General features: G+C 40.0%; 1 protein-coding gene and 1 pseudogene across 4 annotated transcripts; one reads left to right on the forward strand and one right to left on the reverse strand.

The window, feature by feature from the left end:
- Window positions 1-77,201: 77,201 nt before the first annotated feature.
- Window positions 77,202-234,249, reverse strand: EPHA4 (EPH receptor A4). Of its 4 annotated transcripts, none has more exons than XM_005574420.4 (19): window positions 233,987-234,249; window positions 232,233-232,356; window positions 228,725-228,792; window positions 223,858-224,521; window positions 159,994-160,149; window positions 141,039-141,377; window positions 116,379-116,503; window positions 115,094-115,253; window positions 114,026-114,137; window positions 104,301-104,359; window positions 101,684-101,797; window positions 101,026-101,211; window positions 95,673-95,734; window positions 95,009-95,218; window positions 92,738-92,887; window positions 89,079-89,272; window positions 85,599-85,754; window positions 84,324-85,264; window positions 77,202-79,712 (listed from the first exon to the last, which is right to left on the reverse strand). In XM_005574420.4, exons 2-18 carry the CDS (start codon window positions 232,321-232,323, stop codon window positions 85,150-85,152), a joined length of 2,961 nt encoding a protein of 986 aa, XP_005574477.1. In that variant the 5' UTR covers window positions 232,324-232,356; window positions 233,987-234,249; the 3' UTR covers window positions 77,202-79,712; window positions 84,324-85,149. The 4 variants fall into 4 exon arrangements, with proteins under 4 accessions (XP_005574477.1, XP_065382231.1, XP_073864724.1 ...); XM_065526159.1 differs by having other exon boundaries at window positions 85,570-85,754; XM_074008623.1 differs by lacking the exon at window positions 233,987-234,249 and having other exon boundaries at window positions 232,233-232,379.
- A 17,885-nt stretch (window positions 234,250-252,134) lies between these two features.
- Window positions 252,135-252,656, forward strand: LOC102131656 (large ribosomal subunit protein uL14-like; annotated as a pseudogene).
- Window positions 252,657-288,358: the final 35,702 nt, after the last annotated feature.

A 288,358-nucleotide genomic window follows, 5' to 3' on the forward strand; every position in this document is an offset into this window, starting at 1 on the left:
GGCAATTGTAAGGATTGAACAGTCATCAGCGCAAAAAAAAAGGTGACTTCAAAGCTTGTACTCTTTGTACAGCACCTCTCTGCCTCTGAATTTTGTGCATCTTGTGTTGACATGCCCCATCCTGGGAAACACCCTACATCTCTAGGCTAAACATTAGCCTAGACATCAAGTATCTCATCCATTTTGACACCGGTCATTAACTCTGAGAACCTAAAGGTATCTGTTTGTGTTGTGAACTGCTGTGTTTTGAAAAACATCCACATGTCCCTGGTAAAAATTAGAGATATAAGGATTAACTTAGTCATTCCCATTAGTAGTATGGCTTGCCTGGTATACTTTTCTCATTGTGCTATCATGTAAGTATGTTTTTGGTTGCAAGCACAACCACCCACTTGAGTTAATTTAAGCTTCGGTGATTCAGATGACTAACTGCTAAACAAGAATGGGGAGGGTAAAAAATCAGGATTGAAAAACAGAAAGCAGGCAAGGAAGGCTAGGGATGAGAATCTGGAAAGAACATCATCACCACTGCCACTGCACAGCTGTGACACCACTGAATGCAAACCCCACAGTGTCACCACTTCTGCTGAGTTGCACCAGCTCAGTGCAAATCATGCACTCGACATTCAGAGTCCTGGGTGAGGGTGTCAGACTGATGGGGCCTAGGTCAATCATCTTTCCTCCCAGCTGGTCTCTGGGGGACAGGGAGAAGTTGAATACATTCTGTAGTAAAGTGGTGACCTTTCCTCCCAATCAAGACTCAGTAAAGTGTCACCAAAGCAGGAAAGTTTTGTTGTTGTTGTTGTAATTCATCATAAAAGCAAAAAGGAAAATGCCCACGACAAGCAGCTTTGAAAGACTCTTCCAAATGCTTCTATTTAGCATAAATAAGATTCATAGAGGCCAGGCACGGTGGCTCATGCTTGTAATCCCAGCACTTTGGGAGGCCAAGGTGGGTGGACCACGAGGTCAAGAGATTGAGACCATCCTGGCCAACATGGTGAAACCCCGTCTCTACTAAAAATACAAAAATTAGCCAGGTGTGATGGTGTGTGCCTGTAATCCCAGCTACTCAAGAAGCTGAGGCAGGAGAATCGCTTGAACCTGGGAGGTGGAGGTTGCAGTGAACTGAGATCGCGCCACTGCACTCCAGCCTGGTGACAGAGGGAGACTCCATCTCAAAAATAATAATAATAATAAAAAAAGATTCATAGATATTTATTTTATTGAATGAGAACATGGTGAGATGAAGAATGTTTTATTTAATTCCTAAGTCTCTACGTTTGTTTTTGTTTGTTTTAAATATATCAATATTTATTTTCAGGTATTGTTTATTAATCGGTATTACAATTCAGAACCAGTGTGATATAGCAAAGAATCTCAGAATTCAGTGTATACCTCTTTTCATTATTGAAACTTAAAAATATGGGAAAATATTGCTCTTAGAAAAATTAGTGCCCTGGGAACTGTGACCTGGTGGAGATGAAGTCAAGAATCCTGCTATCCAATCATTGTTCCACCACCTACTGTCTCTGAACTCTGTGCTACTGGAATCTCTGCTCCAAGCCCAGGTCCCTCATATGTGATTTGGAGCTAACAGTACCTCGGCAGGATATTACTGAGGGTGAAATGTAGTAGTTCCTGGCACACAGTAAGCACTCAGTAATTATTAAATCTAAATGTTTATCTCTTTACAGGATTGAAGCCAGTGGTTATAAACTATTAATCAGCACAATTTTCTCCCATTACTACTTTGTGCTCATAAGGGCAATTCCATATCCTAAGTACTTTTAAACTGGCAGTTTTAGACAGGGTTGGTTTATTGGGTTCTAAAACTTAAACCACAACTATAAATCACATTCATCTGAAACTCATTCCTCTCCAACCTGTATATGATTGAGATGCTCTCTGAACAAACTCATTTTGCCTGGGAACTTCACCAGCTGATGAGCCATCATGGTCAGGGTGTCTGCTATGTTGGAAGCATTTGAATAAGCTGATGTGGAAGGTGGGCACAGGAAACCATAAAGTGCACTTCTGCCCTCTTGGGAGCTTGCAGTGTAGTTGAGGAGAAAGATACAAAGGCAGACATGTATACAACCTATACCAACAAGAAGTTAGTCCTGCATTTGAGTATACTAACTAACAAGGGTTGTTTGAGCCCAAGGATATTGATCACTGTGGTATAGCCTAAGCAGGATGGAGATGGGTGAGAATTAATGGAAAATGTTTGCTCTTGAGATGGGATTAAATGAAGACTATAACTTAAATAGAAAAGAGAAAGGCCGGGCGTGGTGGCTCACGCCTGTAATCCCAGCACTTTGGGAGGCTGAGGCGGGCAGATCGCAAGGTCGGGAGATGGAGACCATCCTGGCTAACACGGCGAAACCCCGTCTCTACTAAAAATACAAAAAAAAAAAAAAAGTTAGCTGGGCGTAGTGGCGGGCGCCTGTAGTCTCAGCTACTCAGGAGGCTGAGGCAGGAGAATGGTGTGAACCCGGGAGGTGGAGCTTGCAGTGAGTCGAGATAGCGCCACTGCATTCCAGCCTGGGCGACAGAGCGAGACTCCATCTCAAAAAATAAATAAAATAAAATAAAGAAAAGAAAAAGAAGTCTAGCCAAGTAACCTAAAATAAGGCAAAACAGGATAGAATAGGAATGTTTTCGTATGTGCTAGGAAAAAAAAAAGTTTTCATTATCTGGAGCTTTCATTGAACCAGAGAAATCCATGGATTTCCCCGTATCCCACCTCTGTAGTAAATTTCCTATCTTCTTCACTAGACACCTGATAATTAGTATTGATGTGTCACATGGTACCACAAAATTCCTGGTAATCTTTTCTCATCTCAAATTTACATACTGATGATAACCATCAAACTATCTTAACATTATATTACTATACTTTATATAAATTCTCTTCTCTAGTTTCATGAAGATGTGTCTTAAATTGTTCAGTTTAAAAAAATTGTTTCCCTGAAAGTAATTTTAAGGCTCTAGCATCCTTGGAGGCTGTCCCTGCAGAGTTTCCCCAGAAACTCTGAGCCTCCTCATCCATACAGAAGAGAAAAGAGGTATTCCAAAGGGAAACCTAAATTTACAATATGGAAGGTTGCTAAGGGACTTCAAAGTTCTTAACAAAAAAACATTGTGTGAGCCTCTGTTTGAAATGTTATTTTTATGATGCCAACTATGGTAATTGTGCTGTCCCTGAAGTATTAGAGGTAGGTGGCTAATTTTCACAGTGATTCAGGCCATCATTGTTAGACTAGGTGTTTACTGTCCTGGTCTCATTAGATGACTGTTGATTATTTTTCTCAGTGGAATTATAAATGTATTTTTCTTCTCTTGGTGGATTTTATTTTCTACATTCGGAATGTCTACTTATCCTCGGTCTCATGGTACTGAAAGTGTATCTTTATCCTATGTCCTGGTTATTTTTATATTGAATGGGCTTGGGATGTCTGAGTATTAATTCTAAATCTTTCAGTGTTTCAATCTTCAGCTTCTGAATTCATTTTCACACTATTTATAGCTTTCTACCTTTAAAAATTGGTTCTGTGGAATAATTTTGCTAGAACCTCTCCATGAATTAATGAAATGATACAACCTCTATTATAATGGATTTCATCAAGATATTTGGGGCTTTTGCTACATAGCACAGGAGCACTTAAAAGATAGCACAGACTTATGGCCATAGAGCAAATGTATACACTATACTACAGTTGTCAGAGATGTTATTAGAATAGAGCTCTATCAAGGCTTACTGAACTAACACGAGTGATGGAGGAGACTCTGAGGCTCCGACAAGTGACACTGTTCACTAACACTCTCATTTAATGAACTCTAAGGAACCTGGAGTAAAAGTCTATATTCACAATTCTATCTGAGCATGAACTCCAATATACATGGTGCAATGAAGAGTGAAACAAAAGCAAAATAGGTGTTAGAGAGGGAAGTAAAAAAAAACACAAGAAAATGAGTTGCTTTCATTTTAAATACCTTTCCACAGGACTCTCTGGCCTTTTTTTATTTATGCTAAGAGCTAGCCTCTTCCCTAGTCAAAGGGAGGTACTGTTAGCTCCAAATCACATATGAGGGACCTGGGCTTGGAGCAGAGATTCCAGTAGCACAGAGTCCAGAGAGAGTAGGTAGTAGTTTGCTATCAGCAAACTAATACAGGAACAGGAAACCAAATGCCTCGTGTTCTCACTTAGATGTAGGAGCTAGTGATGAGAACACATGGGCACATGGAGGGGGAACACACTGGGCCTCCATGAGGGTGGAGGTAGGACGGAGAGCATCAGGAAAAGTAACTAACAGGTACTAGGCTTAATACCAGGGTGACAAAATAATCTGTACAATGAACCCCTATGACACAAATTTACCTGTATGACAAACCTGCACATGGAGCCCTGAACTTAAAATAAAAATTGAATAAAAAATGAAAAATAGGCCAGGCACAGTGGCTCATACTTGTAATCCCAGCACTTTGGGAGGCCTAGGTGGGCCGATCACTTGAGGTCATGAGTTTGAGACCAACCTGGCCAACATGGCAAAACCTCATCTCTACAAAAATACAAAAAATTAGCCAGGCATGGTGGTACGTGCCTGTGATCCCAGTTACTCTGGAGGCTGACGCAGGAGAATCGCTTGAACCTGGGAGGTGGAGGTTGCAGTCAGCTCAGATTTTGCCACCGCACTCCAGCCTGGGCAACAGAGCAAGATTCTCAAAAAAAAATAGATAAAAAATAAAATAAAATAAATAATACAAAATAAAGATTGGTCGTCTACTGCAGATGGCTAGGAGGAGAAAAAAATTGCCTGCCTTATATTATTTCTTTTTCTTAATCAGAAAACGTAAGTGGAAGGCTTACTGGGGTTCCACGAAGCTACATTCTGGTTTTCCCAAATTGTAGAAGACAAAGACATAAGAAGAGAGAGACTGAGTTTGGGAGAGATGAACAGTGAGGAAAAAGGCTTGTACATAAACACCCTGCTCCTTAAAATTTGAAAAATCATGCCCAAGGTAGCTCGGATGTATTCATTATCTATTGCTATGTAACAAATTATCCCCAAACTTGGTAGTATAAAATAGCAAACATTTCTTATTTCTCATTTCTGTGGGTCAGGAATCTAGATGCCATTTGGCGGGGTGATTTTGACTTAAGATCTTTGTATTAGCCAGGGTTCCCTAGAGGGACAGAACTAGATATATATATATAAATTATTAACTTACATGATCACAGGATCCCACAATAGACTGTCCTCAAGCTTGAGGAGCAAGGAGAGTCAGTCCAACTCTCAAAACTGAAGAACTTGGAGTCTGATGTTGGAGGGCAGGAAGCATCCAGCATGGGAGAAAGATGTAGGCTGGGAGGCTAGGCCAGTCTCTCTTTTTCACATTTTTCTGCCTGCCTTATATTCAGTGACAACTGATTAGATTGTGCCGACCAGATTAAGGGTGGATCTGCCTTTCCCAGCCCACTGACTCAAATGTTCATCTTTTTTGGCAACACCCTCACAGACACACCCAGGATCAATACTTTTTATCCTTCAGGCAATCAGGTTGACAGGATTAACCATCACAGTCTTTCAGGAGGTTGCAGTCAAACCATTGACAAGGGTTTCAGTCTCATCTGAAGTCTCAACTTGGGAAGCATCTGCTACCAAGCTTGCTCACAGGGTTGTTAATAGTCTTCAGTTCCCTGCTAGTCATTGGACTGAAGGACTCAGTTTATTGCTAGCTGTTGGCCAGAGACCTACCTCAGTTCATTGTCATGAGCCACTCCATGGGGCATATAGCACAGCAGCCAGCTTCCCTCAGAGCATGAAAGCAAGAAAGAATGTTTAGGGTAAAAGCTATGGCCTTTCATCTTCAGGAAGGAACATCCCATCACATTTGCTATATTCTATTTATCAGAAGTGAGTAACTAGGTCTAGCCCACACTTAAGAGGTGAAAATTACACAAGGGCGGCCAGGAGTGGTGGTCATGCCTGTAATCCCAGCACTTTGGGAGGCTGAGGTGGGAAGATCACCTGAGGTCAGGAGATCGAGACCAGCCTGGCCAACATGATGAAACCCCGTCTCTATTAAAAACATAAAAATTAGCTGGGTGTAGTGGCACACACCTGTAATCCCAGCTACTTGGGAGGTTGAGGCAGGAGAATTGCTTGAACTGGGAGGCAGAGGTTGCAGTGAGCTAAGATAGCACCATTACACTCTAGCCTGGGTGACAAGAGCAAAACTCAGTCTGAACAAAAAAGGAAAAAAGAAAAAGGGCATAAATACCAAAAGGTGAAGATCACTGAGGACCATCTTACCCACCACACCTACCTATAAGCTTGAAGGTATTGAGACACCATTTGCCTTGTGTGTTCTCAGTTTTTATAATAGTCAATCTAGCAGAGGTGTCTGTATATTCTGTTTTGCCCAGGAAAGTCATGGTCCAAACCTATTTCCCTGGTCTGTTTATGAGAAATGCCCTCATTTCTTTAGGCACTTTCCAAGGTGCCTAAATTTAAATAATACATTCCATTGGAGCTGTTAAATACAACTGTCTGTGTTAAAGGAAATGTCTTACATCTGTGCTGTTCAATGTGGTAGCTAATAGCCAGGTGTAGCTATGGAACACTTGAAATATGACTAGCATAACTGAGCAACTGAATTTTTAAACTTTGTTTCATTTTAATTAATTTAAATTTAAATAGCTACAAGCAGCTAGTGACTGCTGTCTGGGACAGCAAAACATTACAGGGTTGTAATCTAAGGTTAGCCCTCTTCCATGAGCAGGGGAACTTGAGATAGAAGCCTATTTAGTTTGACCCCCTTCTGCTCAATGTGGTGATCTGGAGCACATCATTTTAACTCTCTGGGTATCAAATGAGGAACCCTTATCTATAAAGCGATGTTAAACTGCAGAAGCATTGATTACTCCTCTCATACTCGCTCTCTCTCTTACCATGCATTCTTTCATTACTCAGGCTAGAATGCTATCTTCTGACACTATCTCCCTACAAAACTGCTCTTGCTAAGGTCATGAATAGCTTCTAGTCTGACAAAGCTCATACTTTTTTTTGAGACAGAGTCTTACTCTGGCACCCAGGCTGGAGTGCAATGGCGCTATCTTGGCTCACTGCAACCTCCGCCTCCTGGGTTCAAGCGATTCTCGTGCCTCAGCCACCTGAGTAGCTGGGATTACAGGTATGGGCAACCATACGTGGCTAATTTTTGTATTTTCAGTAGAGACAGGGTTTCACCATGTTGACCTGGCTCGTTTCGAACTCCCAAACTCAGGTGATCCGCTCATCTCAGCCTCCCAAAGTGCTGGGATTCCAGGCATGAACCACCGTGCCTGGCCACAAATCTCATACATTTTTTAAAACCTCATTTTTCTAAATTTCTGATCAACCCTGATTATTGGAACACTTTTCTTGTGTTGTCTGTTGGTTAGACACCAATTTCTAGTAGATTTCCTCCCACTTCTCTGGCTAATGTTCCTCAATCTCCTTTAATAGCCCTTCCTTTTCCACTGGTCCATGAAATGTAACAATCTTGATGCATCATGTCAATTCCAACTCTAAGATGTATCTCAAATCAATTCAATCCTTTCCATCTCTATTTCATTCAATATTGTCCAAGCCACCATTATCTTGTCCATCATAATAGTCTCATAACCGGTCTCACAGCTTCTACACTTGCTTTTCTCCGTGCAGCAGACAGTGGTCTTTTTAAATGCAAATAAAAATCATTTTACCTTTTAAACCCCATCAAAATGGTGTACAAACCCCATCTGATTTGGGTCCAGGTCCTTTAGAGCTTTAACTCATGTTCATGTCATTCTTCCAGACCTCCAGCCAAAGACGACTTCTTTTAGTTCCTCAAATACACTAAAACGCATTCCTATTGGAGTCTTTGCTTGGTCTGTTTTGTCTGCCTGGAATGTTCTTCCTTCAATCAGGTAACTCCTCATCCGCTCTCTCTCTCTCAGGTCTCAAGTCTCAATTTGTTAGATCACCCCCTTATAAGATCTACCTCAATCTAATTTATGTGCCTGTTTTTCTTCCAGAATAACCCAGTCTTTCTTTCGTAACATGTATTATAATTTAACGGGATCATTCATTTAATGTATGAACTTCTCTACTGGAATCTAAGCTCTACTAGTCAAAGATTTTGTCTCTTTTGCACTGCATTGTATAAAATGTCAAGCACAGTGCTTGGAACATACTAAGCATACAACAAATATTTGCCAATTAAATAAGTTTACTTCCATAATGTAGTGTACCATTTGCCATTTGTCTTAGAGCCTATTTGGAATTCCTCTGAGGAGAGTTTAATATTTTGTACGCTTTGATGATTTGTCTGCATTCTAAACAAGCTCTTTCTAACCTATTCTTAATTTCTTGGCACTTCTCATGTTTGAAAAGTTGATGTAGATTCTCTGGCATTTAGGACGATAAAAAGGACAGAGCAAAATAACTCAACCTGGGTCATGGTTGGACTGTGCCCTTGGTTTTGTCCCTTTAAGAGTATGTTTCCAGTTCCAAGAGAATCACCAATCGGCTGACAAGAATAATAGACTGTGTGCCCGTTAAGTTTGTGACATTAGTTCCCCACTCAGCCTTCAAATCCATCTGTCTCTTGTTATATCTCTGGCCATCCTATTCTAGGCTGGACTTCTGTCCTTGCTTTTATTGACTTCCTGAACAGCTTGATTGATTCTCTTGGATATAGACCTTGCTCTTTTATATAGCCAACGTGACTAGTTTGAACCTAATAAAGGACCACAGCCTACTTTGACACAGCCCCAAGGTCTCTCACCCTTCTGCCTCTCTCTCCACCCTTCCCTGACCCTCCTCCCAACACATACCTGGTGTGTTGCCTTTGCAGGCAGTCTTGATTTGATCTGGTCACGACCAAGCCCTGCCTTCTACTGCCCAACCTCGGAAGGTGACTTAAGCAATGCCTGCATAATTCCTCTTCAATTATATAATGCTTTTGGTTTCATTGGTTCACAGGTTTAAAAAAAAAAACAAAACTATAATTCTGTTCTAAAGGCTGAGTAATAAACCATCAGTTAAGGGTATATGAAGAACCTTATTATTTCCAGCAGTTAATGGTACTCTCCAGAGGTGTTTGCTTTTATATTTTTGGCATTCTCTGATCACTTGTAACCATCCACTATAGTTGGTGTCATATAGGCTCAGTGTTCCACTATCCAGAGAGTCTCTGAGTTTCTTCTCCTCTAAATGTTTCTGTTTGCAAAGGCTGAGTCAAAAAACCTCTAGAAAAGTCCACTGCATTATTGTTACGCCTTCTCATTGGTTTTACTATAAGAACAAGATTTTGTTTATGGAATGTTTCTAGAACAAATCGTCATTTCTCTTTTTATATTCTCCTACTGTAAAACCATGTTTCTATAAAAACATATCCAAAGCATATTCATTAAATATTTCATTAATACAAAGGTATTAACCAGCATACATGTTGTATTAGTCAATGTGATTAATAAGCTTTCCAAGTTACTGCACTGCTGAAGCCTCTGACCTTTAGCTAATGCCACTGTGTTGAGATGTTAGACTCACTGAGTCACAAGGTATCACCATGAGACCTTGAACAACTCACTTGAACTTCCTGAATCTCAACTTCCTCATCCATGAGATGGACATAAATAGTACCAGCTGCCTTGGAGGATGTGGGTACCAAGTAAAAGAGACACTGAAAACACATACCAAGCTCTCTTACATCTGGGGATGGAGAACAAATCATGCAAAACAGACCTTCTTTGTTCTAGGTAGTCTCCTGAATGTCTGACTTATATGAATGTACAGTGAATAGATTCTCATTGTCTAGGACAAAAAGTGTAACAAAATTTTGCATGACTAAGTCAAGACTGTCTTTCATTGAGAACTCTGATATGAAAAGCTGGTCAAGGTAGAGGAGCAGATCAATTTGCAAAGGGAATTCAGAGTCATTGGGAGAGGATCGTCCAAGACCCACATTACTACTCACAGTTATATGAAGTCAAAGTGGCTTGTTGGCCTGGAACAAGGTAGCACTCAAGGTTCAGTGCCAGGGAAGGGTAAGGATGTCAGGTTGGTACAGTGGTAGGCTTTAGGGCACAATTGCTAGGCAATGAAGTATGAGCTAAGGAGCAAAAATCAGGGTCACCACTGTGTCCTGAGAAAGGACACAAGAAGCAGGTGTTTCCTGGAAGCAGCAGCCAAGCCTTGTCTTTGAATGTATATGATCAGCCTTCAAAAGAAACACTCTGGGCTCCAAGAGGCAACAATAGTAGTAGAGTGATTAGATTCTCATGCTCTCTGCTTCTCCTCCCATCCTTCCCCCTCTTTCTCTTCCTCTTCCCCCACCTTCTACTACCTTTGGCACTTTAAAAAGTACCAAATATCTTTGGACTAAAGTCCCCAGTGTTCCTGAACTATTTTGTGGTGGTAGACCCCATAAAGTACTGAATTTTATGTGAATACTACAGTAGTACAAATGAGCAAAGAAGCAAATAATTTTAGCCAGGTGCAGTGGCTCACACCTGTAATCTCAGCGCTTTGGGAGGCCAAGGCGGGTGGATCACAAGGTCAAGAGATTGAGACCATGCTGGCCAACATGATGAAACACTATCTCTACTAAAAAAATACAAAAATTAGTTGGGCATGATGGCATGCACCTGTAATTCCAGCTACTTGGGAGGCTGAGGCAGGAGAATCGCTTGAACCCGGGAGGCGGAGGTTGCAGTGAGCCGAGATTGTACCACAGCACTCCAGCTTGGTGACAGAGTGAGACTCCTTCTCAAAATAAATAAATAAATAAATAAATGAAAAGCAAATAATTTTAAAACATACAGAGGTGACTATATTTATACCTTGAGTCAGAAAAGATCACACTATTTATAATAGTGAAAGAGTTGTATACATAGAAGACTTTTGAAAATAGCAACATCCTATATTAAAAAAGAGAAGGTTTTTTTTTTTTTCTTTCAGTTTTTGCCTGTGACATTTACGCAAGACCCAGTATACTCCAAAATTGTCCCAGGTTGTCTGAAGGGCTCCTAGAAATGAACCTAGATCTAGAATAAAAATAAACCTTCTGAGACACACTTAGATTATTTTTTTTTTCAGACAGAGTCTCACTCACTCTGTTGCCCAGGCTGGTGCCCAGTGGCACAATCAAGCCTCACTACAGCCTAGACCTCCTGGGTTCAAGTGATCCTCATACCTCAGCCCCCGGAGTGGCTGAGACTACAGGTGTGCACCACCATGCCCAGCTAGTTACTGTATTTTTAGTAGAGATAGGGTTTTGCCAGGTTGCCCAGACTTGTCTCAAATTCCTGAACTCAAGTGATCTTCCTGCCTCAGCATCCCAAAGTGCTGGGATTACAGGCGTGAGCCATTGCTCCTGGCTGAACTCTTCTTAACTCTGAAATAAAATGTTATGAAGGAATGTTTGAGATAACTTTAGACTAAGTGAGGAATACGATAAGCCAATCAGCTCTGAGTTTACACAAGAAAAGCCATATCAACACCTTTGTAACAATTTCCCAGTTCCTGTGTAAAAAATAGTAAACAACCACTAGACACCACTGGCCCCAGGGTCCTGCACCTCACCTCAGATGTGAAGAGGCTGCAACTTGTATGTGGCCAGGAAAGGGATTACACTTTGGGATCTGGAGATTTCTATTCTTAGCCAAGTTCTTGGTCTTCAACCAGCTCCTCAGCTCCCTCTACCCACTATCCTTAGCCAAGCTTCCCTGGCCACATTACACACACGACCTATTCCTTAGGCATCCATTACCTATCCGGCACAGCACCATTTCTCTTCCATATGACAACATAACTTGAGCCTCATTTTCATTTTGTGCTTTTATTGTTTTCTTTTCCTCACAACACAACATGATAATCCAACAATTCTTCTCTCCCATTTTCCATACCTGTGATCATGAGTCATGCCCGCTTCCAAATTCCAATTTCTAAAACCAATTTTCTTTACCCTGCAAGGTGATTGAAAATTGCTACTCTGGTCTTCTCACTGCAGCCTACAGTAGTGCCTAGCATATATCATGTATTCTATATAGAGTCACTCAGAAGAAACACAATTATTTTGCGTTAACTATTTTTCTTAATGAAACTAGTGTGTATTTATTTTCAGCCACTTAAGAATATTCAGGCTTGTTGTGATACTAGACATCTTCTCCAGAAACATTTACTGCCTTCATTTTCCTCTCTTTTTAGTTGTACCTGATATTTCTATTATTCTCAGTAATAATGAGTGCTGTATATTATTTATTTGTTGATTCAGTTATATGCCATCTGGTTTCTACTTCTACCAAAGAATTTAAGGTGACTTACATGAATACTCAAAATATAGCATTATGAAGCAAATTTAAAATAAGTAGGGAAAAGTTTTATTTTTAAGTACAGATATAAAATAGATTTTTTGAATAAAGATAATATGAAACTTCACACCACAAAAACTCATACAACTGCTCTGGGTGAATCATTAATTTGGCTCTCAAGTTCCTAGCTATCAGCTCCTAAAGAAAAGCCCAATCAGTTTGACAATTTATAATGTTTGTAAGAGAAATACAAAAGAGTCACTCGGAAGAAACACAATTATTTGGGATGTTAAGAATGTCTCCCGGCCAGGCGCGGTGGCTCAAGCCTGTAATCCCAGCACTTTGGGAGACCGAGGCGGGTGGATCACGAGGTCAGGAGATCGAGACTATCCTGGCTAACACGTTGAAACCCCGTCTCTACTAAAAAATACAAAAAAACTAGCCGGGCGAGGTGGCGGGCGCCTGTAGTCCCAGCTACTCAGGAGGCTGAGGCAGGAGAATGGCGTAAACCCGGGAGGCGGAGCTTGCAGTGAGCTGATATCCGGCCACTGCACTCCAGCCTGGGCTACAGAGGGAGACTCCATCTCCAAAAAAAAAAAAAAAAAAAAAAAAGAATGTCTCCCATGGGGGTCACTGAGAAGAGTCCAGTGAACTACATGCCCATAGCAGGCTAACAGGGAGCACACAGAAGTTTTATTGGACATTTGAAGAAGGCTCCCTACTAAAAGCCTGTGGCATCTTTCCCAAGGACAATGGAGTGTAAACATCTTGACATGCCTTTGGTATGAATGATATGGTGCAGAAACACAGATCTCTGGTGACTTGACTTAATCTAGAAGTAAATATAGAGATCTAAAAGAACAGATGCAGTGAATAACTTCCAAGACATTTTCCCCGGAGATGGGTTTTCTCAGCTAAGTTTTGATTTAAAAGTGGGTGCCAATCACTGCCAATGAGAAACCAGCCGTTTGTCAGCCACTATATACATGATCTGCGATACTCATATCAACCCCAAAGGTGGGAATTATTATTCGTATTATGTTGATGAGGGAGCTGGGACTCTGAGAAGTGAAAATAACTGGCCCAAGGCCACTATAGCTAGATAGTAAGGTGACGGGGATTTGAAGCCCATGGCTGGGTTCCAAATTCATCTCATTTTTTTAATTATAAAAATTCTCACACATTCAGAAAGATATAAAGATCAATGTAACAAACAAATGAATAATCACCACCCATGCTAAAAGATGTTAACATTTTCCTCTACTCTAATCGGTATACCAATATAGCAAGTTTCCTCCTCTTGGTGCTTCTTTGGTGTCTAAGAAATGGAAATAGGCTAATAAGGATTGGAAAATTGCTTTTTTTTCCAACCACAGCAGCAGAGAAATTTCCTGGCTGCTGTCTTTTATAAATCTCTAACTGCCTTTGCCCAAAAATGGATTTGGCTACATTGTTTAAAACACATTGTGCTTTTTTTTTTTCTGGGCTTACAGGCAGGCACAACTGGGGACTAAAACCTTAATGCTGCCCTGGAGAAGAAAAGGCTCAGCTGTTGGCTCATCAGCCAACTTCTGACAAGAGTAGGTGCCAGTGTTCCCACCTCTATCTCTAAAGATCCCTTGAAATTCAAAACACAATGTGTGACTGGTTGATATTTTTTTCTTCAACTTGGCTGAACATGAATAAGACACATTGAGAGAATATTTATTTCAAAGATACCACATTTTATGCAAGTAAATCTTTTCATATAAGTTCAACGGGGAAAATTTTTAATTTAAAAAGTTAAAGTGGGTTCAAGATCTCATACTCATGGGTATGTGTTGATTTAAAATAAAATTTTCATCCTCTTCCACATCCATTCACTATAAATTCTGGAAAGTACAAAATGTAAAAGAAGTTTCCTAAACCAAAGATGGCCTAAATTTCAGAATAAGAATTAAAAAATTTACTGTGATGAGGGGCTCATGATCTAGAGAAGAACAATGGCAGACACTGAACAAATAAAAATACTGTATATATATATATATATATATGTATATATAGACACAATATGTATATGTGTAAATATATATATTCATTCTCTTCAAATAATTGGTATAAAACTGGGCAAGGCTGCCTAGTTATTTGTTATTGCATTTAAGTTAAAAAACAGTATATCTTTACTCTTATAACTTTCATTTGGACTATTATGTCTGAATCACCATATTTAAAAATTGTGATGGATACAATGACCATTTGAATTAGCAGTCCCGAGTTCTAAGTTTTACACTATTGATATCCAGACACTAACAAGAAATATCAACAACCCCAAAGAAGTCAATTTACTTGTCAATATTTTATTCATCCATCTAAATAAATATTTGAAGTCCTTTGCTCTCTTTAGCCAAACTTTAAAGATTTGTACCCAGTTCAAATTTTTAAAATACTTTTTAAAGCTCTCCCACATTTTGCTTCTCTGACATTAAATAATTTTTTAGACCCCTTTTTTATTCCTTGGCAGCCAGTAAATGCTTAGACTTTACACGTAAGGAATGATATACAGTGGCAGTCAGACCTAGACTGCCTGAGTTTAGTGAAGCAGAGACATAAAACAAATATATGGATCTTTTGAACCAAAAATCCACATTTTTATGTGATTGTGTGTTTCCTGAAAGTGTCAACTTAGAATTATAAATATTGGTAATTAGATGATCATTAGTGATCTTACTGATCAATTTTCCTTCATTTTTAGAAATTTACACTAAAGCCGGAAAGTTGAAGTGCTTTGTCACAAATCATAAGACATGTCCATGGGGATCAGCACTCAAAACAAATCCCTCTAATCTTCTCATCACTCCACAAAGCCTGTTTTGGGTATCTAAATTTCTCAGGCAATATTTCTTTCGGTCTTTTGTAAAACTTTTCTACATTACCCTGTGTGTGGAGACTAAGCTTTGGCTCTGATTTAATTCAAATTGCAATGATTTTTTGGTAGCCGTTCAAAACAAATAAATATTCTATGTGTTTTACTAGTCAGGTTTATTCTTCTAGTTCTCACAGACTCAGCTATTGCCCTCTTCTCTTTCTTTGACCCAATAAAAAGATTGTCAAACCAGGCTAAATATTTTTAATACCATCCCCCTACAAAATAGTACACACATACACACACACACGTGTGTGTTGTTGGAAATTGTTGGAAAGCCATACAATAAAAAAGACAAAAGGGAGCTTTCTCACAAGCCCAGTAAAAGTCATTTCATCACCAATTTCACACTCCTGAACTCTGGTTGATCTTGGTCTAACATCCTCCTGTTACCATTTCTTGGTGTCCCCGCTCCAACTGGACATTGGATACTGAGCATGAAAATGTCCATTAAGGACACCATGCCTGTAATCAAATACTAAGACAATATTATCTCAGAGTGTACAGAGGGTATCATTTTCTTGCTCTTCTTAAGTATTCATAGCTAAATGATTTATGGGCACACAAATGGATATAATGTCCCATAATATATAACAGGACTAATATTTAATGTGTTTCTTTTTTACTTTGTTTGAATAAAATCCCCCAAAATACTTTTAGCAAATGATCATTAATTATGTGCATTGTCAAATGCTCTTGGGTTCTAATAAGCAGGCCTCAGAATTTACAGTCCCCAGCTTTCTGCTAGTGCCCATAAATTCAAAGCGGGTGACGGCACTCAGGAAAATAGCTCCATCGCCAGAACAGAAGCCTCAGATGGTTCACTTTTGGGCATATCATGAATTTTTTTCCAATGTCTATAACATGAGTTGAAAATATCCCTTTGAATGTTATTCTGAAGAACCTCTCAGATTATCTGAAGCTGTTTTGTTTTTAAATAGGACTCTATGACCCACATGAGTTAAATTTGGCCTTCAGCCTGCGAGTTTTCTCAATTGCTTCTTTTGGATAGATGGACTACCTGGGACAGAGGTAAAAACCACAGTCGCTTCTTGGGGACTATTTGTCACCAAATATATTTTCCAAAAAAAAAAAAAAAAAAAAACATTTAAAGGGAAACTGTTTAAATAGAGTTGTGACTTCGTAGTTAATTTACTTAATCTTCAATGTCTTTGCAAATCCATTATGCACTTGGGATGTCAGAGGGGTCTACAAATTACCAAGTTGTTTGAAGTTTGCTGCTTTCTGAAGTGGCTTTAGTCATTTATTTTCATAGAAATGTTATTTCTTCAACTTACAAGGTATGTAATAGCAAGGTCTTTTGAGACAGCCGTCTGAATAGAAAATGATTATCCATGTTTCTAAAGAAAGGTGACTTGTTTTTTATATGAAGCTCTCTAAAGAGCATTTAGCATTTTAGGAATATAAAAAGACCAAACTTCAATTTTCGAAGTCTGTAGGAAGTGTCTATGTAAAAGAGAGAAACACAGAGAAAATAAAGGAAAGATGTGCCGCTTTGACCTGACGTAAGACAGAAAGAATGTAGTGTAGTCAGTGTTGGATTCTTCTAGTCTGAAACTCTCCAAATACTTTAGATCAAAAAAGAGCAATGTAAGAAGATATTATCACCTTGTTATTTGGATACCAGACTTGAGATTGAAGAAATATTTGGCTCTTCAGATTATGTGAGCAATAATCAAGTATGGCAAACTAGATACTTGGGTAAACAACAAAGTGTGCCAAGATTTCTTTTTTCATTTGAGAAAATCTGTCCTGTAAGGGTTTCAACTATCCAGTTATGAACAGAAACATGTATACACTACCCTACCTTTAATATGTTGGGAACTGCATAACAGAGCATTAGTGAATATTGCCACTAGAGATTTCATCTAAATGATATATTTCTAGTCAAAGTCTCCAACTAAAACTATGTATTGGTCTGTTTTCATGTTGCTGCTGAAGACATACCCAAGACTGGGTAATTTATAAAGAAAAAGAGGTTTAACAGACTCACAGTTCCAAGTGGCTAGGGAGGCCTCACAATCATGGCTGTTAAGTGAAAGGCATGTCTTACATGGCGGCAGACAAGAGAGAATGAGAACCAAGCAAAAGGGGTTTCCCTTTATAAAACCATCAGATCTCGTGAGACTTATTCACTACTATGATAACAGGATGGAAGAAACTGCCCCCATGATTCAATTATCTCCCACCAGGTCCCCCCCAAAACATGTGGAAATTATGGGAGCTACAGTTCCAAATGAGACTTGGGTGGGGACACAGTCAAACCATATCAAACTAATACAAAAAACAACAATACAATAAAAGGGGAAAAACACATGAAATGCAGCAATAAAAAAGGTGGGGAGGAAGGAACACTACCTGCCAAAAAGGTTTGAAGAAAATGAATATGATAAAGAGTAAGAGAAATGAATGTAAGACCCCCAAATCCAAATGCAACAATTTTCAGTTGGAGAAATTACATCCATGGGGTGCAGAACATGAGTTTCTTGATTCCCTGGCCAGTGTTCTCTGCCTTATGCAGGTCTAAGCCTTTGTAGTGCTTCATTGCACTGCAAACCACAAATAATCTTGCCCCTTATGTCAAGCCTGCAAAACTCTGGCTAGGACCCAGCCCTCTAGCTTCTTTCCTGAACAACAGGCCTTTCCTGGTTCTGTCCAGGGATTGTTTTATCATGGGTATCAGCTTCGCCCTAAAAGAAGAGATTCCTATCCCTGAAACAGTGGGAGCTCCTCTAATCCACAAGATACAGTTTACACATATTTTCTTCAAAGACCCTCCCTAATGTGACAAAAGACTGCTCCTCCCATCCCAGGAGAGAAGCCTGCCCTGGTTTCTAGGACAGGCAAACCTGTTTCTTATAACAGGCAGGGCTATATTACCACGGCTTTCCCTCACTCATCTTCAGCTCATCTGTTATCTTCTACTCCCTTTCTTTTTTCTTACTGGGGGACCAAAATAAGGAGTTTCCTAGTTCCTTGAAATCCCATCTATTGTTCAGCCTTCTCTGTACACATTCAGGACAATTCTTGGAACTTTTAGGGAAGCTGCTTTTAGAGTCGTAGGTCAACCTTTGTTGCTGCTAATCTGTCTGCATTATTGTCTTAATATCTCACTTGGTTTTAGAAGGATCCTGCTAAAGTTATTTGGCAGAGTAAGCCTTAAGGCAATGTCACCATTGTTATATTTTTTTATAAAAGCATTTTGTTTCTGATCTCTTTGATGGGAGAAGTTATTTATTTGGGTTTGAGGTTGTGCTTTTGGAATGGGAAGAGGGGTTACAGGGGTCAGGTGTCCCCATTAGGGAAGGAATTGTAACATTAAACAAGAGAACCAGAGCAGGATTTATTATTCTCTGAGTGATTCACCCTTCAGGAAGGAAATATTTGCCTCTCCTGGGCAGAGATTGGTTCATAATGTTCACAAATGAAACTACGGCAGAGGAACAAGATTAAAACTAGGCCTTTCCAAATATAGATATCCAAAATAGTTATTCTTCTATTGATTTGTATGTTAATAATCAAGAGGTGTGTTGAAGAAGAATGGGTTGGGGAGGGCATAAGTAACTTCTGGGCGGTGGGCGGGGGGGAAGAAAACCCTAAAAGTAAGTAATTGTGAAGATAAGAAAGGTGATTTAAAATCAGGGTTTTATGTAACTACCCATGAAGCAGAGAGCCCCTTTTGGTGTAAGTAGTTCAAATAGTGTTATCTGTCTACAAAGCTTGAAAATGTTAATTTGTGTAGAAGGATAAGATCAGATTGGTAATTCAACCCTTATCATGTGTACCCCAAAAGTAGCAACTCACCAACGAAAGCATCCCAATATTTTGGCAAGTAGTCACATCTGGCAATTTCATTAACTCACAAGTTTTTCATCTGGAAATGGATCCAGATGTTTTAGGAAAATTTGTATTGGATCTGAAAGTATCTGGATCTTTTTGGCAAAGAGCTGTTTTTAGACTGATATCAGACCCTTTAGTTCCATCTACATGAAAGGGTCCAGATTTTGTTTCTACGTGATTTAGACCCAAAGGAAAGGCAGAGCGCTTTTGTAATGTGTGTATTCCATTCTGATGGGTCTGGAGACTGTTGCTCTGCTGGCTCCTGCAGACCACCCATAAAAAGAAAAGAAAAATGGCCATCCCTAGACTTTAATGCAGAGCATAAACTTTTACTACTTTATTAGATACTATGTCCTCACAAAAATTGGCTATTTCCATTGAACTAAACTAAAAGAAACTTAGGTGAGTCAGAAAGACCCAACACAGAGATCTATTACACCTCACTTCTCACCTTTAGAACAGATTATATTTACAACAACTCCAACCAATAAAATATACAACACTTTTTTTTTTTTTTTTTTGAGACGGAGTCTTGCTCTGCCGCCCAGGCTGGAGTGCGGTGGCCGGATCTCAGCTCACTGCAAGCTCCGCCTCCCGGGTTTACGCCATTCTCCTGCCTCAGCCTCCCGAGTAGCTGGGACTACAGGCGCCTGCCACCTCGCCCGGCTAAGTTTTTGTATTTTTAGTAGAGACAGGGTTTCACTGTGTTAGCCAGGATGGTCTCGATCTCCTGACCTCGTGATCCGCCCGTCTCGGCCTCCCAAAGTGCTGGGATTACAGGCTTGAGCCACCGCGCCCGGCCAATATACAACACTTTTAAAGTCCCCTGGAGGTGCAGATTCTATCATTATTATTGTCAGTCCAGTCTAGTTCTTACAAACCCTAAATGAAAAGGAAATTGTGTTTATTTGGGGTTATTAGGCATTAACAACCCACCTTCCCCATACTGTGGTCTCTGGGATATCCAGGAAGCAACGGTAGTAGTTAGGTTGCTCACTCTCCCCCTTTCCTGAGTTTCAGGGCTCTCTGTTCCTACGTTTAAGGATACAGGGTGATACCAGTTGCCACTAGCTAAATCTAATTTCATTGCTCAACTATTTCCTCTGCCGCTTTTGGTGGTTAAAGTTTAGCATTCAAATCAAACTCTTGCATTCACAAGCTGTGCAACTTGGGACAAACCATGTAATCATTCAGTTTCTTCATCTGGAAAATGGTGATTATAGTAGTAGATACTCAACAGATTGCTTTAAGATGCAAACAAGATTATTTATGTGAAGTGCTTACCATGGTAAGTACTCAAAAATTGTTAATTATTCCAGTGTGTTGCTTATTTTATTTATTTATTTATTTATTTATTTATTTATTTATTTATTTATTTTGAGACGGAGTCTCGCTCTGTCACCCAGGCTGGAGTGCAGTGGCGTGACCTCGGCTCACTGCAAGCTCCGCCTCCCGGGTTCATGCCACTCTCCTGTCTCAGCCTCCCGTGTAGCTGGGACTATAGGTGCCCGCCACCTCGCCCGGCTAGTTTTGTTGTATTTTTAGTAGAGACAGGGTTTCACCGTGTTCGCCAGGATGGTCTTGGTCTCCTGACCTCGTGATCCGCCCACCTCGGCCTCCCAAAGTGCTGTGATTACAGGAGTGAGTCACTGCGCCTGACCCCTAGTGTGTTGTTTAAAACGACCATCACTAATTCTTTCTTTATTCTTCCCTTTGTCCCATAGTCCTCATACCTCTCACTCAGACCTTTAGATCCTTGGCCGTAAAACAGAGATTTCCCCATAAAATCCATTTCAGAGAAATTATGCTATCTCAGAGATAGGTTATGAGAACCTTGCCATGGCCCTGAACTCAATCATTTAAGGTTAACATTTTTTTTTTCTTTTTTTTTTTTTCAGACAGAGTCTTCCTCATGCCCAGGCTGGAGTGCAATGGCCTCATCTCAGCTCACTGAAACCTCCCCCTCCCAAGTTCAAGCAGTTCTCCTGCCTCAGCCTCCTCAGTAGCTGGGATTACAGGCACATCACCACTCCTGGCTAATTTTTGTATTTTTAGTAGAGATAGGGTTTCACCATGTTGGCCAGACTGGTCTCAAACTCCTGACCTTGTGGTCCACCTGCCTCGGCCTCCCAAAGTGCTGGGATTACAGGTGTGAGCCACTGCATCTGGCCTAGGGTTAGCTTTTTACATTCCATATTCTCTTCTAGTTCTCAGAGCATCTCTATGATATGTAAAGAACCAATGTGATTATTCCCATATTACTAATGAGGCAACTGAGGCTCATAAAAGGTAAATAACTTATCAATAAGACCATACAAAAGATCTGGGGTCTTGCATGCTGATTTGGATTTTATGTCTTTAAGCCTAAAGCTTCCTCCATCGCCTCACACTGGTTTGAAATCATATATGGAAATTCTTGTCCCCACATTAACTTGGAGTTCTGACAAGCATCAGAGAAGGAGGTCACAGAGGGCCAAGAGTATGAGCAAGAGGTGGCTCTCACAGGTTGCAGAGGAACTCTGGTGTCACTCAGTATATGCTCAAAGTTCCCTGTTTCTTGGACTTTCCTCATTTGGGAAATACAGCCCAAGAGCAGTCATTCCCAATTTCAAGTAGGTATAAGAACCACTTCATGAAATTTGCTTCAGTGGGTTAAGAACTGAGGCCCAGAGGTTTGATATTTAATTAACACCCTAGTAGACATTGATGTATGCAGTCCCATTTCCCCACTGGAACAGGGGCTGCTTGAGCCCTAGGACACTGGAATCTCTATGCTTAGTTTCTCTTGGTAGCAACTACACTCTATTTCCCTTCTACCGATTCTGCACCTACTGAAGATATTTTTTCACATTAAATTTGCTGATCATGTAATATGTATAGGCATAAACATCTGTATTATGTAGATCACTTTTCTGCAATATAGAAAGGCCGACAGTGTCATAAAAGAAAATTAGGGCAGTCTGGCAGTTATTTCTTAAGGTGGTTAAACCAGATTCATTATCTGTAGGGAACATTGGATGGGTCCTAAATTATTGCTATTTGTAATGGGGAGATTTAGTTTATTATTTCTTAGATATACGGCTATAATAATATAGTACAGAAGATAGCAACAGACTTTGGTCATTTACAGCATTGTAGAATTAGAGGAAAATTTAATTCATTTCACATTCAAAATCCTCCATGTTTCAAACATGTCTGGTTACAGCCTTATCCATTGTGCCTATCTTTGTAGACACATGATTCTCACAAGCTTCCCTCTCAGTTCTTCAAAGTGAACCATACGCTGGGAAGTCGTCTAAGCAACCTGAAGTCAAATATAAAATACAAGTCCCTGTAAGTCTGTGTGGATACCTATTGTGGATGTTTATATTTGTGTCTCTATGAGTTAATATATTATAAAGCATTAAAATAATATTAAAATGTCATCACAAAAATACCTAGGAAAGTTTTATTTGCTATGTGAAATACAGATCAAATGTCTGTATTTCCTATATGCTATGAGGCTATTTCATATATGAAATACAGATCAAATGTCTACATAATATAGCGCATGACATACATATGTGTGATGTACACATACATATACACATATATGTACAGTGGTATGCAGGTAAATGGTAAACTTGCTCTCTGTGGGGAAAGACGCTAGTTCATAGCATTTGCCAATTTCCATGGTGTAAATACTCCTACCATAGTTAACTTAAAGCTACCAGCATGATGGAATATGCACAATGCTTTCCTGAGCCAGCAGGAGCTGTTTCTATTATACCACTGCTATATACCTTTTCCATTTTCTCTTTGTCAGAAAGGAAGGTTTTTGACATACAGGAGGATTTAACTAGCTGACCTTGAAGATGTTTTAACATTTAACATTGTGCTTTCTCTATTTACATATATACACTATAATTAATTGGTATCGCTTGAGTAGGAAAGTAGGTGGTCCACAGTGCCTTTAATCCTCCTGAAACTACAAAGTTTATCAAAGTGGAGATTTAAAGGCCACTACACGAATCTAGGGTTTTGAAATTCACTGCTTCTCCCAGGGTTTATAATCTCATGGGATTGCAGAAATGGCTTTTCAACTGGCCTATTTATTATTGCAATCACTTCTTCCTCTATGATCTGCATATTTTTATGTGCTTCTTTTCCTTCAAAATGATCTCCTTTGTTTCAGATGTTAGAATCGGAAATTTTATTCCATGCCCTACCAAAATGAAAAGGGGGACAAAAGTTAATTGTATCTGAACTGAAGTGTAACTGTGGCCCTATTAAAGAGGTGTAGTTATGGGCTATTGATCGCAGCGCACAGGAAAAGCTTGTCATGTAAAGTCAAGAGGTTAATGTAATTACAAGAATGGGTAGCAGGATCAGCTGTAGCCCAGAAGTGGCAAATAACTAAAAGCGGCTTTAGAGACACATAATGTTGTCAAAGCATAAATAATTCATCCTAGCATTCGAGAAGAAATTACTCCTCTGTTCCAGCATATTATTCAGCCATTAAAATCTTGCCTTCTAAAGACTTTTGATGTAGTCATATTTTCAGTTCTAAGTCATTCTGAGGCATGCCACCTTCATTAAGCCTTGTATTGTATAGTTTTCAAAGTGTTAGAGAGGATGTGGAATAGATCCGCAATTTGTTTAATAACCACAGTACGGTCCAGATAAGAGGGAAGAAGCTGGGAGGATTTATGCTATTAATACATCCAGCAGCCAAGTAGGAACGAAGATTAAGTAGTGTGGGGTAGAATTCTTTATTCTTGAGCTAGACCAAGTTCTGTTCACTGCAGTTCCTTGCTGGCATCAACTCCTCGCTGACCCCATCCCTGAAACATTTCTCTAGTGTCAAAAAAGCAGAAAAGGCATGAGAAGTACTGACAAGTCTCACTGCCCTTCTTGTAAGTATACGTGAACTGTTCACTAGCTCTGATTTAAAAAAAAAAATACTCTGACAATATGGTTTGGAACTGAATTTGCTTTTCTTTGGTTGACATTGTTTTTTCTTCCACTTGTGCTTTTAGTAACAAAGTTGTGCACATCTATGGCAAATTGATAGCTGCAGGCCCCACAGAATCAATACCCCCCTGCTATCTCTATAGTGGTCAAAACTGTCATTTAGACCATGTTGTGCACAGCATGTAAAAGGCAGTACATAAAACAGCTAATATAAGAATGCACATACACATGAAATCCTATCACCAAGAGCAACTTTAGAGGGACCACCCTTTCTCTGTTCACCTCCAAATTCATTCTCTGTCCTTTTTTATCCTAGCCTCTGCCCCAAAAAGGTGAGTCAGGAACCCTGACCACTGACTTTTTTGGGGGCAGGGGGGGTCAACCAGCTAGAGACACCAGCAGCTCATCTGAGAGCAGGAAGAGCGAGGTGCGGGCATTTCTCCCCTGCTCCCTCTCTACTGAGGTTCAGTTCTGGAGGTAGCTGTGGCATCTAGAGCTTCTTTTAACGGGCCTTCCTTCCATGGCCCCTGGTCTCCAGAGACTTTTTCCATCCCTTGTTCTTATAGACTGGTGAGATCTTAGCACTACCACAAGCCTGTTCGTACTTCTGTAGCTTTGACTGGCTCTTCATCAACAATCCTTTTATTGAAAGTCTCTAAAACTCTCAGTTCAATGTGCCATCCATGGTCTCCAAGAATCCTGACTGATACATACAGCTAGGCAAGGGGCAGGGGTACAAACTCTCCTTACTACATTCTCTAGAACAGATGCCTTGTCATTAGTTTTTAAGTTGCTACAACCATTGATCATGACAGTTGCTAAGACTATAATAAAAAATTTAAAACTTTCAAGAAAGTAAATAACAAAACAAGTAATAACAAAACAAGACTCTGAAACCTCAATTCAACAACCAACACAAGGATGGTGCCCCGTTTTTTTTGAGATGGAGTCTCGCTCTGTTGCCCAGGCTGGGGTGCAGTGGCACAATCTCAGCTCACCGCAACCTCCACCTCCTGGGTTCAAGTGATTCTCATGCCTCAGCCTCCTGAGTAACTGAGACCACAGGCGTGTGCCACCGCGCCAGGCTAATTTTTGTATGTATAATAGAGTCAGGGTTTCTCCTTGTTGGCCAGGCTGGTCTCGAACTCCTGGCCTCAAGTGATCCACCCACCTTGGCCTCCCAAGGGTGGTACCCCTTTCACATACTAGGTCATACCACCAACCAATCAGTTGTCCTCCAGCCATTCCTAAGGGCCCCTGATATCAGAGCAGCATCCACCCTGCCCATGTTAAAACTGGGCTATCCTGTGGCTTAGATACCAAGAAACTCCCTCTCCCCAACAAAGGAAACAACTGCATATTCCACTTCTGGTTGAGCCCCAACCCATTGTATATGTCAACTCATTATATACGACTCATTGTATACATTAAATATTATATATTTCAATCATTAAATTTTTTTTCTGCTTTGGAACTAAAAGCCATGTCCTTCTGGATTGTTCCTGGTTTAGGTGCAATAAAATGATATAAGCTTTGTATTAGGGAAGAAATAGAAAGTATTTATCCAAAATGAGGCGTTTCCCTTAACGGGGCTAATCAGCAGGGATATAACAGGCTGTACTTGGTCTTACATGCTGCCTAGGGACACTGCAGTTCTCTTTAAACTCTGCCTGGCTACTCTCCACAGCACTAGCAACTATTTCCATGTAGTATCAGCACCTAGAAGTCATCCTTGTTTTCCTTCTTTCCTTACCTCCATGCTCAGTCCACTTACGTTTACATCATATTAATGTCAAAAATATATCCCAAATCTCTCATTTATCTCTATCATCATCAATACCTTGTATAATCTACAATGATCACTCACCTGATTAATACTAATGGATAACCTCACTGCTTCCTTTTTACCTCCCTATAATCCCTTTGCAGCTAGGTTGACGTTTCTAAAATGTAGATTAGATGACCTCCCTTCCTCCCTCCTATTAAAGCCTCCAATGGCTCCCTTGATCTGCAAGGGCGCCGAGGTAAACTTGCTGCTTCCCGTTCTTGTCCCTCACCCTCATTATACACTAGCTTCACTGACCTTTCTAAGCCTCAAATACAGCTTCTTCCCACCTCCTGGCTTTCTGGTTCTTGTGCCTGGAACAATCTGCCACCAATCTTTACTTGGCAGCCTCTGTCTCGCCATTCCAGTCTCAACTCAAACAACACCCCCTCCAAGAGGCCTTCCTGACCACACTTTTCAATGGCCCTCCCCTCCAGCTGGGCTCCGTGATGTCTTACTAAGCAGCTTTTTTCTTCTAGTATTTATCACTCTCTGAAATATGCCATTTATTTACTTGTTGGTTTGTTTGCTTCTACCCGTCTTCTTATTTGGAATATGAACTCCATGAGATCAGAAATTCTATCTATACTGTTCACTTTTTCATCTCCATTCATCAGTATGGCACCAGCACACAGCAGGACTTCAGCCAGCCTTTGTTGAATTTAATTCACTAGTCTACTGCAATAGAATAGGGCAAAATGACATGGCCTCATGTTTATCACTTTCCACCAAATACTATCAATTAGCTAGTTACCTTATGCCCAAATTACCGCCTTCTAGTAGACATCAGCTAATCTTTAACCTGCTCTATTCAGTGTTAGAAAATGCTAGAAGACATATGATATGAAATTGCTTTCACTGTCAATGAATCCTTCATAAATGATTTTTAAAACTTTGGGCTGGGCACAGTGGCTCATGCCTGTAATTCCAGCACTTTGGGAGGCCAAGGCAGGCAGATCACTTGAGGTCAGGAGTTCAAGACCAGCCTGGCCAACATGGTGAAACTCTGTCTCTACTAAAAATGCAAAAATTAGCCAGGCATGATGATAGGTGCCTGGAATGCCAGCTACTCAGAGGCTGAGGCAGGAGAAGAGGCAGAGGTTGCAGGGAACCGAGATTGCGCCACCACATTCCAGCCCGGGCAACAGAGCGAGACTCAGTCTCATTATTAAAAAAAAAAAAAAAAAAAAAAAAACGGAAGAAGACCTGAAATCCAAGTCCTTTCCAGGAAAAGCAAATGCTGTTCACACCAGACTCCTGGAGAGGGGCAACACTATTTTTGTCACTGGGGTAGAAAGAGTGTTAACAGTGTTGCCCCTCTCTTTCTGAAAACTTCAAAATCGAAAGGTTGCTGCATACGATTAGAGATTTTCTGATCTTGCTCTCAGTACATAACATACTTTAATATATCAGCCAATGGGGAAAATTCAAAGGATCATGGTCTCTGCACTGGAAATCCCCGTGGCACTGTTCACTAGACCTTGAACAAGTTAGGTAACCTCATAGAGGCTAACTATTCTTATCTGAAGGTAAGGAAGGTACTTATACTTGCCTACCACTGTAAAGGCTGAGGCGAGTCCGATGGATGAGCCACTGCCTGTGTAAGTCCTTTGTGACATGTTAATTGATACACAAATGCTCACTATTGCAATCACTACTGTTGCAAGAGAGCTAGAGAGATGACTCACAGAGATAAGCGGTAGAAATCTACACCAAGCCTCACTGGAGGATACAAAGAATAGTCTCCAAGTGCTGAACATTTAGAGAGAAAATAGGGAAGAAGGCATATACTTGTGGCGGGGTAGGAGCTGGAAGGGCTTGCTCTAGAAAGTTTTCATAGAGAAGATGGGGCTTGAAGAAAGATCTGAAGAAGAGGGGAGTCATTTAATATACAGAAAGAAGGAAGGGTGGTATGGCGAACCACTGCCCAGAGGTCAGAGATACAAGAAATTGAAGCAGGTACAGGAATGCCAGGCCAGTTCATCCAACAGGACAAAAGCTTGCCATGTGACAAGAGATGAAATAAATTAACCAAGAGAAGAACTGAATGGTGGGAGGGCTTAAAACCCCAGGCTAGGAGATTGAGGCCAGCTCTGAAGGCACATAAGGGCATGAACAAAGGAATATCCGGGACCACTGAAAATCCCAACATCATTTTTTCTGCAGCAACAGAAGAGCCGTGCCTGGATTCAGGGGACAAGGGCACCCCCAGTGCCTGGATTCAGGGGACAAGGGGACCCCCAGTGCCTGGATTCAGGGGACAAGGGGACCCCCAGTGCCTGGATTCAGGGGACAAGAAGATCCCCAGTGCACTTTGTCAAGTCAGGCTACCCCTGGAGAGCTGGGTTTGCCTCAAGGGCCACATTTTAGAAAGGACATGGATTTCAGAGCACCCAGGGGAGGGTGACCAGTGTGGAGAGGCAACAGAAAATCATGACGTGCCAGGGAGAATTGAAGGGTCTGGTTATGTGTAACTCCAGAAACATCAAAACACATGATATAGCTTTCTTTTCTGTTTGGGGAGGTCTCAGCTGACTTCAAGAGATTTTTTAAAAGTTAAGACTTGGAGATTCTACATGATTGGGAAGTCTGAGAGGTATATGGAAAACTCACTTACTTACCTGGAAGTCAGCAGGTTTGGATTTAGTTAATTTTGCTCCCTGTCCCCTCTCCTGCTCCAGCCCCCCACTCCAACATTACTTACTTTGTAAGTCCTTAGTTAATTATTGTGTTTAAAAAAAAAAAAAAAGTATGTTTAAAGTAGAAAATCTCTAAAATGTTCACATAACTTGCTAGTAGCAGAGGTACTGGAAATTGTACTAGTTATTTAAGCCTAGTGGTTACTTCAGCAACTAGAAATATAGATTAATTTTCCTCACTCAGACTTACCTAAAAGGATACACAACAGAGTGGTAGAAATAGGAGGACTTTGTTGGTAAAAACTGGGTAAAATAGTGAACACTTTACATTGCACTGGAGTCCAGGTATCCAAGGGATCATACCACAGTCGGAGATTAGAAAAGCTCCTTGAAGATGTGACTTAGAGGGAGGATGGATAGGAAACTAAACAGGCAGATATCTCTCTCAAACTGTGCTCAACACAATCCCACTATTTCCAGATACTCTTCTTTCTCTTCAGAGTATAAATCTTTTGCCTTTTACTATTTCTGGATGCTAAATCTATTATATCACAGAAGGAAAAAGAGAGACTTCTGTGGTAAAATACATTTAGAAAATGGTAGGTTCAACAAAATAATAGAGCTTTCTCTATTGCAGGATTTCTCTGCACCTTTAAAACGTCCAAGGGTTCTCTGACTCAATAAGGACATTGTACAAAGCAGTTTCTTTCTTCCTTTTCTTTTTTTTTAAAACACAGAGGTGACCTTCCTCTTCAAAACATTCCTTACCTCCTCCTGCAAGCATTTTAGAGGGAATAGTGTTTGTCAAGCATTACTTTACAAAAACCCTGTAGAGCTCAGCTCCTGCATTGAGTGGCCCCAGAGGGGATGAGAAGAGCGCTTAATTCACCCCGTGGGGATAGAGTGAGAATCCCTAAATCAATCATCAAACACTAATTAAGCATGTATTATTTGTCAATTGCTGTTGCAGATACAGAGGGTGAAACCTACTATCGCCATTCCCGGAATTTTTCAGGACATTAAAAAAGCATGCCAGGCACAGTGGCAGGCGTCTATAGTCCCAGCAAATTGGGAGGATGAAGTGGGAGGGTCATTTGAGACCAGTCTGGGCAACATGGTGAGACTCAATCAAAAAAATAAAAAAATAAAAAAAAAAAAGGAAAAGAAAGAAAGAAAAAGAAAAGAAAAGATACTAACAAAATAAAACTGTCCACATAAAAAGAAAAATAACTATGAAAGACTCTCTTATTTGCTAAGTGTCCAAAAGAGCTGACTGGTGTGGCTGTGAGTATTTTAGGAGGTGGGAAAGCTTGAATTAACTTTGGCAGGCAGAAGAGGCTTCCCCAGGACAGGAATCTGGTGCTGTTCCTGAAAAGATGGGCAGGACCAGACCTGTTTATAGGAAGAGTCAGGTATTTTATTAATAGTAGAGAGAAGTGTGGCAGGCGCCAAGGGTATTGGGGGACATTGAAAAGATCAGTCTGGACATGTCAGTTCATGAGCAGTGGAGAATAATGCCGGATAAACCACGGAGATAGGTTGATTATAAAGAACCTCGAATACCAGATATAGGACATTCAAGCCCTGCCATGTAGGCAGTGGTAAGCTGCTAAAATTTTAGACCAACTCTGTGATGTGATCCGAAAACTAATGTCATCATCAGATTCACAGAAAAACACGATAAGGTGCCGACTACTCACTGGCTCCCACGTCAAGGCGCATAACTTATTCCTGAGGCAAAGCATTTACTCTGTTCTAGAAGAAATTTAGGGAGGGGAGTGAAAGGAGAGGTTCTGTTTTGTCTCTTTTTCTGGCAAATAAACAACCTTCTGATGGAGGAAGGGACTCAGTGAACTATTTTTAGCCACCTGCCAGTGGACCCCCGTGATAGAAGACACGGACGTGTTCTAATAAAAGATTCAGATATTCTTCTCAGCCAGCTCTGCACGCTGTTTAAGTAAACATTCTAAAAATAATACAATAAACATATACAACCAGGATAGACAAGCTGTGAATTGCAAAGTGATTTAAAGTGCTTTCTGGTTCATTTTGGAGATTTCTTTGAATTTCAGCCAAGAAAAAGTCACCATCGTATGTAAGGGAAAGAGGCTTGAGAGAAGTTTGGAGGGATTTCTTCTTGAGTATATTTATACAAATTGGATTATGACACTCAGAGTCTTCCCTTGCTCATCAGGAGCTGTTCCCTAAGAAAGAACAGAGCAGGGTGGCCAGGAGCAGCATGTCACAGGTCCTCCACATCCACGCCACGCATCCTTACTCCACCTGACCCAGAGAGGCATTTCAGCGCATGACTTTGAAGTTGAGGAATGGAGACGGAAATGGAGCAGGGAAAAAAAGCTGTAGAGTGACCGGTCCTGCCTCATCCACACCCCAGCCTCATCCTTCCTCCTGCTCCATCACCAGTTGGCCCCACCTACCATCTGCTTTCCACCCCCCACCCCCCAGACGGGTCTCACTCTGTCACCCAGGCTAGAGTGAAGTGATGCAACCATGGCACACTGCAGTCTCGACCTCCTGGGCTCAAGTGATCCTCCCACCTCAGCCTCCTGAGTAGCTGGGACTACAGGCACACACCATGACATCCCACATTTTTTTGTTTGTTTGTTTTGTAGATGGAGAGTCTCACTATGTCATCCAGGCTGACCCCAATCTCCTGGGCTCAAGCAATCCTCCCACCTTGGTCTCCCATAATGCTGGGATTACAGGTGTGAGCCACTGTACCCAGCCCCTGCCATCTGTTGATTGATCCTGTAGGACCATGGTCTAAGGAGATCTCTGTGCCACTTTCTTAGGTGAGGGGGTGAGGGAAAGAGGCCAGCTATGGTGCCAATGCCTTACTCTTAGGTCTAAATCTCTGTTACTAGTTCAAGTATATTTGCAAGAGTTACATGAAAAAACAACTTTTTTTCCTATGACTGTCCCAAAGTATTATACCATCATTGCTTCCAGTGAAAATACTATGCATCTATACCGACAATTTTTTTTTTCCTTTTCAAAATATATTCAAATTTGAAGATCTGGACTCCCTTCATGCTTTAGTTAACCTAAGACTGAGGTGATCATTCTACTGACAAGTCTGTTTAGCAATAAAAGAAACAACAAAGAACCGCAATGGCTAGAAAAGTAAAATATCAGACATTCCAAAATTATTTTCCAGGTTCTTCTGCTGACCTCCTGGAAAAACCTCCAGTTTCCTTGGAGTGCTAGTTAAAAACCACTGTTGTGCTGGCCTCCAACTACTCTTTCTTACATATGTAGCCAGCCTCCCACCCACGGAGCCCAGCCATCCCGGCAGGTGCAAGCACTCGGCATTGCAAATGAATGCAATTGGATGGAACGATAAGTAAAAATAAAGTTCATCTAGAACAGACATGAGACAAATCTTCTGGTGTCACATCCCCATTTTTAAATGAAATTGCTTTCCGCTCCCCCTTTTGGAAAGAAAAGTCTGAAAATCAAGCACTTTGCTTTTTTGGGGTTTTGCTTACTCTAAATGATGCAATCAATCCAGCCCTGCCTCAGATGACAGCGTGGAGTGACAATATCCAATCACTGGTCCCGCCAGCTCTATCCCACCAGAAGCCTGACCCTCCCCTGAAAACTCATTTACGGAAAAATACAATCAAGCCGTCTCCAAGGGGCTGCCTCCTAGGGAACTTTTGTGTCATTGCCTTGAGGAGAAAGAACTTCACCTTGAGCTGGAATAAACTGACATTCCCTACATGGTGTCGTGTGCCTGATTGAATGCAGAGAAAAATAAATCCAGGCTGCCCAGCATCTCTCCACTGAAGGTTATGTCGGAGCAAGGAGGCAGGCAGGAAGACGTTGTATAGTTACGGCACATGGCATTCATCTTTCTATGATGATGGATCAAGAGACAAAATATTCACTCTGTTAGAAACAAATCGACAAACCCAGGGTAGAAAGCCAGCAGCTCATTATCATTTCAAAAACTGAGCAGGGGTTTGTGCAGGGAATAGAAGAAGCAGAGATGAGAACGCAAGGACACGTGTTCTCCCTGTAAGGGCTTGACAGAGTGAAATAAATCAGCCCCATTGAAGACACAAAGCAGCCCCCATTGGGCAAGTGAGTAGGGGACTGTAGTTACTCTCCTGAAGTTTCCAATGTGCTTTTGAGGCTAGTCAACTGTGGAAGAACCCAGAGGAAAGACGGTCAGGATTGGAGGGGCTGCTGGGAAACAATGAGCCCCCTCGCCATGAGTGTGCGGGCAGAGTGCCAGCTGCATGTTGAGCAGAGCAGGGCAATGGATCCTGAAACCCCGTCCTGGCACCTCACAGTGGTCTCCAACCATAGCTAGTCCATGAGCTTGCTGCGAGGTGGATTAGCAGGGCAGATGATCCGGAAGCTGGTAAGAGTCAGCTGCCACCTGCAAGAGCCAATGTGTTAGAGCAGAGAGAGCAAGCTGCTGAAGGAGAAGGAGGAAGAAAGCTGTGAGTAAAGCCAGCAAAGCGGCCATCAGCCATACTGCACAGCAATGGACAGGGCAACCACGTGACTTCTTCTCAATCCAGGGATCTTTCTGTTAATAATTAGACTGGGCATGGTGGCTCATGCCTGTAATCCCAGCAATTTGGGAGGCCAAAGTGGGCAGATCACTTGAGGCCAGGAGTTCCAGACCAGCCTGGCCAACATAGCAAAGCCCCATCTGTACTAAAAATGCAAAAAAATTAGTGGGCATGGTGGTGAGCACCTGTAGTCCCAGCTACATGGGAAGTGAAGTATGAAAATCACTTGAACCCAGGAGGTGAAGATTGCAGTGAGCAGAGACCACACCACTGCACTCCAGCCTGGGTTACAGAGCAAGAATCTGTCTAAGTAAATAAATAAGGCTGTATAATTAGAGTAGACTGGGACCGTCCTGGCAAATCAGGACGGAGGCATCACTCTAGTTATGGACAATGTCAGAAGAGAAAATGGGAGTGGCATCATTTTAGCCCTTCTTTCCCTAAAACATATCTATGCTTCTTTTCCCATCCAACCCTGTGGTCTACAAAAGGAACAGAAGATTCTACCCCAACTGGGCAGCATCTGAGATCAAAGTCAGCCCCACAAAGATGGAGGCTCCTCCCCCAAGTGGTGTGACACTGAAGCCACTTCCAAATGGAGACAGAAGGGTAGTTATTGGGTTAGACAGATTTAGGTTTGGGTCCAGACCGTGGCATTTACTTAACCTCTCTGAGCCCCAGTTTTGTCACATGTAAAATGAGAAGTCGAGGTTTGTGTGGGGCAATTGTGAGGATTCAAGACAGAGTGTGTGCTTACAAATACCCGTGTGGCTTGCCCAACATCATGCTCTCTTCCAATCGCAGGTATGCATTTACATGTATCATTTCTGTTGAAGCAGAGTGCCTGGCATCAAGCAAGTTTTCAAAATGTGTCATTAGCCGGTATGATTTTCCCTCTCCAGCTACGTTTTTGGTTCATTATTTGCACTACTATGAGAAACATGGAGGACACAGTCATGAGCCAAATACTGTCACTGTCGCTGTCCTAGAGGTCTTGTGATCAAATTATTTCACAATTAGATACATAGATGCAAATTCTGATACATTATGTGGAGAAAAACAATGTGGGGTAGTGTGAGAGGAAATCCCAGGGTGAGTCTCCTTAGACTAGGCATTTGGAGAAGGCCTCAGAGTAGACAGCACCTAAGCACTGTGTCCCGAACCCCCAGGAGGAGACAGCCCTGGAGAAGTGGGTAAGGACCCTCCAGGATAAGGGGAAGTGCGGGTATAAATATCCTGACCCAGGCAAGGACTGCACACATTGGAGGACCCTGGGGAATGATGAAAGCAGAAGGAGAGAGGAAGAAAGGAAGAGAGAGGGCACAGGATTGCCCCAAAGTGAGTCCCAGCAGTGGGTAGTAGCCACACCATGGAGAGCCTTGATAATTACTGACTCGATGCATATTTGTTGTGTGCCTTCTATATGCTTTATTTTTTCTTTTCTTTTCTTTTTTTTTTTTTTTTTTTTTTTGAGACGGAGTGTGGCTCTTGCCCAGGCTGGAGTGCAGTAGTGCCACCTCAGCTCACTGCAAGCTCCGCCTCCCGGGTTTACGCCATTCTCCTGCCTCAGCCTCCCAAGTAGTTGGGACTACAGGCTCCCACCACCACGCCCGGCTGATGTTTTGTATTTTTATTAGAGACTGGGTTTCACCGTGTTCGCCAGGATGGTCTCAATCTCCTGACCTTGTGGTCCATCCCTCTCGGCCTCCCAAAGTGCTGGGATTACAGGTGTGAGCCATCACGCCGGCTTTTCTAGGCACCAAGTGTTCAAATTTAATAAAGTGGAATGCAAAGCCATTGAAGAGTTTGAAGCTCTGAAGAAACAGGAAGCATGATCTATTTACTTTTTAAAGTGTCCATTCTAGCTGCTGAGCGGCAAATGAGGGAGGTGGGGGAGAAGGAGGTGTAGGAACCGAACAGGAAACTCTAGCTGTAGTTTGGGGAAGAGTATGTAGTGATTCCGACCAGGGTGATCTTGGTGGAGCTAAAGAGAAATGAATGGACTAAGGGTGTATTTGGAGATGATGCCAATGGGTCCTGGTGATGTTGAGTATGAGGAGGAAGAAAGGGAGGCATCAAAAGTAATTCAATACTCTAAGATTTGGACTCCTGAACACATAAAGACTGGGAGAGACTTAGGCTTGAGAAGATTAAAAGTGCTTCCTGGTAGTAAAATTTTAGATATTTGTCAGATAATAAAGTGGCTAACTCAAGTAGGCAGATGTGTATATGGATTGGAGGCCCAAAGGAAAGAGGTGGCCTAAATGTACATCACTGGGAGCAGTGAGAATATACATGTTATTCAAACATGAGGACAGACGCAACCATATGGAAACCCTGTAGAAAGAAAAGAGATCAAAACATGCTACAAATTCTCATTTCTCCATCCCATCACTGACCTCAGAGTTATTACAAAATAATAATATTTGTCACTTATCTTTTAAAATTCTTGTAAGAGTGAGTTTGTATCCTTCCTTCTTTGAGTAGTATGTGTTTTGTTTTGTAAAGAAATTTAGGCTTTTCCTTCATAATTTTGCTTTTGGTATAAAGTTTAGAAAGTCCTTGCCCACTACCAAGGTTTTAGAACAAAATCCTAGCAACCCAGAAGTTTATTACAGCATTATTTATAATAGTAATTTTTATAAAAACTAGAAATAGCCTGGGCATATATCAATAATTGATTTGTTAAATATGTAACTTTACATAATAGAATGCTTTGCAGCCATTAAAAATATGCCTCTATTTACCGACATTGAACCACCTCTATTATACATTTAGTGACAAAATAATATAAAATATAATTATAGAAAAATTTTCTTTCTGGAAAACTGTTTCCATATTAACAACTATATTTTTATCTATTGCTGTTTCTTTCTGTAATAAAAGAGTAAACATTTTATTTATGTGTATCTTATCTCCCAATTAACTCTTAAGCTTTTATATTCTCTTCATATATTACCTATTCAAGAAATTAATTAAATTTTATAAACATTAATAAGTCATCACTTATGATTTTTAAAATGTATACTATAAATAATGATGACTAACATTTGTTTAGTACATACTGTGTGCCAGAATTTGTCACAAGTATACATCAATACAAAAGAGTAGAGAACTGGCAACATGTATTTCAACAGATACATAATAAAGTTATCACTGCCCTTCATCTAATTGGCAAGTCAGAAATTTGGCTGTTGACTGCCTTTTATAAAACTGTTCAGCTCTCTTCCTGGAGGCTATCAGGCTAGGAGCCTTCCTCCCTTTCATGGCCAGGGGCAAACATTTAAACGATTCAGTATTGGCTTTGACAGCCTTCCTCTTGCCTTTTTGCTCCATTCTTCATACTGTAAATATCCAGAAACAGCTAACCTCCCTCAACCTCAGATGCTATTACTCAGTAGACCCCCTTCTCCTCCCCAATCCAGAGTTCTCATCAACAAATCCCCTCTCTACCAGCAGTGAGAAGTCTTATTTCCTTTGTGCAGCTGGTCTAATCTAGAAATTATGGGAAAGGCAATCGGATTCAATTAATTTATTCTAAAGTATTAATAACTGACAGTCCTCTGACCTTCCTAGAGTTACTTGCATTGAAAATAAAATTAAGAGGTAAAGGGTAGAAAACTCCAAAACCCAAATGGCTGTCATTGGTGGAATGTTAACTAGTATGCCAACTGAAGTGAGCCGATCCATGCAGATATCCTTGGATAGTCCTGCTCTGCCTAATTGTCTACCTGGAGGTGGAGGCAGGAAGGTGGGTATCAGGACAAGGAAGGTGAGAGAAGATAAATTCCTTTTGTTTGTGATGCTCTTGATTTTCATAGCTTTATCTTTTTCTAAAACCTCAAAACCCAAAGATCCTCTAAAATCCTTCCATTTTGTCCTGTTTTGTTTCGTTTTGAGACCACTTTCCCATGTTGGCGACAGTGAGGTTCTGTCGGTAGAAGAGCATTAGCAAGAGAATTGAGCTCCTTGTTGCTGAAAGTGCCTGTCCATGCGGAAGGTCAGGATGATGTGGAGCGCAGAGCAACCCCAAACCATTTCACCCATTTCTTCTCTACGTCCAACCTCCCATTTCCTGTCTCCAAAGAGTCTCACCAGATCCTAAGTTGGCCAGGCCTTGAGAAAACTGAGAAACCACACTGTTTTGGTCCAAAAAAACAGACACAGAGAGCTTACATTTTTCTCTTCCATTAACATTCAAGTATTTTAATGAACACCAGATTTTACCATTTGTTCCTAGGGGAGGATATTTGAGTTTTCTGTGGCTTATTTTATTTTTAATATTTAAAAATCTTTTCCCTCGATGAGGTATAACTATAATTGCATTTTGAAAAGTGGGCAGCATTTGGTTACTGGAATTATTTTATGAATATGGTGACAAAAAATTAACTTCATGTGTCTTTTGTAAGGTGCTTTATAATTTTTTTTAATTTATCAAGACCAGGTTTTTAAACCAACCTGGATTCTGTAACGTGTGAATACCAAAGCACAATGACTTATAAGAAGTCATTTAAGCAGATATATATAGAGAGAAACTCATGTGCAATATAAAGGGTATTCAAATTGTTTCATCTAACCACAGAGAAGAACAAATCATCCCCAAAGTATAAAGTGGTTTAAAGACAGAGAATTGAGAACTAAATTTGAAGCTGACATCTTGACAGCCTCATGACCTAGTTTCAGGCACAGAGCTATACACGAGTGACAAACGAGGAAGAAAGAGAGATAGACTTAAGGATCCAGAGTAAAAGAAGAAAAAGAGAAAGAGGGTGATGTGGTGGAATGAAGAGAATAAAAGGCATCAGGAAACAGTTAAGAATAAAATACTATAACAGAATATGGCAGGTAGACTGATAGTCTTCAAGTTGTTCTTTGGTTGGTGGGATCAGTGCATAGAGAATGAATAGTATACGTTTGAATATTATTATATTTGTAAATATAAACGTACATTTTGTAATGCAAGAGTGACTAATGCTCTGTCCACTAAAATGACAAGCTGGTGAAAACTGCAAGAGGGGAGATAAGTTTTGTGTTAATTTTTTCAGTTAAAATAGCTAACACTAGGCACCACCAACATCTGTAGATTTCTTTCATCTTCTGTGTTCCCGTATGGGTAGACATCACATTGGAGAAGATAAATTCCCCAGGACTCCAATCTGGAGTTTGTGGTCAGTGGATCTTCCTTTTTTTTTTTTTGAGACAGAGTCTCGCTGTGTCGCCTAGGCCAGAGTGTAGTGGCGCAATCTCGGCTCCCTGGAACCTCTGCCTCCCGAATTCAAGCGATTCTCCTGCCTCAGCCTCCCGAGTAGCTGGAATTACAGGCACACGCCACCGTGTCTGGCTAATTTTGTATTTTTAGTAGAGACGGGGTTTCACCATGTTGGTCAGGCTGGTCTCGAACTCCTGACCTCAGGTGATCCACCTGCCTCGGCCTCCCAAAGTGTTGGGATTACAGGCGTGAGTCACCGCGCCTGGCCTCAGTGGATCTTCTTAAATCTGTGCCTTTCCTTTTGACATGGAGATGATCTCAAATTTTGCTTTTTCATCTCAGTGTCTTTGGGTTTAAGAGACAACATCAGGGACCCCCAAAAAACTAGAAGAAAGAGAAAGCAGACTGTGGTATTACCTGGGGTTAGTAGCTAGTTTGTATTGCAGCTTTCAGCCGGACCCAGAGTCCCACTAGTTTTAAAAAGTGGTTCAGCAGAAAAGTACTATTTGAAGTTTTGTTTACTATTATAGGCAATCTTTCTGTGTGTGGGTGAGCCTCGTACACAGTGTCTACGTGACATCAACCAGTCAGATAAAATGTGAAGAATGCACTCCCTTAGGTATTTTTAAAGCATTTTGGTATTTTTCGAGATATGTGTGTGTGTGTGTGTGTGTATATATATATATATATATATATATATATGGTTGTGGGCTTCAATTTAAAATACTCCTTTTGATATGAATTTTGCTAAAAGAAATGCTTCCAGAAGGTTAATTAAGGTCAGAAGAGACCCCTTAGGATCATCGTTTCATAGATAACTAAAGGATTGGTTAAAAAGTATCAGGCCGATCCTATAGGATGAACTATGTACAGTTTTCTAGCAAACATGCATATGTATAGAAAATTGTTAATAATACGTAGTCATCCCTCAGTATTCTCAGGGGATTGGTTTCAGGATCCTCTGATATGCCAAGATCCATGAATGATCAAGTCTCTTATATAAAGTGGTGTAGTATTTTCATATGACCTAAGCACATCCTCCTGTGTACTTTACATCATCTCTAGATTAGTTATAATATCTAATACAGTGTAAATGCTATGTCGTTGTTCTACTGGGCTTTTAATTTGCATTATTTATTCTTTTTAATATTTTTGATCTATAATTGAAGTCTACAGATGGAAATACCGACTTTATAGATACATCTTTCTGTTTAGTACCACACTTTCTCATTTCCAGGCCCCACCCTGGGTTGCTGGGGGAAAAGGCAGAGATTAGAATGCCCCGGTGATTTTCCTATAGATAGCCTGAGAGTACATTTTTGAGGTAGCCCTCAGCTTTGATCACTGCAAATTTCAAAAATGAGTAAAGTTTTTCTGCCTCCACTAACTAGAGTTCAACAGCGTAATTTTTACTCCACTCATGCTTAGGTAGAGAGGATCATGGGGCTTAAACATGGTGGTCAAAGGCCCTAATAACAACAGCTCCTCCTCGAAGAATCCACTGGTGTTTAAGGTTTAGATTTTGATGAAAGCAGAATCGGTTCGGTCTTTCCTCTTAAGAATCTAATTGCTTCTAAATTTACCCAGATGTAAAGGAGTCCCGCTTGGGAAAAACAAGACTACATTCTGTTTCTGCTAGAGATTCAAATATGCATTCCTGAGTTTTTAGAAGAACCTGGACGTGGGTAGATTATCAGAAAGACAAGAGTGGCTCTGGGAGTGAGCTCACCACAAGCAGGGAGACTGTACACTAGCCCGATGCAACATCCAGATCTAAGGACCATAGCAAGAGAGAACTGAGATGCTGCTGGTACAGCATGCAGCAGGTCCTGGGATCCAGCCTGGCACAACCAATCAGGCAGCACATGCACCACAGGATGGGAGAGAAAGCAGCAGCAGCCACCCTCCTATAAACCACAGTGGCGGGCCTCCCAAACATTGCCGGGTAACAGCAACAGCAACAAGATGAAAGGAGGTTAAGCCCCGCCGCAATGAGGCAAGTTCATAGCATGAGCCAGGTTTGAGCTCTAAGGAGCCGGCACTGGGTATTGCAGCTTAGTGGCGACTCTATAAACAAACCTAGGAAAACTCCACGATGTTAGGAGAATGGGAGGCTTAAACAGACTGTTCCTCCTGACATCAATCAGGCGAGGTGTTTAAAGCCAAAGAAATTGTACATTAAGGTAAATGTAACCCATTTGTACTCCCAAATAGGGAAGGATAGGTGGACTGGTTCCATTTGCAGGGGTTTTTTTTTTCCTGTTGACTATGACCCAAAGCCACTCAACAAAGGAAAGTCTGAAGACTTAACTCCTCTGAGCGACTACCTTTAAATGCTCAAAATTCCTTTTGTTAATAATCTCCATCTCTGCCTCAGAGATGGAAGGGCTGTTTCTTTTAAAGACATGCTAGGATTGAGGGTGAAAAAAATACAAACATCTTCCAGGTAACGTTTTACCCAGCACACTCTCTCATTACTCAAATGCCCATTCCTGTGGCTGGGCCTTTCCTACCACTTAGCAAGGCTGGCATGTCAGGGAGCTTTGATGTCTAACAGCTTTGTGGATGTTACATGTGTATTTCACTGTGGAGGCCCAGCCCTAGCCTTCCCACATTCAGGTTTTGACAAGCAGAACCTCAATGGATTTTGTCCAGTGCTTTATTTCAAATTCCATTTAATGTCCCTTCAAGGTGGTTTCAGAGTAAATGAATGAACTGAGGTTTTATTTAAATATAACTTGAGTGTTATATTTATTTATTAAATATAACATATATTATATTTATCAATTAAATATAACATATATTATATTTATCATTATATTATATATTTACATATTATATTTACTATTATATTACCTATATTAAATATAACTCGTTATATTTAAATAAATATATTTAAGATAAAATTTGGCATAACACAAATGAAGTATTTGTGAGATAAGTATTCTGGCTAGGGCTTGGCAAACATTCTTTTAACAAGTCAGAGAGTCAATATTTTTGGATTTGTGCGCCATAGAGTCTCTGTCACTAGTAAACTCTGCTACGGAACCATGAAAGCAGTGTAAATAAAATATAAACAACTGGATGTGGCTGTATTTCAATAAAACTTTATTTGCAAAAGCAGGCAGATGGCCCATAGGCTCTGATTTATTTACACCTGTTTCAGGCCCTTACATTCTGACACAGGTGCCTCTGTTTTGTTTTGTTGTGCCTTTAACAAAGGTAGCTGTCTTTGAAATTATAAGTGACCCATGAGTAGTGACAATAGATTTCAGAAGATGAGCGTGCAGTCATTAGAATTGTGGAATTAGCATGAGATTGCTAAACAACAACAGCAAAAAACTAAATTTAGAAAACAAATATTTCCTCATGTCAAAATCACAAAAGTGAAAATATATACTAACGTAAATTCTTGGTATTAGAAATATAAAATAAAGATCTGGTAAATATGTAGCTTAATTATGAAATCACACACAGACACACAGGGAAAAGGGTGATGCTGTACAGAAACAATAAAGAAAGTACATTATGTGAATTGATGAATATTTGAAATGCATAGCTACAATAAAGTCACGTTTCCACATGTAAGCAACAAATCTGTGTCTCTTGATTGCTGATTAAGTCCATACATTTTGAAAATGATAGACATAAACAAGTAAAGCCAAAGAGAGAAAAAAAATAAAACAAAAAGTGGAACTCACCTCATTTTGCCGTGATCTCTGTCTGTGACAACCACCCTCAAAGCCTTACCAGTTGGAGAGAAAAACTTGGCTATTAAAGAAGCCAATGGGCTGGGCGCGGTGGCTCAAACCTGTAATCCCAGCACTTTGGGAGGCCAAGACGGGCGGATCACGAGGTCAGGAGATGGAGACCATCCTGGCTAACACGGTGAAACCCCGTCTTTACTAAAAAAAAAAATACAAAAAATTAGCCGGGCAAGGTGGCGGGCGCCTGTAGTCCCAGCTACTCGGGAGGCTGAGGCAGGAGAATGGCGTAAACCCGGGAGGCGGAGCTTGCAGTGAGCTGAGATCCGGCCACTGCACTCCAGCCTGGGCGACAGAGCGAGACTCCGTCTCAAAAAAAAAAAAAAAACAGCCAATGGTTTTTTCATGAGCAAATGTCAATTTCAAAGATAATATGTTGAATTAAACTTTCCACAGGACATATTTTTTTGTGGGCTCGCATTTCAGTGAAGTGTCTTTTTCAAGCAACAAACATGCAAGGGAAAAAGTGTGGATTTTCCGTAGTTTCTATCATAATAGAAACCGAAATTCCTTATGTAATTCTCCATTTTGCATATCAAAAAACTAGTTTTACTCAAACTTGAAAAATCAAATGATAAATTCCTAGCAGCTTACCTGGTTTTCGCAAATTCCTTGTGTAGTTAGAATTTCCTTCCACACTGTTGGTTTTTTTTTTTTTTTTTTTTAAATGTACTTAAGTTTTAAAGAAAGAATAATTTGTATCAGATACTCTTTTCTGCCCATGCTTCTTACCTCTTTTTTTTAGATTTAATGTTTTGTTTTTCTTTTTGAGATGGAGTCTCACTCTGTCCGCCAGGCTGGAATGCAATAGCACAATCTCGGCTCACTGCAACCTCCGCCTCCCGGGTTCAAGCGATTCTCCTGCCTCAGCCTCCCAAGTAGCTGGGATTACAGGCATGTGCCATGATGCCCAGGAACTTTTTGTATTTTTAGGAGAGACGGGGTTTCGCCATGTTGGCCAGGCTGGTCTCGAACTCCTGACCTCAGTTGATCCACCTGCCTTGGCCTCCCAAAGTGCTGAGATTACAGTTGTGAGCCTAACATTTAAAATTAATATACAATAAAGTTAATTTTATGTACAATTCTATGATTTTAACACATGTATAGATTCCTGTAAATACTATAAGATTCAGGATAGAAAAAGGTTCTCTCCCCCAAATTCTTCCTGTTGCCTCTTTATAGCCCACTTCCTCCAGCTCTAACCCATGGCAACCTCTGATCTGTTCTCTATCACTCTAGTTTTGTCTTTTGAGACTTTCATTTAAACAGAAGCATGCAGTATGCAATATTTTGAAACTGCCTTTTTTCACTCAGAGTAATTGCCTTTGAGATCCAGCCAAGCAATTCCACATATTAATAGTTTATTCCTTTCTATTGGTGAGTAGTTTTCCATTATATTGCTGTAGCATGGTTTGTAATCTAATCACCACTGACATTTGTTTTGCTTGCAGTTTCTGATGATGATAAATAGAACTGCTGTCAACACTCATGCACAGGTTTTTGTGTGAACATAAGTTTTAATTTCACTTGAGTAAATATCTAAAAATGGGATACCTAGTTATATGGCAAGTGTATATTTAGCTTTACAGGAAACTGCAAAAACAGTTTTCTAGAGCGGCCATACCATTTTACACTCCCAGCAGCAATGGACCAGAGTTTCAGTTGCTCCACATTCCACATCTTAACCACCATCTGGTATTGGCAGTATTTTTTTTAAGTCATCCTAGTAAGTGTAGTAGGAATTCATCATCATCTTTAAAAAACAAACATTTATTTTTTATTGTCTTCCTCTGAGAATCTATTTTATAGTTTTCCAGAAATTTCTTCTGACTCCCCACTCTGTTCTAAGTGCTAGAGAATCTATGCCCTACGGAAGGTCAAATTCACTCCTTCAACATGTTTCTTTTCCCCTCATTTTTGGTGATCCCAATCTAATTGTAGACACGAGTTCTCTTTCAGAAGGAGCAAACTCATTAGGGTGGGTAGTGCCGGAGAGGAAGCTGTTAATGGGCAGTGAATCACCCACTTTGAAGCAACACCCCTGTTTGCCAGGGATCAGTCATGTTGATGCAGGTGTGTGTGTGGTGTTTTTGAAGAAGTAGAACTGGATTATCCCAGCATGGTGGTGTACCTACAAATTATAGTACAAACCCAGGCTTGCTGTCTAAAGGAGATTTGTAACAAATACAGTGTATCTCAATATATGTTGACAATCTATACCATAATGGGATTACACAAGTAGCTAAACTTGAAAGTCAAATTGGTATTTGCATACCTAATTCTTGGGCTGAACCGTCTGTGGGCTAATTAACAACGATAATGAAAAGAGGGTATAATTTGGGATTTCAATGCAAGGGATATATTCTGAAAATTGCCAAGGCGGAGAGCGTGGAGCGGAGAAAAGTGCGGAGGGAGATGGTGCTGAGAGACCAGCGAGATATTAAATCTGGCTGCGGATCCAGTACGTTGTTTTCCATTCTCTTAAAGTGAATTTTGCAGTAGCCTAAAAGTAAACATAGGAAAAATGGAGAAGAGGTGAGCTTTGCAGAAGTGTGGAGGTGAAAATGAGGAAACTGCTGTCATGACACTGTGCATGGTGTATTGTACAGAAAGTGTCTACATTTTATTCATTGGAGGCTTTCAAGTTTATAATATACAATTTAAAAATAGTCTTGAAGAAGGACAATTTGACAGCATTGTATAGGATAACTTAAGGGGAACTAGTTGGGAGGCTCTTGAAATAATCTTCAACTAACCTTCATTCAGACTCTACTTTGTCCCTCATATCCAGTCAATCTCAACTTCTTTCTTTCACAGTCACGTCCTTCTTACCTTAACTAATACTTTGGAGCTTCAATCCTGGGTTATTCATCATTCTAAATTTCCTAAATTATTCTCTACTAAAGAATGTTTGAAAAAATTATCTCATGTAGACACCATGCATGCAGACAGTGAAGGGAAGTGCCATAAAATATTTTTCTCAATAATATTTTCAATGTAAACCTTGGTTCCTACACTATTATTTCCCATAAAAACAAGGATTCAAGTTCAGTGTGAATGTGAATCAATGAAGCCACTCAAGCACTGCTCACTGCTAGGGAGGCAAGCCACTGCTTTTCTCAACACAGCCCAGCAGTTGTCCAAAACCCTTTGTACAGACTAAGTACCTTTCTCAGGGCTAGTTTCTCTTGATGGATTTGAAGAGAGGGAGCTACTAGAATCTAGACATTCCCAGGATCAGGACTCTGAGAAATACATAAACAAAGTCTATGAAAATAACTGGACTCAAAATTCCTGAATGTAGCACAGGGCCTGTTCATAGTTACTTAAGGTGTACTTAATAACTTGAATTGGATCTCACCAACTAATTTGAGGTAACAGTTTTTCCTGCTCTATTTTCTTCTTTGTTATCAAAACAAGTAAAAATGAAAAATTACAAGAAAAAAGGTTTTTTGAAAGAGAAAAGCACTAACAAACCAGATGTAGAACTTTGAAATAGCTATAAAATGCTTGGTTCATGCAGACACAGTTGTCACTCACAGAGCCACATGATGATGCCGCACATGGTATGTATATAAATCTCTGTGGGTGGTAAGTTTGTTGATACATAATCAAATCTACCTTTATTTAGAGTTCAGAGGAAAATTTTCCAACAGAAATCTACGGATTGGCCGCCAAGATCAATTTTTCATTCACCCTTATTTTCTACCTTTAAGTAGCTAGAAACAATACAGAAGAGAGAAACATTTGGGAACAAATCTTTGACCCACCTTGTCTTCATCAGGCCCTCTGTAATTACACACACTTGGTCAACAATCTCATAATAACATGAAAAACTCCAAAAGTCAGACACTGTTAATGCCCCTTTTTAGTATTATTTGACGTTACCAACCCTCACCCAGCCAGTGACCCCCATCAATCAATAACTCAATTATTCTACATTTTCTGAATGAATCTACCCATCTGACTGATTAAAAATGAATAAACCAAAATCAATGTATTAGTAACAGATAAAAAGTGCGTTAGCGTGGTCTTTTCAAAATATCCAAATGTAAAACTAACCCCATCATTTTGGAGGTGGAATGACAGGCTCAACTTGAAAAATGAAAAAATAAAACGGGGTAAGATGAGTGAGCGAGATACCACATTAAGGAATACATTCTATGCCTCTACAGTTCATCTCTCTATCTAAAGCGGATATCACATCCAGTGCTGCTACACAAGGTAACCTAACCAGTACCAGGTTGACCTGACCAATCCACATTAGTAATGATATCTTATTTTCCTACTCACTCAAGAGTATGTTTTTAATTGGCTACGTTTTTAAAAGCTTTTACAGAATCAATTCTATCATCTTCAGTGTTTTGGCTACGAGACTGAGGAGGGAAAAACAAAACTCTCCTTTTTGACAAATTGGAGCATTTCTCATTATGTTTCCATTGTCAAAAGCTGAGTTTGAAATTTTAGAAAAGTTGCAAAGAATTCCACCAGTCTCATGCATTTCTTCCTTTTATTTAATCTCATTTGTCTCATATAATCATATATCTGCATATAATTCATCAACAGTGTTATCAAATGGAACCCTGATGATGCCAGGGTAACTATACACTCACAAATATTTCCAGTCTTTGTGTCTGAGGCTACGTGTGTAGACGTTTACCATTTCCATTTGTGCCAAGTCTTAGTGTATCTGGATTATTGGATTCTAAAAGGAAAATTAAAGAGGGATGAGTTCGGAGTCTGCTACTCACTTGATACAAAACCTTAGGCAGGACACATCTTGAATCACAGCTTCTACTTCTATAAATGTTGAGATAAGAGGAAGCTAACTATGCTAGGTAATCTTCAATGCTCCTTCCACCACCAGCAGTCAAGACTCCAAAGATAAGTTTCTTTTCTGTTGTCACCAATCACCTGTAGTTATTTACATGCTTAGCGAAAAAGTCAAAAGACGGTTAGTTTCACGGCCCCATTCTCTTTGTGCTCCAGCTCCTGGTATCTCCGAATGATTTCCATGCATAGTTCATCAAACCTATGATGGTTCCCTAAACAAAATGTCACACTTAGCTCTCTGAGATTGCTGAATTCATCTTTTTTTTTTTTTTAACCACCCCTCTGCTCCCATTTCATAACCTTGAAAATAGCCAGGCAGCCTCCTTGCAATCACTTCAGATTAATTGGCCGCTGTTTATTTGTGAGCGTCAGGCCTCCCTACTACCACCATCTGCTTCTTGTACTCAATGTTTCGCTGTCTATCATTGCTCAGTGTTACCCCTGATGGGGGTGTTTGGTCACCAGGGCAAGGTTTCAGCCAAACTTTAGGTCAGGTTTCTTCATGTTGACGCTCTGAACAAATATTTGTTGAAAAAAAGACTGCATTTTTTGAGAGAGGAATAAAAGTATAGACTCATATAGAGTTTATGGTTTCTATTAAATGTAATAGAAATTAAATTTTACCTGTTTATATTAACTACCATTGCATTGACATAATAAAGATTAATAGAGCATGTATAGTTCTTTTACTATCAGCTGCAATGAATGACTGTTCATAATTGGGCCAAACTTTTACCTTGTTGTCTCCAACTGGCCTTTGTAAATCTGAGAGGAAATTGTGAAATTGACTCTCAAAAGACTTCTTTTACTAGGAGAACACCCCTCGGCCTCTCCAAAGAGTTCCTGAGTGGCCTTTGAGGTGAAAGACCCAGCATAGCGGCTGCACACTGGAGGGGAAGGGTCTGTCCGGTGTTCTCAGAACAGTTTAAAGTATCCTCTAAGAGGTGCATGGAAGGATGAACCTCAGGAAATGTTAGTCCTGCCCATCCTGAACGTGGCTCATGGTGTCAGTCCAAAAGAACTGCCTTTTCTACTCTAAAGAAACATGAAGCTAGAGTCCTCCCTAAGGGAGAAAGAGGGAGAGAGAAGAAATACTACATCTATTTCTAACATTACGTTTTTGAAAATACTTGATGGCTGAATATCTTCTCCCCAGCCACTGACCCCAGATTATAAAACCATTCTGCCCAAAGTGGAAGGACTTAATATTTGCTCCATGTTTTGAGGTATTAGAAAGAAGTTTTCTCTGTAAAGAATCAGGCCTCAACTAGCAGCCAATAGTGATTTTATGCTGCCTTCCAGAGAGCCTCGGCGGCAGCCCAGGAATTCAAACACAAGTGGAAGTGGGAACTCAGCTTGTCTCAATATCAATAAATTGTCCTTATAATAAAAGACAAGACTTGTTTGCCAGACCTATAAGGCAAACATATCTGTTTTGTGTACTAAAGAAAACTGGTCCATGGACAGTGTCACTAAATGAAGGCAGAAGCCTTTCATGCTGGAAAGGCCTAATGAGAACCGAGGGTTGCCTGATTTTACCAAATGCTCTCAGATGCCTGCCTTCAAAAGATTAACTGTTTTGTATCCACCAGCAGATCGCCCCTTTTTAGCTGGTCCTGAAACCTTTTTAAGCTTTGCCAGTCCCCTTGCCGGGGCTTGATACCAAATCAAGACAAGCTGATTGACGCTGATTTGGGGTTTATGCAAACAAAGCAGGAAGAGTGCATTTCCACCTGATTTTTTTTTTTTTAATGGAAAAACATCGGACCCTGGATAAGCTCATTTATAAGTGGAATCTTGAGGTTTATTTATGTTTGTCAGTTCCTTAAAGAGAAAGACAGGGAGAAGTTGATTGGTCTTGCTGCACAGTTTCATAAAACCACTCTGAAATGGAGCAAAATGAGTTGTTTCCAGAACAAAAACAAAAACAAAACAAAAAATGTTTAAGTCTCTATAGGATCTTGGTAAGTTTGGTTGGCTGGCACGAAGAAAATAATTTAATTAGGAAAAGGAACTAGGAAATTGCATTAATTTAGTGACTTAAGTATGAAAATTAAAGAGAAACCTGCACATTCCGCACAGGTATCCCAGAACTTAAAGAATAATACAAAAAATTTTTTAAAAAGAGAAAAAAAATACATCAGCTAGATAAACTTTTTTTATTCATAAAATATACAATTTTCTCATTTTCTCTTTTGAAATCTGGAGAGTTTACAAGGGTTAAGCAGAAAGGGCTGACCTTGTTAAAAGTGAGGGTCTAAGTTCGCTGTGATAGGTTTATTCTCTTTGCCCGCTTGCCTAAGACATTCTCTTTAAAATTCAACTCTTCTGTATTTCTTCTCTTTTATTAGAGGCATAAAAAGCAGACACCAGATCCCTGAAGTTAAGATCATGATCGTTTAGAAGTCCCATCTTGTGAAAGGGCTCCAGTTGGCTAGTGCAGCGGAGTGTCACAGATAGAGCATAGGCTTTGGGAGCAGAAGCCCTAATTTAAATTCAGACTCAGGCATTACTTTCTGGTTGACTGCAGGGAAGTGTGTTCAGCTGCAAAATGGGAATAATCATTCTCATCTCAGAAAGCCATTGGGAAGACTAAATGAGGTTTGATTTCATCATTTGTGAGCTGTTACATGGTGCCTGATACAGGTGCCTCTCTAGGCTCTGAGTTCAGAGACAACAGTGAGGCATGTATTGTTTTCTGTTATTTCACATGGGAGCAAATTAGAGATTCTCCTCTAATCCTCTTTTCCATAAAACTAGTCCATAGATCTTGTGCTCCTCTTGCAGCTATTGTTTAGAAGCAAATAGAGGGGATTTGTCCCCTTAAGTCATAAAAAAAAAAATGTTATTGGAGGTGCCTGAGAGACACAATAAGAATATAGTAAATACAGTATAGTATTAGCTGAAATACAAGACACCAAAACAATAATATTTTCAGTTTTTCCTTTGTCCCACCTTAAAATAAGAAAAACAAAATGCTAGGAGCAAATTTCTCATGAATACAAAGATACTCAAGTTTCTAAACCCTCACTTCCTAGAGTCCTCTAAATCAGTACTTACTTTCAGGCTTAAGCGTATATTATTTTCCCTGAAGGCGGGTCCTCAAAATCATATAAGCTTCAAGTCAACACCAAGATCCACCCTGCAAAAAATTATCTCTAATTAAGTAACCTCGTCTTATTTCTGTTCCCTTCCCATACTGAAGTTTTGGTTCAAACTTTGAATGTGGAATCTGGAATCTGATGTGCAAAGCAAACAAAAGAAATGAGATTGCCTGATGAACTGGCAAACCCTTTGCACTCCAGAAACGTGGTGCACTCAGGGGAATAACGATAGATGACATTTAGGTATTCCTCGCTCAATTATAAAACACTATTTTAAAACATTCTAATTGACAAATACCATATACGCAAAAGAGTACACAAACCATATGTGAATAGCTAAGTGGATTATTACAAATTGAACACATCCTTGTAACTCCCACTCATGTCTAAATCTAGATCATTACCAACTCCCCAGAAAGCCCCGCTGTGCTGTCATTTGTGTATCTTCTCAAATGTTTTATTTGAAAAACGTCAACCCTTCAAAAAAGTTGAAATAGCACAAAACACCTGCATACCTTTTAGTTAGAGTCATCAATTACTAATAGTTGGCCACAGTTGCTAGCTCTTGTGCTCCCCTTTCCTGCTCTCTCCTGTTGAAGTACTTGAAAAGTATCATAATGAGACAGGAGAATAGGGTCTGGAGGCAGAGAACCTAAGGCTGACTGACACTGACTTCCTAGAACTAAGTCAAAAGGAAAACCCCAACTTTCCATGCCTAAGTAACAAAAGGACTGGAGGCTCCTCCCTTTGCAACCCACCCCTTTTGTGCGTGACAGATGAAAAATTGAAAGTACCTCTGATTGGTCTTCTCCCATAACAAATCAGGCTGGTCGTGGGCCAAGTCTTTGTATAGGAGACTATACGTAGGAGTATAACTTTGCATAGGAGTATAACTGCATAGGAGTAATTTCAGCCCCTCATTGGTCACTTTCCACAACCAATCCCATGTTTCCATGGGGTGTGACTTTGTAACTTCACTTCAGCCTCTGATTGGTCACTTTCCACAATCTATCAGACTGATTGTGGGCCACTACTTCATTTACATAGGGTGCGCACCAAGTAACCAATGGGAAACCTCTAGAGGGTCAGGAAATTCTGTAACCAGGCCCTTGAGCCACTTGCTCAGCCCACTGCCACTCTGTAGGGTGTGCTTTTGTTTTCAACAAATCTCTGCTTTTGTTGCTTCATTCTTTCCTTTCTTTGTGCATTTTGTTCAATTCTTTGTTCAAAGAACCAAGAACCTGGACACCTTCCACCAGTAACAATAACCTTACTCCTAACCTCACTCCTAAAAATTACGTATATTTCCAAAAAAGCAGGCCACTCTCCTATATAATCATTATTATGATAAATGTTGATTCAGTGACATTGTCTAATATCAAATCTATATTTACATTTCCCTGATTGTCCCCAAAACTTGCTTTATAGTTTTCTCCCTATCCAGGACCCAATTAGTATTTCTGTATTACTTCTGGTTTTTATGTGTCTTTAGTCTTCTTTATTTCTGAAACAGTCTCGCCACCGTTTTCACCTTCAGGGCAGTGAAAACATAAACGGTCTTCACCGAATGTCCCAGAACTGGGTTTCAAAAGTGGATCTTCTGTTTTTCTTTGTTATTGCTTGTGTTTATTTCTATACCTGAGGATGGCTACTTCAAATGTTACAGGCAAGACAAGCCATATAATTTATGGGAGCTGTGCAAAATGAAAAGACAAGGCCTCTTGCTCAAAAGGCAGGTAGAAATTGTTACTTAGGATCCTAAAATAGGCAGGGCACAATGGCTCACACTTGTAATCCTAGCACTTTGGGAGGCTGAGGTAGAAGAATCATGTGAGCTCAGAAGTTCAAGACAAGCCTGGGCAATATGGCAAGACCCCATATATATACAAAATTTAAAAGAAATTAGCCAAGCATGGTGTCACATGCTTGTGGTCCCAGCAACTTGGGAGACTGAGGCAGGAGAATTGCTTGAGCCCAGGAGGTTGAGGCTACAGTGAGCTATCATTGTGCCACTGCACTCCAGCCTGGGTGATGGGCAAGACCCTGTCTTAAAAGAAAATAGGCCGGGCGCGGTGGCTCAAGCCTGTAATCCCAGCACTTTGGGAGGCCAAGACGGGCAGATCACGAGGTCAGGAGATCGAGACCATCCTGGCTAACCCAGTGAAACCCCGTCTCTACTAAAAAATACAAAAAACTAGCCGGGCGAGGTGGCAGGCGCCTGTAGTTCCAGCTACTCAGGGAGGCTGAGGCAGGAGAAGGGCATAAACCCGGGAGGCGGGGCTTGCAGTGAGCTGAGATCCGGCCACTGCACTCCAGCCTGGGCGACAGAGCGAGACTCTGTCTCAAAAAAAAAAAAAAAAGAAAGAAAGAAAAGAAAATATATTAACATATAAAGCTTCACCTTTAAAAATGTTTTCTTACTATAAAACATAATAGGCTGGTGGTACTATATGAGTACTACTGTAAACTTAAGAAATTGTGGAAAAAAGTCTGCTATTGTAATTTCAGGCAATATAATAAATACTAATAAACTCAGTATTTTATTAATAATAAAGCTAATATGATAACTTGATTGGTCATAAAATTTTTCTGGCTATATTTTCTGCCTATTCCCTTACTAGGCCAATTAAATGTATGCTTTTAGCAACCTCATCTTCAATAAAATTGACAGCAGTCTTTCTTGGCAAATAAAAGATCATAAATTATTTTTGATAATTTTTAATTTTCAGAAGGATATTTCTGAAGCAACTGTTACTACAGTTATTGAGTATTTTATGGACTATGAGAACATTAGGAGAAATCTTTAATAAATTATTTTGAAATACAAATTTTGGTGTATCTATAGCTGATGATTCTTGAGATATAATTTTTCTAAAATGTTTAACTCACAATGTTTTGCACAAAGCAGTTTTGTGTAAATGTGAATTTAATTTTAAGTATACATTTATATAATGGCATTGTAATGTTTCCTCTGACAATTTTTGTAATTCATGGAGGTCATATAAGAAACCAAAAGTAGCTTCATGATTCATGTATAATTCAAACACCTGTTTACAGGTTATATCACTGTAGCTTCAATTACAAGAAAATATTCATCTTAAAATTATTTTCTTGTTAATAGTTGGTTCACCCCAAACTTCATATGAAAATAGGATTATTTTCCATCAAATGTGATGATCTTTAAATTTAATTTCTGTTTGTAAGATTGTGGAGATATGTGGAGATATAAACCCAGTACTATATGTACACACACACACACATACACGTAAAAATTGTGTCAGAGAAACAATTATCTTATTTTATTTTATGTTATGGGATACATATGCAGGATGTGCAGGTTTGTTCCATCGGTAAACGTGTGCCATGGTGGTTTGCACGCATTAGCTCTTTTTCCTGATGCTCTCCTCCCTGACAGGTCCCAGGGTGTGTTGTTCCGCTCCCTGTGTCTGTGTGTGGAGAAAGAATTTTGTAAAAATCCATAGACAGTAGAAGTTGACTGCATTATTTATCCTATTAGATAAAACTGATATCATATTTCCCTGTACTCCATTAAAAAAACAAGAATTATGATGAATATATACATGGATATATTCACACTTACATTATCAAATAAAAAGAAAAACATCTCACAAAATAGGTCAATGAATTTCCCACTGTGGAAAGGAGCTATGAGGCCAAATGCAGATATATTTTCTTAGCCTAATTTTTGTTTGCAATATGAAGTGCTTCTTTCACATTAAGACATCTATCTCCAACACCTTCTTCTTCCTTTCCTTCCAACCCACAAACTTCCATTAGCACAAAAACTGTACAATTGACTGCACAAATTCAATATTCAACAGCTATAATTAGGATCAGGAGAAAGAAATGAAGGCATATTTTTCTTAAAGTAAAAAAACTACAGCTGAATTCATTTTACTTAGCAGCAATTAAAACACATTTGTGAATTTATAAATATTTTGTAGCATGGTTCTACAAGTGTTTCTAATTTGAGCAATGACAGGTGCTTGTTGTTTAAAATAAATAGCAATCCTGGGGTCTTTTACTTAGGATTCAAAAATGTGGAATAACTAAATTGAGTGCCAGCTACATTTAAAAAATAAATTCTGCTATTTCCTGCTCAGTGAACTCTGACATGAATCAGAGTAGCAGGTGAAGAAGTGCCTACTATGTGCCAGGGGCTATGTTATTTAGTTGCATTTCATCATCAGAAAATTTCTGAATCTTAGTTGTTAGTAGCCTCATGTGATAAGAAAGGAAACTGAGCTTAGAACGGATCAATGACTTAGCCAAGATCAGATTGCCAAGAAGTGGTAGAGATGAAGTTTGAGCACAAAGTCAGACCCTTTCCTGCAGCAGTAGTCACTGGTGTTGATCCTTGTCTTTGCCAACCACAGCTCAGCTGAATACCTGCAGGAGCTATCACAGTACAGCAATACCAGTCTTACGTGCAGTTTAGGAAGAGGAAGAATTGTGGGTTTCCAGTAAACAGTGATCCAAATGTCTTTCTGTGTTCATTTTTAGGAAGCAATTGAAAGATTAAATGTTAAGCTCTGAAGTCAGGCTGTTTGCTTTGAATCCCACCTCAGCCACTTCTTAGATTACGAATTTGGGTAGGTTTCTTAGCTACTCAAAGCCTTGGTTTCCCCTTGATAAAATGAGGATGCAATCATCATCTACCCTATAGGACTGCGTTGCAGATAAAATTAGATGATGAGTAGCATTCACTCAGCACACTGCCTGGCACATTATGAAAGCTCAATAAAATTTAGATATTATGATACTGTTCAATTTAAAGGGATCTTTGGAAGCATGCCCTGCTTCCAAATATTATATCTACTCAAGAGCCACACCTGAAGCCACAACAGGACAGATTCAGTCTTAGAAGTCACTAAGTCCTACAGCCTTTTAAAGAATCAGTTCAAGCATCATTTCTCCCGAGAATATTTCCTTGGTATTCCATACATGTTTGTCTAGCATTCTGCTTATCGGAATATACACAATATTTAAATAAACTTCATTCTGTCACAACATATTATGATGTTTACTTATGTGACTTTTGCCTTACCTAGACTGCGTGCTTTCTGAGGGCAGAAATTCTTTCTGTCTTACCCATCTCTGGACATGGTTAAGACTTTTGGCCCTTGCCCTAACTTGCTGGCACAGGGTCTTACCTCTGCAGAGCTGTTCCTCTCCCTGCAAAGAATTTCTGAGAGTCCCCAAAGTACTGTTCTGTCTGCTCGGCACCATGGCCTTGCTAAGGACTGTGGGACATGGCTACCTCTCTTTCTGGATATCATTTCCTTTTTCTATCACTGGGATCTCCTCCCAAGTGCTGCTAGAATAGCTCTTGGCATCCAAATTGCGCAGTATCCTGTGAAAAAGTGTGGAAGAACCTTGTCTGTTTGTGTTATGCTTTGTTCTAGGGTCTCCCAAAGTAGTAGTGGAGTACAAATGGTGGAAAAATGGGAGTGGTCCACCCTAGGTGAAGGTAATAGAGGGTATGTGTCTGCAGAGAATTTGAAAATAATAAAACTAACTTAAAGTCAGTCTGCTTTTTAATACCACTATGTGCCAATCAATCAATCAATCAAACAGTGATGGTAATAAACTACCCCTCCCTGGAAAAAAGAAAACCTTTAGTTGATCTCATTTCTAAACAATTGCCGTAATTATTGAGCTTTTAATAATAACAACAGCAGCAATAATATATGCTTCAAATGATCAAGTTTTGTTACTTATACCTTAATATACATGGCATTCTACATGGAAGTTAACTCAGAGAACTCTCGGTCGTTCAGTCAGTTTCCAGACATACAGGCTCAGCTATATAATTTCCTTTGAAGAGAAAGGAATGGTTTGGAATCGGTCCAACTCATCTTGGGTGGAGTTTATGTCTCTAATCCCTTGAATACTACATATTACTCAGTGTAAACAATAGATTCAAAATAATGATGGCATGTTGATTGTAAAGATGAAGAGACAGAACCTGACTTACTTCAACTCTGTCATTCTGTATAATCTCTTAGAGGTTTTGTGTTTGAAATTTTAAAACAGCAAAGCATACTATACATTTTGAGTCAGTTCAGTAAGTGCAAATTTTAGTTCATACATTAAATATCTTACTGAATTTTAATATTAAATTGAAATTTTAAAATTCTTTTTAAACTAAAGAATGAATCAATAAAATAATGATTCTTAGTACATGATTATGACTAGCAATAATTTTTAGAATAGGAAGGAAGAATCTTAAAAAGTAATCTGCTCTGTGCCCTGAGTGTCAAATATATCATACATGCCATGACGAGCATGATCTCTGGGCCACCATATTTTACAAATTTGGAGTAATCTTTCAAATACCAAAAACCCCAGTTGTGATCATTAATTTTATGTATCAATTTGGCTAAAGGATGTGCAGACAGCTGGTAGGTGTGTATGTATGTGAGGTTGTTTATGGAAGAGACTTGCATTTGATTCAGTAGATCTAGTAAAGAAAATTGCCCTCACCAATGAGGTTTGGCATCAACCAATCTGTTGAGAGCATGGATAGAAGAAGATAAAGGCAGAGAACACATGGATTCTGTCTCCTTTATTGAGTTGACACATCCATCTTCTCCTGCTCTCAAACATCAGAGCTCCTGATAAGCCTTCTGATTAACATACCAATATTCAGAGCAGAGACAGTGAAGTGTAAACTGGAGACAGAGAACAAAACCCTTGCTTCTAAATCAAGTTTGCCCTGCTCCCCACATTCCTCCATCCTCAAGGCTTTTTAAGATCTCGCACAAAGATTCTTGAGGGGCCTGTTCCCCTATTGCTCCCACATGCACAGATATGTAAACACATGGCCATTTATGCCACTTAGACTCTTAGACTCAAGCTGGGACCCTTCCACTTTTGTAATACCAGGTCAGGTACTGAGCCCAAACAGAGCAGATATACAATACTTGTGAAATGGATAAGTGAAGGGATAAAATGTGTGACATTACACCAACAAGGTGGTATTTAATCTGATCTATTCTTGACTGGATAAGGAAAGGCAAAAGAGAAGGATGAGCATCAGGGAGGTAGCAGAAAAGTCAAGGAAAGGATCAGTAGGTATGGTGCAAAGACGGGGGAAGCTTAGATCATGTCTCAGGCCGACCAGACTAGAGCCTGAGTGGAGTTTAATTTCAGACACTGTTCCTCCAAATGCTGAAGTTGAGCAACAGGGGAAGTCCCTTTATTGTTGCTTTTCTATTCCCATAGCTTCGGGATTTATGCTTTGCAACCATTAATGATTTTTTCCTCAAGGCACTCTGGTGAGACCTCACAAACTAAGAAGCATACAGAACAAGATCAAGTGCCTTGCCAGGCCTGTGGAGCACTTCCGGGAGTGTAAGAGTAACTGGCCTCATAGTTTACTCTCCTGTGCTCAGGTCCCCATGGCCCTCTATTAAGCCTTTCTTGCTAGAGGTAAAGAAGCACTGTGTGGTCTCCAGGAGCCATCAAACATGCAAATCTACTCACTTGTGCTTAATAATAATTGAAGACCTTCCGGAAAATGAGTTTAGCTTTTTGAAAGTAATGTAAGGTAAGAAAAGAGAAAAGAAGATTTAAATACAAAATGTTGAGTCCTGGCTTAATTTTTCCTTTCTAATGAGGTGGTAACTGGGGATTAGGCAAGATGGTATTGAATCCATCATTTTGAACCTGAGGATATTTGGTTCTTTAATCTATCAATAGGGCAAGCAGTTAATACTCAGCAAAAAGGAACTTAAGACTTCCAGAATTCTATGGAGACTGCCAATCGGGAGCCTCCCTGTGGTTTGAGCTATGGTATCACTCACTACCTCCAGAGTTCCCCTCCTACAACCCTGATGCCACCCTCAGGGGGATTCAGGAAGGCTCAGGCAGCTCCATGTGCCCCTGTAGGATTACCATGTCTGTAGCCAGAGCCCCACTCACTTCACTCCTACAAACAGACCTAAAACAATCCCCAGAAATGCTATAATCAGAATTTATGATATACCTTTATCTAAAAGGCCATCACAGCTAATGTGATCATGCTTTAATATCTCTGTTTATGTTAGGTACTTCCAGGAGTTCAAGATTCAAGGTTATCTTACTACTTGAGTTTTTATTCTTCGGAGGCCCTGTAGTCTCCTAATCCTACCTCGTCTTCTATCCCTCCCTGGCCTCCCAAACCCATTTGCTCTTTTATCTGGAGTTGAATCAATTATTGACCAAATTCTTTAACCTCAACATTTCCTCCAGGTGGAATCTGACTACTGAGGGCACTACTTCTCCAATAGCCCTCACCAGCAATTATGTTTTTTACTGCTCCCATGTTCCCTGGGGCCTGGACATGAGGTAGCATTTTCCTTGCTTCTCTTGGCCACTTCCACCCAATTCCCCATTCCTCCTTTCTCAAACTCGCAGGCTTCTCTGAGTCCCATCTATCAGGCAAGCACCATTCACTACCCCTCCTTGTGGTACTTATCTAACAAGTGTCCAATTAGACCTCCATATTTATTGAAAATGTTGGGACCCAGATCACTGCCTTTCTTGCTAAAACAAATCCTGTTCCTGTCATCATTCTTCACAGCTTCAACATCTGACAAAAGGATTCACCTATTACCCTGCCTGTCACTTTTAGCTACAGTTCCTTTAGTTCACTTTAGCCATCAACTCTCATAATCTTAACAGCTTGGCTCACATAATTATCCATAAATGTATTACCTCCTTTATCTTGATTTCAAGTATTGTACTATCTGACCATCAGCTGTATCTTTCCACCTCACATATCCTAATACGTCTCCCATTCTAACATTTCTTTGATCTTCATTGGGACTCCAAATCTATTGACTTTGACATACCTGTCAGTCCTCCTAGTGTCCTCATATCTTTCCTTACCTAACTGAGATTCCATAGATCCCATAGTTTTTAATGGGTCAGGAATTGGAGACAGGTTGGATAGTTCTCCTTTTGGTCTCTCATGAAGTTGTAGAGAAGATGCCAGTGAGAACAACAGTCACCTGAAGTTTGAACTGGGACTGGAGGATGTTTGCAAGTTGGCTCAGTCACATGGCTGTTGGCAGGAGTCTTCATTTTCTCACCATGTGGACCTCTTCATGATGCTGCTTGAGTGTCTCCACCAAAGGGCAGTTGACCTCCCCCAGAGTGAGTGATCCAAGAGGAAGAGAAGCAGGAAACCACAATGCCTTTTATGACCTAGTCTTAGAAGTCACACACCACCACATCTACCATATTCTGTTTGTTAGAAAGCAAGTCATTAAGGCTGGGCGTGGTGGCTCACACGTGTAATCCCAGCACTTTGGGAGGCTAAGGCAGGTGGATGACTTGAGGTCAGGGGCTTCAGATCAGCCTGTCCAATATGGTCTGAGATGGGATCAGACTCCACCTCTACTAAAAATACAAAAATTAGCAAGGCATGGTGGTGAGTATTTATAATCTCGCTACTCAGGAGACTGAGGCAGAAGGAGGAGTCACTTGAACCCATGAGGCAGAAGTTGCAGTGAGCTGAGATTGTGCCACTGCACTCCAGCCTGGGCGAGCTAGACTATGTAAAAAAAAGTCATTAAGTTCAGTGTACACTCAAAAGGAGAAAAATTAGTCTCCACCTTTCGAAGATAGGAGTGCCAGGGAGTCCATGTACATATATAGAAGAACCACACCATTATACACACCATTTTATAGATAAGAAAATTTATGTACCTGGGGTTCAAATAACTTGGCCATGGTCACATGGTCTCAAACAAGAAAGAATTTTTTATCTTGCTATGTAAAGTCCTGATCAGTGGATACTTCAAGTAGCAGCTCAAGGACCCAGTATGCTTCCATTTTTTGGTTCTACCATCTTCAGTCCATGGCTTTCAAGGTTGAAATTTTTGTCTGCATCAAGCCCTGGAAGGGAAAAATATGAAAAAATTGAACATGTGAAGTTTTTATGGGTCAGGCTTTGGAGTGACAAAATATTATTTCTGCTCAAATTCCACTGGCTAGAGCTCAGTCACATGGCTACACTACTTGCAAGGAACGTTAGAAAATGTAGTCTAGCGGTGTGCTTAAGGAGAAGAGGAAATAGGTTTGGTGGGAAGTTAGTAGTCTCAGGCCACACACAAATCCCATGCTCGTGCTAATAGCCACTGTGATGTGAAAGTATGAATATTTATGTGTTGGTGAGGACAGCGTGTCAGATGGATGTACAGGTAGGATCACCAGCAGCTTTCACAAATAGAAGCTTTGTGACTTTTTAAGATAAAATGGCAAAACAACATCATACATTCAGATTGTTTCTATGCTTTTTATTGTTTAGTCACCTGTTTGTTGATTGAAACCACTACTGGATACACATATTTATTCCATTATATGTCTACAGATTTATTTTCTAGGGCATCCTATATATAAACATATATACACAGCACATCCAACATATTCTATTTGTTAGAAAGCAAGTCATTAAGACTGGGGGTGATGGCTCATGCCTGTATTCCCAGCACTTTGGGAGGTTGAGGCTAGTGGATTACTTGAGGTCAGGGGTTTGAGACCAGCCTGGCCAACATGGTGAAACCCCATCCCTACTAAAAATACAGAAATTAGCAAGGCATGGTGGTGAGTACTTATACTAGGATTTTTCAGTGTAACATGGAAATTAGGTTCATTTGGAGCTTTACTTTATAATTACGTAGAAAATGAATCCAGGCCGGGCGCGGTGGCTCAAGCCTGTAATCCTAGCACTTTGGGAGGCCGAGACGGGCGGATCACAAGGTCAGGAGATCGAGACCATCCTGGCTAATACGGTGAAACCCCGTCTCTACTAAAAATACAAAAAACTAGCCGGGCGAGGTGGTGGGCGCCTGTAGTCCCAGCTACTGGGGAGGCTGAGGCAGGAGAATGGCGTAAACCCGGGAGGCGGAGCTTGCAGTGAGCTGAGATCCGGCCACTGCACTCCAGCCTGGGCGACAGAGCAAGACTCCATCTCAAAAAAAAAAAAAAAAAAAAAAGAAAATGAATCCAATCTCCCACTTCATCTTACAAACAACAATGTCCAAAACCTCTGGATACAAATTAATCCGTGCTAGTTCTCCTGTTTGCTCTGGAGTTGGGCACCCTGCAAAGTCTCCCCCAGGTATCTCTTAGGTTCTCAGGGGTGGTAGCATCTTGTTGTGCTTAGCAACAAGTACAATCCCACTCCACTGACGCAGCCTCTCACCAAGGCACCAGGCCACTGACTGTAAGCACGCGACCTCTGGAGGAATGCGGCTCCACTGTGCTCATCAGTTCTCACTGACAACTACCATCATCCCTGGGAATGCCAAAGCATTCTAGTCACAGGTCTACTATTTGGACTCTCAAACTCATGAAGTATTTCATGAATACACGTACTTTTTTTTTCTGGTTTCAGCACTTTGGGTAGATAACAATACTGTTCAGGAAATCTTAACTCCTCCCTCCCTCCTGAGGGAAGAATATGTTCTCACTCATTGATGTTGGTCTTAGACATGTGACTTGCTTTGACCTCAAGGTGGGCAGAATGTACCTCCTTGAACTTGAGCATGACCCTTTGAACTTGAGCATGACCCTTGACTTCTTTTCACCAATAGGACATTAGTGGATATGACACACACAGGAGCTAGAAATGTGCACGTGTGTTTCAGCTTAGTCTATTGCTTGGCTACTTTTGCCATGAGATGAACACGCCTCATAGAGCATCTGGTCGAAAAAGTTTAAGAAGCACATGATATACACCTGGATTTAACCTGCAGAGCTAAGTCAGACAAACCCAGCCTAGATCACCTAAACTCCCGCCAAGCCATGGGTGTGTGAGAGAAACATAAACGCTTATTGCTGTATGCACTCCGTTTTAGGGTGGTTTGTATGAAGTGTTTATGTGGCAATATCTGACTGTTATACTCTCCCTTGGTCTCAAAAACAGTCCCTCAGGCTGAGACATGTGAGTAAACATCAGTCCGTCCATTCCAATGCTTTTCCTTCCCCTCTGTGCCATTCAGACACTCCAGGACCAAACCAATCGAAATGAAACAATGACCTGAACCACTGTGGAACTCATCTAGGATATCTTGGTGTATTTGACTAATAGTGACCAGCCCATATTCCACGTGAGTCCTCTTGTAGAATTTCTTTAAAAACAGCATTTGGAAATAAAGCTTCAGAGCAAGTTTTCACTGCCACCCAAAGACGCAGGCTTTACATTTCCTTTTAGAGAGAAGTTTACTAAAGTTTTTTTTTTCTATTTAATTAGGCTCTCGTGAATCACAGATCTTTCACAGAAGTGAACTTACCCTGCAGGGTTAGTGGTATCTTTTCTGGCAAATATTTTACAAAGAAGGCGTTTGTCTCAGAAATAAATGTTTAATTTGGATGAATTTTCATAGCCACAGTGCTTGATTCTGATGAAAATGTTTGCTAGCAGAATTTCTGCTTTAGAACCATTTGTTTCTATTATGTTGACAGAAACAAAATTTGGTTGGTGGTTGTTTGGGATGTGAAATGGTTTTGTAAGCATTTCAGCTTGATGCCCAGGCAGGCAGTCACAATAATTCTTCTTCAAATAAATGGGAGCCACCATTTTTCTATTCATTACTTCAATAAGAAAAGTTTAGCCAGTGAAAGGATTGGCAAAATACTGCATCATTAAAATCCTGAAGGAAATTGCAACAAAACTTAGTACACTGTAAATATTTTTGCAAAGATTTGGGCAATCTTTTCTTTCTATAAATACTTGTCTGCACAACAAAGGAAACGAAAAGTCAAAGGAGAAAATTGTGTTGTCTCATTTATAGTTGGGGACAGCAAATGTTATTGAATTCAGCAGAACCATATTGTGTGCTTCACGTGTTATACATAAGGTGGAAAAGTGGAGTAGAATTTCATGCAAACATATTAAGCAACATAGAAGTGACTTCTGTAATTAAATCATATTTTTAATCATCAAAATTGAAAATAAGAGAAAACAACTTCTGAAGAAGTCCAGGGTCAATCAGCTAAATAAACTAAAGTCATTCAGTCAACTAGCATTGATTAGATTTTAGCAAGATGGAATTGACTTTGCTCCAACTCCACCCACTTCACAAACTAATTAAAAAAGCACATCAGAGACATGTTCAATCAGCTCAGGAAGATAAGTGGGCTTCAAAGCAATCAACTACAAAACTCTGTCAAGAATAGCAATAGATTCTCAAAGAACTTCAGAGAGCTTTCCCAAAGTTACTCATATCAATCAGGAGAACAAAACCCTCAGGACAACATGCTTATAATTTTGGGGAACATTTTTGGACAATGTGTCTGACTGATGAGAAAGGGAAACACACACCAGCAGGGCTTTTATTAGCATCCAACATCTCACCCGACTTCAGTCCGCCTAAATTCACATTGAGCCAGAGTAATAACAATGCTTGGATCAAAGGGCTTGAAGGGTCATCGGACAAATCATTTTAAATGTCTAGAAATGTACAATCACATATAGTCCTTAAATAGAAGAGAGGATTATTAGATTACCTTTTGCAAGGACCACCATCTGCAGATCAGTAAAAGACCTTGCATCGTGAGTACTTCGTTCTCTTTGTTGTCCAAAGCACCAGAGAACATTTTGTTCATTTTTGAATAGAGTGAGGAATAAAAAACTTTGAGTTCATTCAGCGGCACTAGAAACGCTTTCTTTCAATGTATTTTCATTTCCAAAGTACTGTAAGTCTAATTTCTCTTTTTTGTAAAATAAAAATTTCTAAAGTATATGATAATCATACAAATGTATGACAATAAACAAGATATGAAAGCACTTAGTTCCCCATTATATTTGTTATTTTTTGTTTCTTGTTTTTTATCTGACTGTATTTTGTACCCCTTAACCAACTTCTCTTCATTCCCCACTCCTCCATCTCCTTCCCAGTCTCTGGTAACCATCATTCCACTCTCTACCTCCATGAGATCCACTTTTTCAACTCCCACATACAAGTGAGAACATGCAATATTTGTCACAGAAAGCTTGATTTATTTCACTTAACATAGACCTCCCTTTCTATCTGTGACAGGATTTTTTTCTTTTTATGGCTGAATAATATTCTACTGTGTATAGATATACACCACATTTTCTTTATCTGTTCATTCATTGATGGACACAGGTTACATCCACATTTTGGATATTGTTAATACTATGGTCTTAAACATGAAAGTGCAGATATCTCTTTGATATATTGATTGATTTTCCTTGGATGTATACCCAGTAGTAGAATTGTTGAATCATGTAGTAGTTCTATTTTTAGCTTTTTGAGGACTCTCCATACTATTTTTCATAATGGCTCTGCTAATTTACATTCCCACACAGTATGTAAGAGTTTCTCCTTCTCTGCATCCTCACCAGCAGTTGTTGTTTTGTATCCTTTTGATAATAGCCATTGTAACTGCGGTGAGATGACACCTCATTGGGGTTTTGATTTGCATTTTCCTCATGATTAGTAATGTAGAGCATGTATTCATATACCTGTTGGCCATTTGTATGTCTTCTTTTGAGAAATGTCTATTTAGGACTTTTGTTCATTTTATAATTGGGATCTTTCTTTTAGCTATTGAGTTGCTTGAGTTTCTTACATATTCTGATTATTAAGTTCTTGTCAGAGGGACATTTGCACATATTTTCTCCCATTCTGTACATTGTCTTTTCACTCTGTTGATGATTTTGTTTTGTTTTGTTTTGTTTGCTGTTCAGGCACTCTTTAGCTTGATATAATCACATTTATCTATTTTTACTTTTGTTGCCAGTGCTTTTGAGATCTTACCCAATGAATCTTCGCCCAGACCAATGTCTTGTAACATTTCTCCAGTGTTTTCTTTTAGTAGTTTTCTAGCTTCAGGTCTTACATGTAAGTCTCTACTCCATTTTGTGTTCATTTTGCATTTGGTGAAAGAAGAAATCTAGTTTCATTTTTCTACATATAGATATCCAGTTTTCCCAGCACCATTTATTAAAGAGACTGTCCTTTCTCCAGTGTATGTTCTTGGCACCTTTGTCAAGAATGAGTTAGTTGTAAGTGAATGAATTTATTTCTCAGTTCTCTATTCTGTGCCATTATTCTATGTCACTATGTCTGCTTTATGCCAGTACCATGCTGTCTTGATTACTCTAACTTTATAATATAATTTGAAATAAGGTAATGTGATGCCTCCACTTTTGCTGTTTTTGCTCAGGATTGCTTTAGCTATTTGGGGTGTTTTGTGGTTCCATACAAACTTTAGTATTTTTTTTTTCTAGTTTTGTGAAATGACAGATCTCTACAAGGAAAACTATACAACACTGATTTTAAAAAAAATTGAAGAAGAAACACACAAAAAATGAAAAGCTATCCCATACTCATGAATTGCAAAACTTAATATTGTTAAAATATCTATCCTACCCAAGGTGACCTACAAATTCAAGGCAAACCCTATCAAAATACCAATGACATTCTTCTCTGGGAGTCTAATTTTTTAATGAAAGATATCTACCTACTCAAAGCTCTATTCTCCTGACAGTCTTAGGTAATAGATTCAGGAAAAACCTGAAAACAGAACCCCTTCTTTCCTTTAACCCTTAGATAAAAACAGGAAGAAGAAGAAGAAGAAGAAGAAGAAGAAGAAGAAGAAGAAGAAGAAGAAGAAGAAGAAGAAGAAGAAGAAGAAGAAGAAGAAGAAAGAGGAGGAGGAGGAGGAGGAGGAGAATGAGAAGGAGGAGGAGGAGGAGGAGGAGAAGGAGAAGGAGGAGGAGGAGGAGGAGGAGGCGGAGGAGGAGAAAAAGAAGCAGCAGAAGCAGTAGCAAAGGAAGGAAGACAAAAAGAGAGAAAAGATACAGAATAACATAGGAGGTTACTTTATTTTTATTTATTTATTTATTTATTTATTTATTTATTTATTTATTTATTTATTTTGAGGTGTAGTCTTGCTCTGTTGCCAGGCTGGAGTGCAGTGGTACAATCTTGGCTCACTGCAACCTCTGCCTCTTGGGTTCAAGTGATTCTCCTGCGTCAGCCTCCCGAGTAGCTAGGACTACAGACTCGCGCCACCAGGCCCAGCTAATTTTTGTATTTTTAGTAGAGACAGGGTTTCACCATATTGGCCAGGATGGCCTCGATCTCTTGACCTCGTGATCCACCCCCTTCGGCCTCCCAAAGTGCTGGGATTACAGGCGTAAGACAAGGCGCCTGACCAGGAGGTGACTTTGTATATCTATATGGTGATGGTTTCATGCTGGCTTGCTGCTTTCCAGTGGCAGTCATTTCTTCTTTCTTCTGCTTCCTCACACACTTTGCCTCATTGTATTTTTTTCTTCTCTCTCTCACTTCTATCTTCAATGTCTCTTTATTTGCAGATCAAGTCTTTACTCAGGATTATAGTTGCTTTATATGTGTGAAAATAGTTTTAAACCACTCCAAAAATAATAAATACACTTCTATCAAATACTGTGACTCAGTGATTATGAGGCCACATCCGGAAATAGTTAGACAGGTGGGGTAATGGGAGCCACTCAGGATGCTTCAGGACCACAGCCATTTACCAGCTATCATGGAATTACTTAGATATTGTAACAACAGCTACAGCAGTACCAGTGTGTGTCTCCCAAGTATCAGTGTTGCCTTTCTTTTCTGTGTCCATGTATAAACATTCTTGCATTCAGAAACTCATACCTAGGAACAAAAAAATTTAGAGTGTATGTTGAATTTGAGAGCTAAAAAAATTTACAGATTACAAAGTCTAAGTCCTTGTTTTTGAATAAAGAGTTATGCGTGACATACACTCACAAAGCCTTGTGCAGCAGAGTTCAGGCCAGATCCAATGTCTTCTAAATGTGCCATATTCTTTTTCAACAACATCAAGCTGAGAGTGCCTATTACACTAAGTAGATTTTCCATCACACCGGTCTTCAGTTGGAGGAAAATCAATTTCAGGCTATTAACCAGAGAATTAAAAGTCTTACTTAAGATGTTAAATGTTACTGGTTCTTATGAAAACACAAATCTTCTCTACATCCCTCTCCTCCATCAAGACATTTGGACAGAAAGCAGTAATGATAGGCAACGTATACAAAAAGGACGGCTGAAACTTATGGAAAGCAATAATTTCACAGGTCTAGTTTGTGGAAACGCCACAGGAAATTAACTAGTGGACCACATTTCTCTCCAGTTCTATATTCACTGCACTTTAGAGGCATCGTGTTATTCTAGAAAGTGCATCATCTTTGGTAGCAGACAAATACGGCACAAATCTCAGCCTGGAGATTTTGCCAGCAGTTAAAACTTGCGCAAGTGCTTAATCTATGTATTTCTCATTTCTTAGATTTACAGAATAGGCCCAATAATACTTACAACCTGGTTGTTATGATAAATAAGATGAGAAATCTATGTGTCATCCATAAGTCACAAACTTCACCTGCCTGTGGCTACAAAATAATGTTACATTTTCTTTTCAGGTCCAAACTATCATCATTCAAATTCTCTCCAGCCAACTTCTGGCGACTCTCCTCCTCAAAGTTTTCCAAGAGTTTTCCAGCACTCCAGCCTCCCAGCTTCCTGCCTCCCATGTAGTCCAGAACAAATCTGTCAGTTTCTTCCCCTTGCCTCTCTTATGCTGTGGACCATCATCATGATAGCATCGCTCTTCTGAACAGCCATTTTTTAGAACAGCCCTCCCGCCGCCACCCCACTGCCTTCTCCCTGGGCTTTTTCTGACCTTGCTGCTTAACCCGATTTCCCTAATCACAACTGGGAAATGACTATGGAGGATGTGGTTTGCCCCAAACTTGACTGAGGCTTAGAAATTCAGAGAGTACTTTATAGCTGCTTCCAGCCCAGATACCCAAATTCTACCTTAAATGTCAGCAGGTGAATGCCCTGCCTGTCTCCCAGCCTGCCTGCTTGCACAGGGGCCCACTAACTCTTACCTCTGGAGGACTCCTAACACTCTCATGCCTAGAGGCCGGGACTGGCTCTGCTTCCCTACTTGGGACCCAAGAGAAGAAAATTGTCTTTCTCTTCAGCGATCCAAGGTCCAGATGTGTAGCCCCTTCCTTCTAGGATGATTGACAGTGATTTATCTTCCATTCAGGGCAAAATCATACCCCATTGCTCATGGTCTGGCCCAATGGCTCAAATATAACAACTACCAGAGCCAATGTGAAATTTCCTGAAGTCTAGTTTATTCAATATTCAATTATGTCTTATGTAGGACAAGGGTAGTTCAGTCCACATCACTAAGACCAGCCCAATATTTTATTTAGTTTTCATCAAAGTGATTTTTCTGGAATGAAATACAAAAACATGACAAATTATGCGTTGCCCTTGCCATGGTCTGGTCTCCTATTTTGGTCTCCTTTGAACAAAGGGTCAGTCCCCCACACACATACACACATGCATTTGTATACATACAAACATTCAAGCATAAACATGTGCACATGCAAGGAATCTAAGAGAAAAAAATGGAAGAGGTCCAAAGACAAAAGATAACGTAACCCCCCAAATCAGAAACTTTCTAGAAATGCACAGTCGATGTGGTTTCAGCTTAAAACACTTTTTGACCTTCATCCCACCCAAGGTATATAGTAATATTTAAGGCTATTGTAATTTATTATTATTATTTGGATAAGTAGGACACAGTAGTAGTAATTTGTAATAACCAAACTAAGTAAATGGAGATCAGATACTAAATCTTATGTGGTAGTCCTCAGAAAAAAAAAGCAAAATATGGCTAAAGTTGCAGAGCATGAAGATACAGAGTTACCATTTCTTACCTAATTATCGCCACACACCATGGCCACTTTGCCAACTATTTACTTTACACAGTAACCTTAAATGTTAGATATTATCCCCACTTTATGAATGAGGAAATGAAGCAATTTGCCTAAAATAACCCAGCCAGTAATTTGTGGAACTACAGTCCATGCCTGATCTATTTGACACAAAGGTCAGTGACCTTTCTAATATCTCTCAATGAATTCTTCCATCTGCCTCATACCTGGACTAACAGTACATGATGATGAAGAAGATGGTGATGTTGAAGACAAGAAATAAAAAGAAAGAAGACAAGGACTTCCGATAGTTTATAACGATTCACATATTTAATGTAAGAATACTTGTCAAGGGGAATGACAGCTTTATTCTTTTTTAAAAATTATTATTATTTGAGATAGGATCTTGCTCTGTCACCCAGGCTAGAGTGCAATGGCATGATATCAGCTCATTGCACTCTCTGCCTTCCAGGCCCAAACAATCTTCCCACCTCAGCCTCCTGAGTAGCTGGGACTACAGGCATATGCCATCTGGCTAATTTTCGTGGGTTTTTTCATAGAGATAGGTCATGCTATGTTGCCCAGGCTGGTCTCGAACTCCTGAGATCAAGTGATCTACCCTCCTGGGCCTCCCAAAGTGTTGGAATGACAGGTGTGACCCACCATTCCTGGCCTCAGCATTAATTTTTTTATTGAGTTTCAATGTAATAAAAACAAATCACAAGGATGAATTCATTCATTCATTCATTCATTCATTCTTTCATTCATTCATTCACATAATTCAGCCAACACTGACTGAAGCAGCTACCATGTGGTTTATCATCTTAGGCATGAAGATATGCAAAAGAGAAGATTCTTACTTTTGTTAATCTTGCAGTCTAATGGTGGAAGCCAGCAATAAAATCACTAAGTACCCTACATTGTTGAAAGCACTCTAAATAAGGTAAGGGCAAGGTGATATGAGTAGTCACCCAGCTCAGAGAATGAAGAAAACCGCCATGAGGCATTGACTCAGGATCCTGAAGGAGGAGTAGGTACTAACTAGGTGGACACAGTCTATAAAAAGAGGAAACAGCATGGGTCAGGCACTGAGATGTGAAAAGGCTTTATGCCTTTGGAAAATTCTAAGTAGGTCTCTTTGAAGCTGGGATAAGTGATGTTTGCACTTGTATTAGTCTGTTTTCACATTGCTATAAAGAACTTCCTGAGATTGGGTAATTTATACAGGAAAGAGGATTAATTGACTTACAGTTCTGAATGGCTGGGGAGGCCTCAGGAAACTTGCAACCATGGCGGAAGGCAGAGAAGAAGCAAGTACCTTCTTTAGAAGGTGGCAGGAGAGAGAGAGCGCACACAGGGGAAACTGCCACTTTTAAACCATCAGATCTCATGAGAACTCCCTCACTATCATGAGAAAAGCATGGGGGACACCACCGCCATGATCCAATCACCTCCTGTGAGGTCCCTCCCTCAACACATGGGGATTACAACTGAAGATGAGGTTTGGGTGGGGACACAGAGCCAAACCGTATCAGCATTCTAAGGCTTTGTTTCTTCATCTTTAAGTTAGAAATTATAAAGTACCTTCTTTGTAGAGGTGAATGGTTTGTTTGAACTAAAGTGACTTAGTTCTTGGCACAGTTCTTGGTCCTTGTTAAAAGGCTCTATGAAGGTTAACTGTTATAATTATGTAGAACATTGTTGGCCCTGGTGGCTTCACTTTTGGTTAACAGTAACAGAAATACAGAAAGTCTCAGTCAATTTGACTAAAACAATAGTTTCTGGATTTCTAATGTGAAAGGTGAATGAATAAGCCAAGCTTCAGGCATGGCTCTCTGAGAGACACATCCTGAGGTAAGCTGGTAAATAGTTAACAACCAGCTCTGTGAGGACAGGAAGAGGAGAAGGAAAAGAGAAGGAGAAAGGAGAGGAGAAAAAGAAATAGCAGCTCTGATTTTTAGTTTTTGCAAAATTCTGTGGTGTAAATACTCCTACCATGGCCAATTTTGAGCTGCCAAGATGACCTTAATAGGCTCATAAAACTCCTGAAATCTTAATATTCAGCTCTCATGAGGTGGAACAAGGTGGCTCCAGTATCCCACTGGGTCCAGCTGTTTCCCCGAGATTATCCTCACCTCCATGTCACCTTCATCCTGGGAATGGCTTTTCACATGATCCCAAAATGGTTGCTGGAGGAAATGGAGTCATGTTTTAATGGGAATGAGGAAAGGAGCACACACATACGCGTGCGTGCACACGCACGCACACACACACACACACACACACACACAAATGCTTGTCACATTATGGAAAAGAAGACTCAAGTTTCACTCTGATTGGACCACCTCTGAGCCAGTCACTTGATCAAGGGCTTACTACGGTTCAGACCCTTTAGGGTAACTTACAGTTGGGGATGGGCCAGTTTCACTCAAATGAAATAAAGAGAGAACATGGGTTCTCAAAATCTGCTAGCTGCCATTAGGGAGAGAATCAAAGGGGAGCGAATACTGGGTGAGTTACCAGCAAAAGCCCGAGATCCCACCTAGAGAGTTTATGTCTTACTGGGAAGATAACACAAGGATTTTAGGCATGTACATCCTTGGAAAATCATGCTCCCTGTATCAGATGCCAACCCTCACTTTAAAAGCAAGCACTATTTCAGCTGGGCATGGTTTCTCACACCTGTAATCCCAGCACTTTTGGAGGCTGAGGTGGGCAGATCACAAGGTCAGGAGATCGAGACCATTCTGGCTAACATGGTGAAACTCCACCACTACTAAAAATACAAAAAAAATTAGCCAGTCATGGTGGTGGGCACCTGTAGTCCCAGCTGCTCAGGAGGCTGAGGCAGGAGAATGGCGTGAACCCAGGAGGAGGAGCTTGCAGTGAGCCAAGATTGCACCACTGCACTCCAGCCTGGATGACAAAGCAAGACTCTGTCTTAAAAAAAAAAAAAAAAAAAAAAAAAGCACTATTTGTAAGATCATGAGAGTTTACATCAAGGAAAAATGTTTATTATGCTAGCTCAGGTTTTAACTTCAGGAATTTTATAAATAGGACCTAACTTATAAAGAGGCAATTTATGAAGATCTTCTTATTTTACAAATGAAAATGTATTTTGATTCTCTAAGTTCCTGGATATTTTGAGGGGGAAAAAGATGAACTCAATTAAACCTTAACTGAATGGTAAATGAGGTGGTGATTTCATTATGTCATCCACAAGATAATACATAAGCAAGAAGAACCTGGGGGCAATTAGCCCCTTGAGAGATTCTAATATTTCAATAAGTCACAGAAATAAATTCTGAGCAATTTAAAGAACTCTATTAATTGCGGTATTCTCTTTCCCATATTAAAAAAAAAAATGGTTGCACGAGTTTCTTCTTGCCTTTTCCTATCAAGTATTTCTTGAACTTCTTTGCAACTTTTTAGCCCCCTCACATTTGCCTCTGGCTGATTTTAAATTATGCTAATTGGAAGAGAAGAAAATGCTGGTAATGGAATAAAATGGAATACTATTTCTTATAGCATCTGGTGCAATCTGAGCCATTTAAAAGTGCATCTTATGGAATAGAGCTCTGAATAAGCAGTGCCAGTCTGATTACAAACAACATGGGTCTCATTAGAATATGTCAATCTGATTGCTAGGTAGTGATACACTGCAGATTACTAGGCCATAATTGCCTCTTACATATTATGTGTATAATATATAGTTTCTCTGGGTGTATGTTAAAGCCACTTTCTCTCATGGCTATCTTTTCCAGCTCTATACAAAGAAATGCCTATGTTCCACTAAGCTGATTTTAACTGGGGTCCGTGAGTCCTAATTCTATTTTCTTCTGAGTATTCATCAAGTTTTCTACAGCAGTGCAATAAACAAAGAATTATGTCCAGAGCAATTGCCAGAAATAAGATATGTCAGGGGTCTATTACCCACTCAACTGGGAACCGTCAGTGGCTCAAGGCACTTCCTCCAAAAGGAAAGGGTAAAATAACTGAGGCTAAAGCCCACTGTAGCTCCATGTCTTAATTTGCTTGTTGATTTGTGTCATGCATTTTTTCATTGTCAAAATCCGTAACTGGAAGAATGCAAACATCTCAGCCTAGGTCATGACTTCGGTGCAAACTGTGCCCTTCACGGATGTAAAATCACCTATGTGAGCTCTGAAAGCAGGACTTCAACATTCCCACTTTCCAGGAGCACAATCTCTCCAACACTTGCTCTACACCGTACATACCCTATCCCTGCCAGTACTACAGCCACCTAGCCCAGCAATGTAAAAAAGCCAATCTCCACTCAGCTGCAAACCTTACTGAATACTTGGAATATGCCTTGGGGTGTAGAGGTAGAGGATTCAAGAGACTTGAGCTTTTGTATCGACTGTAAAGCTATAAGTGGTGCAACATGGGGTGAGTCTGATTGCTGCTCTTTCAGATTTTTCATCGGACACTCCAAAGAATAGATTTCCAAAATGTATTTTAGAGAATTTTTATTCCATGGGGATGTTAAAAGGGATTCATTTCCAAATAGATTTGCAAAAGATTAGGTTAAATTGGCAAAAATTGGTTTCTTTACTACAGGGCTTCTCAGAGTCTGTAATATACCAATGTGCCTTATGAATCTACAGAAAAGGGTTGTGAAATACATCATTGTTACTCAATCTTATTAGGCCATGGAGACTTCCCTGCCCTAACCTATCTTCCGCTGAACAATGCTCATTGACATCTTATCAGCCTAATGTCATATCTAAATACCCACTCTCTGTTGTGCTACATTTGGACAGAATCTCCTGCCAATGGACTCATTCACACAGCCTGACTGGTCCATACAGACATACGTGTTTGTAGCTCCTGCTTTCTATAGTAGTTTTCCATAGAATTGATTACACTGAATTCTCAGTGTAATCTCAGACATCCTGACAAAGTAGGGAGCACTTTCTCACATTTTAAAAGTGAGTAAACAGAGTTTCAGGGAGGTTAAGTGATTTGCCCAAGGTCACACAGCCAAAAAGTAGCCAAAGTGGAATTCACATGAAGTTTTTTATTACATCATGCTCAGTTTCTACCTCAGTTAATTTTCCTCTTGTCTTGGGATCCATTTTTGTTTCTATTTAGTTAATAACTAGTCTCTCTTTGTCACAGGCCACCATCAAAGTGAAGAATGGCATTTGACAAGTGCTATCCATGGCTTTTATGCTTAGAACACCAAAATGATAATTAAGGAAAATCACTACCTTCTCCCCAGTTATATATCAGATGGTTGTATCTTAGTGATAACAGAGTATACTTTGCTTTTAGCAAAAAGTAGAATATGGAGATGAATTCTTACAAAACGTAGTGTGTTAGATGAACATTGTAGTTATGTTACAGTTCTTTTCCACTAGAGCTTACCAAAAACAAACAAGCAACATGACAAATCAGTAAAACAATAAGCTATTCGGCAACAGAATAGTCAAGCAGTGTTTAGGGAAGAGTGCAATGGCATATAAACCCGCTCACAATGGCATATAGCACTTTCATCAAACTGAAACATACCCACCTGCTAAACTGTTTGATGAGACAGGATGGAGCAACTTGGACTCATCACTGAGTATGCCAGGATGATACAGATGTTAGGAGCAAATAGCTGGAGTCCAGCAGCTTGTGTTTAAATCACAAACTCTAATCCTTATTAGCAGCGTAGCCTTTGACTTGCTGTATGCCTTACTGTTCTCACCTATAAAATGGGGATAAGAGTACTTTTAACATAGGCTGTTGTGAGAATTTAGAGTTTAGTACCATGTCTGGTATTCAGTGAGTGTTCAAATACGTTAAAAAGAATGAAATCTTGTAAGTGTGGGCATTAACTCCAATTCTTATGAAGCCTTAGATCAAGGTTTTAAGGTCTAGTTCAGCTGATAGATGTCAAGGGGCTAGGGTGATGTGTTCTTGCACATTTTAGTTGTATTTTTATTTTCAAAGGAAAAAGAATGTTTTACATCTCTTGCCTGGTATTAGGGTTTATTTTATGCTCCCCACCCACCTCCTTCCTCCTAGGGAGACTGAGTGGCTAAGGGAATTTAAACCACGAAAGGCAGGCGCTTTCATGTATAAACAAAAGATTGTGCCTAGAGAAAGTATAGAGATCTGCAATGCAGAAAGGCAAATGCAATTTCTAAAGCATCTGGATAAATGAGGTGAATGCAAATGTTAGAGCAAGTCTGAATGTTGTTTGTGCTTCTCAGCATCTCGGGGAAATGACCATTTGACGCTTGTGGGAGATCAAACTCAACGCTTGTAGATGCATTCACTTCTCCAAAACACTTTCCCTTTCTCTAGGTGCATGATTTTCATTTGTACTTGTAGAGACTCTCCAGCCACCCAACACTTTCAGTTCCTCTTCCTATGCTTACAAGAAAACAGATTTCCCACCTCCCAGGAGGTTATGTTTGGTTTGCGTGATTGGGTTCTGGCCAATGAGATAAAAGGAGTCAAAATAGAAGCCCTTTCTAAGCCTGGTCATAAAGGTTTCAAGACAATTGTCCACATTCTCTTCCCCTTATGTGATGCCCTTGGTCACGTAATGAACATGGCAGCATCGCAGTTGGGAAGGAGCTTGGATCCATGAGTCACTGCATGGAAAACAGTTGCCAGGAAAATTCTCTGGATCTTCATCACACTGTGAAGTAGGTTAGAAATAAATTTCGTCTGCGAAACCACTAAGAATATGGGGTCATTTATTAGAAGCTTGCATTCATTAGCACAAATAATATGAAATGTGACATTATACTACACTAAAATCAATTTCAAAATTACTACTAAGTTTACATGTGGCTGGACATTGAGTGTGGAAAAATAGACATTGGAGACTCTGAAAGGTAGGAGGGTGAGAAGGGGCTGAGGGATAAGAAATTACTTAATAGGTACAATGTACATTCTTTTGGTGATGGTTACTAAAAGCTCAAACTTCACCACTATGCAATATATCTATGTAACAAAACTGCACTGTACTCCTTACATTTATACATTTAGGCAGGGCGCGGTGGCTCATGCCTGTAATGCCAGCACTTTGGGAAGATGTGGCGGGTGGATCACCTGAGGTCAGGAGCTTGAGAACAGCCTGGTCAACATGGTGAGACCCTGTCTCTACCAAAAATAAAAAAAATTAGCAGGGCGTGGTGATGTGCACCTGTAGTTCCAGCTACTCGGGAGGCTGAGGCAGGAGAATCACCTGGACCCGGGAGGTGGAGGTTGCAGTGAACTGAGATCATGCCAGTGTACTCCAGCCTGGGCAACAGAATGAGACTCCATCTCTAATAATAATAATAATAATAATAGTATATTTAAAATATTACATGCGGCAATTTTGATACCACCCTACCAGCTCATTTTAGAACATGTAGGGAAAAATACTTTGTGGGTTGACATTCTGTCTTGCTAAACAAGTGAGGGAGAAAACGCCAAACCTGATCCCTTTCAAATCACAAATATGCCACCAACTACCATACATATTAATATAGTTGATTCTAGAGAGCAGCTTAAGTAAGGCATAAACACAAAGTAACCAGACATGACCCAGGTTCTGAAATTCTTTTTAAGACCCATGTTTTACAATGCTGCTGGTAACACTGAAGGCACACCCCTGCCCTTTGAAGCCAGATGCTCTTAGGGACTTTAGCTGAGATACTAAAATAAAACTTAAACCTGATGTTCAATCAATAGGTACTTTGCCAATTGATAATTTAATGAAATAGCATCACGAGGAGAGCATTAATCCTTAAAACTGTGGTCCTTAATATTTTTATATCCCATAGCAATTTAGAATTTGATGAAATTTTGAAAACCTCCCCATCAAAGCACATATACAAATGTAGTAACTGGCAGTTGCTCAGTTTCTGGGATGCTGCTGGACCTGCTGGAGCACCAATGTACCCTCAAGGATCCATGGATCCTAGGTTGAAAGCACCTGGCAAGGATGAGTAACTGGTTGTTTGAATCAGTGACAAGGATGTAAGAGAGGAAACTAGGGATATTGAAGCAGAAAGTTTATATCATCAAAAAGCTACCGAGAATCACCACCATTTGTTGAGTTCTGGCTGGATGTCAGACACTGTGCTAAATGTTTCAATATATTTAATCTTTTTAAAGCTCTTGCATTGTAATTATCATACAAGCAAGGAAATGGGCAGAGAGAAGTTAAGAGACTTGCCCTAGACTGTATAATTAGTAAGTGGTGAAGCCTGAATGCCAACCAAAGTCTATAGTCTTAATTACAATGGTCTAAGTCAGATTTTCAAATGCATTGTTCTCAAGGGTGAAGAATCTTTAGAAGATAGTAATTTTTAACCTCTAAGTATGCTCAATTGGAATTTAAGACTTTTTTGTTTTAATTAAATGACAACAAATAATTAATTCATTTAGGCACACCGTATATATAGCAAAAGTTATTGAAAAGAGACAACCAGATTGCAGGGTTGTATACGGCAACTACTTTATTATTTTCAAATGCAAACTCTCTGCATTTAGTTTGCTATTTTACAATTTTACAAACTAGGTATAAAAGACCATAAATAAATGACATAAGTTATGTGTACCTAAAGTTCATGAAGGGAAGAAAAATACCTTGACAAATTAAAACAAAATAGAAAATCTATGTCTAACTCAAGAAATCACTCAAATTTTGGAACGTGTGAACCGAACAATGTTCTGTTAATTTCTTTTTCAGTATGAACTAAATTATAATATGCCTTATACATTCTAATTTTAACCACAGTCCTTGCATATTCCAACATACCTAGAGTGATACAAAAAATAAATGCACTCTTCAGTGTGTATCAATGCTTGATGTTGTTTGGAGAATGTTAAATAAGTGAAAATATTGCTTCTAGAACTTTCCTTTACGGGTCAGAATTTAAGTGTCTTCAGACAAATATTGAGGCTATACGGGTGTACGGATTAATACACATATCCTTCACAGATTGAATACAAGAGGTCTCAGAACGCACACACCAGCAGTGTAGTGAGCACAACCTTTCTTTAAAATAAGAACGTTTTTCAACACACCAGAACATTTCACTCGTAAGATTGCTAAAAAATAACTTGGGGCCTGCATACACAAGGTGAAGCTACTTGATTTGGTGCAGTGGGGTAGTTTCCCGCTGCTCTAGAGATCGGCACATGAGTTAGCATTAGAGCTCACTCAGCCAGGGCTTGCTCACGGCTAGACCCAGACCCTGAAGTTGGCCTCCTACCTTTACCTCTGGAAAAGATGATCTGTTCAGAGATTCAACCTCATTTCTTTATACATATGTTTCAGGCATCAATGCATAGGCACATCCCTTAAAAAACATATTAAGGTCCCCACAAAGGGGTGAATTAACTTTGTCACTCTGGCATAGAATACAATGCCACACACCCTGTCAGAATGTAATAAATATTTATTGATGATTTTCTCTACTTATTCAACAATAAATGGTTCAGAATCTATTTTTTTTTCCTCATTTTTCCCTGATTTGATGTTATAGCTTATATAAATGGCCACAGTTTCTGCAACCATAGCTTAGGATAAGCAAGGCAGCCACTCAGATTATGAAAAATGGCAGTAAGTTGGCTGGAGTTTGGTATACATTATCTTATATCAATACTGAATCTTCACACTCCGGAGCTCTGATCCTAGAAGGCTGATGCTCTTGTGAGGGCAATAGGAGTTAGCTGCGTATTAATTACTGTAGAACTTTCCTGGTAATTAGGGAATCTGAAATTGCCTGAGGCCATTTCATCCCAACGACCTTAACCTCAGGAGTCACTGGCATGCATTTTTCTGTGATATTGGGAGACAAAGTATTAATCCAGGACACACCATCTCAAAGCTGACACACATATCTACGTTCATCTCCAAAAGTATATGAATTGCATATATTTGTTCGCATTCAACAAGTCCATTTATGCAGGAAAACAAAGGCTACTTGTACTCCATTTGGGGTTACCAAACACATTCCATCTCCTTCTCTCTCTCCGTCGAGGAACTGATGATTCAGATGAGTTCAATCAGAATGTGTAATTTTGACGATGGGTTGTCACCTGAATGGATTTATATTTTCAATTACTTCACCATTAAGGTGAAAATGCCTCTGTCCAAAGCTGTAGAATTCTTATTAAGGTTAGTGTGACGGCTACAAAATACACGTATAGATCCAGGATGCTGAACATCTCTGGGTTGTCTTTCCAAGGGGACGGTCTCCAGGTCCACTGCATCATGTGGTTCTTCATCTTGAAACCGGTGGAAAACTAGATCTCTCCAGGTGTAGCATTCCACAACATTCACGGGTAGTCCTAAGCATGAGGCTACACACATCCACACATCCACACACAGACACGCACGCATACACACACACTCACACCTATGTACACACATCAAAAGAGATAGTCAGCTCATATTTAGTCTAAGAAAAAAAATATATTTATATCACTGCAACGGCACACCCTGGGTAAAATGTTACTTCCGCAATGCATATCATAGGCAGCTCATGGAACTGGCTTTGTTTTGTGTAGTTGCACCTGACCTGGTGTCCATAGTAAGACCTGTAGCATTTGGTCACTTGCTGCCACACCAATGCAGCAGTGACATACAGGAATGAAATATGGAAATACATATAAATAAAACCGCAAAGAGTCCGGGGGCAAGGGCTCTGCAGAGCTGGTGCTGTGAGACAGTGCATTCCTCAGTGCAACTGGAGAACAGATGCTGAATCTGAAGTGTTTGCTGTTTCTTTCACTGGGAAAGGGGATTTGAAAGTCACACATTTATTCTTTTTCAGGTATAGGTGTTGTTTCGTCAGTGTCTTTGCCCCAGAACTGGCGTAACTGAAGTAGAAGAAACACATTTAGACGGAACTGAGAAGGGCGTGTTCTGTTTTCTTCCATGGGTTTTGTAATCAACAGGAAGGGCTGTGAGGCCAAGATAGCAGAATCTACTCCCTGTAGATAAAAGAGCAAGACTTTAGACAAAACGTCAACCAACACTGTGAGCCAATTGTCAACCACTATTGTAAGAAGGAATATATAGGTTCACAGAAGTTGGTATTCTTCAGTAAAAGCAGTTCAGTGGGGAGATCACGAACTATACTTTCCTTTTCTGAAAAATAGCAATTAGAAAAACAAAAAGAATGTTTACTAACAGCTTAATTACAACTCTGAGATAGGCACTATTCTTACCTCCAGTATAGGGATGAGGAAATTGAGCATAAGGAGGCTAAGTACCCTGCCTAATGCCATACCCTCTGGAGTGGCAAGGCTGGGATTAGACCCCACAAAGTTCTAGTCGATATTTATGCTTTAACCACTGTTGAACGGCCTGTCTATGAAATGAAAATCCTGACTTGTTTCAGTTTACAATCTACCCATAGTCAACAATAATGATTGAAAAATGCAAACTAAGAAGTGAAAAAAAGTGGTTATTTTTCTTAACAAGAGAGTAACTCCTGATAAACTGAAGTATCTAACGCAGCGAAAGAGCTGTACTCTCTACATGTAAGCAGGCGGGAGAGAGGGAACACGGGACACAGGGAGAGACTTGCTCTGTCAATGACACAGGTCTTCTAGGCTCAAGCCTCCTTCCGCATACCAAGAACTAATCCACCTCAGGCTGGAATTCTAGACATCAGCCTGGAATCGAACAAGGTTGGCACACAGCAATGGAATCATCGTGGCTCCTCATTGTCCATATATTTGTCAAATAATCAACTCAAACCAAAGGAAGTTCCCTTCTTTCATTTGTAACAACCAACTATCCAGATTACTTATTGAACTATACCTCCCACCACAGTGACCATGTTTAGCAGCTGGTGGCCCCAATCAAAGGGCAGTAATTTAGACCAAAATGCACTTTTATAGATTATTTTGCCTATTTTATCAAATCACTTGTTTGTTTTGCATATGTGTACATTTATCGTGTAGAGAATAACATATTTTTTTTGTGGTAAATGACCATATTTAAAATTGTAGAAAACACTTTAGTCTATTTAAAGAGAGAGAAATAGTTCTCTGGCCAGGTGTTGTAGCTCATACCTGTAATTCCAGCACTTTGGGAGCCCAAGGAGGGAGGACTGCTTGAGTCCAAGAGTTCGAGACCAGCCTGGGCAAAAGAGCAAGATCTCATCTTTACCAAAAAAAAAAAAAAATGAGCCAGACATGGTTGTGCACACCTGTGGTCCCAGCTACTCAGGAGGCTGAGGTGGGAGGATTGCTTTGGCTTGGAAGACACAGGCTGCGGGTGCCATGATTGCACCACTGCACTCCAGTGGCGACTGAGTGAGACCCTGTCTCAAGAAAGAAAGAAAGAAAGAAAGGAGGGAGGGAGGGAGGGAGGGAAGGAAGGAAGGAAGGAAGGAAGGAAGGAAGGAAGGAAGGAAGGAAGGAAGGAAGGAAGGAAGGAAGGAAAGTTTGCTCATAAGTTATCCAGAAACAAATTTTATTTAAGCAATTTAAAATTATAAATGTGGGTTAGGGTATTACTACCCACACCTTGAAGAAGCCATTTGTTAGCCACTAAGGCTGTTCATTTTGACAATTATGTAAAAATGACAGAAAAGTCATCAAATCTACTTTCTAACTATTTCCTCTCTGGAAATCAGTGAAGTCCATCAAATGTAGTTTTTGAAACCTGAATGTGCAGGAATTTCATCAGGTAGGCAGGTATTTGAAGTATGAAGAGAACATGAATATGATCTTAAAACTCTAGAGTGTATTCCACATCCTATGGACACACAAGGTTGGTGATGGTTTCTTTTGCTACTAGAAATTCTTAGAGGAGAAAGAATGGTCTCATAAACATGTGTTGCCTTTCAGTCTGCCAATTCCTTCTCCACTTAACATCTGGATATCAATAGATATTACTTAAACACATTTGTAATATTAAGTGGACAATTTGGGGACTTGTGTGTATGCAAAAATGATTGGACATTTGAAGTGAGACGTACGGGAATGTGAAGACTTGTATCTACTTAATGCCAGGATAAGAGTTGAGTGAAATGAGCCTTCTCCTCACCATTGAATTCAGGCAACTCCTTTAACATGGGAAATTTCTTAAACAGAGACCAGACAAAGCATGTGGTCTACGTAGGGTCATGAGTTAAAGATAATTCATTGTGACTAAATAAACAAAGGCTTGTTCCTTTGAGTCAGTTGTGACGACATCCAAATGTCTTTACCATCCAGTTCTTTTCATTGCAACAGAATTTTACTTGTGTGTATCACTGTCTTTCCCATTACAAAACAATAATTTTATAAATGTCAAGGCTAAATAATGCCTGTTTATCCTGCCAGCATAACTTGAAAGGTCTACCACCATTGTATAAATATGTATTTACCTCCAAACTCTCATAAATCCATTTAAGTGAAGAAGCTTCACTGCATGACCCCCCCTACCACTGAACTTCATTTCACCCCACTCTGGCATGTTGTAATAAAACAATTGGGGTCACAAGTGAAAGACAGATGAATAATACTTGGACAATGTTGGAGGAAGAAGTGCACCTTTCTTCTGTGGAACTCACCGCGTTTCACTTAAGAATATTTCATACACACTTGCAACACCACCATGCATTAGGAAAGGTGTTATTATTAAGGTATCATTATCTCTCTAATTTCCAGGTGGAGGAACGGAGTTATAAAGAAAAGTGGAGCGAATTTCCCAGTGTCAACATTTCAGTTGGCTTCAGAATCCATAGCTGTCCGGATGCCAGAGTCTGGCTCTGCGCCCTGGGAAACAATGCATCATTCCTATTGTTCTCACATTTCTCTTCTAAAACTTCATGGAGGCAGTGGAGAGAGTTAACACTTTTACTGTTGCTGGATATTATTTAAGGCACTTGGAAAGTCCTTTTCTGGCCTTTGCATTGGCCTTGACTCTAATATATGCATATGTTGAAATTTTTAAGATTCAGAAGGCGACCTTTGAATAAAATAAGATTTCATACTTCACCTCTCTTTTGATCCTTCCCTGATTACTTCATTTACAGAAATACCTGCTGAGCAGGAACAAAACACCACCAGCATAGTATATAATGTTAATTTGTTAGGCTATTTCAGAATGGACTTGTTCTCTTTTGAAATGGTCTGCTTTTAATATGTTCAGTGTTTAGAAAACACCTTGTCTTAAGTTGTTGACTTTAAGAAAAAAAAAAAAAAAACTTTTAATTATTCCATGTATGCAAGGTAACATTCTATTGTAGTTAAAATATAATGCCAGCTGGGCGCAGTGGCTGATGCTCTGGGAGGCCCAGGCAGGTGGACCGTCTGAGGTCAAGAGTTCGAGACCAGCTGGGTCAATGTGGTGAAACCCTGTTTCTACCAAAAATACAAAAATTAGCCAGGCGTGGGTGGTGGGTGCCTGTAATCCCAGCTACTCAGGAGGCTGAGGCAGAATTGTTTGAACCCAGGAGGCCAACGTTGCAGTGAGCCAAGACTGCCCCACTGCACTCCAGCCTGGGCAACAGAGTGAGACTCTGTCTTAAATAATAATAGTAATAATTATTATTATTTTTTTACCAACCAAGCAAAAAAAAAAAAAAAAAAAAAGTCCTATATTTTTCAGCTTTTAACACGAATATCCAGAACTCCTAGACTTTTGCAAAAGTGGTGATAAAACAAAAATTGTTGGAGTAGTTTTAAAAACAAATTTCACATTCCTTCTGAACAGAAAAGCTTTTACAACTCATGTTGCAAAAAAGGTTTTTACTAAACTGTCATGATTTGACAGCATCAAATTTAACATTCCTTGCTCTATAAGAAATAGCTTTCAGGATACAACCAAGGGGAAAAAAAGGTCGTTAAAATCAGCAACTCTTGTTTAAAAGTGATAAAAATGAAATAACTCAAAAAAAACAACAAAAAAAAGAAAAGTTAAAATGTGTCCAGTCCAAAGTTATGTCCTTTGCTTCTAGGAATGAACAAACTCAATGCCGGGATGTAAAAATAGAAGCATTGCAAGCTAATAGGTTCATGATGTGCAGTGCATTTTTCAGTAGGTCAACTTTCTGATCATGAGGAAGCCAAGGCGAGTTCCAAGTCTTACCACTGGCATCTTGGTAAATCCTCTTTGGCCCTGTTTGGGGACAGAGTTTCCTGGAGCAGGAGAGAAAATGAGGCTAATGGAAAAGTCTCCCCAGTACTTCTCCACTGAGGTAAACTCTCCAAAGGAGAGAGGAAGACTCCTGTATTTGCTGCCTGGTGCCCAGAAGATACTCAATAAATATGTGTGCCATGAATGAATGGCACCAAAGGACAGGAGGAGCCCTTCGTGATGGAAAGCACACAGCCAACAGCCAGCGAGTGTCTAGGACCATCCCTCAGAGCCTGACCTCATCTGGTTCATATGTCACTTCTCCCCAGAAGAATAGCAGGGAAACCACACTGTGTTTGGTCTCCTCTTTCACTGTCATAAAAGGACTGAAATCCCAAAAAACATCGACACAACCTGAGAGACGTGAGAGAGTATTTTTCTGTTTTCAGTATTTCGAATGAGATCCAGTTTAAAACACGAAAGAAGTTTTCACTGGAGAAAAATTCATTCTCGGTTTTTGGACTTACCTTGCAGATCTGGGGTCCCTCCTTTAAAGGAGCGAAGTGTGAACGTTCTCTATTCCAGATTGTCACAGCCCACTATCCATAAGATAGGACAAGTTTGTAGAGTCCTAAAATAAGACTTTATATGGCACAGCCTCAGGCCCAAAGAAACAGACCTCATTTGTCCAGTTAGGGATTATGGGGCTTGGTTTTTTGTATATATATATATATATATATATATTTTTTTTAAATCCACTTTCCCTTTCTTTCCAGCCCCCTGCGTCATAGGAATTCACCAGGTGGCTTGAGCACTGAAGAGGCAACACTAATGAGCCACGTCGCTTTCTCCTAGGATGTTTTTTCCCCCATGGTATGAACCAAGCCCTAAAAGCCACAGCTGAGTCCTTAAAACATGTTCCTGGGCATGGTCTTCATTCCAGTGAAAGAGAGATGACTGTAATTTATGCCACAAACAAAATACAATGGTTGTAATTCCACATGGAGAGAGAATCAAGGATGTCTCAGAAGCTCAGTGTCCGGCAGCAGATACAGCATCAAAACTCGGAGGCAGTGTTCTATTTCTATAGGTACATGTATTTTACAGACTGGTGATGAACAGAAAAGTACTTCTGAGAAACGATTTGTTCCAGGTCTAATTCAGATGACCGGCAGTCATTTCTGTAAGCCCCACAGGTTCAGCAATCTGTACACCAAGCAACGCTGCAGACATTTTTTTAAATTTCTTTAATTTCAGAGGGCGAAGACGAAGTAAAAAAAGTGCAGTTCTTCAATTAAAGTGCATGGATGAGGTAAACTAATTTCAAGAGTTTTGAGTTTATTCAGTACTGGCTCAGACAGGAACCATTCTGCCGTGCATCTGCTGCATTTGGGTTCGCATTGCCTGGACGCTGCTCAAAATCTTATTCTGGTGCGTGATGGCTGTGATACCAATTCTTGCCAGGTCCCTGTACATAGGGCGACAAAAGAGGGACAGAAAAAGTCATGGGGGCTGACAATCTCTTTTCTAGGGCTTCATGCAGACACACATTTGAATCAGCCACAATTAATACAGCACGACAAGGCAGGTGTATTAAAAAGTTTCATTAAGCAATTTAATGCAACAATGTAGCTACTTTATAGAGGCTGTGTAAAATTACACTCAATCAAAACGAGAGGCATTCCAGTTTGTTTTTGCTTTTTTTTTAAATGAGTAGGATGATTATGCAGCTCAAAGCAAAAAAAAAGAAAATACTATTAAATCTAGATTTACCCTTTCGTGTTACATCGTTGAGTACTTACTCCTGGTTCACGTGCACCACAGCCTCTAGTGTGGTATAACCAGCAGCTGTGAAGTTATCCTTATACCGGTCCATTTTAATGGCCTGGAGCCAATCGCCCACTGATACCACAGCAGAGAATTCAGGGGAGCTTGGATCCAACAAGGCAGTGTTAGGTCTAGAAACAGAACAAGAAAATATAAGCAGAATGGAGCTACCAGAGAGACAAGAAGACTGAAATCTGATTGCCTCAAATTAGGCAAGGAGAACCAAAAAGCTAAGAGAAGGTTTTAAATGGAACAACTGTTGTTAAATGTAACCATGCGATATTTTGCTCTTAATTTCACAAAGCTGCTAAACCATATATCAATCATCCTATTTGTTCTTAATTCTATTTCCTGCGCTTGTTTTATGTGGCCCTCTGAGGGCATTCATGCTCATAGCACGTCTTTTAACACCCAAGCCTGGGGTGAAGACTGGGAGAGCCCTCATGGCTGAAACCTGTTCAGTCTTTGCAGAAAGAGTCCAATCCCTGCCAGCACTGAATATTACAGACTTTCGTTCAGCAACTATGGAAACCCTAGTGAAGTATGAGTAAGGAAAACTGCGAGCTTGCAAGCTGCCAGACTGGATGGAAGCAGAGAAAACAGCAAGAATTCAAGTCCAGCATGCTTCCAGCCAGGTCTGCAGGCAGACTTGGGGCATTCAAACAAACTTGGGACAGCAGGGAGTTAATCCCCTCTTTAATCAACCCATGCCTGACCAGCACGAGTGCCAAGGCTGGCAGAAGAATGGCCACTTTGATCACTGTTTGGATTGCGGAATGTGCTTCTCGTATTCCCTTGCTGGGGTTCCTGAATAATGATTTCAACAAATTCAAAGCACTTCTTATTAACTTATTTATTAGTTTACTCATTTCTTAGGCCAGGTGTTTTCTATTAGGTCACTGTCACAAGCAATTACAGGTAGGAATTCTACCTTTCCTAATGATATTGACACATAAAAAATCATTTACTAATAAAAACTATTAAGAGAATTATAGTTAGCCATCCTCATCATCCAATTGCTTAATAATCAGAGTAGGGCTTCATGGGGGCATTTTATACTACCTTTATTATAATAACCTGTAGAAAAATATTGCTACTTGTTAAGTCATAGTTTTTGAACTTGTTTTCCCTAAAAATTACAGAATGTGTTTGATCTTAACACTTTGACCTGATTTTCAATGTGATACTATATTTAAGTACAAACATTTAAATCAGAATTATATCATTACTACTAAATTTTCAACCAATAAACCCTTTCCTTGTAAAAACAAAATTAAGTCAATATAATGCTTTAATTTTCTACATAGCAGAATTAATCCAATTCGATTTTTTACATTTTAATTTTCATCTAAATCGACTTGATTTGTATTTTTTATATAAATATTTTAACAAAGACATGTTTTTTATCAATCAGTTTCATGTCCAAATAATACCTTGCCATTGTAATCTTTCTTTTGTGTCCATTATTTCAATATGAATTTGATTTTCTAAGTACAATTCTGTAAATGTTTATAGCAAAAAGAATCAAAATGTAATTATTCTTTCAATTTTGAGTCAATAACAAATGTTACCACATAGAATTTTGGACATTTAATTGAGTGTCACTATAAAGCAATAATATTTGTTATTAGACAAAAGCCAATAGTTTGCATTTACTTCTGACTTTAAGTCAAAAGCGTTAATGAGGAAGATGTAGGCTCTGAGCAGTGACAAGGTCAAAACGACCTTACAATGAAAATATCTTCACTCAATGTCAATAATTTTAAGGGTTGTTCTGAAGCTTATTCTGGAAGCCTTTGTGCTCTTGGTGGCACACCATGACATTAGCCTAATTTTGTGCTGAGTCACATACCATGTTATACTACGTCTCATTATAGGTAAGCCATAATAAGCTTCAAAGCTATTTAAGTACCATCAGCGAAAAGAATTTAGAACTGATAATAGTGTATCTAATACCTCAACTTGTTTTGTACCTTGGGGCAAAGCAGATGCTATGTGGTAAGAGTGGTTGAATGACTTATGCTAACAGAAGAAGTACCAAACACCATAAAACTGGCCTTGAATGGACCCTCAGAAAAAATACATGGGCTCTGGGGCTGAAGATCTAAAAGGTGGAAGAGAAGTCAGCTGGATCTGGAAAGGAGGCCTTATAGTCATCTATTTCACCCTCTTGGAGAACAGAAGAACAAGAAATAGCCTCACAATAGTAGGAGACTTTTTTTATTTTTTAGTTCACATAGTGACCAAGTGGCAGAGGTGAAATGTTAATTCAATCCTTTTCAGTTTTCTCTGAAAAGAGCTAGACCATTGAGGATTTTGTGTAGTGGCTAATGACAGGGATTTGAAAACCTGGAGGAGAATATCGGGTATCTCTACTATCTATTCCACAGTTCTCTCTCTTTTTTTTTTTTTTTTTCACGTAATGTGTACTCCTTCTCTTCTAGGATCTTTAGTCTAAGTTTTCAGGAGAAAGATGAGAGGAGAACACCACAGGGCCTGCAAAGATCGGAAGGGCTTAAATACTGTGGGAGAAAATGTCCTATTTTTAACACAGGATCATGATGAAACAGAAGCCTGTGAGGAGCCCAGATGTGGAGATGAGTGAGTGTCTCACCTCTCGCAGGCCTGAGTCACCTGGTCTATTATGCCTGTATTCTAAAATTATTTAACTGATAAAGATGGTCGACACCCTTTCAGAAGAGACTACTGATATGTAGATATCCCGAATCTTATACCCGTAAAGTCCATTCTCCATATAGAAAGTCCTCACTGAACGTGTAGGACTTACAGTATCTTTATGTTCTCTACAGACTGATATGCTTCTTCATTTTGCTCATTCCAAGAAGATAAGTACCTCTTTTAGGTGGTCCAATCATTTTGGTCTTTAAAATCATTCCCAAACATTCATCTGCATGCTTTGTAACTCAATCATTTCCTATCTTGGCCCTGTTTCCTCCTACTCTGAAAGACTCAGAAAAGGGAAACCAGAAGAACTGAAAATTAATGAATCTCTTTCTTACAATTAACACTTTATAAGTCAACTTAAAATTGCTGTGCTTAGAGACCTGTCTTCTAATCTTTATTTCTTACTATTCCAATGTTTCTGCCCCATTTCAAAATATAGCTGATCTGAACATCTTCTAAAAGTACATTTCATCCCTCTTCCTAAATTTCAGGTCTGGCATCCTAAAATAGGCACTTCAGTTATTTCTTTGCTATTATTACTTTTTAAAGCTTTTTCCTTATAACTATTTGATGCCTGACAGGTATTAAGTTATTCAAAATGCTGAACAGAACTACCTTAAATACTGTACTAATTGAGAAAGAAGCCACCCAGTTTGCAGAGAGCCGTGAACTGGCCTCTGATGAAAAGGCAGGAATTTAAGTGAGTCACCACTTGCCTGCCTCCTCTAACGTGTTCTTTCATACATCACTATTAAGTAAGCATGGCTGACCTGGAGCTCTCCGTCCCTGTCCTCTTCAAGCTGTTGGGGTTGCGGATGAGTTTGTCCAACATGTTGACAATCTGCCCAAATTTAGGCCTGTCGCTTCTCTCCTTCTGCCAGCAGTCTAGCATCAGCTGGTGGAGTGCAATGGGGCAGTCCATTGGAGGGGGTAACCGATAGCCTTCCTCAATGGCTTTAATCACCTATGGAAGACAACAGGATCGTACGTTAAGCTGCCAGGCAAAGCTGCTATTCAAGGTTCACCCTTCTGACTGGCATGTTTCTTGTGCATGAAGCTGCCAGCAAGCTGGAGCCTAGGAACAGCTCCAACTCCTTCACATGAGCCAAAGCTAGACCTGAGTATCACTGGCAACAGGAGAGGGAAGCCAGCTGTTGCTATGAAATGTACTCTAAAGGGAAGACGCATCAATCACCAATGTTCCCAAGTGGCTAGAGCCCAATCAGATCTGCAATGTGGTGTCAGTTTTGGTGATGGCCCTCAGAGATCACATGGCCCTGCCCCCTGCCTCCAGTCCCCTGCCCCACTCCATTCTGCTCTTCAACATTAGCACACCTAAACACTCTTAGCAAAAGAGACTCTGACATAGTGCTAAAGACCTCCCTTGGGAAGCAATTAATAGCTGTCTCCAAAATGGAATTTTCTTTGCATCCTTTTAAGCCCCCATCCTCTTACATAGACAGCTAGTGGGTCAACACCAGAGTCCAAGTCCAGATGCCCAGCCATTTTTTCTTTTGGATTATTTTACCCCTAGACACCAATTCTGAATTTCTTAGTCTCAGTTGGCTGTCAGTCGGCCCTGTTAAAGGTGTTAGTAAGTAGATTTTTTTTAAAAAAAGTAAAAAACAATTTAAAAAATTCCTTCTTTTGGGGCATTTACATTTTGAAGGAGACCCTCTCACATCTAAGGAAGGAAGCTACAATGGTAGATGATAATTGTCTTATTGGCCAAGACCATCGAAAGTGCCCAGAGCAGTCTACTTGCCTAGTAAGTCATCAATAACTCATTCAACAGTCTCTTTGCTAATTCTAATTTTTCTCATCTGTCTTCACAGGCATTAAATTATTTTCTTATAGACTTTTCCCTAACATCCTCCCCCCACTTTGGGGTATAAATTCCAATAAAGTAATATGGTAGGACATACCAAATTTATAGAGAATTACTTCACAGCTTTTTGGCTACTCATTATCTTTGTTTATGGATATCCTCTGAGATTCTGGAGGTGCTTTTATTTGTTTGGGAGTCTAAACATTTTATTTGCTTTAAATCACTCCATTTATTTTTCTTTCTATCAACATGATAGCTGCCAGGGAAATAACCAGTGGTTGAGCCATCCCAATGACTTCATTGGACTCACCCTGTGGTGGGTCTATTGACTGCTCAGAAATTGGCCTTCGACAGAAAACAGTCTGTTGGGTCCAGTGTCTTTGGATTAGTATGACTGTGGTCTTCTTAATTAGAGCACTGTTTCAGTTTAACAAATCATCTTGTGATTTATTGAGCCCTCTGATCCTTTTTCTCCTATGTATTTTGCCAATATCATGTATCAGTATCACCTACTTTTCTTTGTAAAGCAGACTTCTCTATGCTGTCTTATTGAACCTTATTCTATTTGTTTCTAGCAATTACACTACGTCAGTTTGATCACCTGGGTTTCTTTTATCTTTCCAGGTGCATGATGTTGACTCTAGACTTGATGAGAACATTTTGCACTGAATTGAGGAGAATGAAAGCAGTATTGGGCTGATGCCAGGGGAACATAAATTGTTATAACCCCTCAGACTGATTAATGCTCTTTCATAAGCTCCCTATCCACTGCCAGCTTGGAAGATGGCTCATAGGTTAGCAAAGCATATTTTCTCAGTTTACTGCTAAATATTTTGGGGGGCAGAGGATTAAACCAAACAAAAAACTTGCTAAGTCTGACATATTTTCTACAGTTACTTTCACTCCATTTACCATATGCCAAATTAATTCTACACATCAAAGTAATTCTCCAGATACACTTCCTATTGATTCCTGTTCTACATAGAATCCAACACAGAGACAAATAATAGATCAATATTATTTGTGAGCAAGAAATGGCTTCAGATGCCTTTTCATGGAGAAAGCCAGAGGACTGAAAGTTCAAAACAAAAGAACTGTTTTAATGTATATGTATATAGAAACTGCCAAAATTACAGATCTGAACATATTTAGGGTGGAAAAACTGACATCTTTAGATTCTCTGTTCTTACGAACATTTGGTCATGACTTCAGTAAAGAAAAATAAAGCCTAAGTATCAAATAATTACAGTAACTACATTTACTATTTGCTCATTTAGGTTTTTTGTCTTTGTCCCTCTGAGAGTCTCTAACCTGAATCCAAACGTGGCTATAAGAAGCTACTAGAAGCTGTCTGCATAACATAATCATATAAGCAATAGATTCCATGCTATTCACACCTCCATAGTCTTTTTCCAGCCTGTAATTACTATGACTTAGGCTAGCTGCTTTCTTCCTGCTATGAATCTTCTGTTATAATTCACAGATAATACAATGTGAACACTACCATTCCCCTTAATCTGGCTGCTCAGCATAGAGAATTCTTTTTGCCCCACCAGACACGGAGTGCATCATTTTCTCTATTGCTCCAAACATTCTTTAATTGATAAGGCAGCCTGCATGCTATTTCTTAAGCGCACCTGGCTGTAACCGTCAAGGCTGCGCAACTTCCTGTTGTTGGAGGAAGACAAAGCAGATGGATAGGTAACATTCCACCACAAAGATAATTATTGAAAAGAAGTTTCCAAAATATAATTCAAACTGATAAACTGAATACCTTGCATTTGTAAACCCTCTCTGATAATGGCCTACCACATACATAAAAAAATTAGGCAAGTTCAAAAAGTATAGGTAGCCATTTAATTTTAATATGATTCCCAATCTTTCCAGCACTAATGTAAACTTTTCCAGGATTAGCTAAAATGTGTTCCAGGAAGACCCCTTGATCTAGGGCTTTCATTTACTTTTTTTTTTTTTTCTTTCTTTCTCACTGGAGATGTTTGTAATTAAATTCTATTACTCTGGAATCTTATTAGTGTCATTATTGAATCCTTTTCTGAAATTGCAGTCATCGTGGATACTCCCTTACAAAGTAGTCCAGATGGTACATTTAAAGGGATGTGCATAATTTACCAAGGGTCATTGAGTGAAGCTTTATTTTAGAGTCCTCAAGGGGCGAGCTCTAATTACAATGATGCCAGCTTTAAAATATTCACTAGTTTTCTTTCAATAAACCTTTCATGTCCGTTTTATCATACGTGAAATTTATTTTTTCATAATCTTTGCATTTTCTTAAAATTCAGTTTCATTTGGTTTTACTTTGGTTTTGAAAGTTCACCAAGTAAAAATACCATCCCATATTTTTTATCCATGCATCTATGTGTGTATCTATCTCCCATACTGTACCATGTAGGCCATTTAATTCTTGTCCTTGAAATCAATAGTCGTTGGTTATAATGTTGAACTAGCTTGCTAGATATATCTGTATTAAGAAATTTGAGTTTAATGTATCATTTCAAACCCCGTGCTCACTCCATCATACAGTAATGCAGAACTTCCTGAATCTCAATGTGAAAAAATATATTTCAGAACATAGAGACTTACATCTTGATTGGACATATCCCAGTAGGGCCTCTCCCCGTACGACATCACTTCCCACATAACGATTCCATAGCTCCATACATCACTTGCTGATGTGAATTTACGATAGGCAATTGCTTCTGGCGCAGTCCACCGGATAGGAATCTTGCCACCCTGTGAACATTTGAGCCATAAGTTATTCCTTAAGTACATCACTGATGTGCCATTTTAGATTCTGAATGTAGTTCCTGCTAGCCAAGCAGGACAACAGCATTCTTGAGATAGCTCTCAAAACAAAAGACACTTGTTCATTTTAACACAAGTCTTCCAGGTTAAGACAGTTCTCCTATGTTTTCTTTACTCACCGGGAAGTGACTAAGTAATCTAATTATGTTTTTAAAATCTACCTATTATCTGAGCTCTGCTTAAGGCAATATTCTAGAAAAAAAGAAATCTCAGGTTTTACGAAATACATGTTATCCACGGGGTATCAATGATATGTAGCTGACATCTGTTTGATTTTTTTTGTTGGATTCTTTCACCCGGGAGCACAAAGGAAGGCAATGCTTAATACTGCTTCAAAAATCATGAATGAAGGAATTTAAATATGAACATTTCTATCCAACACAAGTCCACCTCCCCTTATACAGCATGAGAAATATGCCCAATAGCTAGGGGATGATATGATAAATAGGTCTTTAGAGAAAGCCAAATAATACCAGACACTAGAGCTATTACTGACTTTAATGGAGTAAGGACAGGATTTTAGTTGTTATTAAATTAAAAAAAAAAAAAAGACTTGTAAAATGGTAAAGCAAGTGAATATTACCCAGGAAAAGTTTCAAAATGCACTTTTTTTTTGCCTCAAATGTCTTGTTTGTTTATGCTTATGTTTAAGGTATTTTCAGTCAGGTTTTCAATGTCCTAGGGTTCCACCTGGGGAAATTAATTCAAGTCTAATTCAGACCCTTGAGGTATCCCCAGGGCCATCATTTAAAAGTTTTCTTTGCTTTATTAGGTAGGGCTAGGAAACAGGACAATAAATTGTACTGGAAATTGCTTTGATACATTGCAGTGAACTCTGAACACCCAGTGTATTGCATTCATCCTTGTTACACACAGGACACTTGTACTGCATTCCCCCCCTGCTTAAATATTTGTCTAAGGTTTTATCTATGTAAATGTATCATTCTAGAAGCCTCCTTTAACTTTTCTTTCTCCAACTACTGGGAAAAAATAAAAGATCTTCAACATTCACAAAGATGTATTCTTTTCTAAATGAATGGACTTGGAATTCAAAAGAGGACAAGCATAAGAATCAGAATTGGAGCCAAAGAAATAGAATACTATACCCCCTGATCCCCCCGACAAAATAAAAGGCTCAGCCAGCCAACCAACCAAACAACAACAAAAAACCCCCATTGCTTGGGACTGCAGATGCAAAAATGAGGAGTGCTAAAAGGGGAAAATGGCTGGTAACTGTCAGCTTCGTGTTGATTTTAACAGTGTCAGTGTTAATGGCCAATAACTGTTTTATGATTCTGTGTTTATTCCATTAGTATTTTATATTCAGATAGTGGAGCTAAGATAGCACAGCCATTAACTGTGTACTTAAAACTCGTAACTGTGTCTTAATCCCCGCTTATCTAGCAGTGGTAAAATGAAGGCCATTAGATACTAGAAAACCTTGCATGGTATAAATGTTTTATAAATCCTGTATATACATTCTGAGATTTGGTAGCCAACCAACTAGAAGCATTGCTTTGTCTCATTTAGAATAAGGATTTTTTTAAAGAATAGAAAAAAGGCAAATACAAAATCTAAAACAAAAACAAAAACAACAAAAAGGAAGAAAGATTAGGAAGACAGCAGGCAAGTACAAGTGCAAAAAAATAAATAAGCAAAGCTACCTCCTGATTTTCTCAGTAATTGATCATTTGTTGTATAAACTGATCCTTAATGCTTGCTTCTCAGTTAGCTCATTTTTATTTAAGACACCGCCTTATTGTTCATTAACACTTTCTCCCCACTGCCCCCCCCAAAAAAACACAGAGGGAAAGATAATTCATTTTGCTTCTAGTTTGTGGCTGTTAATATTGTCATCATCTAGGGTCAGCTTCAAAATCCCTCTTTTCTTGGAAACATGGTTTAAAAATGGACACAGGAATACGAGGAGGCTTCGAGGCATGAGAAAACTTAAGAAATAAAAGAATTACAAAGGGCTTCAATCTCAAAGTGAGAAGAGAGGAACAGTTTCACCAGAGTGAAAGCCCAGATGTCACCAATCTTTCTTACCCTGGTAGTGTAAGCTGCTTCCGGATCATCCTCAAGCACTCGGGACATGCCAAAATCAGACACTTTGCAGACCAAGTTGCTGTTCACCAGGATGTTCCGTGCGGCCAGATCACGATGCACATAGCTCATATCAGATAAATACTTCATCCCAGACCCAATGCCACGAAGCATGCCCACCAGCTGAATGACTGTAAATCTGCCATCATTTTTCTGCATAGAAAAGGAGTGAGGAACAATCCCATTACCATTAGGCCAAATTAATTCTCACCAAGCATTTATTACTTGGATCTTTTTGGATATCTGTATCCGGTATGCAGTGAAACTCAACATGATTTCCAGGCCCTTCTGACCAAAGTCACTAATTCAGTAGCAGACTGGACCCTAGGAGCTGGGTTTGCTTCCTGTGACAGATGGAAATTATCCAACTGTAATGAATCTATGGCTCAAACAGCTCCACATTACAGGAATAAATCAAAAACTACCCTTGTTGAACACGGATTATTTAATAGCCTTAAAAATCACATCATTCTCGATTTCTCCTCTTCTTTCTTTGCTCCATTTAAAAAAAATCCACGAATACCACCGAACAGAACGAATACAAGGACTCTGTTAGGAGTCTTCCAAATACCAACATTCTTAGGTTTAATATAAAGTAGTCACATACCCTGAGGAATGCATCCAAGGAGCCATTCTCCATGTACTCTGTTATGATCATTACTGGTTTACCTAGAGTTTTCAGAAAGAAAAACACAAACCTTTGATGAGCACTGCAGTTAATGAGATAAAAATGGGCTGTGCACAATTTTACTGCCAAGACACCTGTCTTGTGTGATCTAATTTAATTAAAACAAGCCAAGCTTATGCCTCAGCTGTGGGGAGCTAGGAATGAAATATTAAAAGGACGACTAGGTTTAAATTCCATCTGGATAGTTAACCCTTTGGGTGGCTTGTTGACAAGGTCTTTAACTAAAGTGGCCTCTCGTATCCAGGGAGCAACATGAATGGATAATTGCTCTCTCAAGCAAAAGGGGAAAATGATAAATGGGAGGGCCTGTTTCAATGCCAAAATAATCTTTAGGATAATTAATTTATTTTGTCCCCAGAAGAGCCACTTGTAAGAAGCTAAGGACATCAATAGGCAGATCAACTTCTTTTCTTTATTTAGAGAAATCCGTGTTTCAGGGAGCAGTGGCTATGTTGAATCCTTCCTTATCCAGACACATCTTAAAACCAGGCATGCAGCCGGGTTCGGTAGCTCACGCCTGTAATCCCAGCACTTTGGGAGGCCAAGGCTGGAGGATCGTCTGAGGTCAGGAGTTTGAGACCAGCCTGGCCAACATGGTGAAACCCCGTTTCTACTAAAAATACAAAAAAAAAAAAAAAAAAAAATAGCTGGGCGTGGTGGTAGGAGACTGTAATGCCGCTACTCAGGAGGCTGAGGCAGGAGAATTGCTTGAACCTGGGAGGCGGACGTTGCAGTGAGCCAAGATGGCGCCAATACACTCCAGCCTGGGCAACGATACCAAGACTCTGTCTCAAACAACAACAACAACAACAACAAACAAACAAACAAGCATGCAACTTCTCTCCACTGTCTTGCTCAGCTCAGGGGCTCTGTCCTTTCTCTTCACTTTCCCTAGCTATGAATAAACTTGCTTTGGTCTGATTCTTTAAACTGCCTACCTCAAAAAACAAACAAACAAAAAAACCCAGAACAGTCAAAGGAAAGGTTCAGTAAATTATTTCATCTGAGACAGGAATTTAAATTCAGTACTAGAATATCCTGGTTCCCCCCATTCCGCAAAGAAATAAAAATGATTTTAAGCTCTGAGCAGAATGAGGTGGAAACAAGATTTTCACTGAACTCCTCTTTCTGAGGACTTTAGGACATAAGAATCATTCTTTACTTTCCTGCACAGGCAATGAGCTCAAGGTCTGAAATTCCTTCTTTCTAAAGGGTATTATTGCGGAGTGGAGGGTGGGAATCATGAATTTTTTTTTTCCTAAGAGAAGGATAAAACAGGTCCCTAAAATATTCCTTTGGGAGAAAATGAAATGTCAGTTTGATACACCAAAAAATATTATTTTATTTTATTTTATTTAGACTTCAGTCTACAAAAATGGGCTAAAATATTTCACCGCTGAAAAGCACCCATGATTATTCTAACGAAATACATTTTCCACCCAGTGATTCCATCAGCTTATAATTTCTGGCATATAGAGAATGGGGAAATTTTTCACTTTAGGGGCAAAAGTGTTGAAGAGTGCGTTTTTAATTCCATGAAGTCCAATATATCAATTTGTGATATTTCTTGATTCCTTGAGTTTTTGATGTTGTGTCTAAGAAATCACTCAGAGGCAAACACTTTTGTATTAGAAAACAGTACCATGGACATGTTATTTTCAAGTGAGGAAAGAAGGCTGGTAGAAAAAGTGGGAATCTTGGTGCAGACCAAAGGTGAATAAAATCACTTTTAAGTCTTTTCTCTTTGCCGGCAGGGGTGTGCTTGCCGATCCTCTATCAATATAAATAGGAAATGCTGAGTTCTCAGATTCATTTACCCTCTACATGTGTGACCACGGTTTTCTACTTAAAAAAAAAAAAAAAAGAAAGAAATTTTTTTTTTTTTTTTTTTTTTTTTTAAGAGACAGAGTCTGGCTCTGTGGCCCAAGCTAGAGTGCAGTGACAGGATCATAGCTCACTGCAGCCTTGAACTCCTGGGCTCAAGGGCTCCTCCTGCCACAGCCTCTTGAGTAGCTGGGATTCCAGGCGCTAGTCACCGAGTTCAGCTTGTGACCATAGTCTTCTGACAGAACAAATGTGCCTAAATGAGTTTTAATCAACCTGCCTCAATCAAAAGATACTTTGTCAACTAATGAGAAAGGGCAGCCTCTCATGGCTGTGCATTAACACCTCCTTGCATTTCACCAGATCCCTCTGGAGCTGTGGAGACTACAGGAGAGGATCCAAAAGCAAGGGTCATGCGGCGAATTTATGGTCCTCCTGCCAATTTCAAAAGTTACTCAAGTAACTGCTGGTAATGAATTCACACGCTTCCACTCTACCCTTTCACCCTCACACCTCCCTAGTCGGACTCTTGGCACCATCTTCACAATTTTTCTGCATTCCTTTTTCTGTTTATTAAAAGTATCCATTTGTCAGAACCTTTATGAGCTCTACAAGAGAAATAAAGACGAATGTCTCCATAAGCAGAGGGGCTTATAAAATAGGCCTGGGGCTGGGCTCTTGGATAGAGGAGTCTCCTTCCCTCCACTAGGCAGGGATGCAGTGGGGAGGAGAGGGGTGGGGGAAGGGAATAGCTTCTCCAGTAGAAATTTTAAATCATTTTAATTCAGTGACAACTGCATTATGCAAATGCATCCAGTCGTTTATAACAGTTACAGCTGTAATAGCTACGCGTTTTAGAGGCGCGGTGGGACTTTAATACAAAGATCCCCTGTTTCTTCTCTCTTCTGCAGAGGTGCTAGGAAAATCACTGTCTGCGACAGGAAAAACACCCTAAGCTGAACAGAGCCTCCTTTTTAGAAAATGGACCTGCAAAAGTATTTAAAGGGAATGTTATCTTTTAATTAAAGTAGTGAAGGACTCTGGGCGGCCCTGAAGGCCACAGGCAACAGAAAAATATCCTGTCTGTAAAACTAATCTCAAAAAGCAAATAGAGCTATTCTATGCTAATTATAGCCTTCACCTCAGGCAGAAAATTATATATCCTTCGCATCAAGGTTCCTTTTTTTTTTTTTTTTTTTGGTTTTTTTTTGAAAGATTCTGAAGATGGGGAAAGATGTACCTACTTCTTAAGACATAATAGCACCATTGAACACATATGAGGTTTTTTTCTGAAAAAATTTGCTATTGTGCTAACCACCCAAAATACTCTATTTCATCCCAAAAATAACCTTATAAGGCAAATGCTCTTTTTACCTCCATTTTACAGATGAGAAAACTGAAACAGAAAGATTGAACAAGCAGTCCAAGGTCACAAGCTGTAGTAGCAGCAGAGCTGGTATGCGGTCGTTTGTCCCCAGTCCAGTGGTTCTCAAAGTGCGATTCCCATACTAGCAGCACTGGCTTCACCTGTGGTGAGCTCTCTAGCCCTCCAAACTTACGGGCTGCACACCACCTGCTGAATCAAACCTCTGAGGAAGAGGCCCAAGAAACTGTCCTAACAAGCTTTCCAGAAGATTCTCATTTATGTTTGAGGACCTCTGAACTGAATAGTGTATACTTTCTCTCCCATTTTAGTTAACCACCTCATTTCTTCTTCCTAAGGATTTTGTACTTTGTGTCCCACTAGCCACCTGCCCCAGGCCTAATGTCTCATTTTTTCTTTTCTTTTTCCCTTTCTTTCTTTCTTTCTTTCTTTCTTTCTTTCTTTCTTTCTTTCTTTCTTTCTTTTTTTTAAGTAGAGACAGGTTTCTATTAAAAAATAGATTCAGGTGCCTCTGTCACCTGGACTGGGGTGCAATGGCACTATCATAGCTCACTAGGAATGATATGGACAGGAGGCAGGGAAATACTGGGTAGAAAACGGTGGTTGCATGCAAAGGCCCCACCTTCAACCCTGCAAACCATGGGCGTTCGGTTGGCACAGCTAAACTCCAGGGGAAGATTATCTTCCTATTCCTATTCCTATTCCTTCCCCTTTCCAGCTCCCCATTCTGCTGAGAGCCACCTCCATCACCCAATAAAGCTTACACATTCACCATCCTTCAAGTCCATGTGACCTGATTCTTCCTGGACGCCAGACAGGAACCCAGGTACCAAGAGGGGAGGGTGAAAAAGGCTGTCACCTAGACTCTCCACTAAGCTGGTTAACACTTAGCCATTTGCAGGCGGCAACTGCTAAAAGAGCATTGTTTGTAACATACACCTTCTGGGGCACCAGAGATCACTGGTGACCACTCACCTGGGCTCCTGCAGGTGCTAATCTGTGTGCTCCCCCTCCCACAAAAAGTTTGAGCTCGGTGGCCAAGCAAAACAAGCCACACCCCATTGCAAGTCCCACGAGGAGTTCAGGAAACTTACCCATCTCAACTGTAGCCTTGAACTCCTGGGCTCAAGTGATCCTCCTGCCTCGGTCTCCTAAGTAACTAGGACTACAGGTGTGAGAGATTTGTTTTTCTCTTTAACCTACCCTCCTCCGACCGCTTCACCCCACTGGGGTGGCTATATTGCCGTTACTCTGCACACGCTGAGTGAAGATGCTTTCCACAGATACCTTGAATCAAAGAAGAAAAGCCTTGGAGACATAGCCCCAGGCTTACCAGATCCTTGACTTGTAGGGTATATGAGGGCTCCTGGAACAGAGCCACCTTAAACAGGGACTGCCTCAGCTGTACTGTCTATGTGGCACTTTATAAGTTGGTCTTAGCCAGCCTTACAGACATATTCAGGGTTTGCTTCACAAAATGCATCTGTTGAGCTGTGTCGCATTTTAACTGAAGCGTGGTTCACAGGCTCAGTGAATGCTAATGGACTAAAAAAGGAAAGTTCAACCAGGTGTTACTGTAAATAGGTGCTGAACTGCAACAGCCATAAATCAGGCAGAGCAGACAAGCAAATCCCCCAATATATTAAAGATTCCCAAGCTTCACCCTCTGCATCTGGAACCAAAGATTCCAGCACAAGGTGTGGCCAGGTTTTGTTGTGCTTTATAGGAAAAGTCCTTAAATTTTATTTTGCTTACCATCTGCTTGTGCCTATCCTATGACAATCAGTTTGGCCTAGCAAACATCTGAAAGATGGCATGGCATACCAAAAATCTGCTATGTTAATTTCTCTCAAATCTCACACAAGCTGCCTTGGAGATTGGGTATCAGCCGAAACCATAGACCCATTTAGAGCTGACTACAAGATTAATGACTTGTCCTGCACTGATTTCCTCCTATTAGCAATCAGTGGGTCTGCGCCATCTGTCATTTCCCTGGAAAGAAAATGTGTGTTTAATTTCCCAGTAACTTCTAACTTGGCTTTGTAAAGGGGGTGACCCACGTACATTTAGTGACCACGCCTTCCAAGTGAATGATGTTCGGATGGTCAAACTGTCCCATGATGCTGGCCTCGCTCAGGAAGTCTCTCCTCTGTTTGTCTGTATAACCAGCTTTCAGCGTCTTGATAGCCACACAGATCTCTCTCTTGCCAGGCACTTTGAGACGCCCGCTGCATACCTCACCAAATTCACCTTTGGGAGAGAAAAAGAATCTATGATGGACCAGAAACACATTCAAGATGAAAGAATAATAGCTAACATTCCTTGAGTGCTTGTTACATGCCAGGCCCTGTGCTAGTGCTTTGCATAGATTATTTCACAAAATCCTCCATGCAACCCTGAAGTAGATGCTACTAGCCCCATTTTATTAGAGAAAACTAAGCCTTAATGAAAAAACACTACACAAAATCTTAGTTAGTAAGAAATAGAGTAAACCTTTTGAATGCAATCAATCTGATTTCAGATCGCATTAAGTTTCTCTCTAAGAATAGAATCAAAATTTGTACTAGAGTTCTTTATAACACGATATTTTATACTCAAGAAAAGGAAATTTCATGTATATACACACATAATATACTCACAAATACATTTACATAATCCACACACATATTTAACATCCACCAAGAAAACAGACTCATTAGCAGACAGACACTCAGACACTTACCAACTCCTATAACTTTTTCAATCTTAATGCAGGATGCGTCAATTTCTTTGGCAAATTCTCGAACTGCTTGGTTGGGATCTTCGTACGTAAAGGGGTCCACATATGTTCTCACACCTAAGTAATAAACACGATAAGTTGGCTGAATGTTTCTCAGGAACCACTAAAAAACATAAGTAGTTTAGGTCTAAAATTACAAAACATAGGAAAAGTCAAGTTAGCTGTACGGTCTTGACATACGAAAATGGTTAAACTCTTGCTCTGGTTTTCATTAGTGGGTAAACAAAATATTGTTAGCTACTTAAGAGGCTGCAGCTTTACTGACTTCCTGGAATGTCTTCACACTTCAAGGACAAGATTTTTAAAACCACCCATCCAATGGAGGAAATTTGGATTGTGTTTGTTGAATACTATTGTCCCAAGCAGTTGCTCATAGCTCCCTTGCGTTTGCATGAAGTCCTGCCCACTGCTTTCAGTTATCCTCCCTTAGGGAAGAAAATAGAAGCTTTTTAATTTCAACCAGCTCTTTCCACATGGTGTCACATTTTGCCCAATATCTGGATGAATTAAATATGTGACCGACAATTAACAAAATTAGATTAAATCTAAGTTAAAGTAGACAATAAGGTTAACATCAACTAGTTGATTTGAGAATACAGACTCTGTAGTGGACCTCCACTTCTTTTCTGTTTTGGAAAGACGGTGTCATAAGCAAAGATATTCAACTTTGCCAGAAAGCTTCAGCTAGAGATAACCATTGTAGCCTAACTGTGAATGGTCTGGACATCAGGAAGTACGATTCAGTCATATCTCATACTACTCATAAACTAAATTTAGATGTGTTTGGAGGCAGCCCAGTGACAGATATCTGGGCCAAGAGGCAGAAGTCATTGTAAAAAGCTTTGTCCTGGCATTTGCTCCTCTCCCTCCTGGAGCTGCTGGGACACTAGGACACAGAGGCTATGCAGGACACCAGTTGGCCCAGTCCCTTTGACTTTCCAAGCCTGTAGGTCTTGTCCTCATCCCAGCACCCTTGGTTAGGAATAAGGTCCTTAAACTGGCAATTTCTTGCTACTTCTTTTTAATAGATCAGCTTTTAAAAAAAAAACATATATCCCACGTAAAAACTGAAAAAATATGATTTTAGGAGGAAACAAGGTGAACAAATGGAAAGTTGTTAGACACTCCATATCCCTCATCACTTTATATGCTATAGCCAAGAAAATCTTCAAGATGAGTCTTGTTATTCCCAGTCCCTCTCCTTCTTCTATTTTTTTTTTTTTGGAGACAGAGTCTAGCTGTGTCACTCAGGCTGGAGTGCAGTGGTAGGATCTTGGCTCACTGCAACCTCCGCCTCCTGGATTCAAGCAATTCTCATGCCTCAGCCTCCTGAGTATCTGGGATTATAGGCGTGCATCATCATGCCTGACTAATTTAGGTATTTTTTGTAGAGACCGAGTTTTGCCATGTTGGCCAGGCTAGTCTTGAACGCCTGATCTCAAGTGATCTGCCTGTCTTGGCCTACCAAAGTGCTGGGATTACAGACATGAGCCACTGTGCCTGGTCAATCTTTCTTCTATCTTTCTGCACTAATATGTGAGAGACTTGTTACTTGTCGTTATCTAAATATAAATAAATTAAATTTAAAAGATCCCTTTCTCAGTCATATTAGCTACATTTCAAGTATTCAACAGCATGTGTGGCTATTGGCTTACATATTAGACAGTGCAGATATAGAACAATGTTATTTTAGAAAGTTCTAGTGGACAGCTCTCCTGGATAGTCACCAACCACTGTCCATTTAAAAGTCTTCTACCAGCTGGGCACCGTGGCTCACGCCTGTAATCCCAGCGCTTTGGGAGGCTGAGGTGGGCAGATCACGAGGTCAGCTGAGGTGAGGCTGACATGGTGAAACCCTGTCTCTACTAAAAATACAAAAATATCAGCCGGGCGTGGTGGCGGGCACCTGTAGTCCCAGCTACTCAGGAGGCTGAGGCAGGAGAATGGCGTGAACCTGGGAGGCAGAGCTTGCAGTGAGCCAAGATCGCGACACTGCACTCCAGCCTGGGTGACAAAGGGAGACTCCGTCTCAAAAAAAAAAAAAAAAAAAAAGTCTTCTACCTTGCTTAAGTCACTCTAGAGCCACTTCTTTGAATGTCTTCTTTGACCTCTTTGGAATATCAAAATTAAAATCCACTAAAAATTTATTGATAGTCACTAATTCTATATCACATATAGCCATTCCCTGGGAAGTAGCAATTACTATTACATTTCTTATTCTTTTCCTCATCCTCAAATTTCCAGCTTATATGAAAAAATTACCCATTTTAATTTTGCCACCCAGCTACAAGAATGAGCCAGCTAGACTGGTAACTTTCTCAGAGTAGAGGATAAAATACGGAAAAGTAAAAATCTAAAGAAACATCTCTACCTCATCCCACATCTTTAATCTTACCATCCAAATCGCCCATTTCAGTTTGACACTCAGGAAGTACATTATTGGGATAAGGAATATATTATATAACATTAATAGTCACGTAAATATTATTTGGACATGTTTAAACTAGAAAATGTGAGACAGGCTCTAAAAATAAAATTTTTTAATCCAATTTTTTTGTACCTTGATTCAAATGTTTCTCTTCATCCGCTTCTTGTTTGGCTTTACTGTATTTACTCCGTCTATTAAAATTTTTTAAAAAAGAGAATTATTTTCCTCAAACACCTAAGCTTTAACACATGCCATAAGACAAATTTGTTGCTACCGTAAGTCAGGCAGGTATGCTATGTACATTTCAGAGATGAGAAAACTGAGACTTACAAGAGATGAAATACTTGTCACCCGGGTAGTAAGTCATGGTTTTAAGCTCAAGCAGTCAGAGACACCTCCGAACCACAGTTTTCAACTGAGGTGTCTTACAATAGCTTAAAGCAAATGTTTTATAATATAATTATAATTCAAAATCTCTCAGAGAAAATTTATCTTACTGAAGATAAGTTTATTGGCTATTTTTCCATTTACATAAATGCACATGTGTGTATATATATGTACGTGTGTATATATATGTGTGTATGTATATATATATTTTAAATTTCCATGGGTAGTTCTGCGTAAATCAAACGGCAATAATGTTCAGTATGTGATGGGTATTAGTAAATATTATTGCTATAACCAGATAACTACTACCACAAAAATTCATTATCATATCACGTGATACTCTTGAAACAACACTTTTGCGGTCATTGGTTTCAGTTGCTGCATACAAATTCCCAACTTATTAATGAAAAGTTTAAAAGTAAGTATTTGCTTTGTACTGAATTATGTTCCCTAATTTGTAAAAAATGAGCAAGGGTAAAAATGAGAAGCTTTGTTTTGCTTTGCCTGATTCACTTTCAGTAAAATGGTGCATTATCTTAAACTTGGCATTCTGCTCCTACAACTTTTAATAGTGTAAATCTGGCTTTGTTATAAAGCTTTGTGGATTGGAAATCTTTAGTACACATAAATCTTCAATCAGGAATGTATATATCTCTCTTATACAAACTGGAAAATCAACTCAAGCCTTGGAAACCAAAAATATATATACATTGTGAATCAGGAGAATATATATCACTTAAAGGAATCAGAAAATCAACTCAGTTGATATTACAGCTGTCTAAAACTTGGGGAGTTGAGACCAAATTAGTAAATAAAATGTATACATTTATGTTTCTGTCAGAAATGTAAAATTTACACTGGAATTTATATCTTAGGTTTTCTTAGAGCTTCAAACACAAGGTAAGGCAAGACTCTTACAGAAAAAGAAACAGTGTCTGAGATGAGGAAAAACTCCCCCAAGGCCACGTTGTCTTGGCAGTGTGATCCTGTCAAAATCCTATACCCCAAACTCTTAAACTTTGAATAGGTAGAAAGGCAGATGATTATGACAAAGAGAGAACAACAGAGAACCTAAAGGAGCCAGGCAGTGCAACCAGAGAGGCAGCGGATCCTGGTCACATGCTCCAAGCTTCCCTCCCATATTCCTCTCCTAATTGTCAGCAGCCCAGGAACCAGCTCAGCAATCAGACCCTCAGAGCCTACAGATGTTTCTCTGTGTGGATAATTCCCTGGCAAATAATAATACCTTGCATTTTTACACTGCATTTAACTTTTCAAAGTGCTTTCATCTCATGTATTATCTCCTCCCCTAACTGTTTGCAAAGCAGGAACCAACTTAGCAAAACAGAGACTCCAGTGACGACAGCTAACTGTGAAGTACGGTATTTCAGTCCCAAATCATAAGCTTGCATTTTCCTTTGCATTTAACTTTTCAAAGGGTCTATTGTTTTTATTTATTTATTTTTTATTTTTTGAGACGGAGTGTCACTCTGTTGCTCAGGCTGAAGTACAGTGGCATGATCTCAGCTCACTGCAAGCTCCACCTCTAGGGCTCAAGCGCTTCTCCTGCCTCAGCCTCCTGAGTAGCTGGGATTATAGGCACCCGCCACCACACTCGGCTAATTTTGTATTTTTAGTAGAGACGGGGTTTCACCACGTTGGCCAAGCTCGTCTCAAACTCTTGACCTCAAGTGATCTGCTCACAGAGGCCTCCCAAAGTGCTGGGATTATAGGCATGAACCACCGCACCCAGCCAGAGTCTATTATTTAATTGCATCTTCATGACAACCCTATGAAAGCAACCAGGCAGACAGACACACGCTCAGTTTCCCTGTGGATGAGGATATGGAGCTGGGTGGGGTAGGGGGTGGGGAGCAAGAGGATCACCACGTGTTCTCCCAGCAAGTACAGGACTTTGTGGAAACCCTGATCCAGCCCACGACTTCACAGGGCCTCTCTTACTGGAAACTAGTTACGTAAGGATACCTAGTGAGAGTTAATTATAAGTAGTGTTACGTTTTATATCAGTACATTCACTTAAAATGAATTCAACTGCTCTTAAAATCCATTGCTTCATCGAAGTAACTAAACAGGTTTAAATACCCTGAAGCCAAACAACTTTCTATAAAAGATGAAGTCTCCTCCAATCTTCTTCCCCTCCCTCCACCCCCGTCCTTTCCCTTCTTTTAAAGGAAATATAAGAGTGTGAGGTCAGGGACTACTAAAATAACATTTTATGTCGGGAAAATGCCATAGATTGGTCCCAAGGGTGTGATAGGGTCTTGCCAGCCTGAAGGATTTTGTCTTATCAGAGCTCCTAAAAGCATTATCTAAAATTACAAGTATATCTTTTAAACCACTTAAGATTTCGAATACTGATTTGAATTTCTTTCCTTTGAAGAAGGAAAAAAAAATGCTCAGAATGAGAAAGCTTTGGTACCAACTTAAAATTGTTAATGAAACAAAAGCCTGGCATATACCATAGAAAACCATGGCCTGAAGCTGCCCGGGAAAGTGTTTATCTGTCTTACATCAAGCACATTCATTAAATATGTGCAAAGCCAGAGGAAACACAAAATGACAGGGGTCATTAATTATAAGGTTGACACACCCATCCCTTCCTCAGACTTCTAAACATAGAAGAAGGAATTAAATTAGTGGTGAAGGTGTGTTTTTAACCGAGAATTTTTTACGTGGAGTGTTATTTGGAGGAGAGGAACCTTAAGACTGCAGGAAATGGCTGGAAAAAAAAAAAACAAGGATTACTGTTCAAAGGCTAACAGTAGTCTGTTTGCTTTTTAAAAATATCTGGAAAACGAAAATGCCTGTGTCCTGTTCTGCCTTTAACACCTGATGGCCCTTTTGCCTTGGCTCAGAGTAGGACAATGTGGCCCATTATCATCCCATGAAAGGAAGCCCCTTGAAGTTCCCCATTGGGGCGGCCAGCCTGCAGGAAGCCGCACTGCCTGAAGTCCTAACTCGAAACTGACATCAGAGGCTGATCACCTGAATGGCAGCAGGAAAACTTTGTTGAAGGTTTTCTAATTATGGAGACGTGGACAAGCTGATTAAAATTGGGAAGGAGTGGAGTGTTTTATTAGCAAATGCTCCAGAAGGAAACATGGACCCTTTCAGCCACAGGAGTTGGAGAAAAGGACGCACGCTGCAGGTGAAACTTTGAAAGAGTGTGAACTAAGCCCTCCTGCAGTCCAAGGGACACGGTAATAAGGGTATTAACAGACATTGTTGCAGAACAGCGTGAGTCCTCTCAACCAACGTGCTGTTCCTGGCACCTTAAGTATCCAATAAAGCAAACAAAATAGAGAGGGGGAGCAAGGCAGGGGCCCAGCATAAACCGTGCTTTTACTAAATTACTAACTTTTCTGGTCAAGTGGACAGATTTGACTGATGTGGTTCACTGTTCCAAAACTAATTAGCAAAAGGTAAGTAATGTATTCAGCTAAAGCGCATATTAAAGATAAAGCAATGTAACTAGCGTGGCTCCAGGAGGTCCCTTTCCAGCACGGAACCGCATCACCCATGAAGATTCACAGAAGCCATTCTTCTTTTTCCCCTTCTTTAAGCTGTCATTGTTCTTGCACCAAATGATGTCTAAATGCTGTTCACGAGGAGCATGTTGAAATGGTTGCACACAAGTTGTTTAGAAATGATCCCAAGGTATCATCTACCCCCAGTTGTGTGCATTTACATGACTTCCTCAGAGCTGAATTAGGCCAACACTTAAGTGTTTTCATTTTCACATGATCATAATACTCCAGGGAAGGAAATTAGGGCCCAGGCGTACCACCTGAGGTCAGGGGTTCGCGACCAGCCTGGCCAACACGGTGAAACCCCATCTCTACTAAAAATACAAAAATTAGCCGGGTGTGGTAGCACAGGCTGAACGATAACGCTTTTAGCATTACGTGAACTCTTAGCTCCGAAGTGGAAAACCTTAACCTTCAATAGGAGGAGAAAATTAACTTGTAAACTCTGACTTTATATTGTGTAATAGACTTGCACATTAATTCACAGATTACAAATCTTACCAACATCACTAGCAGACTCTTGAAGCTTTGGTTCCATAGAAGTGCCAATGTCAGTGTTTTTATGTAGGTCAACTTTGTCAGTCAAGAAGATATTAAAATAATATATCTATCCCAGTATTGGAAGTTACGAGAGCTGAATTCCTGTCCTGATCAGCAACTAACTCGCCATGTGACCTTCGCTTATTTGTTTAATCTCTTTAGGCCTCCAGTACCTAATACATAAATAAATGTTGTCATAACCACTTCAGTTTTTTCTTAAAATCAATTCACTTCTTTTTCCTTATCCAGGTAAAGCGGGTACTTTATAACCCTAACATAAATGGAAACCCAGTGTCACTAGCAATCATTAGAAGGTTAGCATAAAAACAGCATGTGTCTGGTTATCAGTAAGACTTTCCCTCACTACCAAGTTGTCCTTTAAGAAATAGGGGCTGTTCTTGTATTCTAGTCCTTTCTTAAAATTGTTTTTTCACATCTGAATAATAAAATACTGCTTTGGGGCCAGGTGTGGTGGCTCACGCCTGTAATCCCAGCACTTTGGGAGGCCGAGGTGGGCAGATCACCTGAGGTCAGGGGTTCGAGACCAGCCTGGCCAACATGGTGAAACCCCGTCTCTACTAAAAATACAAAAATTAGCTGGGTGTGGTAGTACATACCTGTAATCCCAGCTACTCGTGAGGCTGAGGCATGAGAATCACTTGAACCCATGAGGCAGAGGTCGCAGTGAGCTGAGATTGCGCTATTGCACGCCAGCCTGGGTAACAGAGTGAGACTGTCTCAATAAATAAATAAATACTGTAATATTGTTTTGGAAAAAACACTACCCTAAAACAATCTGAATTAATACTAGTTTGTGATGCTTTTGAAGATAACTTGATGAAATCATTACTATAAAAGGGAAGAGGGTATCAGAGAAATTTAACATAGATTCAGTCATTAGTCCTGGAGGTTACAACCTTATATTTGTATTTTAGGATGTCATTGTTAACAGTCCTTTTAAAGATCACTTTAAAAAAACAATATAGAAAAGTGGTTATGTTGTGGAGATCACAAATATATAAATATATAAATGTGAAAATGGTGACTTGCTGCTAGAGAATGTACAAATAGAGATTTGTTTGTGGTTTGAAATAAAATTTATAGGGACAGCATCACATAGGTACAAGAAGGGTTGTGTCTTAAAATAACCTAGATAACAAGTACAATTATGTGCTCTGGAAAGCTGAAAGAATTCTGAAATTATATCTTGAGTGATGAGAAAGACACAGATCAAAAAGATGCCTACAGAAAATATAAAATTAAGTTGCTTAACATAAATGTGGGTGGTAAAAATATACAATATAGCTAAATCAATGTGCTTAGTATAACATCTCATTTTAGGTATTTTATAAATTTAGTAGTTTGATTCTTTCACCGCAATCCCTAAATGCTTACATGTTCCAGTTGGCCAAAAGAAAAAAGTAGATCTCACTGAAAAAAGCGTAGATTATTCTGGCTTGCCTTAGGCTCAGGCTTCTCTAGGCTGAACATGTACAGTGAAATAAATGAAACAATTGCTATAAAAAAAATCCTGCAGGATATCAACTGTGGGCCTGAGGCTGCTTCCTCTTTCTTAAATGACAAACGAGCACCAAGCCGATTTTCTCTCTGAGGTCATCAGAAGGATTGAAACTTTTCTCACTACGTGAGTTTCTGTCCATCGACTTCCTTAGAAATCTTGCATGCCATCAGCAGAATGGGAGTCACTTCAAGAGGACCCCGCAACAGATCTGTCTGTAGCATCATTTCCGGCACAAACATTCGGTGATTCTAAGAAGCACAAAGCAGCCCCATCGTTAAAGGACATGACTCAGATTTTATAGGCTAGGGTGCTTAATCTTTTGCTTTCTCATACTACTGGCTGAAGTCTGGCAAGATTATTTCGCCAGTACCATGTACTACCTTTCATTTGTCCTCTCACGAAAAGCCTGGGCCAGGCTTTCGTCCCCACTACCTGTCTCCTCTCTGTTCACCTGTTCTTGTCCCATTTAAACATTTATAGTCCAAGATAACACAGCAGACAACCTGCGTGAGGAGAAGAATTGGCTGAGTGTGCATGAGCCACTGCAAACCTGTCAGCTACCTGGCTCCAGGCGGCCTTTCCCATGACAGCTTTACGGCCGACACTAAAGAAGAATCAATATGAGGGCAAGGGGTTGACATTTCATTTTCTAAAAAGTGATCCATTGAGGACCAATCACCAAGCACTGTTTATCAGCCTTGGGAAGTGACATTTTTTTTTAATGGGGGAGAAGGGACAGGAATCATCGCTAGGTAACTCGACAGGCTCAGTTCTCTAAGGTGGGGACTCATAATTGGAAATCCGATGCATCCTGCTATCAATCCTACCTTATGTAATAAAGTGATCAATAAAGGCAGAGAGGAAATTAAGTCATCAGGCTTAAGGATGCTATTTTCCGTAGTCATGGCTTTTAATAAACTTGTCTCCCCGATTACATGTTCACGTGTTTTTCCTTTCTTTTCATCAAAGCCAATGTTTTAAGTAGAACATCCAAAGGGAACTCATAATGAGGTAACTTATTTCTCATTACTCCAGTTTGACTGCTGTACTTAGGGCCACTTATACCAAAAAACAAAAAAGCAAAGTAAATGTAAAGCAAAGCTGGACTACAACTAGAGAATGTTTCCAGTAAAGTCAAAGAGATGGTCAAGACACAAGGTCAACACCTACTTTCTGCAGAGAAGTGCTCTGAGCATCCTATGGTGCTGAATTTTTATCAAATATTTTTAGAAGTGGAGGTATTTAATGAATTGTATCTGTTTTTAAACCATTAAACATCTTTATTTTCTAATAACAAAGATTATTTCTGGATACTGTGAAAATTTCAGACACAGAAATATGTAAGTATAAAATAAAAAAAGCACATGTAATTCCTATACACTCCCCGACATGCTCCTTGCTTCCCACCATCAGATGGATATATACTAATGCATACATTTCCCGGTGGTTATATGCACAGCATGTGTACATATACAAAACTAAATGGCAATGTACAAGAAAGAGGGCCATCTTGATTGGCTTTCAAAATCAAATACCAGGGAAGGAAAGAACAGTGGGAATTCAAATTCTATGCAGGTCAACCTTAAGTTTCTGAAGGCCAAGATATACTGCTGTTTTGAATATAGTAGGCATGCCAGTGTCTATATGTTTTTATATGTGTGTATATTAAAGAAACAGAAATGAGAATTTATTGTGGATTTAACATCTCAAGATTTGACTCATCACTCTAATCCAACATAGATTTTGCATCAAAAGCAATGAACACAATGTAAAATAGATGCCTGTACAGAATGTGTTGTTCTATACTGTGTTATATTAGAGTGAACATAATTGGCCCCTGTATACCAGGACACTTTGGAGAGTGAGGGTGGGGGCATGATATTAAGAAATACATAGCCATGCACGGTGGCTTATGCCTGTAATTCTAGCACTTTGGGAGGCTGAGGCAGGCAGATCACTTGAGGTCAGGAGTTTGAGACCAACATGGCCAACATGGTGAAACCCTGTCTCTACTAAAAATACAAAAATTAGCTGCCAGGTGTGGTGGCAGGTGCTTGTAATTCCAGCTACTCAGGAGGGTGAGACAGAAGAATTGATTGAACCCAGGAGGCAGAAGTTGCAGTGACCCAAGATCATGCCACTGCACTTCCAGCCTGGGCGACAGAGCAAGACTCCGTCTCAGAAAAAAAATAATAATAATAAAAGAAAAGAAATACAAGCACCAACTGGGACTATCCAGGCAAACTAGATTATATGGTCATCACTCTAATTATAATGTATATCAGAGGAAAGTAAAAGCATAGTGGCTTGCCCATGCCAGTGGAAATAGCCAAAGGCATTGCTATGACATTGGTGAGATCATCAGTAGGCAGAGAGGGATAATGCAACAGATACTGGCCTGAGAGCCAAGTACAGCTACTGGTGGGGCCAGTAGTAGCTCAGACTACCACTATGGCAATGTGACGACCTTGGGCAAGAATTACTTCTTTCCTAGGATTACTTCCCTCTTCTAGAAAATGAAAAGCTTTACGTTTAAGAGGATCCTTTTGACATCCCCAGGTTTAGCCCTTTTTTTTCACCAACAGCCCTATCTTGTGAAACAGTTGATGGTATATGGGGATGCAGATCAGGGAAGAGGCAGATTCTTTTTTTTTTTTTTTTTTTGAGACGGAGTCTCGCTCTGTCGCCCAGCCCAGGCTGGAGTGCAGTGGCGCGATCTCGGCTCACTGCAAGCTCCGCCTCCCGGGTTCACGCCATTCTCCTGCCTCAGCCTCCCGAGTAGCTGGGACTACAGGCGCCTGCCACCTCGCCCGGCTAGTTTTTTGTATTTTTAGTAGAGACGGGGTTTCACCGTGGTCTCGATCTCCTGACCTTGTGATCCGCCCGCCTCGGCCTCCCAAAGTGCTGGGATTACAGGCGTGAGCCACCGCGCCCGGCCCAAGAGGCAGATTCTTACACATAAAAGACAAATAAGGCCCAGGTGCGTGGCACATATCAATGACCACTCCTCTGGAGCCTCTAGGCAGGCGACAGGAGTAAGTAAATGGAGACGAAAAGAGTAAGAAAAACTGGTTCAAAAGAAGATGCTGCTAATCTGTTGCTATTTCTCTCTCCTTTTTAGATTATTTTTTAAGTAACAAGTCAGATTGTAAGTACTTAGGCGACAAGGACTCAGATGGTTTAGGTTCATTTCCAAGAGCAATGTCATGCCCATGATTTGCTCAAGGGATAATCTCTGGAAATCCATTGATTCTCTGGAAATGCTGACGGTCTTTCCTGGGGGAAGACTGAACGTGCAGTACCCATTTCTTTGCTTTAGTGACCATTACTGTTAACCAAAATCATGTTGAAGCACCTCCTGTGTGCTGTATTATCTATTTTGCATATCAAAATTCTACTGTCAATAACCCTTTGAGGCAGATAATAATTATCTCTATTTTACAGAATAGAAATACTCAAAAAGGTTTACGTAGTAGTAGCTGGCAAATGACAGAGCTCAATATTGGGGCCCAAGTTTTATAGGGCTTTTTCTTGCCTTTGGCAGTGAGTCCAGGCTTAAGAGAGGGATAAACGTAACACCTGGCAGCTTAAAGTATCTAGAAATCTCCCACTGGCTTGCTCTTCAGCTTTGTTTCCTACAATTAGCTGGGTCCTTCCGGACCTCTCAGCCTGCCACCAGGGTACAGCTAGCAGCTTTAGTGGGGGTGTGGGAAGATCAAAGCAACAAGGAGGAAGCTTGGGATGCAGATGTCATGTTTATGATGCAATCAAAAGCCTTAGCTTTGTGTGGAGGAGAAAAAAAACCATCATAAATACTGGGAAGGTGGGGGGGCTGCACAGTGAGCGGCTTCAGTGCTTACCTCCGGCTGATGACAAAAGCTGCAATGAGAATTACCACCAGCACCACACTGCCTGAGACAGAGACCAGAAGGACTGTGGAGTTGGCCCCATCTCCAATGATCCGGGAAGGCACTGGGAATGACAATTACATAAGGGTCACCTTTGGGAAAGTCTTAGGAGGCAGAACTTCTGAATGGGTCACAGTTTTCAATGTTCTGAAGCCACTTGGAGAGAGAAAGACACTTGAACATTTCAGAAAGGGCAGCAGTTTTGAATGTACCTCCTTCCCCCAGAGCTATCAAAAACCTGCCTCTTTTTGCCTAGTTCAAAAGCCACTTCCTCCTTGTACCCTTGCTGGATAATTTCAAAAGATGTCAATCCCTTTCAGATTCAACTCTACTTTCTCTTCTGCTTTTTATTCTTATTTAATAATTTGTGAACAAAGTTTCTTTCTTGAAGTCAAAAATTCTGCCCTATCATCTTTTTATCAAATACGTCCAATTTGGGTTCATTAATTACTGGGGATGGAGGTATCTTACACCAACTGCTTGTTCACGGGTACGCCCCTCTTAAGCACTTTAAATTTAGTCAACCAGTCAATCCAACTCACAATGTTTAAAGATTTGATATGTTTGTTCAAAGGGTCTTTAAAAAAAAAAGCTTATCTGACTTGATTTAAATGATTCTTAGAAATAAGTAGGGAAAAATATTTGTGGTGCCGTCTTTAATTGTCTCAGGGAGAAAATTCCCTATATTAATGTTGGGTAGCTATGCAACCCTCAATTTGTCAGTTTAGTAATCCCATTTTTCATGGTTTATAGAAGGCTCAAAACAAGAGAAAAATAGGCAACATTTTTCATTCATAGGAAAAGACAAATCAGATAGTACTTTGAAAATGCCTTTCTCTAAATCACATGAAGTTTTCTAAGTTACAGACATTGGCTAACTTATTTCAAGCCATGTTCATTGCAGCAAAATGTTTGCCTAACAAAAAAATATAGACAAGTCCTTAGATTTCACAGTAATGGGATTCACCTGTATTATAAAAATAGCCTCAGAATTGACTGAGTCCGGGTGGTCCTTGTTACCTGTGTTGGTTGTGACCTCCAAGGGCTCACTGAAGTCTCCATAGCCAGCTGCTGTCCTGGCTCGCACGTGGAAAACATAGGAAGTGAGAGGGTTCAGGCCTTTGATATCTGTGTTCCTGGCAGCTGTCCGAACTATACGATAGCTTCGCTCATTCTGATCCTACATCATGGGAAGATAAAATTGGGGAAGGTAGCAAAATAAATCTCCTACTTACTCTAGGTGCAATATTAAAGGAGTCAAGCCAGTCGACTCAGAAGCTGAACGCAAATGGAGATGAATAAACTCTCTGGAGCCTATATTCTCTTGGATGTTATAAGTACTATTGTTACTTCTTACTTGTTGAAAGAAATGCGGAATTCAGGTATGACTGTTATTGATGCTGACCATATCCAGATCTTTCCTCCTACTCTTTTTTTTTTTTTTGAAAGGAACATTAAATGATGGTTGGTGGCTTTTCTAACTCCACACCCAGCAATTTAAAAGAAATAACTGTGAGAAGGTCCCTTGTCTTTTTCTATTTTCTGTCTAGAAAATGTAAAATGTGTTGTAACATGGTTTCAATGGAAAAATCCTGTCCCTTTTCTACTTTTAATAAGAAAGCCAATAAGTGATTATCTTTAAAAAGAAAAAGAAGACAATTGTTCATTTTCTAGATAACCTCGAATGCAAATAGCTCTCTTCAAAATTCTATCCTTTAAGAGAGACAAGTTATTTGTAAAAATAATGCCTTTCTATAACTTTAAGAGGCTGAAGAATGTGATTTTCCTTCCCTGACTTTCTATTAAAAGTCATCAAAACCCACATCTTTATTCTGGATAGCAGTGATCTACTTAAACAGATCATTATTTCAACTGAGTCACTCTCCCTGATATAAGGTTCATAGATTAGAACTTCTTAGCTATCTTGATTTCCATTACTAGATAGTAAAGATATAGTTATATTACAATACAATGTATTATTATTATTATTGTTATTTTCTGCTTTTCAGTATAACTAAGTAAATGATAAATTTCATAATCGTACTTAATTGGGAAGCAAAATGCATTTGATCGGGGATTCACTGGTATTCCATGACTTACAACTGGATAACACTTAAACAGAAGGGAGGGAGCAAAGGAGGATGGGAAGGAGTTGAGGAAAGAAGGAAGAAAAGAAGGAGGGAGGGAGGGAGAAAGGAAAGAAGGAAAGAAGGAAACAAAGAAGGAATGAAGGAAGGGAGGGAGGGAGGGACGGAAGGAAGGAAGGAAGGAAAGAAGGAAGGAGTATTGTTCACTCAAGTAATACCTTCTCATAATACTTGACTTCGTATTCCAGGATTACACCATTGGGCCGATCTGGTTCCAACCAAGCCAGTGCCACACTGTATCTTGTGACTTCTTTAGCCTGGACCAAAGCAATGGATGATGGTGCTGTTAGAAAAAACAAAAGACAAAGGACATTTTCTTTAGGAAAAGAAATGGTTTTGGTGGTATCCAGAAATAATTTCATGTTATTTAAGAAAAGTGTGAAAGATTGTCTTGTCTTCCCCTTGATCATTTTACTCTTCAGTATAAAATCATACCATTTTTATCCTTCTCTCCAGTATATTTTTGTATGTGTTTGTCTTAAAAAGAGAATCTCTGAAGTAAAAGCCTTGTAGTACCATTTCCACAGCATGTAGAGACATTTCTCATAAAAGGCTGTAGCTACAGAGAAGGCTGTCTTGTTTTTAACCTTTTGTAAGCCATGACAGCCTTTGGAAGACCTCATTTTAAGCTCGGTAAAGCTACATCTAATCCTACCTCCCAGTATTATGAGTGCCATCTTACTGGACTTTAATTTCATATGAGCAAGAGAATGTACAAGTCTTCCATAAGTATTGTAGGGAATGCCAAAGGGCAAACAATTTACATACTTTCCAATATAAATAAAAGTACTGCTTAATTACAGTAAGAGTTCAGTCTGAACGCAACCATGTAAATAATGAATACAAATCAAGCAGTGTTGGTCTCTCTGAACACACGTGGCATTTTGCAGCTATTTTATGAGAGCTGACATGTTGCCTTTGCCTGCTCTTTCCACTGCGAAGGACACAAAGGCAGCCCTCTAGCGGGTGTGTTATGGGGTGGAAGGAGGGCCCACTTGAGATTCATACACCCAGGCTGCCTGATGCTCACTTCTCCACTGTGGTGGTCGCATCTCCAGCCAGCCGTTATCAGGCTCTGCTGACACCGACAATGGCTGGTACCCATGCGCAATCTCCAGGGAGAAGGGAAAGCATTCATGAAATCCTTAATCTTATCTAACAAAGCTGCCCTGGAGAGCCAGAGATTAGAGAGCTCCCTAACTCCAATGTATATATTCTTTTGTTCCCAAACTGGGGAAACAAATGTCAAAAACTGGCCACTGAGGAAGAATAAATTAGTGCTGGGTCATCCTCCTGCCCTTTTACAATACATGCGTATGACTGCCAACCCCTAACTCCAAAGAACAAAGATAAAAAGTAAAATACATTGTCACTGAAAATGGTATGGGAAAAGCTTCAAACCTGCTTGAGCATGTCTGACGGGTGTACTGATGGCAGGGAAACCAAGCAGACGCACCATAGTCAAACAAGGGAGTTTTCCAGCTGAATCCAGTACAGTAGAGACTGTCTTCTGGAGGGGATTATTTGACAGCCTGGGATCTCTACTAGGCTGGTAACAGGCATACACGCACACACGCACACACACACATACACACACACACACACCCCTATTTTTTTTTTCCTCTCTCTCAGTCCCAAAGCTATTCCAGATTGCATCTCAGGCAAAAACACAAGAGAAAGATACAGTAGATACAAATGTCCTCCATCAAAGGCAATCCCAAGGTTAGTAATACCAAACCCAGTGAACAAAGCTGCACGCGGCAGACATATGGAAGCCACTGAACATCTGAGGAAAATGAACAACGGAAATGTGCTCATTACATTCATTAAGGCTCCCTTGTCCCAACACACACACAGGCACACACACACACATACACACACGCTCACGTTTTCTCTTTCTTTCCTGGCTGACACAAAGCCATTGTCGAACAAAATGCAAAAAGTGACTCTGAAAAATATAGAGGTAGCAAGGAGGCTAAGAAAACTGCCTGGCTGTGGAAAGTCATTTCACTCCAGGTAATAAATACATTGCCTAACAGACCACTGTAGCATACACTCCACAAAAGGTGCTCTTTAAACTCTCATGTTCAGGATTGAGAAATGAAACAGAAAAGTGAGGTCACCAGAAAGAAAGTGGGAGGGAGAACAATCATAAAATTATAAAATGAACTTTTTCTCAGAAACGGTCTGGGTCAGATCCTGATAATCGACAGATTCCTTGGGAACGAATTGCCTGCCTGCCCTTGGAATGTACTGATGAACTAAGACAGCTTCTCTCTGGTTGGGTTATCATTAAACTGCTGCATATGGGAAATGAGCTTGATTTCTATTTTAGAAGTTTGAGCAGCAGTGTTCCTGTGACCATTCAAAGGGAAAATGGACTCAACAAAGGTGCTCAAAAAATCTCACGCAGGGAGTTGGCAATATAATCATGTTAACTCATAGAGTATTTCTAATGCAGCCCTGCTTGGGAAGCTGATACGCATACATGTGAAAATAAACCAACAGAGTGTACCTTGACACAGCTGCCATAAAAATGGAGAATAAGGAGATATTGAAAGAGAAATGCAAGCAAGAATGAAGGACTGAATGAAAATAGAATGTAGGCTGAGGACAGTCAGAAAACTGCTGAGTTGACATTTGTCTTTTGTACCTACTAGACAAATAAATGCAACCAAGGAAAAGCAGAATACATAGATCGAATTCACAAAGAGCATTATGTTGTATGGCTGTAAAGTCCAAATTCTTTATTGATCAGATGTTCTTCAGAAGAGCATGTTATCAGGGCACAATGACACAAGCAATCCATGAACAAGTGAGGTTGGGAAATGTACCTGAAATATACAACTGCACTGAAGTATAAGATGCCAGTCATTTTCCACCTGTGGAGAGCTTATCTTCTCTAGTAAGAAGGAGTTTGAGAAAATCTGGGCTTTGCCATACTGCCACTTTGGAAAGGAGGCAGCTTGAATGTTCTCTACATCATAAGCCACATATGGGCTTTTCCTCCGCCTTTTCTACCCCATTTCCAAAACAGGCTTCAACTTTACATCTGGAAGGCATCACCCTACTGTGTGTGCCTGCCTGTGGGTCATTTCCCTAGATGAGGCATTTGCCAATGACATTTTGCAATTTTCCCCTACCGCGGTGTTTCCCAAGCATCAGACTTCCACGCCACACATTTGCTGCCACATCCCTCTGCAGCTTGTAAGATGATTTAAGTAATATTTTCTTTAATAAATGCAGTATCTTTAACTTCAACAGTTGTATTTAAAAAGAAATTTCTCATTTACTGGTATCAATGAAACCCTGTAATCAGTTGAAATTAATGTCAAGTAACCATAAAAATGAACATTGCATGTAAATGAAACAATGTTATCAATGTTTGCTGGACACTCTTACTTCTCCAAGGATTGTTAAAAATAGAGATTAGCCAGTGCTAGAGAAGCAAAGGATATCTGGGCACCGACTTGAGATTCTGACCTTGGAGTACTCAGAATTACTGAGAAAGAATTGAAAATGAACTACATTGTACACAGGGCAATTCAGTATTATATAACATCTCATCAGTGTGTTCCCGAAAATCATCTCTGATGCCACCATTGGTATGTTTCCACACTTTGGTAAACCATGCCCAACCCAAAGGTCTTGAATCCTGATTTGCAATATTCCAGGGCTCTGCCCTTTGCTTACAGAATTAGAAGAGGAGATAATAGATTTTTTTAAAAAAAGATTGTCCATCCCACCCTTAAATATATAGTTCAATAAGAGCTTTGACCAATCAATGCCTAAGTTCAAAAGAGAGCTTCTAATTATAGTAGAAAATTTGGTCACCATAAAAAGACCAAGCAGAAAAAAAAGATTCTCAGTGGCCACTCAGTTCTTTGATTTACATTCTGAAATCTTGTAGAGACAAGGTTCTTCCTCACCATCAACTCAGCCACTAGACACATACTTAATGAGCACTTATGGAGCAAGGCCAAGACGGGGAATGGGTAAGCATGGCCAGATAAAAAACAATTCTTGGTATCAGACTAAGTACCACCAAATACTTTCGCCTCTTCTTAACTAGAAGAAGGTTTGGGAAATTTTTATAATAGTCTTACGTAGAAAACACTTTCCAATGTCAAGTCAGAGCACCCATTTTTCAAGAATTTAAGAGGAGACGATTCCTACTGCCCCTCTTCTCATTCAAGTTCTCTCATGGGTGATGGAGAGGAGTTAAGTAGGGGACACTTTCTCACACATTCTATCTGTAGACACTCAATACACCTGCTGAGTGTCAGAAGCGAAGCTAGGAAGAAGCTGGGGGGCTGATGAACACATTCTCACTATAAGGAAGAGATGCGTCATAGATTGAAAAGCATTCCTATCTACCCACGGATTTCTTTCATAAAGGAGGTTCTTGTTTTAAGGACAGTTTTGTGCCTCCGGACAAATGCAGGCATTCTTTAATGGCTGGAATTTAGTCATGACACATAGCAATGAGAGCTGGTCATGTCAGTTGACAGTAGTATGGTTAAAGAAAGATGATGATGTAAAAATCACAAGGCAAGCACTCCGAAAAGGTAGCTCTTTAAAAAAGATGTGTGATTTAATTCAATGGAGTCCTTAATTTTCAAACCTTTACAGCAAAATCTCCAATGACTCATAGATGTCAGTTTTGCTGGTCTAAGATACCTATCCAGAGACCTTCATTTTTTTATTACTCACAAGGAGATTTCAGCAGTTTTTAACCCAAAACATGTCTCTCATTTCTTGTTCTTTTTAACTTACAAATCATGGTGACACATGCGTTCAATGGTGCTCAACAAATTTGTCAAATTTTTACATATTAAAATTCCTCTAAAAAAATCTTTACTGTAGACAGCAAAAATTTTCTAAACATGAAGTACCAGAAGTAAGCCATCCTTAAAACAACTTTCCATCTGCACCTGTTTCAGAAGACCTTTTGTGGGGTTGGTTGTACTATTTAGGTTAACTGAGATATTGACAATTGGGGTGAAGCAAATGACAACTCTAATTATAAATGGAGTCTCTGTTGCTAAGGTCTGTGTGATGCTTCTGAACATTTTTCAAACACACAGCCTGTAAAATGTCATTCAAATGTAAGTTAACATTAAAACTAGGCATCACTGCACCTGTTCCAGACAGCATTTTGAGGTTCTGCTCTTTAGGCTGAGGAAGGTGTTGACAATTTGCTCCACATTTCTTCTCTGTATCTGTAGGGCATATGCAAATAGTTCTCCCGACTTCCTAACTGCCAAGGTGGAGTGGTGGTAAGACTCCCAAGTCATAATACTAAATCCAAAAAGGATCATAAGCCTCCAAAGATGGACTAGGGCAAAGTCAGTCACTGCCAGCAGAAGCCATTAGTTACTACATATGCAACAGCCACCAACGGATATAAAGTTGAAACATGGGGTTAATAGGGTGGAGAGCCCTTTGCAGTCTTAGTGTAAGCAAGCAGGATTATTGGGAACAGACTCTGTTTATCCACATACCCAATGGACACAAGTGAAATTGTAGCAAAATACCATTTTTTTAAAATGATGAAGCAAAAACCAAAAGAGGATGAAAGGAAAAATTTACCAAAGCTTTCCAGTTGAAAGATCTGAGCTTTCTAATAGAGCTCCAAGATAAATTTCACTTCCAAAGAATGTTGTATCCACAGTTCTACAAATCCCTGAGAAACTGAGAATGCGTTCTAAATAGAACCCCCATTTGCTGTGTACCTGTGGTTACATTTGGTTTGAGAGCAGACCACAATGCGTTCAGAAGGTACATGTGGGTTTTATCTCTGTGTGTGTTTTTGATAAACAGAAACAGCACAGATTAGGGGCTCTATCATGACTCTCTAACAGTGGTGCATTTCACAAGGAGAAATTACAGGAGATGCTTTGATGTCAAACAGAGGTGGCTGCCTTTAAGAAAATGGTAAATTTAACTTTCTTTGGTTCAAAGCTCAGCAGTTCTCCTTGCTCCCCACTCATGTGAATGCTGCAATTTTCTTGTATTCACTTCCTCAATGACTTGCCATTAAACACCTACAAGTCATTTTACTGCAGCAGTTTGGTACTTGTGACACCCAAATGGGATGGAGAAGAGAAGAGGAGATATGGAGAAAAGAAAGAGAGGAAAGCTTCACATGGTTCCTGAGCTAAAAATTGTTTTCTTGAGTCCAGTATCACAAGCAATGAATTAAAAACACTTTGAGGGGAACTTGGGAGGAAAAAGAAAACAGCTGAAGTATGCAGACTGCATTTCATTACTGGTTCAAATTAGAGGGTGCAGAGGGTGAGCCAGGAAATAAACAGATGCAATGAAAGGTCTCCAGCCTGTGGGCAAGGGAGAGTGAAAACAGCCCTTTATGAAAATCAAGACACCTGAAGCCATGGATATCAGCGGTACACAATGGCCAGTGTTTGGAGGAGAGGTGGTTTCTTAACCACAGCAGGGTTACCTTTCCCCTCCCCAGGATCTGGATTTAAATAGATGATATTTACTCAGGGGGTCTTTCATTGATAGAAAAATATAAACCCACCATTTATACATATCTCTGCTTAATGCAAATAGCGTATTTAAATTTAATTACTTGGAGCTTAAGGTGATTTTGTTCCCATTTCTTTCTCAATTCAACACCCCAGCTCTGATTTGCTCCTTATCAAAGGTTTGTGCATTTTAAAATGCTGTCAAGCATCAACATTAAATGCTTCAGAGCACTAATGATATCCTTGTGATTAAGGGTTTTGCGTCTCTGAGATGCTAGGAGCTCTGGTGCTAACATTAATTGTTTTCTTCTACACTCCAGATGGAGAGAAGGATTTCTCCTCTCAAGCTAGGCAGTACCTATGGCATCAAACATAACTCAGCAATATGTATACGTTCTTTCTCTTACTATTATCATTACATTATTTTATAGTACAACCGTTTACAAAGTGCTTTCACATATACATGATTTTGTTTGCAGTGCATTCAATCAGCTGGGTTAACTCCTCTGCTATTTTTTAGGTAAAATCATTAAAATCCCCAACCACCCTCACTGGATGCATCATCAAAGTGAAAAGTCAGCTCCACCCCACCCCCGCCAGCTTTTAGTTGCTACATCATGCATCCACACAAGCACAATTTCTCATAGTCAAAAAGTGAAACTGTTTCTAAAGCAAACCTGCAAAAGGTATAGAAAAAAAACTTGATTATTCCAAAATCCATATAGGATTTTTTTCCTTATTTGACCAAAAAAAACCATAGAACCAAATTTTCAGCCAAAATCTTTAGAAGCCTGTGAATTCAATGAAATTCATTTATATTTAGATGTGGAAGTATTCATATTTATTAAGCTTAAAGTTAGAATGTATGAGAGATGCATTTTTTCCATAAAGTGATTTCCAAGGTCAGAGCAGAGTCTATTTTAAACACATATTAGGAAATAAAGCAGTGCACAGCCACATTATCCTTCAGCAACATTTACTGAAGGATACAGTTGACCCACGCTGCCAATGATTTTAAGAGTCTGATTTTGGAGCACTGTAAATACTTGAACTAAATGATTCCAGAGTAAGACTTTGCAAAGTCTGTGATTTGGTTTTTACCTTTGGTTTAATAGAAGATGAAAATTTTGCAAGCCTTTTTTATTTCCCAGATAGATGGGACGGCACGTCATTTTCTTTGTGCCAGAGAGACGGGCAACAGATTATTTTCAACAAATCATTTACAGAGAGCTATTGGTTAAATTTTAAATGATAGAATGTGATGCTATTCTTAGCCTTCACGTTAATTGTTGGCATAAGGAAGTTGAAGGTGTTGAGTTGGCCTCTTTGGCTAAGGCATCCAAAACTGTGAGATCCCTTCCCTTCTAGATAGAGCTTCCCAGCCAAAGACTACCTTCCTAGATTCCCTTGTATCTAAGGTAGTTCATGTGGCTGAGTTTGGGGTAATGGAATGTGGGTTGAAGTGATTTCTCCTCTTCTAGATCTGACCCATAAATAGCTCCCTGTGACTCTCCATTTTCTTGAACCCACAAGCCAGAGGGAGGTTAATGCCCCAGGCCCATCTTGGAAGCTCTACACCCAACAACCCCTCATCACCACCGACTGGATGCAATTTCAGCAAGAGATAAATTTCCATTGCACTAACCCATTGAACTGGCATTTGGGGTTAAAACAGGTACTCATTCAAGTGAAGTGGAGCCTTTTGGCAAAAAAGAGTTAACTCAGATAAACTATAGAAGTACTGTGGCCCACGGAAGATTGGTCTGTGGTTTTGCAGCCTCCTGAAAGGCCTTTGGGTTCCCTCCTGGAAACTCCAGCTCCTGGTCATGCACGATGAGCAGATATCCACCCATTTGTGAGAAACTGGGGCGCGCTGGCCCGAGGTCAGCAAAGTCAGTGACAGAGGCCGCGTGGCTTCCCAGGGACAAAATCACAGGCACCAGTCTTCTAACAGGGAATGAAATCGGCAGAATCGCAAAACACTGGGCCAAAAGATTCAGCTGATCTTGTGTTAATGCTAAATGGGAAAAGACAGTGGGGTTCTCAGAATGGTTTAGTTGAGTTTTCTTTGTAGAAAAGAGTTAATTTAGTTTTCACTGCATTATTAACTGCTTAAGCAGATGAAGACTTAGGTAGGCCCTTTGAATTGCCACAAGACAAAGAATGGGGAAAGGAGCAAATCAGATGCCAGTAAACTCCTGGGCAAGGCACTTGCACATACACGCACACCTGACATCATTTCATCCCTACAACTCTCTGAAGTAGTTATAATGATCACCCTTACATTTCAGATTTGGAAACTCAGGCACAAAGAAATTAAATAATTTGACCGAAGCTGTAAAATGAGATTTAAAACTCAAGTTCACCTGGCTCAAAAGTATGTGATCCTCCCTCTACACCACATGTGTGTAATAACACACACACTAAACTAGCATTTATTGAGTAATTATGATGTGCTGAGCATTGTTCTAAATCTCTTGCAGGAGTTAATTCATGTAAACCTCACAAAAACTCTATGAGACAGGTACCATTATTATCCTCATTTTATAGATAAGAAAGATAAGGTACGGAGAGTTTGAATAACTTGCTCCAAGTTATGGCTTATATGTGGTCATAATTCAAAAGTCTGGTCCTAGAGCCCTCATTCTCAACCACTGATCTATAGAAAGTGGCTGGTCTCTGCCCCTCCTTTCTCTGGTAAGAAATAGGAGACTTGAAGGTTTAAGTGACTGTTTTCCCACAGCAGTAGTGGCAGCAGCAACAGCGTAAATCTTTCTAAAGTCTGCTCTGTTAGGTACAGGTATCTATGTACATTGCAGGCTGTCAGAAACGCAGGGGTAAGTTAGATACGATCCCTGCTCACAGACAAACCTTAAAACTTTTGGTGCAGAATGAATTCACATTTGAACTAACCTAAAGAGCTGAGACAAGAATAAAACAAAACAAATTCAATTACCAAATAAAAGAGTAAGTCTTTGGAATTAGGGAAGGGGTAAGGATACAAGACAAGCTTCTGGAAGACTGGCAATGTTCTATTGTTCTGTTCCTTAGCCTGGGTGATGGTCACATAGGTGTTTACTTTGCTATAATTCAATGACTATACATTCGAGTCTTGCTCACTTTTCCATATGTGTATATTTCAAAATAGAAAGGTATAAAACAAACACAAATGTTAGGAGTATTAAAAAGGAAGTATCATACTTATTACTAGAAAGATCCATACACAACATTTAGTATACCTCCTGGGTTAAGCCCTAAAGATGTCATGAAAGATGTAAGGTTTTGCAGATTAGAGCTTTTGCAACTTTTTAATCATTATGCTGAAACATACAGCAATCCTTGCTCTTCGTAGTAAATACAATGCATTACTTAAATGTCTGTTTTACCTTTTTAAGTTAGCTAATGTCTTGAATTAGCATTATTACAGGTACAGTCATAGGATCAGTTATAAAATTGTAAGTGGGTAACAGCTCAACTGGAAACCAAGGCCTGTGTCCACCAGAAGTAACAGGGAATTAACCTCAGGGGCACCCAAGTGTGTTTGCTGCAGTTCAAGTGTATCCTATGTTTCGTCTGGGAGCTGCTTGTTTTACTTTCTATTGCTTACTAAGAATTTTGTTGGCAGGTTCTGACAAGGATAGCTCAACACTTGCCAACAGAAACATGGCAGGATTCAATGTGTGTGTTTCCTGTTATAAGTAAGAATGCCAGTTTGAGGCAAACAGGAAAACAATCTTTCCACTGGAAGGCAATTTAGAAGAATTTGCCTGAGCAAGATAATTGTTTTAAGGTAAGAAAATGGGGTGAAGCTAGCAACAACAACAACAATAAATATATATTTTTTTCTCTGAATGCTTCAAGTCATGAATCTTCTCACTGGGTCTTAATGTGGTGTTGAAAGTTATCTAGTGTTTCCACTCTTAGTTAAAATTATTTTATGTGTAACTTGGTTACACAGGATGTGAGCCCTCAGCAAATGGAGGCCTCCATGACCTACAATGCCCTCCAATCACTTCGTAGGGAAGATCAGAGAAAAAAAGTTCAAAAAAATTATTTTTTAAACAAACAAACAAACAACAAAAAATGCTCTCCAAAATTAATTTGGAATATGGAGAACAAGGTAAGGAAAAGGTTCATTTTTACTGAGCAGAATACAGAAAGGAGAAAGGAAAGGATTAGCTGTTGTGAATCAAGGCTTCTGTTCCTTTTGCTGTCAACTCCACCAGGGAGCTTCAAGCATTCCAAGTCTGGAAAATAAAAAGCTATGCTGCAGGCTTCAGGTTCTCTTTGTTACTCAGACAGCTGCTAATCGTCCTGCTGTGTTAGGAACCCACGAGACAATGCTGTAACATTTAGCTTTCTGACATCCAAAGAATCTAGATCAGTCCCCAATTAAACAGGTATTAATCACAAAGACTCTAAAAGCCAGGATGATAGATGCACCCAGTAAATCTTTGCTGTTGCCTTTACTTTTCACACTCAGATTTCTACATTTACAGGCAGAAATACTTAAAAGCCTGCTCCTGAAACTTGACCAGTCAGAAACCTGGTTCATTACTTTATATCAGATGCTTGATGATTTCCTACCTCTGAAAAGCCTTTCAGAAAGAGGTAAGACATTGATCATTCTGCTAAAAGAGCCTGTCTGCTTCAATAAATAGATCCACTATGGTTGTTGTCATCTTGACTTTTTAAGTGTGATAACTAATTCAGAAGTGTTGTGGCTTTGCCACTTGTTATAGGGAAATCCAAATCATCTGTGAAGTTTAAAAAAAAAAAAAGTCAGTGGATCAACCCAGAAAACATCAATGGGCAAAATATTAATACACTAGTAATACTAACGATCGCTTCCAACTCGGGCCAAATCATCTTCAGGTCATGAACCTGATTAGAGTGAATGAATGAAGAATATTAAACCAGATAATAGAAAAGAGTATGTGTTGGATGAATCCTTCTGAATTCCATGTTTTGAAATTTATGTTGATAAAAGGGACTCAGTGTTACTTTTTCATCACTTTCCATTTCACAAGGGCTTGAAGATAGCCTTATTTAACTCTGTCAAAGAGTATCATTTACAGCTTTTGTTATAAATAAGTGACTAGGTAATCAACCCCCAAACACACAAACAAATAAAGGTAATAATTTTCATAGCCAATATCTAATCACTATAATACACAATGAAGAGGAAAGCACCAACACCAGAGGCTCATATGACCTCAGAGGAAACCAACATTAGCTATTCTGAGTTATTAGAAATCTTTTTAAATTAGATTTCTATTTTTTATTTCTCAAGCTAACGGAACCCATGAGACAAGTACAATATTTGCAAGGTGCCAGCTCAAGGGGCTGAATTCCTTGGCTTTCAATGGAGCCTGAATATATTATAAATTACTCCGTCCTCATCACTATCTCAGTGGTGGTCCACTGTCTTCCAAGTTGAAAGAGTTGGAAGTCAATAAATGTCACTTATGATATGAACACCTGTCAACTAAGACCTGGACTGAGACCAATTCCATTAACATAGTCATTCTATGGCTGCCAAATGGCCGGGCCTTGGACCACTTATGATATAGTCCCCATTCAAGGAGGTGACCTAAAGACAGAAAGGTCCAGAGTCCCATTAGTCATCTTCCAAGCCATCCAATTCTCCATCAGATATACTGTTGGAATGGGATACCTAGTTTTTTAATCGTCATTTAAAAAGATCACGTGAGCTGCTCAAAAAAATGTCATGGTGACCATAAATTGAAGAAAGATGCTCTTTAGCATTGTTACCAGCCACTGTCCTTTAGACCTAAGAAATTATTTTTTAGCAACTTCTATTTCTTTCTCTTGTTGCACTTAAAACACATAGGCAGAACAGAAGAAAAAATGAAAAATATTTGACAAAGTATAAATCATAGCATGAAATTATAGGCTACCAGTGATTCCTGACAAGGCCAGATAGCCATGGTGGTAAAAACTCAGTTGCAAATCAATGTGTTCTGTGCTATTTGGAATTCTTCCAAGTCCAAATGTTGCTTGGCTTAAAGCACAATGTCTAGGGGCTGAGAAGTGATGATCATGGACAGTAAACTAGAATGTTACAAGCAGGGGAGAGAGACAGAAAGAGAAAGAGACAGTGAGAGGGAAACAGGAAGAAGGCCACTGGGGTGAAGTTCCGAGACTCCTCATCTTTCTTATTGCCAGTTTGGTTCTGCTGCATGGAAGTCTGGGGAAGTTCCAAACACAGGGGATCAAAATATTCTGAGGACAATATTCATGATCCATAGAATGCTGAGAAGGTGGGTTTTAGTTGCACCTCAGGGAACCTCTGCTTTATATATAGCCAAATGTTTCCTGCCCTGTTTCTTGCTTGCTATGTAGACAAGTGTAAGGAAGCACCTGGTGAGTGGAAAGAAGTGGGATAAAGACCTTTGGGTTAAATGACAGTCGGAACATTTTCAGAACGCATCCTACACAAATGGTCACCGCATGGTATGCTCTCTGAAAATGTGGCCATGAAATTATATTCTTGCAGCCCTCATATTTGAAAATCTGTCTTTTTGGCAATTTTCTTAAAGGCTATGATACAGGTTAGGAACAGGATAATCATCTAGGAGAAGAGGTTTTAAGCTTGGAAATCTGCAACCCTAGAATTGTATTTTTATTTTACTTTTTATTTTTAGAGTATCAGCCAGAAACTAAGTTCTATGTGCTAGATAGTTTAAATATCTATAGGCATTATAAGAATGAGGCAGAAACAACTGAGCTATTAAATTTTAAAATGTTATTAAGGTCAATAGATACCTTCAACCGGATCTGTGCTTGAGAATTCAAGATGACTTTTGTAGTCATAAGAAACAACAAATAATGTACTAGGAAAGCCATTACTGTTTTAGGACCTGTTTTTTGTTTTTGTTTTTTTAAAAAAAAAGAAAGAGAGAAAACCAGGGGGTTCACAGCATCTCACAGGGACCTCCCTCATGAACACAATTTGCTGAAGTGTGAAATTCAGCATAACCGGCTCCGCCCACGTAAGTCAGTATTTAGTCCATTCCTATATACTGGAGGAGCTTATCAGGATTGCATCTCACCTAGAAATAGTTTTACAGCGTGATGTCTAAGAAAGACACTGGAGCAAGGCTCCTGCACACTATGGAGGAAGTTATTGGAAGTTAATGGAAGTTATTTTTTGTGTTTTCTGAAATAGGAAGAGGAAAAAGAAGTGGAGGGAAAGAGAAAATGCTACCCTCCAACAAACACGTACAGTTAAGGCGAATCCTTGAAGAGTTTACAGTGAGATTGAAAGGTCTTCTCATTGACATTTCTCCCCAAACAATACATCTTTACATGATACGAGGATTTCTTAAATATATTACCAGCCTCTTAGAGCCACACCTGAATTAGTTGACTGTTCTGCACTGGAGTGTACAATGAAGGCCGTAAACACAATATATGCTTCTTAAAATTTCTGTCCACTGCTCGTGGCTACAAAATGACACTTTCAGAGGGTAAGGTTCTGCTAAAGTTGTTCTCCTTGCTTCTAATATAAAACAAAACAATAAGAACCTTTATCATAAGCCTTAATAATAACCCTATTCCTACTGTAAATGGAGAGAAATGAGATGATGTTAGCTCCAAGAATTTTCAAATCTCCAAAAGCATTCTCCTAAAAAGTTTCCTAAAATCACACCCTCCTGGGAACCCTATAGGATTGGGATTAGATTCAGTGGGTTTCAACATGAGCCTCATCAACAGTTTTCAGATAAAATAAAAGTCTTTGGTTATCTTATTTCTTTATTTATCTTTAGATAAAAAGAAGTCTTTGATTATACTTGAGAGTATAGAGAACATTTGATCAAGCTTTCTGCTGGTTACATATTAAAAATCCCTGGCTTGTGTATACGTGTGGTCCTAGCTTTGAAAAAGAAACATGAACGAAGTTGTGCTCCTATTTAACTTCACATTTATGCTCAAAATACGCACTTATTTTACCAAAAAAAAAAAAAAAAAATAGGATTGATTCAAGAGACAGATTCCCAGCTTGCAGTATGTCATCTAGAAAAACACAAACTCTCCAGGAAGTCATTGTAAGCTACCCCCTTTGCAGTGTTTGTACTAATGGATGGATCTTACCCAAGCTTGGAACACACTGTGAGCCTGTTGGTGGCAGGTCACTATTTAGCACCCACTAAGAAGTTGAAGCTACATATTTAAGTCTTGTTTGTATGCCCATGTCACAGACAAAAGGTTCCTGGATAAGAATTTTTTAAAAACTTTTCTGTCCCACAGCCTTTACGAAAAGGATTTTTTTTTAAAGTGATAGCCAAACTGCCTGAAAAATTTGTGTACTGGAAGATACGAATCAAAAGGGGGTGGACCATGTTCTTTATCTTTTCTCCACTTTTCCCTCCCAAGAGTAACAGCAAGAACAGAATAGTAATAGAAAAAATATTTCATGTCTCTATCATTTTACCCATAAAGTATTTTAGATAGATATCAGGGAGTGGCCCCTGTACTTTTTCATAACAAAACAAAACCCAAAAGATGGTCAGAGGAGAACCACAGTACAGTTCGTTTAGATCAGGCCTACCAACTTAGCAGAATAGAGAAAGAAGAAATAGAATCTAAGAGTGATTTCTTCAGCTCTGTGTCTATATAGGTGGACATTTTGATGACCGTTCAGCCAGATTCCCACAGTGCTCTGGGTGCCAGCCCTCACCTATGGAACCAAATCATTAGTGACATTTCCCAATGAGGAAGCCAATGGGTTCACTAGGCAAGTGACCACATTGACTGGCACCATCTCTCGTTTTTATCATTGCATTTTCAGGGGAGCCTGGGGAGCCTCCTTCATTTCTAATTTTGGCAGAAGCAAAGAATGAGAAAGCATGAGTGCAGGTTGTGGGGGGAGTGGGGGGTGGAAAGGTGGACACTAGAAGAAGGCCCATTAAATAATAGAGATTTTTTAATACTGACAGATAGACCAAAAGTTTGCTTATCTTGACAGATTAAAAGGTAAACCCTAAAAAAATCCTCACCAGTCTTTACCTGAAGACAACATGCAGCATATATCCTCTTACTGTATACCCACATCACAAAAATGCCACAGGGATGCTGAGACTCAGAGGAATTCTCTATGTATTTGGGTGACATGGACAGGCATTTCCATTAGTACCTGTAGATTTAAGATGTCTTAATGCAAGATTAGTCCTGCAGCCTGGCTTTTGGGTTTTCAAGGTGTTTAAAGGAGGGGGAGGAAAGGACTATTTAAAGATATCAGCAGGGGGTTAATGGAAGCTTTGATAAAATTTCTCTGGATCTTTTCATTGATGTTCAATTGCAGACTGGTTTCTGGAGACCTGTCTGGCTCCTCTGGGGAGACAGTAATTAATTGAGCCAGTTGGAGTGGCAACTAGATAATTTAGAAGCCCACCGGAAACGCCTGCTAGCCCTGCACTGCCCATTTCTCATCTCAGCCAGGCACTTATTTTTTAAATCTCTTGATGGCTTCTCCAGAGGGTGTAAAAGTCGGTGGTTAGTGTTCGATGGAACAAGCACAACACTGAGAGATGAGAAACAAATCAGAATTAGGCTGTCAAGTGATTGCTGGTGAATGAATTTCCCTTCTTACAAATGAACATGCATATATCTTTCTGTAGGAGCAGAGGGAAAGGACTCAGGAAAAAATAGCGTTCTCAGTCCTGGGTGTATCAATAAAGACTTCATTTTCTTAGAGTGGAATATTCACATCTTTTTAGAAAAAATGCAATCTAACTTTTACTTATATGCAATAATTACCACTAAGCTCTATAGACATACTATTTGTCTGTGCTGTTCAGTCAACCTTGAAAAGTCGGATAATTTAGTAGGCTCATTCCTGAGGCTTTTATTTTTTTTCCTCCTCACCAGGGCTTGTGGCACCCACCCTGAATACAAATTCACAGACACTGGGGCCACACACAAGAGGCTGCGCCATTGTATATCTGCTGGTTTATTTTATTTTTAATTACGATCATAATGAGTGAGTATGCTTATTAATTACAGTAGTAGCAACATTATTCTGGAAATGAAATTCTTTTCAGTATAAGGTTAGAATCAAGAGACTGTTTCTTTAAAAATAAATAAATAAATAAAGTACTGCATTTTTTAAAAAATGTGCATTTCATAGGCCTTATGAAGGAAACCAGGATCCCATGGCTAGACCAGAGCTGTTAATGAGAAAACCACAGCCTGGCTCCTCTAAAGCTCACTGTGTGCTTGCTTGGGCCTATAATTACCAGGCACAGAAAGGACTCTGCAACCGGCTACCATTCCCTACTAACAACTGAGGATGTGCAAACGACGTTTCAGCAGAATCTCTCAGTGGAATTGCTTCGCTGTCTGTTTGAAGGATTTAAAAATGAGTCTTTAGAAGGAGTTCTTCATTTTATAGATTTCACTAGTGCCATCATTTGTTTTTCCTTTAAATTTCTTAGGTGTAAGGAAAAATAATATGATTTACTGGAGATCAAAGGCAAGCATGAAATCATCTCGGAGGGAAGATAAGGCACAGGAGCAGAGCATAGCATTATTATTATTATTATTATTATTATTATTTTGAGATAGAGTTTCACTCTGTCGTCCAGGCTAGAATGCAGTGGCAAGATCTCGGCTCACTGCAGCCTCCGCTTCCCAGGTTCAAGCAATTCTTGCGTGCCGCAGCCTCCTGAGTAGCTGGAATTACAGGCATGCACCACAACACCCGTCTAATTTTGGTATGTTTAGTAGAGATGGGTTTTCGCCATATTGGTTAGGCTGGTCTTGAACTCTTGGGCTCAAGTGACCCACTCGCTCAGTCTCCCAAAGTGCTGGGATTACAGGCATGAGCCGCTGCACCAGGCTAACACAGAATTATTTAAAAAGAAGACTACCGTCAGTAACGATAGGACCTAGGCAATGGTGTGAAGAATGCATACTTTAAAGAGAACCAGAATATCAGTGAAGCGTGTCCCACATAATCCATTTAAATCTGAGTGCCAATGGGAAAAGATTTATGGCTCAAGAAAGCAAAGTTATGACTGAAATCCTAATTATTTTAGTTAATTTTTTTTTTCTGAGTCAAAACCTTTACAAAATAAGGTGTCTTGCCAAATGGAAAGATTGTTTCAAATGTTGAGATTTACCTAAATGTTACCCATCGCATCCTTTGCCAAAACAATTTTCCACAAATGATACCAGTATTTCAATATCTTCTCAACCTGGTTTCTTATTGGTCTCCTTTCTTGATTTAGTACTCCAGAGCTCAGATGAGCAAACATTTTGTGTCAGCAATGAGACAGTGCCTATGTTCGCTTTGCCGGACATTTGCTCTCTGTTGCACCTACTCAACTATGCCACTGTCACGTGAAAACACTCTTACACAATATATGAACACATGAGTGGGAATTTGCTCCAGTAAAACGTTATTTATGAATGCCAATACTTGAATTTTATATAATTTCCAAATGTCACAAAATATTATTCCTTTTTTTATTATGTTGAACCCATTAGAAATATAAAAGCCAATATTCGTGGGCTGTCCCAATCTGAAGGACTGGATTTGGCTCTTGGGCCACAGCTTGCTGACTCCTGCTTTAGGGCACTAAAAGCAGCAAACATTTGTGCCTTAAAAATACCATCATTTGGCCAGGCGAGGTGGCTCACACCTGTAATCCCAGAATTTTGGGAGGCTGAAGCAGGCAGATCACTTGAGGTCAGGTATTTGAGACCAGCCTGGGCAACATGGAAAACCCCATCTCTACTAAAAAATACAAAACTTAGCTGTATGTGGTGGCACTCGCCTGTAATCCCAGCTACTCAGGAGGCTGAGGCATGAGAATCGCTGGAACCTAGGAGGCAGTGGTTGCAGTGAGCCGAGATCACATCATCTCATTTAGGTTTAGTCTTCCAATACAATTCTCAGAATCAGCAGGAATGTGCTTTCTGGTTGTCCCTTTGATCCCAGACCACATCTCAGGTCCACTCCAGAGGTGCCCCTCATACCTAACCATGGGCCAGAACCACTCACTGTCACGATTTGTCTTTCAACACCTTCATTTCAGGCCAAACTGGACTTCCCAACATCTCATCTTTCTCCCTTGTCCTTTCTGCTTTTAGGGATAATTATGCAATAGTCCTGTTATCTGACAATTACATTTATCTCAACATAGTCAGAGGCAGAATTTTATATACCGAAGCTGAAGCAGTTTGTATGGGCCCTTTCTGAAGCTCTGCTCCTGGTCTGATATTTGTAATTTTGTAGGGTTTTATTGTTTCACCCTTAATCACACAAAAGTTGTTTAAGTTTTAAACTCCACAAAGTCTGGCTTCGCCATTCCTACAGCATATTACCTACATCGATTGCTGTAAGATTTTCCCCTTTCTCCCACCATTTTCTTGAAGCTTTCCTCTTACTATCTAGAAGACAGGTAGCAATTATACCCAGTGGGGATGAGAATTCCCACTGTTCTCCATTATCCCACTCAAATCACATAATACGTCTAATTAAAAGATGGCAGAGAGAGAAAGAATGGGAACTTACCAGTTGAGTAATAAAAGACAGTGTGCCTCTTATACTTAGTTATTATCTTTTCTTTATTCATTATTTTGGTTTTATTAAATTTATCATTACTTGACAAAGAGTTAACTGATTTGTTTTTACTGTAAATAAACGTTAGTCAACAAACAGATGGAACTGTATGACTACATGTTGCAGAGTGGCATTATGATGAGGTGTAATGCCACTTTATTGCTCTTTTTTTGTTTTTATTTATTTATTTTTATTTTTTTGCATTCAGTGCTTAATTGTCAAACCCTAGAGAACAAGGCCAACCTAACAAGCAGCACCAGTTCATCTGATGGCAAAACAGCTATAACAGGATTCATGAGGGGTCTTGAAATGCCCTTTATAACTGCCTGTTCTCTGAGAACTGTAATGGGAGCATCATGCTCTCAGCATGGGGCAGTGAAGCCAGAGAAATGTGGAATCTTCCCTATGTGTTGAACCATAGGCCAGCTCAAGCAAAGGCCAGTTGGCTATGGAACCCTGAAGGCACTGCTATGAAGTCTGTTCTTAAAAACTACTGCTAGAACAGAGTTTTTCAGCCTTAGCACTATGGACATTTTGGACCAGAAAATTCTTCATTGCAGGGGTAGGGGATGCTGTGTTGTGAATTATAAGATGTTTATCAGCATGCCTGGTTTCTACCCACTAGATGCAACAGCACCAAAAAATTGCCTCTAGACATTGCCCATTAGGGGTAGGAGCAGAAACCACCCCCAATGTAGAACAACTGTTCACTATCTTAGTGTTTTTCCCCGACAACGTAAATACCTTGGCAGGGCAAGGAATTGGAGAGATGGAAGGCAGACAGAATTCAAGTGATAATTCTGCTGAACCATTTTTAGAGTGTTTTCCCACTCTTAGAATTGCATTGAGAGACCATTTCTAAACATGTTAGAAAAATAAGCCTTACTTCTTCAGGTTCATAGCTCAAGGTTACATACTTAGAATCACAGAATTTTGGCCGGGCGCGGTGGCTCAAGCCTGTAATCCCAGCACTTTGGGAGGCTGAGACGGGTGGATCACGAGGTCAGGAGATCGAGACCATCCTGGCTAACACGGTGAAACCCCGTCTCTACTAAAAATACAAAAAAAAAACTAGCCGGGCGAGGTGGCGGGCGCCTGTAGTCCCAGCTACTCGGGAGGCTGAGCCAGGAGAATGGCGTGAACCCGGGAGGCGGAGCTTGCAGTGAGCTGAGATCCGGCCACTGCACTCCAGCCTGGGTGACAGAGCGAGACTCCATCTCAAAAAAAAAAAAAAAAAAAAAAAAAAAAAGAATCACAGAATTTTGAAACAGAAAAGATCTCAGAGATTAGCTAGTTTAAATAATTATGTAATTCATCAAATATTTTAATCCTCCAAACTAAGCATGCTACAGATGTTTGTTTGTCACTAGGACACCATGGCTGTGCTAGAGAGATAAGACCAGATCTTTCCATTATGAAGTATCTAGAATAGCATCACATGCAAAGTAAAAATCAAAAATGGACATCACTGCCTCTGGGTGCAATTTAGGGTGAGGAGAGAACACCATTCATGGGGGTTGGGTCGATAATGATTACACCAGTATATGGTCCAGCCTCATAGCTAGAAAACCAAGCAAAGGCGATGGGAGATGAATGGCAAGAAACGATTCAGAGATATTAAGGTACTGCTGGCTGCCATCGCAGCCTTTTTAACAACAACAACAACAACAACAAAACTTCACAGGTCTGTTGCTTGGTCAGAAAACCATGTTTCATTTACACAGCATTTCTCCCTCCTGGTGACACATCCTGTATTCATTTGCCTGATGGTCCACTTAAGTAAAAGTAAACCAAAGGAAAGCCATCCAGAAAACAAATCACCCAGCAGTCTGCCATTTTTCATAAACATCAGGACTATCTGCTTCTAAACAAAAGACAAAACAGTTGCTACAGGATGAAAGGATGAAGGAAAGTGGAATCTCATTTTGTTCCTTTTGGCCTGTAATGTAGAAAAGTAACTTTTGGGGGAGCTCCAAGAGCTTCCTCTTCTCCAGTTTTACTGGGTACAACTTCAGCTGGAATAAGTAACACCCCCACCCTTACTCTTTTCCCACCTCTTCCCTTCATTGTTTCTGGCATGGGGGTGAGGCTGGGAGTGACTCATCTCATTAGAGAATTTGGGAGAAGTACTGTGTCCTCAGCTCCACCCACTCTCAGACCTGCCTATCTGCCTATCTGCCTACCTGCCTACCTGCACAGAGTGTCCTTCCAACAACCTTAGCAGGGCAGGCAGGGAGCCTGCAGTTAGCCAGCTGGGCTGCAAGTGTCACTAAAGCAAGCCTTTTTAGCCACAGATAGAAAGCTCACATCCTTCCATCAGCTTATCAGCAAAAAGCTGACAGATATTCAGATTTCCTTTGTCTTCTGTGTCAACTGGTTTTTAACCCAGAAGCGGAGGGAAAGGGTGTTTATTAACCCCCTAAGACCCCAGGAGTAAGATTTGGGTTAGGATTGTTTAAATAACCTTGTGAGAACACAGGCCCATTCACACCACATTCTACAATCAAATTATCAAAGCCCAGTTAAATCTCCATCTCCATGCCCAGATACTCACATAATCTGGTCTCACAAATGGGGAGAATGCCAAACTGAATACATGAATGCTATTCATTATCTCCTAATTTTAAAGGAAAGCAACTTTCTACATTTAGGAGTAGGATTCTCCCTGGTTTTTAGTACTGGCTCTGACATTAGCATGGATGAGTCACCTCACCTTCATAGAGCTGCTCCTCAACTCTTAAAGTCTCAAGGGCAGTGAACATAGGACTCAAAAATTCTAGCAGGTTTTGCGTGATCGACTTGATTTATTATTTTTAACGTGTTACTGATGAGAGAAAGAACCCTGTGAAAACAGAGAAAAGATGGAGAACCACTAACTTTTGGGGCCTCCAGGTGCTAAATGCCAACATTCATTAATTCTATGTATTCCTTATAGAGTGAGACATCATTGCCTATAGTGGTCCTCAAGGAATTTAATTTAATGAAATAATAGGAGCAATTGCAATTAGAATATAATTGTGTGTATGCAAATATACTTAGGGGAGCTTTGATAGAGTTTACGGTTGCTACATTCACCCAGAATTTTGGCCTACATTATTAATTTGCACTACTACGAAGAAAGGGTTTGTTAATCAAAGGTAAACTATCCTGATGATCTGAATTAGAGAACTTCAAATTATGGTAGGATAATGAAGCGGTGCTCCGCACATATACAATTCTCTCCTAAGTGAAAGCTTTCTGGCTGGCCACATAGGAGGTCTCCTTATTGAAAGATTTATTTTTAATTTTGAACAGCTTCCCAGCATTACCCTTCATGAAAATTAAAATAAGGAGCTGGAATTTTGTCCTGTTCAGCAAACCTCCTGGCAGGACTACATGCCATGGCAAAGAAAACCTTATTGTGTCAGAGTAATTCTCTCTCCCCTTTCCTCCTAAATCTAGAAGAATTATATCTACATTTAAAATAAAACTTCACCCCACCCCACTCTGCCCCTGGAAATGTTTTTGCACATTTTCTTCTTTTGGAGGATTTTAGTGTGTCTTCTTTGGGCTCTCTGGACCTTTTGCCCAGGTAGGTGTTGACATAACTTCTTGGCTCAAATCTCTAGGTGTACAGGGAGTCACAGAAATCTCCTGTCCTCAGCATGCCTCCCACGGGCTTTTCTCTGCCAAGGAGAATGACTTCACCTTTTACAGATGAGGCTCCAAAAGTCCATTCCTAATTTTAATTTGGTTAAGAACATGATGCAGTGCTTGCGAATGAATAGCCAAAAAGGTAGAAGGGGGCTGCATGTAAGAATACTGATTGGATCATCAACCAGATTCTCCAGACGGTGCCGAAATCGTTCTGCTCTGCATCAGCTCCTAATTCAGAGAGATCAGTGGCACCGATGTGTGTTCCCAGGATCTGTGTGTAATATTTCCATTGTGTTCTTCCAAAAGAGAACTAATAAAATGTTGGCAATCACAGAGTACTCATATTTCTATCAAAAACTCCTAAATCATACTAGTCTTTGTAGAAAAATGAAACTAATGACCACTAACAGTGTTCACAACCTAAAAATACAGAATTAAAAGACAAAGGCCTAGCTGGATGACCCGTTCACATTAGGGATTTTAAAAGACTGTTCATGTCTGTAGAGCTGAAGATACATTCCGGTAAGACTCACCATTCTAGCCCCTGCTCAAAACCTTCCCCAAGTCTTAACTTTTTTTTTATTCCAAAGAGTTCAGGGCAAAATGGAAAAATAATGGCTTTGGATTGGGACACTGGAATCGTTTTCACTTATAGGATCAATTAGTATAGATATTTTACTAAACTATTGAGTGCACTTACTGAAACATTCATTTAAAAGAAAAGCGCAGTTAGAGGCGATAGGATTGTTGGCAATTTATAATCCTTTTCCGGCAGTGTTTTCTATCCCAAGAGCCTCACAAAGAATAAGCCACAGTTCTGTTTCCCTTCTCCTCTTTAACTCTCTAGAAATAAAAAAAGCCGGCAATGTAAAACTCCTGGAGGGGTGGTAACTTTCAGGGAAGGAATACAGATGAGTAAGTCAGAAGCGAAAGCCTAGAAACCTAGATTTTCAAAATATTTTATATTCAGGATTTCATGACAGTTCTGTGATTAACTCAGTAGAAACACTTCATGAACAGGAAATGTTTTCTAGTCATCTGTATTAGCAGAAAGTGATATAGGAATTGGAGGAGACCGGCCGCCCCACCCTCCCAGCCCCCACGTCAATCATGAAATCAACTATAAAGGTAGCTGCAATCACGCCTGTAATCCCAGCACTTTGGGAGGCCGAGGTGGACAGATCACGAGGTCGGGAGTTCGAGACCAGCCTGGTCAATATGGTGAAAACCCGTCTCTACTAAAAATACAAATAAAAATTAGCTGGGCACGGTGGCACGCGTCTGTCGTCCCAGCTACTCAGGAGGCTGAGGCAGAAGACTTGGTTGAACTTGGGAGACAGAGGTTGCAGTGAGCCGAGATCACGCCCCTGCACTCCAGCTTGGGCAACAGAGTGAGACTCTGTCTCAAAAAGAAAAAAAGAAAAAAGTAGCTGCAAAACTATTAAGTGTCTTAAACTTCGTTAACTACAGACATAAAGATGTACATGGAGGTTCTAGTATAGGTCCATCTAGATCATTTATAATATTTTACATTAAAGTATAAGCTCAAAACTATTGCTGCTAATGCTTTTGTTAGAAAATATAACAAATGCCAATAGAGCACTCTGTATTGGTAAAAATAAATTTTATAATTGTACATAATCTATAAGTGCTCCGATGTCCAGCCATGGACATTATAATTAAAATGACCGAGATGAATCCCATCCAGCATGGAGTGACTCAGCTCACTGCAACCTCTGACTGCTGGGCTCAAGCAATCCTCCCACCTGAGCCTCCTGAGTAGCTGCGACTACAGGTTTGCACCGCCGTGACTAGCTAATTTTTGTATTTTTTTTGTAGAGATGGGGTTTCATCGTGTCACCCGGTCTGGTCTTGATCAAACTCTCAGGCTTAAGTGATCCACTTGCCCTGGCCTCCCAAAGTGCCGGGATTACAGGTGTAAGCCACCGTGCCCAGCCCCTAAGTATCTTTTATATTATAACACAACTCCCAGGCTTACTTGGTTCTACTTCAATTATAGCAATTTATTATCATTCATTATTTTAAGCCTTTTCTCTATATACATTCAGATCATACAATAAAGTAGATTCAATTCCTACCTGCTTGGTTGGTTGTCACAGTGACGGAAACTGATTGGTCTGGGCTAGGGTTATATTTGGACACTCCATTCACAGCCCAGATTTCAAAGGTGTAATTGGTATGAGCTAGGAGGTCGGTGATGGAGACTTTGGTGGTCTTCAAGCCATTCTGCTGCGGGGTATAGTGGACCCCACTTCCACAGGGTCGGCACTTGCTGGGGTCACCAGCTCCACATTTCTTGCATACCACATTGTAGGAAATGTCCTGGCGGCCACCTGTATTCTGAGGGCTACTCCATTCCAAGTTCACAGATGTCTCGTTGACATTCGAAATCAAGTTCAGGGGAGCAGATGGTGGACCTGGAGAAAGAAAACCACATCATCACACCAAGAACCGAAATATTCTTTTGGAATCTCTCAGAGCTTGTATTATTTCCTGCAGCTCTCCAAAGTAAGCCAAACCCACTTGGAAAGCAAAAAGCAAATCAAGCCAGCATAAAAGATCTTTTAAAAGAACAATATAATAGAAGGCTGTTACGTAAGTGTCATTCTCTTTCCTGCGCAAACAAACAAGGCATCGGTTGTCACTTTGAGATGTGAAGCAACTCTCCAGCAAATGGGCTCCAAGCCCAGGCTTTCCCTCTGAAGTGGCAGAAAAATATCATAATTTATCTAGTTTCCATCTTATCATCTAAAAAAGCGAAAGTGATTCTAGTTCCCAGGGCTGTTGTGAGACTCTGATAAATTAATAGTTATACACCACTTCTGAAGACAAATTATAATTCCTAAGTACAGCATGTCATCAATAGCAAATAAAATTAACAGAACTGTAGAGATGTGCCTCTGCAGTTCAACATGGCAGTGGAGGGTTAAGCTGTTTATGGGTAATTAGTAGGAACTGGTTTAACGCAGTTGCAGAGATGCTGAAGATAGAGCTGTGGAGAGATGGCAGGGGTTTTGTTCAAGGCTCCTAGACCCCTCCTCCTGCCCTTTAACTTATGCATTCCCACCAACATCAAAGAGTTTCTGAAATATGGGTGATGACAGTGGTTGTTATGAAACAGAACAACTGATCATCAACAACATAATGGATGGTTAAAAATAATATTAATAATAAAAAATAAGACTGTAGATCATGATGAAACTCTTGTTTCTTGATGTAGATTCGCAGATTCCTTTTTTTTTTTTTTTTTTGGTGATGGAGTCTCGCTCTGTCACCCAGACTGGAGTGCAGTGGCATGATCTCAGCTCACTGCAACCTCCGCCTCCTAGGTTCAAGCCATTCTCATGACTTAGCCTCCCGAGTAGCTGAAAATATAGGTGTGTGCCACCACACCCACTACCTTTGGCAGGGTTTGGCCATGTTGGCCAGGCCGGTCTTGAACCCCTGACCTCAAGTGATCGGCCCACCTTGTCCTCCCAAAGTGCTGGGATTACATGTGTGAGCCACTGTGCCGGGCAATGATTGGTCTTAATATGGCAAAAAAAATTGTGACACAAATTGCCTTCAAGTGGAAGAATCAGGCTGGGAGAAGGAAGAGGGAATTTTCTCGGTCTGAACCAGTTTCAAAGGCTTAAAAGGTAGCTGCCACACTCAAATGAGACATATCTACTCAGTTTGACAGTTGGAAAGCTATTTCTTTCTCATTTCAGTCTTCCAAGAGATGAGCAAAATTAGTTTTTTGTTTGTTTGTTTTGTGGTTTTGAGACGGAGTTTTGCTTTTGTCACCCAGGCTAGAGTGCAATGGCGCAATCTCGACTCACTGCAACCTCTGCCTCCCGGGTTCAAGCGATTCTCCTGCCTCAGCCTCCCAAGTAGACAGGCACGCGCCACCATGCTCAGCTAATTTTTGTATTTTTAGTAGAGATGGGGTTTCACCTTGTTGGCCAGGCTGGTCTTGAACTCCTGACCTCATGTGATCCACCCACCTCGGCCTCCCAAAGTGCTGGCATTACAGGTGTGAGCCACCGTGCCCGGCTGCAAAATGAGTTTTAAGAAAACTTCGAGGTTTCTTGATCACTGTTATCTATACTACTTCTAATGTAATTGGAATGACTACTTTGCAGGAAATTAGTACAAGTTTCTCAGGAAAAGAAAGTTAACAGGAGGCTTGCATGAACTTGGATGAGCTTTACCTAGTCTACCACAATGAAACATACTGTTCCAAAATGGCTGTTGAGATAGAATTGGAAGAGGTAACCTATAAATAAGGAATTATATTTAATATTTATTACTTAGCGTGCAGTAATTAATGGCCAATTATTTTTTAGTGGTAATATTTAATAAGGGTAATTCACTCTCCTTCTCTCTTTATACCACTTATTGAAGACTTTATCTTAACAAGGTAAGCAGGTCTTCCCAAACTCCCCTCGGGACTAATTACCAACAACCTCTTTAAGCATTAAGATCAGCTCCCCATCCTTGCAACTTAAAAACATGCAAACCTTTAAAACATTTCACAAAACTATTGTCAAATTTGTATTAAAGGAAAGATTACTTCACAGAAGTCCTCAGAGAGAAAATACAAATTTCTTTCTTGTTTAGATTTCAAAACTGCATTTACAGTTTTTAGCATGTTAACTGGAATATAATGACAAATGAATGCTTCTTGAATAAAGGAAGTATATAAAATCACCGACTCTAAGAGCCACATAGGATGTTAAAATCATTTGGACAAATACCCTTATTTTAAAGAGGAGTAAGCTGGGACCTGGAAAGTAAATCTAATAATACTGAAAGTTCATGCAATCTAATTAGTGACAGAATTTGACTGAAATCCAAAAGTACTATCTGCCATTTGGAGTTATTTTTATTCCACCATGTGTTCCTCACTAAAGGTATAATGATAACAAAATGAAAAATTTCAGCCACAGTTTGAGAAGGCAAACATGGCGAAGGCAGTGCGCTATCTTCAGCCCTGTTTTAATTCTGTAATGCTTGCCACCATAGTGAAATCCATTACCAGTCTGCAGCTGAAGCTGACCATGGCTTGGTTTATAAAATGGGTCAGTCATTGCTTCTTCTTTTGCTGTGACTTCCAGGGTTAAATAAGAGTGACTCTGAAATCCATTAACCTCCTTGCCAAGGTTCCTGGTCCACTTTCACATGGGAAAATGTGACACAATGAATCAAGCACCACAGAAGCAAAAAGTCAGTAATTAGTATGTAGGACGGGGCATGGCAGTGTCTAAACAGAGAAGAAATGGAGCAGAAAACTAAATGGTTACAGGACTCAGAGATACAGCACTGCCACGTGGAAAAAAAATTATAAAGATGCTGTAGGATTTCAAAATGGAGGGCTGGCACAAAAACACATGCTAACCTAGGGCAGCCTTCTTCCTATGGGCAGCGATTCTGAAAGAAGGCTCTGGAGTGGATGCTGAAGACTAAGAATCAGGCAAACTCAAGTTCAATGCTGGTGAATTGTACTGCGTATGTTTTATGATCTGCTATCACAGAGAGTGACAGTTTTGTGGGGACATCATCGCTGCCTCAAAATTGGAGTATAACGAAGTCATATGATAGAGGGGAAAACAAAGTATAGAAAATCCATCCAACATGACGACGATGTTGGTCTGGAAAAAAACCTGGGAGAGGACACATGCTTTACAAATTATAATCATAATGGTGGTATGCTGTGCTTGTGGGATTGTGGTTTCTGTTTTTTTAAACTCCTGCCAATTAAAAGATGATAAATATATAAGTGTGTTTCTCATTTAAAGGGAGGGCCCATCTCCTCTTTAGGAATAAAAGTATTCTATTCTCAAGACAATGAGAAACAAATATGGACTTGAATACAGCCAAAAGCCAATCTGAGCCTGTAGTTATACTGAACGGCAACATCTTAGTAAACAATTACCTACAGAGATAGTTAAAAAGAAGAGAAAACTGGTATTCTGAGTAACCTGAGCTCTCTTTTAATAAATACAAGGCATCCAGAAGTAAAAAACCTAACTCTGATTATTTTCTCTTTCATTTATGTAAGTATTGTGTCTGGCTATTTAGAAGCAATTAAATTTCTGACACAGTGATTGCCTTTGTCATCAGAAATATGTCCACCTGCGAGTAAGTCTCCAATTACAAATATGAGGTTTATAACAAAAAGGGCTAACTGTTCTACTTGTTGTAATTTTCTAGTCTCCACATCTGAATCAACCCTATTGCGTACACACACACATCAGGTAGCTTGAGGGTCACTGTGAACGGCAAGATTTTATTGTTTTCAAAACTACCCACTACTAGCCTCAGTATAGGACTGGTATAACACCAGTCCTTATGCTTATGGCATTGTTTGACATTTCAGTTCCTTATTTCCTTGCCCGCTTTGTTTGTAACATATAACGGTGTCTTTCTACTTACACACCATTCCATGTCTGTTTCTATCAACAGTATACGTGCTCCTCAAGAATTGATGTCTTGGCTGGGCACAGTGGCTCACGCCTACAATCCCAGCACTTTGGGAGGCCAAAGTGGATTACCTGAGGTCAGGAGTTTAAGACCAGCCTGGCCAACATGGTGAAACCCCCATCTTTACTAAAAATACATAAAAAAAGAAAAAAAATAGCCCGGAGTGGTGGTACATGTCTGTAGTCCCAGCTACTTGGAAGGCTGAGGCAGGAGAATCGCTTGAACCTGGGAGGCAGAGGTTGCAGTGAGCCGAGATTGCGCCATTGCACTCCAGCCCGGGTGACAGAGCAAGACTCTGTCTCAAAATAATAATAATGATGATAATAATAATAATTGATGTCTTTACCACTTCCCGTTTTCTACCACGGTTCTTCATTCAGAAATCTCAGAACACGTTTGATAAGTCAATGAATGAATGAATGAAAAACTAACGAAGTCCTTTAATGAATCTTATACCCACCTACCCACAGTGTTATGAAGTGTGTGAATTATGCAGCCTTCTCTGAGCCAAAGCTGTACTAGTCAGCTTTTCACATACAGATTCATTAGTTTTATACCTGTGAAGTAGTAACTTGGTGTAACTAGTTTATTTCAATTTCCTCTTTTTTTTCATGGTTTAGAATTACCTTGGAAAATGTAGAAAGGGCTATATATAAAATATTAGTGGTTACTTCTGCTGGGAGGGATTGTGAATCATTCATTTATTCAAAAAACGTTTATTGTGCATCTAGTGTTTATCACTTGCTTTAGAGGAGAGAGGAAAAACATTCTTATTCATTTTGATAACTTCCTGATAGTTGCCTAGATAGTTGCAGGAATGGATAAGGAACCTAGGGGAAAAGGCAGAGACTCAAGGAAACTAAATAGGGATTATATGTGCAGTGGATGTCAGAGCAAGCACCTGCCTTGTCCTGTTTTTACAGCTGTGTAACCAGCGACGGCTGGGAATTTGAAATGTGGGTTCTACCAAATAAGGTTTTATCAAACTGGGATTGGTTATTACACTTTTCTTCCTCCACTGCGATTTCAGGTGGTGATTTACTCAGACATGAAAGCTTTATCTCTGGGAAAAACCTTATCTCTGAAGAAGCTTAATTTTAACATTTCTAAAAGTAGACTGGTATTTTCCTTATTAGTCTTTATGGAACTACAGCTTTTGCCTTTAATTTTAATTTTTTCACCCAAATTAAGACATTCTGAAACATTAGATTGGTGCAAAGTAATGGTGGTTTTTGTCATTACTTTTAAAGGCAACTACTTTTGTGCCAACCTAATATGAATTAATCAAATGCGGAAGTGTATTTAAGGGAACATAAACATCCTTCCTTTACATTTTTGGTTGTATCTGTAAATTTCCCATGAAATTCACATATGAAATTCACATATAAGCCCGGGATTCTCTCTGTGCCTCCACCCAAAAATGAAAATAGCATGTTCAACTATTTTAAAGTTTTCATATTTAGTATGCCCTTTACATTTGTAATATAATTTAGTGGCACAGATATTAATGGTAATCCCAGAAACAGAAGTCAAATGCAGTAATCTTTAGTTTATAAATCTGTTGCACAGGGGCCAGCATAATTTCTCTGTAAAGAAATTTTACGATCTGGCCAGAAAGTAAATATTTTAGGCTTTATGGGCCATCTGCTCCCTGTAGCAACTACTCAACTCTGTTATTCTATCTCCAAAGAAGCCATAGACAATACCTTAACAAATGAACATGACTGTGCTCCAAGAAAACTTACTTGCAAAAATAGGTGGCAGTTAAAATTGACCTTCAGAGCATTTCATGCTATTGAAAATATGATGAAAGCAAGGCATCTTCTTTCTAAGAAGATGTTCTCTGGCACCGTCAGAATTCTGCACATAATTCTAGAGACTAAAAGCATACCCTGAGCCTATCTAAAAAGCTCAGTCCAGGAACCCCTATTTATATAGCCCAGGTAACAACTCTGGCTGCTAAAGCCCAAGTTAGACCTACCTTTATTGACTAAGGAAGGAATAAAAATGAGACATATGGCTTATTTCTTGAGTTTCTCATTGCTTTGAAAGAATTGGGCACTGAATGTCTTGCCATTGTAGATACAGTTAATGAACATCCATTCACTTTACTGGTGTGAAATACTTCCGGCATCACACAGCAGGTACCGGAGAAAGGTGCTACAATGGGTAATTATTTTCTAGTGGGATGTCGCCTCATATTCAGTTTACAGGAGTTTGACAGCATTTAGCCCCAAAGAAACTATAGCCACATTATAGTAGATACCTAGGACTATCGTATCATATTATAAAATATCACATCATATCATGTTATATTATAAAAGGAATCTTGATCTTCCTTTACCAACCATGTGTTCTTCTCTGGGAAAAAAACAAGCTTCTGGAAATGAACCACATACTGTCAATGTGACATTTAAGAAGGGCAATATTCCAAGCATAAAAGAAAATTCCAGTAATTCCACGTATCTTACTACTTTCCTCTCATGAATTAGACTAAAATTTAATTCTTGAGTAGTTTAGAGAACACAGTTGTTGGCTTATGTCAGGATTTAAAGTAGCCGCTTTAGGACAAGCCAGTATTTACATATCCACATGAAATCTGTGTGAGCCTTAATAACGTCATTTAGAAGCCACCAGCCAACACTGAACCTAAAGTCATAAATGTTTCCAGTGTGACTACAAGTTTGGTATGAACCATTCTATGGAAAGTCCAGGCACCCCGTGTACTCTACCTCACACCCAAAGTCAGAGAAAATGCGTTTCTTTATTCTTACAGGAAGCTACTGTAACTTTAGTAGAAGATGAAAACCTGCTATGATAACTGTACTTCGAAATGGGTTTGGCAGAAATGGGTTCTGCCAAAGGGCTTAAATATATGTGAATATATGGTATAACATGCCATATAAACCTAAAAATTCTATTTCTCATAAGAACTGGAATTAAAGTGCCAACAGAATGCAAAACTGTGGAAAAAAGCAAGTCAACTCTAAAACTCACTTTGTTAGCAAAATTTTGCACATGCAACTCAAAATACCTTGGAGCTGGTAGCTCTCCTTGGAATTCCCACTCCCGGCCCTTTGACTAATTGACTTCTTATCCCTGGAATAGTTCTCATTCTTGACTACTCCATACAAACTGAAATCCTCCCTTTCCCTGTCCCAATGTACCCAATTGCACCACATTTTAAAAAATGTCCTTCTTATGAGAACCTTCAATTATCTTGTTTATTCATTTGTTTGTTGTTTATAGTCCCATTAGAATATAAGTTCCAGGAGAAGAGGAATCTTTTCTTTTTCAGGTTTATGAGAATATCTACAGCCTTCAGAGTAATTCCTGACATCTAGTAGATACTCAATAAGGATCTGCTAAATGAACAAATGAATGAATGATGATGCTTTAGCCCAGCCCAGCTCACTAATCAGAAGCATCACTACCATAGCACTATGGCTGAGCACAGTGGCCCATGACTGTAATCCCAGAACTTTGGGAGGCCATGGAAGGTGGATGGCTTGACAAGCCCAAGAGTTCAAGATCAGCCTGGGAAACATGGTGAAACCCTGTCTCTACAAAAGAAATATAAAAATTAGCCAGGTGTAGTGGCACGTGCCTGTAGTCCCAGCTACTTGGGAAGCTGAGGTGGGAGGATTGCTTGAACCTGGCAGGTGGAGGTTGCAATGAGCTGGGATTGTGCCACTGTACTCTAGCCTGAGTGATGAACTGAGATCCTATCTCAAAAAACAAACAAACAAATAAACAAACAAACAAAACCCACTGCCATAGCACTTTTGTATGTCACAAAAGCTAAGCAAAATAATAATCATGATGACAAAGAAAGAAAAGAAATGACAATCACATGCCAAAATGTAAAACAAAGAAAAGAAAGAAAGAAAATCAAGTCTGCAACCAAGGCAAGAGGATAGCTAATAGAAAAACCAAAGTCTCTGGTCTCATGTGATACAGTGGTTTCCAGAGCTATCACAGACATTTAATACTTAACTGATTTTTAATCGCCATTTTAAAATTCAAAGCCTGGGCTATGAAATTCATTCTGGATGGGAAATGGAGCACCCCAATTAGCATGGGTAGAAAGGTAACTCTCCCATGATCAATGTATTTAAGCCCTACTGTCACCTCACTAAAATGCCAAGGCAACCAGTCCAACACATATCTTAAAGGAAGCACCTTGGGTCTGTAGTTCCATTTCCTAAGGCTTCATTAATCATGTACAACTTTTGGTCTGTCAATAGCACTTCAGCGTCTTAGCTGTAAAACCCTTCAACCCTTCAGATAAGCCTTTGTTGTTAATCTCTCTCCGGCTGAAAGACAGGTTATAAGGCAGGGTCAACAGTTGGGGTGCACTACGTTTTGACTCTGAAATGAAGCCCATGCTTCCCCCGACATTTGTATATGTTGCCACCACTAATTGCTTTCTCCCAGTGCTATCTGCTGTGGGTTAGTTTACATAAAGATGGCTGTTTTAAAGACATCCCTCCTGACATACATGAACAGTGCATAACCTCTTATCTTGGTGGTTTATGTGTTTTAACAATGAAGACAGCCAAGCAGGGCTGTCCATGATTAAACCAGAACCTTTTGGATGCATCAATCACTGTTGTTGTCATGAAAAATTCTTGGCTTCCTATAGAGGTTCATTTCTTGTTGTGAGACTTTCCCATAACCTATTTTTCTGGTTATATCTCTTTTCCCATTCTCCTTTCCAGGAATCTTTGTCTTTTCTTTACTGGGTTAATTAACGGTTTGGTTTCTTTTTTTTAGGATGACTTGTTTATGGCTGAAGTGCCTTATAAATTCTCAGTTGAACATAAGAAAGCTACAATGCCAAAGACCAAGAAAAGTAGAATTGAGTATTTCATTTTTAAAATTATCTAGCCTGTGCATTACTTTACTTTTCTTGCAAAGCACTTTTTGGTATCTTATCTTATTTAATAAGCGCAATCAAATCTGACAAAAAAGTATTCATTGTTCACACCAATCTGATTACCAAAAACTAAGATAAGAAAAGTTAAGCAAATCACCAAAGTTAAGACAGCCAATATGTGCAAAGCTGTGATCAGAAACCCTGACTCCAAGGCTAAACAACCCTGCTTCCCTTTCATAGAGATATAAATAATATAAAGAAAATACTAACCCATAATTACAAATTCTTTTTGAGAATTGGGTAGAAAGTTTCCAGCTTTCTCAATTCACCCTAGAGTTCAAGTTCACCTCACTTCCCTGCCCTTCATGATGATGACGGCTAGCTAGTATTAATTCTCAAATGATCCTATTTTATCATTTTCATGGGGATGATCTTTTCTGCCTTGTTCCTACTTTCTGTGCAGGAGAGCAGCCAGGAGTTTCTATTAAAGGTTCTTTTTCTAGGTGGAAGATCACAGGAATAGGGCGAGGGGCAATTATATCTCTATAGCAGAATCTCTCATAAATCTAAATGTTGATAGCAAAGAAGATACCCTGGGCTGAGTGTGGTGGCTTATTTCTCTAATCCTAGCACTCCGGGAGGCTGAGGTGAGAGAATTGCTTGAGCTGGGAGGCGGAAGTTGCAGTGAGCTGAGACCGCACCACTGGGAGACAGAGTGAGACTCCATCTTAAGAAAAGAAAAAAGAAGCTACCCCGTTCTCACCCCAGGGGATCTCAGAAAAATGTGTAATTAACCCTGTTTCATAGAAGCATGCGGTGAATAACCACTGTATGACTTCCATGCATAGTGTCAAAAATAGCATCCAGAAATGACAGGACTCGGTCAATGACAAGCCACTCTTAATTATTCATGGTGGTAGAAAAATTGTAATAACCTGGCTAAATGACATTGGCAGATTATTCAAGCCTTTCACTTGGGCATATATTACTGTCCCTCGAATCTTTGCATTTTCCAGTGGAATCCACAATGGGCTGTTTATGACTATAAAATGAGGAGTATGTGGGGGGAAAAAAAACCAGGAGGCTAAAACAGCATTGTTCTTTTTAAAAGAATTCAATGAGATGATACCTGATCTTTATGAAATATCATGAAGCTCTTGAAATTTTGGAAACAGCCAAATGGCAAATGATCATTCTAGGGTCTATCTAGTGCCTTCGTTGAAGCTCACCTGGTGATCTTTCTCCTTCTATCTTTAATTTTCTTCAAACAAAAACCATCCACTTTGTTGTCTAGAGGTACTTTTTCCTATTAGTAGCTAAAACGCTGAAAGGCAATCCGAAAGGAAGAAACAAGAATGTGGTATACTCACTAGCTAATGTCAGATGTTGAACTCCTAAGATCTAACTGGAGCAGCAGCATGCGTTGACGGCTGCATCTGAATCGTCCAAATGTCTTTGGTTGCTTTGATCAGTTTGTACAGTCCATGGGACAGACACATTAGCTGGCTTACCAACTAACAGGCAGCAGGACCATATGTTCTGAACTAAAAACCAACTATGTAATCTGGCAGTGTGGGGGAGTTGCTGTCTCAATTTGAGTTTTTGTCCTATGACGAATGGAATGCAGTATGAAACTACACTATTACATTGCAAATTTGATAAATGACATGGAATGAGAAATTCCCCTGGAAAACTTGGATTTGGAGATTTTTCATAAAAATATGTTCATAAAAATGATTGATTGCATGAATGATAAAATGGCTAGAGATCAACCAATGAATCTTCTGAAACACTTTCATGAATGACACTTTGGGAATCTTTGGCCTTTGTTCTCACTTTTCTAACGAATCTTTCACTAGAGCTAACTGCACCCTCACTGACCTATTTCATAGAATGTATCCCTCCCCCGTCATTATATGATTAGTTACTTGCAGCTCTAAAGCAAAAAGAAATATGCTTTCGGGTGGATAAAAAAAAAATGTAGTTTACTTGAAACTGAAGGCTGCCTTTTATCCTATGGTTTATACATCAAAGCTTTGCTCTAGACGTCCCTCCCCAAATCCCTTAGCCAGACTGCTAAGCATGTAAATCTTTGGGGTAGTGAATTGAACAGAATATCAGGGGCACCTTCAAGAGCTTGTTTGAAAATGGATGTGAGACTCCCAAAATTAAAGCACTTAAAAAAATAAAAAGTAAAAAAAATAAAAAAGGAAAAGAGTCCCTCCCTTCTCCTGACCTTGGAAACAAGTAAGGACGATGTTATTTTAATTTGCATTCAAATTTTAACACAGTCACATAGCACCAGTGGAATCGACATTGGGTTTCCACCGAAGATTGCTCATCATTTCATTATGGTTCATTATGTTGATAACTGTCAGAAAGCATTAGCAGCGAGGGCTTTGAGTAATAGAACTGAAATGGTAATTTTAAAACAATACACTTTCTGGAGGAAATACAGCAGCGCACTAAATTCAATTAGAAAAGGCAAATGTAGAGACAAAGTAAGTGATGTTTGTTGTTTGGAACTTGGCTGTTTCAATTTCTTGATAACGTAAACCTGGAGAAAGCTTTTTCAAATCAGGACCTCTGGTCATAGATCTTAGTAAATCTGCCCTCATTAGCTCTGAGCTCTCCTACTATAAATTGTCTTAAAAGCTGCAATTTTGGAATATTTTCGGCCATGTCTAAGTATCAATCAATCACTCTTTGTTTGTTTGGCACAGCTGACTGAATTATTCAAGGCCGTTTACTTGGAGACAGATTTGTGAAGGTCCTTCAAGTTGGCAATCTAAAATAATAATCTCTCATTTACGAAGCGTTCCCAATCACCAGGCTCCAATAAGTTTCATCAAACAAGTTAAATAAGGAGCACCTGAAAGCACGAAGACAGCTTTCCAATAGGAAAATACGAAAAACTACTCTGGTAATAGTGCTCAGAAGTCAAGGGGGCAAAATGACAGATGAGCTACGTTTTTCTAGATATGCAAAGCCAATTTGCTCTCTTTACAAGGTACTTTTCTAGCACATTTTGAAACACAATAAGGGGCTGGAAAAGAAAGTTACCTTAAGGCCGGGTGCAGTGACTCACGCCTGTAAATCCCAGCACTTTAGGAGGCCCAGGCGGGCAGATCACTTGAGGTCAGGAGTTCGAGACCAGCCTGGACAACACAGTGAAACCCAGGCTCTACTAAAAATACAAAAATATTAGCTGGGCATGGTGGTGCATGTCTGTAAATCCCGGCTACTCAGGAGCCTGAGGCAGGAAAATTGCTTTAACTTGGGAGGTGGCGGTTGCAGTGAGCTGAGATAGCGCCACTGCACTCCAGCCTGGGCAACAGAGTGAGACTCTGTCTAAAAAAAAAAAAAGAAAACAAAAAAAGAAAGTTACTTTAAATATAATATTGATTTAGCTTCCCAGTAGGGGAAAAGAAGATCTTTCTCACTACAATCATTGAACAAGCTAGTACACGACTAACAAGTGTTCCTGCAGGGGTGTGCGGTTGACCACGCCCAGCCCTGCTGATAACCAGACTGCATTCCAGAAGAAAGGGGAAGGGAAACAAGGAGAAAGAGATCTGGAGAAGGGAAAGAGCTACTTATTTGAAGAGTTAAAGGACATTAATTTCATTAATAAAAATCATGTCAAAATCCCTGTTAAGAAACGATTCATAAAATAAAAATCCTGCCATCAGCTTTAACGGCAGCCCTGAATGTGCAGAAATAATGGTGCCTGTCCTGGCAATGTTGCCAGAAAAAAGCCTGTTGCCTCTCTTGACTGATACAGGTGTCTAGGATGAACAGTTACATTTCTACTCTCTGGCAATAACTTAGTGAGGATTCTGGAAGAAACAAACAGCAAAATTAAAAAGAAAAATAATTCCACAGTGAGTGCATTTGGTTATGTGATTCTTCTCAGGTTGGATTTTCTTCATACAGGAGACAAATGAAGTATTCCATTTCCGTTAACGGAGAATGATCAGAATCCATGAAATATGCTTCTAGAGTCACCACTGAGCTGAAGAACAGGTCTGAAAGTTACAGGCATCAAAACAGAATCTCCTGTCTCCTAACAGCCGTGGGGCAGGAAATGTAAATCCTTGCTGCCTAAAGATGGTTTTACAGATCAGTAGCTTCAGCCTCACCTGGGAACTTGTCAGAAACAGAATCTCAGGCTTAACCTCGCTACTCCTAATCCCCAGGTGATTTCCATGTGATTTTTGTGCATGTGGATGTTTAAAAAGCTCTGTTTTAAACTCCCTGTTCTAAATAGTTACGGGCTATTTTCTAGAAAATGTTCAGATGGTGCTTCCATAGAAACATCTCAGTACATCTCACAGGCAGCCATTTATGTTAACCTAACCAGACTCCATCAAAAGTATTCCCAAAGGTAAAGTTTGTTTACGATTAAATTCTCTTAAGCTCTCCAGCAGTGTCAATGGTGCAAACTTCCTAGGCAGTTTCCTTCTAAATTAGCCAATGCTACTTGTATTCACCTGGTCTAATCGTTCTCCAAGTGAACAAAAACCTGATTTTACAAGCCAGTGGAGCACAGTCTCTCTTTGGCTAGAAGAATGAGCCTCAGATAGTGTGTTTTATTTCTTCATTAGTGTGCCGTCACAGTGAGCGATCACTAAATGCAGGGCTGCATAAGAATGCTGGGGTTAAAGACAGCATAATGAACAAAGAAGGTGCCTGATTATCATGGCTGTCAGCACAAGGGAATTGGGTTTGTCACCTGGCTTAACCAACTGGTAAGAACTGATTAGAGGCCGGAATCAGTTTGAAAGGCTCCCTGATGTTAGGCTGCTTCCCATCGCCACATCTTGTCAAGAGAATCCGATAAAGCTGGGGGCAGGGTGCGAGTGGGGAGAGTTACTCTGTGGGTCATGTGAACAAGAGGGTCTTTGAGAAAATCCCACTGTCTTCTCTATGGGAATGTCTCCTACAGTATTGTCCAGTAGAATTTTCTGTGGTGATAGGAACATTCTCTGGGTCTTCTGTCCAGCACAGTCTCCACTAGCCACAAATGGCTACTGAGTTCTCAAAATGTGCCAAGTTTAAACAAGAACCTGAATCTTAATTTAATGACTTTAAGGTTAAATAGCCGCATGTGTCAAGTGTCTACTGTACTAGACAATACAGGTCCACTGTATTCACTGAGAAGGGAGATGTCGAGAGGAAGAGCCATAGGCTAAGAATTAGAATCCAGTTCTGCTACCTGACTTACGACTATATCTATTATCAGCAAAGTATAGTTACTTCCATGATTATCCCTATCTCAGAGGAAGTCGTCAGAAGCTTATGCAGTTAATGTTTAAGTTTAAAAAAATATTTATAAGTTTAGTTCTGTTGGCCGGGTGTGGTGGCTCATGCCTGTAATCCAGCACTTTGGGAGGCCGAGGCGGGCGGATCACCTGAGGTCCGGAGTTCAAGACCAGCCTGGCCAACATGGTGAAACCCTGTCTCTACTAAAAATACAACAAATTAGCTGGATGTGGTGGCGTGTGCCTGTAATCCCAGCTACTTGGGAGGCTGAGGCAGGAGAATCACTTGAACCCGGGAGGCAGAGGTTGCAGTGAGCCAAGATTGTGCCATTGCACTCCAGCCAGGGTGACAAGAGCAAAACTCGGTCTCAAAATTAAAAAAAAAAAAAAAAAAAATTAGTTCCATTGGAGAGGTCTGAACCTTAACTGTACAATAAATTAACAGGCCGATTTTTGAAAATACTGATGTCTGAGTCCTACCCACCCCCCTAGAAATCCTGGAGTACAGGGCAGCCATCAAGTAATTTAATTATGCACTCAAGGGTGAAAATCACCGATAGAGAGGCAGTGAGATACGCTGTCAACCTGCTGTGGAGGTAGTCTGGGGAAGGAAATGACCAGCTGGAAATAAAAGAGAAAGAGAACAACATTTATTAGATCCCTACCAGGTGCCAGACCTTTGCAAATATTTTCCTATTTCATTCTTAAAACAGTCCCAGAGGTAGATGGTGAGAATTCCAACTTACAGATGAGGAAATTGGGGCCTGGGGAGGGTAAACCTTCTCTCAATATCACAGTGTTGGTCAGTTGTTAGAGCCAAGGCGATCTGATCAGCAAGTTGATGGCGTCGCCATCAGGACTTTGTTTCCTCTTAACTGAAGTGTTGCATATAAAGTAAGTGGGATGTGATCACCATTAACGTAATGCACAAGGCGGTGCAGTGGCTCACGCCTGTAATCACAGCACTTCGAGAGGCTAAGGTCCATGGATCACATGAGGTGAGGAGTTCAAGACCAATCTGGTCAATAGAGTGAAACTCCATCTCCGCTAAAAAGCAAACAAACAAAACAAATGGGTGTTGTGGTGGGCGCCTGTAGTCCCAGCTACTCAGGAGGCTGAGGCAGGAGCATCACTTGAACCTGGGAGGTGGAGGTTGCAGTGAGCCGAGATCACACCACTGCACTCCAGCCTGGGTGACAGAGTGAGATTCCATCTCAAAAAAAAATGAATAAATAAGTAAGTAAAGTAATGCACAAGACCTTGAAGTAGTGAAGTGTAGCAGAAGGAGTTCCAAGAGCAGGTATTTTCATGGACCTTTTAACAATGACACAAAAAGCCACCATCCTTCCTTCCCTTCACCTTGTGGAAAATGACTTCTGAAACATGCAAATGTTACTTTAATTTTTAGATTTTTTAGTCCATCCATATGCTAAAATCAAATTTTTTCCTTTTCCCCTTTGCATCCTTAAGATAAAGCTAACCGCTTTTCCTACAGAAAAACACAATTCCAAGGGCTCAACTACCACACCCTTATTACACATACATCAAATGTTCTAGCAGCACAGACGTGGCCATCTTTGGAGGTTTCCTAAACTCCCAAGTAGCAATACTTGGTAATAAAGTGATGGGCACACATTCCCCCTAAATGCTAAACAGGTCGGCATCATGAGACTGAAAAATACCTGGGAGAAAGAGCCAGGCCCTCCTGCCATCAGAGATAAATTTCATGACACTCAAAATACAATCAAATCTCAGCCTAGAGAAGGCTTTATCTGCATGGAAAGTAAGTGGGGAAGTACATGATGCAAACTGAGGGCAATCATCAAAATGTCAGTCCCAAACACTTCCTCTTGAGTTTACTATTGTGCCCCAGATTCCCACAAGAAAATTGTTGGTAGCAGGTGTGGATAAAGATGGGGAGTTTATTATTAAACTAATCACACAAATGGAACATAGCATGAAAATATTTACATTGGAAAAGAAAAAGGTTGGGACTTAAGAGTTCAAACAAAAGTGGCCACCCAGAGAAAGTACTTAGTCTATGGAGGAACAGGAAAGGGAGAAAGCAAAAACAATCCTTGCCCATTTACAGTTTTTCGGTTTTTTTTTTTTTTTTTTTTAAGAGGGTCTTTTTTTGTCACCCAGGCTGCAGTGCAGTGATGTGAATGCAGCTCACTGTAGCCTTGACCTCCTGGGCTCAAGCGATCCTCCTGCCTCAGCCTCCCAAGTAGCCGGAACCACAGGTGAAAGGCACCAGTCCTGGCTATTTTTTTTTCTTTTGTCTTTTTTTCTTTTCTTCTTTTCCCCCGAGACAACAGAGTCTCCTCTATCACCCAGGGTGGAGCGCAGTGTTGCAATGTCAGCTCACTGCAACCTCTGCCTTCAGGTTCAAGCGATTCTTGTTCTTCAGCCTCCTGAGCAGCTGGGATTATAGGCTCACACCACCACGCCTGGCTAATTTTTGTATTTTTAGTAGAGATGGGGTTTCGCTATGTTGCCCAGGCTTATCTTGAACTCCTGACCTCAAATAACCCGCCCGTCTGGGCCTCCCAAAGTGCTGGAATTATAGGCGTGAGCCACTGCATCTAAACTTTTTAACAGTTACATCTGAGGCTGACCCTAGGATTCTCCTTAACTCTGAATGTTTCTGCTTGACTTGGGACAGCCAGCAAGAGAATCTCCCAGCAAATAGAAACTGTGTGAGTCTTCAGGTTGTACGACTCTATCCAAGGCAGTGTGTGATCTTGGGCACGTTCCTTAACATCTCTGAGCTTGCAGTTACCTTTTCTGTAAGATGAAGATTACATCTACCTTACAGATTTCTTATACTATGAACCAAGTATTAAGATTTTTTCAAGTACCTATTACATTACCTGGGCATAATTATAAAATTGTCATCATCATTATTATCTCTCATTATGAAAGAAACTCTGGAGGTTATAGCAATTTGAATATAAAGTCAGAGAGACCTGGAGTCTCACTCCAGTCACTTTAAAGATAGGACTTGATTTCCCAGTGGCCCAAAGTGCTCGAATACCCAAAAAACTTTTATTTGCAGGGTTGTTAGCTCCAGATTGGCCAAAATACAGTTTGTAGTAGTTAGGAAACAAAAGAATAATACTGATAATGGTAACTGAAGCTAATATGTGTGTGTGTGTGTGTGTGTGTGTGTTTTTTGAGACACAGTTTTGCTCTTGTCACCCAGGCTGGAGTGTAATGGTGCGATCTCACCTAACTGCAACCTCTGCCTCTGCCTCCTGGGTTCAAGTGATTCTCCAGCCTCGGTCTCCCAAGCAGCTGGGATTATAGGCGCCAGCCACCATGCCAATTAATTTTTGTATTTTTAGTAGAGACGGGGTTTCACCATGTTGACCAGGCTAGTCTCGAACTCCTGACCTCAGGTGATCCATCCACCTCAGCCTCCCAAAGTGCTGGGATTACATGCGTGAGCCACTGCTCCCGGCCAAAGCTAAAATGTATGAAAGTGGCATCATCCTATGCGATTTACATAGCACATGAACAACATAAGGCTGTTTAACACCAACAACCATTAGGAGGTACTGTTATTAACTCCATTCTCCAGGTGAGAAAACAGACTAAAGAGACTCAACAGTCACCCAGCTACACAACAGGCTGGGAAACAAACTCAAAGTCTGTGGAAGGTCTCTGAGCTGAGCCAGAGGCTCTCCCTCCAAGCACAGATTCACCTAATGGAAATTCATGGGCCCAGTGCTCCCTGTTCCGATCAAGGTCACAGTCATTGTAGGGTCTGTGAAGCCCCAAGGGTACATGAAAGGAATGGTAATACCTAGGAACACTGTCCATATAAAGTGTGAGAAAAGATTTCCTCACTCCTGCTCTTCATACCAAGCTTCCCAGCCTCATTCATTCATTAACCCAGCATTTATTAAATGCTATCATTAAACAAGCATTTATTAGGATTTGGGCCTAAGTGCTATGAATACAAAACTATGAGTAGAGAAGGAAGAAGTGTAATGACAACATAAGCAATGATCTCAGTGTACACTGAGCTGTCCTTTACAGACTGAAACCACATTCCCAAACCCTGCTGTCTACCTGTTTCTTCTGCCAGCTGTCAACCGTCCCCGAGTCCTCAGTGCAATGGCAAAGCCACTTATAAATTCCAATCTCAGCTCTAACCACACTGTCAGACAACCTCTAAACAGTCAATCTCTTCTCCACCAAGTAGTCTGTAGGCAGCCGTGCACACTGAAGGCAACCAGAAACAGTGGGAAAAACCCTTTCTTTTTACAAGCATTTCCCGGGCTATGATTGAGAAAGGATGCATGTTTGATCTCAAGTGGCCCCGGCATGATTATCCCGGGAGAAGATCTGGCAGTGCCTTGCTAGGTGTGAATGAAAGCTGTTGGCATCACAGGAAGGAGAGACGAGCATACAACTTACGGGTGCAGGGCATGGAGGCAGCATCATTGTCAGCTCTGAAAAAGCCTCGGTCACAGGTGCACGAGGTGGCTCCTTCCCAGACAGAGTAGCTGTGGGGTGGGCACTTGGCACAGGTGGCATCCGTGGAGAGAGCCTTGTAATATCCAATTTTGCAAGCTGCAGGGAAGAAGAAAAAAACAAACAAATATAAACCCCTGCAAATACAGCAGTGCAAAAATGCAAAGCCACCTCCTTGATTCAGAAGAAGGGAGACATTCTTGCTGATCATTAGCGATCATGTGGCTTGAAATGCAGGTAATGCAACCAAAAACATTCATTGAGTATAGTCGTTCTTTAAGGGCCATTAACATTCCTGGTCAGGTGACAAGAAGTCCAAGGGAAGAAATTTTCTTAAACCTGGCAGAATCAAGTAAAAGCACAGCAAAGTTTACTGAACGCCTTTCTATGTGCCAGATACCCTTTATACACATTATGCTGCTTAATTCTTAGAGCACCCCTTTTCTACAGGCATTATCTCTACCTTAGAAGTGAGGAATTTCAGCTTTGAGCAGTTAATTGCGGGCACAAGACCATACATCTGGTAAGTGTCAGCACCCAGCTTTGACCCCAAGTGTTCTGCCCTCAAAGCCTGTATGCTTAGTCACATGCTATGGAATTTCAGAGTGTAGCCTTTAGCCAACCAGTGGGAAGTGTATCCAAGAGCTAACAAAAAAAACAGTTTCTGATTATTTCCTAATTACAGCTACAGAAAGAACCAAATCGAAAGATCAACAAAGGCAACCAAGTAAAAAAGACGAGTTTGTAAGGCACGGATCACAGTTTCAGGGTGAAATAATAAAGACTATCAACTGTAGATTTTGGAATATAGTACGCTAAGATGTGTTCTTTGATCAGTGAATATTTTGTGTCTATTTTCGAGTTCATAAAACCCTCCTATTTTTCCCTCTTTCCATTTTTCCAGCACCCTTCCCCCTCCATGCACACACCCCCCAAGAGCCTGGTGTAAAGAACACGGGCCATATAGTTTTTTGTACACCTGACATGCTTTCCATGACTTCATCTTCATAAACATCACACTGACACTGTCATCATACTGACACTAAGGACTACTTTTACTAGTGTGGAAAAACTCACTAATTCTGGGGAAACTCATAATAAAAAATAATGACTACTTGCTCCCCATTCTTTTTTCTTCCCCTAAGGCTTTCATGATCACCTCTCAAATCTGTCTCAATCCCACATAAAAATTGACTAACACCATCAGCACTAAACCCACAGAGACAAGGCTATTAAGAATAAAGTTATTTCATAACACCAGACGTTCAAAGAAAATGTGCCAGTAACCCACAATCTTTCCAGCATAATTCACTCTCATTGCTTTTCATTCATCACGTCCTTAGGACGTGTCTATACTGTCAGAAACAGCAGTGGGGAGAAGGACCTATCAGACGTTTTCCATCAGCCTGGCAGCCAAAACAGAACAGCCATGCTAGCAACGCAGCAGAACTTATTGAAACGAGTGCTAGAAAGAGATCCATGCAACTGCTTGATTCTCTCTGGAGATAGGGCCATCATCTCACTGTCACTACTCATCCGTCAAGCATCTGTACGGCTTCCAACTGAAGTCTGTTCCACCCACTCACATATCCTGTTGGCATTTTCTTAATCATACTCTTGTAATGGCAAGCGGAAAGGGAATTTAGCAGGGGCTCAGGAAGGCACACGGTTACTTCACTCTTACTAACTGAAGTTGTTTATGGAATTTCCTTTAACAAGCCAAAACTTTATGACGTGTGGAGCACCGACAATAAAAGCAAGCGCTGGGAGATCAATCTCTCCCTTATTTGCTTTCGTCTTTCACTGGACCGGAGCATCTTAGAAAAACAAGTTGCTCCAATGACTGAGATTTATGTGTCTCAAGTTTATACACATTGCATAATTAGATAAGGTTCAACTTGCAAGGTGCTTTTTTGGTCATGCTTAAGATGGCCCTAGGGTTTTGATTAAAATCAGAAACCCTGACTTTGGCAGGAAGAAGGACTGGGGGTCAAGCCCGGCTTGCCCACATCAAACACAATGAGCCTCTGAACAGGAACACAAACCCGCTGGGTCCCACCTGTCACTCAGTCAGTCGCAGTCGACAAAAGCAACTCGTGGCAACTCAGGACTGCAAAAAAGGCACAAAATGCTTTCATTTTTTTTTTTTTTCACATCTGAATGTTGGCAGAAAACTGCATGTTACTGACTGATTCTCATGCACCCCTCAATTTCAACAAGTATCAAAATGGAAAAACTCACAGCGGGAGTGGAAGATCGACAAGGACAAAAATCTGACCAGTGACTGATCATCACAAAGTCCAAATAGCATATTTGAAAAGCTATTCTGATAAGACTACTTCCAGTTAAAAAATTAAACTCATCTTTTGCAAAAATCACAATGGAAAATGTTTCCTTCAATTTCATTAAATTTCTTACAGTGCAAAAACTTGTTGTATATATTATGTGAATAAGAAAAAAGTGCATATGCGAGTTTCTATTTTTTCCTATTTTTCCTCAAAGCTGGTATTAATATGTCACCAGGAATAAATATATGTGAATTCATTTGGGAAATACAGTTTTATACCAATTTGGAAAATTGAAGGCTGCTGTTCTTTAAACACACGCTCTTTTCCTTTTGCTTTTATAAGCACAGGCAGAAAATACAAAATTGTCATTGTGCTGTTCTCGGCAGCCCTTGCTACCCTTAACACATTCTTTTGTCTCCAACTACATTAAGACCATGTTATTAATATTTCAGGATTCTTACAAAGGCTCTCTTAAAATGTAGTAGTGGCTTTTCACGCACACGGCCATTTTGCTGCCTACATTTAAAATGACCTAGTAAATTGATGGTTTAGTACATTTCTTTGCTCTATGTGGTGCACAGCCTTCCAGCATTTGGTACATAAATGTGTAAGTACATTCTGCATTTATTCACTACATACTAGCATCTTAAAACTTTCACTATCTCTTTCGTTCTAAACAAAACCCCTGTGAAAGATGTACTTGGCATAACAAGCATTGACTGTTAGTATATTTCATCCTTCTATTTTACGTGAGAACTGCTAGACTGTATTTTTGAATACTAACGACTTTGTGAGCAAGCAACTACTTCCTCCTGCCCTATTTCCACTGAAGTTTCACTAGTTAATGAACTATATGAATGGGTGTCTTACTTGATCTTCTAGATATGCCATGGAGAAAAGATTAGTTCACATGTATGATGCAAACTTTGCATTCAATTCCTTTAGCTTTGCTTTATTTCTTCCTGTGGGCTTTAAACAAAAAAAGGAGGAGGAGGAGGAGGAGGAAAAAGAAGAACCAACACTTCTTTCAAATTGGCTCACCTACTACCATAACAACGTTGAATTTTAAGATAGTCTTGGTAATGTAGTATCTTCTGGGTTTTTGGTGCATTGATGTGTGTACATGACAGTATAATGCCCAATTTAATGAGCTGATTATACCTACTATTTGAAAAAATTTCTATATATATATGCCTATGTCATTTTTCTGCTTTTTAGAAATTTAGAATAATTGATAGTATCTGATTGTCTTTATAGTTCATTTTAAAACTAATTTAGTGCCTAAGAGAAGTTAGTAATAGCAATTGTGAAAATAAATATCAAGTACTCATTGAGTGTTCGTTGTTTTTATGCTCACTGGTCATTTAATTGTCACAATAATTCTGTGAGCTTGAGGCATTATCACTGCTCCCATTTTGCAGATGAAGAAACAGGGTTTACAGTAACTCATTCAAGGTCATACAGCTAAGTGGTAAAGCCAAGCATCTAACTCCAGTGCTTATGTTTCTCCAAAAGTTTTTATGTAAACAAGGTTAAGTTACCTAGAGTTAGGTCTGACCTTCAGCAAAGATATGACTTGGATATAATGAAGGGGTGAAGATCTGGGCTGGTCCCAACTTCTGTTTGCACCCCCAGCCCATCCCCTTGCTGCCTTTATCAGCCACACTTTGCTCTCTGTGACCCACTTTCCAGTTCAAGGCCCTTCAGAGCTGCACTGTCCATTAAAATAACTGCCCACCCCATGTGGTTACTGAGCACTTAAGATGTGGCTGGTCAATTAATACTGGCTGTGAGTATTTAAAAATACACATCAGATACCAAACACTTAGTATCCCAAAAGTAAACCATCACTAATAATTTTTATTTGGATTACATGTTGAAAGCAATAATGTTTTAAATGTATACTTAAATTATTAAATTTAATTTCACCTTTAAAATTTATTTATTTTTTTTTTAAATTTTTTTGAGACAGAGTTTTGCTCTCGTTGCCCAGGTTGGAGTGCAATGGTGCAGTCTCAGCTCACTGCAACCTCCGCCTCCCAGGTTCAAGCGATTCCCCTGCCTCAGCCTTCTCGAGTAGCTGGGATTACAGGCGCCTGCCACCATGCTCGGCTAATTTTTAAATTTTTAGAAGAGAGAGTTTCACCATGTTGGGCAGGCTGGTTTCGAACTCCTGACCTCGTGATCTGTCTGCCTCAGCCTCCCAAAGTGCTGGGATTACAGGAGTGAGCCATTACGCCCGGCCTAAAATTTATTTTTCAATGTGGCTTAAAATTATCTATGTGGCTTGCATTATATCACTATCAGACAATGCTGCTCTAGAAGCTAGAGTATTAAGTCTTGCATGTGTGCTCCCATGTGCACACAGATGCATTCTTGCCAATGCAGGGTGCTGAAAGTGAAGGAGGATGTATGTATCACAATCACCCAAGGACTTATTTTCAAAACTTACCCTGAACCTACTTAGAAGAATCTGATTCACTTCCTCAAGTACTGCTCTCAGCCAGCTAGCTAATTTTAAAAACCTAATTTGGGCTAAAGTACTAACAAATGGACATTAATGGGGAGTTAAAAATTACCTTCCCAGGTAACAAATTTGCACCTTAATTTAGAGTCGCTTGAAGGTCTGGAAATTCCAACGTTGATTCTCTAAGGAGAATCTGAACCATTATGCGAGCTGGTCCCCATACAATATTTGGCAAAGAGAGGCTTATAGGTCTCTCCAACCCTATCTTGTGGGCATGATATTAGGGGCACACATGCCCAAAATGGTTCCATGGGGAACTCTGCCTTTTGTGTACTGGATACATAGTATATCCAGTATGCTTAGGAATCTATGTTAGAAATATCAAAGTCACTTAATGACCGTTATTAAATTAGTTCTTCGATAAATTTTTCATTTGGTAAACTATTTCTTAGGTTAATAATGTAAGAAAAAATGATGGGAAAGAAAAAATATCTGTCGAAAAGCATTACAACTTTTGAAGTTTTTGTGAATATGTACAAGCCCCAGCCATCTTTGGGGAAGGTGTGAACATTAACCAATTAATTCTCCATAGTACAGATGGAATATTAAGGCACAAAGGTTGAGGATTTGCCCAAGGCAGGGTGGATTTTCTAACACAGCCAATATGGCTTAAACTAATATGCTATAGATCTCTTTCTTTTCAAACATGCAGGGTGAAGATGGACAGTTGGGACTGTTAGTGGACCCATCTCTCTTCCATTCACGAACAGCCAAATGCTGGCAAATCCATATTGTCCAAATCGCCTGCATTCTACAAGTGATTTGACTGCTATCTGTCGAGAATAGTTAAAAATTAGATTGTTGAAGGGACCTTAAAAATCTTCTCATCCAGGGATGGGCAAACATTTCTGTAAAGAGCCAGAGGTCAAGAGGAAGACCAAGGATATGATGAAGGTATTTACATAACAAGATAGTAAACAAATTTTTACAATTTTTTTTTTAGTGATAGAATTCAAAATATAATAGTAAAGCATTAAGTACTTTTTTGCAATACAGATTATTAGTGAGGAGAATGGAATTCTTTGTTGGAGAGAGAACATTTCACTTAATTTGGTTTCAAAGAAAATGTTCATTATTACCAAATCAATTCCAAATGTCATCTATTAAAAAACATCCTTAGCTCTCAGATCACACAAACACTGCTGGCAGGCCAGATTTTGCCCAGGCGTCATAGTTTGCCAACCAGTGGTCTTGCAGGACATGTTCATTTTTGAGATGAATAACTTGTCCACGGGTCCTTTCTGGAGCATGCCAAGATTGAGCCTCTACGCCATGGTTCCTGTTACTCTGCAGTGCCTCCCTAAGTTTTGAATCACAAATTATAACAAAGTGCATGTTCTTGCCATCGCTGCAAATGAGTAAACTTTTCATCAACTATCTTACTGGAAAAGCTGATTTTACTCAGTACCATTATAAGTAAAACCACTTTTCAAATCATTTTCTTTTTTTGATTAAATGGTATGGCCTGATTTGGGAGCTATTCCTATACCATTCTGGGGACAATTTATTTTAGTCAGTTCAAATTTCTGCAATTACAAATTATGATTAATTTTATATTTACATTGTTTTAGGGTTTTTCTTTCCTGAGGATCCTGAGCTTAAACTGTTTTCATCTATGAAATGAAAGAATGATACTGATTTTTTTTTTTTTATTTCTGAGCCACTAAGTTCACGAAACAACTACGATAGCAATTGAAATGCTTTGTGTTGATGACTGATATAGACAAACAATGCCTTAATCTTTTGCCTGTGAAGATGGGTTTACTCTCAACCCCAAGTCTGAGATAAAGACAGAGGCAACAAAAAGTGTTCAAGAGCTTTGAAAGATGTAACACGTCTCTCAGGTGTGGCCTAAGCTCTAGTTTGGGACACTAGTTAACTAAGGAAAAGTTTTTAAACTGGAGATGACCTGAATCCAAATTCAGCAAGAATGCCAAACTTCTCATCTCAGAAGATCAGTAGTTTCTAATCTTCCTTCTCAGAGACTAGCATGTATCAGAATGACTTGAACAAAGGATTTGTTAAAAGACCAATTGCTGGTCTTCACTCCTAGTTTATGATTGTCTGGTGAGTACTGAGAATTTGCATTTTTTATATGCTCCCAGGCAAAATGTGTCCCTGGACCTGATGACAACATTGCTGGTCCAGAGACACATTTTGAGAACCACTGCTTAACTGTAAATAGACCCGAGTCTAAGTAAAAACTTAACAATGCAGTTCATCTCAAATAGGTTCAGACCACCTCATCCTTTCTCTAATACCCAAATGCTAAAGGGACAAATCATTATCAGGAGAAGAACAATTGGTTTTGGAATTCATTGTGGAGTGGGGAGAGGGCATGACAGAAATCTGACATGTTTGAGGCCAGGTGTGGTGGCTCATGCCTGTAATCCCAGCACTTTGGGAGGTCAAGGCAGGCTGATCACCTGAGGTCAGAAGCTTGAGATCAGCCTGTCCAACATGGTGAACCCTGTCTCTACTGAAAAATACAAACATTAGCCAGGCGGCGTGGCCCACGCCTGTAATTCCAGCTACTCCGGAGGCTGAGGCAGGAGAATCACTTGAACCCATGAGACTGAGATTGCAGGGAGCCAAGATCATGCCACTGCACTCCAGCCTGGGCAACAGAGTGAGACTCTGTCTCAAAACAACAACAACAAAAAAAAAAAAAAAAAGAAAGAAAAGAAATCTGACACGTTTGAAATATTAAATTTAAATTATTTCTCATGTTTGAAATATAAAATTTAAATTATTTCTCAAATCAATATGAATGCGCCCTGTAATGCCCCCCAAATTATGGGACAGAGCCTGGAGTGAAATATCCTTATAGAAATGGATTGCCACCAAAGAGAAAGGAAAAGAGATGAAACTCACACACAGAACTCTGCTATGCTAAAGATTACACCACGAAATTCAAAGGAAACTTACCAAACTAATACTGTCTCAAGTAAGTAGTTATCCTCTGACATCAACATTGTGAACTGATCATTGCTGTTTTTTGACATTGTGTTTCACAAGTATTAAATGATACATTTAATTCTTACTTATTTGATTTCAAGTGTTTATTTGATACTCTTCTGTTTTCTGGATAGTAAAATCAAAATAGTACAACCTGATTGTTGTTAAAAATTACTAAATAATTAAGTCCGGGCCCAGTGCCTCATACCTGTAATCCCAGCACTTTGGGAGGCCTAGGTGGACGGATCACCTGAGGTCAGGAGTTCGAGACCAGCCTGACCAACATGGAGAAACCCTGTCTTTACTAAAATTTCAAAATTAGCCGGGTGTGGTGGCGCATGGCTGTAATCCCAGCTATTCATGAGGCTGAGGTAGGAGAACCGCTTGAACCCAGGAGGTGGAGGTTGCAGTGAGCCGAGATGGCGCCATTGCACTCCAGCCTGGGCAACAAGAGCAAAACTCCACCTCAAACAACAGACAACAATAACAACAACAATTACTAAATACTCAGACTTAGTTATTTCGAGATTTTTTGTGCACTCTGAGGAGACTAAATTCCAAAACACGATTGCATCACCAGAAATTCAAGTTTATCTCATTCATAAAAGTTTTACTTTCTCTAGTAAACCTCTGAGAATTCAGAAAAGATGTACTGAGTTCTTTGGCTCTGACTTAATCCTGGTCTTCAGTCGCTTCAGAACATTATTTTACAATGGCTGTAGGGGAGAGAGTAGAGATGTAAAGGTTGAAATAAAATTGAAATGTTTAATTTTGGTTACCTTCATCAAGTTTATAAAGGAATATACCAGACATCCATTTAGAAAGGTTAAAATATTTAGGACAGAGACGTTTCACAGCCAACAACAGCAAGAATGTAAGTAAAGAATGACAAAAGCACAAAACAAACTACAGACAAATCAATGGTTATTTTTCTGTCTGACATACATACTCACTGTCTGGTGGTCTCTTTTGGCCCTGCAGAATAACTGATAGCAAGGGCAGTGGGAGACATAATGGGAAAGGCCTGAACTTGGTTTTTAGCTTTGCCCCTTATTAGATGTGTGAACTTGAACAAACTATTTAACTTCTCTTAACTTCAATGTTTTCATCTGTAGGGCTGAAATGGCGATGAAATGAGATAATACACAGGAGGAAAGAAGACAGTGTGTGCTGCGTATAAGCTACGCACTAAGAGTAACTCATTATTCCTATAGCACGGTGCCTGGCTGCAAGAGAGGAAGATGGGAATGACCAAAAGATTTTCAGAAAACTTCAAGATTTTTGTTTTGTTTTTAAATAAGACTGGATATAATTTCTAAAACACTATGGGATAACTTCTCCATTATTGTTTTTATTTCTTCTGTTATTAACATGCGGTAGAAAACCCAAGATTGAAGTCTAACTCACAGCATCTGCAGTTTAGTAACTATAGACAAGATTGGCAGTATGTAAAAAAAATTTTTTTTTTTTTTTGAGACGGAGTCTCACTGTCACCCAGGCTGGAGTGCAGTGGCGCAGTCTCAGCTCACTGGAAACTCCGCCTCCCAGGTTCACGCCATTCTCCTGCCTCAGCCTCCGGAGTAGCTGGGACTACAGGCATCCGCCACCTTGCCCGGCTAGTTTTTTTGTATTTTTTAGTAGAGACAGGGTTTCACCGTGTTAGCCAGGATGGTGTCGATTTCCTGATCTTGTGATCCACCCGTCTTGGCCTCCCAAAGTGCTGGGATTACAGGCTTGAGCCACCATGCCCAGCTAAAAATTTATTTTTATTTAGACAATTTAAACACACTTCTAAAGTTACAATAAATTATTGTATTGGCTTTGGAGGTTTCTTCTTTCAACCAATAGTTCATAATTCAGATCATCTCCTCTGGCAAGGCACAATTCTATCCTATTTTCTATGTTCCATCTCCTTCCATTTTTCCCCTCTTACCTTGGAGGTAGTTTTCAGAAAAACAATGAAAAAAAGTGACAGAAAAAATCTATTCTGAAAATTGATTTGCTCTTTCAAGAACAGAATGTAGTATAATCCCATAAATAGATGAGTAATTCTAAAATGTCAGATGAAGATGGTTTTCACAAAAGATTCAGTAAATCTTCCAGAAGAAACTTTACATAAAGCCTGCTAACTCTAAATTAACCCTATAAAAAATATTAAACACAAACAAAAAGAACGCAATGGGGGAGATAACTTATTATCTTCCCATCTTGCCATTAGAACAGATCATCTGATTATTTGAGGAGCTATTTCTCTTTGGTGAGTTTGGAGGGAGTGAGCTTAAACAGTAAAAGTTCCAAAGTAAGTAAACTAAACACATTCAACCAAACTCTCTAGTTTAATTTACTTCTCTGAAGAGTAAATTCCACTGTCATAAACTCTACTTAAAAGCAGCTCTGCTTCATATATGTATAAAGGTAATGGGAATCAAGATTGCTCGCTCTGATCTCTAGTTGATAATCCTGGGGTTCTCTCTCTTCAGGGCTCCATACAAAGGCAATGAGGCCACCAAATTTCCATGGAAGTAACTGGTAAGACAAGTGATAGGCTTCTGTATTTTTGAAAAAAAAAAAAAAAAACATAATGCATTCTGTTTTAAAGTGTAGACGTTGCTACCAGGTTTGACAAAAATACCCTTGGAAACTTTTACTTAGTTTTATCATTGCAGTTTTCCCTGTTAAAGTGAACTCAAAATGGCCTCAGAATGACTCTGTACTTCTATATTTGAGTCCTTGTGGAAGAACTATAACCTAACTTAATAGGTAGACAAAATTGACAATCTAATTTAGGGGTATGCACCTATAACAATCGCTGAGTCTTGACCAATCCCAGCAGCCGTGCTTCAACCTCTCATACACTGCTGACTGTACAAAAGGCAAACGCCAACCTGTAACCAATCCAGCTGTTTCTGTACCTCACTTCCAATGTCTGTATGTCACTTCCGTTTTTTGTCTATAAATCCTTCCAACACATGTCTGCGCTGGAGTCTATCTGAATCTGCTGTGATTCTGGGGGCTGCCAATTCATGAGTCATTCATTGCTCAATTAAGCTCCTTTAAATTTAATTTGGCTGAAGTTTTTCTTTGAACTTCCCTCAGGTGGAAGCTAATATGAATTTTTGATTAATCACAATAGAGCATTGTTAGAAACAAACAAATACATTATTTCAATTCGATAAGAGATGACAACTTAAAAATAGAAGGCAGTACAGCAACCTGTAATCACAATAATTCCTCTTTAAAAAAATGTTATTTCCTTAAAGATCCCTTATTCTTACTCTAATCTTTGTTCTAATTCATCTACTTAGAGCACTGAAAATTGGCTATCGAAAAAAAAAATTATGGATTTCAATATTGCCTTATATAACAGCTCAATGAAACAGATACCTAAGGCTCTACAAATTTTTAAGGTATTTTCCTTTTTTTCCCTCACACCTGAATTTCACATAAGAATGATTATGACTTTCTTTAGTAAATTTTGAGATTAAAGAAATATTAATTTGATTTTCAATAAATTAATTCTACTAGAGATATGACTTCAAGTAGATTAAGCAGAACTTAATTCAATGACTCTATAATAATATTTTTAAGTCATAAAAGCCAAGTAAACTTGTTTACCCAATATGCTGAAGTTTACATTAGGTACGGAAACAAATGGATGCTAAAAGTTAAAATGACCACCATGTAAGAAAAAATATCAAGAAAATCACATATTTTAGATAAACTAAATGCAGAAAGTATATAATCATATTTTGTAAGAAAAGCCCTGCCTTTAATTTGAACTAAATTACTGAAAATATCTGGAAATACTTTTGAAAGATTTAAATAAGTGCTACCATATAAACTATCAATCCTCACCACAGCTAGCACATCAATCACAGCCCTGAAATGCAAATCAGGAGACACTAACACCTAACTTGATTGCCCAGGACATTTCACAGAGGACCAAGCTTTTTGATGAGTTGCTATTGTCTTCTTTATCCTTTGATATTTGGGTTACATAAAGATGAGTGGCTCATTATACATCCCCTGATTACAGATAACAGGTCAGGGCATTGAATAAAGGAAGCAGCTGTTCTTTTCTTCTTCCTCTCCTCACACTAGCCCATCTGAATTTAATACATGGGTCTATGCAGATTAGAGTCATTATGTAGAAATTTCATCCATTATTAGGTATGTGCATTTATTCATTCATTGGGCCATTTATGTTTTAGCAAACATTTATTAAGCCTTTACATAATGATAGTAATGGTAATAATGAGAGCAACTATTTATTGAGCACATAGTAAGAGCTAAAAGACTGGGAATATGAGGCTGTTCCCTTCAGGAAGGAAGCAGACCACTGCTTCCTCTCACATCTTAAGGAGGGATCTCTGGCAGAGGTGCTTTGAGACTTTCCTGGGGACCTCACCCATGCACCTAACCCAGGCTCTCTGATTGCAGAGGTAACGGAATAGAAAAACCACCCGAAAGAAAAGGTGACCCCTGAGTATCACCTGGAGAAAAAGAGTTTAACCAGGAAGCTGGCTTCACCCAGAAGAAGCTAAAATAATAGTGACTGCTAGCCTGGAACAAAACACTGCAGTGGGTGCTGTGGGTATCACCCAAACTAATTTAGACAAGAATCCTCTTTTGAGGAGAGCACAGTCCAATAGGAGACATAAGTGATTGTGTCATTAACTTCATGCATATCTTATACTTGCTCAGTTCCTCTATTTATTTTAAAGTAAAGGCTGTACAGAGGCCTGGGAACGAATGAAATATGTTCTGAAGCCAGGGTCAGACCAAGAGAAACACATGTTGAATAATTATTTGATTAACTCTGGCAGCGTTGCTAGTCATTGTCATCCCAACGACTTTACAGCCTGAGCTGTCAGGAATCATGATTTATGCAGCTGAAATGACTGTAGTCATAAGTGCTCAGTGTGCCTCTTCTTTTTTGTTATGTTGATGGGGCTTGAGAATCACACACACACACAAAGCAGAACCTTTAAAAGACTGAATTCCACAGTGCTACAGTTATTAGCAATGTATTACGATTCTCTGCTGAGGTTTTTAATCCTGGCTCCTCTGATGGGTCACCTTTCAAAAATGAGTGTACGTATGAAAATGTTTCTGAAACTTTTTGAGCACACAAGATATTTAAAAAGTGATTTATATTTAACAGATATGATCAGGTTGAACATCTATTTTTGGTATTGCATGTAGTGGACTAATGATTTTATACAACTTTCTGCCAGCATTTAATATCATATGTGTTTGACTCTTTCAACATTGCTTATGTCTGAGGAGCATAAAATAAAAATTCTCAAGGCACTCCTTGAAGAGACCTAGTCTAGACTAAGCGAAATTTATGGAGAATTTGCACTGTCTGTTTTTGGTGCAGTATAAGGAAGTCCCAGGGATGGTAGCAAAGATGGGAGCCCCAAACGCTTGAGATAACAGACGATGATCTTGCTCTTATACAAAAGGGTGCTGGCAACAACCCACCCTTTCCCAGTGACTCAGTTATACTCCTGTAAGCTGGGGGAGTTTGAAAATCTACCTAAATGCATTTCGAATTCTTCAGCTTGATGGATCATTGTCCTAAGAAATTGGTTTGAATCGGTAGCAGAAACACACAGTGTGACAGTGGACGGTCCTCTGCACCCGGTTTGACAAGGACAACTTGGCAGTTTGTCCAGGCTTACAGGTGAGCTTTTCATAGGACCACATCCGCGAAAGGGAACAGAGGGGAGCCGCACATCCCCAGACCTGAATCCCAAAGCGAGCGGACCATTTTCTTGTTTTTGTGTGATCCACTCTTGTAGGACACAAAAGGTTGGTGTCTAGTCCTTCTCACAGCATGGCAAGTGGAGCTGGTCCCAACCTCGGGGGTTTTGGGAGGTTCTGTGGGAAGCGTTTTGGCAGCCTCAGCATTCTCCGTCAACAGTTCAAATTCATGGGAAAAGGCATGAAGCCAAAAGCGCTTGCAGGTGAATTATTTGTCCTTTTCAAATGCATTTTACTTACCCTGATGACGTGTAAGTGTGTTTATCTTTGTTGGGAGGGACTATCAGGTAGGTCAGTAAATCCTTCCATGTATAAATTATAAATCACAAACGGCATGCAGGAGAAATACCAAGTCAGAATCTGCTCATTTGTTTGTCCATTTCTCATCCCAAATATTAAACACAAGTGATGGGTGAAAAATTGATATTAATCATAATAAAAACAAGATCATGATGTTGACATGTTCCCAAAGTGTTTGGTCATGAGAGAAGAAAAAGTGGAACAACTGTTCTTTGTAAAATATGGATGAGCTGGAAGCCGGAACCGACCCATTTAAAGAAAGCAAGAGAAACAGATCAGGCTTATTATCAAATACAAAAGAACAGCATGTCACTAACAACCTAAATTTATCTCAGATGTACAAAAAAATCTTACTCATCCCAAACAGATCTCTAGACCAACATTCAAAAATGACTATGAAAGGCATGGGAAGTTGAAAACTTTTTCTAGGATTCTATTTACATGATGCTACCTCAATTTTGTTTTTGTTTTTGTTTGTTTGTTTGAGATGGAGTTTCACTCTTGCTGCCCAGGCTGGAGTGCAATGGCGCAATCTCGGCTCATCGCAATCTCTGCCTCCCGGGTTCAAGCGGGGATTATAGGCATGCGCCCCCATGCATGGCTAATTTTGTATTTTTAGTAGAGACAGGGTTTCTCTCCATGTTTATCAGGCTGGCTCGAACTCCCAACCTCAGGTGATCTGCCCACCTCGGCCTCCCAAAGTGCTGGGATTACAGGCATGAGCCACAGGGCCCGGCCGAGCTACCTCAATTTAAGAAACATTGTTTGATATCTCCTTGCTAATTAGTCTTCCTTTTCATACATCACAAAACAGTTGAAAATTACTTTAAAAAGTACTCCTAATCAACAATCAAAAGTAGATCCCGGCCGCACCAGGCACGGTGGGTGGCTTACCACACCTGTAATCCCAACACTCTGGGAGGCTGAGACAGGAACATTGCTTAGGTCCAGGAGTTTGAGACCAGCCTGGGCAACATAGTGAGACTCTTGTCTCTAAGAGAAATTTTTAAAAATTAGCTGGGCATAGTGGCATGCACCTGTAGTTCCAGCTACTGGGGAGGCTGAGGTGGGAAGATCCTTTGAGCCCGGGAGGTGAAGGCCACAGTGAGCCGTGATTGTGCCATTGCACTAGAGCACTGGCAGTGGCAGTGCTGGGCAACAGAGCAAAACCCTGTCTCAAAAATAATAATAATAATAAAAGACATAGATCTCTTTTGTGCCCAGAAAGCAGACCATAGGAAGATCTATGTTTTATTTATTAAAACAGGAATTTTTCCCCCCTAGTCTTGAGGCAGGATCATTTCTAAAGTGGCTCAGATTTGAAGGGGAAAAAAAAAGGATGAAGTCATAAATCCTTCCCCCAGGAAAAGAAGAAACGAAACAAAACATAGCATTAAACATTTTGGTAGATGGATGATCACCTTCATGAACAGAATGAAGCTGTTTTTCTCAAGGCTGTGTTAAGGTTACACTTCTCCTGTCAAAAGCACACCCAGGAATCCGTTCCCTGCTATGCAGAAATGGAGGAAGTGAATGGCTGAAATACAAGGACTGAGAAGAGGCCAGGCTCTGTGAAAAGGGGACCTGGATTCCATTCCTGACATTTAACAATTTAAGGCTTCGAGGCATCAGTTTCCTCTAAGAGTGCCAGACTAAGAATTTAAAATATCTCTTTTTAATCCTCAAAAATCCCAAGTCTATACTGTTCCCATGATCTGATAGATTCAATGATTTTTTTTTTTTTTTTTTTTTTTTTTTTGAGACATAGTCTTGCTCTGTCCCCCAGGCTGGAGTACAGAGGCATGATCTCGGCTCACTGCAACCTCTGCCTCTCAGGTTCAAGTGATTCTCTTGCCTCTGCCTCCCAAGTAGCTGGGATTACAGGCGTCTGCTGTGACGCCTGGTGAATTTTTGTATTTTTAGTAGAGACGGGGTTTCACCATATTGGCCAGGCTGGTCTTGAACTCCTGACCTCAGGTGATTGGTCCGCCTCGGCCTAAAGTGCTTGGATCACAGGGGTGAGCCACCGTGCACGACCTAGATTCAGTGATTCTGAAATAACGGAGGAGACTTTGATAAACTCCAAAGTCACTTACAATTCAGTTCAAATGCCATTTAGCACATTAGTCCAGTGTGCTTATCTTTCCTTCCAGGACTGGTGCAGATTCATTTATGGAGCTCAGGACCTGAGCTCTACCACTTTTCCAGCCCTAGGACTGTCAGCAAGGTACTTTTTTTTCTCCAAATAAATCCACCCCTCCAAACTGTTTACTGAAATTTCTCTTACCTGTCTTAGCAGAGATTCCCAAGCACTCCTGTGCTTTTTGTTACTTACTAAAGATCAGATCAGAAAAGAGAGGGAAGGAAGGTTCAAGGGAAACAAATGTCTTTGCTCTATGGTGTGGAGGTTCTTTCTTTTTTTTTTTGAGATGGAGTCTGGCTCTGTCGCCCAGGCTGGAGTGCAGTGGCGCGATCTCAGCTCACTGCAAGCTCCGCCTCCCGGGTTCATTCATTCTCCTGCCTCAGCCTCCCGAGTAGCTGGGACTACAGGCGCCTGCCACCACATCCGGCTAATTTTTTTGTATTTTTTAGTAGAGATGAGGTTTCACCGTGTTAGCCAGGATGGTCTCGATCTCCTGACCTCGTGATCCACCCACCTCGGCCTCCCAAAGTGCTGGGATTACAGGCATGAGTAGGCCCCGGCCGGTGTGGAGGTTCTTTCATCCGCATGTATCGCCGAGCACCTACGTGTGCCTGACTTAGGGAAGAGATGACTGGCACTGCCTGTGTTTCCACAGAGCACACATTCTACTGGCAGGGATAGAACTGTAGAGCAGAATAAACCTGGTGATATGAGAGACTGACGATGGGGCTGGGAAGGTGGTTCATAGAGGATCCCGATTAATAAAGGGCCAGCAATTGTGAAGATTACATGGGAAAGCATGCCAGGAAGAAGAGAAAGTTGCAGAAGGCGGTAAGCATGTATTAGACAGACAGAAGATTACTGTTGCTAGGAAATGTTGCAAGAGGCACGCCAAGATTGAGATCGGAGTGGCTATCCTGGGCCACATCGCAGGCCCTTAACTCAGTGAGGAGTTTAATTTTCATTCTCAGTATGGCAATACGATTTGATAGAAATTTTTAAAAGATTCATTTGGCTGCTGGTGGAATGTGGATGACAGGAAGTGTGATTAGAAGCAGCGGACCTGTAAGGAGGCCGTTGAGATCCAGCACAGAGGGCATGGCCACCTGGACCAGGGTGGAGGAGGGTGAGTTGGGAGTTCCAAGTAAGTGACATAGAGGACTAATTCTGCTCTTCCTCACGGTTGCAGGATTTTTTGTTGTTGTTTTTTTTTTTAAGTGGACTTAAGATTCCAAACGTGACATACAAAGCAAATTTTGATTTTCCCCTTGGCTGTATCCTTCCAAATGAGTCATGTCCACATCTACTTAAGCAGACTGGGCCACCACTTCCCAGCTCAAGAATGCCACCCGCATGTGCTATCACAACAGCTCTGATGAGGCTTGGTCACCAGGCCCTGGGTCCTGACCACTTACAGGTAGGGCCACACCTTGACAGCAGCTGCATGACAGCACCCACTGACTCGAGGAAGCCAGCCGAGGGGCCAGCTTCCTGAGCGTGATTCAAACCGGAACCAAGGTTGCAGCTGACAAGAGTTTGTCAACAGCCATTGAAGTAAATGAGTTATGAGGCTTCAGGTTGACATTAGGTAGCTTCTGGCGTGGGCAGTGCAGTGTTGTTTTCCAAATGAGGTCTTTATTTTCCTGTTTCCTCCCAGAACAGAATTTCATCTAATTGGGAGGCAGAAAATAGGTAGCTGGTTTTCAGGAAAACTGAGAAGTTGAGTGGATTTATTCAGATCTGAAACTGTTTATGCTTCCCCCTCCCCTCTCCATTGCTTCTGTGAAGAGCTCAGTCCTTATCCTCCAATGCAAAATGGTCCTCACCCCCAGCTTGTAAGAAAGAAGAATCCTCTCCTGGTGCCTGTAGTCTAGGTTAGGAAATCTTTCTTCCCTAGACCCCGCTCTTTACCTGCTCCTTCTGCACAACTGTAATTCAGTCATGAACTGGGGTGTTTTGAGGTTTCTTGTCTATCTCCCTTTGCAGAACACGCTCTTAGCTCCATAGCAGTCGCAAATACGCCCATCCTGTTTACTATGACATCTCTAGCATTTAGTACAGGGACCTGTAACGATGGCTGCTCACCACAAATATGTAGACTAAGTACACAGATGAATGAATGAATGATGACACAGTTGCCTTTAGCATCTAAATGTCTAAACACAGAGAGCAACTCAGACCACTCCTTGCTGTGAACCAAGCTGTACAAAGACCATTTCAGATTTACTTTTCTTTTTCTGTTCCTGTGTTTTCTGTTTCTATGTTTCTCGCCATTGTGACTTACATTTCCCTTCAAACAGCCTTGCAACATTATGGGCTTGGCTGAAAGTTGCCAAAAAGGAAACAGCACAATCCTAACGGGGGTAAGCAAGCAGGTCTGCTGATAATACTTAAAAGGTGGGAGGAGCAGGGGAGGCAGAACTGTAATGCTCTCTTGCTTGGGAGCACTTGTCTCCCAGGGGAAGGTTTAGATCACTTAACAAACACAGAGAGCAGAGTAGGTTTGAAAAGTTAAAATATTTAGATACAAATAATTTTCAGAGGAAAGATAGCAGTAAAGGTTGGAGGGGTGGGGCTGGTGGGAGAAGAAATAAATCTTATCAAAGGCAGCCTTGGGAGCTCAGGCAGATAGGATAAGAGATAAGTCCCTTTGCAGAGTTAGTCACACCCTCCCACATACAATTCACTTGGCAAAGATTCCTTTACTAACAAAGCAGGTGCGTGTTTTAACCAAAAAACAGTGCAGTGCAACAGCTAGGGTGGCTATAAATGTAGTTTTCAATATATTTTTTTAAAGCACTCAAGTAGGCAGGATATAACAAAACCTAATCTACAGGAAATCTGAGAATGCTAGGGTCTTATGGCCGCAAAGCAAGTCCAAGTTTTCTCGTCGAACTTTAGATGATGGACAGTTTCTGAAAAGGGGCATTTGGACCTTAAGTCGGAGACAACAGAGCTGACATTCCTCCCAAAGCTCTGTGGAGTGGAAAACAGATGGTGATTCCAAAGCAAGAATCTGAGGAAAGGAGCCAGGTTGAGATGAGAAAGGGGCAATTAACAGTGAGAAAACCCAGTTCCTTTCCTTCAGCTCTTCAGATGAATCCAACAGAACTTCTTTTCCTCTGCTCCAGCTATTCGGTTGCTGCAAAAGTCACTGCGATCTTTGCCATTACTTTCAGTGGCAAAAACCGCAATGACTTTTGCACCAACCAACCTAATGTAAGGACATGCTACCTGGGAGACTCTGCTCGTGGATGATATTAATGCTTCTGCCACTGCCACTCAAAGTCAGCCCTACAACTAACTATCCCCTAGCAAGGGAGCTACTCAGGGTTTAGAAACAAAGAACATTTAAAAAGGCCTGTACATAGTGGTAGAATAACCAAATCAGCCTTTCAAATGCAAGGCAAAGAAGCATTCTATACTCACAGCCCAAATAAACAAAAGCAGTTTACCTCCAATGCAACGTAGAGTCCTAGCCTCGCCCTTTCTCTCCCTCTGGACTAAGATCTCTTTACTTCCTCTGTAGTTTCTCCGTGTCTCTTCTTTTCTCTTTTGCTTCCTCTCTCATTTCGTTTACTGACCATTATCAAAATGTAAAATTCACTTTTAAACACCCATTTTGTGTAATTTTTAAAAAGTATGATGTTCATGCTGATCTTGTCATTCTGTGTTGAAATCTTTCAATGACCCCCACTGTATACACCACAGGATTCAACCAGAAGAACAAAGAAGCTCAAGGCCTCTCATAGCCAGCCCCAATGTGTCCCTCAAACATTCTGCACTTCAGTCAAACCAGACAGACTGCCAGTTCTTCTCACTTGGATTGTTCTTCCCATCACCTACAAATAATGAAATTTTATCCTCTTTTCACAGCCTAAAATCAGCCACTACCTTTTCCATCAAGCATTACTACATTTGGGAATTAGAATTCAAACGTTTTTTGTATACACAGCACTTCTGTATACAAATACATATATGTTTATTTGAACATATATTTATTTACTTTATTATCCAGTAGGCAACTGGTAGACCCAGAATGTAAGACTTATTTCCTCTAACCACACACATACAAACACACACACACACAGAGAAAGAGAGAGAGAGAGGGAAGGGGGGGTGGAGAGAGAGAGAGAGAGAGAGAGAGAGAGAGAGAGAGAGAGAGAGAGACAAACACAGACAGTGCCTATTATCTTATCTTAAATATAATAGATGTATCTTCAGGAAGCAGAAGTTTTGAACTTAGTGTTTCGAGACTTTCAGTTTTACTTTCTCTTCCCCCACATCTTATTTTTGAAAATTCATGTAATCTCTGATTTTGTTTTCTATGAGCTGGTGACGCTGAACAAATGAAAATCATCAATCATTCTTGAAATTCATGTTTCATAATGTAACATCACAAGAGTTTCATGAAACCCCCTTGACAGTTGCACTTTTAGCATGAATTTTTAGTAAAAGTATAGAATGACAAAAGGCTACTACACATTCAATAAGTCTTTAAAATATATTTGCATTTTGTTAACTACAGTAGGATCTGCATGCATTTGAAATTGGCTATGACTTATGTTTTGTTATATTGTGCCCCCTTTGATGCTTTTTAGAAAACAACATTTAAAACTACTTTTTGAAGAAACAAAAATTATGAAATTCTGATTATTTCATACACAACAAGGCTTGGATCATATAGTGTTAACCCAAGGAAAATTCTTGTAATAATTCTTCCCTATTGTCAACCCTCAGACTCTATTACCTACTGTTGTGAATGTCAATGAACTAATTATTGCTTGGCCTAACTTCTAGAATCCAACTTCTAGAAGCCAACTTCATTCCAAACCTGCCCTTGAGTAAGGAAAGGAAGAAAGCTCTATCCAAGACCAGTGCAACAGGAGGATCTCATTTCCATTTAGATGTTACAGGATACTTTAAAAAGTAGAATTGAAACTGGACTTAAGTTTCCCAGACCAAATGCCAGAGACAGCAGAGATGCTATAACCAAAATAGGGAAGACAGGAAGACATGTCAGTTTCAAAAGGAAGGGCATGAGGTCAGCTGGGGGTCATGATATGTTTGAGTTGAGATGTTCAGGAAGCAATTGGAGAGACAGGTCTGGAGGTCAGCACTACTAGAGGCAGAGATTTGGAAAATATCTGCCAAAAGCATAAGAGTCACAGGAGTGTGTGAACTGTAGATTCAGGAAAAAGTTTAAGAAAGAATCTTGGAAATACCATATATCAGAGGTAATTGGAGAATACGGAATTAAAAAAACAAAACAAACAAACAAACAAACAAACAAAACAGGAGCAATGACTCACACCTGTAATCCCAGTGTTTTGTGAGGCCAAGGCAGGCGGATCACCTGCGATCAAGAGTTCGACATCAGCCTGGCCAACATGGCGAAGCCCCGTCTCTATTAAAAAGAAAAAAATTAGGTGGGCATGATGGCACGTGCCTATAGTCCCAGTTACTCAGGAGGCTGAAGCATGAGAATCGCTTGAACCCAGATGGCAGAGGTTGCAGTGGGCCAAGATCATGCCACTGCATTCCAGCCTGGGCGACAGAGCAAGACTCCATCTCAATAAAAAAACAAAAAACAAATAAACAAACCAAAAAGCCCAAATAGACCAGAAATACAGAGTAAAAAGGAACTAGCATTTACTGAGCACTGCCCGGGACTAGGCCAGGCACCTGAATATGCATTCTCATTTAATTCTCACCATTTTCTCTTGACATAGACATTGGCAGTTATGCCCATTGTACATGTGAGGCACCAGAGAAATCTGAGGCCCAATGTTACAGATAATGCTCCATTCATCGTCGAAGAACTGGGACGGTACATGAAGAAACCCAAGAGAAAGCAGAATTTCCAAACATCAGGTAGGGTATCAAGGAAAATGAGGCTTGGAAGAAGACTTCTGGGTTGTCAATATCACATATGTTTGAATTCTTTGAGAGCTGCACAAGGGAAGTGACAAAGATGGAAGTTAAGCTGTAGGATTGGTCCAGTGTATAAAGGCACAATGAATCAAAAACTTAGCTAAAAACACCTGTGCAATGACCAACCTAGGCAACAGATTCTTGACACGCCACCACTCATTATTACAGAGATTTGAACACTGGGTGAAACTGGGGTCTCTGAAACAGAACTGGCTTACCTAATAAATTCCCACTCTCACCCCAAAACGTGTTTCAACAAGGTTTCCCATACTTCATTTACTTATGCTTCATTTTTATGAGTTTTACCTTCTGAGAGTTCAATTATGATGTTCTTGATATGTCAAAAGCAACTTGCCATAAAACAAAGGCAACAATAAAAATAAAATCCTATTATTACTTTTTGTTTTGTTTTGTTTTGAGACGGAGTCTCCCTCTGTTGCCCCGGCTGGAGTGCAGTGGTGCGATCTCGGCTCACAGCAACCCAACCTCTGCCTCCCAGGTTCAAGCGATTCTTTTGCCTCAGCCTCCTGAGTAGCTGGGATTACAGGTGCGCTCCACTGTCTGCCTAATTTTTGTACTTTTAGAAGAGACGGGGTTTCACCATGTTGGCCAGGCTGGTCTCGAACTCCTGACCTCAGGTGATCCGCCTGCGTCAGCCTCCCAAAGTGCTGGGATTACAGGCGTGAGCCACTGCTCCCAGCCAAAAATTTCTTTTAAACTGTTTGTCATCATGCAGCATTTGAAAACCTCAGAACTGCCGATATACCTTCCTCACTTACAGAAGACAACACTGGCGATAGGTTGGGTAATAAGAATAGCAAGTAGTTACTGGGGCTCTCTATGTGCACTTTCATTAATTCCTTTGATCCCCCCCAACAACGCTAAGAAGTAGAGGCTATTTTTAATTGGCTAATATATTTAGTCAATAATTTTTTTTTTGAGACGCAGTTTCCTTCTTGTTGCCCAGGCTGGAGTGCAATGGCGCGATCTCGGCTCACCGCAACCTCCGCCTCCCAAGTTCAAGCGATTCTCCTGCCTCAGCCTCCCGAGTGGCTGGGATTACAGGCATGTGCCACCATGCCTGGCTAATTTTGTATTTTTAGTAGTGATGGGGTTTCTCCATGTTTGTCAGGCTAGTCTCAAACTCCTGATCTCAGGTGATCTGCCCATCTCTGCCTCCCAAAGTGTTGGGATTACAGGCGTGAGCCACTGTGCCTGGCCAGAATATTTTTTATTAACTTTTTTTGAGACAGAGCCTCCCTCTGTCACCCAGGCTGGAGTGCAGTGGTGTGATCCCAGCTCACTGCAACCTCCACCTCTCAGGTTCCAGCAATTCTCCTGCTTCAGCCTCCCGAGTAGCTGAGATTACAGATGTGCCCCCATGCCTGGCTAATTTTTTTGCATTTTTAAGAGAGGCGAGGTTTCACCATGTTGATCAGGCTGGTCTCAAACTCCTGACCTCAAATGACAGCCTCCCAAAGTGCTGGGATTACAGGCATGAGCCACCGTGCCTGGCCCTCAGTAGAATAGTTTTTGAGCACCTGGTATGTGTCAGACAATGCCCTAGTGCTGGGATAAATTCAAACCAAATTGATGGAAGAAGAGGGGAGTGGAAAGAAACAAAGCAAAACAAATATATCTAAATGCCTTGTGGTGAGAAATGTTCTGAAGGAAAGGAAAGGAAAAAAATGAGATATATCCCAATGGAGAAAACTGAGGCACCCAAATCATGCTGGACTTGCAGAGGGCAATGCAAAGTTCATGAAGTAGCGAAACAGAAGTCAGATGCCAAGAGAAAACTCCAGAGCAAAGATGTCCAGCCACTTGTGTGTGCTGCCTCCTCTCCCGCCGGATGCTAACTCCACTTCTTAGCACCAGTAGCAAACCCATCAGATACTGCCTGAGTACCCTTTAATGCTAGGCTTCGGGGTAAAAGAAAGAACAAGCGAAACTTGAGAAAGCATAATCACTTATGTACAGTCAAGAGGGAAAGTGGCAAATTACATGTCTCCATGGTTCCTCCAGTGTTTGCCTATCTTTTCAGGACTTTTTGCTGAAATGAGAATGAGGATGTAGGCAGTGATTGGGCCATGTTAAATCTTAGTAGAAGTCATTAGAACCCACCCAGTTAGACTTACTACATGGGGATGAGTGTCACCTGGGAAGAGTGGCTGTAATTTCCTAGCAAAGCCTATGTCAAATGAAAAGGCAAATTAGGAAAGACAAGGAAGTACATTGTACTTAGTGACCTTTCAGAATTTACCAAATGCCTAACCATCTACATAAGGTGCAAATATGCTGTAATGGCTTTACTTAACCTGGGAAGATACAACATATAAAAACATCTCACGTGTCAATTCACATTACTAAACACCAGCTGGATTAGTTGCCACAAAATTGATGCTTATTAGCACCCAAAACCTTGATGTGATGGCTACAGCACGGCTGCTGCTCATGAATTAAAATAGACATGCTCATACTTAAGGTACGTGTTTCCCAATTCAGAGATTTAAAATGAAGTTTTCAAAGTAACAATTATATTTTTATAACTCCTAAGTTCTCAAAAGTACCCTATTATTTACCTGGAATGAGTGCTGGAGAGAGAAAAAAAGAGGCAACTTTTATAAATCTATAAATATGTAATTTTATAGCCTTTTGAAAGAGTTTACTATTTTCAATGCTCACCAAATTACATGCCCATGATAGAAATTTCTATTTCATAAAAGAATGTGATAAAAATTGACGATGTAAACTAGACCAATCTGTCAAGGACCACGGTGTTCACAATGGCCTCAGGGTAGAGCAGCTGCAAGTCATCTGTCTCCGTCAATGTGAGCGCAAAGAGGACACCCATCAAGCTGTGTGAAACTCCCCATTTAGGCAGATGAAAACGGGTGTGAGACTCAATGCAAAACATACAGATTAAGTTAAAAGGTTAATTTTCTGACTCGTGGTCTGGATAGTAGAGCTGTGGAGGAAAATGAGTTATCATATGCTCGGTAAATTTCCTTTCGGTTAAAAAAGATAAAAGGGAGGGAGAGATGGATATGTCCTTGATTCAGCGTCATTAGTTCCGGCAGTGGGGACGCTCACTATCACGCCTTTCCCAGGTTTGATCCGACGGAGGACGAACGACTCAGTGCTTAGACACGGGCTCAACAGTCAGACAAACACACTGAATGATGTTGCTGCCACTTGAGAGAGCGGCGAGATGTGGCTCTTATTTCTCAGCTGTGGCTTCCTCGGCAAAATGAGGTTGATACTAAGTGAGGAATAATAATAAGAAACTGCCCGCAAAGTACTTGGCACCAGCACTCAATACACCACTACCTGAGTCCTCTCCAGGAAACAGAAAGTTGGAGCCTATATCCCTTACAGGGAAGAATTGAGATTCTCTGAAAAAAAAAGAAAACGTTGCCAAGAAAAGAAGCTGGGAGGAGAGGAAAGGGTCTACTGAGTACTTTTAGTACTTTTCTATCTCCAGAGTGATAGAAATAGTATATAATTCTTTGATAACTCTGAATTAGATACTGTGTTTCCCATTTTATTTTCTAGATTAAAAAACTGAAGTTTAGCAAAGGTTCCAACTGGTTACATGGCCAAAGCAGGAGTCCAACTGAGGTTTATTGCATTTCACAAATAATTATAACTAATATTTATTGAAGAATTATGGCTCAGCACTTTATATACATAATCATACTAAATACATAAGACACTCTTGTGAATAAGGAAACACATTATCCCCGTTTTAAGCTAAGGAAACTGAGGCATATACAGTTAGACAGTTGCTTGAGTAAATACAGCTAATAAGTGAGAGTCAGGATTTGAAGCAAGACAGTGTAATTCCAGGGTCACCGGCATGACACACACACACCTCGAAGGTTGCAGGCAGGATACATGTGTGCCTCGAAGGTCATGAGCATGGTACACACATGCCTCAAAGGTCTCCACCTTTCTCCTGTGTGCTTAGGAAACAACACACCTAGTGTAAAAAAAAAAAAAAAAAAAAAAAATCATGGCTGGGTGCAGTGGTTCACACCTCTAATTCCAGCACTTTGGGAGGCCGAGATGGGCGGGTATCTCAAGGTCAGGAGTTCAGACCAGCCTAACCAACTTGGTGAAACTCCCTCTCTACTAAAAATACAAATATTAGCCACGCGCGGTGGCGAGCGCCTACAAACCCCAACTACTCGGGAGGCTGAGGCAGGAGAATCGCTTGAACCCGGGAGGCAGAGGTTGCAGTGAGCCGAGATCGTGCCATTGCACTCCAGCCTGGGGGATATAGCGAGACTCAAGTATCAAATAAATAAATAAATAAATAATATTTAAAAATTGACACATAAACACATGTTTAAAATGAGCAGTACTAAAATCTGAATCTACCCCCGTCTGTACTAAAAATACAAAAAAATAAGCCGGGCATGGTGGTGGGCGCCTGTGGTCCCAGCTACTGGGAGGCTGAGGCAGGAGAATGGTGTGAACCCGGCAGGCGGAACTTGCAGTGAGCCGAGATTGCACCGCTGCACTCCAGCCTGGGCAACACAGTGAGACTCTGTCTTTAAAAAAAAAAAAAAAAAAAAAATCTAAATCTACCACTTTGTCATTACAACAACATAGGAATAAACTGGAACACTGTGGAAATTGGATAAATTCAACATGCTCCATGTTCTCTTGGTTTAGAGGATTCCTTAATAACCCTCTTCGACTCTTGAGACCTCTTCAGAATAACAAGTGCCTCTGATTAATGTCCACGTGCACATATCCACCTGCCGAGTCTCATCAGAAAATATTAAGAGGAAGGGAAGCGAAAAGGAGAAATAGAAAACTAAAGAGGTAGCTGAAATAGATACACACAGTCCCTCAAAAGATGCCCTGGACAGACCTTCACAATCTCCAGATATAGAACAATGATTCAGCCCCATACAACAGAGGCTCCTGTGAGAAGCCCACTGAGAGTCCACTCTCATTGTCACTTGGTCATTTACAGCTGAGTATGGAGGCCCCGGCCCCAGCAACTGGGGAGGTCCACCGGGGTCTGCCTGACACTGGGCAGTTACAGACAATGGGGCAAGAGGCAGTGTCAGGGCCACCTTCTCAAATCCTTCATAAAGATTCGACATAACGTTGGGCTGGATCAGTTCTGAAGATAGCAACGGTTTATATTTATCTCACAATAGCCTGATGAGGTGCATAGTATTATTATTACCATTTTACAGAAGAGGAAATTGAGGAACAAAGAGATGAGGGAACTTTATTATTATTACCATTTTACAGAAGAGGAAATTGAGGAACAAAGAGATGAGGGAACTTTATTATTATTACCATTTTACAGAAGAGGAAATTGAGGAACAAAGAGATGAGGGAACTTATCTGTCACATGGTTAAGGAACCGGAGGAGCAGGGTGGAGTCCAAGGCAATCTGACTCCAGAGCTCAGAAGCTGCCCTGCAAACCCCTCCTTTTAATATTTCCCCAATTTCTGAGGCTCATGAGCAGGGACAAAGACATTCTTTCACAAGTTAGAAGTGTTTATACATCTTTCCCAGGCCCCACCCCTACCTAACCACCCCCCAACCTGCTGTTTCCCCTCCCCTCCCTTCTCTGTGCACACAGCAGACAAACCTTATCTGTTGTTTAAAACACAGTTATGCCTGTCTCATTCTCTCTTGTGTAAATGCAGCAAGATTCCTGATACAGAGGCCCGTAATCCATAGTAAAAGTCTGATAAGCGTCTCTCAGGTGAAAGAGCAAACATTTTAGCATTACGGGAGAATGTACTCATTGAGTAAAAAATACACAGACTCAAGAAGACAGGGTGACCAGCATAAAATAGCAAATAATAAATACACAGACTCAAGAAGACAGGGTGACCAGCATAAAATAGCAAATAATAGCCTCGCTAAGCTGCCTCCCTAGTAATAATCCAGGCTCGGCAACCATTTAAACAGAAAGTGTACATTAACCATTAGATGCATCATCAACAATAGCAACAAAATTCGAGCAGCCAATTTGTTTTCTCTGCTCATGTACATAAGGCTATAAATCCCAACTACCAACTTGCTCACCTTAACCTTATTCCCTTTGAATCACCACACCATGTCTGAACAACCTTTTCATTATAATATTATTATCTGAGTCTTGCAGTGCTTGTTTATAAAGCATTTTCCTAAACAGTACCTCATTTAATTAGCTGAATCATCAATACAACCCGGTGAGGTAGGAGTTCTCCTTTTTGCCAGATGAGGAAACTGAGTTTCAGGGAAATTACCCAGCCAGCAGAGGCAGAAACTGGCTTTTCTGATTCTAGATCCTATGCTGCTTCCGTAACACCATTTTCCCATCCTCTGATGCCATTTCTATACATTTCTTGGCCTTGGCTTCTGGCTTCCATGCTCTCCTGTGCCATCACCAAATAGGCTACACTCCAGATTTCAAATAAATAAACGGCCCACACAACTAAAGGCATCCTCTTATCCTCTGTCCGACATATTCTCTGACACAACCAGATAAAGATCAAAGTGGCATTTATAGGCCTCAAATACATCAGATGCACGAATCATTAAAAAAAAAAAAAAAAAAAAAAAAAAAATCTATGTATATACCAAAAAAAATTTTAAAGAAAAAATTTTTAAAAACACTCCAAGAGTACATACAATCCAGTAATAAATGTTTTCCGTGAGTAAGAGGATTGTGGATGGTTTCCTTTACTGCAAGAGTCTATTCTTTCTAAATTTTCTGTAATTTACACACATGACACTGTTGCTTGCTATCAGAAAAAAAAAAAAAAAAAGATTTCAAAAATGTTCAGGAATGAAAGCACTGAAAAATTCCAGGTCTCCAGAGGAAGGAAGGAAAGGGACTTTGCTGCAGGGGGCTGATTTTGCCCCACCCTGAGGAAGGCTGGAGAGGCTGGGAGAAGGGGCGGTCACCATTCACATAGCGCAGGAGGGAAACTGAGTAGACGGCTTCCTCTCTCCACCAGGAATTGTGACTTCTGGGAAACAGCCACCCCTCCCTGCGGGCTGCCAACTCTCTCCACACCTAAACACGCTGACTTGTACCCATGGAAAACGCCTAGCTTTTAAAACCAGTTTACAAATCTGTTGCATCCAGGCAGAGAGGGAGTTGATTATCCTGCAGACCGAGTTAATTATTTTGACCTAATGCTTTGAGATCCTCCGGTATCCAATCTGTGACTCCAAATAAATGGAGAGGTCATCATCACATGTTATCTTTATGCCTAGACTTAAAAACAAATTTGAGACGGTGCTGAAGGGCGTAAGCTCGTTCACGGTAGTAGCCTTAGTACAACACTCTGCAACATTGCTGACAATGGAGTATGAAGCACCAGCCTGCAACACTGAGGGTTTCTAGGTGTGACACCATGGAGCTTTTAGACACAAAACAAACAACTTTTTTTTTCCCCTACATTTGAGGAAACATATGAGTATATTTTCCTGGACGTGAAGACAGAACACTGATAACAGAAAAAGGACTCTCATGTCAGTATTTTCATCTGAGGATATCCGACCTACCACAAAACCACCCACGAAAAAGGGAGAAAATCAGATTCAGAAACCGAAATTATTTCAAGTGTTATGTTAACCGAATATCTAAATAATAAACACCCAACGCAAACAGTCCAGTAGGGGTAGGTAATAAATCATAATACTTGTGGGGATCAGACCTCATTAGATTTGAAAAAAAGGAACATTGTTGCACAAACTGGCTTTTAGAACAAGGTTCTCTCTCCCTGCTCTTTTTTTTTCTCTCTTAAAAAAAAAAAATTGGGACAAAGCCCAAATCTTTCACGATGTAATTTCTTTCCTTATTGTACATGTCTCAGCAAGTCGCCATCAGCTGTTATTTGTTATTAAGGATTTGTATAAACATTAAGGCAAGGAGACTGACTCAGGCCTCAGAACAGGAAGAGAAAGGATGTGATCACACTGTTACTTTCATCTGCAGTCATGTTCGGCATTATCCATTATAGAGATGGCAGTCACTATTCTCTAACATGAAGCATTTGCGCGCAGTAGGAAGCAAATTCTAGAATGGAGCAAACCAGCAACGGGCTGGAGGACTTACGGATGGGTGAATCCCTGCACCAGGCATGAAGCTAGAGGTGGCTTTGCCACAGGGCAGCACCCTGCAAGAAGTTGGGGGAACTGGGGGCCCATGGACCCCCCTGGACATCCTTCTTGGGAGCAAAGAAACCACCCGAAAAAGCTACTAGGGCTAGGAATTCTTAAATCTGAGGGCTGAGGGCTTTGGGTAGATGATTTGGGTATGGGGGTCACAGGGAATTCTGTTCTCTGGCTCCACGGGGGTGTATCTGTCGCCCTGCCTCAAACAAGAGAAGAATCACAGCAGGCCATTGTGATCTGCAGGAGGTCAGCGCTTTTTTAGTCCAAAAATCAGCACATCCTACACTCAGCCCAGATTGCACTATTCCACTGTGATGTGGGCAAATGGGATTCTTTAAGCACCACCACCTCCCCCTCCAAGTACCCTGGAAGTCCTTCAAATATTAGTTCTAAGTGGCTGAGGACAGAGTTGACACCTCAAAGGCCTGGGAATTATAACAGCTAATTTAGAGAGCCAAGTGTACCCAGTTACAATCAAGTTAAGAAAATAATGAGACTACAGCTGCTTTAATTGCAGCAAACAAATATGCTCTAAGACTACTCAGGAAAGCAAGGACAAGTCAGATCTACAACAACAACAACAACAAAAATCTAACCCATGCTTAGTATTGAAACTGCAGAATTAGGTTAAACTTTCTCTCTAAGGTAAGCTGAGAACACCAAATTCTAGTTAGCAGATGTTTATACTGGTAGGTTTATTACCCTAGTATAGATTAATAGATTAACCACTTCAATGCCTCCAAAATACTGATTATATTTTACATTCTTCAAAGCATTAGGACCTGCTTCTGCTTGCAAAAGCCGTGCGTACTTTTTGAGCTTAAAAAGTCAGCATGCCTGGGACTCAAAATCCTCTTTCAAAGAATTCTGCATTGTTTAATTTTTACAAAATTCCTGGCATCCCTTAGGGAGGAATTTCATAGTAATCACAAATGGAAGTAGAAAAATAAAAGACATTCTAATTCAAGATTGAACCATAACAGAAAGGAAAAATATGCAAAGCTACTTCCTGTATAAATAAGCGCACTTGTTTTTCATCTCAGGGCTGCTTCTAGATGATACCTTTTTCTTCATTGGTGTAGTATCTAAAAAACTTTTTTTTTTTCTCTTTGAAGAACAAAGCCAATATAAATAGGATAAAAACAGTTATACCAGCTGGGCGCGGTGGCTCAAGCCTGTAATCCCAGCACTTTGGGAGGCCGAAACGGGCGGATCACGAGGTCAGAAGACCGAGACCATCCTGGCTAACACGGTGAAACCTCGTCTGTACTAAAAAATACAAAAAAACTAGCTGGACGTGGTGGCGAGCGCCCGTAGTCCCAGCTACTCTGGAGGCTGAGGCAGGAGAATGGCACAAACCTGGGAGGCAGAGCTTGCAGTGAGCCAAGATTGGGCCACTGCACTCCAGCCTGGGTGACAGAGCAAGACTCTGTCTCAAAAAAAAAAAAAAAAAAAAAAGGCCCATCTTTCTGTCTCATACATATATTCAGCCTAAATAATTTCTATGTATCTAGATATAGATAAAATACTTTATCTATGGTAGGATGTTTGAAAAGGGAAATTTCAAACACTAGGCAATTGTCACACCGATATTTCAATTTATTATTATTATTATTATTTTTTTTTGAGACAGGGTCTCACTCTGTCACCCAGGCTGGAGTGCAGTGGCATGATCTCGGCTCACTGCAAACTCTGCCTCCGGGGTTCAAGCAATTATCCTGCCTCAGCCTCCTGAGTAGCTGGGATTATAGGCACGTGCTGCCATGCGTGGCTAATTTTTGTATTTTTAGTAGAGACAGGGTTTCACCATGATGGCCAGGCTGGTATCAAACTCCTGAACTCAGGTAATCTGACCACCTTGGCCTCCCAAACTGCTGGGATGACAGGTGTGAGCCACTGTGCCCGGCCAGATAATTAAATTTATTCTATCAAAAGACGAGAAAAACTCAGATCAGTTGAGATTTAACCTTCTAGTTCTGATTACTGGCCCTTTTAATTTGCTAAGCAGGCACATGAATTAACCAAATTCCTAGTCATCACAAGGGCAGATATTCACTTTTAGTTCCTGCTTAAGGAACCAACATTTTAGAACCCAGAAGACCAGAGTGAAAGTCAAAGCGGTCATGTCAAAATTGCCTGTTATAGATCCACACAGCCTTGGCCGGGCCAGGGGCTGCATTCTGCCATCTGGGCACCTTGTCTGTAGCTGGTGCCTTAGGCTTGGCCTCGTAAGGGGTACACACCACTCAGTTCCTGGATGCTTACGGGAAAGAGCTGTTTGACATGGCCACCGTTCACCACTTCTCACACAGCCTAGCCCTTTTGAGGGGCCTCCGTTGTAGAAGCCCCTCTGGGCCGGGTGACTGTCTCTGAAACTACCTTATTCTCAGCAGCCTTTACTACCAGGCTCTGAGTGAAGACCCCCAGTTGGCAGACTTGGGCTTCTGCAGGGGGAGTCGGCCACTCTTGGGCAGACTTGCCTTGGCTCTTTGAATTCACTTGTGTTTAATGACTGGCTTTGGGGGGTGATTTGTTGAGAGTTGGAACAGGGAGACGATTAAAAGAGAAAGGTAAATAAAGAACAACAACAATGAAAAATTGCCAGTTACATTTCATCTGAGCCGTACATATGGCCTTGGCATAAAAATGATGGGAAAGTTACATCGAACAACATACATGCATTATAATAAACCCAGTATTTATCCTACCATCAGGCAGCTCCACAGCTCCAAAAACTTTTTTGTTGTTATTGATCAAAATATGTTACAGCCTACCATAAGTACAATCTGTTTTCTTTAATCTGGTTTCTCCATTTCTGTTTGTGGACCTTTGCTAATATTTGAATGAGAAAACAGAGACAGTGGCAGTAACCGCCCTCACCCCTGCCCCCATATGTATCAATAAAGGATGCAGATGTGCAATTCACTGAGGTGGCTGATGACTGCGAGGGAGGAGGAAGCTGATATGTTCCAAGCAGAATTTCAAAGGTGTGTCCCTGAAAGAAAAATGTTGAAACACGGGTCTACACCCATCTGTGTGACTCCTAAAGTCAATACAGCTTCTAAACACACAGATTACAGCATGCTGAATGAGTTCCAGTCTATGGAGTTTCAAAACATATATAATAATGATGGTACCGGGGGCTGTGCCTCCTCCAGGGAAATTGTTCTGATTTCAAAAGCATCCTTACTGTTAATTTTGTGACTAGTGTCAAAAAGAAAAAAAGGCCTGTGAGGGTAGGATTCAGATTATAAAGATCAGAGAGAGAATCTCTCCCTTATGAAAATCCAAACAACCTTCTCCAGGGCTATCCCACTCTCACTTCCGGATAACACTGACCAGCAGACTCTTTGCCACCTTGGGGGCATACTGGAAGAGCCAGCAGCACGCTGCCAGAAGAGTTCCGGGCAAAAGATCCTTGTGAGTTACCTCTTCCCACATCTGCGTGACGCAACATGTGCTTCACACTTAAGGAAATAAAATATACATATAAGAACAGCCCTAGGTAATTATCCACTGATAATTCATATTTAATCTGTTGAGTCTAGGTAGGCAGGCACTCAATTTCAAAAATCATGCCAACTCCTTCTCTTGTAGGATAACAGATGGGATTTTTAACTGATGTCTTTATAAGGATACCCAAAAGAATGATTTAAGAATGGCCTGCAAGTAGCATAAAGTAGATCTTGTTTACTAAAAAATGAATTTGTGCAAAAACATGCCTGTAATTAGTAAATCATTGGTGTTACAGTTACCCATAAGTGGCTCTGGAAAATCTGTCTGCTCTGTTTCTGGCCCAGATTCTATTTTGATCTGCGGATCTTCTTGGCTAATCCACATCCAGTGCTGCCCTAAATAGTCTTTTCTTGTATTAGAATGCTTTGTTCTTACCTGCAAGTGCTCCGAGTTCTAACGTGGGCACCTAGAAAGGCTTTTACCCCTCAAATGAAAAACTGCATCTTGCACATGCTGGTAACAGCCTAAATTGGCCTCCTTCCCTGGCCTGGTTACAGTGGCTGTGGTTGTATGAATTTCCCTACCTTTTAGAAGAAAGAGAATAAGCAACTTCCAGGCTGTGATTATCCCTGGAACTCACGGTCAATTTGTTAGCTCTGTCTAAAAGTCTCAATAGTCAATAACGTTTTGATTGGGTCTTCTTTGTTCTACTAGGACTGTCACATTTAGCTGAAAATTTAATTTTATGCCCATAATCAAACTGAATAGCCTTTCAGTTCAGTGTAGTTGTACTTCCAGGTGCTTTTCCACCTCAAGAACCAGTTTCTAGGGAAAAAAAGGTAAATAACTCACCCCTTTCCAGTAGACAGAAGTGCTCTTCACTTGAGCATCTACATGATTTAACTTTTTTATTGACCAGAAAGCATATATTCACAGCATCCAATCTAAGCATGTGTGCTACTGGTTAATTTCTAGCTGTGTGGGATTAACTTCATCGGCAATTTGGGGTGCAGGTTCTGCACTTTCTCCATTGCTACTGGACCCACAGACCTTTTCAATCTTATCAAGTTAAAAATAAATAAGCAGCACTATTATCTCTCTTGGATCCTTTACTTAGCAAGGGGATCTGGAAATCACTTTCAGCTCGGTGTCATCCAGAGTCAGTCTTAGTGGTATGGGCAACACACAAGTTTACCTGTGGCTTCCAAAATGCTATTCCTAAATGCTAAATTAATCAGAATCACCTAGGAGCTTGTGAAAAATTCAGATCACAGACTCCAAACTCCAAAGTCTTGGGGCTTGATGTTAAAAGTGTACATTTGTAATCAGTACCTCAAATGATTCTAATGTATAAACTCATTTTTGCAACCACTAGGGTTCATCGTCAGACAGAAAAGCTCAGAAAGCACTCACCTTCCACTAAGTTATCTTACGCCATTCTTATAGCTACGAAAAGTAACAACCATGTATTGACTTTCTAGAACAGTCCCAAATCCCAAATCTAAATAAACATTATCATGTCTTGTCCACTGCCCTAAACCACCTATCTACAAGGCAATAAAGCATCAGTCATGCCAAATCAAAGGCATTCCCTTTTTTCTTTTTTTTCTCTTCAAACAACTGATTTGTTATTTTCTCCTTTTGTTCAAATAAAGCAAATCATCCTTTAAATATAACCTGCAAGTCAACTTTACTCTGAGGCTTTTCTTATCTTCTCCTTCTATGCCTAAAGTGGTAGAGCAAAGATTTTTTGGTAAACATTACGAATCTTCGTATCAAGGGCACATTCCCTTTGGTTGGATGAAGTATCTTTCCCAACTCCAGTAGCGAAAGAATCTTACATGATCAGTGGCTCTCAATGGCTGAAAGATAGCTGGCAATCAAGAAATATGTGGGCCAGGTGCTGTGGCTCACACCTGTAATCCCAGCACTTTGGGAGACTGAGGCAGGTGGATCACCTGAGGTCAGGAATTTGAGACCAGCCTGACCAACATGGAGAAACCCCATCTCTACTAAAAATACAAAATTAGCCAGGCATGGTGGCATGTGCCTGTAATTCCAGCTACTCGGGAGGCTGAGGCAGGAGAATTGCTTGAACCTGGGAGGCAGAGGTTGCGGTGAGCCGAGATCGTGCCACTGCACTCTAGCCTGGGCAACAAGAGTGGAACTCCGTCTCAAAAAAAAAAAAAAAAAGAAAAAGAAAAAAAAGGAGAAATATCTGATGAATGAGCCAGGGGAGGAGACCAAACTCCTCTCCTGCTCTTCAAAAATATTTAAAAACTCAGCCCTACCTATCTACCCAGTCTCTTCAACCCCAAGGTGTGGCAGCTAACTCCTCTTCTTGGCTCAAAGGATATTCATTCCTCTTTTACCATCTTTATTTAACTACAGTTTACCAAGTTCCTCTTCTCCTTGGAAGCCTTTCCAGATAACCCGCAACAAAGATAGTCCTTCTTATCTTTGGCAAAAGAGCACTTTATCGTATCACTCGAGTTGACACTTAATAGCTACCGGGCACCCTGTGGATGACCTGATCCAGTTAACTATTTTCTGGATGAGGAAACTAACGTGGCAGCCTAAGGAAGTGGTCCATGATCAGATTAGATAATTATTTGGAATAAAAATTTGAAACAGTCTCCCACCCTCTTGCATTGTATTCCTCTGAAGATTATAGGCCTTTTGGGTATGTGGGCTTTTTTTTTTTTTTTTTCCCTTAGACAGAGTCTTGCTCTATCACCCAGGCTGGAGTGCAGTGGTGCCATCTCGGCTCACTGCAAGCTCTGCCTCCCGGGTTCACACCATTCTCCTGCCTCAGCCTCCCAAGTAGCTGGGACTACAGGTGCCCGCCACCACGCCTGGCTAATTTTTTGTATTTTTCAGTAGAGATGAGGTTTCACCGTGTTAGCCAGGATGGTGTCGATCCCCTGACCTCATGATCCGCCTGCCTCAGCCTCCCAAAGTGCTGGGATTACAGGCGTGAGCCACCGCACCCGAACCTGAAACGTGGGCTTTAAATGAGCAATGGTTTTTAATCCCTGTACTAGAGTGCGTACCCGCTCACTGACGGCTGCCCTCCAGATTACCTGCCTTACAATGCTCCGCACTAGACCCTGACATTCTTGAAAGACGTTTCCCCAAATCCTCATTAATTCCCAATAATTAAGCCCTAACCTCCAACGTGATTACATTTGGAGACAGAGGCTGTAAGGAAGTAATAATAAGTCCATGCTTCATCCATGAAGTCATTCTTTAGAAAATCCCTCTAAACAATGTACTTTGGTCAATTCCCTTATCTCTCAAAGGGGGTTATTATATCCCCAGTTTAGAATGATTGAAACATAATGCGAGAATATGACCAAATCAGGACAACAAAGATGTGCTGAAAAGCAGCCCAGATTTGTAGTTAAGGGTGAAGGCTTGGTGAGTGGCCAGACTTTGCAGGTTGAATCCAGACTCCTCGTCTATTACCTGTGTGACTTTGGGCAAGCTACTTAGCTTTTCTGGGCTTTAGTTTCCTCATCTATGAAAACAGGATAATGACAGTCACTATTTCACTAAGTTGTAGTGACACAATGAAATACTGAAAATAAAATGCTTAGCACAAAGCCAAGTTCTCATCAGGTAAATACACAGCGACCATAACATAAATTATTTTAAATTAATGCCATGAAGGCAAAAAGAGAAAGAGAGAAATCTCTATGCCATGGGACTCTGAATGCATTTGTGAACTGTTGCATTTAATCCATTCATTCATTCATTCCTTTCAATAACAACTATGTGTCAGGCTCAGTTTTAGGCTCTGAGAGTCCTGCAAAAAACAAGCAAGGCCCAACAAACAAAGCCTTCTCTCATGGAAGTAGCATTGTGATTGACAGCTAAATCCAAGAATGCTGGAGATCTTCCACATTCTTCTTCCACTTATGTTCTCCGTGCTCCAAATACTTCTCTTGAAGGTACACTGAAGGCAAGTTAAAAGTCACTCCTAAAAATAGTCTGTTACTTCGCAATCACTCATTGTTCTTGAATAAAACCCAAGATTACCCAGTATGGCTGATCTCATTTATGAATAGCCTGGTCTGTGAATTATTTGATTTCCAAAAATTAAACCCACCTTAAGGGACAAAATTGTTCAGAACCAAGCACGTTTAAAAAGAAGGCCCCAGGCCTGGCACAGTGGCTCACACCTGTAATGCGAGCACTTTGGGAGGCCAAGGGAGGAAGATTGCTTGAAGCCAGGAGTTCAGGACTAGCCAGGGCCACAAAGTTAGACCACCCATCTCTACAAAAAATTAAAAATTTAGCAAGGTGCAGTGGTGCACAGCTGTAGTCCTAGCTACTCAGGAGGCTGAGGCAGGAGGATCATTTGAACCTAAGAGTTCAAGGCTGCAATGAGCTATGATGGTGCCATTGCACTCTAACCTAGGCAATAGGGTGAGACTCCATCAAAAAGAAGAAGAAGGAAGAAGGAAGACAAAGATGATGGCAATGAAGAAGGAGGAGGAGGAGATCATCAATAAAAAGAAAGCCCCAGACATTTTGAAGAAGACAGTTCTAAAACATTTCCACAAAAGTTGTGGCAACCTTACAGTTATCCCGACTGTCCTTTTCAAAGATTCATTTGCATGAAAGTCTCTGTATTTGTTTGCTAAAAAAAAGAGGGGTCATACTTTAGAATTATACCGACTCTTTTGTGTAAGTATACTGCCCAGCAAAACTGACACAGTGGTGAGTGTGTAGCAAAATGAGTAATTTATTGAATTGAACTAAGAGCCTAAAACATACTGGGATGAAATAGATGTATGAGTAGGGTTATAAGTCTTCTGTTATAGGACACAAATGAAAATCTCCTTAAGGATACTGCTCTACCTGTAATTTATTTCTACATTATTCTTGTGTGTAATATTATTTTTGGCATGTTAATGTATTGTCAAAGAATTCCAATCTAGTGACATGACAAAAGTTGTATTTCATTTTGGAATGTAAAAAGTGTGAAAATCAATTGAATTATATATCAATGACATGCAGCAAGAGTAACTAGCATATTCTGGGTAATGTCACTTTTCTGGAATGATTAGCAGCCTAGAGCTATTAGATTAATTGCTAGAGTTTTATTGTTACTATTATAATCAGTTGGATTTGCTAAAATGAGATAAAAACTCAAAGCTCTCTCTTTTTTTCTCCCCCAAAAGAAAGAGAATTTGCCAGAATCTGCATAATTTAGATTACTAACTTATTTTCTTGGCATTTGACCGAACCCGTAAGTTTATGCTGGCAAATAAAATAAGCACTGAAAGTTGAAGTCACTCTTTGATCTAGTAAATAAACCTGCAGAAAATTCAGACTCAATTACTCTTTACATTTATGACATTTCTAGTATTGTAACAAGATGGTGACACATACTGCTTTCTCACTGAGAATACATGATGTATTCGGTGAGTATGCTTCAAAAATCAACGGGCTGCTTACAAATAAAACCATACAGACATTTTTACATTTATTCGTTCATTTCAATGATCACATGTGGCGTGCAAGGACTGAATAGGACTCTATGTACTGTATTGTTTTAGGTGCTATAGTGAATGCAAAGATAAATATAGACTTAGCCTGGGAAGCGCATAGATTCTGGTACAGAAATGCCATGTATGGTTGTACAGGTTGTTCACTGAACAAGAGTATCCAACTGAAGGGGAAAGTGGGGTCTAGAGCCCAGCCTACACTCCTTTTACCAAGTTCAAGGCCCTGACACAGGGCCACGACAATCCAGGAGTAGCAGCAGCAGAAGCAGGAGTAGGAGTAAATGCTAATATTTATTGCGTGATTCCTACGTCCCAGCCACGATTCATGTGTGTTTCATGTATTCACTTATCACAACAAGCTGATGTTGTAGGCACTATTACTACTTGCATTTTATATATGAGAAAACCAAGGACAGAGAAAAATAATTAATTTGCCTGAAGTCAAACAGCTAATAAGTGGCAGAACATTTACTCACTGAGGAATACTGTACTCTGTGCCCTAAAAAGTTCAATAAAATGGCATTACACAGTATAAGCGACATGAAGGAATGCGATCAAAATGCTGGTGGGAGTTAGAAGAGAGAAGAAAAAAATGATGCTTCTGCAGAACCATGTGGAATGTGCAAAATTGTGACCAGCAAGAAGGCCTTCGGGGTAGGGTAAATTGTGTGGAAAAAAGCACAGCAGCTAGATTCTTAGAGCAGTGAAGGAGAATTGAAGAAAGAGCTTGGAGACCTACCCTAAAATACAGTGTAAACTCCTCTCACCGACGTTAGAGCTTTGACACAGGGTCCCAGTAACCTCAGAGTAGTCACAGGAGTAGTAGTGATAGAAGTAAGAGCTAATATTTAAAAGCCAATGGTGGGCTGGGCGCGGTGGCTCACACCTGTAATCCCAGCACTTTGGGAGGCCGAGGCGGGTGGATCACGAGGTCAGGAGATCGAGACCATCCTGGCTAACACGGTGAAACCCCGTTTCTACTAAAAAATACAAAAAATTAGCCAAGCGTGGCGGTGGGTGCCTGTAGTCCCAGCTACTCGGGAGGCTGAGGCAGGAGAATGGGATAAACCCAGGAGGTGGAGCTTGCAGTGGTCGAGATGGCGCCACTGCACTCCAGCCCTGGTGACAGAGCGAGACTCTGTCTCAAAAATAAATAAATAAATAAATAAATAAGTGCCAGTGGTGGTTTCAGAGTAGGAGTGATCACAGGATTAACACTCAGATTTAGGAAGACTTATAATCCCCCAATACAATGAAAGCTGGAAGGGTGTGGAGGAGGGGAGCAGAGAGAAGAAGGGAGATGTGTTGGTATACTCATTTATTGGCACTTGGCACTTGTGCATCTTTACAAGCCAGTTTTCTTTTTTCTTTATTTTTTGAGATGGAGTCTCACTCTATTGCCCAGGCTGGGGTACAATATACCACCATCTCCATGCACTGCAACCTCCACCTCCTGGGTTCAAGCAATCCTCTCACCACAGACTCCCGAGTAGCTGGAATTACAGGTGTGCGCCACTACGCCCAGCTGTTTTTTGTATTTTTAGTAGAGATGGAGTCTCACCATGTTGGCCAGGCTGGTCTCGAACTCCTGACCTCAAGTGATCCACCCACCTCATCCTCCCAAAATGCTGGGATTACAGGTGGGAGCCACTGCACCCAGCCCAGTTTTCTCATTTAGTTCAATGAATTCTCTCTATTCAAAGCAAAATATCCAGTTGCTGCTCTTGTGGTTACTCAAATTTCCACACGCAAAACAAAATAAATGAACACCCAACTAGTCTGCACTGCAGCCAGTGAATCAAAGCATGTCCTCAGTTGTCATACCATCTCACAGAAGGAAACAGGATTACTATGTAACTTAAATAATTTGGACAATACAACTTAAATGATCAAATATGCCAATTTTGATCAACTCATTTTTTTGACCGCTTTTTGTACTGATATAACCTTTTTCAAATGATGAATACACCACAAAACCTGTGTACCAAGTCATGCTCTTCACAGGACTGGGAACATAGCAAGAGACTTTTCATTGCCTGTGAAGTAGGAAGGGCAATCACTGTTGAATTGTAATAACCTCAGAATTATAAGGGACCAGAAGTTATTCCAGTTCCTGCAACTGGATAACCAGCCAGGGGTAACAGCTGAAACTTCTTTTATTAAGGACTCCCTCTATTAAGGACCCCCTTTTATTAAGGACTCATCTTTCCATGGCATAGACCTTACTGCTTATCTTTGACGGGATAGCTGTACAGGCATGTCGAAACCTCACTGACATAGGCAACAGAGGGAGATGGGAAGAAGCTGGAATTTTGGGGATTACATTTAAAAGAACTGATGTAGAGCCAAGTCAGTGTCCAAAATATTGTGGAAAACTGTCTTTTTTTTTTTTTTTTTTTTTTTTTTTTGAGGATGTGACGGGGAGAGGGTCTTACTCTCTCTTCCAAGCTGGAGTGCAGTGACACAATCATAGCTCACTGCAACCTCAAATCCTGGGTTCAGATGAGCCTCCCGCCTCAGCCTCCTGAGTAGCTGGGACCACAGGTATGCACTACCACGCATCACTAATTACTTTTTTATTTGCAGTAGAGACGAGATCTTGCTATGTTGCTTAGGGTGGCTTTGAACTACTGGATTTAAGCAATCATCACATCTCAGCCTCTCAAAGTGCTGGGATTACAGGCATAAGCCACCTTGCCTGGACTGAGAACTAAGTCTTGATGTGGGACGACATGAAACTCTCAGGACATCTAGGCAGAGGACAGAACATCTGTGGGGATCCCCTAAGGTACCATATTAGAGTGAAGCGGCTAGGGGATCCCCTAAGAAGGTACCATATTAGAGTGAGATCAGTAAGCCAAATTCAAGCTCCTGGTGATTCAGAACAAGATTCTGTGGGATTGAGAAACAGGGTGCAGCACCCTCAGGGAAGGGAATGGCAAGAGCTCATTCATAGAGGATTTCAGTTACAGCCGAAGGTGCCAGTCCTAATGGGGAACTGGAATGTTGAGCCGGAGAGGCAGGCAGAAGTAGCTGTAGTTTGTGGGCCAATAAAGTGTGTGGGAAGTTGTAACTCCACAGGCATATAGATGACAGTACTCATCCCAAGCAAAACAGAAATGCAATCTAAAACAGCATTTTAGATTAACATGCTGTACCCAGCGAGGTAGGTGATTCTGACGTTACCAACAAACCACTTTCCTTGGTCTGGACCAGCAGTAGAGAAGAAAAGGCGAGCACCACCACCCAAACAGAGGAATACTCTTTATTCTTTGTACATTGCATGTACAGGAATGAGACAGGGAATAGGCACCCAGATGTTACCAAATGTGATTTCAGGTTTACTTTGTATGTGGCAGCATTTCTTTCTCTGTATTTTCCAAACTTTCTACAATAAACAGTATTTGTTCCATAAATAAAATAAATAGAAAACAAGTACAAAAAAATATGATTTTATACTCTTATTGATGAAGGGAAGAGTTACAGAAAGCAGAATGAATGCTTTAGTTTGAAGAAAATACATCCCTGGTTTCACTGTCCTTGGGAAGTCTACCTTGTTTCTAAATGACAGGGTCCTCCAGATCAGAGCCAGGCTATGCAGGAGAGAAGGGAGAGGCAAAAGGACTAGGAACAGATGGGAAAGAAAGAGTGAAGTATTTTTCAACAATCTGTGCAAACAATTGGAAAAATAACTTGCCAAAAAAAATTTTTTAAGAAGAAGGTGCAAAACTTAACTGGATAATTATTAAGAGTCCATGGTATATAAGTAACAGCTGGGAAAAAAGTTTGTGGACTGCTAGTACAGGCATTTAGATGACCCACTTTCAAGGTGATAGAGCTCAGGAGTCTAACAAGATGAATTTCAAGGTCACAGAAACAATTGATTACCCAGCAATCAATGCATTGGACTCATAAAGAAAGGGAATTAGGCAACTATACAGGGATTTGAACTCCTGGTTCTGTATGGGGAAATATTTTAAAGTCCATACTTCATCCATGAAGTCATTTTCCTTTCGAGTTGGTGAAACCCTAAAGGCATTCTGTAAAATCGTAAGACAACAGTGTCCAAGTCATTATATAAAAACAATCAGCCTCATCAAGCTCACTTTAACAATGCCCTTTTGAAAGGGAGTTTAAGGGAGTTTTTCTTTGGGTTTCAAAAGCATGATGTTCCTGAAATACTGGGAAGGAAAACTTGCAATAGAGTTAGAGGCGATAATTTGCATCAGGAGACTAAAATATATAACCCTTTATATTAAAGGGTAGCTGCCAACAGATGTCACAGGTAGCCAAAGAATCCTACATTTGTTCAAAACAAGCGTTAAATTTAATTGATTTTTTAGAATGAAAAGAAAGGCTTTGATGGCAAAAAACCTTGAGAAAGTAAATCTTTAAAAGAAGTTTTCTCACATGCAAGTGCTAATGAGTAAAACTACCTCCACTTTGGAGTTCATTTCATTAATGAGTATTGCATGGAAATTAACATATAATGATCCTGTATGTATGCTCTTTCTCATTTTGTTTGTTCCAAGCTCAAGAAGCATTTATCTCAAAACTGAGACTTTTTCAGTATGTACTGAAACTTTTTTAAAAAAATGCATATTTTTCAACTTGGCAGTTATTTCAAAATAATTAAGGCTACATTTTAAAACTTTAGCCGAGGATATTAAGGGCAACATTATTGAAAGTATCAAACTGAAAGCATCTTAAATGTCCAACAATAGAGGATAGTTGAAGAAATTGTGGTACATTCAAGCAAAAGAAAACTCTGTAGCCATTAAAAATAATGTTATAAAGTTACATTTATCGATCTGAAAAGATTTTATGATCACGCTGCATGATCATTAACTCATTTTGTGGTGTGTGTGTGTACATCAAAGAAAGTCTGGAAGCATAAAAAGCAAAATAATAAGTGTGGCTCTCATTATGTGGTAAGATTATAGATGATTTTGCCTATCTTTATATTTGCCTGTATTCCACATTTTTATACATACAAAATTAATTTGCAATTTTTTACTAAACTTGATAACCTTATGATTAATAGGTTCCCTTCAACATGGCTTTAAGCCATATTTAGATACCTTAGTAAGAAAGGCTTTCTATGCTATACTTAGCAGCTATGCACACAATAAAACCACGGTACAATTAATAATAAATCTGATTATGTTAAAGTCTAGTGAAATATTAATCAGCTAAAATACATAGATGATTGATAGATATAATATGATCTCCATTTCACAAACAAGGAATACAAGGGCTTAGAAGGATAAAGTGACTTCTACAAGATTCCCACATCCAGAAAAGTCCTGGTCACGCGGGTGGAAGCTTTAGGATGCCACGTGTCTTCAACTGTTCGTGCTGGGTAACTTATAAATAACAGAAATTTATTTTTCATGGTTCAGGAGGCTGGAAAGTGAGAGATCAAAGCAAAGTCACTGTCTGATGAGGGCTTGATTTCTGTCTCCTAGACAATGCCTTCTTGCTATATCCTGACATGGTAAAGGGGACTAGCTAGCTCTCTGGGGTCCCCTTTATAAGGACATTAATCATATTCATGAGGGCTCCACTCTCATGATCTAATCGTCAACCAAAGGCCCTACTTCCTAATACCATCACCTTGGTGGTTAGGATTTCAACATATATATTTGAGGCGGGCATAAATATTCAGATCATAGTGCCAAACTACACTGTCATCACAAGACACCCACACAGGTATGAACACAGGAACTTTGATAAAAAGGCTAAGTCTTACAGATCTGCCTCATGTTCACAACCTTTCATTTTTTTCATTTTTTATTTATTTACTTTTTTTAGATGGAGGCTCACTCTATTGCCCAGGCTGGAGTGCACTGGCACTACCTCGGCTCACTGCAACCTCCACCTCCCAGATTCAAGCAATTCTCCTGCCCCAGCCTCCCAAGTAGCTGGGATTACAGGCGTGCACCACCACGCCCTGCTAAGTTTTGTATTTTTAGTAGAGTCGGGGGTTACACCATATTGGCCAGACTGATCTTGAACTCCTGACCTCAGGTGATCCGCCCATCTTGGCCTCCCAAAGTGCTGGGATTACAGGCATGAGCCACCACGCCAGGCTTGTTCACAGCCTTTTATGAAAAAAGAAGAAATACATGAATGTGGGGGGAATGAATTGGATCCCCCCTCCAAAATGTATATGTTGAAGCCCTAAGCCCACAATGTGACTATATTTGGAGACAGAGCCTATGAGGAGTGAATAAAAGTTAAATGAAATCATAAAGGTGAGGTCTTATTCTGATAAGGCTAGTACCCTTACAAGAAAAGGAAGAGACCCCAGAGATTGCTCTCTCTCGACTCTACCCTAAAGAAAAAAGACCATGTGAGGACAGAGAGAGAAGGCAGCCTGCTACAAGCCATGAAAGAGGCCTCACTAACAACCAACCCTGATGAACCCTTGATCATGAACCTTCAGCCTCCAGAACTGTGAGAAAATAAATTGCCGTTGTTTAAGCCTCCCAGTCTTTAGTATTGTGTTTTCTGTGATGCCAGCCTCAGCTGACTGATACGACTCCCAAAGGTATCAATCTAAAGCCTCTTAAAACTTGCTTTTCTACAAAGTCAAATTCAGAATTGCAAAGCAAACAAAAAGGTGACCGACCACCCTCCTTTCCTGGATCAGTACTCTCACTCATTTATATATTCTACTTTCAGCAAGTATAAATTAAACTGACGTTCTATCCTGCCATGCCAAACCCCCATCCGTTAAAAATTACCTCCTCCTCAAGGATTTTCTGAAACTAAGAATGGAGTAACCATGCACAAATAGATCAAGCCTAAAACTTAGAAGTTACAGCTTTCCCTTTCACTCATCCCCTAAACCCCAATGGCCACTGTATCCATTGGTGGCCTCCCCACAGTACACACATTCACATACACACACCACCCTCACACAATGTGTCCCTCTTCTGTTGATCTGGAATGCACTTGCTTAATCCATAAGATTCTACACTTAAAGGCCACATCAGGCATTTATCCCTTCCCATTGTCTGAGCAGATGCTTAGGAAATGTCTATAGTTGAAAGTCAACTGCTGTTCAACATTGTTTATTTTTCCAAAAACCTTTCTTTATACCTCATCCCCAGCAGGACTCAGCATTTCCCTCCCCTAGGGCTTTACCTGAACTTAGTTATAACATATGACAATCATTTTTCTAGGCCGGCCTACCACCTTAGACTGTGAACTCTTGCAAAGCAACAGTTCAGGGAAAGGCATGGAGACCTCAGAATGTACTGGCAAAACCACGATATATCCAGGCATTCAAGCCTACATGAGGATGGGGGAGGGGGCAGCTGAAACCCCAACGATTGTGGTGAAGGAACAAGTTTGATCTAATTCCGAAGGCTTAAGTTGGGAGTAGGTTTGGGTATATGGGACTTCACTCCTCAAGGCCTCCTTCAAAGATACACAGACGCAACTTTGCCTTAGGCTGCCCATGTGTTTTCTGAGCTTATCCTACCTTTAACACTACCAAGAAGGCAAGACTCAAAAAATCCGGAATTAAAGCACCAGTCTTTAATATTTATTATGTACTTTTTTCTTTTTTAATTATTTTTATCATTTTTATTTTATTTCCTTTTTTCCCCCTCCGCCTCTTCCCATTTGATATTATTATATACTTTATTAATTTGAGCCTCAGTTTCCTCATCTGTAAAGTGAGAAGCATGAACTAACTAAAGGATTTCTAAGATCCTTGCCACTTAAATATTCTCCAAGGCTATAAAGAGAGATTTTTTGCTTCACTAAGCCATGGTTTGGAAGAGGCTTTCTCTCTGCTTCTGTCAGTGACTCAACCTATTCTATCTTGCCATAAGGCTGAGAAAAGAGGATAAAGAACAATTTAAGATGTCCCCACTGTTTATACTATTATAAAGAAACCTTTTGGGAAAAGAACTACTCACCCTAGGCAAACATCATGTTTCATATGTGAAATACTTGCATATAGATAACTAGTCTGCATATTAAAATAATGCTGCCTGACCTCCTGTATTAATTAGGGTTGTGTTACAAGAAACAGAAAACCTGACCCTGAATAGCTAAGGGGCAAAAAAAAAAAAAAAGGAAAATTTTTGTGGCTAACATATTCAGGATCTACCGGCTCTACTGAGCTGAAAGGTGAGTCATTTCCACTGAAGCCACAGGTAGGAATACAACGGGGGAAGGCGAGAAAGTACTTGTGGATGCTACAGGAAGTGACAAGTACCTCCAACAGCACTTGCTTATTCCATCTTTTTTCCCTTTTCTTCTTATTACATCAATGGATTGCTTTCCAAATAGGTTCATTGCCATTGTTTTTTTCTGTAAACATTTAACAAATATTCTGCCTGAATAAGCTTAAAATCACACACCCAACATTTAGATTATTAAAAGTTTACTCTCATTTTAAGATTGATTTTCCTTCTAAATCTCTAGATTTATTACAGAACCATTTGAGAAATCAAAAACTTCTCATTTGGTTAAGCTGTCCTCGTGCTAAGATGAGATGATGTTCTGTCTTTTCTCAAGTTGGGTCTATGCTTATAACTTCCCAATAATTAAGCTGAAAAGAAAAGGGATCATCTGTTTCTGCTGTGATACAGAATCAAAATAAGAATAATTTGCTCAGTAATATACTCTCTGACAAGGTCTCCAACCTTGCAGCTGCATTTTGCTCTTTGTGAGGCCATTCAAAATAACACAAGGGCCACCCATTGGCAGGTGAATATCTGAAAACTTTTAGAATAATTACAGGGCACTCTTAACAAGTCTATCACACAGGCATTTTTAAATACTCTTCTTACCTTATATAAGAATGCCAGGCACTGGGGGAAAAGTTTCTTTCTAACAGTTCTCAAGTGTGTGAGCTGGAGCCAGTCTATCTGGGTTCAAATTGTCAAGTAGCATACATGGCCAAACACATCCATCATTTTGTGCCCCGGCCTTTCCATGTGTGAAATGGGGATAATAACAGTACCTGACTTACAAGGCTGTTTAAGGATGAAATAAATTAAAACTGGTAGAGCACTTGGCTCATAGTCATCATTACAGATGCTTTTGTGAAACGTTAGTAATTTCTTCCAAAAGATATTTCCTATCTTCTTCAATTCATGTTTATTGAGTGATGCGGTTTAGATGTTTCTCCCCTCCAAATCTCATGTTGAAATGTGATTCCCAGTGTTGAAGGTGGGGCCTGGTGGGAGGTTATTGGATCATGGGGGCAGATCCTTCATGAATGGGTTAGCACCATCCCCTTGGTGATGACTGAGTTCTCCCTCAGTTAGTTTACACAGATCTGGTTGTTTAAAAGGATCTGGGACAAATTAGCCAGGCATGGTGCCACATGCCTATAGTCACAGCTACTTGGGAGGCTGAGGCAGGGGAATCACTTGAACCCAGGAGGTGGAGGTTGCAGTGAGCCAAGATCGCACCACTGCACTCCAGTCTGGCAACAGAGCAAGAGTCCATCTTAAAAAAAAAAAAAAAAAAGTCTGGGACGTTGTCCTTCTCTCTCTCTCTCTCTCTCTCTCTCTCTCTCTCTCTCGCTCCCACATGAATGCCTGTTCACCTTTGCTCTGGGACATGAGTAAAAGCTTCCTGAGGCCTCACCAGAAGCCAAGCAGATGCTGAGGCCATGCTTTCTGTACAGCTTGCAGAACCATGAGACAATTAAACCACTTTTTTTTTTTTTTTTAAATAAATTACCCAGTCTCAGGTCTTTCTTCATAGCAATACAAGAACAGACTAATACATGGAGGAAACATGATATTGATTTTGAAATGTTATGATGTACTCTTAGATTTAGGGAAAATAAAAATAAGAGAGATGACTAGCTGGGACTGTTGGAAGAGCTTCTCCATCTTTTCCATGTTACAAGATCTTAGACCTAGATTGTCTACCCAAGGATATGTGAAGTACCTAAAGTAGAGTACTCAATACTCTATCTTAGACTCTTAGTAACCTCATAGTAACCTCATAGTCTAGAAGTTTATAATTGAGATGAGCATCCATCCCAGGACATTTCAAAATGCAAGGGCAGGTTTTGGCCTGTCCAAATGACTGAGGACGACACCAGGATTTAGTGTTCAGGGACTACTAGGGCTACTAAATTCTCTATAACTCCTGTAGTCCCAGCCACTTGGGAGTCCTGTAAAACTCCATTCTTCATGGAGTTTTACTTAAGGAAGAATCATCCTGCCCAAAATGGCAGTGTTGCCCCTTTTAAGACACATACGACCTCCAATTTTTCACTGTTAGGTGCCCTGGGGTCATACAGCCAGTGTGAACACATCCAAAAACTATGCCTCAAAAAGCATCACACTCTACTCTTGTCTAGTTCAAAATATTAAACAGTTCTTCCTTATACTGAGTCAGTCAATGTTTGTCCTCTGGTCTTCATCCTGCCCGCTGTGACCCACGGAATTTGTCTGGTTATGTGAAAAATGAAACTTGCCAATCCCCAAAACCAATGTAAAGTATTTACAAATTGCTATGTCAAAGTTGCTGATCTAAGGAGCACCAGAAGTGTCTCCAAACTTCTTGGTCTCTCTCTCTCTCACTCTTGCTCTCAGTTTCATGCTCCAACTCTCTCTCTGGCTCTTGGCCTCTCAGTAAAAAGGAGAGTAAAGCACCACAGCTCAGAGGAGCTGCATCCACATTCACTCTGCAGTGAAAAGTAGCTTCCCCTAATGGGATATTAAGTATTTTCTCAACCAGAATTCTCATGAGCAGCCAGCGTTCCTGATTAAGGAGTAGCTCTACCATGCCTATGAACTAACTGAGTTTAACAAACCCATTACCTTTAATTCACAAGTCTAAGATTTACACAAGGCAGGGCATGGTGGCTCACGTAGCTCACGCCGGTAAGCCCAGCACTTTGGGAGGCTGAGGCAGGCAGATTGCCTGAAGTCAAGAATTCGAGACCAGCCTGGTCAACATGGTGAAACCCCATCTCTACTAAAAATACAAAAAAAAAAAAAAAAAAAATTAGCCAGGCATGGTGGTGTGTGGCTGTAATCCCAGCTACTCAGGAGGCTGAGGCAGGGGAATTCCTTCAACCAGGGAGGTGGAGGTTGCAGTGAGCCGAGATAGCACCACTGCACTCCAGCCTGGGCAACAGAGTGAGGCTCCATCTCACAAAAACAAACAAACAAGCAAACAAACAAAAACAAGTAATGAGAAATTTCAATAATGTAATTATGGGTGAGAACAATGTGTCATCTTTGCTGTTCACCCTAAAGGCAACAGAGGCTGAAAAGATACCAAATCAAAGAACTTATCCACTACATTGGGCTGGAAAATCTACATATGTGATTTGAAAAGCAACTCAACAAGGTCTGAGAGATAGTTTCTTTGTTGTGGCTATTGTACTTTTTATTAAAATCTAGCAAATATAGAGAAAAGTGCCCAAATTCAAAGTGCACAGTCCAGAGCCAGTGTTAATGGTGGAATCTTTCAAACTTGCAAAGAAAAGATAGTTCTCATGCATATTAACATTCTACAGTGCTAATTTTTTAATGTAAAACTATTTTAATTTGATGAATCAACTATAGTACCAAAACCTGATGAGGAAAGGAAAGAGAGAGAGAGGAGAGAGAGAATGTAGACTAATATTACATAGATATTTATTAGAAATTCAAAATAAACAATAAAAATTGTGACACTTACTGAACAGTTAATAGACACCACTTCCTTGTTGAGACTTAGATATATTATGTTATTTAACACTAAGTATACTCACGCAATAGGTATCACTATTTCCATTTTATAGAAGAGAAAGCCAAATTACTAAAGTTCACTAACTAGCCCATAGTCACATAGTAAGTGGCAGAGCTGAGATTAAAATTCAGTTGGTATTCCAAAGTTCTGCCTCCTAATCACTGTTTTCAATTAACAAATTGAATTCAAAAGCCTTTGTCAAAATTCACTGCTATCTAATAAGGCTCTTTTTTTTATACAAATGCAAAGAGAGTTTATGGTTTATCACCAGAAAAAACCTACTAATATATTAGATCTCATAAATGCAAAATACAACAAACCAAAAAAGCAACGTAACCAAGATAAATATGTAAACTTAACAAAATTCAACATTCACTCTGAGAAGTGTTTAAAAATTATTAATATGATATTAAGAAAATAGATCTGATATTATAGTTAAGTTATATCCACTAAAATTGGTGATAAGGATGCTCACAATCTACCCTATTATTTATTACTGATCTGAAAATTCTGACCAATGTTGTGACATGAAAGTTAGAAATAAGAGGCTTACTTTTTTAAATAAGAGAAAAATACATATATAATTGTTTGCAATGGAAACTATTTGCTCTCTAGAAAATCCCGGAGAATTAACTGAAAACTTACTAGTATTCACAAGATACTTCAATAAGAAGATTGGATGAAAGATAAACATACAAAAATCAATAGCTTTCCTGTAGATCAGTGATAACCAGCCAGAAGATATAATTGAAAATATTGGAAAAACTCAATGGGTTGTGTTTTCTAATCACTATCTCTTGTAGAAGTCAACAATCCTTTTTGGGGAGGAGTTCTTTTTACTATATCTAGTTTTTAAAGTTGCAATCAAAGTTACGATTTTTATACAGTAAAACATTACTTATCTTCAGTAAAAGATTTTATGTTTCTCTAGAAGAAAGATCTAACAATGCTTTCTAAAAAGTTTTAGTGCAATTGTTGAAATTATAGTGTAGGATTCTTGTCATATTCAGTAACCATTTAAAATTACTGAAATAGTTGTAGCTCCAACATGTTGTAAAAGAGAATTCCAGAACCATGTATTAGGCTAGAATAAATTAGGTACTTGATCTTATTTTAGTTAAGTACACTAACCATTCTTTGTCCTATGGAGGAAAACTTCCAAAAGTAAGATCATTTGAGACCATTCAGTGGTTGATTCCAAATCTTTTAAAAATGCTTTGCATTCATGCAAAGATAACGTTTTTATTTTTCCATCAACATGAGTTTTGTTTTCCTTACAAAAACAACCACACTCTTACCTTGTTTTAGTGTATCAGTGCTAATTTTAAAATCTAGCATACAAACAGAGAGGCAGTTCTAAAAGAAAGGGTTTGAAAAGGAAACCTGAATATTCAAATATTACTTTCAACGCACTTCTTTGCTGGCACCTCCTTAAAGAACAGAGTAATGAAATCTCAATCTCTCCCGTTAGTTAATTAGTACCTTTGCACCTTAAGGACTGGAAACACTACGTTGTTAATTATCTACAAGTCCTTGCTCAAAAACCAGCGGCTGCTTATGTCTTCTTTTTCTTATGCATAGGTTTACACAACCCCTAAAAAAAAAAAACAAGCCTGTCAAACATTCTTCTCTAAGCACAGGCTAAATATTATAAAATGGAGTGCCCTAACAGCTAAAGGTGAATTCAGTCAACTAGCGCACTTGTGTTGATCTCTTATTTCACCCAACACTTTTCTTCTAATCCTCTCCATAATCACATGAACTGCTAAAGCTTTCCTGAAGCTGTCAATTCCTCTTGCATCCATTTTCAAATGGCCAGCGGAGAAGCAGTCTGGGCAGTAGATCAAGCTGTCAATGTTGCCCACTTGGGCTACTGACAGTCCTCTTGAAGCCTCCTGGCACCTCTGTCAAGGGCCTCCTAGGGTTCTTCAAAACTCTTCTCCCTTGGAAGAGAGCGAGGAGGGTAAAGGAGCCAGAAAGGTATTGATCCATTCTTTTAACATGCTAATTTGCCTGGGGCTGCTTCAGCCATTGCCAAGCTGGAAACTTCTAAAGGAAACTGGTTTTCAAAGTGGACATGTCTTTTTCAAACACTTAAATCTGAAAACAAAAGAATCCAAGCCTCAAGTTCACAGTGCAAAGCAAGAGAGGTCAGCCAAACACAAACAGGATAGCTCATGTGTAAAAAGATGTCCTAAAATTAATTGATGAATTTTGATCGAGAAATTTGAAAGTTTGAAATGTATTTTAAATGTCTAAAGTCTGTGAATGCATCGTAACCAATCAGGATGCAACCTATTGAGTAACATTAATCTATGGGAGAAAAATTAAGGCTGATATAATTAAACTGCTGTAAAACATTAATAACATTGATACTGATGAATACTTGGGCCTCTCCATAAGTGATGAAAATGGAAAATAAAACTGATTGTTCCTTTAATTGCACCTCTAACTGGCAAAGACAACATGAGGCTAGACAAGAAAAAGGAGGGGCTGGGGAATTGCCACATTATGAAAGTATCTTTGTTTACTGCCTTTGTTATCGGTTTATTATTTCATCAATGAAACATACAGTAGAGATAAGACCACAAGACATAATTAAGAGCCTAAAGATTGCAAAGTATTACCATCTTCAGTTTGCAAAATTAATTCATCAAAAGCAATGATTTGCTCGTATTTTTCAGGTCAGGTATTTCTGGGGACATATTGCTAGTTGTGAACGGTTATTAAAGGAAGAAGTCACATAAAAGAGATGGCTGCAATCCTAATGAAGAATCCACTGTGGAAAGCAATAGCTGGGAAAGGTGAAGTCTTAAATCAGGGAAGTTCTTAAGGACAAAAGCCCAAGAGAAAAAGCATTCCTAACTGAGCCGAGTCTTAACTGATCATGAGGTTGGCCCATATTTACCTGCCATGGTATTATGGGAGGAAATCAGTATTCTGTTAACCTCTGACCTCTCAGCTCTGAAGCAGACAAAGGCCCAATCTGGAGGCCTGGGAGAACATAGCCAAATGTCAAACAGCAGGGAAGCGATTGTTACAGAAACATTTGGCTTGGGCACAGGCAGCTTCATTGGGGCAAACTGCTATTCACAGAAACAAGCCATGAAGAGATAACGCCATAAAATATGAACAACATGGAACCTTTTTCGCCTTGCTTCTAAATTGTTAGCTTTATGGGACTTCATGCTGAACAGTATGAAAAAAATCCAATTTGCTTTGAAGCGCATTAGTCTGTCTAACATCCTAATTATTGTTTACATTGCCATTTGCCTTCTATTAAGAATTGAATAATTACCCAGCACTTCATAGTTTAAAAATACAAGCAAACAGGATTATCTGGGTAATTAAGAAACTGTACCACAGCTTTGTACTGGTGCAGAAAATATCTGTAAACGGAAGGGAAATGATAATTATCAATCAACTTACTTCAAATGGTATTTTAAGGATTTTGAGCAATTTGAGATCTGTAACTTATTAAGAAGAGGTTAGTAAGATCACCTTTGAGAAGAGTGGGTCTGTTTAAATCCATCCTGAGAAACAAGAGCCAGATAAGCAGCTGAATTTTCTCATCCACTAATGACACCAGGGAACACACCACGTACAGAGCATTCTGCTGCTCTTTAATCCTAATAATCCATCCCAAATGGACTTTGAACAGCATCATCAAACTTTGTCAGACCATGTGGAGCAAAACCAAAGCTCTTCCACATTTAGATGTTGTTTTAACTGACTTTGCTTTGACTTAATTACACTGCAACGTCTAGCTATGCCCGTTTTCTGCTCTGTGAAATTAGTTTGAACTCAAGTCCCATTGAACTTCAAAAACATTTCATGCAAAGTCCTCTTCTTCTAGTTTATAGAACGCCTATGTGATCACGGCCTTTCAGAAGATAGTGCTGGTTTCAACCAGAGTTAAGTTTGTTGGGTAAAATATGCAGTATGCTTGCCTTCCCTTTCTAAAAGGAATAAAGCTAAGGTGAAAAAATAAGTAAATTTGGAGACAGTGGGGGGAGTGGGGAGGAGGAAGAGAGAAACAAAAGATGATATTCAACCAAAAGTGAATTCACAAATATAATAAGGAACAGAATTATAGTCCATACACATTTTAAATAATTTTATCTGGGGACATAAGTGAAAATATGAAATTTTCATTGTGATTCTAGGTACGAAGATTGATGTATTCGTTCATAGATGAAGAAACACAGATGAAAATCCCCGTGGTGATTTGTACATCATAGATTTTAAATATCTACTCATTGATGGCATGAATGGACTCCAGCCCATGAGTGACCTAAAGCCTATTTTCAGAACTTCCTGAGCTCTGACGATTCTTTTTCAAAGAATTGTATCTTCTTACTTTACAATTTTTTAAAGTGCTTTGTTGGGACACTTCTGAACATTCCTAGCATAATCTGAATAGTGCCATCCCCTCCCACCTCAGAAAGAACAGCAAGATTCCAGCTGAAGCTGTCACTAAACAGACAAGCCAAGGGATTCACCCAGGCTGGGTTCCTTTTCCAAAGGTCAAAATGAAATGAGCAGCAGGGACTTGGGTTATTGAGCATGGGGCAGGAGGGGCCGGAGAGTGACAACCAGCCACGCTGGGGGCAGAGGGTGCATAAAAAGAGCACTGTGCCAATACTCTCCTCTCTGCCTCCCACCCCTGATCTCTGGAAGCATTCAAATCAAAACCGAATTAATTTGCATGGTGTCTAAATCATTGGGCTCTGCATAAACAGAAGGAGATTTTGGCTGGGGTTTCCAAAGGAAGCCCTCATTGCCTTTGTGAAAGGGGGAAATGGGTGTGCTGTTTTGCAGGAGGGCGAATACAGAATATGCAAATGAAGAATCTGCTGCCTGGAACTGCAGGGCTGGGCCGACAGCTGACGACCCGCATTCACCCAGAAAAAGGCTGGGGTGTCCAAAGGGAGTTGTAAGCAGTACCAACATGTGTGTTTCCCAGGAAAAAGAAATAGACCCTGAATATTCATAAAATGTTCATTTAGTCATGGGATTCTTAATTACCCTCCAGATCATGGAACCCAGTGACCTCACCTGTTCTCCTCCCCCAAAACAGCTCAGGGGTACCAGCTGTAATGGGATTCAGGGAGAAAGCTTTTATGCCTTCAGTGAAAAAGATCCAGTCTCTCAGGGTCCAGGGGACAGCTGAGGCCTTCTTTAATCATTCCTTCTCACAAGCACAGTAAAACTGAAGGGAGCACTGAGCCATGTTATTGGACACAGATAACCACTTTTTAAAAAGCCAAGAGCTATAAATTGCTGCCTAATTTTATAGAAACGTCTAAAGGGTTGAGTAAATAAAATGTCATTCTTCTAAACTACCTGAGTCTCCCAGATTATGAAAAAGTTTTCAGAGCTTTCTTACTTCGTTTTCATTTTGAAAGCCTCTGCATGACCTGCAGAAGTGCAGTCTGTTACCTTCCAAAGAAACTAAAAGGTGATGGACTAGATGCAGTGGTTCTCAATCTTTTTAGCCTCAGAACCTCCTTACCTTACACTCTCAAAAATTATCAATAATGTCTTCGTGTGTGTGAGTCATAACTACTAATATTTACCAATACAAATTGAAACTGAAAAATGAGGTTTTAAATTATTTCAAATTCTTTGAAAAACAACAATAATTAACTCATTACATGTTAACACAAATAGCATATTTTAAACACTGTTGCCCAAAACAAAAGTAAACTTAGTGAGAAAAGTGACATTGTTTTACTTCCTTCTCCCCTCCCTTCCTTCCTGCCTGCCTGCCTTCCTTCATTCCTTCCTTCTTTCCTTCCTTCCTTCCTTCTTTTTTTTTTTTTTTTTTTTGAGGCGGAGTCTCGCTCTGTCGCCCAGGCTGGAGTGAAGTGGTGAGATCTTGGTTCACTACAACCTCCACCTCCCGGGTTCAAACGATTCTCCTGGCTCAGCCTCCAGAGTAGCTGGGACTACAAGCTCACGCCACCATGCCCAGCTAATTTTTTTCTTTTTTTTTTTTTCAGTAGAGATGGGGTTTTACCATATTGGTCAGGCTGGTCTTAAACTCCTGACCTCGTGATCCACCTGCCTCGGCCTCCCAAAGTGCTGGGATTACAGGCATGAGCCACTGTGCCCAGCCACTACTTTTTTTCCTTTCATGTTTCTTGAATGTCTGGCTTAATAGAGGACAACCAAATTCTTTCACAGTAGTCTCATCATTCCCATGACTTGGCTCTCTGTGGTTTTGCCTACCAAAGGTCCAGTACAGTAAGATATTTTTGAGACAGGGATAGAAAAAACGATAGAGAGAGGCTATATGCACATAATTTTTATTAAAATATATTGTTACAATTGTTCTATTTTATTATTGTTGTTGGCATTCTCTTATTGTGCTTCATTTATAGCTTAAACTTTAGCATAGGTACATATGTATAGGAAAAAACAGTGCATAAGGGTTTGGTATTATTTGAGCTTTCAGCATCTATTGAGGGTCTTGGAAATATCCCCCAAAGTTAAAGGGGATCACTACATTTGCTTCTGTATTCAACTTAATAACATTACCATACATCAGTTAGCTTCTAGAAAACTCCACTGTTCACTCACGAGAGAATTAGAAAAAAAAGGCAAATAACATCTTAGTGTTATTAAGAAAGTTTTGACCTTGCAGAGCACATGAAAGGGTCTTGGGGAACATAGCTGGACCACATGGAGAACCACAGTGACTTGGGGCACAGAGGATTGGATCAATGTAGACAAGACCAGCCATTTGGTACCATCCCCTCACTCTTCCCTGTATTTGTCACCATTGCCTCCTCAAAAGATCAAAACCAAACAAACAAACTCTCTATTCTGGAACCTAAATGAAATGGTTTCTTTGTTGGATTGATCAAACAGCCCATATTGTCACCATATTTCTATCTAACAACAATCAAAATAAGAGTAATAATTTTCACTTTCTAAGCATTTTAATGATTCTAAGCACTGTGCCAGGCCCTTCATCCATTCATGCATATATGTGTGCCATATATAATAATTTACTATTGCCACCAATTTGCAAATATGAACTCGAGGTTAGGGAAGCTAAGTTAGTGTCTACAATTGCACATCTGATTAAGTGGCTCAACTCCAAAGGCAGTTACTGGCCACTTTGTGCTAACTGTATGTTAACTTCACATGCTGCAGAGAATTTTGAAGGTTTAGATGTAAAGAAGATTCATAAACATGATTTAAAAAGGACCAAATTGAATAGAAATCATGAACAAGGACCTCATTAATACATTAGTCGCATGCAAAGATTTTAATATATCATGTTGACTCCATGAAACATAACTCCACCAAATAATTGTTATATGTGAAACAGGCTGCTATTTCTTATACATTCAGTCATTCATTCATTCAATGGACATTTAATGAAACACCATATGTTCCATACTCATCACTGATGTTACTACTCTGGTTACGCCTAATGCTCCCCCCACTGACATTCTCATAAGGAAGTTCTCCTCAATTCATATGTTCAAGATAAAGGCAGAAAAATAACAAAGCAAGGTTAATCATTCAATGTTTTAACAAAAACATACATATATGATTACAAATTAAAGTGTTAGTTTAAAAATATTACCAGGAAATACTGAAACAACCTAGATATCTATCAATAAGGAAAAGATTAAATAAAGCATGGCATACTTATACTACAGAATATTAATCTTCAATGAAGGAGAATTAAGAAAAGCTATATTCTCTAATATACAGTGATATCTATGACAGTCAAGCATCATAAAAACAGGATGACAATTACAAGGATGATTCCATCTATTATTTTAAAAATACATGTATATGGCTATATTTGAGTTACCTGCCAAATTGTGAAAAATGGTAACTTGTGAAATGTAAGCTTTTGAAAACTGTGTGTGTGTATGTGTGGTGGGTGTGGGGGTGCGTGTGTGTGTGTGTGTGTGTGTGTGTGGGGGCCGGGAGTGGAAGAGTTACAATTTTTACTTTATGTAATTCTATACGAGAAGTTTATCTGACAAGCATTCAGTCCTTTGCCAATGTTAAATTTACCAATTATCCTTCCCCCCCGCATTAAGTAGTAAAGTTCAGTTATGTGAAAGTCAAACTTATATTATGACCACCTCTGCTTTGCACAGCAGTAACTGAAAAACCACTTAATAAGGCTTTTTCTTAGAGGCTCAAATCTTAATAGAATAATTATGTCTTAATTCATTTCTGAAAGATACAAAGAAGCTCAGTTAGACTAAAATAAGTCATCAACTCTTGAATACCATATTCAAAAATCCCTAACTGAGATAATTCCTATGCGATGCTTTGGTGAACCCCAAATAGAGACTATTGCGTGATTCACACTCACAAAGGCAGCCTGGTCACACAAAGAGGAAAAAAAAAAGCATAACAGAAAAAGGACAATAATTAAACGCTGCTCTTCTTATAGATAAAGAATTACATTTTTCAAAGATCACAGCCATGCTTCAAAGACAGAGATAAAAGCAGCCATGTGATTCAAGCAATTGATTCTTAATGACATGATTCAAAGGTAGAGGAAAAATTTCAACAGTGCAAAGGATATGAAGCAGCATCTCTGTGAACTAGATTTTAAATACTTCCTTTCCATTACCTCTTTCTCCTAAGCTCCTTCTATAGCATACTTGAGAAAAAAAATGTAATCAGTTTTTTGACATAGCTCTCTTCCTCTTTTCAGAGCACAAGTCTGCTTATTTTAAAACCATTAGAACATTTCTATCTTGTTCTTTCTTTTAAAAGCTTTTACTATGATACCTTTAGTTGATATGAACACATTTTAATATTGATGACTTCAATATACAACAAAATTGTATACTTCAGCAAGGCTTGATTCTTACCTAGCTTAATTTTGTCACAGTTGTAATTATTTGGCCTTAAGAGTGACTCCAAAAGAATGTTTTCTTTTTATTGGTATTATTTTTACAGGTATGCTCTGAAAAGTGTTGATTAATATTTCCCAAAGAGAAAATCTGGAGCTGTCCTTTCATTTTTCAGCTTTTTAATTAGGCAAAAAATAAGCTAATAGAGAATCTTTTTGGCCGGGTGTGGTGACTCACACCTTGTAATCCCAGCACTTTGAGACACTGAGGTAGGAGGATCACTTGAGGCCAGGAGTTCAAGACCAGCCTAGGAAACATAGTGAGACCTCATCTCTTATATTAAAAAACAAATAATAAAAATAAATTTTAAAAATTTAATAGAATATTTTCCTCTCTTCCTTCTGCTTAATATTTCTAAAGTAATGAAAACAGTCCTGTAAAACATCTGGAACACTTCTTCATTAGGGGTGTGTCTGTCCGGAAGGAGATGTCTGAAGCGGATTTTGTTTCCTTTCTCCAACAGTCTGACGTGGCCTGGAAGCAGGACTAACTAGAATAATTATATTATCCTCTGCATCCAATCACTAGGCAAGTTCAAAGGGCGGCTAACTCCTGGGATACATTCTCCTTGAGAAGATGGGTAAGGAGCTCACACACATTGTTGTTCTACTGAGACCAAGCCAAATCATTTCAGAAAATGTTATTCAAGAGAAGAATGAACTTGCAGCTGCTTCAGAGGGCAAACCCACCATCCCCCTGCCCTCATCCTTCCTCTCCATTAGCATGTACTGCTGGGGGTAGGAACTGCAAGAGGAAGTGTAGTTCTGTCCCCAAGGTCCTTTGATGACTCCAGTGGATGATCAGGGTTAGAGTCAAACAACAGCACACCCCAGGCCCCCGCCCGCCCTGCCCATTTTTGCTCAAGGATCCTTTGTCAAACATTTAAGATCTTAATCAATCTTCGCTCTGACCTCCCGGACCCCAAGGAAGATGGATGAGGAAGTAGGTGACCTTTCACCTGTTCTTCTATTTGTCCTGCCACAGTAGAACCATTGAAAAGACAATTGGGGAGGAACCTGCTGCCAGAGTTCTGAAGACTTGGCCAGTTTTCCTTTATATTCCTTCTTAAGCTTTCTTTACACCCTCTTTCTTGTCCTACCCACAAGTCACTTTTCTCTTGTTCAAAGGAAAGTTCTCTTTCCTACCAAGGAGGAAAAAAAAATGACATCCTCCAAATAATATTTGCAATACAAAGTGTGAAAATGTATATTATTATTTGTCAGGGCAAAGGAGGGAGATGCTTCCTATCTTTAGCCTTGATGTCAAGGAGTGGTCAGGGATTTTCCTTTTACTATTTCAACTCAACACTCTTAAAAGTCAACAGCTATGACGTTGGGAAGAGCACAATGACAACAGAAATGCTAGTTTCAAGTTGTTGCATGATCTATGAGGTGACTTTTACCAATCTTACAACCCCAAGTCCTCATCGCAAGTCTGTAAGCTAAATATAACTATTATCATCCCATTTTATGGATGAACAAACCAAGGTTCACAGGGCTTAAGAAACATGCTCAAGGTCATCTAGCTAAGTGACCACATTCATACATCTTTCCTTGTCTCTATATTCTTTCCATTGTGCCTGGGTGCTACTCTTGATGCCTGTCACGGTATCAAGGATAGGGCCAACCATTTTTATTATTCCCAAGACTTTTAGTGTCTCAAGTCATGTTTTCAAAGTCCCACTCAAGCTTGGAATCCTTTGTCCTTCAAGTTTTTTCTTACCTAACTTCATCAGAAATTTTCACATGGCAATAATAGAAACAAACAACCAAAGTGCAAGGTCTTGTGCAAAAAGTGTCTTGAAAGAGTTAATCATTTTATTAACAGGGAAAAAAAAATCAAAATAACAAAAACAAAAACAAAAGCAAAACAAAAACAAACTTGGTTGACACGCCTGAAAACACTGACTTTTCTCAAAAACGACTCAATCCACCTTCTTCTTCTGTTAAATATCTGGCCTCGTGTTAGGAACAGCTTGCTCGGAAGTGGACTAGATTTGAAACCCTGTATTCCTCCCCTTCGAGGAACCACGTGATTAACTGGATCCCCAAGACTATCTCCATAAAGCAAACCAGAAAAATGTTCAATTGCCTTTCTATTCACTTTCCCCACCATCTTTTTCTCTTTTCTTTCTAATTTTGGTTGTAAAAATGTCAAGGAGTTTCACAACGTAGCAATGTATGAGTTACCGGGCTCTGTGACAATGGAAAATCAATGACATTAGATACACGAAGATGTGCTAACCCTGAGAGTGAACATTTTAGCAGGAAATGGAAGCCAGTGTTGTTTTACTTAAAATATATATAGGAATCTTGACATGTGAAGATGTGCAGGTCCTGTCTTACAAAACGGAAAAGGCAGAATAATTTACTCTGAAATGTGACGGCATGTCATTGCCCTGCTCATTTCACTGTTCCTGCTATGATCATAGTAATTTAGGTGCCAGCAACAATGCACTCACATATTTTCTTATATTAATACCGGAATATACTTTGGGGTATCAATTCGGTACAGCTTATCTAGCAGTTGCTAAGTCGAGAGCAAACAAAAAATCGAGGCATTAATCTTCATTTTAAAAATCCTTGAATTCCAACTTGTAAACTTTTAAATTTACATATTTTCCTTTTTAAAAAAAATTTTTAACTCTGAATCAACAGAAAAGACAGCCACTCTTTATTCTATTTACAACAAAATGAAAGAACATTGACTGTTAGTTACTCCTAGAAATACTATAGCTAAGCAGGAATGCCACTTCAGAAAAGTGTAAACTATGAAAGGAGTAACGCGTAACTTTATGACACCAAATCACCAAAAATGCAATTTTCTTCAGGTTATAACTGGATTTTCAGTCAATCAAGTGAATTACCCCATAGTTAATCCCACCCTGTCATTAAGATGGTTGAAATGCCAGACAAATTGTTTGGCAGTCAGTTATTTCAGGCTGTTTAATCACCAAATCAGATGAACCATGTGGCAATGCCATCTACAGCTCAACAATTACCCAGAGAAAAGATAAATCTGATTGTTTCATAGATGAAACCAGAATTACATTCTAACTATTTAGTAGTAACCATAACAGGATTGGCAGCCGCAGACTATTGATAACTACTATTATAAAAACAAATACCAAACAAGACAAAAACTTAGAATAAAAGACATTCTTAAGTCTTATTAAATACATGACAAACAATCCGTATAAATAGGAATTACTCTCATCTCTTACTCAGATACAAAGCCTCTGTAAAGCAAGGGACTTTATATACTCCCCAGCATTCTGTCAGGAAGGGGTAAAAGGCAAGAATAAATTGCATACATTGAACCTTAGATGAGAAAAAAAAATTTAACTTAGTAATACGGTAAGTAGTAATTAACATGATAAAAATACATAGATTTCTTCAAAAACTCAATAACTGAAATCAATAGCAAATTGTGACCCCATTTGCTATTGCTTCTGACCACGGATCAAATAAGAAGACTCTTGCTTGCTTTATTATCACCTCCTAAGAGAAATAAAGAGGTCTTTCATCAAGATTGATTTCATTTAGAGAACCCATCAGTGGGTGCTCAGAGAACAGAATGTACTTGAAGCAATGCCTCCACTTCGTTGGGTGGCATCTCCACCGGTCCACAAGGCAGAAAGAAAAAATGGACTTTCTTCACTCGATTTTAATCAGTGGGCGGGAACTGGAACAACTTAATCCTAATTTCACATTTAGATCATTCACGCACATGTGCAGAAGATGGGAGATATTTACAATCTTTGTCATTTTACCAAGTCCGTAGACAGGAAAACTATGGCTCAAAAATGTGTCCGCCCTCCTTAAGTAAGGATCAATCAAGGCTGTTTCTTCAGCTTGTTCATTTACATTTCAGAGGGCGCATCAAGCCAGTTCAGATCTAAGTGCCTGTTAGTAAATGTGTTTGGCTTTCTGCTGATTACACCAGCATCATTTATTTTGTCAGTATTAGAAACGTCTTAGCTTTGCCACCTGGAGCTATAGCACTTACTCATTAGACCCCTATGTCCCACCACATCCCACAGGGGCTGCTAATTACCGGCTTTACTCCATTTAGTCTCATCTCTGATTTAATTACTTGCACTAAGCCCCAATGAAAAAACTACAATATGGACCCTCTTACCTTGGCATTCTCCGCTCCGCTCCTCATGCCCAGCGTTGCATAGACAGTTGCCAATGGGTACCAGCCATTCACCATCTGCCCCACAGTACATTTTTGGCACATCCTTCTCTTCTGAGTTGTTGACACAGGAGCCTCGAACTTCCACCAGGGAAGACGTATCAGCCCCTGTGATGGTGTCGGGAAACTGGGCCAGATTGCGGACTGTGAGTGGACACTTTTTATAGAACACACGGACTGATACCAGGGCGATGCAGGCCCCCACATCCTGAAAAGCCAGGTAAAACCCCTTTTTGCTTAATGGCCCTACATCCCGGATCTCGGTGTTCAGCTTCATGATTCTGTCACCAATGTCCACTTGGGTGAAGCTCTCATCAGCAGCAATGGTGTCAATTTTGACAAACTGGTTCTCTCTGATGAAACGCTCTTTGTCGTTGTCTGATTCATAGTAGTACAGGTTAAACGTCTCCTTGCAAGTCCCCATGACGCCCGGAAGACTGTTGCAGTCCCTCAAGGTGAATTTAATCTCAATATATACCCTCTGAGCCCCTTCTCGGGTGATCCAATCAGTTCGTAGCCAGTTATTCTGGCTGGGTTCCATCACATTGCACACTTGGTAGGTTCGGATTGGTGTATTTTTTTCATCCATGATACTCACTTCCTCCCACTGCAAAGATCCAAAGCAGATGTATCAACTACAAAGTTTCAACATGCAGTGATTTGTCAATCCCATTTTATTCTCATAGGACACCTGATCATTTTCCTTTGAATAATGAAGCAAACTACTGAGCACCCATCATCACTAATAAAGGATCTTATGGGAGATAAGATAATATTTTATGGAGGAAGTGTTTTTTTTGTTTGTTTTTTTAATTGTTTCAATCTTTTGCCTGAAATCCAGAGGCAATGGTGGATTTACTGCTTGTGAGTTCTCAGCGGTTCCTTGTGGTGGTCCAACAACCTCAAATTCACCTATTACAACAGCTACAATTTCAAGTGGCAACAGTTCAAATTTACTTATAAATGAAAAACTAGTATGTGTATTGTTTCAACCACTGAGCAGAGACCTGCAAATTAAGGGCAGGAAGAGTAGAGCTTGCCAAAGGAAGACAATTATCAGTTAATTAGTAGTGCTCCTGTCAGAACTTTGCTCTCTAATACCTTAAAAAAAAAAAAAAAAAAAGGCAATTGATTTTTTTTGGCACCCTCACTACTCTTTACAGGGGAAAAGAAAATCCCACCATTCTGGTTTCAGTAATCCTAGGAAGACAGAGAGTAAATTTTATGGCTGGATTTCTCAAATATGCTATCATTTATAATAGTAGACAACTTTTCAAGAGTGTGTATTCAATTAAAAAATGTGTACATGTTCTCATTTTTAAAACATAGACAAATAACAAAACTAGAAAACAGACATGCTTTGCTTCTAACTCTTCCATGAACATTAAAAATAAAATAGCAAGTGGTATTTATGACTGAAGGCCCAAGAAAATGAAAGGAGATAGTACCATTTTCTTTGCATTCTACTTCCTAACACAAAGAATCTAATGGTAGGACAACTTGAATTCAGCAGAATTCACTGTGACTAAAGTAATCATTTCACTGTCATTATAGCTTTTAAACATAAGCCTAAAAGCAGCAAAACTTTTGGGGATCCTACTAGACTGCTAGGCAGCCTCAAATTTTTCATTAACATCTACAGTAACGCATTGATATAGATCTGTTATAAATCAGCTGAAGTATCTAACAAACATATGAATATAATTAGAAGGAACAAAAGATAGTTTTTAAAAAATTGTATTCTGTGATAGCTCCACTTAAAGCTCCATGCAGTCCAATGAAGTACATAGAATCATTAATGCATCTTTTAACGGGTTTCTCAACTATGCACTGGAAAACTCTTAATGGATGGAAATGTTACTATGTGAAGGACCATAAGCCATAAAATTCTGTATCCTTTTCATTTGCTACCATTATAAAAGTTGAAACTAGGAGGGGTAAGTGCCCTGTGGTGATGAAAATTTCTTTTTATCCAGTAAGCAATAAAATCACCAGTAATTTACTTATTTTAGGAAATTCATGTAAATCCAAAAATAGATTCCCATCTTCAAAAAAACCTACTCAGCATGCTTCTCTTCTCAGAACAATGGGAATATGGAAAAACACATTTATCAATGAAGGCACATAGACTATCTCTACAGAGTTCATGCAGGATAATTCAGGTCTAATATGAACTTTTCAGTCTGAACTTAATTGTCTAACCACATTGATCAATTCACCAGAATAGTGACAAATCCTCCCTTAGTTTTATATTTCACAATCAGTGTCAGCAACTCAATGTACTCTTGTAAGTGAATATTACCAAGAAAGTAGCTTTTTGCTACAACGATGTTATCAGGAGCCATCACTTTCCCTAACTCTCATGTCTTGCTTAGTTGTTCTTATAGACAAACAATGGATTGTCTCTGACTCTAATTTATATTTTCCTGGGTGATATTGTCAAATCAAGTTTGTTTTTTACTTTTTAAACATAACAACAAGAAGAAATAAATGTCATTATCAGACCAAATTACTATCTCAAGTTAACAGTGAATAAAGACATTAAATGTCCTAACTGCAAGCAGAGATTTTAGAATGATCAAGACTCCATATGCTTTTACTCTCAGCTAGAAAGAACTTTCTAAAGACAATCAATCCATTCCTCACTGATAGATATCCAATTCATCCCTTTGCTCTATGCCTGAAAAAGTCATCAATTATAAAATCTAGAGATTAATTAAACTTTATAACTTGACACAATTTCTCAGTGGCTACTATGTATTTTGCAACGACTAATTCTTTTATATACAAATAAAATTTCATTTATCTTACAATAATGCTTAAAATGTTACATGCCTAATATTTAAGAAAAAGAAAAAACCTGCCTATATCCAGCCCATGAAAAGTACTCGGTTGTATACAATCAGCTCTGCATAGTTTTAAATAGACTTGAAGACAACCAAAATAAGTTTTGTGTCTAGAAAAAGTGACCAGGTGCTCTTTCAGCAGCTCTGGAGGAGGAGGAGAAGAAGAAAAGAAGAAGAAAAGAAGAAGAAAGAAGAAGAAAGAAGAAGAAAGAAGAAAGAAGAAGAAGAAGAAGAAGAAGAAGAAGAAGAAGAAGAAGAAGAAAAAGATGTCTGCAGCACATTAAATTGCAATAAAAGCTTTCTAGAAACTAGATAGACTATGGACTGTACCCTAAAATGTGTCAGTCCTTGCTTTCATATAGCTCACACATATATTTAGTGAAACAAGTCAGGTTCAAAATTTCATTAGATGTATATTCTCTTCAAACTTAAAAGCAACCAGTAAGAAAAATGAGGCTGATTAAATTTATTACTACAAGTACTGATACTTTCCATCCTCAATTTTACCAGCAGTTCTAATACATTTTAACCTACCAAGCAATATCCCTGGTACATATAGCCTGGGAAAGCCTCGCCTCAATCAGTGACCTTTCCAGGGTATAGGATTAACAATGAGTCTGACTCTCACCAAGATAAAGCTGTACCTTTCTTCACATTCAAAGGATGAGGGCAATTGCCTGCAATCAGTGGTGAATACAGCCTGTCTACACTGCCAGAGGCCTGTCAATCACTCCTCCCTCCTTTAAAAAGATGGTTTTAAGGGCAGACTGGAATTTTTCAGCAGAGAACAAACCAATGACAGTCAAGTTCAGGCAGAAAAATAGGAAGACAGGGCAATCTGTTTTATTTCAGGTGGATTACAAAATTTGTTTGCAACAAGACAGCCTAAAATTCTCCATTTTCATGGCTATTTTCTTGCTTGGTCTTAGTTCTGAAATATGTCCCTGATAACAGACTCTATGAATCTTTATTTTAAAATCCTTCAATCTTTATTCAATGGACCAGTGTGGAGCCCATGCCAGGTTCTAGAATTACAGTTTTTGCCTAGTAAAGACTCCTAATCTTTCACCCCCATTGTTTTTAATCAATTGACTCGGCCAAAAACTATCAAGCCTGTGAAGGTAGGATGATTTGTTTAATTTTTAAAGGATTCGAGAGTTATTTCAGTTTGGCAGAAGTCAGTTACATGTTGTACTGTTTTCTTTCCAAAGCTGATTCATTCTGACTGGTGATTTAGGGGGAGTAGGAGAACGTGGCCATTGACCTGGTAAGATGGAGGCAGCAATGACAAGTGTTATAAATTTGAGAAGAAATGAAGTGATGCTTTCTTCAGACTTTATAATCCAGCCTACTCAATCCCCAAAGATTCTTCAAGGTTATAGACACTTAAACTTTTCATATTTAGCACCATGAATGCACAAGCTTGGGGTTTTTCTGACACAAGTTCACGTGACTGTCTCCCAGTGTGCAAGAGAACAGCAGCTGACTTAAGAGTGAGAGCAAGGTACAGAGCCTTCCTGCAGTTCATGCAGGTACAATTAGAAATGTCTTCTCTCTCGTATCTTTATTTATTCTTTTTTTTCATCTGGAAGCAGGACAATTGCTCTTAAATTAACCCTGTCAGGACTTCACGGCCATCACAGTAATAGGCATAAATTCTAATTTGGTCCCCGGATCATATTTCCTGTCGGTATTTTAGTTTTAAATAGGCATCTAAGTCTATGCCTCCACCAATCTCCTAATTTTGAAACCCCTTTCTGCCCTTTTGGCTTCTAGTTCTTCCATGACAGAGCTATCCAAAGGGAGTATAGGATTTCTCCAACAAAGCGTAATTCACTTCATAGGCCACAGCGGAAATCTGACCCCCTCACCACAATCAACAAGAATCAAGCCATTAGGACTCTCAGAAAGTTACTAATCACTCCTCTTTTACCCTTTGGATCAGAGAGCAACTCAGGACTTACCCCTCCTTCCAGAGGGCTTGCTATCCACCCAAGTTCTCCCTGAACAGATCTGGAATCCAGTAAGGTAACTGCAAAAAACAAAACAAAACAAAACAAAAAACAAAAGAAAAATAGATTAATTTCCAATTGCAAAAAGCCAGTAACACAAAAACCATTTGCTTGAGCGTTTCCATATGTGCTGAGGGCACGCATATCCAACACTGATCAAAACGTAAACTTGGGCTCACTTATGTAAATAATCATTACTCATTTGATCTTCTCCCCCTCTTTAAATCTGCAGGTTCTTATTTATTTAACTTGCTTAGCATTTAAAATTCCATCCTAGGACTCACTTGATTCATTTTTCTAAAAAGGATGAATAGAGAATCTGAAGTACAATTCAAAAAGATAAATACATCTATGCAGAGCAGTTGCACTCCAGAGCTAAATCTGCATTCATCTCTGTCTGCTATCTACCAGAATTATTTGTTTTTGCAAGTTTCAGATGACCACATAACTCATCAGGGTGACAGAGCCACAAGTGAATTCTCTCTTCTATCAGAGAGTATCCTATCCAAAGGGTCAGGCAAAGGCTCTCCCTAACATTTTCCCCTCCACAACCAAGTAAATAGTCCATGAATATGGTATCCGCTGTTTTTTTAAATATCAAAGTTTCAGAAAGAGGGAATGCCAGACGTGCAGAATCAGAATGCAAATGTACCTCAAGTAGTCTCTCTTTCTCAAGATGTGTTGGGGACAATCAGAGACTCGTCTTCCACCCCTAGGATATCACTGGCTTGAATTTTAGGTATGGAGTGCTGCCTAACGGCTTTAGTGTGCTTGTGCTACACCTAAGAGTGCGTCAAAGCTTGGGGGGAAGGGAGGACAGCCTACCGAGCTGCGGTCCCCCGCTCAGGCTAGAACAGCGCTAGGTAAGGGGAACATCCAAAAGGACGCAATGAATTCAAAACCTCTCTTTCCCACCGAGATCTGCAGTCCTGGGTGTCGAAAGGCCCACCTCAAAGGAAAACACTGGGTTATTAATTTGATCAGCCAGGCTGGCTCCTCAGGCTGGGGGAGGGGTGGGAATGGGAAGCCTTCCTCTGTGCTCATGCGCACCCCAACTCTCAAGCTTACCCCCAGGCCCCTGGATTCTGCCCACTTTCCCTCTCATTACACCTCAACGTCAATGGAGTTAAAAATCAGTCTCTTTTCCCTAGTTTTCCCGGGGAGTCTGAATTCCTGGGGTCTGTTAATGATTTTAAAATGTAGAGCCTTCCCTGGGTCGGTCCTGCCTGGAGTTCCCACCCCCTTCCCTCCCCCACCCCCACCACCGCAACCCACCCCCTTCCCTCCCCCACCCCCACCACCGCAACCATTCTCTCCTCTCTGTCCCTAGAGAAAGGCCCGCTACATCCATTTGGATTTATGTAAGGTGGATTAGGGACACAAAGGAAACAATAAGACCCAATTTACAAAAAAAGGGAGGGAGTAGAAAGGGAGGGTAAAAGGGAGAAAAGGAAACGTGATGGGAATAGAAAGCAACAAAGTGAATTAATTTTTAAGGGGGAGATGGGGGAGATGGGGGAGGGGAGGGGAACAGACATCCCTCCCTCCCCTTCAACAGGAGCCTAGGGCTCTCAGCGCCTTTTTGTCTTGGGCTCCTAAGTTTTTCTCCTAAAAGAAAAAAAAGGGGGGGGGGGGTTAAAAAAAAGAAAGAAAGCAAACAGTCTCTACATCTGGGGCGAGAGAGGTCTCAGGGGACGTCCTAACAAGTGTGTGAAGTGGCCAGGAGAACGCGGGATCAACGATTCCGCTCAGGAGAATGAATAACCCTAGGGACCGAGGGGCGGCGGCGGCCGAGATGGCACCAGAACCACCAGAAGCCACGTCAGAAGGATAGGAGAGACCCAGAGGGTGAGAGAGCGCCCCTTTCCTCCCAAGCGACGTCTGTGGGCAGGTGTATAAATCTCTCAGAGCCTCCGTCTCTCCGGAGAGCTCCGGGTACCGGCTGAGCTAAGTTGGTTTTTGGCTCCCTCCTTCGGAACAGAGAAAACGATAGAGTGCACAGGGATGGATGGACGGATGTCTGGAGAGATGGTAAGATGAATGGATGGATGGATGGATGGATGGATGGATGGATGGATGGATGGATGAATGGGTGGATGGATGGACGGATGGAGGGACGGATGGACGGACGGACAGATATATAGCTGGATGCATTATGGATGGATGCATGGACAGACGGACGGATGGATGCACAGAGAGATGGATGGATGCAGAAATGGATGGATAGACGGATGGACCGACGTATGGATAGATGGATGCCGGAAAGGAGAAGAATGAGAGACAGATGTAAGACTAGATGCACGCAGGCCGATGTACGAGCATACTCTGGAACACAGCACGAGCATACACTCGAACACACGCGCACACACTCAGGACATTTGCAAACAGACATACAATCCTCCGCGTCCGCTTCCACCCAGGCATTCGCGCACCTACATATACGCAGTTGCACGCGCGCGCGCACACACACAAGCACACACACGCAGACATGCACACACACGCAGACATGCACACACACATACATGCATGCGCGCGCGCACACACACACACACACACACCGTTCGCCTCTCCCTGGGTTTCTCAGTATCTAAATGATCACCGCCCCCGCCCCCCCGCCGCCCCATCTCCCGACACAGACACACAGGCACATACAATCCTTCCAGCACGTCCGAACGGATGTACAGAAAACTGAGCACCCAGACGGGTCCCGTCGATCCCGCACGTTAGCTCTAAACAGTGTGCAATTCTGGGGCGAAAAGCTAAAACTCGACTGCGTTCAACTTGCCGGCGGGTTCCCCAAGTCTGCGGGGTGAAGAGCCCGGGCCCCTCAGGCCCGCAATGGCACCCTCGGGGCGCTGGGCTTGGTGAGGAGAAAGGTGTCTGACTCCAGGTGCTAGAAACCAGGTCACTGGCGCCTGACGAGCAGCGCCACGACCGCTGCGCTGCGGAGCAGGCCCCGCAGCCCGGTCCCGAGAAGCGCAGGGCTCGGGAAACTTTGCAGAAACCAGAGCTCGAAAGGCTTTCGCTAGAACCCGGGAGCACCAAGTCTTCACTGTGCTCCAGGCTGCGTTTTCCCCTCGCCCCGGGCTGGCTCCGGAGAGGACGTGGTTCTTGTAATTTTTTTTTTTTTTTTTTTTTTTCAAATCCTGGCGTTGCCTCCCGTGCATCCCCTCGGGGCGCCTCGAGCGGGCCTCGCTGGCGGATGCTGATAAACTTTGGCCTTTCGTTACAAACTTGGACAGACCCGCCGCGTGCACGGGTCACGGCCTCGGGGCAAGCTGCCCTGCAGTTCCCCGCTGCCCCTTCGCCAAGCCCCTCGCCCCGGTCCTCTTCTCCCGAATCGGGACGCACTGCTCACGCCGGGCTCCCCCCGCACCACCTGGCCCTGCGCTCTTGAGGACCCCTCACCCGCGATGGCCCCTCGCTGTCCCCGACCACAGAAAGGCCGTCCCGCTCTTACCTTCATTCGCGGGGTACACCCTGGAACCGGTGACAGCGTCGCAAATCCCGAAGAGACACGAAAAGAGGGCGAAATAGAAAATCCCAGCCATGGTTCGCCGGTGCCAACGCTGCTCCTGCCGCTTCTATCCCAGTGGAATAAATGCTTAAGTTAGGAGAGCAGCGGGCTGAAGACATTGCCAAGGGGGCGGGCCCGGCCGGTGACGTGAGCCCGCCAGTCCGGGGCCCGCGGCCAATGGCGGCGCAGACGGGACAGCCGAGGCCCCGCCTTCACCGCGTAGGGCCCGCCCCAGGGTTCCGCCCCCTCCGGGCTCCGCTGGGCCCGAGGTCTCCCGGGGCTCTAGGGGGCGAGCACTGCCGGGTCCCCGCCCCCGCCTGCCGGAGGGAGCCAGCGGGATCCCCCACGTCACCTCGAAGGTCGAGCCCCTGGACGGCGGAGGGAGCTTCGAAAAGCTTGGAATTGACCGAGGGGAGCCAGAGAAGAGGTTGGCAACCTTTTCTCCCACCACGGGCAGTTTGAAATGGAGGAAAACGCTCTTTTATTGAAATAAAAGAAGTCTAACTTGACCTGTCCCTCTGCGGTTGCTTCTTTAGGAGGGTCGACTTGTCTGCGTCCAGCGCGCCCAGGCTGAGCTGCACACGCGCGCCTGCCACCGCCACCCTCTGCCGCCTTGCCCTGTTTTGTCTTTATGGCGCTTCCCCCTCTGAAATGCTCTTTGAGGGGAGTTTTGTGGCTCCATGACTTGCTTCTTCCCTGGCTCCCCAGATGCTTGGAGAGCGGGAACCTAGTCGGTCCCCAACTTCCAGCCCGCAGCAGGGCTCCGTCACTGTCTCCAGAGACTGAAGGAATGACTTTCTAGCAGTAAGGAAGTCCCCGCTGGCCCCGTCCCCTGTGCACACGCCGTGGACCTCGCCCAGGGCCCAGGACGCCCCGACAGGGCCTTGGGCTGCAGGAACCAATTGTGGATTTCCCGGGGGCAGCGTCGGGGGGAGTCCCTGGAACCGGGCCTGGGCTGTCCGGGAGCGGTGGGGGTAGAAGCGAAAGGCTTAAGTGTGGGTGCGGGGACCTGCAGCTGCACAGACAAGGCAGACAGGGACTGGGAAGTTGCCCGGAGCGGCTGCTGCAACTCCCCGCTCCAACCTAGCCGGGACAGCCCTCCCTGCCCCGGCAGACGACGGCGAGCAGGAGGACCCGCACAGCCCCTCCCGGCTGCTCCGGCCCCGGGGGCACTGGCACCATCGGGCTGTGGTCTGTCCCCCGATGCCCGAGCCGTGGACTCAGCCACCTAAGAGCGATCCGGCGACGGCAGCGCAGCCGGTGTCCCAGGGACCAGTCCCCAACGCCACTCGGTGCATTTCCTCAGGCGTTGGCAGAAGCACGGATTCCTAGCGATGAGGCCTCCCTTCCTCTTCCCAGGCTGCCCCTCCTCTGACTCCCTCCGGAGCAGGGCCGGGTTTTCCCGGGGAGCCTGGGTCCCGGCGGCCGGGCGGCCGCGGGGAGGTGGAGGCCCCTCTCCAACCCGGGCCGCAGCTCATCGTGAGCCAACCGCGCCACCTGCCGGCCAGATGCGGGAGTGTGCGGCCCCGGAGGAAGGGCGAGCGGACAAAGACCGCAACCCGCAACCCGCAACCCAGCAGAGAGGTGGTACGTGCGGTTGGGCGAGCTTTCCAGCCACCGCCAAGTCTCCTGCACCACTCCTACCGTGGGGCTGCGGGCAGCGCTCAAGAGGTCCCGGAGTCTGTCGTGACTCTCACCTGCTGGATTTCAAAAGATGGAATCGGAAAGCGTTTCAAGGAGAAACTCCTACCAAACCTTCGGGGGTTGCTTGAGTGGCTGCTCTCGGAAAAGCAGATCCTAAATAAAGCGGGAGGGGTGTAGGTCGGCGTGGAGGAGGGGACAGGTCTCGAGTCGCTGCTACGGTTTCAGGTCATTGGGCTCCGCAGCAGATCGTGTTTTCCCCCTTGGCTCGAGAGCTGCGCTGGTTTCTCATGCAAACTCAGAGCCGAGCTAATGACATGAGCAACTTTTACTTTTACATAAGATGAGCGCGCGTGCCGAGGCGCTGGGCGGCGGCTGTGTGAGTTGGTGGCCCAGAGGAACAGCTTGTGCGAGACTCTGGGCATTTCGGTTTCTAGATACAAGATTTGCTTAAATGTCACAGTCCAAAGAAGTGGATTTCAGTTATTGTAGTTACTGACTGCACACAAGTAAAAAGGCAAAAAAAAAAAAAAAAAAAAAAAAGTACTCGGGGGATATATGTATGTGTGTGTGCGTGCATAAATTATTTAAAACAATTGCACTAAATCCCTTTAAGAAATGCATTCCTAGGTTCTTTCATGTCTTTCTGAGTTTTACAGAAAAAGAAGACGAATATTGGTCCCTGTCATTTGGCACACAGATTCAAAAGAGAAAAGAGCAATCTGAATTCTTTTTGAAACCTTTTTAAACAATAGATGCTGGTTGCCTCTCTGCAGGAGCTTGAGTGTTGCATGTATCTGTGGTTGAAATGGGAAACTGACTGCCTGCATTGTTATCAACAGTAAAATTTCTAAAACATGTACCATTTTTTTTCCCCCAGGATATGCACATTGATTATTAAACAAAGTCTTTCCAGACACAGCTGCCTTAAAGCAAGGCATCATTTGCTAGAGTACATTCACTGACTTCCCCTTTTTTCTTCCTATGTTTTAGTTCAGGCCCCAAAGCAGCCCGATAATCAGGAGGACCAAGAAGCAGGAAACGCTTACTTGGAAAAACTGAACTATAACTTCCTCTTTAAATCACTTCTGGGCTGCAGATCAGAAATGAGCTGCTGAAAATTCCTCTGTCCATTGTGACTACCTAGAGAAAAGGTGTTCTAACCCAGCAGATACGATTCCTTGAAGAGTAAGGCACAATTTTAAAAATGATGGTGGCCTTTGTCCATCATCAATGCAGAAAACCTCCCACATTATAGGAAAACATCCTGGAGTTTTCAAATGTTGGACACTGTTTACAGCACATCAACGGAGTCATAAGGATACAACGGAATATCACACCTTTAAAAAGTACCTAAAATCACCTAATTTTACAATAAAATTGCTTTACTCTTGAGTAAAACAAGTCTCTTACTACTGTAAAATTTGGGGGTTATTTTGAATCCACTAAGAAATACGTCAAAACATATCTGCTTACACACTTAATAAAAATAGTAATTGAATAATCCAAAAACAATGATATACTTTTTTTTGCACAGTGCCTACCACAAACGTTTGAGCTACAAAGTACCTTGTAAATGCTGAATTGAAGTAAGATTGAATTCCAGAGGTGTTTTTAATCTGTAAAACACATTTGTAAATAGCACCAAGCATCCTAGGGTTTCCACCTCTGCGTGGAGGGTCAATTTCACCAAAGTAAAGAGAAAGGAGCCTTTGACCTGTAGACAAATAGGCAGTGATAAGGAGGGTTTGTGAATGACTGGAGAGACAGAGAGAATAAGATGAATCCACTCTGCTTTTTCTAGGCATCCTGGTGGACTTTTTGTGAATAAAATGGAACCTGCCCATAATGCTCCGATGACTCCCTGAGTTATCTTTAGAGAACCAGAACTTTCAATTCAGACAACCCTGATTTGATATTTTAGCAGGGCTTTTTCTAGCTGTGTGTCTTTAAGTTACTTGACCTCTCTGAGATATGCTTTTCTCATTTACAAATCATAGATCATTAACATTATATGATTCTTCTAAATACTGAATGAATGTTACAGAGCTTCTGGTATAGTACCTGGTGTGTGGTAGCCAGCTGTTATTACTCATTTTGATTTTTATTTTTTATTTTTATGAGACAGCGTCTCACTCAGATCACCCAGGCTGGAACGCAGTGGTGTGATTATGGCTCATCACAGCCTCACCCTCTCCAGGCTCAGGTGGTACTCTCCCCTCAGCCTCCTGGATACCTAGAACTACAGATGTGTGCCACAACACCCAGTTAATTTTTTGTATTTTTAGTAGAGATGGGGTTTCACCATGTCGCCCAGGCTGGTCTCAGAATCCTGGGCTCAAGCAATCCTCCTGCCTCATCCTCCTAAAGTGCTGGGATTATAGTCATGAGCCACTATGCCTGGCTATTATTTCTCTAAAATATTATTTAATTAATAAGTATTCACATTTTGAAATGGGAAATCATTTGTTCGGCTTGAATTGTTCCTTCCACAAGGAAACCAAGCACTGTGATTTACCTTTTGTGCTCCATGAGAAAAAGATGCCTTATTTTATAAATTCCTGAGTAGGGAAGAGAAATAAATTCTAAATTCTTCTCTTCTTTTATGGTTGATTTATGACAGCTGACATCCAACTCTTATATTCCTAGGTAATTCCACTGGATTGTGACCTAGATGCTATACTTGTCTTCAAATAGAATGGTGTAAAAAATGTGTGAAAGAAGGTGTGAGGAATCCAAAGTCCCACAACCCAGTGATAATGAATAACCAAAGCTCTACCTAATGAAATTCCCACCTTCCCACCGTTGTTAGAAAACGCTTCTACCACAAGCTACTGCATCTTAAATATACTAATTTGACACAACAATTGGTGGGCTTCCGGAAGCCCCCAGGAAACCCAACTGGAGAGTTCATCCTTTGATGTCAAGGCTTTGATGCTATTTCTTATGCAAATAAGCAGGACACTTCTGAGCCCTTTACACCTGAGTGGGAAAAAAAATGGCTGCAGAGCTCAGGTCTTCATGGATCAAGAGGATGAGAGAGCAAGCCAAAGCAAGAGGCCTTTTTTGTTTGTTTGTTTTAAATTTTTTATAAGTTGTTGGGGTAAAGGTGATATTTGACTACGTGAGTAAGTTCTTTAGTGGAGGTTTGTGAGACCGTGGTGCACCCATCACCGGCGCAGTATATGTGGCACCATATTTGTTGTCTTTTATCCCTCACCCCTTCCTATCTTCCCCCCAAGTCCCCAAAGACCATTGTATTATTCTTATACCTTTGCATCCTCATAGCTTAGTTCCCACGTATCAGTGAGAACTTACGATGTTTGGTGTTCCATTCCTGAGTTACATCAATTAGAATGGTAGGCTCTCTTGCATCACTGAGGTGAGGAGGGGCAGACAAGAAGGCTGCAGTTCTCAAGGCAGCAAGACTTTTCTAAAACTTCATTTGATGGCGTCCTTGAAGTTTATTCCGTTCTAACAAACATTTCTTCAATGTCTGCTATGTACCAAATCCCACATGAGGAAGAGGTCAGAAGATCGAGACCATCCTGGCCAACATGGTGAGACCCTGTCTCTACTAAAAATACAAAAATTAGCAGGGCATGGTGGCGGCCGCCTGTAATCCCAGCTACTCGGGAGGCTGAGGCAGGAGATTCACTTGAACCCAGGAGGCGGAGATTGCAGAGATTGTAGAGAGCCTAGATTGCGCCACTGCCCTCCCACCTGATGACAGAGTGAGACTCTGCCTCAACAACAACAACAAAGATTTCTTTCTAGTCATGACCATATGTGATATCCACCACATAGGGTTGTGGGGGCCAGAAACTATCAGGGACCTATCACCTCCTGGGGCCCAAGACGGAGGAGGAGAGATAGAGAAGGCATGTGCCAAGATGCTCAGTTCAGTTCTGTAATAACTCTAGATCCCTCTCAGGAACATTTTGCAGAGACAATGTGTCCTTCTGGAGGAGAAATTAGAGGAGATAATTTGCATCTCTTTTTGGCTGCATTGAGAAAATGAGTTAAACATCAGAACAATTTCATGTTTTAGGCATGAAAGCCATTCCCCAAAAGAAGTGTAAAATGCTTTTTACTTGAAACCTTTCAGTATAACACCTCTGAACTGAGGTTCACTCATTCTAACTCAAAATGTCAATATAAAGCTGCAAGCCCCAGCTATTAAATATTTTACCTATTAATCACTTGAATATTTAATAGCCATGTGACGTTGCGGTTATCAAAAGAGCTTTGGAATTATAGCTGTGTTATGATGAAAAACAAATAATATATGTGGCATATGTGTGATATATGTGTGAATAAAATAAAGCTGACACAATTTTTTTAGCCACTTTTATTTTTTAGACAGAGTCTCACTGTGTCACCCAGGTTGACCAGATTGCAGTGGTGCAATCTTGGCTCACTGCAACCTCTACATCCAGGGCTCAAGCGATCCTCCTATCTCAGGCTCCTGAGTAACTGGGACCACAAGCACATGCCACCATGCCCTGCTCAGTTTTAATATTTTTTTGTAAAGATGGGGGTCTTACTGTGTTGCCCAGGCTACTCTTCAACTCCTGGTCCCAAGCAATCCTCCTGCCTCGGCCTCTCAAAGTGTTGGGCTTACAGGCATGAGCCACCAGCCATTTTAGCCACTCTTAAGAGAGAAATAATTGTCCAATCAGAGCACCAATTTATAGAGGTATTGCAATAGTGTTCTGACAAACGATGTGTAATTACAATACAATGTTGTCAGAAAGAAAATAATATGACTATGAACAGAATTTATGATTTGTTACATAATGACAATGTAAGTTTGGAAACCTAACTTTTCCTTCCGCCATCATAATCTAAATCATTTACAAAGCACTTATGTTCCAAACATATATTTTGTAATTTCAAAGATCTCTGAATATTCTAAGGATATCTAAAATGACAGCTAATGCATTTCTTTATGTATAGTACAAATCCTTTAAATGCTTGCTTAGATAATGCAGTAAGCGCACTTATAAAGAAAATGTTACTTTTGAAATCAAATTTATATCTTATTTCTTTAATCTAACCATTTATACCAGTTAGTAAATAAGAATAGCCTTTTCCCTGCTAAAGATTATGACTTCTGACCATTTATTCAAATGGACTAAAGAGGGAACTCAGTCAAAACTCCAAGAAACATAGTATAGGCTTTTTTCCTAAATTTTATAGTACTTGGCTCCACTGAAAATTAGTGAAACCTTATTAAAATCAGTTGAACATAAACTCTCTAAATATAGAAATACCAAAGTGACATTTATAAATATGGTTTGGTTAAAACTGACATTTTGGGGGGACTTTCTGGACATACTACATTTAAAAACAATGAAGAATTTATCTAAAATAAGTGTTAACTCAGGAGTCTACAGACAAAGATATGTCATACAACTTTACAGTGTAAAGTGATATGTGGAATCACTTTCTCTTCGACCTTGACTATCTCTGCACAAATAAATGGGCTTAATTCAGACAAACAATGTGTTATTTGAAGTAAGAAGGTAAAAAGAAATTCAGTTAGTAATGGATCATTTGATTCAAACTGACATTTAAAGTATCTCCATTCAACCATTTGTTTTTCTTCATATTCTACTCCATACGTATATGCACCCCAGGTTTTTCTTTTGCAGAAGGAGTTAAAAATAAGGCATTAAAATATAGAGGATGATATTTCCACACTATCGATTATTTAAATCTGTGGCTCTATATAAAAGTAGTTTTTTTTTTGTTTTTTTTTTTTTTTGAGACAAAGTTTCACTCTTGTTCTCCAGGCTGGAGTGCAATGGTGCGATCTCAGCTCACTGCAACCTCCGCCTCCCAGGTTCAAGAGATTATCCTGCCTCAGCCTCCCAAGTAGCTGGGATTACAGCCGCCTGCCACCACACCCAGATAATTTGTGCATTTTAGTTTCACCATGTTGGCCAGGCTGGTCCCGAACTCCTGACCTCGGGTGATCTGCCCGCCTCAGCCTCCCAAGGTGCTGGGATTACAGGCCTGAGCCACCGTGCCCAGCTTAAAAGTAGCTTTTTAAGAAAGATCATCCTTAGCCATCTCTGGCTGAATTGCAGATTATGTTGTCCCAGTTTAGTATAAATTTTTCTGCAATATAACATATTTGTACATTATAAATATTACAGGATTTATCTCCTGAAATTTAATGCTTCTCTTTGACACTCAGGATTAACATGTATAGAACCACCCTTTATGTCTATCACCTTTCTCTCCTGCAGCTCTGCTTTAAAATAAATTGGAACCAAAACATACACAGGTGATTATGAGAGCTATTCCAACATACATTAAGAGTAAGGTCCCATGGCTGCAACTTCAACCTGCCTATTTATATTACATTAGACACCTATCAGAGGTAATTGAACATTGGCAGGAAATTAATCAAGTCTGTTCCATTAAATGGTCAGTTTGCTGCAGCTCAGGAAAGCTGGCCCCATTTCCTCTGTGTCTCATTATGTTCTCATCTGAAACTTGTATAGTTTTCATTCACATTGTTGCAATTTAAAATACTCTGATAAATGCCTAGTTGTTTCCGTATTATTTACAGGTTACCCTGGTTAACATAATGAGTGAACTAAATTTGCAATGCAGAAATCATTGCACAGGTAGAAATCACAACAAATTGCAAAAGTAGTGAGGATTTTCAGGGTGCTTTGGGTCTTCCCACCTCTAGCTTTCTTTAGCAATACACTTCTTTTGGCACTTTACAATATGTGTATGCATGGGTTATAGATAGCCATCTATTTATAAAATAGGGAACTTGTTTTAAAAATCTGACTTAGATTAAGAATAAGATTAGCCAGCTTTAAACCTCTTATACATAAGTACTTCACGTGGTTAACAATCACTGTGGGCTAGCTCTAAGAGAACCTTCCTCTTGCTGTATTCTGACTTAATCTGCTCAGTTCTTTACTTTTTCCATGTCCACCTACACACCACTGTCCATTTTCCTGCAACCTTTTTGCTGTCAGTCAAGTGACAGCCTTGGATAGAATCTTTGTGTGTCAAGACCTCCTGAGGCCCAGCACCACATTTAGAGGGAAAAAGGGAAGGGTTGCAGAAACACAAGGGATTCTTCAAAAGCTGGGGGTGGGAGACTATTAGTGGGAGGGTTTTGGTGCATAGCTCCTTCTGAAACTGCTTTCTCAAACACACACAAAAATGCAAACACATTATACCAAAGCCCCACATCTGCAGCCTAGCACCAATGTAATGTAAAATCATCCTGGAAGCCAAACATTCCAAGACTTGTTGAGGCAAAGAATAAAGCATCCTTGCTGTACTTTAACAGGGGTTGAAGCCCAAGAATAGACCTAGTTTCTCTCCTAATGTGAGTGATCAGATGTGTCTAGCTTTCCCTTTCTTGGATTGACTGACTCTTAGCTGACCTGTAAGTACTAACATCTCTTCCTAAAATTACTCGGGAACATTTGTTTTTGCTAATTGGAGAGAAGCAGGAGGAATGTTCTGCTTATTACTTTGTACAGATTTCGCCCTGTATAATGTAATGTCTTAATATTGGAGGGAGGTTGCATCTCATAATACGAAGCCACACTTTTAAGACCTTTTTATTTGTAACAGTACATTACTTCCTGAAAAGTCAGATAGGTCATCAATACAAATTAGGTTCTGATCTCTAGAAAAAGAGCCTGAATTGAGACATAGGCCTTATTTTAATTACTTTGCTTTTAGTTGGTGCCATCTGCATTCTGATTATAGAGCCTCTTAAAATTTGACTTCATATTCCTGATCAGCTAAAGTTACGGGATCTTTATACAAAATGTTCCAAGTTTTCCCTAAAACCACCAGCAACCTGATATTCTCTATTAAAAAAAAAAAAAAAGAAGAGATTATTTTCACTTTGTCACTAGAAACAAAATATATTTGCTTCTGTCTCAATTAAGGCACATGTCACCTAAAATATTTAATATGTTATAAGATAATAATATACTAAAATGAACTTTTTACATTAGCCATACTCAAGTTTGACTTTTCTTGTGTTTCTATTTCTATGTTTCTTTTACTGGAGGTAAGAAGGTATGAAAGTAAAAACTGTGAATGATATAAATTTGAATATTATGGTTTATCTACCTATATAAATTATCTGTTTTGTCGTCTGTCTCTTGCAACAATTGAGTTTCTCATCTAGCAAGGCAAAAGGCAAGCAGCAGTAGTTATTCAGGGGCAAGAATATAACCAATAAACCTGAGCAAATAACTTTATAACCCTGGAGCTTATTTGGGATGTTAACACAGATGCTTGGCAAATCCATGGGGAATGTTTGGCAAATGTTTGAATCATCAATGCCTTAAACTTGTTAAGCGTAAAGCTAATAATTACCAAGAAAATAATTTTGTGATTTTTTTTTCCTGAACATAGTTAATCTCTAAAACCAGTGCTTCTTTTTAATACGTAGTATAAAAATGGAAAAAGTCTATGAAATGCAAAGAAGGCAAGAAGGCTGGGAAATTATGTGTGCGCGCACACACACACACACACACACGACTGAAGTGTTGCAGAGATAGTAAAGCTTTCAACGTTTAAAATTAAAGCCATATTATTGATTATTCTCAGTTTACATATATTCTTCTTCAAAGATAATTTACCTATTTATAATTCTGTAATATGTTTTGCTATTCGTATTCTGATAAAACACATGCATAATTTAAATCCAGTATCATTTACAGTTCAACTTTTTTGACGGTTAATTTTCAAAATGATGAAATTGTTGAGAATAAACGAAATAGTATTTGGAATTAGTATTTTAAAGCTCTGGAAACTCCCGATAAATTATACTCGGCTATGGATACAGGCTTTTAGTAAGTTGTCTTCTTTAGTAAGATAATGCCAAGAATAATATTGGTCTTTAGAATTCAATTTGGGTTGGTTTGGTGTATTTCAATACAAAGTGTACCCGGAGATTATCTGTACAAATATCACACATGTGCACACACGGGCACAAACTCACACAAACCCAGAAATACTCTGTAAGCCACAGAGGTTCATTATTTCCAAAGAATATGCCTGCTAAGTAATACTTCTTAGCTTCTAACTTGGAATAAAAGCAATGTATATAAAGGAGGGGGAAGGATGTTGGTTATTAAAGAAAAAATAGGCTTCTTAAAAGTCAGCACCTGTATAAAATTGCCTCTTTAAGCCTCAAGAAAAGTTATTGATTTTCCTTTTTAAATTCATATTATTAAATTTCTCTTTAATTCTTTCTTTACTGTGGAATACATATATTTTTTCCATATATGTTCAGTGTATTTCATTTGGGAAATAATAACCATAAAGATAAGTTTTGGAATGTATACAGTATAGAGGGATATTTTGCTACATATATTTTCATAAATGATTAGGCTGTAACTAATCCATGAAATAAAATTTAAGGAGCTGATGGTGAAAAATTTCCCAAAACTTTGGGAGGTTTACTTTTTATCTGTGCTCGCATAGAATTTGCATAGACTTTCTTTATGGGGGCCCATTCATTATAGCCATTGAAGAAACAAATTTAAATTTTCATGAAGTTACTTGCTTGCTGCCACACGAAAATGAATGGACTTGTGTTATATTATATTGGACAAATGTGCCCACTTCTGTGAACAGAATATCGCATTACATTTCCTATTGTTGCTGCAGTCAGCTTTGGATTTCACGAGCTTGAGGACTGTTTTCCAAAGCTGCAGACATTTTCTGCTTCTTCTAGCTGGTTATTTGCCCATGACAAAGAGAGGAAAGGCGTAAATCCCCAAACACACACGAATAGCTTAGCTGATTGTTAGCAACTGTGCTTAAAAGTTTGATGGTTTTGAATAGCCAATTGATGGTTAAAATGAGGTTTAGAGAAACTAGCGCTTTTTCCCATTTTTACCTTTGTTCTCACTTTTTCCAGGAGTCAAAGATAATTTAAAATCGGCTGACCTCACAAAATGTTGTCAGAATTAAGCATTACCTAAAAATTGATTTCTTCTTGGAGATGGCATAGAAGACTCACAAACAAATGTAATGTTGGCAGTTTTGATCATTTGACAGTAGCTTTGATTGCCCGTGACATGTGATTTGTAACTTTATGGAGACACATTTTACTTCAGTGCTTTAAGGACAAAATAGGGGACGGAGTCATTTGGAAGACCCTCGTTGACTATTTGAATTCAGTTCATCTCAACTCTCACGTTCTCTGCTTCTCATCTCGCACACAGTAATTCTCTTAACCCTTATTACGTTCTAGGAGGGAAACGTATGTTTACGTGAGAGCTTCAGTTTCTTCGTCTGTAAAATGGGGCTAACAATAGTGACTAACTCAGGATTGTTATAAGAACTAAGTGAGACACTCTATATAAAGTCGTAAACAGAGTGCTTGACACAAAATAATTGTTTGCAGTTAATATTTTGGCACCTTAATTTGTGGTTCAACGGGTGAAGTCATAGGTAATTTCAGTAAATCATTAAAAAAAGAACCATACATTTTTATTATTTAATATAATTGAAAGATTTTTAAGAGTCTCACAAGTACTTTTCTACTGAAGAGTACTGTTTCCATTTGTCGTTAGTCCTTTTCCTTTGTTCTTTTATTATAAATTGACAATTCATAATTGTATATATTTATGGGAATACAAAGTGATGTTATAACTTATGAATACAATGTGGAATAATTAAGTTAAGTTAATTAACATATCTATCACCTCAAATACTTATCATTTTTGGGGATGAAAACATTTGAAATTTACTCTTGTGGTAATTTTGAAATGTACAATACATGATTATTAATTATATTAACCACGCTATGCAATGAATTTAAAAAAAAATCACTTATTCCTCCTGTCTAACTGAGATTTTGTACCCTTTGTCAAACATTTTCTTTCTTTCTTTTTTTTTTTTTGATACAGAATCTTGCTCTGTCGCCCAGGCTGGAGTGCAGTGGCATGACCTTGGCTCGCTGCAACATCTGGCTCCCAGGTTCAAGCGATTCCCCTGCCTCAACCTCCCGAGTAGCTGGGATCCCAGGCACACACTACCACACCTGGCTAATTTTTGTATTTTTAGGAGAGATGGGGTTTCACCATGTTGGCCAGGCTGGTCTTAATCTCCAAGTGATCCATCTGCCTTGGCCTCCCAAAGTGCTGGGATTACAGGCATGAGCCACCACACCTGACCTCAATATTTTCTTATTCTCCCCACCCCCAGGCTCTGTAACCATCTTGCTACTCTTTGCTTCTATGAGTTTGATTGTTTTAGATTCCACATATAGGTGAAAATATTCAGTATTTGTTTTTCTGTGCCTGGCTTATTTCACTTAGCGTAATGTTCTCCAATTCCATCCACATGGTTGCAAATGACAGAATTTTCTTCTTTTTAAGGACTGAATAGTATTTCATTCTGAATAGATGCCACATTTTCTTTATCCATTCATCTGTTGATGGACACTTAGGTTGATTCTATAACATGGGTATTGTGAATAATGTTGCAATGAAGACAGGAGTGCAGACATACTGAGTTCAAACCTTTTGGATAAAGACCCAGAAGTGGGATTTCTGGATAACATGGTAATTCTAGTTTGAATTCATGCTAATTGTAGTTTGTGAGGAACTTCCATATGGTTTTCTGTAATGTCTATACTAATTTATATTCCCACCAACAGTGTAAAAAGGTTCCATTTTCTCCACATAGTTATTAGTCTTATCAGCGATGGCTGTACTGTTAGTCCACAGGGAATCATCTCCTTCCCATGCACTGTCTCTTGCAGGGATTAATTTATTTTTTATATTTAGATATTTTATGTTAGATTTTACTTGTTGCAGAATGCATGTGTGTATGTGTGTACATGTCTGCAAGCTGTCTCTTTGCCTGGCTAGCAGCGTGAACCACAGATTCTTTTCACATCTTTTCACATCTGAAATTTACGTTGAAATACAGACATCAGTCAAAATTGCTCTCTTCCAAACAAAGACAATACAATGTTAATTAACAGAAAGTGTATTATGCTTAAAATATAACAAAGCAGAACATGGAAATCAAACAAGTTAGCTCAAGGTACTACAAAAACATGTTAAATAATGAAAGGAATATCACATTAGAAGGCAAGAGCCTTAGATTCTGTATTGTTTGATGTTGGACAAGCAGATGCATCTCTTTAAGCTTTAAGTTCTAATCTAGATCATCTTGATGGTCCCTTTCAACTCTAATACAATAACATAATCTTAGCTCTTTCAATTTCCACATATTTTCCTTGGGGAAGAATCAAGTTTCATATTCAATCACTTCAAGGTAACTTTCTACTATTTATAAAGAAAGCAAAAATCGAACCAGGTCATATACAACTTGATGTTTTTGTACGTAAATCCCTTATTTTCTGTAAAAATTCTGTAAGGAGAATAGCTGAATACTATTTTATATTTTATATAAAAAGGTCTGTTTTCCAAAGTTACTTGTCTGAAAACTCAAATTTATTAAAAAACACAAACTACTCTGTGTATTTAACTTTTATTATAATGTTAACCTTTATTACGTTTATGAATGCAAGCTGTGGTTCCATAGCTCTCACAACTACAGGGTCTTCATAAATAAAGCAAACCACTTAGATCTGCATATTTCAAATAGCAAGACAATAAGCAAACCAGCAGATGGATGCATTTTTAATTAGTCAACCCATTGCTATCTTTTGGTAAGAAAATTCTCTTGCAGGTTGTAACAAAATCCTTCATTGGGTGGAAAAAGAAGTACAATCTCAGAATCACATGTTTTCTAAGAGAATTATATATTTCAGTACTTTGATAACCTATTCAGATTTTGTATGGTGATAAATTAAACTAAATGATTGGTGTAAAAACAAATCAAGCAAAATAATTTAAGGTTATTGTAAATTTGAGAGATGAATAAAATTGCCATCAGTATCTAGTTTCTTTTATGTTTTAACTGAGTTAAGTAAGCCAGTATGATCCAATTCAATTCAAGGCTGTTTTTGAAATATTGTGAGAAAAGATTCTACAATATTATGCTTCAATTTTTAATTTGTATTATACTGACAAATAAATTTGGGAAAAGATGCTCTTTGCTTTGGAAAAACTGCTATAAAAATGAGAAGATAATATTTATCACAAGAAGCCAGATGCAAAACTGTGAAAGGCTTTCAGAGATTATATTGGGTAGTTCCCAATATTAAATGAGTATCTTTTTCTAAAAAGAAAAAATATAGTCTATCAGATTATCTCTTCATATGCACCGAGTAAAGGGAATGGATAAATGAAGTAATTATTTTGATAATCCAGGCACTTAAAACTTTTCTCTGAAATATCCACATGATTGATATGATAATTTTGACTGAATTAGTCAAATTGCTCTTTCACAGTTTGCCTTCTCATTACATGAGTAGATACAATCTAAGTGTGGTTGTAACATTTATAAATGCGGAACACTAAACGCATAGCTTACAGTACCTTTCAAGAGTCAACCAATTGTATATAATCACTTACCTTATGGCAACATAGGTAGTCACAATTTATCATCCTCTTCTTCAAAAGCACTTACTTAGGACTTTTCCTCTGGGACCCTGTAGCAGTGCCATAGAAAACATTTCAATGTATGACACTCGACCATTCTAACCACTCAGTTATTGCCAACTACTGTGGCATATACATATATGAAATATAGGTAACAGTGCAAACCCTGAGCAAATAGTTAAATGAATAATGTTTTCCACGATAATTAGTCCATTTAACAAAATGTGTTAATATCAAAATAGTATATACTTCTGCAGAAGCCACAAAAAAAGGCATCAATCCTAAATTGAAAGTTCAACGGGATGTTTCTATAGCAAATCTGATAACAGTTTGCTAAAATTTTTATTTAATATGACTACATTTTTATTTTTTTTCAGTTGGAAATACAGAGTAGAGGGGACTAGAGGGAAATACAAAGGCTCCAACTGATCTATTAATATTAGCAAACTCACTGCAAGAAACCGAAAGTGCCTCCTTGAATCTAGTTTCATCATCTCAATGAAAATTATGTATATAAAACTAGATTTACCTTTTGCCTTCAGAAAATGAAGGAGGAACAGATTTGTTGATTATGGCTAGAGAGATGAGAAAGATGCTTTAATATTATTAAATGAGAGAAGGCAGAAGACCTATATAACATAATTTTTCTTCTTTTTCACTGAGATGAAGAGATGGACTTTCAAACTGAAAAGAAACAGGAAGGAAAAAAGATTGAAAACTTAAGCAGTCAATAATTGGGTACTGTGTTAGATGCCAGGCTATGGTATTGACTAAAGCAGAAACAATTTCTCCAGGATGAAAGGAAAAAAAGAAAATAAAGAGAAATCTTAAATGACTATAAATCTTTGAGTACAATCCAACTCCCTCTCAAGAAAATAAGTCAACTTACATGTGCAATTGTGGATATGGTTGATAGTCTTTAAAACACATTGAGAATGAAAGAGATATGAAAAAACTGGCGAGTGACAAACGGCATCTTGGTATTTGAAGAGTGAAAAGGCTGGGTTATAGAAACTACAAACTGGTGAGATTAATGATTATCTCTGGGAAAACGTCCTAATAATCCTAACAGATTATTAAACAGATAGCTTAGCAACTTGTAGAGAAGAAAAAGGTAATTATGAAACATCAGAATTGTTTGTTTTTTTAAACATTTTGAAATGGAGACTCGTTCTGTCACCCAGGCTGGAGTGCGGTGGCGTGATCTCAGCTCACTGCAACCTCCATCTCCCTGGTTCAAGTGATTCTCCTGCCTCAGCCTCTAGAGCAGCTGGGATTACAAGCATGCACCACCATGCCAGGCTAATTTTTGTATTTTTAGTGGAGACGGGGTTTTACAATGTTGGCCAGGCTGGTCTCCAACTCCTGACCTCAAGTTATCTGCGCACCTTGACCTCCCAAAGTGCTGGAATTACAGGCATGAGCCACGGCGCCTGTCCGGGCATCAGAATTGTTACACTAAATTCAACTCATACCTTGGTAAAAAAAAAAAAAAAAGAAAAAACAACCAAAAAATTGGCCCACATAGTAGGCCAATAAAGAGTTGTTAACTGCTATTATTTTCTGGTGGAATAATTTGGTCAGATAACATCATCATCTATCTTGATTTTAGAAAGACAGTTGACAAAATCTCTCATATCTTTTTTTTTTTTTTTTTTTTGGAAACGGAGTCTTGCTCTGTCGCCCGAAAATCTCTCATATCTTAATGGGTAAGATGGTTCTGTCTAGTTCAACACACTTATCAGTGACTAAGAAGACATCAAAAGCATGTTTATCATATCTTTGGTACATAACTGAGAAGAATAGCTAATTCACTGAGCAAGAACCAGACTTAAAATTCTCCTCATGCACCGGAAGAGTAGAATAAAGCTCCAAAGTGAAATTTTACTAAGATAAACATAAAGTCCTGGGTTTATATTTTTAGAAGGTCAATTACGTAAGTCCATGAAAAGAAGCTACGACTTTATATCAGCTGATGTGAGAAAAGATCTGTTAAGTTTAGCTCAACGTGTTTCAACAACAGGATGGAGAAGATGATAAGTCAAACGCAGCTTTAGGTTCACTAAACCAAACCCTAATGTCCAGATGGAGAGAGGGGATGGTCCACGGCAGCTTTGCAACTGTCGTTGGCGCTCTACTTCCGGAGTCCACATTTTTACAAGACATTGACAAATGACAAAAATCTAGGGGAGGATCACAAGAAAGGTTGAGCCTCGAGGCCATGTCTTACGAGAAACTGTTGAGGGGAATGGGTAACGTTTAACAGAGAGAAGAAAAGCTTGGCAGACCATGACGGCAGTCCCCCAGTAAAGGGAGAGTTGTCATCCGGAAGAGGAGCACCCTCACTTGATTTTGTTCCAAGGGCAGAACTAAAAACAGCAGGTAGCTTTTTAAAAAAAAAAATGTTTATATATTCATGTTTTGAGACAGGGTCTCACTCTGTTGTCCAGGGTGGTCTTGAACTCCTGGGCTCAAGTGATCCTCTTATTTCCGGAGTAGCTGAGACTACAGGCACGTGCCACCACACCCAGCCAGCAGGTAACTTTATAGAAACGGCAGATTTCTTATCAATATAAGGAAAAACTGTCTTAGAATTTGAGGTTTTCTGTATCTGCTACTCTGTTAAGTAGTGGCCCCCAAGTCTGGTTAACCATCTATCAGCACCGTTGTACGAGGGAATTCCTATGTTGATAGGAAAATTGAATTTTGTAACCTCTAAGAGTCTTTATGAAATGATGGCTGAAACAAGCAAATTGCAAGGCAATCCGGAAAGAATGAGCTCTGCAGGCTCTGCAGAGGATGACAGCTATTGAAAACGTCCATGTGGATTAAGATGGGAGTACTGATCAGAGGAGAGATTCAGAAGGGGAATTAATGATCTAGGACAGTGTTGCCTGTAAAAATATTATGTGTAACATAGATGTAAGCCACATTTATAAGCTTAAACATTTTAGCACCTATATTTAAATAGCAACAATAACTAGGAGAAATTAACTTTAATAATATATTTTATTTTACCCCATATATCTGAAATATTCCCATTTTAACAAAGACTTAAAATTAATGAAGGTATTAATGGTATATTTTACATTTTTTATATTAAGTCTTTGAGGACCTTTGCTTATATTATACTTCTAGGACATCTGAATTCAAACTAATCCTATTTTGAGTGCTCAGTAACCACATGTGGTAAGTTGCTACCATATTGGACAGCAAAGATTAGGAAAAAAGTCTCTGAGCATGGCTAGTTAAAATAAAGGGTTATTGGCAAAATCAAGCTGAACTGTACAGGTTACCAAGAAATTCTGGAGACACGGCCAACATAAAGAGGGTAACTGCGGAATGTTTTCATTTTGGCAGCCGCAAGAGTGATAAGAGCCAGGAATACAGGTGGAGTTTGACCAAACCGAGCCGAGAATCCAACTGAGGCTGAACTGCACCTGCCCCACTCCTGGTTGCTCTGGCAACCAGACTCCCTCCCCATGCTAATGACATTATAATGAGAACATCCACATGCAAATGAATTAAGCAGTAATTACAGACAGATCCTCACTTGTTCTACTAGCTCGGCTTAAGAGGGTGGTGGTTGAGAGAGGAGTTGGGGAGAGTTTGATACTACACAGGGGAGATTGGGAAAGGCAAGAATTTGAGTTACAAAATAAAACGGTTATCTGGAACCTATATAACAGGCAATAAAGTCATGTGGTTACATATTCACATTGTTACATCCATGGCTTTTCTTGCTCTTTCCATTACTCACGGGAGAGAGACCACCCAGGAGGAAAAGGGGAAAGAACAGAGAAAAAACAACAACTCTATAGGAAAGGCACAGGTTTTGGGAGAAATGCCGTCTTCCTCCCCTCCTTGGTCCTCCCATTTCAGAAGAAATTACTTATGGTTTGCTCTACCTTCTAACCCATTCATGTGGAGCTACATGGAAAACATCGAAACTCTGGAAAAAGAGAAAAAGTAGAAAGAAAGCTTGTCTTTTATTCTTGGTTCTGGTTTTTCCTTAATTGCTTTTAAGTTGATCAGAGCCACGTTGTAATTAATGATGAACAAGTTGAATACTGAACTTCAGAAACTTGATAATCCTGGCCACATGGAGACCTTTACTGATGTGGGAATACTGTGTATACTGAAGTTTTGCATCTTGTAGGATTTTTTAGGTTTCTAGAATCATGCTAGGTCTCTCATTAAATATGTGTGTGTGTGTGTGTGTGTGTGTGTGTATACACACACATACACATATATATATAATACATAAAGAAAAAATCATTAATGATATGCTCAGAAAATATCCAGATCAAACAATTAGATATGCATTGGGGGTACGTCACTTTGGCTAGCATACCAATAGACGTGATAACATTATTTACACTATACATCAATATATGGCCTTTACTTTCCATCGTTCAAGATGTTGAAGTGGGCCAGGCGCAATGGCTCAAGCCTGTAATCTCAGCACTTTGGGAGGCTGAGGTGGGTGGACCACCTAAGGTCAGGAGTTCGGGACCAGCCTGGCCTACATGGTGAAACCCCGTCTCTACTAAAAATACAAAAAAAAAAAAAAAAAAGAAGAAAAAAGAAAGAAAGAAAGAAAAAAAGCTGGGCATGGTAGCAGGCACCTATAATCCTAGCTTTGGGAGGCTGAGGCAGGAGAATTGTTTGAACAGGGGAGGTGGAGGTTGCAGTAAGCCGAGATCATGCCATTATATTCCAGCCTGGGCAACAAGAGTGAAAATCCATCTCAAAAAAAAAAAAAGATAGATGTTGAAGCGAGAATGTGGTGGGTCCTCTAGTGTGAAGTTCCGAATTTCTCTGGGTCTTCCAGCAGGAGCTGTGATCAACTATGCTGACAGCACAGGAGACAAAAGTCTGTATATCATCTCCAGGAAGGGGATCAACGGACGGCTGAACAGACTTCCCGCTGCCGATGTGGGTTACATGGTGATGACCACAGTCAAGAAAAGGCAAACCAGAGCTCAGAAAAAAGGTACCTCCAGCAGTGGTCATTTGACAACAGAAGTCATACCGGAGAAAAGATGGCATATTTCTTTATTTTAAAGATAATGCAGGGGTCATAGTAAACAATAAAGGTGAGATGAAAGGTTCTGCCATTACAGGACCAGTAGCAAAGAAGCATGGAGACTTGAGATCCCGGATTGTATTCAATGCTAGAAGCATTGCATGATTCTCCAGGATATTTGTTTTTGCTTTTTTCTTGTTTTTGTTTTTGCTTTTTTGTTTTGTTTTATTAATAAAAATAAAAATAAACTTTAAGCCAATTAAAAAGTATTTGTTCCCAAAACAAAACAAAAAACCCCCAAAAAGTATACAGCCTTTAAATGTGCGTTCATTAAGGAAATGATAATAGCCTAATTATATAGTTTTTAGTTTACTATATTCCAGGGACTATTGTAAGTTGCACAGCAACCCTGTGAGATAAGCATTATTGTCAGCCCATTTTACAGATAGGGAAACGAGGCAACTTGCCCAAGTTCCTACATGGCAGATCCAAGAACTTAATCCAGTTAGCTTGGCTCCAGAATCCACAGATGTGTATCATGAGATATTAAGGATAGATCCTTCAAAAAGAGAAACCAATCTTTGTTAATGGTTCACTAATCAACTGTTTTGCTATCTAGTAGAACTGCTAATACAGTATTGTAAAAATTATTTATTATGACTATTACATTTAGAATAAAAAATGGAACGAGTAGGCCAGTTTGCCTGGAATGGAAGGTTCACTTAGGACATAAGAGGAAGGTGTCAATAAGGGCCTAACTGTCAAGGAATCCTAACAAGAAAGGCTCTAGAGGATGCCACTGAAAGTTTTTGATGTGAGGAAAACAGTATTTGAGGAAATGTAATTTAACAGTAGAGTGCAAATATAGGAGGGAAAAGAGATGAGCTATTGGGATCAGGTAAACTATATTTTTTACCCAAGTGCATGCATGTAGTAAAGATAGTAGTAGGGATGAAAATAATCAATGAACAGAAACTTTCAAGGCAAAAACCCAAATGAAACTCTGGCTATTGGCTAGAGTGAGCTAATTGAGGAAAATGGAAAATAACAATTTAAGATTAAATCTCAGACTTTCTGCCAAAGTGATGAGGTGACAGATAAGGGGAAGTTTCTTTCTTTCTTTTCTTTTCCTTTGTTTTCCTGAGATGGAGTCTTGCTCTGTCACCCAGGCTGGAGTGGTGTAGTGGCGTGATCTCAGCTCACTGCAACCTCTGCCTTGGGTTCAAGTGATTCTCCTGTCTCAGCCTCCTGAGTAGCTGGAATTCCGTGTGGGTGCCACCACATCTGGCTAATTTTTTTTTTTTTTTTTTTTTTTTTTGTATTTTTCAGTAGAGGGCATTTCACTATGTTGACCAGGCTGGTCTTGAACTCCTGACCTCAAGTGATCTACCTATCTCAGCCTCCCAAAGTGCTGGGATTACAGGTGTGAGTCAATGCACCCAGCCAAGATAAGGGGAAGTTTCAGTGGCAAATGGATTCAGACACGATTTCAGCCTGGACATCTATGACACTTGGGACCAGAGTATTCTCTGTTGTGGGCACTTCCCTGTGCATTGCAGGATGCTTAGCAACACTCTTGGCCTCTACTCACTAGATGCCAGCAGCACCCTTCCCAGTGCGACAGTGTCTCCAGCCATTGCCACGTGTGTCCTGGGATGGGGGTGGGCTGTGGAGGGAAAGCAATAAAATCACCCTTGATTGAGAAACACTGGTTTAGGGAATTAGGGTGTGACTTTAGTAGAGGAGTTTGAGGCAGTAGGTGGGACAAACAGTTGAGAGCATCAGGAGGCCTGGGAAGGGCAAAACTGAAATTCCAGAGATGAGAGAGAGACTGAGAGAGAGAGAGAGAGAGACCAGAGCTGAATAGGAAGATTTGAAGGTTTTGTATTATCTCACAAAGGAGCCATAGTGGATAAGATATCGGAAGTGGGGATTTAGAACAACACCAACAAAAGAGCATAGAACTCTGGAATAAACAAACTCAAAGGAAGAAAAACTACCCATGAAGGAAACAGAGGCAGTGTCCCGAGGAGAGAAGAAGCCAAGGCTTGGCAATGTGATCAATCCCAAAGGTGAGAGCTGTGCGAAGGAGGGAAACCTGCAGTTCTCCAGGAGTGACAGAGAAGCCATTTGGATAGACACTGTTGGTTAGAGCCAGGCATGGTGCCTCATGCCTGTAATCCCAGCACTTTGGGAGGCCAAGGCAGGTGGATCACTTGAGGTCAAGCGTTCAAGAATAGCCTAGCCAACATGGTGAAACTCTGCTTCTACCAAAAATAAGAAAATTACCTTGGCTTGGTGGTACATGCCTATAATTCTACCTACCCAGGACTGAGGCATGAGAATCGCTTGAACCAGGGATGGAGAGGTTGCAGTGAGTCCAGATTGCACCACTGCACTCCAGCCTGGGCAACAGAGCGAGACCCCATCTCAAAACAAAAACAAAAACAAAACAAACGACAACAACAACAAAACCAAAACTGTTGGTTAGGATAATGAGCAGGTCCCCAGGAAAGATAAATTACACTGAGGTCTCTGTGGGTGGTGGTAGGGTGATGATGTTGAAACTAGATTTCAAAAATGTAAAGAGTGAGTGGATGGTGAAGAAGAGAGGGTGGCTGGATTATTCTTTGAGGGACCTTTGGCACTGACAGTTAGAAAATGGTAAGGTCAATTAAACAGGAAGAATTTGCCTTTTAAAGAGATAGAATGACATGGGGAGTTTTATGAAAAGCAGTCAGGGAGAAATCTCTGATAGACCAGGGTCTTAAAGAAAATTCAACAGCCCTGTTTGTTTGTTTGTTTGTTTTTGTTTTTTGAGACAGGGTCTCACTCTGTCACCCAGGCTGGAGTGCAGTGGCGCCATCTCGGCTCACTGCAACCTCTGCCTCCTAGGCTCAAGTGATCCTCCCACCTCCCAGGCTCAAGCGATCTTCCAGCCTCAGCCTCCAGCGATCTTCCAGCCTCAGCCTCCCTAGTAGCTGGGACTAAAGGCACATGCCACCATGCCTGGCTAATTTTTGTATTTTTTGTAGAGACAGGTTTTCACCATGCTGCCAGGCTGGTCTTAAACTCCTGAGCTCAAACAATCTGCCTGCCCCAGCCTCCCAAAGTGCTGGGATGACAGGCATGAGCCACTGCATCAGGCTAAAGGCCCTGATTTGGTCTTCAAACAAGAAGGCAAACTTTTGGGATGAACACAGTGCTGTAAGCACCTCTTCTTAGAAACCTCAAGAGCAAAACATGGAACAGAAAATCAAGATGCCAATTTACTTCTTGGTGAAACAGGAAAGCCAACTTAAAAAAAAAACTTTGGGTGGAGCACGATGGCTTGTGCCTGTAATCCCAGCACTTTGGGAGGCCAAGGCGGTCGAATCACCTAGGTTGGGAGTTCGAGACCAGCCTGGCCAACGTGGTAAAACTCTGTCTCTACTAAAAATACAAAGTTAGCTGGGTATGGTGGTGCATGCCTGTAATCCCAGCTACTCGGGAGGCTAAGGTAGGACAATTGCTTGGACCCGGGAGGCGGAGGTTGCTGTGAACTGAGATCACACCATTGCCCTCCAGCCTGGGCAACAGGAGCAAAATTCCGTCTCAAAACAAAACAAAACAAAACAAAACAAACTTTGTAAGGGAAGGGGGTCATGATATGCCTTTAGTATTTTTTGATGTTTGAAACATATAAATGTGTATTACTTTTTGCAAAACAATTCATAAATTTTGTCCAAGGAAAGGCAAGATCTGGAAAATAAAATGTCACACTGTTTTGGTCTTCTCTCAAAAAAAGAATTCCAGAATTACATAGTGCAGAATTTTTAAAACGCATCACTCATGGGTGTGGGACTGTATAACATTGGCCTTTTGCCAATTGCCTGAGTCAGTTGTTAGGTTATTGAAGCCAGAGGACTGTAGTAGTCTTAAGTAAGTGCAGCTGAGGGGGAATATCTTAGACAATTTGTATGAAAAGTGTATTTTAATACACTAAAAGTCTACGGAATCATCCACTTTTTAAAGTTTGTTTGATGTATAATCTTGAGTCCCTTAGAGGAAAGACTTTTCAACAACTAAAATCCTTCATTTTTAAATTTACTTTCCATTTTTATCAACATGTCCATCTGTCTATGCATTTAGGGTTTACTAGAATCAGAGATAATTACCAGGTACAAAAATTTCAGATTGTTAATTTATTCTAAATTTGATTATAAAATTCTATTTTTTGAATTTGTATTCTAAAATTACACACATTCATTGCAACTTTTATTCTAAAAGTTTTACATGCTACTCTCTTGATCACAGAGAGGAGCATATATCCTGTTTTTTGTTTGTTTGTTTTTGAGATGGAGTCTCGCTCTTGTTGCCCGGGCTGGAGGACAATGGTGGGATCTCGGTTCACCACAACCTCCATCTCCCAGGTTCAAGCGATTCTCCTGCCTCAGCCTCCCAAGTAGCTAGGATTACAGGCATGCAGTGCCATGCCCAGCTAATTTTGTATTTTTAGTAGAGATGGGGTTTCTCCATGTTTGTCAGGCTGGTCTCAAATTCCTGACCTCAGGTGATCTGCCCACCTCGGCCTCCCAAAGTGCTGGGATTACAGGTGTGAGCCATCATGCCTGGTTATATACTATTTTAAAAGTTTCAGTGAATGTGTGTAATTTTAGAATAAAATATAATTCTATTCTAAAGTATTCTAAAATCTTTTAAAATTATTTTATTCTAAAATTACACCCATTCACTGAAAATTTTAAAACGGTATATATGCTACTGTCTGTAATCAAGAAAATCTCCCCTTTCATTATTGTAGTTGCTTACCATAAGCAAATTTAATGCAGGCATAAATAATACATCCATTTTGGCAAACGAACTTTATATAAAATTCAGAAAATCTAAGTGTTGAATACAACCTGCTGAACTTGGTTTCATTTAATTGATTTTATAGACCTTTATTTTGTGAGTCATGGAATAATACCTTGAGGATTTCAGAAATTTTAATGGTAAAGCTTAATTGTGGTTTATCTAAACCTCCTTTCATGTTGCCTTTTCAGTTGCTCTATGGAAAAGTACTTATTGAAAAGGATTCACTGAAAAAAGATTATTTGTGCAATGCATACTAAAATGTCTCCTGAAAAGCATTTCATTTGAATGAAATATTTTACATTGTTACTGACATTATAAGATCGCAGGTACACATATGCAAAGTCTTCTTGGTGTTCTTTTTCTTTTATCTTTTCAGAAAAGAGCATGTGCATTCCATATATATTCAAACATTCATATGTAGCTTTTAAGTGCCATGCATTGTGTTATGTGCTAGGAATGCTGTAAGGACCAAAGCACTTAACACAATGTTGTAAGGACCAGAGCAACAAAGTCTCTGTCTCCTTAGAGGGAAACTTCTGAGTGAGAGAGGAAGGAAAACACAAATGAACAAACCACATAATGTAATAAATAAGATGGGTGGTTTCTGTTACAAGAATAGGGTGTCAGACAAGGCCACTTGAGGATGAGGTGGTATATCATATACATCACGTGCTCTGTGGTGCGCCCTTTGTGTTTACATATGTAATATATACATTACATTGCCATGTATATTTTTATCCTGAGTTCAAACAAAACTTGACTCTTCAAAATTAGAATGTCAATTTCGAAGTGCCCAATTAAAAAGGAAGAGATCTTCAAAACACAAATTAAGGCCAGGTGCAGTGGCTCATGCCTATAATCCCAGCACTTTGGGAAGCCAAGGCGGGCATATCACGAAGTCAGGAGTTCGACAGCAGCCTTGCCTTCATGGTGAAACCCCGTCTCTACTGAAAATACAACAATTAGCCGGGCATGGTGGTGCACATCTGTAATCCCAGCTACTCAGGAGGCTGAGGTAGGAGAATCGCTTGACCCCAGGAGGCAGAGGTTACAGTGAGCCAAGATCACGCTACTGCACTCCAGCCTGGGTGACAGAGCGAGACTCTGTCTCAAACAACAAAAACAACAACACAAATTAATTTGTTTTAACATAATTTATTGCCTGCATTTAATCTAGTTATTTAAATCATAGTTTAATTCTAACATGTAAACTTTGTTTATTGGAAACACACATTCAATAAATTCTTATTGTCCTTAGGTTCATATTTTTTGTTTGACTTAGAGTTTAAGAACCAGGTTTGGATATACTATATTTACCATGTCTTAAATAGCTTCAAATTTGTTCTTAATAATCACTAACAATCATATACTTGACTTTGTTTTTGTTCCCTTTCACCACCCACACTTTGGTCCACAATTTATATATACAAACTAAATGTAAACTTTCCATCAAAAAGAGTAAGAATCTGTTACATCCATCATGACATCTCTCTACCATTTGTATACATAGTAAATATGAAATATTTTTATTGCATACATGTCCCAAATAAATGTTTCAAATGCAATATGATATTAAAATTGTAGTAATGTATAGAACTCAAACACGAGGATCTATTCAGGAATGGATATAATAACTTGACCACAATATAGTTTAACTCTTTTTATGTGTGTGATTAAGATTCATAAAATGCTAGAAAAAACAATAAGATGTAAAGAGTAATTAATATGCAAAAATACAAAGGACATCAGAGTAGACATTAAAACAGTTCACTATACCTAGATAACATGGATTTTTCCAGATCGTCTTGAAGTGCCAGCTTCAGGACATGGCTGGCATTTTTCTAGGGTTGTGTCTAAACACAACAGTTTATTCATTCAGCAAGGGTTCCAATTATTTTACACTCAATGAAGCTACTGCTCTGGCAGAGTGTCTTTTATTTGCAGATTTTATGGATTTCTATGAGTTAGTAACCAATACCACTAGATGCACCTGCAAGTGACTCTTTATACTGTGGTTCTAAACAAGACTGGATCATGAAATGTTGGCACAATTTTTAGGATATTAACTTGAAAACTCATTCTGAACATGCACAGGAATTTCAGACTCCTGATATCCTCAATTCGAGGGATCACATCTAACTGCTTGGTCTTATAATTTTTAGTATGGTCCAGGCCAGCCATTTCCACCCATGGTTTTCTCACTCTGTAAGTTGTCTTCAGTTTTCTTATATGGCCTTTGAAAATATTTTTAAACACAAGAACCAACCAGCTAAACAAAAATAAACTGATCAGTCATCAAGCAACCAGTATGTGTTTAGTATTGTATTAGGCGTCGTGAGGGCCAAAGGGGAACCACTGCCCATGGTACCTGCATTTGGAGATTGTCATTTCGTTGAGAAGATGAGATAAAGACAAATAGTATGCAGAGGTTAAAGCAGGCGAATAGAATCCAAATTTAACTATAACACATCCTAATGTTAAATGGGTGAGTGCCTGTGTATGTGTGTGTATGTGTGTGTATATGTGCCTTGGGGTTCTTTGAAATCAAAGGAATAACACTTGGATATAAGTTACAGGTTGTTAATGCATAGTGATGTGAAAACAGCTTATATTTTTGTTCTTGCTTCTCTTAACCCAATCTGTATTCCATTTTTTTGAGATAATTACTTAAAAGGGAGGCTTCTGAGGAAAACTGAAAGGAAGTGGATGGACGGCTTGGCCCATTCTCTTCGTCTCTCAGCAGCTGCCCGCATGAGAGCGTCCAACCAGTTGTCATCGCCTTTGCTGGGCTACATTGTTCTGACCCTCTCAAACCAGTGTAGTTGTGCTAACCCAATTTATGAGATGCAGCAACATCTGGCGGCGTTGGCATCCTTGTTCAGCGCCAATTGTCAATCCGTGTCACCAGATGAATGTGTACTAAGTGCCTGTTGGGGTGTGTGATAATAAAGCCTGCATTAGCAAATGTTGGGGGCAGGGTCAGGCGGGGGCATGCTTGAGACCCCCATGCAGTGCAGTGGAGTGGGCAACAAAGAGGAGGTGGCAGGATGCACAGAAGTGCTGATGCAGAAGGCCTGACACGCCGCAGGCGGTACGTGACATGTCGTGGCTTCTGGCTGTTGTTGGGTGTGATGAATGTCACAGACATGATGGATGACTTTCAGATCTTTCCCATTATATCATATCTGTAAGAAATTCCCTCTTCCTCAAATGTCTTTTTGTTTCCCCACCCCTGAGCTGCAGATGGCATCTGCCCACGCATTCCCATTGTGTGAAGCTTACAGAGAACCTCTCCATTCTTCTGGGATCCTGCTCATGGTTGAATTGCTAGCATTCAATTAAGACTTGAAATTATGGCTTTGGGCAGTTTAACCTCTTTTAACACAGAGTAATGGTAGTTGGTCTGGACATTTAGGAATTTCCTGAGGTGCCCCTGATATATTTCATTAAGATCGGAAAGGATAGAATCAGTAAATAAGATAAAGGCAATTGTTTTCTTTTACCTGCTTCGGAATTAAATTTTTTTTTTAAAAAAGAAAAAATATTCTCTTTGTGAATAAAGCCATTTGTATACACACAAGAATTCCTAACAAAACGCGAAGTGATGTCTCAGTTGCAAAATGCAGCCTGACAATATAAGAATTCCTATTAGGTGTAGAGGTTAAACATATGTGAATTGATAGCCAAAGTCACAGCTTCTCCTTTATTTTCTCCCTTTAGCTCAATGGCAAAGATTTTACATGTCTGATTTATGAAGTAAATGTTTTTCTCTTCGGAAGAACTGCAATGATGAGTAATGTGGAAAAGAGCAGATTGGTTATACACAGCCTTTCCTGCTCCTTTCTAATGATTGTTCCAAACATTATGCTCAAAGAGAACATAAGCTGCAGTTACAGATAAGCCAGTGAATGGGCACAGGGATTTTCTTCTGAATTACAGGAAAATGCAATATGCCATTCAGGTACTCCCTGGTTCAACATATGCTCCATGATATTTGCGGCATGTAGGTGATTTAGACTACTCAAATGAAACACTCCAAGCTAATGTTTAAACATTTATGGATTGAAGCAACACTAGTTATAGAGGGTAAAAGTCAGACAAATCCTTAGAAGTCTCGGGTTAATTGTAAATAATCAATCTCACACTCCAGGTTACAGAAAAATTGGGCTTAGAAGGTAGGATCAAGGCGCATACCTTGATGATTATCAGCGGAATGTTGGAATTCCCAGGAAGGACTCCTTGTGTGCAGGTAAAGAATTAAAAGACTCTTGGAATTAGAAGAATGAAAAGAGTTGTGGAAAACTCAGTATCAGAAGGAACACTCAGTTAACAAGAGAGATAAAAAAGCAACTAAAACCAGGGGAGTTAGTGAAAAAGAGACAGGAATTAGAAAAAAGCACCTGAGGAAAAGGACAAAAGGAGTTATGGACCCAATAAACACAGGCCTTTCGGCCACTGACTGAGAAGAGCTAGTGGTTTTTGAAGGTTGACTTAGGGAAGTGACAACCCTAATCTATGCTGAGGCATGACAAGGGAAAACAATAATATCCAACACTTATTAAGAGCTTACTATGTGCCAGACACTTTTCTAAGTGCTCTGTATGTATCCAACAACTTTTCAAAGAACAGATGCCGAATCCACTGATATTTTTTTTTGTTTTTTTTTTTTTTGAGACGGAGTCTTGCTCTGTCACCCAGGCTGGAGTGCAGTGGCCGGATCTCAGCTCACTGCAAGCTCCGCCTCCCAGGTTCACGCCATTCTCCTGCCTCAGCCTCCCGAGTAGCTGGGACTACAGGGGCCCGCCAGCTCGCCCGGCTAGTTTTTTGTATTTTTTAGTAGAGACGGGGTTTCACCGTGTTAGCCAGGATGGTCTCGATCTCCTGACCTCGTGATCCGCCCGTCTCGGCCTCCCAAAGTGCTGGGATTACAGGCTTGAGCCACCGCGCCCGGCCAATAGTTTAAAATGGTGTCTGTTCAAGTCTTCTATATACATGCATTCCCTCCGGGCATTCTCAACCTAGCAAGCCACACGAATCCCTGGGTCCTGTGCCCCAAACCACCATGGCACATGGATACCTATGTAACAAACCTGCACGTTCAGCACATGTATCCCAGAACTTTAAGTAAAATAAAATAAAATAAAATAAAATAAAATAAAATAAAATAAAAAATACAGATTCCCAAGACCCTCCCACAGAGGTCTAGGGCTACAGACCCTTTTCTTTTAATAAGCCATCCAGATAATTCTTTATGCTCAGGACATTTTGGCAAACACCGACTCAAGAAAAAATAAAAGGCTTCCAAAAATTTTGGCTTTATAGATCATATAGCCATATTCAGAAGTAAGCAGAGGAAAAAATACATATGTTATATATATATATTAGGCAGGGTACACTCAATACATATTTTGAATGACAGCATGACAGCTTTGAATTATAGAATATTATTAAAGAAACATAGCCTGAAGTTCCAGAGTAGTCTGACAATAGATAAAAGAAATTATCAAGTAAAAGTAGTGCCTAATTTGTCTTAATTAGAATTCTTAGAAGTAAATAACTTACAATTAGTACATTGCATGTTACTAAATTATTTGTGACTTACTGCACAATAAATTTTGTCGAAGTGTGAGGACCACGAATGGACTCTGTGGCCATGATACTGCCTGCTGCATTTCTTTCATTGGACTATAAACATCTGAAAGAAGATATCACATCCTAATGGGATGCCCTGTGAAACTGCGCAGGCAAAACTCAACAGCCTCCTTCTCCGTCCCTTCCTAATCATGCAGAATTCTGACCTCAGTTAGCACAACTCTATGAGTCAAAAAGACTCCAAAAGAGGACATTCTTTTTTGGAAATTCCTACCATAGCAAGTGTCTTATTCAAAAAAGATATTTGAGCTTTCTGAGAAAATCGTCAGTCTGCTTTTGTGTTATAGCAGAAAATAGGCTACGAAGGTGGTAGAAATTATTCCTTTTTTTTTGTAAAAGCCATAATTTGTGAAAATCAAATAATTTCCAAAGTAAAAATGCTATCTGTAGTAAGGCTGGCTTTACAAAAAGTCCCCACACAAAGGAAAATGTGGGAGTCTGGGCTGCAGAGCTGCCAAGCCCTTTCTGGGCACCAGACCCCAATTCACGATACGAACGCAGAAGTGAAGCGGTGTGGAGAACTACCTCATCACAACAAAAGGTTTGGGCTTAGGTCCAGTCACTAAATCATGAGTCCAAAAATCAGCTGAATATTTATAAAACTTTGAATTTTTCAACACATGAATTAGAGGCACCATAAGCATCATTGCTGTGAATGGATTATGAATATGTGGTAGACACCTCAGCAAAGTTGCGAAAACACAAATTGTTTTTTGTTTTTGGTTCTTTTTAGACGGGGTCTCTCTCCGTCTCTCAGGCTGGAGTGCAGTTGTGTGATCCTGGCCCAGTGCAGCCTCGACCTCCCAGGCTCAAGCAATTCTCCCACCTCGGCCCCCCAAGTAGCTGCAACTACAGCCACACACAACCACGCCTGGCTCGTTTTTGCATTTTTTGTAGAGATGGGGTTTCGCCACGTTGCCTAGGCTGGTCTCGATCTTTTGGGCTCAAGTAGTCCTCCTGCTTCAGCCTCACAAAGTGCTTAGGATTACAGACATGAGCCACTGTGCTTGACCAAATCAACAAAAAAACTTTATCTCTTGCTAAAAAAAAAAAAAAAAAAAAAAATTCTTCCATGAAATGAAAGAGTGAGTAGTGGGAAAATGGAAGGGATTCTCAATTTCAACACTGCTAACGTTTAGGTACAATAATTCTTTCTTGGAGGTAGCAGGCTCTGTCCTGTGTGTTGCAGGATGTTGAGCAGCGTCTCTCATCTCTACCTAGGGAGTGCCAGCAGCACTCCCTACCCCGTTGTGTCTATGAAAAATGTCTTCAGACACTGTCACAAGTCCTGTGGTGGGGCGTGGAGGGGAGGTTCACCTCGGGTTGAAAAACAGAACTCCAATGTGAGCATTGCTCACAGGAATGCAATTCCATTTTACCAGACCTATTTTACTGGTTTGTCAAGGAAATGGTCCCAAGGTGTTAGTGTTCAATGTTAGTAAAACACTGTCTTTTTTGGCTGTGGAGAAGTGTTCATTTTTTTTCTTATACTGACATTTCTAAACTTCCAGAAAATACAAAGCAGCCTGCTCATTGTAATGTTAACATGAACAGATGGATTAGGGAAAAGAGTGTTTCACTTAGAAACTCTAGAAGCTGAAGGAGGTGGAATCACTTCATCCATAGTCCACGCTTATTCTTCCAATCAAAATTACAAGGATATTGCCAGTGGGAGATGGCTTCCTTCCTCTGGGCAAATGTGTTTGTCTCAAAATGCTTAGGGCTAAGGAGGCACAAGCCCCAGTGTCTCTCAGGGCTTGCTTACCACATCCTGGGCTTATTTATAATGTTTTCTATTCTCCTTCCACCTTATATTGTCTCTTGCAATATGTGAGATGTAGCAATAGTTTTCTTCTGCTTTCACACTGCAATGGAAATTGCTGTGGTCAGGAATCCTGTGTCCTTGATTAGTGCTTTGTTTCATGCAAGTGAAGGCTGAATTCTGCTTTCAGGTGAAGTGAGTCTAGAAAATTAGCTCATTAAACATGTAAATACCTTGGGCCAAAATAAAAGTCAGATAAGACTCAGGACCTAAAATGACATAAAAATACCACTTTCCATAATACTACTACAATATAAGAAATAGTCTCAAAATGAATGTAAGTACATTGGTTGGAGACATTACCCTCATAGGGATAGATTGCCCCAAATGTGTATTTTTTTTAAAACCCCATTTGCAATGATAATACCTATATTTGAAGAGTAAAAAAATATGTGTATGTTAATGTAGATATTTAAGGCTAAATACTACTAGGAAGTGCATTATTTAGATTCCCTAAATGTTTTTTGCTTTAAAAACAAAATTCAGAAAATTTACTTTCAGAGTTGACATCTGATCAAACTTTACCGGAGTTACAAGTTTGTCTTCCCCTAGACGGCTACGTGAAATCGTAGAGTATTAATTTACTATTCCTCCTCTTTCTGCAGAAATGAGCTTGCATTCCTGATCAGCACCTGTTCTCATATGTTGTCTCTCTGTTTCTGTTTCCTGCTTGCTCTCCCTCTCCCTCTCCTCCTTCCTGCATCTTGCTGCTGTTGAGTGGGTAGAAGAGAGTTAGTTTCATTGACTTGAATGTGATGAAAGTTCTATAAGGTCAGAGACAGAGGCACATTTTTAAAAGACTGAATTACTTACAATTAAGTACATGCAGTAAGGCACTATGAAAGAACAGGGTCTAAGAATCTCAAGAACATTTTTTCCCAAGAAATCAGCAATCGTTATTTAGTGTAAAGCACTACTTAATATTCACTTCAATCAATGTCCCATCTCTAACGACTGCTTCTGTGAGTGGCATCCACCCAAGGCTCCAGTGATAAATATTTAATAAAGGAAACTCCCTCTACTTTTTTTTTTATTTCTCCCATAAGCATTAAATTAATTACTTCATTTTAACAAGCAAAGCTGCTCTCTCAAATGCCACCTCAACATTTCACATACTTGAAAACTGTCTCTGTACCAGGTTGATTTACAGAGAAACATTTAGAAAAATAAAAAAATTGGGGGATGGATTTTTGGCAGGAAAAAAAAACATAAAAAGATACTTAGCCCACAAAATGGCAGCAATCTGATATGCTTCTCTCTTTTGGATATGGTAAGCATTCTCCCATATTTGGTCATTTTAGTGGGATGGCATAGACATTTTGCTTACTGCTAAGGGGAAAATAAAGACATTTTACTTGATCTGTGGAGGGTTTGATTTCCCCAAGACTTTTTCCCCCCTCCTTTTATTCTTTTTCTTTTTTGGGTATAATTCTCTGTGCACTGAAGACATTCTGTTCTGGTGAGTTCTGCACTTCTTATTCATGGCAATTACTTTCACATCTTTGATCTTGGATGAGATCTCTTGTGCATATTTTGTTCTATTTATGTCTTTGATCTGGTTTCTTGTGATTTTTCTTAAGGTTGTGTTTTTATTCGAAAGACGTTCAGCCTACAATATTTAAAAAGGAAAAAAAAAGGTGACATTTAGTTTATCCATATGACATTGTCTTTTTAGGCATATGGATAAATTAGACTGTCTTTATACTCCTCAGTTCCTTCTTCCAGTATACTGAGAATTTGTTTTTAGCTGTCATAACAGTGGAAAATTCAACAATCAGATGGATTACAGCATGGTCGATCAAACTCAGTGCAATGGTTTTTAAATCACGTTATTACATTTGTCTTAAAAGAATCAAACCGGTCTTCCAATGAACTGGATAGTGATATAGCTATAAAATAGTAAGGGAGTAAGTTCATAGAGCTCCTCCTCATGGAAGGTTAAGTAGTCTAATTTTTTGTCATTCCTATTACCGTTTTATTTAGTATACATTTTTTTGTTTGTTTGTCTAACATATCATTTATACTCGGGATTCAAGGATTCACCTTAAAGGTGACCTGTATTACTAAGGGGAGATTAAACAATAAGATAACAGCTAGCGGTCGCTGTCGTGATGGCAAAGTGCTCTGAAGAAGGGGGCTGCATGGGACCTAGGAATGTACATGACAAAAACTGGTCACCATGGCAACATTTGAGCAGTTGGAGACAAGGAGCTGAACTGAGCAACACAGAACTGCAGTGGCCTGATTGAAAAGAACTGCCTATAATTTAGCTTGACTGACTTCTTATGTAATATGTTTTTTGTACTATGCAAATGACTATAGAGATGTGAGAATCCAAAACAGTCTATAAATCCAGACTGCAATCACTAACATACACCTTCCTTTGAAGGTGCGATTAGGAATTCCAGTGTGTAGCAAGCTAGAGGGTTCTCTGTTCTAATGATCTTAGACTGTGAGCATTATTTCAGGTGTTTCTGTATTAAGCCATGTCTGTAAACAAGATTTTTATATTTTAGAAGCCTATTTAGGCAACCACTGCATATCATTTTGTAATAGCAAGAAAACCAAAATGAGAAGAAAAAACTATAAGAAATTGGTAGTTGAACAGTTCCATGGTTAGCCTCATCATAGAAAATATAATTCAATAAAGTTTTTCTTTTCTTCTTTTTTGTTTGTTTGTTTCTTTGTTTTTTGCTCCTTATCTGAATAATTGTCCTTGGTTTCTTTTTCAATTGGTTTGTATTGCATACAGAAGGGAGCTCAAACGACTCTATAAGCTGATGGACAAAGGCTAAATGGCCTTTTTGTTTTATATTTGCATAGCAGGACAGGGGACCTCTGAGGATAACTCACTTCATGTGAATGAATAAGAACAACTAGAATATAACTTATTTAAAATGCCATAAGAACAACGATGCCTCAGCTAATAAATCTTCTAAACATTAAATCTCTTCCTAAGATTCAGTACTGTTGATCATGCAAGTACTTTATATATCATGTTGAGTAGAATTACAATGAATCATGTAGCTTAATGGCAATATCCCTGCTAAATTATGCAGATGATAATAATAAGAAGAATAAAATTAGTAGTAACTATAGAAATGATTATAGCCTAAATTTACTGAGTACCATGTCTATTCCTTTTTATCCGCACAAAATTGCTGCAAGATAGAAATAATCATTCTCCCTATTTGGCAGATAGAGGATCAGAGAGGTCAAGTAATTTGCCCAAGGTTACACAGATAGTAAATTACACAGCCCTGATTAGAACCTAGAGCCATCTGGCTCCAAAGTTTTGTTGTTATAAGCATGTTTTTTTTCTGGCTTTGTATACTCAGAGAACTTTTTAAATAAGACTTTTCTTCTCTGCTTGTATGACCAACACTTTTGTCTGCCCAAGTCATCTCTTATCAATCAGTTGCAGCCTTTTCTTGCTAAGTCTCAGCTTCCAGCCACACACAGACACTGGAAACTTACTTGGGCTAAAACTCATTACCTTGCCTCTTATAAATACGCTATGTAAAGTTTTCTTTCCTTATGATAATGTGTCATTGAGCCTTTCCTTCTTTTTTTTTTTTTTTTTTTGAGACCCAGGCTGGAGTGCAGTGGCACGATCTTGGCTCACCGCAACCTCAGCCTCCTGGTTTCAAGCAATTCTCCTGCCTCAGCCTCCCAAGTAGCTGGGATTACAGGCGCCTGCTACCATGCCTGGCTAATTTTGTATTTTTAGTAGAGACGGGGTTTCCCCATGTTGGTCACGCTGGTCTCGAACTCCCGAGCTCAGAAGATCTGCCCGCCTGGGCCTCCCCAAGTGCTGGGATTACAGGCCTGAGCCGCCACGCCCAGCCTACCTTTCCTTCTATTTTATTTGGCTATAACAGATTAGGAAGGAGAATTCGTCTTTCTTTGAGTCTTGAATGTCCTCATTCACGAAGCATACGTGCGTGTTGCTATCATGAAAGGATCAGGCAACCAAGGGAGCCACTGGCCAGGATTCACTAGAACCCAGAAGTTACCTGGGCTGGAAGAGCTGCCTGGCACAATGAGTCAGGAAGTTTCTCTTCTCTTTTGTGTCTGGTTTCTGTTGCTCAGCACTCCATTTGTGAGATTCATTTGTGTTGTTTTGTGTGACTGTGTCGTTTCTATATAGTATTGCACCGTATAAACATTGCACAATCTATTCATCTACTCTATTACTGGTGGACATTTGGATGTTTTCAGTTAGGGTTAGTATGAATAATGCTGTTTAAAACATTCTAGCATATGCCTTTCGGGAAATATAGGCATACATTTGTTTAGGTGTCACAACTGGTAGGGCAGACTATCTGCATATAATCAGCTCTTGGCAGTAGACAGTGCCAAAGAGCTTTCAAACATGATTATACCATTCACCTTCCCACCAGCAAAGAGTGTAGGAAAACTCCACTCACTTCACATTGGTGACAACACCCTAGGGGTTTTGGGGTTGTATTGTGGTCATGTGATAACCAATGAGATTGTGTACCTTTTCCTATGTTTCAGTTTCATGTAGATGTTTTGTTTGTGTGAAGGGCCTTTTTAAGTATCTTGCCCATTTTTTGATCATTTGGCTTTCCCTTGATTTGTAAAAAAGCGTTGATTTTAAGTGATAAATCAGTGCATTGATAAATGATATATATAGGAAATGTTTCATGCTTTTTCTTTTTTTTCCTGTCCAGATTCTTATCTATTTTTTAATTTCACAGCACTCGAGTATTAGTTAAGAAACAATCTAGTCTGCTATAATAAGAAACCCACAATGCAATGACTTAAATAAGGAAGAAATTCATATCATTCTCATGGAACAATCTAAGGAGCCCTGAGTATCAAGAAGCTCAGCTATGCTGGGACTGAGGCTCCTTCCTTCTCAATATCTGAAATTCTGAAGGCAATACTCTTGTCCTAAAGGTAGGTCATCACCATTTCTGCATTCAGACTCAGCGGTAAAAGGAAAGAAGAGAGGGGCATGCTTTTGTTTGTTCATGGATATGACTTGAAAGTTATACACTTCTGCTCACTTCCCAGTAGCTAAATCCTAGTCTTATTGCTGAGCTCTATTAGTGAGGTTCAGGGAAACAGCAAGGGGAGCAAGGACTAGGATGAAGAGGGAGGCTGGGAAATATACTGTTGATTTGGTGCCCATTTTGCTTAGCTAAGTCTTCTGCTACAGTGGAAGAATGGAAGAAAAAATCGCCAATGGATTACACTCCACACCCTGTCAGATTTCTACACCCTGAATTTATTTCCCCCCACATATATATATATTTATTTTTTGAGATGAGGGTCTCACTCTGTCACCCAGGCCTGGCGTGCAGCAACTGTAACCTCAAACTCCTGGGCTCAAGTAACCCCTCATTTCAGTCTTCCAAGCAGCTGGGATTACAGACATGCACAGCCACACCTGACTAAACTCTGAATTTACAGATCAGAAAGATTTCTCAAGTAGGTACCTCCCGTGTATTTCTGTTAGATTACAGAACTGGTGTCTGAAAAATATCTGAAACCCCTTCTAGGTATCAGTGTCCAACAGGGATGGCATTTCAAAAGTTTCTTTTTGTCTAATGAATTAAGAGCTTGCATAAGATTTTCACATGAAAACAAAGGCAGGCATATTTAAACTGCCAATGAGGGTCATCTTATTTATACACCAGTGACAGTGTTTAGGGATATTGTGTTAGCTTTCTAGAGCTTCTGTAACAAATATCACAGACTATGTGGCCTAGACAACAGAAATTTATATTCTCACAATTCTGCAGGTGTCAGGGAGGCTTGCTCCTTCAGCGGTCTCTCTCCCTGATTTCTAAGTGGTTGCTTACCCCTTGTGAACTTCACATGGTCTTCCCTCTGTGCGTCTGTGTCATAATCTCCCCTTCTTATAAGGATACAGGACATATTGGATTATGGCCCACTCTAGTGACCTCCTTTTAACTTAATTGCCACTTTAACGACCCTATCTTCAAATACAGTCATATTATGAGGTACTGGGGATTGGGATTTCAGCATATGAATTTAGGGCAAGGGAGGAGGACATAATTCAGATGTAGAAGGCAGATGAGTTGACTGTACTGGTGTACGTTTCTCCAAGAATGAGCCTTGAATGAAGAAAAAGGAAGTTTGGTGAGAAATTTCAGCCTAGCAGTTTTTACCTGGGACATTTATTCCTGACAACTTGGAGGACTTCCCACAGTTGTGAAGGTTTTTCCTCTCCTTGTGTAGGGATTATTCTCCCTTCCCCACCTCCCACCTATTCCTGGAGGGTGTTTCTGTGTATGTTACTGCATGTTCCGCTCTCCAAGCACAACACGTTCCTATGGGGAGGCGCACCGCCAATGCCAAGGTCAATACCAGGAAGATGCATGCCCTTCGCTGCAGGTCCATGAGTGAGAGCAGAGGTTTTTTTTTTTTTTTTTTTTTTTTTTTTTTTTGAGATGCCAGTCAGCCGGCTCCGTGTTGGTTGTCAGCTTGAAGCTACTGGTGGGATTTCCTACGGCTAGACAAAGAAGATCTTGGGCTTGGAATTAGGGCTTTGTATGCTGTGAATATAGAAACCAGGATAGATACTCTGGAGTGAGGAGTGTCCTATGAGGGCGCGTCGAGGCCCTGGGATTATTTCCTGATTATTTCCTTGCAGGGAAACTGCAAGGGAGCAGGCACTGGGGTGAGGAGGAGCTGCAGTACTGGGGACGGAGGGCTGGGATGGAGGGAGGGGTTCATGGAAACAGGACAGGCTGTGCCCCACCCTGGCCTTTGTCGTTTGGACTCACCTCTCCAACCATCACTGACAAGTTGATAAGAAGGGTATTGGGGGCAGTGGAGGGGATATAAGAACCGGGAAAGAAAGAAGGAAAGAGAACTGTGAGATCTGCAGCAGCTGGCAGAAAAGGAGCTGCTATTGTAGCAGGGAAAACTGTTGAGTTTCTGTAGCCATGAGGCAGGGGCTGCCACCCCAGCCATATCTGAGTGGATGTTTTAGTGCCACCCTGCCTGTAGTACACTCACAGAATTTCTTAATTGTTTATACTTTTGTGTTGTTTATTTTTTTCATCAGGAACCACGGTAATATGGTTATTTTTTTCTCCAATTGAAAAATACTTGAATCATAACAGGTGAATTAGTTGAATTACATTTAAATTTATTTAGAAATTATGAGATAAGAAGCTGTTTCTGGAAATTCTACATCTTATGTTTAAATCTAGAAAAGTACATTCATTTGGTATAAAAATAAAAAGTTACAAAATTGGATAAGTTTTCCTGTGAATATTTGGTGCGTACTAGATGTTACAAAAAAAGACCGTGAAATCACAGAGATATAAAAGTTTTTGAGTTCCTTCTGTGCACACACCTTTCTTCGAATTGGCATCTCTCTGTATATTTATTGCACATGTTGCCAAAACAGGTCCTGTGCACCTGGGCCACACCCCTACTAGAGCCATCACCTGTGTTTGGTAATGACATAGTTCTAGAAAAATAACTAAGCCGTGCCCATATTTCTCTTCTGTTTCCTCATTTCCACTGTGTGTCAACATCTCTGCACTGAACGCTTACTGGGAGAAAACCATCACGCCAGCTACTGTGAGGTTTTACCAGGTCGGAAGAAATGCTCTTTTGCCCTTCAGCCATTTAGGAACTAAGTGGGGTGACAGTCATCCTAACTCCCAGCCCATATGTCAGGAGAGAGGACTGTCATATGGCTATATAACGATGATCACTCTGAAGAGGTTCTCTCCTCGGTAATCACAGAGCACTGTGACTTGTTCAGACTCTACGTGTATTAGATTTGCTGTCTGGAAGATCTGTGCCATCTGGGACCTGGTGGAGACGGGCCAAGAGGACCACCCGTAGTTTAGCTCCTGCGGTTTTTCAGGCAGCTGGGCAGCAAAGCCGCACGGGCTTCAGGAGTCCGTTGTAATAAGGGTCTTAATGCAGATGAAGTTTGAGATGGGAGGAGACTTTCTATTTAATTAGAAATGACATCAGAGGGAGGGTGAGATGAAGCAGGTGGAACAGGAGGCACAATAGGGGTAGGTGGGGAAGAAGCACCCTTTTGTAAATTAGCCATTGTTTGTGCATATTTACAATGTGGAGTCATGAGGAAAAGCAAGTGAGTGACGGTGAGTCTGTTTCTTGCTCATAGGTTTTGGAAGTCATTCATTCTGGAAATACTCCAGGAGTGCTTGATGTGTATCAGCCAGGGACTGACATCCCAGGAAGACAACAATGAAGAAAACAGATTTCCAGCTTTTGTGCAGTTTATATGCTAATAGGGAGAGGTATAATGCAAGAAAAATAAATGGGTATGGCATATATTATCTTAGAAGGTGATGTGCTATGGGAACAGAATAAAGTAGGTTTAAGAGGATGAAGGGTTGTGAGGAAGTGCGACATTTGAAATAGACATTTGAGCAGAGGTTGAAAGAAACAAGCACCATAGGCTGTGGGTATCGTGAGGCAGAAGAAACAGGAAGTGCGAAGGCTCTGGGGTGGCAGAAGGAGGACAGTGAGAGAGGAGGCCAGCAGGCCTGGAGCACAGCGAGGAGACTGGAGACGCAGAGGAGAGAAGGGCAGAGAGGTAATGGGAGCCAGACCGTGTTGGGCCTTTGGGGCCCTAGTGAGGGCTTTGGCTTTTACTCTTAGTAAAGAGAGCAGGCGGGGCATGGTGGCTCACTCCTGTAATCCCAGCACTTTGGGAGGCCGAGGCAGGTGGATTGCCTGAGGTCAGGAGTTCAAGACCAGCCTGGCCAACGTGGTGAAACCCCCGTCTCTACTAAAAATACAAAAATTAGCCGGGCATGGTAGCAAGCACCTGTAATCCCAGCTACTCAGGAGGCTGAGGCAGGAGAATTACTTGAACATGGGAAGCAGAGGTTGCAGTGAGCCAAGATTGTGCCATTGCACTCCAGCCTGGGTGACAAGAGCAAGACTTCATCTCAGAAAACAAAACAAAACAGTAGCCACTCGGGCATCACGCAAAGTGGAATACGCTCAGGTATTTCAATATTTCACGAGCCTGTGTTTCAGACCTGATGTTGTACTGAGTACTGAGGATATAGTGGTGACTGTGAAAGCAGCCTTTGCCCTCAAGGAATTTATTTTACTGGAGGATTTATTTTACTGGACCACCTAAGGAAGGGATGTGTCAGATTGGGAGCAGGCATAGCAGAGAAAGGACACAATTGGCCATTAGGTCTAAGATGTGAGCAGTGCTTGGTCAAATGCTTTGACTGGCACCAGGAAGGCAACCTAAGACTCATCCTCAGTGACCTACCCCAATTGTACAGCCTCACCTCTGGACAACAGCATTCCCCAGGGTGGATTTCCCACTCTCGGAAGTCTGAAGTGTGGACAGGTGCATTTGATGTGCCTATCTCCTGAAATAAAATTAAATGCCTGGCCGAGCGTGGTGGCTGATGCCTGTAATCACTGAACTTTGGGAGGCCAAGGAGGGCGGATCACCTGGGGTCAGGGGTTTGAGACCAGCCTGGCCAAGATGATGAAACCCCATCTCTACTAAAAATACAAAAATTAGCTGGGCATAGTGGCAGGCACCTGTAATCCCAGCTACTTGGGCGGCTGAGACAGGAGAATCGCTTGAACCTGGGAGGTGGAGGTTGCAGTGAGCCGAGATTGTGCCATTGCACTCCAGCCTGCTACAAAAAGAGAGAGACTCCATCTCAAAAAATTAAAATGATAATAATAAAAAAACCCTAATGCTTTTGGAGGAGAGGAGTGTGGCCTCAGTCTTATCAGTCACCACACCGCGGGAGAGGAGTCCGAAGCCTCTCCTGCCAGTATGTTTTGAGGGGGAAAAAGGAGGAGCTCCTGAAATGACTAAATGTTTGAGGTGGGAATGGGGGGAGGGAAGAGGTGGAGGAAGTGCCTGAGAATCACAGGGTTGGTGACACCAAAGGTAAACCCAGCCTGAGGGACAGCACGGCAGGACATGGACTATGTGAACAAGTGGAGCTCATCGAGTTAAACGGATGTAAAGGAGGTCAGCCAGGTAGTGACAAAAAGCTATGGACATAATTGGCAGAGAAATGAGGGAATCCAGGCAATATGTAGAAGTGAAAGCATTACTGATTGGTAATAAACTGAATTAAAAATGTGAAGACAGGGTCTCTTATTTGTTATAGTCTTTTCTTTTTCTTTTTCTTTTTTCGAGATGGAGTCTCTCTCTGTTGCCCAGGCTGGAGTGCAGTGACACGATCTTGGCTCACTGCAACTGCTTTTTCTCGGGTTCAAGCTATTCTCCTGCCTCAGCCTCCCAAGTAGCTGGGACTACAGGTGCCTGCCACCTTGTCTGGCTAATTTTTGTATTTTTAGTAGAGATGGGCTTTCACCATATTGGCCAGGCTGGTCTCCAGCTCCTGACCTTGTGATCTACCCTCCTCAGCCTCCCAAAGTGCTGGGATTACAGGTGTGAGCCACCATACCCAGTCTGTTATAGTGTTTTCTGAGTATCTGAATAACTGAACACATCAGCAAGTTTATTTCTTCAGGGATGCTCCAAAGTCTCAGTTTTTCTTTAGGTTTTATTTTTCTTTTCTTTTTAGCACTTCTTCTTTTTTTTTTTTTTTTTCTCTTGAGGCAAGGTTTTGCTCTGTCACCCAGGCTGATATGCAGTGGCATGATCATGGCCCAGTACAACTGCAAACTCACGGACTCAGTTGATCCTCCTGCCTCAGCCTCCTGAGTAGCTGGGACTACAGAGCATACCACCGCCACTCAGCTAATTATTTAACTGTTTGTAGAGACAAGAGTTTGCTATGTTGCCAGGCTGGTCTGAAACTCCTGGCCTCAAGTCACCCTTGATCCTCTTGCCTCAGCCTCCCAAAGTGCTAGGATTACAGGTGTGAGCCACCGTGCCCAGCCTCCTGTAGGTTTTGATTCTCTTTAGAATGCTCTTTTCGGAACAGTCCATTATCTTAAGTCAGTATTACTTTCTTGAACATTTGACTAGTTTTGGTGTCCCCTCCCCTTCAAAAAAAAGATCAAAGTAAATTGCATCTTATTTCTGCTTTTTTTAAAGGGAGAAAATACCTAAGTATTTTGTGCTTTATACCATGGATTTGCAAACATTTTCTGTAAACAGCTCTAAAATAAACATTTTAGGCTTTGCAGGCGATACATTCCCTGCTGCATCTACTCAGGTCTGCTGCTATAGCATGAAAACAGCCATAGATAGTGTGTAAAGGAATGAATGTGTCTGTGTTCCAGTGAAACTTTATTTGTAAAAACAGGCAGTGGGCCAGATTTGGACCTTGAGCCAGAGTTGGCCAATTTCACCATTACATTATCATCTTCAAAATATGCCTTTGTTGAAGATTATTTTACTTGTGACTATGTTTTGTTGAGTTGATGTAATTTATTATCATTCCTAGTGTATATCACATTTTACACCAAAATCTTGTGGTTTTAATAGCGGCGGTTTTAAAAGGCTAAAACTTTCCACATTTTAACTTTTTTGCCCCCAAGTTTCAGTCTTTTGTGGACATTTAGAATGGATCCAAGCAGTGTTAAAGCTTTTAATTGTCCACTTTTCTTTTCACTGGAGGAAATAACATTTATAATTTCTTGTGTCATTTTAATTCTACACCAGCGATGTCATCAGTAGTTTTCTATTGCAAATGTAATAAAAAAGTAAAAATTAATTTTCTATCATTTGAATCAAAATGTCCCAATGCCTTGATATGGTGCTAAAGTAAAACTGTAAAGTTAATGGAATATTATAATCTGCAAGATGCTCTTTTGTTGAGGAAGGAAAATTGGCTCATATTCCATGGTATGAAAGGTTTATAGCAACAGGACCAACTAAATCAGCAATTAACAGTGAAAACACCAGATAAAACTGGATCGATCCCATCTTCTTTTACTGAGAGAATAGAAATTTCCTATCAGAATACGCAAAGGTTCTTTTCTGTCTCATTTTTAATGCTTAGGCAAACAGATGCCCTGGCTTCCAAATCTTGCATTAGGAAAAAAAAAAAAAAAGTAGCAGTATTAAAAAAGAGCAACATTTACTCTTTGCCTGTATAGGAGTGATTAAAATGTTGACGGCATACTGGCATATTCTCGAGCTTTGCGACAGCTGCCATTGCTATGGCACCCAGCCCTAGAACCAGGGCAGGCTTTATTGGTAAACTGCTCTGCTGGGCCACAGACACTGTGCCTCCATTTCACACTAGCATCTGTTGCCGTATTTTAAATCTTCATTCCACAAACTTTGACGAAGGCAAAGATTCCATACCATATGCATTTGCTTCTTCAATAGAGCAGGTCGGTTTTCTAGGACCACAACCTAAGCTTTTATTTCCGGAAATTAACGCTGCATTTTGCCCCTGATTTTGTTAGTAGCAAAAAGATTTTCACTTTTTTGTGCAATCTACATTTAGAAAATGGAAATAATGTTGAGTTAGATTTTCTTTTTTGTGAGGAGGGAGAATGAAGGCTTCTAACAAGCCTCACCAAGTAAGACTGGCAGCATGCATCTTTTAGGCATTTTCAAGCTTGTTTCAATTTGTGGGGACGGCAACCACCACGTCATTCTCTGATGACAACAGCTTCAAATGTGGCTGTACCAGGGCTACCAAGACATCCATTTAAAAAGAGAAGCGTGTAAAATCCAGATTTGAAATTCAATAAGGAATCCAAAGACAAGTCTAGCTTTCAGGCCATCTCCTGGCTAAATGAATAAATGAATAGGCAAACTATTGCATAAAAAAAGAAAAAAATCTAGAGTGCAACTAAAGGAAGCCTTGCTCACTACTATCTGAAAATAGCCTCGTCTGGAAAGGTATGCTTTTAGACTAAGAAAGCAGAAAAAACTAATTAGACAAGAAGCAACCGTGAACAAACATGTTAGCAGAATCAATAACTGGAACTGATCAGCTATTTCTTTAATTGTGCCAGCTGGACGTCCGTGATGTGCTTAGCAGAGCATAATTACCTGCTTCCATCCCATAGCAAAGATCTTTTCTTTTTTCTTCCTTTTACATAAATAACTGGGCATATGCCATTTAATAATAATGATGATAATAATAATATTTTTTAAAATGTAAAAAGTAGTGGAAAATGAGGTATCTCATGTAAGATGATATTTTATGAATAATTATAAGGAGGCTGAGTAAGTATGCCAATTGTGCTAATAAGAATGTGAGCTATCAAGGAAATGCAACTAATTTCTTAATTTAAAGGCCATTATGTGCTCTGTGTGCAAAGCTGCATTATTAAAAGTAGGGACCATTTGCTTTGCTGTTTTAGTATGGGTTGTGTAGCTTGTTCCCGTTTGTACAGCCATAACTGATCTGGGCCCAGAGCACTTTGCCTACTGCAACTTGAAGGACCATGCAATACAGTTGTCTGGTACCATTAGGAGGAATTAAGATGGACTTTTTGAGTTGTGTAAGTAAAAGGAATAGAGAAGAGAAAGGTTTCACTAGTTAATTCAAAGGAAAAAAAGTCCTAGCCCAATTGATTTGTACACTTTTTTCCCCCAAGTGACAGCAAAACAAAGGTTTGTAAGCATGTAATAGACTGGAAGGACCAGTGTTTAAAAGCCCAAGTTTAGCTGTGTGTAACCAAAGAAAGCTTATCGTTTCTGACATATTGCTGTGGGAAACTGGCCTCTTTAGGGCAGTTGTCACCTGGAAAAGTGACATGTTAAAGGAAATATGTACATAGGGAGTGAAGGGTAAACCAGAAAATACTGGAAGATTCTGATAAAAGTAAGGATTTACTAATGCTTATTCAAAACTTACCTAAGATGTTGTTTCTAGAAGGAAAATATTTCTTCAATTTGTTTGGAATGACAAACATTATTGTTATGGGGAAGAAATCATAATAATAAATGTTTTGACACGTTTGCTCCTAGATAGAGGAAAAAACTTACGGAAGATGGAGTAAAATACATATTCAAGTGACAATGGTCTGCTTTTATTTTTCTGAGTTCATTGTTCCACATTAAAATAGAAAGATGACTGTTTTATTCAGCAGGCATAACTCATCACAGCTGAAAAGACTATAGCTACATTGGGGTTGTTGATGCCTGGGTTCTACCAGCCCTGGAGAACAGTTCCTGTTTCTTCTGTGATGTTCAGAAAAGACAGTCCCTGCACTCTCTCTCTTCATTACCAGCAACTCAGTTCAACTCTGTTGAATTTGGTTCAGTTTAGTGCAATTCACCCAACCTTCATTGTGCAATTGCAAAGCACCGGTCTATCGGTCTATCGTAAGGCACCAGTCCTTAGAGAAGCCCGTCACCTTCCAGTCCCAGAGGGAATGTGTATTTCCTTTTATTCAGGCTGTCTAAAGGCAGTCAAGCCAAACTAGTTGGCAGCGTGATGGCTCATGCCTGTAATCCTAAAACACTGGGTGGCCAAGGCAGGTGCATCATCTGAGGTCAGGAGTTCAAGACCAGTCTGGCCAACATGGCAAAACCCCATCTCTACTGAAAATGCAAAAAATTAGCCGGGTGTGGTGGTGCACACCTGCAGTCCCACCTACTCAGAAGGCTGAGGCAGAAGAATCTCTTGAACACAAGAGGCGGAGGTCGCAGTGAGCCGAGATCGCGCCACTGTACTCCAGCCTGGGCAACAAAGTGAGACTGTCACAAAACAAAACAAAACAAAAGAAAATAAAACACCAGGAAGAAGTAAATTGCTGCCTGTAAGAGATTTCTACCTTGAAGTTACCAGATAGTTCTATTTGAATGAGGATGGAAGGAGAGCCCATTTCTCCCATCAGTAATTTGCTTTCTGACTTTGGCTAGGTTATTTGACCTCTCTGGAGCCTGATGAGTTTTATCTATAAAATAGGGAATGCAACATGTACTTGTCTCTTTTGTGGGGGGAAATTAAAACATTACAGAATAATACTAAAAATAAGACATCCAAGTTCTCAATATCCAGAATTTACAGAAGTTTATATTTTATAATATTTGTTTCTAATAGTGTTTGTTAACATTTTTTTTTCAAACCTAATGAGTCGTGTGTGTAAACAACAGCTATAAAACGGGAGAAAAGCAATTGTTGGTATATTAGGTGCTTTCAGGTGGAAAGCAAGAAATATCTCAGGTTATCAGGTGCTGATACTTTATCTTAAAACACAGGAAGTGGTAAGTTTAGCTGCCGCACAACCCCTCTGGGTCCCCAGGCTCAGGTCTCTTCATGGAGAAATGGCCTTTGTAATCAAATCATGCAGATGTTGCATAGTTAATTTCATTAGTCTATATGGTGAAGCACAGAAAGAAGTATGGGGTCTAGAGGAGCATATAAACGTTTGCTGTACAGCACAGAATTTTAGAAGAGAAAAGCCTACCTGTATCCAGTCTTTTGCAGGGCAAAGGGAGTATTAACTGAAATTCAGATTTAACCTTCTCATTGATAATGTATTATTTACTACTATGATAACCCATGCCCCCCTTTCCTGATTTTATTCTTGTCCCCATAACACTTACCACTTTTTAGCTTTTTTATTGTGTATTTTTTTTTTTTTAAATCTCTGTCTGCCTATAGAATATTAGCTCGCATTGGCTATTACCTATTCCTATAAATTAGCCACAGTGTGAGGACAAAGGACAAGCTGATTCTAATAGTAACAACGCCCCTTCACAAAATAAGGACTGGCCAGTATCACCAGCGCATGGCGCCTAGACTAGGTAGAACATGATTTCCCCTTTTCTTCCTTCATACAGTACCTTCAAAAAGTAACATTTAATGTATTAGCAAAATGGTTAACTGTAAATCATTTTCCCCATTTATTTGTGGTAAAATACACACAACATAAAACTTACCATCTTCCTTGTACAGTTCAGTGGTATTAAGTATGTTAGTATTGTTGTACACCCATCACTACCATCCATCTCTAGAATGCTTTTCATCTTGCAAAACTAAAACGCTGTACCCATTAAACAATAACTCCCCATTTCCGCCTCCCACCAGCACCTAGCAAACACCACTTTACTTTCTCTCTACAATTTGTGCTACTCTAAGTACTTCATATAAATGGAATCATACAGTATTGGTGTTTCTGTGACTAGCTTATTTCATTTAACAAAATGACGTTAAGGCTCATCTATGTTGTGGCATGTGTCGGGAGTTCCTCCCTATTCTCTGTCTTGTTTGTCTCAGCTCCAATCTTTATTATTTCCTTCCTTCTGCTAGCTTTGTGCTTATTCTAATTTTTGTAGTTCCTTAAGTTGTAAAGTTAAGTTTTTCATTGGAGATATATCCTGGTTTTTAATATATACATTTGTAGCTACAAATTTCTCCCTTAGTACTAATTTCACTACATCCCATACGTTTTGGTATATTGTGTTTTGTTTCCATTCATCTCTAAGTATTTTCTAATTTCCTGTGATTTCTTCTTTGATCATGGGTTATTTACAAGTTGTTGTTTAATATCCATAAATTGGTGAATTTTCCATTTTGATTTCCAATTTTATCTTGTTGTGGTCAGAGAAGATATTTTGTATTATACCTATTTTTTAAAGTTGATTGAGACTTAACATATGGTCTATCCTGGAAAATGTCCCAAGTATTCTTGAGATGAATGTATATGCTATTGTTATTGGGTAGAGTTCTATTAGGTCTAATTTGTTTATTGTGTTGTTTCAGTCATCCACTTCCTAACTTATCTTCTGTTTGTTTTGTTAGTTATTATTATTATTTTTTGAGACAGAGTTTTGCTCTCTCATCCAGGCTGGTGTGCAGTGGTGTGATCTCAGCTCACTGCAACCTTCACCTCCTGGGTTCAGGCAATTTCCCTGCCTCAGCCTCCCAAATAGCTAGGATTGCAGGTGCCTGCCACCATGCTCGGCTAATTTTTGTCTTTCTAACAGAGATGAGATTTCACCATATGGGCCAGGCTGGTCCCAAACTCCTGACCTCAGGTGATCTGACCACCTTGGCCTCCCAAAGTGCTGGGTTTACAGGTGTGAACCACTGTGCCTGGCTGGTTGTTCTATTTATTATTAAGAAAGATATTGAGATTGCCAATCATTATTGTAGAACTTTCAATTTCTCTCTTCAGTTCTGTCAATTTTTGTTTCATATATTTTGATGGTTATTAAATGTGCAATGTTTATAACTATTGTATTTTCTTGCTGTATTAAATTTTTTATTAATATTTAACATCCTTCTTTTAATTCAAAGTATACATTGTCCAATATTAATATAATCAACCTATTCTCTTTTAGTAAGTGTTTTCATGGAATTCCTTTTTTCATCCTTTCACTTTTTTTTTTTTTTAAAAATTGTTATGTTTTTAAGTTGAATACAATGATGTTTGATATACATATACATAGTGAAATGGTTACTGTAGTCAAGCAAATTAACATGTCCATCATCTCACATAGTTACACATTTTGTGTGTGTGCAGTAAGGGACCCCAAATTTAATCTTTTAGCAAAACTCCCAAGTACAATAAAATACTGTTAAGTATACTCCTAATGTTATACATTAGATCTCTAAATGTGTTCATTCTACGTATTTGATAATTTGTATCCTTTGACCTATCTCTCCATTCTTCCCATAATTCCCGCACCTCACCTGGGGTAACTGCTGTTTTATTCTCTATCTCTATGTATTTGACATTTTTTTTTCTTTTAGATTCCTCATGTAAGCAAGATCATGCAGAAGTTTTCTTTCTGTGTCTGGCTTATTTCATTTAACATAATGTCCTCCAGATTCATCCATGTTATGACAAACAAGAGCTCCCTCTTTTTATAAAGCTGAATAATATATACATTGTGTGTATATATCTACAGCTATACACACACATATACACATATGCTATAGTTTCTTTATCCATTTATTTGTCAACTGACACTTTGGGGCTTTGGTTGTTTCCATATCTTGGTCACTTCGAATAATGCTGCAATGAACATGGTAGTGCAGATATCTTTATGAGGTCACTTTATTTCCTTTATATATAATATGTTCAAAAGAGGAATTGCCAGGTTATATGGTAGTTCTATTTTTAATTTCCTTACATTCTTTCACTTTCGATGTATTTGTGTCTTTAGATCTAAAGCAAGTCTCTTGTAAACAGCATATAGCTGGATCATGTTTTTGTTTTCCTTATGCCTGAGAAATTTTGTCTCTCATTTCCTGCATTACTGTCTGCTTTTGTGTTTAGTTAAAAAAAAAATTTTTTTTTTTTGAGACAGAGTCTCGGTCTGTCACCTAGGCTGGAGTGCAGTGGCACAATCTCAGCTCACTGCAAGCTCTGCCTCCTGGGTTCACGCCATTCTGCCTCAGCCTCTAGAGTAGCTGGGACTACAAGTGCTCACCACCATGCCCGGCTAATTTTTTTGTGTTTTTAGTAGAGATGGGGTTTCACCGTGTTAGCCAGGATGGTCTCGATCTCCTGACCTCGTGATCCGCCCACCTCGGCCTCCCAAAGCACTGGGATGACAGGCGTGAGCCACAGCACCCGGCCGTCTAGTTAATTTTTAAAGAGTGAAACATTTTAATTATCTTTCTATTTCCTTTTGTGTATATTCTATACCTATTTTCTTTGTGGTTACCATGGGGATTATATTTAACATCCTAGAATTATAGCACTCCAAGTTGAATTTTTACCATATTAACTTTATTTTTTCTTATTATTATACTTTAAGTTCTAGGGTACATGTGCACAATGTATTAACTTTAACAACACACAAAACTGCTCCTTTACAGCCCCGTCCACACTGTTTTTAGTTGTTGATGTCACAAAATTATATCTTTATACATTAAAGTTTATATACATTAATGTAAACATCCAAATTTAGGTTAATGTATAGTGTAAATAAGTATGATGCATGCATAAAATTAAGATACATTAATATATTAAAGATATTAAAGTTTATGTCCAACAACATAAACTAACAATTTTTCTTTCTGAGACCCTCAGGCTGGAGTATAGTGGCATGATCATGGCTCATTGCAGCCTCAACCTCCTAGGCTCAATCAGTCCTCCCACCTCAGCCTCCAAAGCATTTGGAACTACAGGTGCACACTACTACACCTAACTTTAAAAAAAACATTATGTAGAGATGGGGGTCTCTGGCCTCTAACTCCTGGCCTCAAGTAATCCTCCCACCTTGGCCTTTCAAAGTGCTGAAATTACAAGCATGAGCTACCGTACCCAGGCAACTAATAATTTGTTAATGCATTAGTCACTTACATAGAAAACAAAATGTAGAATTACAAACCTGAATTACAATAATACTAACTTTTATAATTGCTTTCCAGATTTTGCCTTTGGCTGGAAGTGACCCAAATTAAGTGCAACTTAACTTCTAAGCCTTTCCCAGTGTTGCTGTCTGGGTGGAGAAAAGGATTTCTGGTGCTCTGTACTCCGTTATATTCCCAGAATTCTCTGACTTCTTATATTTAAAAAGGACATTATTAATTACAGAGAAACTGAAGCTCTCCTTAACCACCATCCACGATTCCTTTTCTCTCCCTGAGATCGTGGGTGTTCTCCCAGCCTATCCTTTGTATTTTTCCATACAAATATATAGAATCGTGAACAGCATGTAGTATTGCTTTTTGTGGTTAAAGTACACGCACTGCTGGCCGTGGTGGCTCACGCCTGTAATCCCAGCACTTCGAGAGGCAGAGGTGGGTGGATGACCTGAGGTCAGGAATTCGAGGCCAGCCTGGCTAACATGGTGAAACCCCATCTCTACTAAAAATACAAAAACTTAGCCAAGCGTGGTGGCATCTGCCTGCAGTCAGTCCCAGCTGCTCAGGAGGCTGAGGCAGGAGAATCGCTTGAACCAGGGAGGTGGATGTTGCAGTGAGCCAAGATCACGCCACTGCACTCCAGCCTGGGTAACAGAGTGAGATTTCCTCAAAAAAAAAAAAAACAAAAACAAAAAAACAAAAAAAACCAACACACACACACACTCACACACACACTTTAGCTATTAACATAGACACATTCTGCAACTTTTTCTCTTAACAATTTATGTTTCTGTTGTACTTTATACATGTTATATATGACATGTAATATATACATGTTATTCTTTTCAGCATTTAATTTTATGCATGCATCACATTTATTTACACTATGCATTAACCTAAATTTGAATATGTATACAGTTTTTAATTTTTCACCCTTGAAAACAATTCTGCCTTTAAAAATATTTAAGTCATCTACCTGTTTAAGAGTTTTTCTAAGAATGACATATCTAGAAGATTTGCTGGACTGGATTGTCGAACTTATTGCTGTTTTTGATCTTGTATTCAAGTTAACTGTTCCCTTGGTATTTGTTTAATACTCTGTACATATCTTTGATTTAAACCCTTAGTACATGTGGCTTAGTCACTTCTTGGCTGAAGTGAGAACATGCCTGTGGAAGACAAGTCTGTGGCTAGGTGAGCCTGTGTGGCCAGCAGTCTCTGATCTGTGCAGGGTATTAATGTGTCAGAACTGAGTGCTCTGGGGATTCTCTAGAGGCTGGCAAGGGCTCCAAACCAGTTGTAGCTCCTGTCTTGTCAGTCCAAACCATAAGACCCAGCTTTGTTTCTTACCTGTGTTTTCCTGCCAGAACACCCTGGGCTGTTACTTGCCTCGAGTTGGAAACAGTTTGCATTTACACCTGTAAATTTATTCATCCTTTTAATTTAAGTAAGGTGTTTTTTTTTTTTTTTTTGGTATGCAATTCTTGATTCTTTAAGAGGTGACAACAGATTTCGGTTTTCTACTGTTATATGAGAATGTTAGGCCCAAGCAACAAGTCATTGTGTAAGAAAACATAAAGTGCTGCTGCTGTAAAAAGAAAAAAAAAAGTTTCTGGGTTGGGGGATATATATATATATTTTTATATATATATATATATATATATTTTTTTTTAAATTGGAGACAGAGTCTTGTTCTGTTGCCCAGGCTGGAGTGCAGTGCTGTGATCTCAGCTCACTGCAACCTCTGCCTCCTGGGTTGAAGTGTTCCTTCTGTTTCAGCCTCCTGAGTAGCTGGGATTATAGGCACGCACCACCATGCCCAGCTAATTTTTGTATTTTTAGTAGATATGGGGTTTAACCATGTTGGCCATGCTGGTCTTGAACTCCTTACCTCAAGTGATCCTCCTGCCTCAGCCTCCCGAAGTATTGGGATTACAAGCGTGAGCTACCATGCTTGGCCACATTTTCAATTTAACAAGATTTTGCCAAATTTCTCTTCAAAGTGGCTGTACTAATTTACATTTCTAGAGCAGCTTGTGAATATTTCTATTTCCCTACATTCCTACTGTAACTTAAAATGTCATACTTCTTTATTTTTACTAACTTGACAAATAAAAAAATTGTATTACTTATTCAATTTAAATTTTCTTAATCTATTTGTCTAACTAAAGCCAATAGGATTCTCTCTCAGAACCTTGAATTTTGAGTGGAGTTTTAAGAGGGCAAGGAAAAACAGAAGTTTGTCTAAAACAGCACCTTGATAAGGCTGTGGCATTGCTGACAAGAGTAGGGGCTCTGCGGGCAGCATTGCCACACAGAACTTTCTACATAATGGAAATGGTCTCTATCTGTGCTTTCCACTGTGGTAAAGCATAAGCCATGCATGGTTGTTGAACACTTGAACAGTGACCAATGTGACTGAGGAACTAAACGTTTTTATTTAATTTTAATTAATGTAAATGTAAACTTAAATAGTCACATGCCGCTCATGGCTACCATATTGGGCAGCACAGCTCTAGGCTAGTCATTCAAATCCCAACTCTGCTATTTGATATTTGACCTGGGGCAAGTTACTTAATCTCTTCATTACTCTGCTCCATTTCCTGTAAACTACTTTTTTTTTTTAATTTTATTTTTTATTTTTTCCCCTCAAAATGATTTAATGAGTTCAGATGAAATACAGTGCTTAGAGTGGTGTCTGGCATATAGTAAATACTATACAAATGTTTGTTTTTGTTTTACTAACAGGAGTGAACATTTTTATGTTTATTTGGCTTTTAGATTTCTTCCGTGATTCCTTGCATGCAACTTTTGCCCATTTCACTATTGGTCATTTGTCTTTATCTTTGATTCAGTCTAAATAAAATTAATTTTAAGGAACTATCTGATAAAGACTTTAAAGTATATTTAAGATACTCAAAGAGAGAAAAATGACATCCACCAAAAGTTCAGAATAAAGACCTTTTAAATTAAAAATTTCTAGTATGTCTCTAATAAAAGTTCCAAAAGAAGAAAATGTAGAAATATGAGAATTTTCCAGAATTTTAAAAAGAAATGAATCTCAGCACAAAAGTATACTTTGAATATTTAAGTAGGAAAAATAAAGATAAAGCCACATCTACAAACATGGTAGTAAAACTGAAGAACAAGAACAAAACCCCAATCTACAAATCTCTTATTGGTTTTTGCTTCCTACGTCTTACCCTGGCTTTATTTTTTTCCTCAAAGAATTAACTTAATAATCTATAGGTGGTAAACTCTCTTAGTCTTTGTATATTAAAAATTCTTACTCCCTTTCTCTCTATTTTCCTTTCTCTTTCTCTCTTGAATTGCAGTCTACCAGAATATTAAATTCTAAGTTGGTGATTTTTTTCCCTTCAGCACTCTACAGGTATAAATTCATTGTCTCCTGGCCTCTATTATGGCTCATGAGAAGTCCTTTGCCAATATAATTGCCATTCATTTAAGGTAAAGTACACAATAGTTGTAATTAATTTAAAATGTTACTTTAAATGTCTCATTCACAATGGTAACAAAAACTATAAGTTATGAACTGTAAAATACAAAGATGTGTAAGACCTTTGTAGAGAAAATTACAAAACATTTACAGGAAGACCTGTATAACCTCACAGATGGTCCATGTTCATGGATATGTAGAACCATACATGTCTTCGGGTGTGTATAATAATAATAAACATTCTTTGTAAATTCCATTCAATTCTAATAAATATTCCAACATTTTTAACAGATGTGGCAACCTCTTCTTAGGTTTTTGACAGAATGTGGCAAGCTTATCTTCGATTCATGATGAAATCACCGAAGGCCAAAAATAAGACAATTCTGAAGAAAACTAGTAAGGGAATGAGAGCTTGTTCTATGTGGTAAAATGTATATGGCAAAGCATATAATTAAGTGAGTATGCTATCAGTAAAAGTACAGACTGAGAAACTCAGAACAGAATAGACTTAAGTTAATTTTATTGTCTGCCTTTCTTAGCTTTGGTTTTTTTCTTGTTTGAAACTTTGCTTTGCACATTCCTTTTGAGAGAAGTTTCTGATTATGTTTTGTTTTCTCTTTCTTTGTCTCTAGCAGTTTTGTAATTTTGAGTTTCCCCCACCATGGCCTTTTGCTTTCAATTTAAAACCGGGTTCTAAAATTCAATTTTAGAATACCTGTTCTGCAGCAATGTTGAGAATATCACAGATCCAGGGCAGGGAGCTCCTTGATTTCTGGTCATAAGAATGTCAGAGCATAGCTTCTTTGAAAGTTCCAATTCCACAACTCAGTTATTCTTTCTTTACAAGCAAGCAAGCTTTACTCAGCTCCGATCTTCAGGCACTCCATTTTGA

This window comes from Macaca fascicularis, chromosome 12 (genome assembly GCF_037993035.2).
Source record: "Macaca fascicularis isolate 582-1 chromosome 12, T2T-MFA8v1.1".
Classification (NCBI taxonomy): Eukaryota; Metazoa; Chordata; class Mammalia; order Primates; family Cercopithecidae; genus Macaca; species Macaca fascicularis.

What these genes read in the sequence shown, in the direction of transcription:
- EPHA4 (XM_005574420.4), bottom strand. Translation starts at nt 232,323, where the DNA reads ATGGCTGGGATTTTCTATTTCGCCCTCTTTTCGTGTCTCTTCGGGATT. An exon ending in GGTGTACCCCGCGAATGAAG is followed by an intron (nt 228,793 to 232,232) that starts GTAAGAGCGGGA and finishes TGTTTTTTGCAG; the next exon opens with TTACCTTACTGGATTCCAGA. An exon ending in GTGGTGCACGTGAACCAGGA is followed by an intron (nt 85,265 to 85,598) that starts GTAAGTACTCAA and finishes CCCTATGTACAG; the next exon opens with GGACCTGGCAAGAATTGGTA.